Source organism: Acanthopagrus latus, chromosome 10 (genome assembly GCF_904848185.1).
Source record: "Acanthopagrus latus isolate v.2019 chromosome 10, fAcaLat1.1, whole genome shotgun sequence".
Lineage (NCBI taxonomy): Eukaryota > Metazoa > Chordata > Actinopteri > Spariformes > Sparidae > Acanthopagrus > Acanthopagrus latus.
In genome coordinates this window covers 18,631,090-18,900,613 of record NC_051048.1, presented here as the reverse complement: position 1 = coordinate 18,900,613, position 269,524 = coordinate 18,631,090, and the positions used below count along the sequence as shown (strand labels likewise).

Here is a 269,524-nt window from a genome sequence, read left to right as displayed (position 1 = left end):
CGTTAATATGATTGTGGCACTTAAAGGTGTAATGTGTAAGTATTGGATACATCAACACAGTAACCGCTAACTGCGGCTACAGCTGATAGCTCAGTTAACCATGCGGCTAGCTGCTTCTGATAGGACTGGAAGCTCGAAGCACCACGGGGGATGTTGGTGTTGTTTATTATCTGACTATTACCTCTCAAGGTACAAACTGGCGAGGGGCTAGCTGGTTAGCATGCTAACTCAAATAGATATCTCACCAGCACAATGCAAAAGACTTCTTCCATCCACATAACATCAGATCTGTTATTTTTTCCCATTCTATCGCTAATTATACTCTTATTTTAAGATATTGCACCTTTAATTGAGTTGTTTGCGTATGAATTAATTTGACAGAAGAAATGCTAAGAGAATGTAGCATTTTCTGGTAAAAGGGATTGTGTGTTCATGTGTTTGGGACAGAGGCCTGAAGGAATACTTTTATTTTGCTTGTTCTTGTCGGCTTTAGCAATCTCACCAATCCCAGCGTTTGCACTTATCCTGACTTAATGAGGTCTGATAATTAGTTAGATCAGAACATCAAATAAACCAAAAAGGGTGTTCAAACTGCAGAAACGTTGCTAAAAACAGAAAAACGAGCCTTCCTGACTTCTTTATCTTGTCTGTGACTCTTAAACCCCGAGCTCATTTATTCCTGTACTGTACCCAAAACATTAATCTTTAGAAATGGGTCACAAGTGTATAGTTTCATTTTTTTTGAAGAAAGACAAACCAAACAGATTTTTTTGCAAATGTTATTCCAGCAGGAGTAAATAGTGCTTTTGTCGGGGCTGCAGATGAATACAGATTTGTTTGGGAATGGCACCTTGCTAAGTTTTCATACACGAGTTCTGTGATGATGTTTATCAGATCAATTCATGATTTCTTTTGTCTTTTCATGGGATTTGTTGAAGAAAAACACAAAACCTAACAGGAATATAATAGGCGTAATATGTATTGGCATGCAACCTGATATGATTACCTTTGTGGCACAGTAGACGGTTGTTTTTCATTAGCATTGTTGTTATAATTTTAATTTTCTCTCCCCTGACGGTATGTGTACTGGAAATACAAGCACTGTGGGAGAATTACTCGGAGGGTTGCGGAGTAATCTTAAGTCATAAAGAAGAGCTTAAGTTTATGCTTCAAGGAACAAAATCAGTTATGTGTTGCTATTCATCAAAATAAAAAGCGGAGGTAAGGTGGAGCGCTGCTGGGAAAATTGTTGCAATGTTCTCTGCATCAACGGCACACGGTAAGCCTTCTCCTCTCCAGCCAGACTAAAAATAAAGCTGAATTGCAGCCAAGGAAGGTCAGTATGGATTATGGAGCGCTGCGCTCCCCGTGGAAAAGAGTTGTTTGTTGTCCGTCCCAATGTCAGATCGAGAATCAGGAGGGAAAGTGCCTCTCTCAGCAGGTCCAGACTTCCTGTCAATGATAATCCGATGGAATGGCTGATCTGGGCCGGGTGGAGTGCGGCCAGCGTGGAAGAGACAAGCCGGAGAGTCTGGACGAGGCTTGTGTAGTGCTCAGAAACTGTCCGGGCTGATAAAGCAAGTGGAAGAAATCGATTGTCTACACAGATTGTGCGCTGGATGTGGCTGGTTTTTTAAAGTATTTCAAAATAATGCAGTTACGCGACGGAGCATTTCATTAGTTTTAGCCTGTATGTGGGGCTTAAATGAGGCTTTCAATCTTTAAATTAAGTGGTGTAAGGATTCCTTTGTGCTTATAGGAACGAAGTAACTCGTCCTCTTTCAGTCAGTTGGGGTAAGTAACACAGCGCAGGAGCATATCAAAGCTCTGGTGTGAAGCCGGTACCAACACCTCCTGGCCTCTCAACATCACATGGGAAGGGTCAGCCTTAATATTACTTACAGACGTTCCCTCAACTTGATTCTAGGCCAACCACAGTCGTAGTGGAGTTGTATTAATTTGGCTGAATCGAGGAGGAGAGAAAACCATTCACCGGGGGACATAAGAATCACATGAATGGGAGCTTGGCAGAGATGGAGGTCACACCTGCGTCTGCTGACAGGACAGCATGTTCCACGCACAGGGCCGTCGCATCCAGATGGTGAAGCCTCGCAGAGGTATGAGGTGAGGCCCAATTACCGGCGCTGCAGAGCACATCCTCGTCACCCGTACGCTTTTAAACAGAGTCCAAGATCTGCCGCTGTGTTTTGTGGGATGAGCGCAAACAACACCTGGCAGCTCAAAGCTCTTTGCTTTAGCCAGGGAAATAATCTCCATTCTGTCGCCAACTAGCGTCGAATATGCTCGACCAACACAAGTCTGGGCGTGGTCATAACCACACTAAGCCATGCAGCAGTTTAGGACTGCAACTAATATATATATCAATGGATACAGTTGATGACACCATCAGCTTTTGCACTGGTTGCCTGTTAACCTTGTGCACAATTTTCTATTATGGACAAAATTTCTGAATAAACCCAAATTGTTATGTTGTTATTTGTGACTCGAAATTGATCCATTCATATTTGCAATGGCGACGCCGACAGTAGCACCTCTTGGAAACACTTATAATTTACTTGTTTACCTACCAACAAAAGCACCCGGCAGCCCATTTTGATGTTTTGAAGATATTTTGTTGGATCAATGGTATAAAGCAGTACATACAATGGAGATGTTTCCTTTCAGTTGATCTGCTTATGGCCTAGTTGGGTTAAGGCCCATCAAATTCTTGGCTAGTGTCAGGAAACGATCATGTCTTGGCTTAAGATAGCTATTTTGGTCACTGCAAACTGTCCCGAGGTCGACTTAAGAATATCCAGCGGTTTCAAACTTACAAATGTTGAAACGCAGTCTTGAAATGTGGTGGGCGGCTTCTCACCCGAAACTCCGACACCGTACACTCCATCTGGTGACATGAAACACAAGTCATGAAAATGTTAAATGAGTAACATTACAAATTTCCTATTGCTCTCTTGCTATGTGCACATGGTGACATTAACCTTGATATCACATCATACTGTTGATGCAGCAAGTAACAAGAATTTGATCTCATAATCGAAAGCCTTGTGGAAAAGGTTCTTATCCCACAATGAGATCCTCCTTAAAGAAACAGACCGTCACCAAATGAGGCCCTGATTAAATTCCCAGTGTTGATGCTGAGAATGGAGGCTCGTGTAATCGTGCCGAATCTAAGAACAAATGAGTCACTGAATAAATGATGCGCTGAGCAGCCATCGCTCAACCAAATGAACACGCACGTACACTTATTGAACCCACCTCATTCTGAAGATCATCGCTCACCCATTTCTTCATCGCTTACGTTGAACTACTTGACTTCTCAGCATGACAAAGCGTTAATGTCCAGCAGTACAGAAAGTGACGCTAAAGGGGGACTCCGCCCTGTTGTGCTCACCTCTTTGTGATGTGGCCACTTAAGCAGCTGCAGCCTATTTACTTGCAGGGGGAAGGGAGGGGGGGCAAGCGTAATTGATTGACGTGTCAAGTAGAAATCACATGTTCAATAACAGCCTGTTTAAAATGAGATGGAACGTGCCTTTTGTTATGTCCCACTGTGTAATAGTTTGCAGCACATCGACGTCTATTGTTGAGCAGAATTCTACTTTATCATATCAAAGATGAAAGCAGCATGGACGGTTGGTTTCCGAATGTCTGGGGCCAGTTTCCCTCTGTGTGCATGTGCTTCGTCTTCCCTGCGTTGCATAAACAGCATCAGCTGATGTGATTCATGCTACTGTACTTGCGTGCTCCGCCAGATGTCACATGAGACATGAGCTGTGTCCACATTTGTTCATTTTCTCAGTTTCCAGTCCTCTCAGATCCTGTCTGCGCTCCAAAAGCCTGTTATCACAGAATTGTGAATTGACTCACCATTTTGATTTACTGTATCTGCATTCTTACCAGCTCTAAATCACGGGCTCAGATTTTATACCACCGTCGAGTTTTAGGTCTGCTGGAGGTTAATTTAATTTACGAAAATGCTTTATAGAATAATAAATGTAGCTCAGTTGGGCAACAAATGAATTAATCACAATGCTGTGCTTCTAGCCTGAAGTCATAATGGTTATTTCCCATAAAGCAATGGTCAAATTAAAACCATAGTAAGTGTGATTAGATGCCCTGCCTTGCTTAACTCAGTACTAGATGCAGTGTATGTAGAGTACCAATGTTCAGGTCTGGTACAGAAGGATCTTTCATGTAGCGTACCACGATTTTGAATTCAGTCACTGACTTAAACTGTCCATAACTTTAATCCATAAACGTGACAGACTTTAAGTATTTTATTCAAGCCTTACAATACGACTAACATTAACAATAGTTTATTTGGCATAACTACAATCTCTCTGTAGTTTCCTTGCACACCTTTGTAAAGGTTGGAATTACATTTTAAAACTTTTTAGAATCCTATAAGACTGACGTACTCGTCTGGTGAAAAGGTTAAAAACAATTAGTCGACCAATTGATGCATTTTGTAAATAAGAATATTGCTGACTGTTCAGGCAAACAAGCAATGCACAGACTCCATTTTTGTCTAAATAAGGATGTTATCTTATTATAGTTGAAGATGGAGCATTGGAATTGGATTAGAACAAGTGACTAATTGACATTAGGTTTCAGAAGAATAACATTCTGCATTTCTCCATCCTCAGTCATAACCCCTGTTCAGAAAACACAAACAACATTTAACATTTACCACAGTGTTCTGTCGTTTCATCGGTGTTATGACACCTTCTGTTTTGCTGTGTCATCAAACAAAAGCCTCAGAAATTAGCTGGTAACAGAGCTCGGATGGCTTGGGCGTTTCTGTAACATCAGTGTCAAACATGATGGCAGAGAAGTTCAACAGCATGACAGCCAGCCTAACTCCACGGGACAGCCCTTACAATATTACCCATCGCCGGTGATGAGCATTGAAATTACACTGACCCATGATGACCAGTCCTGTACGTCTGTTGTAATTGTGCGTTTGCATTTCCTCAGGTGGCAGCTTTAATTGTAGACCAAGAAAAGTCGACTCATTTCCGGAAAAGCAGGCTATTAATTATGATGTGCTGTAATTGCAGATCTTTGGGGCAGGCCAATTATCAGATTGAAGTGAAAGCTGGCAGCCCCGGTCCCCCTGTGTTTTGGAAATAACTGACACCAGTAACTGCCAGATTGCCCGTCGCTGCGACTCAGTCGGATCAGATCAAATCATATTTACCATAAATAGAGCCGAGGTCACAACGAGGTACGAGGTTGGAAATGAACACATGGCATGTCGGGACATTTCAGGGAATTATGTCACGATCATTTCAAAAGTTTACTTCATGTAGTTCAACTTCATTACATTAATGATAACTGTACAGGGTTGATGATTCATCAATCTTTGCAGAATGTGTGAGAAAAGTTCAGTTAAAAGTAAAAGAAAGTAAAAGAAAGTAAAAGAAAATGGAGAAGAGCACAAGTGCATTATTAGTTATTTGTTGTTCAGAATGGGACCTCAAAAACTGCATATCGCTCAACTGATAGCTGTGTAACATTATATTTAATATATGATTACGATTAGGTAGATGACTATCTGCTATTATAATGAAATGATTCTGCTTAATAGCAAGCCAACGTTACCGTAAGTGGTGCTCTAAGCAGCTTAGCAAGCTGAGAAATTAAGTAGCATAACTAATAGAGACTAAAAGAAACATTTACACATTTTGAAATTTGATAAAAAAACAGGAGTTGTTCAAAATTCAAATGACTAGTCAGAGCATGGAGATGGATTACCTGTTCATTTATTATTGTCAAATGTGTTGATTCTAGTACAGATATATTGCATATTATTGGTGCTGCGCTGTTTCTTCTCGCCCACAATTCCCAATAACAAATCCACGATGTACGTCATCTGCTTTTCTTTAGTTATCCATAAGCCTTTTCATCCCCCCGTGTCACCTGACTCAGGGTCATACTACTAATATAGTGGGGATCACTTCTCTCGAGTCACTTTATTAGTCAACAATTACAACCACCATTTAAAAGTTTTCATGTTTAGAAGCACCGCTGTCTTGGTTGGCTGATTAATCTACCATTTGTCTTGGTTTTCCCATCGAATGCATTAGTTAACACGCACACGGATCCTTCACGGGGGTCGTTGCACAATCAAATGCTGCCACAGGCCCTGCTGTCCTTTACCGTTCCTTGTGGACACACATCACTGACAGGGTGATGAGAGGGAGGCATGACTGCCCTTTCCTCTACATCTTTGTGACCTTTTTAAAATTTGGAAATAGTGCTTTGGGCTTTCAGTTGCCAAAGACGGCCTCTGGTGCTGAGAAATGAGCTGGTCTCAAAGAAAATTATACAGCTCTTAAAAAAGAGACCTTGGCACTGCATTTGGCCAAGGAGAGGATGGGAGTGGTGAAGCCGCTTGGAAAACAAACAGTGAAGAGATAAGAAACATCTTTTAAAGCCATGCAAAGTACAAACTACAATGATGCTGCAGATGTTTATACGTTGTTCAAAAGGGGGATATCATAAAGTTTCCCGCCCTTTTTCAACTAACTCAAATGGCACAGGTTATGTAACGCTCGCTATTTAACATGTCTGTTCGTATCTAACATTACATCCGTATCTAACTTAGAACATGTGAGCTAGGAAGCAAGGTTAACTAGCTTCCACTCAGAGAGAGGGAGCTAGTTTGCTAAGAAATGCAGTGTTTGGCTGCATGAGTCAACCTTGGCATCGACTTACCTTATTATTAACTACGTGTAGTGATAGACAGATCTTCATACATTTAGTCATCAGACATTGTTCTTCTTTTTGGCAATTACATTCTAATATTTGATTTGACCCTGTGTAACCCACCATCACAAGCTAATCTCAATGCTGATGCTCAATTTTAGTGATGGAGACCATGCCTTCCCTGGCGGTGTACTTAAATACACTTGCCCTTTCAGCCCCACTTACCTAATAGCTGTCGGCACATTGATCAACTCCCATGCTGTCTGTCGCCTCCTCTGTGACGACCCTAAGCACTGATGAGCTCGGACAGACAGCGTCTCTCGAGCGGCGTTTCCTTGTAAGCTACCGGCGTCTGTGACCTTTACAAGTTTGGACCACAATTTACCAAAGATTAGCCGAGTCCAACATATAAATTACCCCGAGAAAGGGCAGTAGAATCAATTTCTCCTTAGTTTAGATATTACTGTATCTTCTGGGTGGAGAAGCAGTGGGACAGAACCGAAAACAATTTCTAAGATTTAAAAGCAACACAAGGAGGGAGATGAGCGCGACTGAGTTAGGTTAGACGTGACCTTTTTACTTAGTGTCGGAGTTCTTTTAGAATTGTGCACTCACAAGTGATCATTACGCAGGATTGTTCAGTGACTCAGAGCAGGAAAATCTGCAGACTGATGCCGTGGTTGCTGGGTTGAATATTCAGCTATGAGCACTTAAATGTCCACATACGTTCTGCTCCTCCATCATGTCAGCCTCTTGCCCTCCTCTCACGGGGCCTTGCTCTTTAAATCGTCCGGTTTGGTCTGAATATCAAAGCACTGATACGTTTACCCACTGGCACAATACTTTTTAAACCAATTAGGTGGCCCTGCCTCCCAAGACGTCGCCATTGACAAGTAGCCAATGCAATTTCCATAACAGAGCAATTGGCACCCTCAAGGCCAGTCCCACAGCAATGGGGAAGGCGCTGCCATGCATCTCAGCGTTGTTCCCCATTTACTCCTTTGGAAAGTCACATCATCAACAAGCCAAAGACTAAAATGTCTCAAAAGATTAGAGTCAGCAAAGTTTTGAGCTTTAATTGCCGGTCGGTAATAATGTCGTCAGTATAACTCATGACTGGCTTGATGCTCATTACTCTACCAGCGGTGTTTCTCAAGGACAATTACCAGAATTCCTTCCTCTCCCAGCGTCTGAGAACACTGTGACCCCATATTATGGCAGCACAGTGAATCAGCTTTATTGGATTACCTCCCAACCTTGACCCCGCCTGTCTGAGGAGGAGGACACCATCTCCATGTGGGAACTCATCTCGTACTAAACTGCCTCGACCTGACTTGGTGCTCCAGTAACGTATAAGATCCTGCGGACTCCCTGCGGCTTGTTTATGTTGACCTCTGATCGGGACTTGTTGAGATAATTGATGTGAACAACCTCCAGATGAGAGCACGCGGGAGAATTGTGATACAGCGGACACGTGTTTAATCATTAGAGAGGATTAGCCATTGATGCTAGTCAGTGTTTTCAAGATTTAAAGCATTTCTAATTAGTCTGCACTAACTCTTTGTGTTAAGGTTTGGGATCGACATGGTTAGGTTCAGGGAAACGATCGTGGTTTGGTGCTTTGTGAAGGTTTGGGCGACACTTAGATTTAGGTTATTTCTGAGTGTAGTTGTCATGGTTACACTATAACCATGTGGTTATGGTAAGGGAACGATTGAGCCAGGGTTGCCAGGTCTACCTGTCTTTAAAGCTTTCAGTGTCCTGGGGTAAATCCTGGTTAAGTCTTATCTGTATTTATTGATCTTAAGAACAAATCGCAGAGACCTGCGGATGCCACGCATCACCAACCCAAAGCGTCAGTGTTCGGCGACCTGGGAATGAAACTCAATACTCGACAATCTCTCTCTACAATGGCTTACACTACCTTTTAATACAGTTCAAATAGTGCTCAGAGGGAATTATTTTCACTGGACGTAATGACCAGAGAGAAATACATTTGTCGGACAGAAACAAATGTTAACCGCTGGTCCGAAGTCAGAACCAAACTGCAGTCTCCTGTGTGAAAGAGCGACGCTGCCTGTGGTTTATAAATATGCTTAATTCCTGCATTTGTGTCGAGTAATGAAAAGCTAATGTTAGCTAAACTGTTATTGGTTTAAGCACACCTGAATTCCATGTAGGCTGTGAAACCTAAGAGGGAGTGACCAGGCCAAGAGAGTGTTCAGTGTATTTAATCTCATCTCCATTTGAAATGAAAAGTGTAAAAAAGGCTTTAATGACAGATGTTAGCAAAGACTGTGACCGACAAACATTAATCTTTTCATCCACAGTGAATGTCGATGGACGGAGATCACTAGTGAAACACACTAGTGTTTTTTCAAGGATATGTTTAACTTTAAAAAGGTATGGTAAGTTACAGCACGGTTGAAAATCCAGCACACACATCTCCCGAAGTCGTCCCTTTTGTCGTGAATTGTCATGAAATGCCACGATTGAAACATGCCTGTGTCTCTCCACGGCCACCGCTGCCCTTTTGAAAGCCTGCAACACGTTGCATTCGCAGACTCAGACCGCCACATGAATAGATGTCAAGAGATGTTATCACAAACATTTCAACCTTTTTGAAGCATCAAAAGCCTGCCTAAACATGTCTGAACATGCGGCTGAATTACTTTAGCTTGCCAGGACCTCACTGATGTCCTTGATGGGATGTGATATCCATGTAATCAATCCCGAATGGATGCCTCATGCGCCGAACGCTCCCTGCATTGTAATTTCTATAGATGTATAATCGCGGTGACACAGACAGTGGGACAATAGGGGAGATGAATGTGCAGGGTATGAAATTTTACATGCTTTGTCCCTTTTAAAACATCTGCTTTGTGATAAAAGCCGGTCTTATCAGCCGTGGTTGCTGTGATAACGGGGTGCAGTGTTAAATCAGTCTATGGGTAAAACACTAAAGGGACTTTTAAAGGCAGATTCTCTGTGACTGGTGTGAAAGAAGCTTTATCCAAAAGGGCGAGAAAGAGGCATATTATGTCGACCGAGAGCATCAAAGAGGGCGTGAAAAAGAGCAGAACAACAAGGAATGAAACAGGAGTCTGAAATGTCAAAGTGTCCTTGTTCACATGTTCAGAATATGTTTAAAAATCACAAAGAATGTACTCGATCCAGAGACAAGCACCTGAGAACCTTCAAAACAAACATTTTCTAGTCACATAATCGCTGAAAAAGAGCCTCACTTTAACAGCGGTCAGGGCATGTCGTCTTGCAACTGACACAACACCAAAAAAACCTCGATTGAAAATCATCTCTAAGCAGCGGGAGGCTGGTGTAGCAGACTTCCAAGGCGGCAGCAGCAGCAGTGGCGGCGGCGGTGGCGAGAGCTGCTGCATCCACAGTCTCCGGCTCTTCAATTGAGTCTCTCCAGTCACGTAAGGTGCGTGGGCGAGTGAAGGCTCTGGTTTCTATGTCTTTGCCGGCCTGTCGGTTTCATCAGCGGGTGCACCGCTCTGTTACTCGACATCCTCCTCCAGAGAAGACACCTGCTGTTTTCATCTTGAAATCTCACGTCGGCCTGTGATCAATCACTCCCTGTCAGGAGAAAGCAATATTGATCCATAGCTGTAGTGCTGGGCTGCTCTGAGTGTGTGTCGGTTGCACCGCAGCCTACAGTACTTGAGTTGTTCATGGTTTGCATGTGGCTTTTCCCCTGTATCAATACCAGCAAAAATATCAGAAACCGTCGCGCTTAAGCACCTTTCAGACGGCTGCCGTTAACACCTCAGCGCCGCGGCAGAGTGTTTGATTTCAGGCAGCACGGAGCCTCAGAGATGCCACGAGAAAGAAAAGAAAGTAAGCGCGGACGGCCCCTAAAGTGGGTGACTTTCCTAGCTAATGGTGCTGTCAGTGGCTAATCATGCTGTCAGCTACCATTACTGTTAAGGCGTCCATCTTGTCTCTGTATTCAGCTTCAGCCTGAACTTTAAAGTGCTTCAGTTCTTAGATGGACACAATTACACAAACCTTGGAGCTGCTCTCTTTTTTTTTTTTTTTTAAGTGCCCTTAAAGAAAACTTCACACATTTTGCAGCTTATTTCTTTTCTTGTCTGATATGCAGTTATTTTTCTTATATTTGCATTTGTCTGCGAACCCTCAGTATGTTGGTTAATGCACGTTAAGTTATGGGTATTCAATAAATCACACTGCTGTTAGCCCCTGTGGGTAAATGTGTCCTGTGTGTTTGACCCTTTCTGCCGGAGCAGAGCGCAGCCACAGTGCAGCGCCAGGGGAGCGACTCCAGGTCTGAAGCCAGCGTCTCGGAAGGATGGCGAAAGACATAACACGCATGCATCCTCAGGGCGGACGCGTGGACGACATGATGCGGAGAGGCCGAGATGATCTCGCTCAGGGTTTCTAATCTCAGGGCCGTCTTGCCGCGCTGCCTGTCATATATACACATATTAACGGATAACCGTCTCCCGTGGGCGGACATGGTGTCATCACAGGTGACGATCAGCGTTTCCAGCAGAGATCTGTGATCATGTGTGTGAAAGACGGCGAGAAAATGAAGTGAGAGGGACAACATGCATGTGATCCATTATTTGTTTGGCTCTGGGATGAATGTTCAGAAATGTCAGCTGATTTGTCTGAACAACAGTCAAAAATAGTCAGTCAGTAAGTAAATCCAGAACAATACATCAGCTGTAGATGCATTTAACTGTGTATCTACGGGGGAGGAGCAAGGACACCATTATCTGTATCTGTAATCAGAGTGGGCGGGGCTTGAGCCAGAAGTGGGTGGTGCTTAAAAAGCTTCAGATCAACGAGAACTTGATCAACTTGTGAGAATTGACAGTGGCATTTCAACATTTGAGAGCGCGACACCACCTGCCACCACGCTTACCTGCATCTGTTGCATCGTGGGCAATGTAGGCGCAAGGTTTGGAAAATCCACCCACTAATCTTCTCCACTGCAGCTACAGCTGTTTGATATCGCCTTTTCCACGCATTTTTCTTCCGTTGCCTACATTACCCATGATGCAGCTTAGCCACTTTGTGACATCATCCGGAGGCAGTTTAGAAATTAGATTTAGCTTCCTCTGGAGCCACAAAAGCTTCATGTTCTCCTGTTGGTCCTTCAGTCATATCCTGGCTTCCTTTCCCTACAAACCAACATTTTGCCCTTTGCCTCTAATGTTCTCTAACACTGACTGATGCATTTATTAATTATTCAAATCAGATCAACCAGGCCCTGTTTTTGAGGGACTGTGTCAGATTCCTCGGCCCCTCGCACGCCACATTAAAAAACAGCTTGCAAATACATTCCTCCCCCAAATCCATGCAAATCAAACACGGCGCTTGTTGTTTGTCAGCGGGCCGACGTTTGTGTGCTCTTATTAATCTCTCTAATTTCAGCAGACATAAGTGGGGATGCTATCGTTTTTGTGTCACAGGCTGAGCACTGGAACATCGGCTTATTGGTTATGGTTGAATTATTCATTTGAACCACAGGATTGCTGCTTGGCTACGTGGTCCATGTCAATGACTGTCTGAGGGCTGACGGGGCAGAGTGCTGGGAACGCTGCGATGATGGGAGAGTGAAAATGATCCATGCTCTCTCTGCTAACTCCTCTTCATCAGCAGAAATGCTACACTTGTTCTTTAGCGGTGCGATGGGTCTTGGCACTGATCCAGCATCGCCTCTTTTTTTTTTTTTTTTTTTCCCATCACCAACTATATTACACAATAAAATATCCTCAACATGCTCAGATGTCCGCTGATGAATTGATCTCTGCCGCCGGAGCAACACGGTGGCGTGTCACGATGATGCATGTTTTGGTGGAATTGATCATCTCAAACTGCTAAAGCTCAGGGAATTTATGCCGACTGCCTGACAGTAGCATACATCCAAAGGTCTTCTTTGCACAGGAAAAGTTCCTGACAAGGTGAAACTGTCATTGTCTTTGAGATTAAACTTTGACTGGGCTGGTTTCTATTCATACATTCTCACTCTTGACAGCCGATATGCTAATAGAGCTTCCTGAGATTGAGAGGCAAAATGGTCTCTTTTTTTTTGTCACGGTAACCTTTTATTGTTCTTCATCATAAGATTATTATATTAGAAAACTGCTTGCTAGTTCACCCCCGCCCCCTCTTTAATTATAGTTTTTAATTAGCTATTAATGATTAATAAATCATTTACCAATGCTTTGTAGATCATTGATAAACTATTAATAAGACCAAAAGTTTAGTTTGGTTGTACTATCGCACCTTTAATAATATATATTTCTAGACAGCACAAGGTTCTCTTGAGGAATGAAGCTCGAGCTAAAGCCAGGGGAATTTGCTCGAGAGTAGAAATGACTCGCCAGTTATTTGATTTGTCGGTCCTCAGGAAGTAATGGGCAACTATTTTGATTCAATTTGTCTTGCAAAAAAAAAAAGAAAAAAGCCAAATATCACTAGTTTCATCCTCTAAAATTCATGAATTTTCTGCTTTTCTTCTTCCTTTATGACAGGAAAGTAAAATTATTTAGTTTTTGCACAAAACAAGCTATTTCAGTAGAACGATGATTTCCATTTCTCACTGTTTTCTTGCATTTTATGGCCAGATCAAATTCATTTAGAAAACAATATGCACATGACAATTTACTTTTTAAAAGTTGACTCAGAATCACAACGTAGGCTATTAAACTGAAGTCGTATGAGCTCATACGCCTTAACAACTTAAACTGATTAGTCCACTTTAATTTGTAATTTTGAGGTAACAGATTTTGAAGAGTTATTGATCGTAGAAATAATCCTCCGTTTTCCAAAACCAGTAAAATGTTCTGGCGGCTTTCAAGCGATCAATAAAGCCAGTAAATGAATTACACCGATAAATGAAAACATTACTTACAATTTACGAACCTTTCATAGAGGGTGGCTTCATAAAAAGAGTTGGTGTTGCCTAATATTTCGTGTTCCCTACACTGGTTGTATATTTAGCTGTTCTGTAACGGACGTCCACACTGCTGCCAGATCCGTTTGGCACCATCGTGAGAGTTGACACGAGACTAATTCCACATGTTGACTAAACCCAAAGCGTTGCCGGGGCCCCTTAAGCCCACCAATGATAATGCCAGATAAAATGTAATAGTCGTAGAGCCTATGATTCATGTCTTGATCCCTGCAGCTACATTAAACAAGCATTGATCGTTCCCCAACGCCCACCCCTAATCCTAATGCAAAAAATAAATACCGTGTAAATTCCCCCAGCAGATATTCCGCCGCTTTCTCCGGGGGAACCGCGAGCCGAATGCGCGCAATCAATACGTGCTTTTGGGTGTAAAATAACCTTTTGATGACCAGCGAGGAAATGCAAGCCATTCAGATCGTTTCTCACACACCCTTATTGATTTCCCCATCTGTGATTTTTTTCTTTTTCCCTCTTTCTTTCTCCTCCTCTCTCCAACATGCTGCCGCGGTCTCCTCTTTATTGTGGAGTTCAGTAGAAATCCTCTCTCTTTACAGCACACATGGAGCTGTGGGTTTAATTGCACATGCGGTTGAGAGTGCAGGCGCGGTGGGGGTGGTGGAGGTGGATGGGGGCCCTGCTCCACCCCTTCCCTTTGCCTCGGTTGGTTTGAAAGGTTAGTTTGGCCAGTTCACTTCCCCCTCTGCGGAGAGGGGAAATCTGTCCTGCTGTGTCCACTCAGCTGAGAAACCATCGCTGCACTCATTTCTTTTCCTATTTAACGTTTCTTTTTTTTCTCTCTCTCTTTTTTTTCCCCCCAGAAACGGTGCTTTGTTTTTGTCAGTAGCGGGGGAATATGCAGCTGTAGCTCATCTGTGGAAAATGGTGAGAGCATTATTCAAGACAGGAGGAGGCTGGCGTGGAGAAAATGACTTGATGAATGCAGATAAAGGTGACTGCACATGTGAGGCAATGCTGTCAAACGAGGCTTTTCCTCAAAGAAGAGAGAGATTTCCCCCTCATGAGTTGTAGAACAATTCATAAAGTTTCTTTAAACGATCTTAAAGGTGAAATATGTAAGAATTATTGCGAGCAAATAGACGCAGCATTCTCCCAGAGTAACTGTGTTTTTGTTCATCAATGTGGCTAATGTTAGCTTAGTTAGCCCTGTAGCTAGCCACGGGGAAAAAGAGGTGTTCTGGTTCAGGGCTAGCTGGTTAGCATGCTATTTCAGTTACAGACGTCTTTAAAATGACATCAAAACTGTGACATCTTTACATTCTGTTGATGAAATTGTGATTTTTAAAAACATTTTAAACTTTAATTTGTACGTATTGCCCCTTTAAATTATCTGCATGCTGTTTGCTTTCAGCTAAACATCCGGTTTTGTCCTGTCCCACTTCTCATTCAGTGCGTTTGCTAAGGAATAAAGAGACACTCATCTCTCAGCGATGATGATGATGGTGGTACACATTCTCTCTCTTAAACACTCTCAGCTATTTTGATCATGTTCCTTCTGAAACTCCCTCAAGACGCCTCCTGCATCCAGATATTTGAACCCGTGCTCCCTGCTTGTTCAATATATTTAATGAAATATGTTAATAAATCTCTCCCACCAGAGTAAGCAGACCCGCTGCAGACTCAGCTTTCTTTGTGGACTTTGGCGCCAGCCAAATAAGATTTGTGCCCTACATCGTGGGCATTTACTTTGTCTGGCAGCTTATTACCACACCCGTGTTGCAGCATAATCTACAATGGGATGGAAGGCTAAGACTAATTTGCTAGGTCATTAGGTTAAGGGTAAATTTATCACAGGGGAGCAGAGTCCATCGCAGATAAGCCAGTGAAAAATACAGATGATACAGAGTGAGTGGAACTGAAGTATGAGAAAGGGAAACAGTTTTCAGGCTTTTGACATTTTGTCCCGTTATTAACTGTGTTTTCTTCCAATAAAGCACTGGATCTGATTAAAATGACCACAGAGTCTCTCTATTGCAGGGGATTATAACAGATCTGCATGAAAATGAGCAGCTAATAACGCAGGAACAGGTGAATGATGCTGCAGGTTTACCGATCAATCCTCTCATCCCTCAGATGTGTTGGCCACACGTGCCGGGGCCCGTCGCTCCCGTCCCCGTCGATATCAGCTATTGATCGTACATGTGTGAGTGCATGAACCTTTGTTTGAGATAAGCAATGGAAATCTGAAGTGCTTCATGGTTCAGCATCATAATGTATGCAGCCGTGTGTTTTATCTATTTCTGCTGGTGTATTTGTGACACAGCACTTTACAGCTCACGCACCTGAGAGCCCGGGCCGTGCATGGCTGCGTGTCTGGGATTCTTTTAGCACGTTGGCGGGGGAAGCTTGGCTTCCCATCTCTTGGCGGAGCCATCCCTGCAGCAGCTGCTCCAAGACACCGTCATCACTCTCCCCGTAACGAGCCCAGGGTGAGGTGGGAAGGCTGGGGGAGTGCCGCTCGGTGCTGAGGGAAAAACCCTGCAGTGACACAAGCTGTCTACATGGACACGTGTGAGCACCAGACTCTGAGACTCCTCAGGTGAGCCGGTGAAGTGTCCTCATTAATGGAGTTCCATGAAGTCTTAACTTTTACTCTCTATCTATCTATCTATCTATCTATCTATCTATCTATCTATCTATCTATCTATCTATCTATCTATCTATCTATCTGTGGTAATATACTGCACCGATGATCTCACTGTCAGCAAGAAAATACAAGTGCAATTAACCAACCTTTAACAGTGTTTGACAATTCTGTCACAGCACATCATAATTTCATGCCCTCTCTCCTCGAGTCACTCCGTAGCAGGAGATGACACCCAATCGGCCGCAATTGTTGTTAATCAGCGCAAAGATCCCTGCAATTCCTTAACGACGACTGCCTCTTTTCTTCCCCTCTTTTTTTCCGTTTCTCAGCACCGGTGAACCTGGACAGAGAAAAAGGCAATTAAGCTAATGCAGTATGGGTGTCATAAGGTTGGAGATATTTCAAGAGCAGAGCAATTTACCACTTGGAAAAAAGAGGAGAGGGCTTGCATAAAGCCTTCCACTCGCTCCCAGATTTATTATGCTTTTAGTTGTGTTATATGTGATATAATTAGTGGCCGGTGCCAATAAGGCTCGCGGCTCAAGGACGTGGTCATCGCCTGGCCATCTGTCATTAATTGCATTCTCTTGTTATGCGGCAGGCGGGCGGGCGGGCCGGCGAGCAGGGCAGGCCCGAGGGGAAGAGTTGAGCTGTGTGTCACAAGGCACATCACACCACAGGTGTGGATTCAACATTTATGTCACTGTAGACGTGTGCTTCAGTGGGCTGAAAATAGGACGGTGGGGTTGTCCTAGAAACAGTATGAAGTTGTGAACTGCGGTCCAACTTTATGAGGAATTTATTCATTTTTGGATTTAGGAGGAGAATTGAGAATCTAGGCGTGAAAAGACCGAGCAGAGATGATATCTAATCATTGTGAATGGCTGCTGAATGATGTTTTTAAAGCGGCACGATGTAGTTTTGGAGAACAGAATTAAAGCTCTGAGTTTTTATTTTTACTCTGGATTTTTTTTTTTTTCCATGACTGAAGAACAAGCTGTTCTCAGAGGGAATTAAAGGAGCACTTTGTAGTTTGGGGGAAGACATTTTAATCAGGAGAGGCCTAAACAAGATAAATAAACAAACCAACCACAAAGGACAACACAATTTATACTGTTTTACTTTGTTTATATGTGGCGGACCCTGCCACCTTTCTGGGAAAAGATCATTTCTTTCTGAGTTTGTATTAATACCTCATTAATATAGAAAATATTAAAAATCAGATTTTGAATTTCTCTCAAACTACCCAGTGCTCTTTTAAAGTCCCAGGAACACAGTTTGAAGCTAGGAAGGTGGCAGGGTCCGCCACATATAAACAAAGTAAAACAGCATGAAATTGTGTTTGAGGTCAGTTTGCCATTGAGCTTGTCCAGATGTTGAAATTCCTCCCCGACAGCGTCACCGTGCACCATCTGAAAATAAGAAGAGCCTCATCACGGGACGGTAACAGGCCAATCCAATTTAGTAATACGACTTTGTCACACAGCGGCCAATTAAAGCCTTATCAGCTCATTTGGCTGTGTCATCTTCATTGAGAAGCAAATGGGTGCAGAACTGCAGAGGGCAGCAATGATGTGTACAAGGAAGTCGCCCCCCCCTCGAGTGCTACGCTGTACAAGAGCAGGGAGGGGAGACCTGGAGCAAATGTTCCCATCATGCTCCCACACAGCAGCAGCAGCAGCGTATGACTGATGTCCACAGAGCAGCCGCGCCGGCTCTTAAACTACTCTTTTTAATCAAGAATCTGGGGCTGGCTCGCTTTATGGCTTCCGTTTTATGATCTTTACATTAGCGTGTAGTCTGATCTCTGGGTGCCAACAGGACATCACCACACCCAGAGAATACAAAGCACCTGATCTTATTTTTTCCTGTTTTCTTTTCGTGCCGCCGCAGTAACTGACATGCCTCTTTTTTCGTTTTCCCGGAGAGCGCCGCCGATATTGGTGTTCCTAGTGCTTTTTAACAGCTTGTTCCTGAGCCCCAGTGGCGTGACAGTAACACCCTTTATCAAGAGCTGTTAGGGTGTGGTGTGAAAATTTGAAAAGCAGGTGCGAAAAGCTTCTTATAGGTCAAATAAACCCGGCATTGGGCTGATGTGGTTCGACTCTTCATCTCTAAATTCAAACCGAGTACAGTAAGATCTCACACGGCCAGAAAATGGAACATCTAAACACACTGAAATGTTTGTCTCAAGATAAAGTGCACTAAAAAAAAACACAAGCTAAATTACAAATATCCCTTCTGCAGTTGATCGATACGTCCTGTGGTCTTAGTTGACCCTGGAGACGAGTAGCTGCTAGAGATTGCAGTGCACCGACATCTCGTGTTAGGCTCGCATTAGTCCACACCCTCCAACTGTGTGTCACTGATGTTTGCAAGCTTAATGGGATTTGATCTAAATTTAGAGGGATCATGTCTCGCTTGCATTTAAAATTTGGATGGCAGATACCTGGGCAAATTGCTACTTTGCGTAGCCTCCTGACAATGTGTCATGACAAGGAAGACTCGCTGCTGCCAAGAAGGACACGAGACTCTGGGTCTATTTTTGGGGGGGGGACCGGGGCGTGGAGCGCCCCCTCTCATCAGCCAGCGTGAGTAAAAAGCAAGATGGCACCCCGCGGCGCCGTTGAAGGACAGGTGGGGAGATGAGTTCCTGACACACTTTGGCATGTGTGCGCAGAATCGCCCATCATGTCGGGGCTTGACAGCGTTCATTTTGTCGGCGAGGGTTTGACTTGACAGGTTGGCAGAGATGCAAATGATCATTTCCTGCACCTTTTTTTTTTTTTCTCTCCATGAAAGCCAAAGGTTGGCAGGCACAAGTTGCTTAAGCATTCATGGCTGTAAGACGGGATGCCTGGCCCCGTCTTTGGGGCGGGTTGACGGACATGTGATTGACACATTTTTATGACTGAACTGGCAGAGAACATGCAAACAAATAGACGAGGTCAAAGTCAACATGTTTGAAATCTGGGAAGTCTGACGAAAACGGGCATCCTGCCGCTCGACACCATCACAAACTCTGTCGAGTGGCAACTTCTGAATGCACTCAAACCAGCTGCATGAGAAAGGACGGCGTTTACTCTCAATCTTCTAATTATGGATGAATTCAATAAATGTGCAAATCGGTTAATCTTGAGATTTGTAGATTTTTTTTTTTTTTTTTTTTGGAAGGTTTTGTTTGAGAGGGTGCAGAGGAATAGGCACAGAAATGGCTTGCTGATGGGCCAGGGAGTAGCAGGCTGGGAAACACCATCTGGCCTATTCTGCATATTCCTTCCATTTGAATTGCAGATTGGAGGTAGAAGGAAACATTTTGGAATCCGAGCAGCGGCAGACTTCACAGGGCAGCGACCAAAGCAGGGACAACAAACCACTCGAAGGCGGTCGACGTGGTGAACAGGCGTGACAACAAAGACTAAATTAACAGCGTGTGACTGCTGTTGGTCATTTTCAACTACAAGCATTTACTCGCCGCCTTGATGTTTGAGGGTTAATAACACTGGAGGCTCTAAATCTCTATCTTTTACACGTGGACCCAGAAGGTGATTAGCCTAGCTTCTGATAAAGACTGTAAGCAGAGGGAACTGCTAGCTTGTTCAAAAACACACCCATCAAGCAAGTAAGCACATTTTTAACTCACAACGTCAGAACCATTTTTACATTCTGTTGATAATTTCAGTTCATTTTTAAATGTTAAAATGTTCTCGGACTTCTCCACCACATCTCAAGGTTAGTTGACCCACTTGTATTCATGCCACCTTCTTGAAGAGCTTCAGATCTCATATATCAGACAGATATAAACTATGACTATATTATTGAATTGCTCAGGGCACGAATGCTGCATTTTGTTTGGGGGGTAGCTGCTGTATGAAGGACGGAGCGAACTTAGAAAAGACCGTCTTTCTCTCTGGCAGCTAACCGTTAGCATACTGACGCGCTCACAGTTTATGACTCACACTGGCAACAACTCTGATTGATTGACAGGTGAAATCCGACGGTATGGTGTGTTGCATTGAGTTCGGTCGGACTGAGTGAGGCGGAACATGGTTAATGTCTGAAAAAGTATTGTGCCTGTTCCTTTAATGTGGTGAAAGTCGGGATGATTAAGTCGAGAAGTTTGAAAACTAGTTTGAAACCTGGACACACTGTCAACTAGTGTTAGGCCCAGTGTTTCTGATCTCAGGGTGTTTTGTCTGCAGGATCGCACTTTTGAATGTGCTTATTTAACTCTCAGTGCGAGTGTTGTAGGCTGGACGCAACTTAAGCCCCCTCAAGTTTCGTGCACCTCACTCACTTTGGCTATAAACTTAATTACTCCTGCCGCCTGGTTCCCAGGGATTTTCTGAGCCGTGCGTGGCACCGAACACCCCCGTCATAGACAATTTCAAGGACTTTGTTTTACTTAACACTTTAAAAATGTCGGCCGTGATGTGCAACTGTGGTCAATGTTTATGAACAACCATAAAGGCGAGCTTAGTGTAGCGTCAAAAGCCGAGCTATTATACAATAAAAGTTAACGTCCATGAAGAGAGGGGAAGAGAGGAGAGGACAACGCAGTCATTAAATCGGAAATTACTGCTGTGTCAATCAAATGAAGGCGCTGCATAGTAAGAGCACTGTAGGTTCTCAGTGCGACGCTGTGCTGACAGAACGGAGGAATGGCTGTTTTTTTTTTCTTGTTTTTTGTATGGCGAGAAAAGGGACGACAATAACGGGGCTCAGTATAAAAGACAAACCCAAAGTACATATTGTGATTTCTCAAAAGTAAAACACTTAATAACACCCAGAGGCATCGAAAAACAGATCTGTGAGGTTGGTTTTGAGAGGGAGCCAGAATATATGAAACTCTCAAAACTTGGCCACTGACTCAGAGCAGACATAGGAAAAATCAATAGAAGCAGATGCCCTATTTTCCCTTCGTCTTGAAAACAGACATATATATATAAATATATATATAAAACCACTACCCTCAAAGGTTAATGCCTTTCTCTCTGCCCATGTAGGAGCACTTGAGCCTGGGGATACGAGGTCTGATGGAAATGGGAACTGGGATGGAGTGCACATGGTCAGGAACATCTCTGGCATTTCATCCTCCCGTGGAAGTGATGCAACGGCGCCCTGACATTACTCAGAAGATGAATCAGGTGCAGCAGACGGAGCCTGATGAGAGCCGTGGCGCAGTATTTAGTTGTCGAGGCAAGAAACGTGCCAGAATATCGAGGATATCGAGTGCACTCTTTATTTCATAATCTGCAGGTCCACTGCTAAAATATTAGTCGTCGTAGCTTTGGCGCTAGAAGGGAAAGACTTTGAGACGACGGAGGACAAAATGTAAATCTTTTCTTGCCCTGGACCTGAAAGCTTTGCCATATTTTAAGTTGCATGGTTTGAGAGGTTGAAGTCATGAGAGGTATTATCTAAATGAGGATCATTGGGCCTCAAGTGGGTTATGGCCACTTGGTGTGGGTGGCTTTCAAGAGGCAGCGCTGTGAAAATGCAGTGCAGCTCTGCGCGTCAGGTATCAGCGTTAACTGTTCCTTCGCCGCGGTTCAAGGTCCCAGCCACTGTACGCCTTCGTGTCGACAGTAACTTCATCAAAAGGGCTTTGCATAACATAGTTGTTTGGCGATTACATAAAGCATCGCATCCCACGCTTCCCAATGGCAGCTCCAGACCACCTACTTGTTAACAAACGCTTTGGGGAGCGGATGCTTTTAAAAAGAACAATTATTAGGTGCCTTTCGACGTGCAGTGAACTATAATCCCTGTCTCCCTTTTCCAGGCCATCAGCATGCACCGGTGTGGACTCTGATTCTGTGAACTTTCTGGACAGAAGCAAAGACTCTCTGCAGACAAAGTCAGCGGAGCAGGCTGACCTCAGGAGAGGACACCCAGCGAGCTGCCACGGACAGCAGATTACACTTTATCACATTTAAAGGACTGGGACCTTGAAATAATGCACCTTTAATATAATTACCTGCCAATAGCGCAGGAGGGGAAAACACACACACAGGCACACACACACACCCTTTGAGTGTCACCTCATATCTGGCCTGACCCTCGGTGAGTCACTTAGAATTTCTGCTGGCGTAAAATCTTTTGTGCCGCCAAACTTGATTTTCGCTTGAATCGGGGACCTCAGGTGGAGCGAAGGCCTTTTTAATCCGATACCGAACGGTTTAATTAAGTCTTTTCCTTATCAGTATTTTTTGATAAGGAGTGTAGAATTGGTTCAAAGGGTATATTGATTAAGGTGAGTGCGTAGAGAGGTGATAATGTAGCTTATTTCAATTCTCAGCCCTCTTAAAAGAAAATCGCCGATATCAGGGATTAAAAAATGTGTTTTACCTGCTCAGTTTGGGTGAAACAGTTTTAGGAAAACTTTTATAATAATTTCTAATCAGACGGCGGCTTCGTCCACACAAAAAAGTAATTGATTTCCCCCCACCAACACTCTGACTGACTGGTGCTGAATTGCCATTTGGTTTCGCTTATTAATTCACCCTGACACTGGGTTCCTTTTAGCCACTTCCTTTGGCCGGGGGTTTATTTTGTTGTGTTTTGCCAGACTCAATTAGCAGCTAGTGATACATCCGTCTGCGCTTCCATCATTTTCGGTTATCACAGAGTAGTGTTTCCTAAGAGCAGCAGCTGTGACGCCGTTTTTTCCTACTGCTGTTTTTCATGAAAGTCTCTCGGTAGCTCACTAGCTAGCTGAGCAGAGAGATGATTGCTATCCTATCTACAAATCTCATATTGATTTCCTCGACGCGGGGCGCACAGCTGTCAGCGAGCGCATCCGCAGACCCGCAGCATTTCAGCAGCTAACCAATACAAGATGTGGGCGGAGGGTTACAAAGTCGCCTCGACACACACGGTCTAATCAATATAGTTAAAAAGTGGCACATTTCAGTCTAAAGCTGCAATGTAATGTGTTGACCTCAATGCATAAATTATCTCGGCGGCTTTTATGATGTGAACATATGCTCAGCGTGAGGATTTACAGCAGTGCACTTTCAGATTGAAAGTTTCAAGCCTGTTGCACAGAAGGCGACTTGAACTGGGGGCACTTTGTCCCTGCAGTCACTCTGCTACGAGAGAGAGAAGCCTGGTGATGGCAGGTCAACAAGGGGGATGCATTTTGGCAGCAGCATCTCCATTCAAGTCCCCTGATCATACCCTTTATCACTGATGAGTGTGGTTGTACGGACTCTACATTTCTACAAGCAAAGTGACTGTTGAGATGCTCTTTAAAGTTGAAATACCAAAATGTTGTTATATGAAACTTGCTGGGCTGTTTCAAACATCGTAATCCCAGTTTTCAGATATCAGGTGTAATCCCAGTTCTTACGACGAGCCGTTGCATGTGACAGTGACAGCAGTGCTACAGTCCATCATATCAACTGTGTCACGTTAGGGTTTTTTTTTTTTTTTTCTAATGACAACTGAACTTTTTTCTTATTCTAAAATTAACTAACCGGCTATCCAAAAGGCTCCTGCTTACTAGCCGCAAGATGCTAGCTCTCTCCACCTGATGTTACACCAACAAATGGACAGTTCATTGGTTCAATTGCATCCGCCAATTGCCTTTACACATAGTACTCCTCATTGTCACTGGCAGGGTCTTCCTTTCCTGCAAATTGAAACTGTTCATGCGTGCATTCACAAGACCAATGTGTCGAGGCTCTGGACGAGACTGGAAAAGACAATGCATGCAATTATTCCAGGATACCAAACCAGTCCATACAAGGTGAGTCCTCCGACATTAATGAAGTCCTGTGAAACATTAGCATCCTGCCACCAAGCCTCATGTATAAGCTAGTGCCGTTCTTGTCGGGGTCAGCTGGATGTGTTTGCCCAGCCAGACTGTAACTTGATTGGCTCTCTCGGTAATGATCTGCATTAGCTCCATTATTGGAAGCCATAAAACTCAGCAGAGAATGGACTGAATCTTGTTAATATCAATTTCCTTAATGGTAAGAGCACTGAGGTAGATGTCTAAAGGGAGGTGTAGCGGTGAGCCGGAGAGAGGGGAAGGGGAAAGAGATGTTCTGATGCACTGCAGCAAAGCGAATGCGTATCTAATCTGACACATAGCACTACTGGCTAATGTCTTGGTCGGGCGTAAGTGGATCATTTCTGCCCTTAGAAAATTTTCCTCTGTGCAGTTTTTGAAAGAAGGAGACTGAAAAATCCTTGTGGCTTTTCTCTGAACTGTGCCCCCTCTGCTCTGACTGCTGGTGTAATATTTTCTCCGTCTCCAGCTTTATCGATTTCGGATTACGGTCGCTTTGTGTTTCCCTGTATCCCCGCGCTTTGGTACATTGAGATACCTCACAACGCTGCCTGGTGTAGGTTTCCATCTCATCAAGCTTGGTATGGGTGTGTCTTGGGGGCGGAATTTATAATGCTCTGCTGCTTCGGTTCAAATGTCAAGACAAATTCCTTAACAGTGCAGCGGTGTATAGGAAGTGTGTCTTTACATGAAGCATGTGTCCTGCAGGAGGTGGGAGGGGGCCGCGGGCATCCCTCACATCTGCTTTGTCATGGCTGAAGAGGAAAGCGCGTCGCTGGGGAGGAGCCTGTTGAAGCCGGCAGTTGCACAAACGTCTCCGGTTGCTCTTTCATAATCTGCCTCTGTTGTGCGCCACAAGGTCGAGGTAAACGAATCACTATCTTTTAACTATTTATAGAACCTGCGAAGGTGAAGGTGCAGAATACTCGTCAGCTCGTTCTCCTTGCAAAAGGACTTTGGAGTGAAGCTGCTGTGAATGCCTCATCAAGAGAGTGACTCACCTCATAATGTATGCCTTCATCTGTAAATGCTTGACCAATATATAATTTAGGAAAACGGCACCCGCTCCTTTTAGTATTTGCCAGACTAATCGCATATAGGAGGCGAGATCCGACATGCAAGTCAACAATTACCGAAGGGATGGTGGACATGACAGGGTTTAGTCGTCGGCCGCTGCCGTGTCCCCGCTCGCCACGATTGATGAGTTCATTTATCTCTCCCTGGCCTGTCTTCTGCCTTTTTCGCCCCGCTGTTGCTATGAAAATGAATAGCCCCCCGTAAAATGCAGAAATCATGGCCTGGAGAAGAAAAAAAACCCCTGCCTTTACAATACCACAGAGGCATATTTATTTCATCTTAAAGGGGAGGTTTGAGGTCACCCTCCAGTCCTTCCCCAGTGACATTTTCCGACTTGACATTCTGTGACATTTCCAGTTAAATATTGCTGATATTCCTGCAGAGGAATTAAAAGCATGTCTAAAAGGGACACCAGCATTAAAGCTCCCTCTCTTCCTCTCCATCCTCCTCCCTCTCTCTCTCTCTCTCTCTCCCCGTCTCTCCATCACCAACACTCCTCTTCCCTCCTCTCCGAGCGGCAAACACAGGCTTACATGCACTACCTACTAAGTGCGGTTGACTTGCATCTCCAGGTATTAGAAGAAGTCGTTTTTAATCTTGAGGGATTACCAAAAATTCTATCACCCAGAATATACGGGAGGCAGACACGCCGACTGTGCGAGTGGAGACAGCTTATGGTGCTATTTTTGAGCAGAAATTCAAAGATTAAAATTGCAGTTAGACTGGAGCACACATGCAGGGGAGAACAGAGCGGCCTGAACAGGTGTCCTACGTGGCTGGATGAGAGAATATCCATTTATATGAACCAACTGCCTGTCGCAGCTAGGCCAATACAGGTGAGCTAGCTAGTTTAACCATTTAACATTAGCTTGCTGATATATTGACTGAAGAGAGGATATGCTCGATATACCTAATATGTGATTAATACGCCTTTATAAGCAACATTATGCAGAAATTGGCATTTTTTGCAATTTTGGCGCCCCTCACCCCACTCTAGTATGAGTAGGTAGGCTAATACATTTATAAAGGATATGCAGGTAGGATTAATATATCATTGGCTACCTGGAACTTGTGTTTTTGAAAGTTATGCTAGCTTGTAATGCTCCAGTGGCTTCCTGTTTAAAGTGAGTTGTTTGTGACCGGATGCTGCTTAGTGTTGCCTGATGGGAAATCTACCAAAGGCTTACAATGATTGTATTCAGGGGGAAAATTATGGTATGCTAGTCCTGACCAGATAAACAAACAGGCTAACTGGTGCATTCAAAGGACACATTAGCTGTATGTTGCATAGATATGTAAGCTAGCCAGTTTAACCGCTGAACATAAGCCTGCTGATATATTTAGTTTGAAGAGCAATATGCTCAACCTACTTTGCTAAGTTAGCATTCTAATATTTCCCTCTCACGTCAATGCTGCTGACTAATACACACATAATCCTCCATATAGTATCAATAAGTAGGCTTATAATTACATTTACAAAGGTTGGGCAGATACATTTTTGTGTTCAATTGTGTGTGTGTTCAAAATCCGCGTTGAAGATCAAAGTTCAAATCGTACACAAGATTGACTGTAGTAACTTAAGTCACCGTTTTGAAACTAGTTAGTAGCCTCGAATAACTTGAGAAGGACTTTAGCCCCAAACGTGGGGATGGTTTTACAAAAGGGTGGAGCAGTTCAGCTCACAGCAAACTCACCGGGAGCCTACAGTTACTCAGTCGCTGTAATTAAAAGTGCAGTGCTAATCAATAATGACAATCACCTGCCGACCATACGTCTTTTACTGCATTGCTTCCTCAGGGTTGCGAGATCTAACCTGTCACTCAGTGAGAGTTACACAAGTAGGACCTTCTGCTCTTAGAGGCAACGTTTTGTGCATTCAAGGTCCTTTGAGTGTTTTCTATTGATTCATTAGACCATTAGCAGCGATGCACCAGCGAATCCCTAAAAGCTATTACTGGCATACTATCAACTGTCATTAATTTAGTTTAACAAAGCACCTTTTTAGTGCAGTCATCGTGAATCACATCTTTTCCCACATTAATTTGATGTGAGCAGGAACTCCTGCCCCCATTGTTAGAGAGTGAAGTTCATATGTCATAACACATCAATATATTATGTGTTTAAGCATCTCCCCTCCAGCAAGTCCACACATCCTTTTTTCACTGTGTCCTTCCTAGACTTGCTTTAGATCGGGATTATGAGTGTTTAGACAGATTTTTTAGAAATGCCACACTTTTATTTTCATCCCTGTATTTAAACAAGCTGAATCAAGTCACATTTAGCTTCTAAATCTTTTACTCTAGGGGTCCTTGATGGGGCTCAAGGGGGTCCCCAGCAGGGGGTCTACTCATAACTAAGACTGTTTTCATGAGTTTCAATCACTTATTCATACATAGCAAAATTATTATCAGATGGAGGACTCTGGGACTAAATCTTATCAGGGTACTTTGTGTCTGTGTAGAAGCCCTGGTTGTGAACTAGTTTGATGTGAGGCTGATATAATAAATATAACTATATATATATATATATATATATATATATATATATATATATATATATATATATATATATATATATATATACAGCTTTAAATTCTCCAGCTATGTTCACTAGTTGCCAACTTTGTCTGTGTGCTAGTTGTTAGCTACAGAGGCATTATTGGAGCATTTATGCCATGACAAACAAGGCTGATGAAAGTGGTGAGACTACATTTCATGGCCATAAAAACCAAAAGAATGAGCTGAAAGATGCTAAAAAGTCGGCTGGATGATTCGATGTTGGTTTGTCACCGTGCACGACTCCTTTCACATCACTTGCTTATGTAAAGCTTTGTTATTATAAAAAAAACAAGAGGATCAGAGCGACTTTAAGCTTTAAATGAATGGCTTATGGTTGGATTGTTATGTGAAAGGTTTCACTGACACATGTAGACAGAAGTTGCTTTCTCACAGTTGAGATTTGCTTTTTTGCCCCCTTTTTTTTGTCATCATGCTCTTTTTGTCCTTGGTGGCAGAGCCGGGCTCTGTATCCAGCTCGGACTGATTCATGTGCCTCGTCTCCACTCCCCACACATCATCCACACTCATCACTGAGGATCTCTCTGTAAATAATCCATGATAAATATGGTACTACACCCACCTATAAATCTTTGTCATTATAGGCCTCGGGATTTCATTTTCTTCTTCCATTGCCAACGCGATAATGATCGGCGCTGAGGGTCGCCGAGGGAAAAAAAAAATATATAGATAAACTCTCTGAATTTCAAGGCACTTAAATAGCAGGTTTTGTCTGTGGCTGAGTTTTCACTTTGTGAGCCTGCATAGTCAAGCATTTTAACATTTGGACGGGACCACAGAATCAGATCCACAGCTGGTGATAGTAATTGATTGTAATCAAAATGTAAAGTAAGCCTGAGCCTCTCGCTAATGGATTTAATAGTTTATTTGACTGGAGAGGTGAATCAATCAAAGTATTGACCACAGGATCCTGAAGGATTAAGGATGGGCCAAGGGGTCGCAGGGCAGACCAGTGCGTTCGCTGCGAGGACGCTAGTGCTTGGATAAAGTCCCGGGTTCTAAGCAGTTTAGCATATTGAATGGAAATTAACCTTCCTCTGAGGGAGAGCCCAAGACAAGCAAATCCTCTCTCATTTGTTAATTCATTCATTAGTCCAGGAATGACAAGACTACTAAAGACACCGTGATGCTCAGCTTGCAAAAGTTTGCCAAAGACAAAACATTTCTTTCAGTAACTTGCAAGCAGGTGTTTGTTACATCCAGCAAGTGAGACGCTATTAATATTAGATCAGATTCATTTTATAATGCAAACACAGAAAATTAAAGTGTTTGCAGCCTCACGGTGGCTGAGCGAACTGCCATTAAAAAGGATGTGTGCTCTCTCTCCGTTGCCAGGTTCCACTGTGGATGGTTGCGGATAATGCAGGATCAAGTGTGTGTGATACTGACATTATAAGCATGGTGCTGATGGAGGGTGTCAGCAGTTAGCGGCCCTCAGCGGAGCGCAAACAGTAACTTTTAGTGTGGAGTCAGAAGCAATCAATGGCTCAAGACAGGAAAAAGGGATAAAATATGAATCATGTCTTCAGTTTGCGTCCACGGGTTTAAACACATGTGCTGCTTTTTCTCAGTAAATGTCTCCGTTTGCCGCCGCTGACCTGATCTGCTCACGTGCTGTTGACGCTGGCGCCCGACCACGCAATCAACACAGAGCACTCGCTCCGGCTCGCAGGAATTAGAAGTGAAATTTTTGATTGTGCCATTAAAGAGGGCCCTCATTATGACTTGGCAAGGACAATTTGCATGCTCTATTCCACAGAATCTGAATGAGGCTCCAATCAATTATACTCATTATCCAGGCAACTGATTGGTATGTGGTCAGACGCGCACCCCGCCGAGGTACCGCCTCGGTTACCGGGCAGGTTCATGGCACGCACACACACATAACAGAAGAAGAAGAAGGAAGAGGAGAAACATAACTTCGGCAGCTGGTCTTTCTTTTGTTTTTTCTTTTTTTTTTGCATGTGTGCAAACATGCCCCCCCCGTCAGCACACACACCAGACAAAGAAACAATGCTGGTGTGATGCTCGACAATGTCGCTGTACAGAGTTAATTAGCTGTTTAAAGAATTTTAAGTGGGGTTTCTTTGTTTTGTTGTTTCTCATCCACCAACATGTGCCTGTGTGTGCGAGTGATGATCCACCCGGGGCTCGCGTGCATACTGAAACTAATCCAGATGACTGTGCACCCTGCATTCAAACCTCTGCTCCATATTAGATGTGGAGCTGATATAATAAAGAGGACGGTGGAGAAGTTAGAGTCATTCGAATGTCAATCACAATGTTTTCTGATACTGATGGATGCAGTGTGAGGATACGGACCTGCAAACATCAACATCTGTGTGCTTGAATCTCGAAAACGATCTTAGTTAAAGTGACTTCTTCCTACGTTTGTTTGTTTTCTGACTGTCTGTATTGTGACACCGCCCTTTGACGTGTGTTTGATCATTGCTGTAGTATTTTTTGCTGTTTTAATAGCTTTTGTAATGTATTAATTAGAGCTTAGTTTATTAATGGAATAGTCAAAACAAATTAATTTGCAACGGTTTGGAGAAATCAACTAAAAGTAATTATTCAAGCAGAAAATCCAGTTTATCCGATGTATCTTTTGCTTTGGGTGTCTTTGTTTTTTCCAAACAGAACATTTGAAGATGAAAATTTGGACCAACTGAAAGTGATTAATCAAGGATTGTAATTAGAAAAATCATTGTTAGTTGCAGCCGTAGCGTTGAAATTGTGTTAAAATATGACATTAACAAAGTGAAAGTCGCCTGTATGAGTCTTTAAGTGTCTCACATTAAATGTACTTAGTAGGAGCAGCAGCCTGTCACCAGAGCAACCGCTAACTGCTGCTAACTGTAGCTTCCGTAAGCTAGTTAGCTCACTTCTAGCACAGGTTAGATGGGCTGGGGCTAGCTGGTTAGCATCCTAACTTAATACATAGACATCACCATGTTATAACTGCTGTTTCTTTACATTCTGTTGATCATTTTAGTCACCTGAAATTTCTTTTGTATTGTATTCAGTAGTATTACTGGTTCCACTGGTCACATGTGTACACCAGTGTAGCGTGTGTGCCCTTTATTTCCCTCAGTGGAAATAATAGCTGTGCTGTGCTCATATTTACTCACATTGGTAACATCTAATTGCATGTAAAGTGATATTGAATTATTTGCCGGCCGGGGAGTTTCATGAACTGAGTTTGTACTCTAACGTCCTTCCAACCCGACCCTGATGAAGGTTAAACGCAGTGACAATAATAGCTTGTGGATACAGTCCTTGTCTTCACACTGATATTGTATAAGTCAGTATTATTTTTATCAGTGAGTCTTAGCAGCCATGTACTGTAACTGCTGGCAGATGTTTGAAAGGTTGCTCCCGCCCACACACTGTAGATGCGCTGCAGATGAGAGCAGTTTCACCCACCGCCCAACTTTAAATATCATTAATAACGTGAGCGACCCGTGTTTGTCTGAGTGTTGGTGGCGTCAGAGGAATCCCCCGGCGAGCCTCCCCTAGCAGCCAGGAGAAGTGCTTCGCGAACATGGTGCCCACCGACGCGTTGCCAACTTGAGGAATGCCTTGGCAGATATGAGATAAGGTTTTTTTTCCTTTCGCCTTGTGGTAGCCTAACCAGGCTGCTCTCCTGCCACCGGCTCAGCTAGGCCGCGGGGTAATATTTGCTCTCAAGAGCATCTCCAAGATCACGCTGCTATTGGCAGGTTAAATGACTGGACGACAGCCAGAACTCATGATGGCCTGCCACAAATCAGCTCGCCCCTCTGGCAAATGTGCTTGGTGGAGAGCGGCACAGCCCTGACGGAGGCTGCATTTCAGTGTATCTGGAGAAAAAAAAAGGTGGCCTCGGTAATCAATGCTGGATTAACCTCACTCATCAGAGAGATATTTGCAGCCTCGATTTAGGCAACCGCCGCTCATGTTTTGTGCATTAAACCACAAATACCATGATTGCTTTGCCTGTTCGAGCTCGTCTATAGAGACTTGTTCTCGTTGACAGAGCTATTAGTCTGAGAGATACCACAAAATTCATCATAGTCACCCTGCGGTTGTTTCACAAATTCATCATTTCATTACTTTTCCACAGAGGGTGGCGGCGGCAGCGGCGAGGAGGAGGAGGAGGAGGAGGAGGAGGGCTAAAGTGGTGGAACGGCGCTTGTGATAACATCGAGTTCCCAGAAGAAAACAACACACAGCGGTGTGCTTCGAGGCGGCCGGGGTGTGGCTTTGAAATCAAATCTGCCGTAATTGCCCAAAACAAGGGCAGGAATTAAAATGTAAATTCACGAGTGCTACCTAAAAAGGTTTTCATTATATCTTGATCAGAAAGCCATTTATCTCGAGGCTCTCAATAAGTCTGGCCCCCCTAATCTGTCAGACAGATAATTAATATCTGCTTATTGAGTAAATGAAAGTCATTATCTTGATTTCCTTCAGATAATTTATCTGTCTGTGCTTCACACAGAGGACATTCTGCGGCGCGGGCCACTTTACCTCGGCAGGTATTAATTACAGTCTTAATATGTGTTGTTAGGCTTTTTTTGGGTACAATCAGCTGTGAGGTCAACGTGCCCTCTGTCAATAACAGCAGCACTAAAACAATAACACCACTCAGATCGATGAATATTCAAGAGAACTCCAGACTGTCTGAAGCCATTTCTCCTCCACTTGCAGTCAAAAAAATTTTAAAAATCCCTTTTCTTCCCCAACAATGCCCCCACGTCACAGAAGTATGTAGATCAGAACCCGCGGCACCGTCAGGACCAGAAAACCACGGCAACCAAAATGCATACGTTGATTGGCACATTCACCAGCGACATGTGGCCGGCTAATAAACTGCAGACACAAAGGAGAGGCTGTAATTTGGAGATGTGTTTTTTAATCATTTGATTACTGAATTTTTATTATTTTTTTTCCCCCCACATCTCACATTTACATAATAAATGCAGCCACGGCCGACTGGTATTTTCGGCGCTCTACACTCTAAATGTCACGCGCTGATGTGTGAATGGCCCCTGATTCGAATAGTTTTTTGGACAACTTTAAAGCTGATATTGACAGAAACACTGCATAACAAATTTAATTGGTCACTTCAATGACAGCGGGCTCCGGGGCTGCTGGGAGGACAGGGAGGATCACTCTCACACGAGCTGGACATTTTAAGGGGAACATTTGGGATCTCTGCTTCCTGATTTAGGCTTAAAATGGATGTCTTCTCTCACCAAACACTGCCTAACTCACCATCTCTTCAATAAATAAATCTCCCACACTTGTGCTTTTATTCACCCCCATGCTCTGCTGTGAAGGGCTGATGCCACTAAAAGGAAGGCAGGGGTCATTTTTAAGGGAACATTTTCAAAACAAAACCACTGTCACATTTTCTCTGCCTCCGTATTTAGGCTTAAAATAAATCTATGTTATAACACTCTGTCTCTTTAACACAAATGTATGCTTTTATTTTCCCCCCCTTCTCTACTGGAGGGGACTTGGCACTGCTGCGAAGAACAGCAGCGTCTCTGTGTCCACGTCCTGCTGTGAGCCCTCGGGAGTGAGTGGAGTCGGCGGTGCTTATCACCCAGGTGGACATCCAGCCGGAGAGCCTGCCTTAGCCGGGCCGGGTGCCCCCCCCCCGCTGGCGAGCCTCTGGCCGGGTGCCTCGGCTCGGCTGCTCCTTGTCGTCTGGCTCGGCGGGTGGGCAGCGGATGGTGCTCGCTGACAGGGGTTGTCCCTCTGCCCAGCGGAGGCAGGGGTGGAAATAAAAAAAGCAGTGTGACTTCTCGTCTAATGGGCCGAGGCATTACTGCGAGATCGTGCAACTGATGGTGTTGTTCACACTTGTGTGCAAAGCCAAGCAAACATACAGTTGGTGGCTGGCAGGGTTGTGTGGGTTTCTTCACGCCTCGGGCTTAAATTTAAACCCACTGTACGGTAGTGGCCATTGTAGCCGTCTTGCTTTTATTCTGTATCTGCCCTACATTAATGCTGCACACTGTTCTTTGTCGCACGGGAGCAAATCAGCGCACCGTTAAAAAGTAAGTCTGGAGCTCTCAAATAATTAGGGAGAAGCAATTTGTTCTTTTTAAATCCTCAAAATCAGGAAGCAGAGCAATAACTTTCATTTAAAAATGTTTTGACAGTGGTGACATGTGGATGTTGAAGATCTATTTATCGGCTCAAAGAAGCATGTTTACAAATGATTCATTTATTTTTTCCTTGAAAAAAGTTTGCTTAGTTCTTCCAAAACCACCCGAGTTATTTTTACACTGGCAGTACATATAGAGATTACACAAACTAGCTATAACGTGCTATTAAGTGTTCCCTTGTGGCCATGAGACGATTAGCCTAGCATAGTGTGAAGACTGAAAAAGGGAAAACAGCTAGCCTTGATCTCGAAGTTAATAATAGTCTCAGCAACTTTTAATTTGGTCTAAGAGGAGCGTTAGCAAGCAAGCTGTCCCACCCTGCTTCCATTCATACATTGAGATAAGCTAAGCTAAGCTAACTGTCAGTGTCAGGACTGACAGTGGTATCAATCCTCTCCTTCAGATTACCTGATTAATGTTATTTTGTTTTTTTTTCCCCAAAATGTCAAAGTGTTGCCGAGAAGCTGCACAGAAAATCTGGCAAACGGCTCGCAAAACTCAAGTCCATGTAATATGGATGATAAATCTGCCCAGAGCAAAAAAAAAAAAGAGGCAAAGCTAAACCTGTCCAGCATTTCCTGTCAGCTCACCTCCTCTGCCCTGTCTGCAGGAGTCAGAACCTGAAGGATAACACAGATTCCTAATAATTTTATGTTTTTTTTATGAAGCAGTCACGCTGCGAAACCCGGAGCAAGAGCACGAGGAGAGAGGACGGTTGTGTCTCTCAAAGCAGATGTTTGGCCTGTCTAATGCCGAGGAGCTACGTGATATTTAGGATCTCCTCCGTCCTGTCTGCCAGGCTCCTCGGGGATGAAGGGTGGTGGCGGTGGCGGTGGCGTTGGGGGTTGGTAGCGATGCTGGGCAACACTTGCCAGAGACTGACAGGAAGCTTTATCTCGACATCTCTGTCACTCACCCGCGTTAGACCTTCCCTCTATGTTAGAAGAGCTGTCAAGCCGCAGTTTGCCGCTCAACTCCTCTGCGCTCCGCCGCCACCGCCGCCTCCCCCCAATCTTGTTACGTAACCTGCCACCTCTATCACAAAGACCCATCACAAACCCAAGGCCTAACACACACACACACACACACACACACACACACACGTCCACAGCGCCACGGCTGGAATGAGATCTGACTGTTGTGAACACGCGCAGAAAAGGGCGCTATAGAATATGTGGGTGAATGAGGTCCATGGCGGTGATAATACTGATCATACAGTGCTGGAGTCCAAAGCAATTTCCTCTTCTCTCCCCAGCACCTCCGCCTCTGTATCGGACATAACATCCTGAGACGGCGGAGATTGGTAGCCAGGATGCTGAATTTTTCATGAGGCAGGAAAGGTTAGATAAGATCCTCCCACGTATTGGAGATAGTGCACTTACAGATCTGTCTTTGGGAGCCCAACGGTGAAAAAAAATAAAATTTAAAAGGATTTTTTTTGAATGTGACCCCGTCGCTAAAAGAACACTCAGAGATGAAATGTGTCTGAGCGTGCAGAGTGTCGCAGTCGGGCGCTGAAGTGGCATGAAATGTTTCCAATCTGCCACGGAGGCTCCCGCCGCTCATGACGCGGTGAAATTCAGAAACCAGCCGTTTGAGTGCGTCGTGCCTTAAAGTCCTAAACGCTCACTAATCACCACCTCTCATACCTCACCGTCTTTGTCACACCCACAGACTACGTGAGGCTGTTTGACAATTACAGTGATTGTGTAGCATGAGGGAAATTAAAAGCCACTCAAAGGAGAAGGTAAGTCTGATTGTGGTGATTGTTATTCTAATCTTTTTATTCGTGCCATTAGAATAATCACAAAAGACTCCACGCTGTCAGCTTTTGATAGTTTGTTTTGTTTGAATTCGGTTTAATTTTTGCTTTATGGTGACTTTTCAATATATTTGCTGCATCAGCAGACTGTGTGGGCAGAGGACTGTTAGGCGCAAAGTTTCCTGTTTTTCACGGAGAGATGTCCAACTTTCGAAGCATAAGCATCCCCCGTGGTGATGCTTCTGTTTTACTCAGGATGGTTTCATGGGGGAAGAAGAAGAAGATTACAGGCTGAGGAGCGACCATGAAATGCCGCACTTGGAGGAATCCAACAAAGATACAGGAGTCTGATGGAGGGAAAGGCTCACCGGTAGTGCTGGTAAACACCCCCCTGGGCTCTCTCCAGGCAGAGACATCTACAAATATTTCCATAATCACAGAAAAAAAAAAAAGCAGCCTGTTGACTGCCAGGCCGAGAGCCCAGATGCAGCAGACAACATGTTTGAGCTCTTAGTCGTAAAGGTCAGTGGCTGCTCCTCAAACGTGGATGTTAAAAAAAGCCACGCTGCCATTTCCAGTCGCGTTCTCGACCACAGGCTGCAGGGATGAGCTTCTTTCTTCCCCCCACAGCCGCGACAAGATAGGATCAGAAGGCCAGACGAGCCAGAGCGATGCTTCTCGCTCTCCCGGCAGCGTGTGGATGTGAAGCTGCACCTTCATCTGCCGACGACTTTGTGCATTTTAGTGAATTTGTTTTGGTTCAGATCATTTAGGAGAGAGAAAGATTGTGTGTGTGTGAGTGTGTGTGTGTGTGTGTGGGTGTGTGTGTGTGTGTGTGTGGGGGGGGGGGTGTGTGTGTGTGTGTGTGTGTGTGTGTGTGTGTGTGGGTGTGTGTGTGTGTGGCACAATCATCATGAGCATGAACGCTTCACGTATTTTGTCCTTAAAATAATATTGCGATATCTTGAGACCAAATGAAGATACATAGTACACATCTCAGTATTTTGAAGTCTCCTCAAAAGCACAAAATCAAACATGACAACACTTTTGAAACGCTCATGTGGATGGTGATCGCTTTGTCTCCTATCTCAGTAACCATATAACATCTCTCTCTTCCTTGTTGGAACCCAGCGGATCGCCTGATGGACTCAGCCTCAGCTCCGGCCTCGCTCTCTCTCACCGGAGGCCCTTCAGCTGAGGACATGTTTTGACATGCCGGTCAGCGGCACATAAAGCCCGCGTGACACGAGCAATAATCAAGAAATGGCATTCCATTTGTGTTAAACTCTTTGCTTGTGGAGCTGACCGTTGAGTGACTGTGACTCACCACTTGTTCGGCGGCTTCAGTGACGCGTGCCAACTCCCCCTTTTTTTTTTTTCCTTTTTTTTTTTGCAAATCATGATTAAATTACTTTTATTGGAGTGAGCTTTTCATGTTGCGGGATGGAAATGACCTTTGAGTGCTCATCAGAGTTGAGGAGTTGTCAAAGCATAATGTGGGAGGGTGAGCTGATGGGTATGTCATTTATGGGGACGCCATGAATTTGTTTTTCACATCGGTGCCGACAGACAAGTCTGCGAGTTCTGAACTTTTCTGAAGGCTGTGCTTCATGAGAAATAGTTTTCCCAGCCTGTTGGTAAGCAGGAAAAAACGGTGTATTTTTAATCACTGAACAATCCAAGGTTGCGCTGAAGGAGAGCGTCTTCTCCATGTCAGTTCAGACCACGGAGCTCGTTACCTGAGCAAATTCACCCACATTAGGGAACCCTTTGATAATGGCCGCTGCTGCCAAATCACGAGCTGGTAATTATTCCAGGAGTGCAGGTGTTCACCTCGTCTGACAACCAAGGACGTGTTTAGTATAAGCAGGCAGAGAGAGTCCACCGCGCTCGTCTCATGACCCCTACAAGCGTTCTTTGATAAATATGTATGTGTTAGTAATGTTTTGTGGAGTCGGGCAAGGTTACTGTACAAAGGCGAGCATTTGTAAATCCAGGACGGACACGGGTCAGGTGACCTCTGAGAAGGAAGGTGAGACCACAGCTGAGGCCATTGGCCAGTGAGGCATCGTCAGTGACATATCACAGTTCGCATCACAGGTACGTAGCGGCTGCGTGTGACACTTTAGCAGGTCATGAGACATTTTTTATTAATATGATCTCATGAATCCTCCCGCTGAGGTGCATTCCGCTGACTTGATTAGGTGATACCCCGGATCGGAACTCCCATAATATATTAATTGTTGTGAAACTTTGTGGGTTCTGCCCATAAATCTCCTCTCCTGTCTCTGATTGGATCTCTCCTCTGCTCTTCCATTAACCAAAGAAACACTTTACCAAACTTTCGCCCAGGTGAAATGAAAAACAATGCCGGTGCGAGATCATATCAGCTGCAGCTAACGGACAGCCTTCTGCAGGCGATGTGTCCAAACAAAGCTGCTCGTCTACTGCTGCTGTCTGCAAGTCATCACTATTCATACATGCATCATTAAATCATGTTTGAGATGAAGACACAGCGTCTCTGACCCTCAGGAGTGGACTGAGTGTCTGTTAACCGTTCAGGGTGGAGACGCTTCTGTCAGTGGTGTCATCATGATTGTGACATCACTGGTTTCACATTCCTCGTGACATCGCTGGTTTCCTGTTGTGGGCCGCCTCATCACTGATGACATAATGCTGGTGAGATCACTAGTAAAAATGGCCGTTGACCTCAGCGATGTCGTGTTGCTTGTGACATCACTGCACTGTGAGATGTGTTTGTGTGTGTGCGTGTGTGTTTGTCCTCTTTCCTGTTGTTATCACCTGCACACTGTTTATAAAAAGTACAAATCCCATGAATGATTTAAGCTTCCTACCGGCACTATCAATGCAGGGCCTTCAAACGGTAGCTTGGAGTTTATTATATAACCGTTTGTTTTCTGTTTAAAATGCAGTATGTGATTATTTTCTACATACGGACAGAAGAGTCCTTCTGATCACTTTGTCTATACATGGCCTTCTCAAGTCCCGAGGGGGTAATCACTTCATTTCCCAGTGATGCCTGCTTGGCTAAGCAGTTTTAATACACAAATCAATTTTGCATTACCCCCTTCTGGCTGTGAGTGCTCATAGTGTGAGAGCCATGAAAAATTGATGGGCCTTAGCATGCAGATTGCAACCCCAGTGAATCTTAAATCTGGCCGGGCCTTTTTTTTTTTTTTTTTTTTTTTAACAAGACAATGTCAAAGGGGCGGGAGGAGTGTTTGTTTTGCTTGTAAAACTGTTGTTCTGCTCTCTCAGTCGAGTTGAAAAGAGAGACAGCTGCTCCAGCGGAGAAACAGTGTTAAGAGGCACAGCATGGGAAAGTACGAGGGGAGGAAAAACAGGGAAAGTGGAAAAGTTTTCAGTAACCTGAAATGACACGCACACACACACACACACACACACACACACACTGAGCCAGACAATATAAACAAATCTTCTCGCTGCTCCTCCGCATTAAAATATCCTAAATATGATAACTAAAAGAGCGTTTGTTTTCGCCACAGCAATTATATTGTGTCATTTGGCGAGCCGCTCTGCGTTTGACCAGCAGATGACTCGACTGCTGAAAGAAATTATAGAGCCCATAATTAGCTTTCACTATGAAATGAAGCTATCATGGAAGAGAATGAGGAAATTTCACACTTTTGAAATTAGATTTTGCAAGGTGCTGTGTCCACGTCCTTGAGTACAGGCACATCAAAAGCCCCTCTCATCTGCTCCCGCCGAGTCCTTTCTCTCTGACGAACGCAGACAAAGATCTGCGACGGGCAGCGAAGTGAGCGGCGGAGAGGCGTGCCATATTTGTTAATGAAATGATTTCTGTCAGTCGCACAGTACAGCAGACGACTTCATCTATCCATCGCTGTAAAAATAGCCAGCGTTATAATCATAGCCGTGTTTTTGAAGCGCGGTTTTGAGGTTTTATATGTATGTTTTCACTCTCACATCGACATTAAAATAATTGATGATTGATTATTAAATTATTATTATTATAAGTCAGTTTGCATGTTATGAACACTATTTGTTCATTATTCTGTTTTGTTTTTTATAGTTTTGCGTGCGTAAAGCGGTTCTCACCATAATGCCTTGTTAGTATGTTTGAGGCATGGCATTGCATTTCCTCCCCCATAAAATATTTGCAAAGTACATTTTTTTTAATATTAAACTTTTTTTTATTGTTCATGTTCGTGTTTTGTGAGCCAGGAGTCTTGTTTCCTGCCTCTGCTGGTGCACTGCTCCTCCTCTCTACGTTCCTGATTCTAATTCTCCAGCTTTATCACACAAAAGGCAGCAGAAGGGTATATTGTGTCAGCCCCGTGCTAAAAGCATGTGCATCGCTACAAACACAATGAGCCGCTGATTAAAACATTGCTCAACAGCGCTATTAGTGGTCAAAAATGTCTTTAAAAAATGCATAATTAAGCATAAACAATCAAGAGTAAAAAATATGGTAATCAGTATATTAAAGGTGTTTAGGTTTGAATTAATATCAAGAGTAACTGCTAACTGCTGCTAACTGTAGCATGACTGTGACTGATGCTAGCTTGTTAGCTCAGTTAGCTGTGCAGTGTTGGAGTTGACACTGCTTGTACAGGAGCTTTGCACCTCTGGGCAGGAGGAGGTTTTCAGGCCCTGGGGCTAGCTTGTTAGCATGCCAAGCTCACTACATATCTCCTCTACACGATGCACAGGCGTCATCAAAAGTGACGTTAACATTTCTTCACAATCTGTTGATTGTTTTGGACTAAAATTCTTACATATTGCACCTTTAAGCTCACTTTGATAAGCATTAGTAAATAAGTAATAAGGCCTTATTAGCTGCTTATTAACATTCATAAGGCATATAAGGATTAATAATGGAATCATATTATCAATTATTTATAGACTATAAGACATTCATAAGCACAGAAACCACCACTTTGATTGAATTTTACATACTTACCTATTATGTCAGTGCTGAAAGTCTGATCAGCCTTACTGATATTAATGCATACCTTATTCACAACAGTTTGCAGCTACCGGATTCATTATGCACTACAGAAAATGTACATCATGTCAAAATGTGTGCTTTATCTTTGCCAGAGTACAATATTTCCCTGCCCAAAACTACAATTAAAGGACTATTTGTTTGGAAAAATGAGGGTTCTGTTACATGATTGCCTCCTCACTATGTAAATGTCAGGACGCGTCCATGTGCGGAGGTGACACATGCACAGACAGCGTAGAATATGTGGATAAAACAAACGTGTGAGTGTACTGTAGCAGTGCGATGGAGCTTGTGTGGACGGCGCAGGCAAGTTGCTTTTGTGCCATCCAGTCCTTCTGAGGCGTGAGCTGTTTGGACAGGGCGCGATGAACGGTCTCACATACAAACAGGCTGAGCTACACACTCCACTGTTCATACTGTCGAGGTCTGTTGTCAGTGTGCAGCCCTTTAGCATACTGCAGGAGGTCCTACACGGCAAGAATTCACGATTTGCCGCGCGTGTGAATGTAAAACTGCTATACCTGCCTCCAAAAACAGGATGCCGCATTCTACAGTTCCTCTATGGAGAAGGGGGTTTGTTGCCATGACAATAGTAATGTCACTTCAGTGGCAGAGATGTTAAGATGGCGGGTGTGTTGCATTTCATATGCAGGTGCTATGCACAGAGGAAAAGTGATACAGATAATGGAATCAATTTCCTGTGATTTCTGAAGCAGAGAGCTCGGCGAGAAATAATAAAGGAATTAAATGAGCTGGCGCTAAACATCATCCACCGGTTACCGACGGCTATTTGACTTCAGATTGCTACTTAGCCGGCAGAATTGAAAAAAGCCAGTCTTTGCTTTCCTTCATTATTCGCTGTGATTCCTCATGAGCTCACTTTTTAGAACACAGCGTCTCGTCTCGGCCACATTTGAAGAAGTACAGAGGTTTGTTTGGACGGGCGTGTCTTTGGCTGGCTGGAGGGAGACGGGCTTCTGTCCTCAAGACAACAAACTAAAGCACATTAAAATGCTGCGCAGAAGTAAAGATGTGTAATTGACTCCACCACAGTGATAATGTTTCCCATTTAACGCATGGCCGACTTGCAGGTCTTATTATTGCACGTACAGTAGCAAGTAATCTGATCGTCGGCTGCGGGTCAATAACAAAGATTTTTTTCTTGCCATCTGCCTGCTCAATACTAACACGCTTATCTTGTACTTTTGACCTGCTCGGCCTCGTGAGCAGCGATGTCCCCTGAAAAACAAGCATCTGTGACTAATTCAGTTTTCCATGGAAAGATAAATCCTCCGCAGGCACTTTTTTTATCGAATCAGGTGTCAGGCCCCGAGACGTCGGAGCACAACGTATAGAAACTGACAACTTAATATCATGTGGATCCAAAATCTCTTGGCCGGCATCCGAGACGACAAAATACATGCTTGCTGTGTCAAACTCACGCCACCGTGCAAGACTGGAAACGTCGTCCGGCTCTCCCTTCATGACTCTGCCTTCATACAGTGGTTGTGCTTCGCTGCATATCAGCGTGCTCCTGTGCCGGGATCTGTCTCCACATGTCAGGATGCTCGCTCGTTGCTGCAGGGAGCCGTCCCTATTGGATTGCCAAACTTTGAGCTGAACCAAAGACCGGCTGCTCTGGATGCCATCTACTTTTTTCTCAAAATACAAAACCATTATTGTCCTTACTGCAGTCACTAAGAAGAGATGTAGATGAAGAGATCAGGTCATGTCCAGCACCCAATCACAGACAAAGGCCCAGTCCTAGTACACCATTCAAGTCAAGGGGCCGGGTGTCTCGATTCTTTTCGTGATAAGGGGGCTTGGCCAAACTTGTGGTCCTTTAATTTAAAGCACGCATAAGACAAATGCTAGGGTTACTCATGGTAGCCTGTACAGCTAGCGTTAGCAACAGAGCGGCCAGGTAATGAAGCAGTCGTCTTTTTTATTTGATTACTTGATCGATATTGTGAATTTATGAATGAATTGCAAGTGTCAGTGCAAATAGCAATGAGTTGAAACCAGGATTGCCACACGGCGTATTGGAAATGTCCATAACGCCATTGAGGAGAAATGATGACACAGAAAGGTCGTCCTGTTTCACCGCTACTCCTTCTAAATTAACTTAAAGGACAAGGGTACCTAGAAACTGGAGATTGGATGGAGCGAATGTTAACAACTATCTGGTGATCATAGCGTAGCATTAAACGTCAAAACCTGAAACTTTTTCTCAGGAGTTGGTGGAGACCAAAGCAGAGCTGAAAGGAGACTAAATACTGCCACTGCTGGTTTGTGTCTGGAGTAAACTGACTGTTGTTTGGCGAACACATTCTTTATATCATCAGTATTGGTGATAATGTGTCAATCAATATTGTGACGACAGCTTGCTGTTCTGCCCCCTAGTGGTCAAAAAACATCAACTGACGCTGCTATGAAGAATAATATTTCACCTTTAAGTTAAAATGGATGTAAATGTTATTCCTTTAACATTTTGCACATTTTGTATATGTCGTACATGAAAAGACAACAATAAAAAGAATAGACCTTCCTCCTTGTAAACATAAGCATTCATGCTTATTTATCTGAATTTTAGCTCTCTCCTTGTTTGATACCTTTTTGGTAAATTCATTAACTGTCTTCCAACTTCTTCATCGTGCCAACACACCGAGACGGTAGTCTGCAGTGTTTTCTCATCTCCAACACTTTTCAATTATGTTTTGCGGTCTCTGAAAATAGCAGGGCGAAAAAAACTATCTGCCTCCCTCCTCTTCTCAGACTAAATCCTGCAACGACCATTTCGGGTGCTGCAATAAATTTAGCTCACCATTATGAAACACCGACTCATTTGGCTGCAAGGTGGCTCGGTCTCCCATCGCTGGACAATCCCATTGATTGGACAGTCCTCTGAACATAATTTTAGACGTGTTGAAAGGGACATTAGCTGCCTGTGCAAGCTGTTCCAGGGAATATTGGTCCTCTACATCAAGTCAAAGAGGCTGGGGAGCCAAGAAATTCTCTCTCGGTCTGCTCGGTGACAGTGAGCCGTATTACAGCAACTTAATGTATGATGGTTGTTATGTTTGCTGCGTCCTCATGTACGTCACGTCGAGGCGGCAATTAAGCAGCTGACACTTAATGACACCGTCATGTGTGAAGTGTTGCTGTCGTCAGAGGTTTCACTGCTACATATATGCTCCAGATCTTGATTTTTGATCAGATTTGTTGTTTGCAGCATCAGCGGAAGATCCAATTGAATGTCAAAAAATCCGATCCAGTTGACGTCTACATGCAAGCAGGCCTGCCAGTGGGTGATATTATGGGCTTATAATGCGCCTCTCTGTGTCGCCTGAGTCTGAGCTAAGCCAGGGATCATCATCCACATCTTCATATACAAAAGACTGTACTGTGAGGATTGACATTTGTATTTGTAACAAGCACAGTTAGATATGATTGACATATCACAAAGGTAAACTGCACGTGCTTTAAATAAGCTACGTAGTTAGATGACATTCATCAACAATGAAATGATGTTTTATGTCTAACTGTACAACACCGTACACAAATTCCTCAGTCGGTGCCGAGAGAGGAATGAAAGGTTCACACCAGGAATAAACGGCTCATTAAAAGTATTTATTTCGATTTTTATTTGGCCCACCGTAACAATGCAGCGCTCTCATTTTCCGAGCGGTATTACTGTCGGGGCCGCCGCAAAAACACAACCAAATTGTTTTTCTGTTTCCCTCGGAGTGGCAGCTACCGACCGCGCAGGACAACACACGAGTTTATTCATTCATTTGGCCTGTAATGGAGTTGTGAAAGCAGATTGAAATGGTGCCAGGCTGCCAGCCCGATTTCATCACCCGTCCTGATTAATTGTTTGGTCTAAAAATGTCAGCAAATTGTGAGAAAAGCCCATCACGAGCTCCCGGAGCCCGCCGTGATGTATTCAAATGTCAAATGTCAAAATATATCCGGGCTCCTATCATCAGAAAAACTAACAGATGATCACGTTTTGAAGCTGGTAGTGTGTCCTTGATATTATAACAGATGATCATAGCTACTGGCGTCCAGGGCGGATATATAATTTCACTGTTTGCGGGACAATAAACATGAACTTACTGCTAGTAAGCCAGAGATAAATCATGTTTTCATTTAAGTGTTAACAAAATGCAGTCTGGTTGTTGCAGTTAATGTGTTTTGTAGTTAACTTTCGCAAAGTATCTGCTTTACGAGAGGTCAGCCACCACCACCAACACACTCCACAGAGAGACGGCTCCTCACACAGTCACACACAGCTCAGATATGTGTGGAGGTTGTCAGGCAGTGGACCAAACCACAGAGAGGCAAATGACGGGGGTACGTAATCCTTCAAAACTTAAAAAAATTAACGTGTCTTAGGTTTATTTACTCAGGGAAATCTCTTTGTGACCAAGATCTCTTTTGCAGGAGAGTCATTACAATCTCAAGTATTACAGTGAGTCTCTCAGAGGAGCGAGTGTGTCGACCTACAATTTGTTTGGCGCTTAATTCCAGTAATAAATTGCGTGGTACCTTAAACCGGCCTCCCCTGGTTAGAGTCAGCCCTCGCAGGACGGGTTCACGTTAAATGCTCCCTCCAGTTATTCTTTTCAAAATAAAGGTTCTCTGGTCAAGTTTGCAACAGCAGATGATAGAACACAACCAGTCACACTTTCAAAATCATGCATGCTGACAAAATGGTTCACACAGTCTGACATTTTATGACTTTTGAATTGCAGTTTGGTTAGATTCAGGCACAAAAACATCTTTGTTAAGTTGAGGATGCCTCAGAAACTTATTTTTAGATGATGGTAAGTTAACTAAAGCTGAATTCATTGATTTGTTTTGACCACATGGGGGCAGTGCAACGAGCTGTAAGCACAGCATCAACATATTGTCACCTTGTTGTTACCTTTTGTGAGCATATTAGCAAATGGCTGCCTGTTGAATATGCAGGTTGTGTCGAGGGGTTTTATCCAATAACGGCACGATCAAAACATCACGATTGCGGGGTGACAATTACACTTTGATGAATATGCCTCCTCACTTCTATATTACGTACATTTTGAACTAAATGTGCTCAGAAAACACATTTACTACTATTTCCTGGCTTCACTCATCCGTCAACTAATGATGCCAGTGGAAATCAGCAGTTAGTTCCTCACGTGTAAGTAACAGTGAGGTAATCGTGATGGGAAATATATAGTAAAATCGTGACTCATTGGTGGTTATGGGCTCAGTGTGGTTAGCCTTTTTGTAGGCACTAGTCATTCTCAAGTAATTTCTGTAGTTCTTGTCAATTATTAATTTATTACCCAGTCACCCGACGCCAGATTTTGACGGTGATCTAATTCTAAGGGGTAAGCGGATCGGATGTAAACCATCCTTCCTCCCAGATGATCCCGGGAACATTTGAGAAACATTTACCGTGAAGTCGGTGAGAAGGATAATGTTGCTCTGGTGTGTATGTGTTGTACATGTGCTCAATTTCTATGAGTGTGTGTCCGTCTGTTAGCGGGAGAGAAGGGTGGTGGTGGTGGTGGTGGTGGGGAGGGGGGGTGGATGGTGAAGGAGAATAGGAGAGATGTGAGTGGCCCATCTATGAAAGCACCATTAAATTGTCAGTTATGATGGATGTTCCGCCTTTTCTGCATTAACTGGTACATTAGAAGTCATTAATTCTTCAGGATGTGCACTGGAGATCAGAGCCTCCCAGGGGGTCTCGCTGCCTTGATAAAGCAGGGTGGAGGGGGAGAGGGAGAAAGAGAGGGAGGGATGGATGGATGGAGGGAGAGATAAAGAGGGTGGAGTGCACATAGCTGAAAGACGAGAGTGGGAGAGAGATCCTTGCAGCGTGATGACCGTTTTTTGGTCTTGACGCCTGCTCGCTTTGTTTCAGTGGCCTTGAGCCGCCGAGCCTAATGCGAGAGCGACTCTTCGGCAGCCGGTAATGGACATCAGAGGCTCTCGCTCTGTCAGAAAGTGGCCGAAAACACAATTAGCATTGTTTACAGCGCTTTTCTGCCAGCAACAGATGAGTTACGTTTGGTCTCTAACAGCTCTCGACTGTGCTTTTAAGGTCACATAGCATCCTCGTGCTGCCTCCTCACACCCGTTACGTTAACTGCACCTACGAAAGGTCAAACGAAACCTCAAAGACGTGGCAATTGCCAATATTGTCTCTCGTAGTAATCCTCAATTACACATTTCTGTTATGTTTTTTGCAAAAACAGCAATTAGTTTGCTCTGTTTTTTGGAGGATTGGAGGAGGGTATGGCGGAATTGGCGGAGTCACTTCCCTCCTCGCGTCCTTTGTAAACTGACAAACCAGAAAACAACGTTTCACTGCCAATTAAACAACAATTACTGGACACGGCGCACTTTGATGGGTGACTTGGAATCGCTCACAACGCTGATAATGTGCCTCTCTCCTTCTCCCACACACGGGCCACCTCATTTCCCCTTGAAAGTCGACAAGCGCCGAGCCCGAAGATCACAAAAAAAAAAAAAAAAAAAAGCAATAAGAGGAAGCAAACGAACTGGGATCGAGTGCTTCCCTCGCCCACCTCCAGCAGACTAACCCAAACCTAAATAAAACCCCAAAGATCTGAAAATTCCCTGGGCCCTTGAGATTTTATTTTTCTGACCTGCTCTGTAAAAAGAGCAGCCCTGCCATCTGTCGTGTTTAAATGCAGTAAACATGTTGAATTGGGGGTCAAAAAGGACAAATAGGGGAAGTTAGCGGCTCATGCGATGCTGAAACAAAGCTCCCATCAGTGTCCCACAATCCCCAGTGTTGTTCCAGTTGACCAGAAGCACCTCCAGGTATTTATCATGCTGTGACAGGAGGTCAGAGGCACAGCTATTGTTACTATCCTCTGTATGTACTGTCAAACCTTCTGGGCTCAGGACATGGCTGCTTCTCCACTGTGTTTTTTGATTAATGTTACCCTCTCATGATAAAACAAGAGAGCTGAGAGGAAATTGCTCCGAAGTTTGACAGAACTTATTGACCTCAAGTCGGAATGGAAGTCCAGGACTAGCACACCATCATGCAGTCCACTCACCAAATGCTTTGAGTTCGACCGCCCTTCCTCGTGTTCACCCTCAGTTATTTAGTGCAAAGCATAAATGCATTACTCTAATAGTTTTAGAATCATTTTTACAGCGATAATATTCATGCAAAGTGATGATAAAATACAAAACCTGCAACATTACAGCAGAATACAGAGTTTTATCAATATCACTGCACAAAAAAAAAAAGAAAGAAAGAAAAAAAGAACTGCTGTCCCCGTTTTCAGGAAACTCAGTGGAAGTGTGTAGGACGGGCCAAAAGGGAAGCCGTCACATTTTCTGGAGCTGATCCAAATTATGGGATGGCTACATGGATTTTCACTAATATTGCAAGATAGTATGTCTAGCTAAGAATGTGCAGTTTTGTCAACACAAAGTTGGCTGCTAAACATCCCAACACCTCCCAAAATATGTTGAAATGTTGTCCTGCTCCGTGGTTTCACACTTACAAATGTCGGGACACCGCCTCGGACAGCGGTCTCTGGCTTGACGGCCATCTTGTGCTCACAAACGTTGAATCTGGTCTCTCACCCGGGACCTTCTTGCTGTGAGGGAGCAGCGCTAACACCTGCAGCACCATGCTAATCCATGCATGCTCAAGGATCCAGGGGTCCGACTGTTCTGGTCCCGCCTCCCAAAAATCTGTCAAGTGCAACTTGAAGTGAAATTCAGAAGTGCACTTTTAAAAACATTTATCTGCAGCCTTATTCCTGTTAACAACTACAGCAAAATATGTTGAATTTAAACGTCAGTCCGGAGACCTGATGCTGAGGGCGATAAGGTTTATATGATGTGTATTAAATGCAACGGCAACATTTCATTTGGCGGACTGGGCTGCACACAACTAATCATATTGATATTATTCTAATAGTTTTGAAAGTAGTGGTGAACCCAGGCGAACAGCGGGTGTGCGTGCAGATTTGCATATCATAGAAGAATGTGTTGTTGGCCCTGGCAAACGTCTGCGGCCGCCTCGTTTTATATTCCTCAGCCTCATTTCTCAAAACACATTACAGTCAATCCGCATTCACAGCAATCTGCAGCTGACCTTACACATTTCTGCTTTAACCAAAGTTGTTCCCGGTGATAATTGAGTGGCCTCCACAAAAATGGTTTCAAGTCCACTTGATTCATATCCTTGAAATGTGCTCCAACTGGATGAATCTCTGTGATTACCTCCGGAGTAATTTTCATGTTGGGCTGGATCGTGTTCAGCTTCTCATGTGTTCTTTTGATTTGTTTTGTTTTTTTTTACAGCATGTCCATTTTCCTTTGCTAGAATAAAATGTAGTCATTGTACATTGTACATATATACATATACAACAAAAGTGACTAACTTCAGTGACCATCAGGACATTTTGTCTGATGGGTATTTTTAGCAAGACGTCAGGATATTTTACAGCCACGTCTCGGGCCCACAAAGCCAAATCATGATCCAATCCTCATCCAGACCAAGAAGTTTTTATTTTTAAAGCTGACCGGAGCAGTCGAAACATAGAATCTGGAACCGAATCAGTATTAAACGTTTTATTTGCAAAAATGTACAATGGCAACATTTGCTCCTGATGGTTAAACAAAGCATGTTTCTCGAGCTCTAGTTGTTCACAAAGTTAGAAATCGAAAGCGATCGAGTGACTGATAATGTGAAAATAAATGGTTCAACACAGTTGAAATATGTTTTCATTACATTTTATATTTTATTTCAATTCAAGGTCGGGGGATCTGCCCTGCACTCAACTGAAAACAAAAACTGCTACATGTAATTCCCAGTTTCACTCTCAAGCCCAGTTTGAAAATTAAAATGTAAACTTTTTAAAATTCAATCACATTCAAAGTTAATGGCAGGCTGAGACTCTGAAATGTTCTCTTGCATCCTGTGCACACAAATGGCAAATTCTATTGAATGTTATTAATTTAAGTAATTCTTGGACTTTCACAGTATTTCAAGTGCCAGGACTGCTATAAACGGATGTTGGACCGGGAATGTGATTGATAAATGTGTGTTTAATCAGCAACATGGAGACCCGGGATGCTTCAGTCCAAGTTGGATCTCCGTCAGCTGATCAGATGAAAAGGTTTCTGAGTGATCGCGGTTTAAAACACTGCTGCTTTATTAATCTCCTTTGTCGCGGCGGCGGAAGTGACCATGAAAGTCTCTCCTTCGAAAAAACCGTGTGAGGCTTCAGACAAATATATCCAGTCGCTGTCGCTCATTTTCAACACTGAGTCACACTTCTACTTTTCCTCTCATCAGCACAAAGCCATATGGTCGAGAGCTGAATGTTCCCACCTATTAAAATGTGTCAGAAATATTTCATGTGTATTACGCAAGCAGAGCGAGGAGTTTTCTCCCGAATCTAATTTGACTGTTCCATCACATGTCGATCTCTTCCCCCCTTCCCTCTCTGCCATATTGAATCTGTCAAATGTAGCTGCAGCATGTGGAAGGAGAGGAAATCCCTCCCAGTGTGTGTGTGTGTGTGTGTGTGTGTGTGTGTGTGTGTGTGTGTGTGTGTGTGTGTGTGTGTGTGTTTCCTTTATGGTTCTCGTCTGATGATGATCGTGGCTGACCCTGGGGGCGTTAAGCGTGCCGAACCTTCACTCCATTACTCCACTTCAATGCAGCCCACACATTTGGAGCGTGGAGTTGAATGGAGGGGGCCTCTCTGAGCACTAAACCCTCCACTGAGCTGGCTGACCTGTGGCGGATTCCTCTCATCTCCCAAGACCCTCCTGGAATACACACTGGGCCTGACTAATTACTCTTAAAAACAAGTGGGATGTGGGTGGTTTGTAATTGGCAAGTGTCAGCATCCAGTGAAAGATCACTCGTCTTGAGGGCATGTGTGTCTGAGCCTCCCATTCACGCAGTCTCTCCTCAGCCGGCTGATTTCCATGCCGCTGCGCTCCCCGACTGTTTCCACCGCACGCTGTGTGTTTGTTTTAAAAAGCAGGGTTTTTTTTTAAAACAGTGAAAAAATTAATAGAGATTGTTGTGCGTCTGCAGGAGAAGGCTTGGTCAGTACGTGAGCGAGATGGTGGCGTGATGAACACGTATTCAGAGAGCCAGGGCCGGGTCGCGAATGATCACATGTGATTGGGATTATGTAATCAGATTAGAAAGAAGAGAGTCAGAACGGATTACATTTTATTTTGGTTTTTTTTACATTTTCAGGGATAACTTGATTGCTTTATTACTTTAGCATTTCAAGTATTTCTATTTCACAAGGATGTTTTTCTATATGTAAACTCAACAACTCGATTAAAAGCATGTATTTGGTTTTGAGTAATCTGATTTGTCCAACTCAATTTTTGTGTAACACACATTTTGTTGGCTGGGAACGTTTTTGTAGTTTAAGGTGCAATGTTTAAAAAGTATTCCAAAAGTAATCGGATTATATCATCACAACAGTTTATGGTTGTTAAATAGTCAGTAACAGGCAATGAAATACTTATAAACCATTTATAAGTTCACAAACACCAGCTGCAACTTTTTAATGACCATGCATTTTTTATCAATCTTACTCAATAGGATTATGTCAATTTATTAATGACGTTCACTATAAAATGGTAACGTACACCATTTATACTCTGATGGATTATGTAACTTTTTTACAAGAAATGCCACATCATTTGTGTTTTTAGTAATTTACTGCATTTTAATATCATGATCTGACCCGAGAAGAGAAACAGAATATGGAAAACAAGCTCAACATGGAGCTGCTGTGTGTATCAGGCTTCACAAAATGGCAGGCAGGAACCCAATAGCACGACACAAAGGAAACAGTTCAGTTGCAAAAGAATATGTTTAATTTCAAGCGAGGGTCAAACCAGGTAGTCAGTCAGCGAGGCAAACAAACCCAAAGGGAGCAGGCAAGAGGGAGAGTCCACAGTCCAAAAGGCAAGTTGAATCACAAGCAGGCAGGATCAGATTCAAAAATACAGAACGCTGGAGAGCTAGGTAAACACACTAGACAATCTGGCAAAGAACTGAGGGAACAGGCTCAGTATAAATACTGAGGGGGCTGATTAGCTGATGAGGAGCAGGTGAGTAAGGGGGTGGAGCAGATCAGGTGGATCAAACCAACAGGTAATGCAGAACAGGGGGGAGAGGCAGGGTCTGAAATGACATGAGAGTTAGTGAGGAGAAAACATGAAACAGACAGATGAAAAACTGAAGTCTGGCTGAAGTTGTGACAGTGTGATCCACTGACAGGAGGCTCTCTGGTTCTGTTCAGATCCAGCGTCATCCCTGTTCTATTTACTGTACGGCTTTTTAGTATCTTGTGAATGTGAGATTGATGCTTTTGTTTGAGTGGAAGTTGTTTCACTTGATACAACAGGGACTCGTTTCGATGTTCACTGAGACCTGCTGCCTGACAATGCGGGCCGCCATCCGTAGAAGTTCTACAGAACCGAGCTCTGGTGTTTGAGGCGGCGCTCATTGGCTCATCTCTCTCAATAAAGCCGTGCGTCCGATACCCTTTCCAGGGGGAGGTGTAATTACAGCTCATTCAGGGTGATTATGCAGGGGCACAAGATGGCAGGCAGATAATAAAGGAGACTTCACTTTAGCTGTCACATGTCATCCCGCTGAATGACAAAAGAAAACATAAAAAGGGAGAAGAAGCAGGCCTGAAAAGATGCATATGAGATAAGCCAAGTACATCAAGAGCGACCTTAAACTTTTAAAGGAAAAAGATATTGGAAATGGAATTATGAACTGTCACGGGCGAAAGTAGTAAGTCATTTCCTTTTCCCCCATGGCCATTCATGGCCTTTGCAGTGCCTCTAATATTAGAAAATATTACGGCAAGAATTATTTTCTGACATTCAAATGTTATTGCTTCCACCAGGATGTGCGTGTTTGCTGCTCCCTTGTTCATCTGGATACTCGGCAAGTGTGACGGAGAGAAAGAAAAGAGAGAGACACTGTTGTTGTTTTTAGCCCGTCGCCTCACCCTGTCCTGCTGGCCTAACTCTGTGCAGCTTCTTGGACAGACCATAAATGTATCAATAATTGAGTGTCTCACTAAAAAGGCTCGGGTGTGGGGGCATTAAAATTTTTATGGCTTGTCATTATGGCCTCCCCCCCGCCCCGAACAGCACCACCAGAACTCACCTTCCCCTTTTTTGTCCCCTCAGCGGTGTCTGGCTTCCCTTCTGGCAGGAAGCGCAGTGATACGGAGGCGTCTCTCAGGAGATAAGTATTCCCACCCGGTTTTCACAAAATATCATCTTCTGAGCACCGCTGAAAGGCCACAAGGTTGCAATGTGCATAAGTTGACTTAAACATTCTGATAAGATGTTCAGTTTGATTAGACGGCAATATATAATGAAAATGAGTCAACATTTGACCAGTTGTTAGGCATTTGATGTAGGTGCAAATAGACTGAACTTTCATTTCATATTTCAAACAACACTCTGTTGTGAACTTGGATTGGAGCTTTACAGTAGTTTGAGACTTGAAGGCTGGTTGATATGCAACTTACACAAGTGTTATGTGGAGTGTAACTGAGCAGAAACCAAGTGTAAAGGCTGTCTGCAAGCAGCATGGAAGGACCCATAGTTAAGTTTATTATTTATTGTTGAGTAATCATGAGGGGGGCAAATGAAAAGAATGAGGTGGTGTAGTAGTCTAAACATAACCAAGTAGTTGTTTAACCTAAACCTAGCAAAGTTGTTTTGTACCTAAACCTAACAAGTAGTTTTTTAACCTAAATCTAAACTGCAAGACCATTTCACGCTCACCTCACACCAGCTAGGATCTGGTTTGGTTCACCTGTCACCTGCACTCTCAGTGGTCACATGCCATAGTTTCAGTCTCATTGTGGGAATCGTCATATATTTCTTTTTGGAAGTCACTGACAATCGACCAGTGAGGTCATTTCAAATATGAGGACTCGTAGAATTTATTGCTCAAAGCTGAGCATCTTTATATGTCATGAAACATGTCTGAGGGGAACCTTTAACAACACAGCGGAACCCTGCAGAACCTTTAAAGCGCACCTTTAAATGTTATGACCACATTTATTACAAGGCTTTATGTTATATTGAAATGGGTGATTTTTAAAGGGGCTAAGTTAACATTAGAGATATATTTTACATTGATGTATTTTTTATACGACCAAAGGTTTAAAGGAGTGTTATGGTTTGGCTCTGATTTTAAATTGGTCGAACAATTTAATAACCTTTGGGAAAACTCGATGCCCAAATTCATAACAATCCAAACCAGTTATTTAAATGTTAGGAAGACACCTCGGTAAAAGTTACACAACCTGAGTGAAATGCTCACTACTATCAGTCACTGTCATCAGAAAAACGTGGAAAAAAACAACTGACAAACTTCTTTATATTTCTGTTTCTAAAAGCTCACTTTAACTAAAAGACTTTTTTTTAAAAAAAAAAAAAAAACAAAACGCAAAACTGGCAGCAGCCACTTTATTCCGAGTGTTCATCTAGCAGAACTAATTATGTAAATACTTGAGTGCTGCTGTTGCATCAACAAGTCAAGCGTCAGTAACACAATGTTGTGTCTAGACACGGCATTTAGGCTTTTTTTCCTGTATTATTTTACGGGGGGGGTTTGGTTGGTCAGACGTTCAATAATTTATAGCTGTTTTTTCCATTTTCTCCTTCTTGGATTCAAAGCTGGCAAACACGCAGCGCCACACGTCTGTGTCTGTCTGTGTGTTATCTCCAGGCTTGTATTGTGTGAGGGAACTGTATGAAAACACCTTGCTGTTAAAACCACGCAGTCGCCGCCGTGACTCACTCTCTCGCGTCGTCCATGCTGAAATTAGGTTGCAAATCCATCTCGACTTCCTGTTATTATCACAAAAGTTGCACGTGAACTTGCAATACCAAGTCTGTTCTATTTCCGAGGCCTCCTCCTGCTGACCCGTCTTGACAGGAGGCCATTTTGTTTCTCTCGGTGTGTGTCAACTTCTTCTATTTTTTCGCACTTCACGGCGTCTCTGTGTGTGCGCTGTGACACGGCGGTCGCTGCATGTTCGCCGGAGCGTAAAATTCTGTCGTTACAGACAGCAGGACTCTGGTACAGTACCTGGCGCTTGACAGCCCCTCACACCGTCTCCGCATTTGATGACGGTGCTTTCGTGCCAGCCGCTGGTTTCTGCTATTTCACCACGCATACAGATTGTGACTGTGTTCCTCGCAGCAGAGCTCGCCCCCCCCTTCCCCTCCCCTCCCAGGAAAACTGTCAAATGTGGAGTTTTTGTAAGGTGAGACTTGCAAACTCCCACCACCGTGAGGATTGTGTGTATGTTGGCTCTATACATGTTTGGAGGAGGAGGATTCCTGTGTGTTCGCTCTCTCCTCACCCACAGAGACTTTTGTTGTCTGAATGTGGGGGCGGCGCCTCCCCGAGCTCACACCGCAGTTCCAGTTACCTCCAGAAAGCGGCCCTGCTCGTGAGTCAGTGGGTCGGGGGGGGATTCGCTCAGCAGCCTGTCATGCCACAGCTCCCAATTAGTTGTCTTTCACCCACCCGGCCTTCCTCTCGCGAAGCTTTGTTTTACCAGCGCCATTCCCTGAAACATCTCTCAGCTACACCGAACCTGTCAGCTTTTAGGAGCCCACTTTGCCCTTCCTTGTTTCTGCCTCCTTCCCAGAATCCTCCCCTCTTCCTACACTGCCTGTGTGTCATCCCTCCGTTCTAATGAGAGGCAGGGATCAGCGAGGCAGACCCCTGGAGTTTGACAGAGCTACCTGTTGTGCCTCCACATTTCTTCCTCCCCGGCTCGCTGTTTCTAGCCCTTCCTCTCTCCCTCCCTAAACGCCAGAGCTGTCGACTCCTGGCAGTTTGATTCTAAACTGTTCCCCCGTGTCGGGAGTAGCTGCCATGACAGAGAATAAAACGAGTGAAATGTAGAGTTTGTAGTGAACAATGTGAGGATTGGCTTCCTCTCTGCATGGTGTGAGGAAGGCCGGAATATTCGTTTTTTTGTGTGTGTTCGGTCTAGGAGGGATTCTTTGCCTCTCTGTTGATAGTCCAGCGCTTTGGGGAAATACTCCCGCCGTTCACTTTTCCTTCCAAGAGTGAGCTGACAAGATTTGTTTCAATCTCACGTCTGTACGCTCAAGTGCAGTTGGAGCTGGAGCCCTCAGTCGCCACGATGAGTGTTGGCACTGAACACTTCTGCAGAACTATGGACACAGTAAATCTGTACATTTCAACCAAATTGGCACCAACATTTCTGCGATACATGCATTCACACGTTTACATAGTTTACATAGTACAGTTCTCATGTAAGGACAGAGGAAGTGGAAGTGAATTTCAGTAATTGTTATTGTGTTGTTTGATTTGAAAAGCAATTACTGACATTTCTATTTCTATGTCCCGCCAGAAATCGTGGACCCACTGTAACTCTGGAGATTTGCTCATCCCGAGCGGCACACTCAGAATCAGAAGTTTCAGTTTGATTCCATCTTTCGGTGTCAGTTTGTCAGCTGCAGAATGTTCTCCTTCCCAATCGGATCTTGTGGAGCGTCTGGCTGGGGACGACATGTCTCCAACTTCTCTTGTACTGACCTTTTTTTTATTCTCCCCTTTTCTTCCCTCAGACATTTCTATATCCCGTGTACTTGGGTAAACTGAGAGGTTTGCTGCGACTCGGAGTTGTTGTGTTTGTCATTCGGCGCTGTCATCTTCTTAGCTAGCAAACCCTGAGGCCATTTATCTGGCTATGACACGGGTTGCCAGGAGCAGTATGCAGACACGGGCTCTGGTTCGGGTACATGATGCCACTCAACCTGGCAACCTCACCTTGATGACAAGGCTTTGGTATACGGCACACAAGAAGTTTTGAATTAGTTAAACTGAGAGGACACACTTGTGAACAATGGAGATACTTTTAGGGCTTTACAGCTGGTGATCAGCACCAGGCCGGCTGTTTCTTAATGCTAAGCTCTCATGAACAAGCTCTGACTGCAGCTCTGTATGATGCACAGACATGAGACTGACATCCGCCTCAGTTTTTTTACCGCATGAGAGAAAAACAATGAGGCAAATGAACAGCAGACAAACACTGTTTTTTTGTCATGTAGAATGTATCTGCTGGATCCGGCTCACGTAAATTAAAGCAAGAAGTCCTGAAGTGGCATGAAACGCAAACAAACTATAGCATTCGACTCCCGCCTCCGCCGCCTCGACGCCCGCTCAGCCGCACGTCGCTGGGATCGAGAAAAGCCACTCTGCCAAAACTGTGTCACACGTGTGCCGTTCTGCTTCAGGTGTAGCCGAGAAAAAAAGAGAGACAACCCGAAGTTTGTTCCCTCACCATGTTCAGCTGAAATGCTACTGAGCCTCACCAACGGTTGCCATGGCAGCCAGATAATGAGTGACAGCGAGAGCCGGAGTCTGTGGTGCACTGTTTCTCTGGATATCTCCATTATTAATGTACTTCAAGGTGAAGCCGGATTATGTTTATTATTTGAAGTGTGACTCACTAACTTAACGTAAGAATTTTAAACTAAGATGGCGGAGGTGTACCAGCTGCACAGCCTCGTGTTTCACCGCCGTGCTTTCGGTGGCGCCCTCGGCAACTTCTCCCCTCTCCCCCTCCTCGTCGGTGAGACATCGCCTCAGACGCTCGCCTTCCTCCGACCCTAAACGCTTCTTAATTTGATTCCCAAATGAGCAAAATAAGAGCTGTGATATTTAATTAGACTTGCAAAATTGATTTGTATTCAAAGCAAAAACGCAACTTTGTCCTTTACGGTAATGGATTCACTGCAAAACAGAAAAAAAGGAGAGGGAGGAAGAGGAGACGAGGAGAAGGAAAAAACAGACTCTGACTTCCCGAGCTCTCACTGTTCAGCTCACACAACCGCTGTCAAGTAGGTCAATGCGACAGGCTTGACTGATTTCTCCTCTCTACTCAGTTTTTTTTTTTTTTTTGGTTGTTTTGTTCGGGCTCTCGCTGAGCAGGTGCCACGCTGGATTCACCTGTTTGATAAAGCTTACACAAATGCAGAGTGAACTGCGTGTCTGATCCTGTGCGAGGACGGCCTCCCCGTTTTCTTTTTCTTTTCCTTCTCAGCCGAAGCGTTGGATCGCTCGTTTCCCCGTAAAAACATGGTGGGGGGGAATCAGCAAAACTGGCCGAAACTTTGAACGCCACGATGAAGTTCATTTAAAGTTCAGCAAATGCCATGGGACATATGATGATCTTTAAGCTTGGGTGCTTTTTTTTTTTTTCGGTGGGGACAAAAAAATAAATCTCCATGGGGGCCAGCTGAGCCGCTCTTATTGAAGTTCCCTCACAGTCGAGCATTTTTCAAAACGTGGAGCATAATGACTTGTAGCCTGCACTTCACGGTGCCTCTTCCTGCACACTCGGCTGCTTCAAAAAGCCCACATTTGACTCATAATAGACCTCATTAGACTCGTATTGAATAAGCTCTGAGCTGGTGCAACTCAGCCTCGCTGTTAGCTGCTTTTTCTCGCCTCTGTGTGGATGTTCCATTAGAGAATTAAAGATTAATCGCCAAATTTCTCCAGTTTAGAGCATTGATTAATTACAGGCAGAATCAGTGGTGGATCCAGAAGATTAATGTCGTTAGATTCGCCCCCTTTAGATAGCTATTGATATTGATTTGCTCAAAAATGCCTGTCTTCTCCTCCCAGGAGGGCAGAGGCTGTGTGGAGCGCAAGCAGCGTGCCAGCCGGCCCTAAATTACATTTTGTGAGGCATAGCTCTGAAAAAATGAGCGCTGTGAATTAAAGATTCACTTAATTGGGCAGCAAGTGGTCACACCAAAGAGGTTACCAATGGCAACACGGGATCAAATAGTGTATTACGTAGCAAATCTTTATTCAAATCAGGCGTTAGCAAAGGCACAGAAAGATTAAGGGTGGTTACCTTTTTGATTTCAAGGGACTCCTCCTGGTTTTCAAATCAAGATACCGTCCGCAGCATTTCTATTTCTGTCTCCTTTCCAGCCTCGGTTTATGTTGTCTCCTGCTGCCCACGACCGGCGCTCAGTATACAGTAGCAGAGGCAAAGAAGAAGACAATTGTCTTTTTCTGGTTGTCACATTTTTACTGTTCGATCTCGGTCTCAGCCACAGCAAATCAGAGCGACTGATGCATCTCGACTGTTGGAGACAGAAGGTTTTCTTTTTTTTTGTATTATTTGCGCGCCACTGGGAGGTAGTCTTCCAAACACGGGATTATGCCCATTGTGATCTGCCTAAGCACACCGTATTAGCCATATTCTCCTGAAATCGCATGAAAGCCACTTTGAAACGTCGGATGCGTCTGATATGCCCGCGTCAAGGGAACAGGCGCCATATCTGGGAGCGCGTGATCTCGGATTCAATTACGGTTCCATTTTAAATGAGATAACTTTGCTGTAAAAAAAAAATCCCAGATTGTGGCGCTTTGAAATGGAAAGGGAGTAATTCACGGGACCTATATGTGTGATCTGTAAAAAAGACTTGTATCAAATGGATTTGTGATGCTAGTCTCTGTAGAATATTCATCCCCTTTTTCACAGAGAGCGCAGGTATATTTAACTTTGCATGAGAATGAAGGGAAGATATGCGAGCGCTCATGAGGCCGAGGCGATGGAAAATCCCAAACACACAGCTGCTCAAAGTGTGAAATCAGAGCACAGGCTTGTGTTTGGAGGTCTTGGCACTGGGCTCAACATGACTAAGACTTATTGGGTGGTTAAGACTCTCCGTCATTCTCTCTTTCTTCTTCATCACGGAGCTCGAATAGAAAACCTCAACAACAGCAGCTCCACAAAAACACCCCCCTTTTTCTTCCAAGGCTCTGACTTGACTGTATGTTTCAAGTGGATGTCTGCGAGGCGCACCATTCCAAACCTGTTGAACTCAATCAATGGAGCTAAGATGGACCATTGGCTGCAGGTCACGTAAGCTATGTTGGGGGAATGTTTGTCTCCATGATTGAACTCTCCCCTGGGTCTACGTTAATTGAGCTCCCTGTAATCACACGCAGGCCCCGTATGATCAGCGTCTGTAGGTCTGAGCGAGGTGGTCGAGATTATCCTCTCTCCTGGATGTCTCGTTCTGAGACTGTAATAGATAATAAATGGATTTTTGTCTTTTTCTTTCACATTCTGACGGACTCACCTAGGGCTTAAGTTTTATTAGAAATGCTTGAATGGTGTTTATGAACAGTGGCAGCGTGGCTGTGGGCAGGCCGATGTCAGTCGGTTGCTCTTGAATAAAGTATTTCAACAAATGTTTGGTTGGATTACATTTAATGTCATGGTCCCCAGAGGATTAATCCTAATGATCTTGATGATCACCACTTAATTGTGAAAGTTTCCATACAACAGCTGAAACAGCATCTACTGAATGAATAAAATAAAATAAAACAAAATGAAATAGAATAAAATAATGCATATGAAATTCATTGTGTCCAGAGGATGCACCTTCATAACTTTGGTGATTCCCCAACTTATTTGCGTAGCGCCACAATGAGGTTGACATATTTGTTTTCGGTGGCATATTTCAATGTTATGGGATGGACTGACATTATTTTCTGAACAAGAAGAATTACACTGTTGTTTGGTACTAACTGATTAGCATGCTAAATGCTAAACTAAACCTGTGACAAACCATATTAACCATATTCATCCAATTTACCCTTTACCTCTTTGTGATCAATAACGTTTATATATCTTTTTAAACAATGCCATGTTGTCATTGTCGCTGTGCACGTTAGCTTATCAATGTTAGCATTTAGTTCTAACCACCACTGTGCTTAAAGGTACTATATGTAAGAATGAAGAAATAAAGGTTTTGACATCATGCCTGCACGTCTTTTGTATTGTGTTGCAAAGATATCTATTGAAGCTAGCATGCTAACCAGTTAGCCCCAGCCAGTCAGTACCTCAAGAGGTGACAGTAAACAACACCAACACTGACCGAGTGCATCAGAGCTTCTAGTACAGTCAGACACAGCTAACACAACCGCTAGCTGCACTGTAAATTGAGATTACTAGCTAATGGCAGCCACAGTTAGCAGCAGTTAGCGGTTAATTATCACTAACTGCTGATTTCATTTTCACTCCCTATGGCAAAATTGTGCCCATTGACTTGGACATATAAAGTTTCTGTTCAGTCTCATCGTAAGAGCTACTTTTTGAATATCGGGTGAACAGGAAGATACATCCAAACAGCAAATGTTGACAGTGTTCAGTGTTGGCACAAAATCTTTTAGATTTTCAAAAGTTCTTTTGAGGTGAAGTGAACTTTTTTTGTGTGTTTTATTACAAAATAAATGGAGCTGAACTGACAGAGGAGAAATGATGACAAGAGCTTTTCCTTTTGTCACGCTTTCAGTAGCTTTGAATCCTACATATTGAAATCAGTCTCCCATTACTTATTCCTTACCCACTACTCGTCTACACTAACTAACAGACCGAATGAATAAAGGGAGGAATGTAAACATATACAGGCATTTCTCTTCAAGGCCTTGGTCCAAACTAGTTCCAAACGAGTGAGCGCGTCCTCTTTGTCCTCTGTGAATGCCTTTTCCAATCACATCACACAAATCCCTTTGCAATAATGAATGAGATACATGCTCAATTCATCTGCCCAGTAAAGCCGGGCTGTCTAATTTGTACAAATATTTCTTTGGGTGAAAGCAATTAACTGTAGTGATGCACTAATGTGACACTGCAGAGCTGAATCGTACCTCAGATAGTGAACCAAAATAGGATCCAACGTGTTTCTCTTTAGTTAAATTCATCAGGGCGGAGAAGCCATTATCTCAGCAAACTGCCATGGCTGAATAATTAATCATCCCATCACTTGTTTGTTTGACCCGAATGTATAACATTTATCCCCCCGCTCCTAGCCCTCTAATGAAATCCCTCCTTTAATTTGAGAAAAATGTTGGCTCGACTCCTGATTTGGCTTATGCATGATAAATTGCAGTTACGTGGCACTTTTGAGAAAATACAAGGTCGGGAACATCTTCAGAAGTAACAGAAGCCTCTTGGACTTCAAACGTGGGACCGCATAAATCCTCGAGTTAGCTGGTCTTCATCTGTGTCGCTTGATACCCAGAAATGTAGTCATCTCGATTATCATCTGGCACATTGGAAAAGTAAATATTCAGTATTCATGTTATATGTCCGCCACACTTTCACGACCATCATCTCCTCGTTGCAGAGTGAACAGTGTCATCCAGTTAGAGGTGCAATGTGTAAGAATTGGCACAAGTAGGAGGCGGCATATGACCAGAGTCACTGCTAACTGCTGCTAGTTGTAGCTGCCCTCTTCACCTTTACCTGTAAGTTAGTTACTTCACTTTACAGTATATACTGTATATTGATCTGTCATTTATAGATACAAGTAGTGAAGTAAAAACTACAATAGCTCCCTTCAAGTCTCTACCCAAGTACAATACAGCTATTTGTGGTGTTTATACCAAAAAGACAAAATGCTACTTTATTGTTTGTCTTTCAAAAGCTGACATTTCGAAGCTTTCGCATGGCAACGACCAAAACACCGGCGAACAATGGCAGGCAAAGGTGGAAATAGATTTTGACTGACGATAACCACACCTGATCACGCGTGTGCCGGCACCACAATGGGGGGGTTCTCATGTTTTTTAAAGCCCCAAATGAAATCAAAGCCCAGCACCCTCTGAGACGCAATGTGTGTCACTCATTTTCCTGGATTGATTTTTCACTGTAATTGATTAGCGGGTGAAATGACACGAGGACGGCCTGTGCGGTGTGTGTCAGGTAAACATGAGGCTCGAGAGCGGCAGATTGCAAATGGACCTGTGTTTTCCTGTTTGCCTGGCTGGCAGCTAACAAACAAATAGCCTTTTAAAGGATTGTGCTTAATTGAAAAGGAATCGTTTAAGCAGCTTAAAGCTTAAAGCAATGCACCAACCTGAAATAAATTAGCTCGCGACTTTCTCTCCCTTGGTCACGGTTTGACCCCCCGTGTCTTCATTGTTGAGTGCACTATGATGCTCCTGATGAAGCAACACGAGGCTTTTTCATCAATTAAGGGCGCAATGTGCTAAAGCGTTACAGTTCTAATGGCAGCATAATGAGCACGCACTACTGAAAATGAAATAAATACCGGAGACACGGGGAAGAAAACCGCTGCTAATCAAAGAGCTTATTTTCCAGTCAGTGTATTTCTGGTGTAAAGCCTTGTGCCAGAGGCTGGAGGCAGAGACAATTGGCTTTCAATCAGACAAGAGCTCAGAAACTCCCTCTTCTTCGCAGACGTTTGGATTTAAAAGGGAGCCAAAGATCAAATTGCACTTAAGAGACAAAGTGTGAGCAGTCCAGAGCTGTTGTTAAATGATGCCCTTTATTTGTGTTTCTTTGGGGAACTACACTTTCTAATCTCCCAGACTCTGTGAAGCCTTGCCAGGGAGCGGCGCCACCTAAAACCCCCTTGATTTCTTATTTTATCTGTGGACAACCAAATCGATCGTTGTCTACCTTGCACCTGCTCCCCCCCACCCGCTCCCACCTTTACCCCGCACAGAGATGGGTCCATGCTGTCCATCCTGCTCTCCAATCAGACTATTTAGACCAGGCTATTTCAAGGGGGAGATTGAGACACTGGGTGGTCAAGGGCTCCTCAGTGTCTCAAATTTCCCAGGATCTTGACACGTCTAATTGAGATTTCATGGCCTATTTTCTCAGAGATTTCGAAAAACTTTGCCCCATTCTACCGCGAGCGGAGTTTCCCCGAGGGTCGGGATGAAAGAAAATGTTTTCAGGTTTTATTTGGTTTCTCGTTGCTTTAAGGGCTTTTTTGTTTTTTTTCCATCACGTTCGTGCAGCTTTTCAATAAAAGTGCCTCTTTTTTGTTTTTTTGGTTCGGCAGGCAGAGTAACTGCAGTGGATTTGGTTCGTCTGATAGATGGTGAAGAATCACTATAAACTTTTCTGTTCCTTTCATTAAGGAGGAATTCATTTTGTGTGCGTGCATAGACTTGTCATGATTTCTTGCAGAATAGAAACAAATACACTCCCATTCACAGCCGCTCTCCTCCATGTTCATGTTTTACTCATCCGACCGTCACAGTGTGACTTCGGCTGTTCTTTCTCATCGATCATACTGTCCGAGGTCTTAAAATGTGATAGAGCTTCTTTTGGTCTCGCTGAGGACATGACACCAAAGGATGTCTATTAAAAATCCAGCATTCACCAGACTGGAGGAGATGCTGCCACAGCTTGCTTTAAACTATGAGGCTGGAGGTTCCCCCTCTAGCATCATGTCCGGAGGCGGCCCTCCAGCGTAGAAGTACAGAGCGAGAAAGGTCTGCATCAGGAGGTGGCTGGTCTGCTTCTCTGTCGGTGCTACGTGCTGCTTCTCCATGGAGAAATGACCCCAGTTAACACTTTAAGACCACTGACGGAGGCTGCCATATTTGACGACGTGATGGCTGCTGATGTAAAATGAAGCTGTTGTACTAAAAACGCCTTTCTGTGGGCCTTCCTGGTATCGTATGTCTCCAGAGACGCCCGCTGTGCTCACAGGGCCGTGCAAAAACACTCAAATACACAAAGATAATTCCGTTTCAATAAATTCCCATTTGTGCTATATCAAACGCCCCATATTAATGTGTCTAGCTGTGCCAATATGTCACACAGTCATTTTTTGTCTGGCCCCTGTGCTCTCACAATGACATCACCCAGTCTTCCATTACATGGCCTTAACAGGCACAGTGGGAGCTCCAGCTTCCCAGCAGGACCCATATTGGATGGTCTACAATCAATGACATCATGCACAAGCGTCAACCTCTAATACTCGGGGAAATATACAGAGAGGTAGTGATCTCAGTCAAGCCCCCAAAGGCTTTCTTTCTTTTTTTGTTTCTTCCTTCTGGTTTAAAGCAGGTGACATGACAGCGAGACATTAGCATCACAAGAGCAGAGACATTAAGTGATCGCGTTCTTTGTGGGCTTGAGATCTGATGTTCTTTCCGCCTGTTCTTTAACTTTGAATGAGACATTTTTGTGTATGAGAAGTGCTTACGACTGGAGCAAGGATATATCAGAGGAGAGAGCACATGAAAACACGACCTAGAACTGTTATGTGACATGCATTTCTCAACGCTATTAACAGTTTGTAGAATGGAAGTGCTTGTGCTGTAACACTAAATGCCTCCTTCAAGGTACAGTATGTACTTTGATGGTCCAGGGAAACTTGTTTGAGATAAGATGGAGGTGGATTAATCCCAAGGTCTGTTCCATCTGCCATAACTTTACAGTTCAGCATGTAGCTTAGAGGCCGCAGTGAAGATTTGGGGTGTAAATTCAGCTGTCTGACTTGTGTATGTTTTGTTATTTGTTGAAGAACCCAACTATATTTCCCTTCAAGTGATCAGAGGTCCAGTTTGTAAGATAGTTAGTTCTTCAGTTGCCATCTTGTAATTTGACCAGTTGGTAAGTGAGACCTTGATGTGTTGAAAGGAAATTGTGGTTTATAATAAAACCACTTTTAGTTGTGTTTACTCCCAGAGTTCATCAGAGTTGTGATTTCACTAGAAATGCTGCATCGAAGCTGCTCCTATATCAACACACTGCGTGTTAGAGACGAGCTTAGTCACCACACCAAGATAGAGTTTGTGTTCTAGCGCTGCCAACAGGTTTGTAGCACAATTTGAAGCTATTTTACGCCCCAGCGACCTCGCAAAGTAAGCATTTCTTGGTCCTTATTGTATCAAGTGACATATATTAAAGCCCAGAGTGCAACATGTGAGCTCTTAAAAATGGCTGCGTGGCTCTTTGATTTAAATAGATAGAGCTGTTACCACGAAATGGCTGTTATACTAAGAAATAATTGAGCAAAGTCCCGGAGGAGAACCCCTGTCTCGACACTTCTCTCTGATCATAGCAATCTTTGGGCTGAAAGAGGAAAAGGCACATCCAAAGAGAGATTTTACAGCGGTGCTGCTGCTTATTACCCTCTTTTGCAGCCTTTCGGGAAGCTCATCTCGACATATTTTTGCCCGGTCCCAGCAGGGAGCATTAATAATCACCTCCGTGCAACACTGAGACCATTGTCGCACAAGAGGCTCCAGCACGGGGAACGTTAATGTCTCAAAGGAGCCACTATTGACATCTTAGTCCCTCTGCTAGAATCTATCGGAGAGACAAGAAAGCCCGGCGTCTGACAAAACGCTGGCCTGTCAGCCTCGCCGGTTGCCAGTAAGTGCGCAGGGAGGGTGCGGAGGTCAAGAGCGCTCACCCTTGACATTTAATAGCAGGAGGTGGGACACACTGGCTCAGTCATACAGATTATCAATGAGCAGAGCGGAGATGAGACGATCCAGCTGGAGAGGGGACTGAAATGGGAATGTTCTGTGAGCTGGACCAGGTCGGCGACACAAGCACCTGGGTCCTGTTTTGCTTCGTCAGCAGCATCCATCTTTATTGATAAATTGCTTTTGCCATCTGGGTTAATGACATGCACTTCCCTTAAAAATAACATATTATGATATTTAAATCATATCTATATGCAGATCTTATATTTGCAAATGTTTAATCTCTGAAGTGCTGACTACAGCTGTAAGATCAATGTAACGTCTGTTCTAAAATTAGTTCAGATACAGAGGAGAATATAAGGGAAATGCTCAATTAAAGTAAAAGTACCTCAAATTGTACTTGTACTGCGATTGTTCTGCCAAATTAGCTAAAGAACACAGTAAGTCTGAGTCATTTAGTGATTCACTCATGTAGAAAGGAGCGCCCCCTACTGTGTGGAGTCAACGCCTATTTACTGACCTGGAGCAAGTAAAAAAATAAAAAATAAAAAAAGAGCAGCCAATCCATACTGTCCAAATGAGTCCTTGGCCTCCACATTACAGAGATGGATCAGGTTAATGACCCCAGCAGTGACCTACATTCCCTCTAAGGAGGGGGTGTCCATATTACACGTTCGTTCATATTTGTGGCCCTGAAATATAGATGGATATCTGATCTGCAGCCCGCTTTCTCTCCATTAGAGTTATATTGCTTTTCAGTAAAGGGTCCCCTGATGAACCTGTTTGCCACCTTTTAGCCCTGCGGCCAGTAAGCACCATGCAGCCTGACATAATGGTGACTCTCACATGGATATTAGGTTCCTGTAACCAAAATCCTCTTCGGTTATCGTCTCTGTCTTATTTCTTATCATTCCTGCTTCGAGTATGTTTTCACTTCTTAATTTAACGGCCAGCATGGAAGGTTAGAAAGTTTTTCTTCATGCCCTTTTGATTACATTTTGGAGATCGGGGGCTATTTTGCTTCCTTAACATTTCTGCTATCAGACGAGTGGAAAGAAAACATCCAAAATATACATGTGGGAGTGTGTTCCAGTTGTTTAAAGGTTTTACTCATCACGTTTAAGGCTTCGAATGGTCTCGTGTGTGAAATCCACCTCATTAACATCTTTAAAATCTTGAAACCTTCGTTACAGGAAGGCATTTAGAAACTCTGCATTTTACGATTTCACTCTCACTGCTCTTTGTCTTTATTAGATATATTCTGGAAGTTTGTGCACATGAGCAAACATTTAACGAGATAATGATGAATCTCACAACATTTGTAATCCAGTAATTTACTCTATGTGATCAAATGCCTGAACAGGTGTCATTGTGATATCCTGGGCGGGATCAACCACTAGGGGGCCCAGACAGAGGAGAGACGAATGTCAACTGCTGATATAAAATATAGTTAATACTGTTTAACATACATTTTCAGATAATTTTAGAGTACACAACTGATCCGAAACGTATTTCAGTGTTTATATATTTAACCATTCTTAACACCTTAGCTTTGCTTTTCCTTTAAATTACATGACTAACTTTGCACCTGGACACTGAAATATAAAAATAAACTTGAATATACAGGTAACTAAATTAAAAAGCTCAATAATAATCATGTGGTGTTTAAGTCTTTTGCAAATTAGATATGTTTGCTGCATACAGTTGTTTAACACTTTAGAAAACTTAAAATGCAATGCAAAAAAAAAAAAACAATAGCTGGGGGATTTTCATATTTCATATCTCTAAATTAACATTTGGACAGTCTTCCCTTTTTTTACGATGTGATGAAAGCAACACACGACAGAAGAATGTGTCCGTATTTGGAGGTTTTTATTGCTTTTTTTTTTTTATTTATACCACAAAATTAATTTGAGTAAACATCACCACAATCCACAAACAATCTCTTCTGTATGGCTCTACAGCTCATGGACTGAAGAACAGACCACAGACCCAAAGAAAAATAACATCAACTAAAGGATCCAAAACAAACAAAAGGAAAATGGGACATAGTGTTTTTCTATATCTTAAGACAATCATGTCTTTATGTGCATATATCCAGGACAGCCTCCATCTTCAGCTGTGTCTCTCACTCCTCATCCACCTTCTCTGAGTCAGAGGTGTTCCTTTAAGGCCACGCCCCTTCCACAGCCCATCATGGGTGTGGTCAGGAAACTGTGTGCCACACCAGCAGCTCTTTAGTGTCACACCAGGAAGTGGAGCTGATGTGAGCTGCAAACATTGGTGTTGAACTCCACAAAAACAACGGTCGGTTGCAGCTGCGGCTGCTGAGATGATGTGGAAAAAACAACCTCATACACACACACACACACACACACACACACACACAAAAAAAACTTACAAAATACAACATTGGTGTTGAACTCCACAAAAACAACGGTCGGTTGCAGCTGCGGCTGCTGAGATGATGTGGAAAAAAAAACCTCATACACACACACACACACACACACACACACACACACACACACACAAAAAACTTACAAAATACTAGTGGTGTTTTATCTGAAGCACTCAGAGGGTCAAACATGTCCATTCTCCATTACTGCATTGTGCTTCTTTGTCTCAAGATGGTTGTTTCCCTGCTGCTCCCTGGGTGCGGTGTATCTGGCCGGGAGCTTGCTGTGAGGCCCTGACAGCAGGACGCTGCTGGACCGAGGCTGCAGGAGTCTGGTAAGATTTTCTAATGATTGTTGCCCCGGCTGCCACGCAGGGAAATCTCCAGAGTGGCATAATATGAAAGTGTTGTGAGACTTTCTTTTCTTTCTTTGCTTTATTTTTATTTTTTTTTATTTGTTCATCCCCAAGCCTGTATTATTGACTGCCAGACTGTGATAACATCCCCGCGGATTCAGCTTCATGTAAGTCAGATTTTAAGGAGGAAGCCCAGCAGCACCAAGTGAGAGAGAGAGACGATTTGTCAGTTTGTTCAGCAGGCAAGAGAAATTAGCTTAGCAGCCCTTTTATTAGGTGTTAATTTGCTGCCTCCATATTTTTCCTGTCTAAGTCTATTCCTGGAAACAAGTCGCACAGAATCACTGCTGCCCTTCCACTTTCCTGATTTGTCGTGATGTATTGACCCTTCCTTGTGTCTGATCTTTTAAATATAATCTACCTCGCCAGTAATTCTCCCTGACATTCTTTTGAGACACACTTTCACAAATCACCATTAAAAATAGGGCCAAAAGGTCCATGTTCTCCTTCATTTTAAGAATTCTTATATGCTATCTAAATGCTAATGATCTAATTGATATTTGTGGGCATGAATAACTTCCCCCAAAGCCAGAAAGCGGAGCGGCGAGACTTAAACATGTGCTGTCATCAAGATGTAAAGCCTTGAAATGCCTCGTAGGAGATTGATTTTGCTGATTTTTTTTTTTTTTTTCCGTTAAAATGTTTGAGTTTTGTCATGCAAATTCAAAGTCTTTTGAGACAGAAAATTGGACTACATCAAACCAAGTGAGCTGATTTTCAGTGGAGCAGGAGAGCTGTGCGCTGTGCATTATGATCAGCAGCACATGTCTCCGTGTCCTTATGGTTTGTGTACTCACATCGGCTCTAAGTGCACTTACTTTATATTTTATTCTAACAGGAAGTGATGCACGGCACATATGCCGTCACAACCCTATTTAGATAACGAGCATTCATGAGCACTATTTTAAATTATTGATTTATTTGGCTATTTTTTTCAGTTATTGTCCAGCTTTGAGTTGCATTTAATTGAAGAGCTAAGTCAAAGGTATAGCCTGGTTGCTCTTGACTTTAACTTCTTGATGTTACTTCCTGAAAGCTGCACATCCTCAGCTAAAAGGTTATGCAAGTCCTTATCATTTGTGTCCTAAATGAAAGAAAACACATGTTTTACCAAACAACTCACAAAATTTATCAGTATTGGTTCTAACTACTTCATGAGTGACTTGAACACTGTGTACTGTATAGCTTTTTGAGATATGCTCATTATTATGAGAGGAGTGTCCCCGGTGCCTGCATTGGTATCATTAGCTGATTGTGATGTCATTTCCTGAAGAAGCTCAAAAAGCCTCACATCCCTCAAATCTGCTAAAAGGCTAAAATGATTGACATGGCGCTGATGGTGTCTCTGTCCTTTTTATATACAAGTTTTATTGGGTTGATACTTTGCCTGGAAGTCCTGGGAACATTTATAGCACTTCCATTTTGTGCTTTCTATGACGGTGCCTCAGGATTATAGCGGACACGTTTGCATTTTTAAGTACAGCTAATTTTTTATTTCCTGACACAAAGAATTCTCAGAATCATATGTGTGCTGCTGTATAGTAGCCGAAACAGCACGTATGACAATATGGGAGTCTACAGTGCCTTGAATTCCGTGGTATTTTCTATAATGTTTGACTAATTTTATCTTTATTTCTTATGTAGTGTTGTTTAAAAAGGTGTTTCTACACCATTTTCATTCTCATTCTTCGTGAAAGGATACAAAGGCTTGTAGATGCAGAGATTCGGGGCTTATTGATATGGATATTGATATATAATGTTTTCCAGTGCAGTTACTAATTACCTCCTTAAATACGTAGAATCAGTAATGTAATCCAAGTGTCACAGTATAGAAGTAATGTAACTTGATTGCTTCCCTTTACTTTTGGATTACTTTAATACCAAACATAAAATAAAGGTCATTTTAAAATTGGACTCCAGAAGCCACTTATAGTCGTGACAACACACAACACTGCACAACACCCACATGAACACGTATAGTGCTGCACGCTGTCCTTGAGTAGATCCAGTGCCTGATTGTGAAATGACACAATGACACCAGTGAGAATCTAAAGTCATTTGACTCGGTTGAGACGTATCAAGTGTCAGGTACAGTATCTGCTCAGGGACAATGTCAGGATTATATATGTGTGTGTGTGTGTGTGTGTGTGTGTGTGTGTGTGTGTGTGTGTGCATGTGTGTGTTTGCATTGATGCTCACGTTTTAGTACTTTAAGGCATCAGAGTTGGCATCTGCAAATCGGTGTCTCGTCTAGATTTGGCAGAGTGATCTGTGCACCAGTTTTGATTTACTTTGGGGAATGAATTGGCTGCATGGTGAATGAACATTATGGTTATGGCTTCCAGGCTTCCTATTGCTTCCTGTGTGCTGTGGCTGCTCCAGAGGTTAACGTGGTGCATATTTGTGTTTCCTCTTCTTCCTTTTGTGTGCTCATCTCTCTGATCTGAGACCAGAGTCATTGTCTATAAGGACTGAATGTGTTTCTGTGGATAACTTCTTCACACACTCCTTTAATTAATTAATTGCTGCCCCCCAGTGAATGAGTAAAGTGTGTTTAAGCATGTGTACATGTGGATAATGTATAAGATGCCAGAGCCTGGTGCTGTTGTGTTGAAGCTGTCAGACAGCCTCTTCTCTGCCGCTGAAACAACATCGATCTGTTTTTTGTTTTTTTTTGTTTTTTTTGGTCGGCTCCTAACTGTTGCTCCACCCTAAAGATGTGCGACGGGATAAGCCTGCGACCGCGACCGCTCCTGCTCTGGATGGAGACGGCGTGCGTCGTGAGAGAGACAAAAAGCGCGCAAAAGGGCGTTTTTTTTCTATTGTTTAAACAAAATAACAAAAAAAAAAAAAAAAACACGTGCCGGGGGAGCCCGAACTGACGCCCACGCGTGTGTTCCGAGCCGATAGGTTTGAGTATCGAGGGCTGATCATTGACTGTGTTTGTGTGTGTGTGTGTGTGTGTGTGTGTGTGTGTGTGTGTGTGTGTGTGTGTGTGTGTGTGTGTGTGAGGCAGACGGTGGGAAGAGAAAGCAGCGTGTGGGCTGCTGCTGCTCCACCGCTACATGCTGCTGTAGCTGTTAGGGGAGAGAGAGAGAGAGAGAGAGAGCTGTCCGTGGTGCTGAAGCGACAAAGAGAAAACGGAATCAGATATGTTGTCCCTTCAGATGATGATGATGATGATGATGATGATGATGATGATGAGGGAGGTTTTCGTGTGTGTGCCTGTTTTTATGGGAATAAAGCAGATGAGTGATGCTTAACGTGGTCCAGTACGGTCAGATCTGTTCTGTCCTTTCTCTTGGAGGAGGATGATGATGATGATGATGGTGGTGGTGATGATGGTGACAGTGTGGTGGGCTTTTTTTTTTTTTTTTTTTTAAAAACAAAACAATACAAAACAAAAAAACCCCAACAACAACAACAACACACACTGCTCTGGAGCCGCGGTGTTACTCCCGCCCGCTGCACCGTGCGTGTCTCGGCGAGGCGATGTTTGACTTCAAATGCCATATTTAGGAGAAAAAAATCGCTTGATCGCTTTGAGTGACTGCGTCGGCGACGAATGGCGTCGCGCGATTCGGGAGGGAGGGAGGGCGCACGGGGTTGGGGGTGCGCTCGAGCTTCCCAGACGAGGCAGCGCGCGCGGGGCCAATGGCAGCGCAGAGCTCGTGTGTGCATAAGCGGTGGAGGGGAGCTACTCCGGGTATACTTCCGCGTCCGATGCGTGTTCGTGTGTAGGTTGAATGGATGAAACGGAGGGAGCGGAGAGGTATAGGCATGCTGTGATACGGCCCTATATATTCGCCGGCAGGACTATCTTCCTTTTAAAGACAACCTCCTCCTCGCATTGGTTTCCACTCAGTGATGTCGCGTATTTGTGTGGCGCACCTGTAAAGAGCGAGACAGGCAGAAGCCGGCTTTTTTAATTATTTGATTCCTTTTATTTCTTCTGTTCCGTTTTTTTTTTCCTTTTTCTGTTTCCATGCATTTGCTGAAAGGAACTCATTTCTGTGTTTTGATTTAATAAATATTTCATTTCCTCCATTTTATCTTGTTTGTGTTTGGCTTTTTATGTTTCCAAGTTTGAACTAAAGAGAGCGGAATCCATCATTTGACAAGCTTTATTGGTGTGCCAGGTGTTTTTCATTCAGAGATTGTTTGCCCTAAAGGACGTCCATAACTTTCATTTGTAGAAACGGTAAGCTATTTTTTACACATTTGCTCATTCACCTCAGACATTTTGAACATCGAGATTTTCTAACCTGTGTCCATCCTAAGAGCAGACCATGCATCCACTGTGTAGTCTCAGGCTTATCTTTCTTGCATGTGAACGCGATGGGGAAGTCACCGTGATGCATTCATGTTTCCACTGACGGCTGATCTTCTTCTTCTTCTTTTTTTTTGTGTCTTCCTCCACAACTCTGAATTGCGGTGCCTTGGCAATATTACACGGCAGGATGAGGAAGGCTACATGTGCTCGTTGCAGACGTGGACGGACGCATTTACTGCTCCAGTGTGTAGAAATATAGGCCTTTGGCAGAGTGCTGAAAACGTGGGATCCGCATTGATAGTAGTCGCTTATTTCACCGCATCTGAGGTGAAAACGTTTTCATGTTGGAAATATTAGACCACCAGCACTGGTCTTGTGTGCAGCATTTTAATGGAAATTAATAACAGCTCCAGTGAACAAATGAACCAAATTTGCTTGATATTTCTTTGTAATCTGAGCTGTTTTTTTTAATCAATATGAAAACTTGCATTTTTGTAGGATATAAATTCAAAACCATGGCCACATTTAATGTGACCCAAACCCTTTAATAAGCCGGAAGATTCAGCGTTAACTCTCTAAAAAGCATCACTGCTATATAGGTTAAGTACAGCCTTGTGTGTTGCACTACTTGGAGTTGCTGGATGATATTTTGCAAGTTCTGCTGTCGTGGGCATGCTTGGATGGACGTGCTGAATTTAAATACAGGTGTAGTTTCGTTAAAACCACCCTGGATTTGTATCCTAATCTTTTTTATTATTATTATTATTTATTCTCATTTTATTAGGTTTTGTCCTTTTTTATAGGCTGTTTATAGAAGTGACAGTGGAGTCAGTTGTCCGAAATAGCTATGCTCAGGAATTCTCTTTAAAATCTGCCAAATTCAACTAAAATCTCGATTTTTGCTGGGGTGTCCCTAAACACCCCCAGGACCGTCTTGACACCCTGACTTCGCTTTGGGGTCCACAGCTCCGGCAGCGTCACTGTTGTGTGTTTGTCCTTTTGCATTGACAGTTTTGTAGAGAAGCCACCAGGCTCGGCTGCATGCAGCAGAAACACCTGCAGCAAATCAATCAGATAATAGTGTATTTCCGGGTTATAGACCGGCTCCTCGCTGATTGGCCGAGGCTCTGATTAGTTTACTTGGGGTGGCGTAGTTCCCGCCACCGCCCCCTTTTTCAGCTGCGCATAGACTGCGACCGAAAGTTTGATGTCTGCAGACTTTACATCAATAAAAGCCCGATACGCCGACTCACCACCTCAAGGTAAGACACCACGGAGGAAACACTGTCAACATATTAACTGTCCAAAGCAACCCTGCTGAAAAAAGGGCGTACGAAAAAGCGTTTTTTGGAGGATTTACGGTAGCTAGCAAAGGTCACGCAAACGAGTCAGACGCGTCGCTCGCAGAACTCCATTGGAATTATTTGCGTTTTAACGTGGCGTGACGCTGCACAGTATAATGCAGTGTTTAGCTAGCCAAATTAATAGTTGCTGTAACAGCGAGAACAGGCGCGAAAAAAAACGGCTTTGTCAGCTTTCACGCAAAATGACGCGTTTGTGATTAGAAAGCTAAATTTGAGCCGAAAGGACGCTGTCTATCTTGGTTTTTGGAAGCTATCCAAACCGCGTCAGGCTTGGCCGACTACGCCGCGTGTTAGTGCAGCCTTAACTAAGACTAGCATGAAAGTGCAGTTTTAATAAAAGCACTTTTTTTTTTTTGGTGATTTTTAGCATTTGCTCGGCAGCTTAATTTGGACTTGGAGTGGCAGGTTGGACTTGTTGACTGCAGGAGCTCAGGTGTCTCTGATGAATCAATTAAGCGAGGCTGCTCTGAACGCTCCCCCCTTCATCCACCTAATCAGAAAAAAAGGCCTCATGGCAAGACAGGAAAGCCACTTTCTTGTCACTTTTACCTGTTTTTTCACGGGGTTTAATTAAAACAATAAATACAGGTGTGGCTTTTTGTAGCACAGTCTCACACCATTTGTCTTGTCTCCTAAATATTGCAGAAATCCCAATTCCTTAACGTTAAAGCTACAAAATGTAGTATTTATTTAGAATGTGTATGTATATGCAGTTTGTCATCCATTACAAAGGCAGCACTTTTAATTTCAGTGCCTGATGTCATGATGCTGTTTTGGGTCAAACCACCTCCAGGTAAAGGAGCAGGTGAATTGTAATTTCAGGCTTCAGACAGCTGCTAGGACCATAATCTCAACAGCATACTCCTCTCTAGTTTGCATGTTGTCGTGCTTTTGTGAACGCATTATCTGGCCTTGAATATTAAGCATGAATATGTTGAAGCCACAGGCATCTCGAGTTATAGCTGGCAGTCTGCGGTGAGTAATTTTCAGTCGGTGGGTCATGAAAAAGATTGCATATCGTGGAGCCAGCAGCTAAGAGCCTGACCAGTTAATTTACCAGGAGGCTTGCCAACACGCAGGACATCTGTGGTCCTGTGGGTGCAGGGGGACAGTCCAGCAAAACGACACAGGGTGCTGCTTTTTTTTTTTTTTTTCTTCTAAAGGGTGTGATACACTCTGTATTCATGAGTTTGAAGAGGATTTATAACTAAGACATTCACACCTTTACTGTGTAGAATTGAATGTCGTTTCTTTACATTCATTCATTTATCTCAATATTGATTCGACGCTCTGTGACCAGTAAGAAAGGACTGGTAGGGCAGATAAAGAATTATATCATATTAGAAATGCAGAATTTATTGCCAATAAAGTAGTTGGCTGTGTCTGACCAATTAATTTTAAATATACTACTTTTTAGTCATAAATATGTATTTGTTGATATTGAGCTATCTTGTTATTGGCATAAGATTTTAAGTATCATTACAGAGCTCATGACACGATCAACTTTATTATAGATGGTGGATGCCCACATGTTCCTATTTCTATACGGATGTGTTCTGTTTTCAGGCATTTTTCCCCCTCAGTGTTCGTGCAGCCTGAACAATTTCTTCAGCCTCTGTGCTGCTCCTGAGAGGGACAAGAGATAAGAGCGGTTGTCTTAATGTATTATTGAGCCCCCACGTTTGCCTTTCTAAATAAAGGCTGCTGACAGAGTGACTAAAACGCAGGACAGTGAGTGAACTTCCAAAGGCCACATCACTGCGCTCTGTGCAGCAATGTGTGTTGCTGTCAGAACTGGGTTAGTATACAGTGGGTGGCTTTAGCAAAAGAGCAATTTTTGTCCCCATTGTCCTTCTAAAATGTCCATCCCCATCCCCCTTTCTTCTCTTGCTGCCTCCCCCCTCACTCCCCCCTCTGCAGCTGATCTAGTCTGGGCTCTGTGGATGCTGCACATGACTGTTTTCATTTGGTCCTTATTGTGTTGGCCACAGGGTGGCCCTGCCTCTGCATGTGTGGGTCATTACCGGAGCCAGGCGATGCAGTGTTCTTGACCCTGTCGCTGCATCACAGCAGCTTTCATAGATCGCCCTATATCAGGCTCTGTATAGGTGTTATGTGATGAGTGTTGATTAGTGTAGTTTGGCTGTATGAGTGTGTAGGCATATGGTGGCGAGAAGCAGAGGTAGTGTGAATATACCATGTGGTGCCTAAACAATCCAGACATTTCTTTTTACATGTTAGATCATTGGATTGAAGTTCATAGAAAATGGAAAAACACAGATTTACAGTTTGGCGTTGTGGCTAAATTGACTAAAATCCAAGTAACTACTTTTTGAGGTTAATAGTTTTAGACGTCAAATAGTCACTTGAAACATCAAAACTTCTGTGATGAACCTGGTTCAGTTTCTCCTTAGTTTTAACTTTAAGTTTTAAAAGGTATCAAATGTTGTTTTTTTTTGTTTGTTTGGTTTTTTTTTTCTTTCAAGCTGTTTGGTATTGACTTTTGAATATTAAGTCCAAGTTTTAGCATCACACTCACATCCTTTTATTTTGTTAACATAGACCACACATCTGATTTTTTTTTTTTTTTTTTTTTTTTTAATTTGTTCAGATGAAAGCATGTATTGCAGTATCTGAAAATTGGTGCCAGCTATAGATTCGACTTTCACTCAGATCTTTGGTAATGTTTGTTGTTGTTTTTTTTACTTTTACCCTGACTATATTGTCTGAGTCGATATATTTGACATTAGTAACTCTGTATTAAATCCTTACCATAGGACCTCTGAGTCAACTAGTATCATAATAGTGTTAGAAGCTGTTAATCTGACCATAGGAGACTCACATTTATTTCAAATGACTTTTTATTGAAGTAGAGGAAATATGAAGAGCATTATTTTACATGAGCAATGACAGGTGGATGTTTTTACATTGGTTCTCTAACAGCATCAAGCTAGGAAGAATAAAATAAATGCCTCTGGTCAAAATTCAATACGAAACATGTTTCTGTCTCTTGAGCACTGAAACTACCCAACTGAATTGTATTTCAGGTGGACTCTGTAGTAAATGTTTTTTTTTTTTCCACTTGCATATCAGGATTATTCCTTTCTCCTCTAGTGTTGTTGAGAAATCGTACATTTTTACTTCGGAGGCAGAATGCCAATCATAACTCAGCATTGCATCACTTTTTAGTATTATTCTAACTGGCGCTGGTGAGCGAGAGATGCTGCATAACTAACCCGCTCTCAGCCCCATAGCCACTGTAGACCTGCTCTGCTAGATCTGGACAAACTTTATCCAAGTATTGAGTGTGAGCCTGTGATTTTTAAATGTTAATCTGCAGACAAAGCTGTCTTAAATGCTGAGTGTAGATCTACAGACTTGTGCGTTGCACAGCTTCTAAAATACACAAGTCATCCATCCAGCTTATGATGGAAATGATGTCCGCTTAAATATTAAAATTTAAAAAAAAAATGTTTAAGGTGTGCACGGGTATATTTTAGATACATCAGGGACAAGTACATGGCAATGGGTTAATATGTACATGTTTTGGTGAAGCTTAACACCAGAGCCACCCTCCCCAGCGCTGCCGTCACATTACTCTTTATTTTTCTCATCAAGTATTACAGTATTACTGTATTACAGCATTGGATGTTCTTTCTTCATTTGTCCTTGTACACGTCATTGTGTGGGTAGACTAGTCACATCTGTGTTTTCAGCTGGGATATTTTGAACTGTTACTTGTGGGCTTTTAGTTTTCAAGGACAGTTTTAAGTTCTTTGTCATATGCACAACAACACTGAAGCAGTTGTTGGCAATGAAATTCATCTCTCTGTACTAGTAAATGAGAGATGAAAATCTAAGACCTAAATGGGGCTCTAGGTGATCTAGAGAAATGGAATATATAAAATGAATACACTAGAGGTAAATGGGTGTGTGGTAGTGATGAACAGGAGATGCACATAGAAATGTATCCTGTGATTGATGGGTTGATAGCTTGTAAACTGTGACATGTGCAGGCATATAAGTATACACACATATACATACAAACATAAGGTAAAGTGTACCAGTGCGATGCACATAATGAGCTTGAGAGCTGAAGAGAGACGGGCTGTGCATGTCTTCGTGCTCTCTGGAGTTCTTCACTCTGCAGCTTGTCACGCATACTTGGTCAATTTAATCCTCTGAGGAGCTCGTAGCAGAGATTCGTGCCTCCTCACTTTAAGTGCTCAGTGTCACATCAGAACATGCTGATCTCACTGTTGGCTTCAGGTCCAACTTAAAGAACTTCTGCAGTGACTCAGATCTGTACATGGCCTTTTTGTTTTTATATTTATTTAATTATTTATGTATGGAAAAATTGTAAAAACTTTGGTCTACTTTTCTCCTCAGTGATCTCCCATCATTTTTATTAAATATTTTCTTTTGATCCCATGAAAGGTCTTAATTAAATGTAGTGACATGTTTTATGTAATCTCTAGAGATAGACTTCATGCAAAGATATGTAACAAATCGTTACATATGTTTTGTCACAAGTATTTGATGAATAAATTTTAGGTGTTATTGCGCAAAAAGTGTGCATATGGAATTATTTAGTATCGGCGTCACTAATAATCTGAAGAAAACAGGCCTTTTCCATCAAGTATAAACAAATCAAAATAATAATTTTGTCCAATATAACTGTCAATAACCCTAAAAATTAATATTTGCAAGTATGACTTCTCTTACTTGAAGCTAAAATGGCAGTCTAAGTGTATCAAGTCACAACTTTTTTTTTATTGTAGAGCTAAAGGAGTTTTAGCTTGTTTCTATGGTACATTTGTCAGAAATGTCTAGTCCCAGGAACTTCTGCATCAGGAAAGCTGTGTAACTGAATGAGATTAGTGCTGCAACCAATGACTGTTTTCATATGGATTCATTTGATTATATTTATGATTAATCAATAGTGAACAGTGGAAAAGGCTTTTCTCAACACCTCAGAACACAGGGTTCAAAGTTTTGTTTTTTTTTACTTGCCCCTACACAAATTGTTTTATCGGTGGTAATCAAATAACAAATATTATATACAAAATATGAACTTGTTTTCAGGATGAGCTTCAGCTCATAAAGGTGTTTTTCTGCCACCATTTTCTCGTCAATGCCCTCTCAGTACTGCACATGTGCGACTCTTGATAGGGAAAAGAAGTGAGATGAGTCTCTCGTTAGTTATTACCATCATTTTACTTGTCCCAGGCAGTTTCATTGTTGCACCCTGGTTGAAGATATTCAGTTTCATGATATAAAAGAAAAGTATGAAGTGCACACATTTGAGGACCTGGATCAATTGACTAATTGGTTTAGCTCTGAACAGGATTCAGGTATGAAATGTTATCAGCTTGTGATTGATTCCGTATCAGTTAATTTACAGCTGTACCTCAAGAGAGTCTGATCAGCTGTGAAATCTTGCTTTCAAACACCCACTCGGAGTCATTTTTCCATGTAATTAATTAGCAGAATCAGTGAGCTTCAAAAAGCATAGCCAGCACCAGCAGCTTCAGAGGTTGTAGGATGACATGTGGTTTAGGTACAAACATATAGCGACTGCATGTAAAGTTATTGCTCAGCCATGTCATTAGTTTCTTTTTTTTATATTGTCATTGTGACAGTATGGATAACTTTTTAGCTTGCGTTTAAGGTCAGAAGTGTTCTGTGTTAGCTTTGGAAATCTCTGCGTTCTCTTCATAGTAACACTGCGTGCAGAGGCTTCTCTTCCTCCTGTGAGCAGGCTGTGGGATCTGAGAGTACCAATAACTAAACACGCTGCACTTTAATGAGTCCTAAAAGGCAGCCGCTCAGTCGGGTAAAAGTGTGGAGGTGGATGGGTTTATCTTAGCAATGATGGGGAAACAAAAAAAGAACCACATGGTCTTTATCTGGGACTGGTTTCTGACGAAAACGGTGAGGCAAGGCCTCGAGGGAAACGAGCAGCACCGCACTCAAATGCCTGCACTAAAAGAAGGCTGCTGGCTGGCTGCACGCAGTGAAAGCCTTGACTGAAATTTTTTGGGGAGCGGCGTCTTGCCAAGCCTTCCTCTTCCAAGTGTTTATCTAATGAAATATTTCTGCCTTGTGGCACTATCTCAGGCGGGACAATAGCCAATGTTTGTGCTTTGTACTTAGAATAAAAGGTGAAACATATGAAATGAAGATTGAAGGAAGTCATTTCTCCTCAACAATATGTTCTCTGGTGGCCTGCTTTTCTCTGTTACTCTGCATGTGGGGGAGGCTGCTTGTGGAGCCCATAACTGCTTAGGATTGCATCTTTTTTGGCATGTGAGAAACATTTGGCTGAATATCTCTTAGGTTTTTTGAAATTTCTGTCTTTGTGCCCATTTTGTCGCGTTAACAAAACCACAAGAAGTTAACATGTGAAAGCGCTACTTATATTTTTACAGTCACCCAGTGGTTTTTATACTTTGAGACAAATAGCAGATGGAAAGAGCAGCAGGGGTGTTCAGTTGACCTGTAAAGTTCAAGCCCCCATCTGCGCGCGACTGGGATGCTTGGAGTGTATTTTGGTGTAGATGTTGACTGTACTTGCTGTAATTGGTGTTGCCTTTATCAGCTGAAGTTGGAAACTGATGAGCAATCTTTGAGTTGCTATGATATTGTTTTTTGCTGCACTTGCAGGATATTAATAGGGAGTAACGCCGTGAGGGAAAACCCTTTGGTGCTGTCTGGAGTAGAGCAAGTATGATAGTTCAGAAGTATGCAGTTTATGATGCCACAGACAAGTTTATTGTAGTATATCATCGCCTGCAGCCTTCTAGCCTTCACCTGTAGTGAAAAGAGTACACACACAGAGCTTTGTTTACTACGACACCACTATCAGTATTGTCTATATGGAGCAAGTTTTATTCATCCTTTGTAACTGAGATAAGGATTCCCTCCTCTTCCGGTTTGTGTCGTTGGACCTCGTTTCATTAAATAATATATGTAGTTGTTAGTGGCAAGAGACTTAGATTTTCTTGATCCAGTTTGAATTGTGTCCTGAATTACACACATGATGTTTGTCAGGTTACACTTTGTGTTAAAGACACTGAAGTACCATTAGGATTTGTGTGAACTACGACATCTTGCTACAATATACTTACCCACACCAACATGGCTGCCACCTTGTCACAGAGAGGATTCAAAAAGGGGATAATCACAATTGAAAGTGTGGCTATATTGCCTCGTGCAGCTATGCGAAAAAGTTTGTAAGCTAACTAATGTACTCATTGGCTCTACAAGATTTAATGTTTGTGTATATATCAGCATCTGTAGTCAGCCAAAGAGAGAATAAGATGAGAATATGGATAAAATCCTCTTGTGTGAAGTGATTTTTTTTTTTTTTAATGTTTATATAAAGACATCCCAATGTATACTGTGATATTTGAATGTCTGAAATACACCATGAAACTACAACATTGTCTGGCAGTTTAATTCAGGGAGTCGTATCTCCTGAACATGCGAGAGCAACAGCACGGTAGACGTTGTGTTTATACCTCGATGTGCTGAAGCAGTTGACACCTGTAGTTGATGGCTGTCCATGTTTCTAGTTCACCGCTTCAGCTCCTTTTTACCTTCTCTTTGCATATTGAAAGATTTTCCTGACGCAGGTAACAGAAGCAGAATATACATATTACTTACAAGAGAAACTCAATACTCATGTGCCCTGTGAGACTGAGAACTCACTTTAATAGTCTGAACTGTGTTGCACCTATATAAGCTTCGCAGGAGATTGGGTAACACATGTGGATGGTAAAGCAATGTAAAGACGCAGGTAGATGTAGTCATCTCAGCTTTTTAGTAAGGCTGAGATGTGTAATGGCCTCTAACTCTGGACAGTAGATTTTGTCCAAGGCCAAGACTTTAAATGTTACCATAATATTCTCGTTTGTCTTCCACGTGGCCATCATGCACGCTCACCAGGGGTCATTGTTTCTGCTAGTGAATGAACTGTATTTGTGGTAATGTGTCATACGGGTTGAAGCTGTTTGCTGTACGGCTCTAGTTTCTATTTTTGCATGGGTTATGTAGTCAATGTGTTTTTGACCTTGGTTTAGGGATAGGCCAGTGAATCAAGTGAGTCATGTATTTGCACACTGCAACACTGGCAAAGCAGCCTGTCTACAGTATGTGAAGAAGCCTGAAAACAGTGACGATAAAGATGGATTTATTTCTCAAAACAGAAGTGAAACAAGGAAAAACTCCATGTACATTACACAGAAATGTCTCCCCCACCCTGAAGTAATGTTGCTCTGAATGTTCAACTTTCACAGTATAGATTATTTATTGGACGTTTCAGTCATCTTCACATTTTATTAGTGTAGTAAAACAGCTCCTGTAGAGCGTCATTGTGCCAGTTTTATCATTTTCCATGTGTAATGGCTCCAGAAATCATTTTCTGTTTTAAAATGTCAAAAATAAAGACAAATGAATGACTTAAAATTGCATTTTTGTCAGACCATCAGTTAAAGAGATTAAACAGTATGAATCACAAGAGCAGCAAATTTCATTGTCAAGTGTACTTATATGACTGCCCTAACACAGAACGAGTCAGTCAGTAGGCACAGTTAAGAGATGCTGTTACAGTGCATTTTTATGTGTATTACACCAATTTACACATAGCTTCTGATCTGCCACATCTCAGCCAACACAGAAATAAGCATATTGTCAGCAACTGTTTGATTCAGACAAGGATGCAGTGTTGCGAGAAGGTTTTTGCACAGGCACTTGAATACAACTGAATGGGGATTCGTTCTTGTTACTAGCTTGCTGTGGAGTTTGAGGAGATAAGTGAACATGTCTAACAGAGTAGTCATCCGTCGATCGACTCGTGCGTTTAGATTTGACTGAGGAAAAACAAACCGCTTTAAACACTTTTACAAATTACAACTTGTGTCTGACAAGTTTGCATTTTCCATGACCAAATGTGCAAAGTGGATGCATTGTGTCAGACATCAGTCCATTAAAGAAATGTCTATCTGCCAATACATAATATTTCAGGCATTTTTAGACTCTTGAAGAGAATATAAGATTAAAAACAAGCTATTGGCAACATGTAATGATGATGCATGCAAACCCTTCTGTTCTTTACAGTCCTGATTAGTCTGCGTTGTGCTCGGGCGCAGGCATATTTTCCCCTATTGATGAGCTTTGTTTTATGCACAGAGATGCACACTGATTTTGCTCTTAGCAGTGTTATTTATCTTGATATTTGCATCTTTTTGCTCAAAGTACATTTTTAGTCAAGCTATCACAGTGGACTCGAATCACACACACTCACAGCACACCTCCAGTTTTTCACGCTTGGATAAGCCGAGGTCGTAATTATTTTCGACTTGAATAAGAATCCAGAGCAGATCTACAGCTGTTTGATCCGACTGACACCGAGATGTTTGCTGCAATTTGTCAGTTCACGTGCATTTATGTATATGATGATGCGCGGCACAACCAATGGCTGCATCTGACAGCGACAGCTGAGCTGTGACAGCGTCGCAACACAATTAACAGACTGAGAAATGCAGCAAATGAAGATGCTGCTTGTTAAAAAACTTGATTCTCTTCAATCATGACAGCTGCACTCACTTTATATAGATGAGATTCAAAATACGTCTAGGACTAGAATATTGTAGAAATAAATAAATAAAATGACTGAGGGAGGATGTGTGAAATCTCTAGCACACAATATATGTTTATCGACACCTGCAAATACTTCAGAGAACGTGCACAGAACAGTATATTTTACATAGTAGGCAAAGAACAGTGCGATCAATATGGCATAAAGAACTAAATCTCCTTCTGGCTTACTGAAATAATAAGGAAATGTAAGATTTCATGTTTTTGATTCATACATTATCCATCCCTCTGGCTGAGTATGGCTGTGCACTTTGAATACAGTTTGAGATGTTCCCCACTCAGAAATATTGATCAGGTTTATTGGGTTGTACCTGTCCAATCTGACAGTTGCTGTGCAGTGTGTCATCACTTGAGTAGAGAAAATCCATTTTGCATTTGAGTTGTGGCAAGTTGACATTTTCACTGGATGCAGCCAACAATGTGGAACAAATCATGAATAGGAGACTTAGTGCTCAGTTATCTCTGCTGTATATTTTGGAGGATTTTTGAAAAGCCTGCAGCCTAAAGATCATCTATATTCTGTAGTGAAACTTTAATTCACCAGCACATAATGCATGTGCGTAACAGTAGCATTAACATGTCCATACTGTTATAGTATACTGAAGTGGTTGTTAAGCTACAGAATAAGGAAATGAAAACGTGTTTTTGCACGTGCTGAATTGTCTGTCTGTGCTGCCTTTGCATTTTTTGTTTTCCTGACATGTTTAACATTGCGGTGCTGCTCAAAAAGTTTATTTTTAAATGGAATACATTGAAGAATGTTTAGGCACAAGGTTTCACCCATGGATCTAATAAGGGACAATGTGGACTTCCCAGGGGGTAAAGTTACCTGACTCGTCCACATAGATTCTGTATGCGGCCCATAGAGTATACCTGCTAGAGACTTCCACTGGTCGTGCTCCGAACTTCCAGTTCAGCCATCCATGAACTTAAATGGAAATTAAACTATTCAACGGTGTGGCCCTGTGAGACTGTTCAAATGACAGAATTAATGAAATTCTGATCGTCATTTTGCTGGGGCTATGACGCAAAAAAAAAAAATGTATCCAGCAATTCACAGCCGCTTCTTTTGACAATGTAATCTTATGGGGAAAAGTCTTTTTGTTCCAGTGTGCACCACATGACATCATTATAGTTTACCTGCATGTTTACCTGAGGAAAAACATGCAATAATTAGCTGTGATGCTAGTAGACGTGATTGTCATTTCACGTGAGGTGGGGCACCTCCACTCAGAAACCCTGCGAGGAACATTTTTGTGACATGTACAAGTCAAATCAACACCTGACCCATGTTTTTAATTACACGTGGACAGTAATTAAAAATGTGTCTTTTTAATTGTTAGCTGTGGTCGAATTTGTATTTAACTATCGTGGACAATTCTATTTTTAAGAGTGTAACACAACAAATACCCTTTAATTCCTTGATTAGTAACGCCAACATGATGCACCACTTTTTATTTATTTTTTTGTTAATTTTATCTGTATATTAGTAATTTGATACACCTTGAACTGGTGTAGCTTTTTACCTATTTTGTAAGTTGGATATAATCCTTTAAGTTATTGCCTTATATTTGAGAGTTTTTTATTTTTTTGAGGCTTGTGGGAAACCTGTCGATAATTTCATTGTGGATATTTGTGGTTTTAATGCTTTGAGAGCTGAAGACTAGATAACAAGTGCAGGATGTGTCAGCGTAACTTAAGCATCAGCTCTTTTGCTGGATGAGAGCAATCTGAGTGGACCGATTGATTTGTGCTTTCGCAATTTCAGTGATCATTTTTGTGCAGCTCTCCCATTCATTTAACCAACTGCCATTCCTCATGCTCACTGTCAATGTTGTTGTGGCCAGATTTTTGAACACTCTGCTGTTTGCTCCTTACTGAAGATGTATTGTGACTGAGTGAAACATTGCCTTTTGCTTCTCTTCTGGTTTAAGGCAGACTGCATGGACAGCTGCTTAAAAAAAATAGCCTCCTTCTCTTCCCCCCCAAACAATGACATGTTGATCGCATCTGACTGTTGCTTTGTTCTTGTTGATCTAACATGAAGTACTTTTTGTGTCCACATTTTCAGACGGCAACTCCAAACTAACATGGCAGTCAGACTGTGCGATGTGGCTTCTCTGCTTAGAAGTGGTTCGTGGGCGCCTGAGCCTTGGACTGGGGTCTGTGGCACTTCTTATTTTGAAATCACTTGGGCCAGAAGGCCTGCTTTTTGTCCGTGCTCAGGCCATACCAATGACGTTAGCTCTCAGTCATATTTCGATAATCAAATCAAAATGTTTCATTTGGAATTTGGGCTTTTTTGAGGTTTGGTTTACGGGTTGAGCTCACTAATGTTTGACTGTATTGGTATGGTCTAAACCTGTCAGCCTCTGTCTGACATGTTTTTCTCATAGGAAACTTTTATTAAATTTTAGTTTATTTGGCCTTTTGTGCTCAAATTAGTCAAAATGTGATATGAAGAATATGCACAGTGGTGTGATTTTACTGATCAGCGCACGGTGAATGTGTTAAAGGACTCTTCATACATTAATTTGTTGCTGGTTGTCTTAACTGATACCACATCATTTAAGGCCTGTTGTTCGACGCTAGCATACTGACGGCTGCAGATTTGATGCTGTTACAGGCTTTGCATATCTAGCTTATTTTGCCGAATGAAATGTTTCGCTTTGGTCGCCACATTTAACTTTGAAAGATATGTTTAAACATGCCACTTATCAGCTTTAATACTGCTTTATCAATTGTTGAGCTTCTGACAGATTAATAGACCATCACATTGCTTTCTCAGTAGAAAGTCTCTTCTGTTTGCCCGGAAACAAAAGCAGCAATCATGAATAGAAGAGAGGGAATTCATTGTGTTTTCTCTTTTTTGTTTAAAACAATTTCTAACTATTTACTTTCCCAGTCAGTGGTGGTGATGCAAGATATAACATTTTAGATATCAGTGCTAAAGACACAATTTATATAAAACCAATCCCAACCTCTTCTAGGTAGACAAAGTACTGACATTTTACAGTTTTTGAAGAAGCTAAAAACCTATAAGGTTCTGCTATGCTACCACTACACTGAATAAAATAATACACAGACACAACTGCATGTAGAATCTTTCTGACACAGCGTTGTTACCTGCAAAATACTTTCGATTTAAGTAATCAACAGTTTACTACAAAACAAATTTAAATGTGTGAAGAGTGTCCTTTTTAACTGTCTGCTGCTTTTAGATTCGTTCAGCTCGATCTGCATGTGGTGTTGACTTGATTTCTCTCTGTCTCTTTAGCAGGTAATTGCTGCCATGGAAACACAGCTGTCCAATGGGCCAACTTGCAACAACACAAGCAACGGTCCCTCAACAATCTCAAACAACTGCTCCTCACCTGTAGAGTCAGGGAGCATAGAGGACAGTAAAACTAACTTGATAGTCAACTATCTGCCTCAGAACATGACCCAAGAGGAGCTGAAGAGTTTGTTTGGGAGCATCGGAGAAATTGAATCCTGTAAACTAGTGCGAGACAAAATAACAGGTAATGCAACTGTTTTCATTGTTATGGCTGGTTAATAGCTCAGATCCAACTGGTACTATGCGCTCATTTTGGCATGTAATTGGATTTAAAATTATTATATAAACTAGATTTAATTTAGAAGTTGTGACATTAACGTTCAACCCAAATGATGCATCAGTGGGGCCCTATGAGCAGTATTGTCCATGTCGTAAGCTTGTCTGTTTATGCATGCACAGCATGTGATTTGCTCTTTTGTGTATTTGACATCTAGCATCATAAATTATGGACCGTCTTACCCCCAATAAATGCAGAGGCCTCTGTTTTGAAAGTCAGCCAATCATTTTGCATCTCATTATGGGGAATATCGGGCACTGTCTTTACATAGAAGCCATTATAAAACCCTCCAAGCAGCAGCATAAGGACTGATTTGAATTACTATTAATACTGCTCTAATATGTATGATGATACCAGTGCCACAAGCAAAATGGCATTTCCCCCCCCAAAAAAGTGAGTTTTAGGGAGGGTTTTCTACTCAAAGAGGGTATTTAACTGTTGGAATTTCAGTAGTGTCTTAAATTTAATCTCATTGTAACATTCCTTGTATTTGGGCAGGTATCATTTCAGTTTTTAGTGGGAGGAATGCAGCTTGACGTGGCCTGTGTGACATGAGCTGGTAGATGATGACAGAGGCTGCTGGGTGCTTGGCTCTTGCTGTTTCAGTCAAGGTTACTGAGACCTTCCTCCATCTGCTTCTTTTATAATGCAGCCCGATGGTCGGGGACATGAGCCTCTCAGGCCTTTGTAAGGATGTGTGCAAGCATCTCTTTCTATTTGCATTTGGTTTTCGAGAAATCTGCCACTCGGGTGAATAGATCTTATTGAGAAGCATTGTTGAACAAAGAGGCTAGAGCTTTAATAATTCTAGATTATCTCTATTCTGGGAGTCCAGGATAGTCACCTCCATTAAATTAACATGGAAGCCACATCTGGGCTTAAATTATTAATATTGTTAAATATTTCACAATGCTTATGTATAGCTGACCAGTATTCACAGGTCTGTCCTTGCATGGTTTTAGCCTAAATTCTAAAAATGTTGTGAAGTACTCCGAGTATGTATGACTGTCTTCTGTCATCGGTGCTCCGTAAACAAATCCAGAGCTTTTATATTCCGTCACTGCAAACAAACAGTAGCCGCAGAGGTTTGGTGTATTCTTGGGCTTTTGTGCTGAATTGTGTTACTGAATTTTATACTTTTGTCACGCAGCAATGACGAAACTTGTCGAGTGTGTAGTCTTGCATGGAATGAACTCCCTTGTTTAGCCATGCATACAAGAAATGCATTTGATTGTTTAATGTGTGAAATGGCTTGAGCTGAATTGACAAGTGATCCTTGTTTAAAATCAGTGTCGGACACAGTCTGCTTGGGTGATTGAACATAAACATGCTTGATAGGTTGCATATCTAGAGGAACGAGTGTGAACATAGGGCTCTCACATTAATTTAAGTGCAAGGAACGGAATAAAACGGCTTGTTTGAAATCAGCCTGCCCCTGAGGCGACACCGCACGCCCCCATGAAGTGGGGCAGTAGAAATGTAGATTAAGATTCAGCAAGTAACATCACTGAACCCTTTTTCTTTCTTTCTTTTTTTTTTTCACCAAGAAAACCATTTACTGCAGGCCTTCCACTGACTCATGTAAAGTAACGCTTGAAATAAAGTTTTGATCTTTTAGTAAATCTGTAAACAAATTAGCTTATGAATAAACAGATGTAACCAAAGCGTGGGTTCCTCTATAGTGCTGTGTGTTATTTCATAGACAACATTGATTTAAAAAAAATAGAGAAAAAGAAAATTGATTAAAAACAGGAAAAAAGGTAATAAGTTGATCCAACCATACTGCTTAACCTTGTAGACTGTCTCTCCTTTTTAATGTTGATTTAGATTTTGGCAGCAGCTGGTTGTTTAATGGGCTTTAAAAGACTTGTTTCTTTTACTGGTATGTAAATTTAGATGTTGATTTAGAAGAGTACATTAATCAGCTGCTAATTTTTTTTTCTTTCTTTCCACAATATGGCAAAGACTAATGTCTGGAAATCTAATGCATGTCTATATTTTATCTTGGATACAGGGTGTACCGGTCTAAATGTGTGTTGCTTTTTGCAACTTTCTATAGTCGTCTTCCCCCTTTAAAGAGGGAAAAAAACTTGGACAAATGTAGTTTAATTACCTGCAATTATCGTCCGTTTCTCTAAGGGATGGTCCAGTGCTACCTTAGACAGTGTAGTAACTGTCAGTTGTTTATGCATCTTGTCGTCTGCCTTATGCAGCTTTCCAGACAATCACAGCTGTAGAGCTGAATAAGACTGACGCTCGATCTGTGTTTTCATGTTTGTGTGTCACGTTGCGGTCGTGTTCATTTCTCTGTGTGAGCTTTGGAAAAGACGTACGCGTCTGTGGAAAAAAAGTGCATATGTCATGTTAATTTCTAGTTTACACCTTTTGCAAAATGGAGCAAGTAATGTAGAGTATAGAACTATACAAGTTGGACTTTGTCTTCTGGATGGGAGGTTCTGTTCAACTGGATTAGGGGTGACAGTTGCACCAGCATCTGTAGTGAAGCAGTGCGTGGATGGATGGGGTCTGCTCCAAAGGCTCTTAGCATCAGTGGTGATCTGATTAGGAGTAATTAGCCTTGTAAAAAACAAATTGCCTTTTTATTAAAGAAATACAAATGTGGCCAGCTCTTAGCTCTCCTCCTGGCAGTAGATACTTCTCAAAGAGGACACCTCAGGGAGGAAATTTCTTTTTAGGTAAATGTATAAGCTGATGAAGTCAAACTAAAAAAAAAAAATGAATCCGGTGCCAATGCTAAAGTTTCAGCATGCCCATAATTGCTTTTGTGTTGATGTGTCACAAAATTGTTTTACTTTGTCACATTTTTACATTTGAAGATTTAGATACCTGCTTTTACATCCCAGCACTAAGAATTTTAAAGCAAAAACTGTTGAACAGTAGTTTTTGACAATGCAGGCGTTATTAGGTGTCAGTTTGTTCATACAAGCTGCAGTATGGATTGATGATGCCCATCAGCAGTATCTAAGCAGCAGGCTATTACGAAGAAAGCAGTTAAACTAGTACTTTAAATTATTTTTAGATGATAAAAGCTTGAATTGGGATGTGGAAAAACTGACTTCAAACTCAGCTGGGAAGAAATTAGGCTCTTAATGTTATTCAAAGCCTCCGAGTCATTTCTCAGGAATGATGCTCTGATTTCAATTTCAGCTCTACATAAAACCCTATCCCCTCCAGACTGTGTTGCTTTTGTCTCTCCCTTGGCCCTGTGGCAATGGACTTAAGCCAGCCTACATCTGCGTACTGGTGCTACATCAGATGTTAAGTAATCACCAGAGAGATGCATGCTTCCTCTTTGCTTTAAATGTTCTCGCCTTGGCTGCTGCAGCTTAGTCTTTGTGTCGTTTTCCTCCCACTATGGGCAGCACTAGTCTTGTACTGAAATCTGGGCGCAGCTCTCAGCAGGTTTCCTCGACATTAATGACAACTGAAAGTAAGCAAGTTGTTCATTATAGGAACGTGTTTGCAGCAGATGTAGTGGATACACAGGAAGACATTACTATAAAGGCGTAGTGGGCCCACATACAGTAGAATGAGGCGATGCAGGCAGTTTTCCCTCCAGGCTTAAGTAAAAGTGTCATTTCACCAGCTCATTTCAAAGGCTCGGCATGTGTCTCCTGGCTACAACAGCCCCTGAGACGGAAGGTGAAATGAAGTTTATGAACTTTACTTGATCACAGCAGAACAACCCATGAGAGCAGTGACTCATGGTGGTAAGCAAGTAGATCGTTCAGGTCCTTTTGGTAGATGTTCAGTAAAGCTTATTTAATAGCGACGGTGAAAATGATATTTAACAGCGGGGGTTCTGTTTTGTAATTTCGTTTTTTTAAACTTTGTATATTGGCACGATGTCACATACACAGATGAAATTGTAATTGCAGTTTGAATTTAATTAAAGGAAGAAAAAATGGGGACCTTTATGTGTCAGTCATCTGTCTGGACTGGTCCTGTGGTTAAATTACATTTTGGGGTGTGTATAAAAAATATTACCTGCATCTAATCTCATCTAAGGTTTTCAGTAAAAAAAAAAAAATTCAAGTTGCTTATAGACTGTATTAATATGCTGAAGCTGCTTGAGCTAGTGAACTTGACCGGCAGTGAAATTGCAGAGAGACCCAGCAGTGTGGGTGGAGGAAATTGAATTGCCTCTGTGCACATAAAGAGTGGGTGTCAATCTATTGTACATTTTAGAGATAAACTGCAGAGGGAGGGGGAACACATTGAGCCTCGGCTACTGCACTGTGTCAGAGATGAGTTGGTGTGAAAGCAGAGCCTGTCGTTTTTAATTTGAGATGCACTTGTCAAAGAGTTGGTTTGAGAATTTTATTAAAGGTTGTGAGCCATGTAGATGTTTGTTTGGAACTGGGCTTGTGACCTCCTGTTTCCTTCATGCTCTACCAAACATGAAATAAAGACCAGCTATTCATCTGTGTGTAGTATTACTGACTATTTTGCATTGATGCCATTCACCAATAATTCAGTCTGTGTGTATTTGTGTTGTGACTGCAGGTCAGAGCCTAGGATATGGATTTGTGAATTACGTGGACCCAAAGGACGCAGAAAAAGCCATCAATACCTTAAATGGCTTGAGACTTCAGACCAAAACCATTAAGGTAAGATACAATTTTGATTCTTATCAAAATCCGATTTATGTAAATTATACACAGACATTGACTTGTTTGTTATCTTTTGTGTAAGGAGCCTAATCAGACAGACACGTTCAACTCACTGATATACCAAAAATCTAAAATATGCTGTTCATGTCTAGCTCTCGGTGCTGGAGTCGAAGCCTAACGAGGCTGGAGAAATGTGGGGTGGAAAGGGAGCCTATTGTTAATCTGGGCACATGCGGCTTCGCCTGGGCCTCAAGTAGAGCAGAACTGTTTCTATGGTTGCATGTGCTGTAGCACTGCTGTATGCCTTTACAGAGAGGTGGCTGCCATTAGCATTCATCAGGCAATGTAGCACTCAATGTGCTGGTGGAAAAACTCATTTGCTTCATATAGTGCTGCAGGATTTGTGGATGGTGGAGCCAGATTATTAGATGTGATATTTTACCACAGTGGACTGACAAGGTGCTAGCCAGTTCCCTCCTCACATCGGGCAGAAAGAAACACATTTTGTGGTTGAAAATTCGTTTTTGAATTGCATCAAATTTCAGCTGAACGCTTGATTATTTCTGTATTTAATGTTTGAATATTGACAGCCGTACCTCTTCATTCCCATGAATCAGACAGAACGTATCGTTTCCCTCCACCTCTCCTCCTCAGTTCATACCTTGTGAAAGTAGAACATGGGAGCATTTTTTCTTTTTTTTTATATCACACATTCAGAAGTCTGTAGCTGATCTGTCAGAAGTGCAAATAAACCCCAGTGAGGTGGAGGAATATACTTTGCAAATATTAGCATCAAATGAAGTGTGAAGGTGAGACTGGGACGGAGGCAGGGCTGGGGAGAGGCGAGGGAGTTGCCTGGCTGTGGGCAGGGCGCTTCAGCTTTCACGTTCGCTTTGTCAGCCTTCACTTCAGGGCAGGAACAGGGTGAGTGTTGAGGTGTTGGGGGAGCAACTGGGGTTCTTATCGATCTTTAAGCACAAAAGGAATCCTTTTTGAAGGTTTGATTAATGTGAGTGATCTATTTTTTTTTTCCTGTCATACCATCTGTTGCAGGGAGGGACTTTGGTTTAAGAGCATTTAATGTGTGCGACGTTGTAATTAAATACAGCTGTGGTGCCATTCAGGTAATTGACAGTCGAGTCACAGGAACCTGGAGCCACCAGATGGGAGTAGCATGATACAGCAGGCTCTTGAATCTGCTGCGCTTTTTTTCTTCTCACTCTGTGTGATCCTCCACAAAACCCTCCTCGAGCCATTCTTGCACATCAGCTCCTAAATTTAGGCTCTATGACTTCCTTCTCCATGTTATTGTCTAAACGTCTACATGACTGAAAATGGGATGGTGTCTTGTGAAAGAATGAATTTATGACTACTCATGGGTGTAATAACCTATTGATCCACAGGACCTGGTAGATGACTCTGTTTTCTATTACTCTGCTATGTTTATGGACAGATGTTGATTTATGCTGCATATGTATGTGGCCTCCGGTGCTGTCCTCTTGACCTCCAGATGGGAGCGGACTAGATTGGTTTTAAGAGGCAGACACGCTGCTCTGTTTATAAAAACTTTCAAGAAATGATAAATTTACTTTTAAAATGAGAGCTGTCTAGACAAGCCTGACACTGCATCCATCTCTGTCAGGGTTCCAACAGAGTTGATGGGCAGGAAATGTGTCACAAACTTTTTTCTGGACAGACTGATTTGTCACTGTCCATTTATCCAATGAGAGTTATAATTAAGTATGCACTGTGGGGGGGGATTTGGGTGACAGACTGTGGAGCAGACAAATTACTGCAGTGCATCACGCTGTTGTTGTTGGATCCAAACGATTATAAAAACAATCAAAATTGATAAAACTTGGCCCATGAATGGGATGAGTAGAGGTTTACCGTGCATCACTATTTCTTTATATTTGCCTCATGTTCATGCTCTACAACAACCAAATGAAAGCATCAACAACAAAGATCTGTTTAGTCCATTTTAACGGATTTGTGTGTTCAGACTAGCACATACTCAATTGTATTGCCTCTGATGGCGGACAGTCTGACGAGGCGTCGTTGAAGTGTACCAACAAGTACCTGCTAACATTGCTCTGTCCATCTTTAATCTTATTTTACCTTCATTATTCATACTTAACTGTTTCTCTCCCTTTTTTGTTTTACTTTAAAAAAATCTAAAAATAATATTTAAAAAATAAGGCTTGATTCAGTGGCCTCTCTCCCATTCGTCATGGAGTCTCTGAGCTTTGAAACTTTTGCTCAACTTGAAGCATTTTAAAATCAAGCAGAGAGGTTTAGCCTCAGTTTGCACCAAATGGAGCAAATCTGCTCCATCTGCAAACTTTTGCATTTTACATTTATGTCAATATTTGCTTCATTTAGTCTGAAGAGTTTTCTGAATGATGCAGGTTATTATTTAAGCATATTTTGTAGAAAAGAGAAATTGCAAGTGTTTGTTTTGGAAATTCTACTTATAGCGACTATTTGTCCATTTAAAGTAAACCTAGTCTGGTTAAATATGAGTTAATGATCTAACAGCATTCTCTCTGCTAGAAATGAGTCACAGCTCTTCTTGTGTAAGTTTAAATAATCCTTAAATTACAGGTGTTTGTATAAAGTATTGGAGATTTGTGAATTTATGACTGCATGTGAAATGGCGATGTACTCATGGTCATGTGAACTCTCTGCCTGTAGGTTTCCTATGCGCGTCCAAGCTCCGCCTCCATCAGAGATGCAAATTTGTACGTCAGTGGCTTGCCAAAAACCATGACTCAGAAAGAACTGGAGCAGCTCTTCTCGCAGTATGGACGCATCATTACCTCACGCATCCTGGTGGACCAGGTGACTGGTGAGTAGGACGTGACAGCTGTCCCATGGTTTTGCCCCCCCCCCCCCTTCTTTTTTTTTTTTTATTTCCTTTTGCCTCCTTCCCTCAGTTGATCCCTAACAAAATGACACAACCAGGCATGAGAAATGCATCAGAAGTCCCCCAAAAATGCAATTTTTCACAAGAGGGCTTCATAGAAATGCACAGATGGCTAGAATATAAAATGTAGCAGGACTTAATGCTTCATAATTCTTTTTGCATCCATTCTCCGTTCGTCTTGCACTCACCTTCTCCTACTTTTTCCCCCTTTTCTCATCTTGCACCCAGTGTGTCAATGCGTGTTTCAAGGCAAGATATGAAATGCATGTGGATACAGTTTCCATTTTTCAGCTGTCATGTAGAAGTAGAACCTTTATGAAACACTAATAAACAATCTTCCACCTTCCCAATTACTTTTTCCCTGTGGGCTGCTGAAACTTGGTATATTCGTTCAGGCATGTGTTTTGGGAATAGTTCTTTATTTTTCCAACACAAAGCCAACTTGTTTCAGGAGAATTCATTTGCAATTTCATTTTTAGTCTGTGATCAAACTGTCAGAAAAGGGGGAAACAAAATCCAAAGCAGCACTGCAACCAGCTTTTATAACGGAGCAACATTTAGTACAGATGCCCTTTTTAATACAGCATCTCTCAAGGACAAACACTTACAAGAATGAAAGCAAAAAGATTTAAGGGAATGCACTCCAGCTCATATGTGACATGCAAAACACAAGAGCACAAACTGTAAGAGAAATGCACTTAACAAGAAACAAAGCAAATATCAAAATGACAAAGCAGGGCCGTAAACAACGATGCACCTCTTCTTGATTTGGCAAAGATACTGAAGCTCAAGGCTGATCGGCAAGAAGAAACAAAGAGCCAAAAGACATGCATGGATGTTTCAAGGAGGCAGTGAGAGGTAAATAAGTTGAAGATTACTTGGTTTCTGTTCTCTGCCATCTTGGGACATCTGTGCATGTCACAACCTTTGCCTGGGGCTGGTTTCTCCCTGCTGCCTGCCAGTGTCCAGTAATGAGAGAGCTTCATACTGTCGCTGGTGCTCACTAATAAAACACAGCCCCTTTTTCACCCCCATCATTTCTTTTCTCTTGTGCTTCAGGTTTTTGCAGCTTTGCTTGTATTTTGGAAAGGGCGACTACAGATATTTGTGCTTCTTGCTTTCTTTGTATTTATGTATTTATGTGTGCAAATGTACACAATTCTAATTTCCTTGGTATTCAATGTATTCAAGTTAACTGTGTGCCTTCTGCCATCATTAATTCAGATTTGTAGCTGGTATTCTCACACTTCTAATGACTCAGTTGTGTAGCAGTGCATCAGGGTCTTGGTAAAATAATGTAATCCCATCACTGTTAAGGCAAAATAAATTAAACATGTAATCAGTATATCAACCCCCCAAAACTCAAGTGTTTTGAGCCCTAAATTATTACCAAACGTTTTCATGGCTGTCAGGAGGAACTCTGCGTATCACTGATGTTTAGTTAATGTATTAATGTGCTCTCCTCAGGCGTTTCCAGAGGGGTTGGCTTCATTCGTTTTGATCGGCGAGTTGAGGCCGAGGAGGCCATCAAAGGTCTGAACTGCCAGAAGCCGCCTGGTGCCACCGAGCCCATTACAGTGAAGTTCGCAAACAACCCGAGCCAGAAGACCAGCCAGGCGCTGCTCTCTCAGCTGTATCAGTCGCCCAATCGAAGGTACCCAGGACCCCTCGCACAGCAGGCACAACGCTTCAGGTAAAGGGGCACACCAAAAAAAAAAAAACAGTCATACTGCTAGTGATGTCTGAGTCTTTTTGAAATGATCATTTAAATTGTCTCACAGCAGTATTATGAGAATATTCTGTGTTGGAGCTCATCAATACTCTGGACAGAATAATTCATCCCCATATTCACATCTTGAACTTTGCTGTGTTCCTCCTGTTGCAGATGTTAGGCCCATGATGCAAATCTGTCTGAGATTATTACTATTCTCTGGTGGGAGAATCACTAGATGTTGTTTTTGTCGGCAGTTAGTCTAGTTGGTGGCCATAAATGTTGAAAAGGGTCTATACGTGAATTTGCTTTTCTCCAGTCCACTGATTGACCTCAGGGGTCGACAAGAAAAGATTACAGTTTGTGAAATTAGAATTTTTGCGTCGTGTTCAGTGAGCGCTGCTGTATTTCTGTCCTAACCTGAACCCTCTTTGTGAAGCGAACGTCTCCTGTTGTTTGTGTAGGTTGAGTAATGATAAAAGAGTTTAGTCAACAGGTTGATACAGATCGAATTGTCTGGCGTTTACTTGAATCGGACATCTGACTTCATCAGAAATATTACTCATCTGTCATCCTGTCAGAATGCATCATTCATTTCATTAGTCTTATTCTGAAATTAATGTGTTTTGTGTTGTTGGTGTTTTGGATTTCTCAGGTTGGACAATCTGCTGAACATGGCCTATGGAGTCAAAAGGTAAATTGATTTTCTTGTTTAGATCTCTTAGATTGAGCTGGGGGATGTTTTCCTGCATGAGCTGTTGACAGCTTTGCGTAGGTAGTTAACAGTGCGTATGGTAGCACTGTGCAGTATGAGGTTGTTGATCAAAGACGTGCCTTAGTGCTCCTCTCCACAAGCAACTATATATACTGTAGAAGCTAGTTGTTGTGAGTGAATCAGGCTGTTTGTCTTAACAGCAGGTGATGGAGTAAATATTTATCCTGGGTATGTTGTGCCACACATGCTGCTAAGAAACCCATCACCTCCTCCTCCCTCCTCTGACCTGCAACAATCACTTTCCCTTTATTTGTACCTGAAGATCTTTTGCTTGTGTTCGATTCGTGGAAGCTACTGAGCAAGAAAAACATTGTTTAAGCTTGTTTTGTCTCACCTGTGATCTGTAAATCATCTTAAACTGTCAGCACCTGTCTTGTGATTTTCCATTATGTGTGACGCCGGTTCATTCAGAAAAATAGCCATGGACCAAAAGAGAAAGTCAAATTGGGAAAGGGATTTAAGCCAGACAACACATATCAGCCAGTGGACTAAAGAGTGGACTGACAAACGTTGCTGCACGCTGTTTAAAAAAAAAAAAACTTGCAACAAGCTTCGACGCATACGTGTCCCAAACTGCAATATCCCGACATAACCAGCAGGAGCATTGCTCCAGTCAAGTGTAAACTTTACATAGAAAGATATCTGTCTAAATATAATGACTTAAATATGGTTTTCTACGTCAGGACTTGATATCAAAACTGATCTTGAGGCTGATTTATAAGACCCCAGGACATTCTGAATACTTGGCGGAAGTCACAGACACTGAGCCTCCACGCTTTAAAGATTCATTATGTTCAAATGTATTCAGCTGCAGGGTGTTTTTGAAAGCAGTAGTCTAGACTGAGCTGCTAAACAGAGACTGTGTAGTAGTGGCGATGATGACGACCCATTGTAATTTACCTGGTGTTCCTCACCTGCCGACTTGTACATATGTTGAAACTGTTAATGCGATCAGTGGGGACTATGATGGCCTCCTGTGTTATTGGCTGAAGTCAACAATTTACACTCTAGAAATCCAGTTGCATTAATTAAATATGTGCATGTTGAGTCATTTGTGCTTACGCTTCATTGTGACTGGTAATAATTTAACGTGTCCCTCTCTAGAATGAGGTTAGTGACAGTGATGCAGTGGGGTGCTTTAATCTTGACATAATGTCACAACATGTCTAGATTAAAGCCGAGTCTACGCTGCTTGTCTACATAACAAAGGGCAGACTTTTACAATCTCTTACTTGCTATTGCACAAAATTGCATACTGGTATTTTGAGCTCCATACTCTTACCTTGATCTATTATGGACAGCCCTGTCCTGTTTTAAACTTTGTTGCGTCAGGCGTCTTTCAGGATTCACCAGGATACCAGTTTGTCTAAGTTGAGTTTTATAAGAATGCTTTCCCCTGAGTTATGACTGAAGTCCAATCACCTGAGAGCTCAAAGACCCGTCACCAGCCACAATAGACTTGTGATTTCCCTGCTGCCCTGCTCATTGGCTGACGTCTTCGTTGCCAAATCTCTCTCCGTGTCCTTGATGCTGGGAGCACACCTGTCATGGTGGATGTTCCCTGAGAGACCAACTGGAGCAGCTAATCTTACGTGACACCTGCTGCAATAATTCATAGGCTTTCCATGCACTTTGAATTTTGTTTCTTTAAACTGCAAATCCACATTTACCAAAGACCAGGGCTTTTTCTTGCCTTTTTCATTCCAGTCCTGGCACAACTTCCAACTTTAATTTGACTCCTGTTTAGCATCATAATGTGGCCTCTTTTTGTTCTGGAGAAAATAATTCTCGGCTCCTGTCCCTGTAGAAACATGGTGAGCTCAAGAGGCAGCTACAGTTTGTAAGACGTGTGAAAAGCTCTGATATGAGATCCGTGTATGTGCATACATGTCGGCTGGCTGTGTGCTGCCCGCTCTGCTGCTGAGTCAGCATGACCCAGCTGAGGGAAAATATTTACTTTTATAGAGAATATTTGCGTCATCTAATGAGTTGGTATGTGAAATGAGAGTAGGGTGATGACACTGTGAGCAGTGTTTACATTGCTGCTACAGTCGGAGAGGAGCAGAGCGAGTGCTGATCTCTGTGGAGTCTTGTCAGATTGTGTTAGGTTTGTTGGCACGATCTCTTGTCTTATAAAAAGGCCCATTTTGTCCTCATTTTGGCTCTCGCCTTGAACCATGTTACCTTTTGTCTTTTGCAGCCGGTTCTCCCCGATGGCCATTGACGGGGTGACCAGCTTGGCTGGCATCAACATCCCGGGGCATGCAGGCACTGGCTGGTGTATCTTCGTCTACAACCTGGCTCCAGACGCAGACGAGAGCATCCTCTGGCAGATGTTTGGGCCGTTTGGTGCCGTCACAAACGTCAAGGTTATTCGCGACTTCAACACAAACAAGTGCAAAGGATTTGGTTTTGTCACCATGACTAACTACGACGAGGCAGCCGTGGCCATCGCCAGCTTGAATGGATACCGCCTCGGGGACAGAGTGCTGCAAGTCTCATTCAAAACCAACAAAACACACAAAGCCTAATACCCACTGAGATTGTTTCTAGAAAACTCAGCAGAAAATGGAAACAGAAAATGGAAGCGCATTGACCGTAACTTTCTACATTAGTAAAAAAAAAAAAAAAACAGCTTTGTAAATCAGTGTTACGAAGAAAAAACAATATTTAGCGTCCAACAATGTGATTTTTCTTTCTTTCCATGGCTACGCTTTGAAATCTTCTCAATATACTTTAAAACAAGAAAAAAAAATCCAGCAGGTGTTGAATGCCTGTGATGTTGAATCTCTTGCTGTCTTTACAGATGGACCATCTAAAAACGTTACTATAGGTTTTGTCATTTTGTTGCACATCTGCTTTGAAACAGTAAGTCTTGTAAGGTTATGTGTAGTGATTTTCTTTGTATTTCTCTGTGTCCTGATTTGCCTTTAGGTGCGTTTAATGCCTTCAGTGGTTAGCAAGTACTTATTTTTGAACTATTTGCAGTTCTGTTGATTTTGTAAGTATTCCGTTCATTGTAATATGAGTTGGTTATTGGTTGGCTGCATAATGTTGCTTATTGTAAACTTAAACGGATAAAAGACAAAAAAAAAATTCTTAAAGCAGTACCTTGCCAAAGAGCTAAGAACCTCTTTGATGTGGGTTTAAAAAGCATCTATTTTTATAAAAAGAAAAATTTGGAGAAACTTTTTACTGGACCTGGAACAAAATATTTTGACTTGGATACTTTGAGAAATATCTTCATATGACACCTTGTGAGCTTTTGAACTTTACAGGAAAGTTTGCAGTGGTTGAAATTTCTGGGGAGATTTATGATGTAAAAGATACCTTTTGAGATCTTTGTATTATCTTTAGATTATAGAATCAGTGGCAGTGCTGGTTTCATTTGTAAAATCATCTGTGGGTCCCCCTGTCATCCTAGTTGTTATATGACTAGAAAACTCGCTTTCCGATTTGATTTGGAAAATGGACAAATATACAAAGGTTTATTCGCAAAAAACTGCATGCAAAATTATAACGTGGAGATATCTTAAAAGGTTAAATGGGGATAAAAATCAGTTCTTCCTAAAGGATTCCCTTCAGACGGAGCTCATGGTGTTTTGTGGTGTTACCTACAATATATCATTAGACTGATTTTGTCGTAATATCAACCAATAAGGGTTTTTACATACTTTGTATGAAAGATTAAGGACAAGCCAATGACGGCAGCAGCTTAAGAAAAACTAGTCTGAAGAATAGAACGGATTACTCCTGAGCTTTGAGCTATGTAAATAAGTCCTTTTTTATGTTGAGTATTTGGCAGACTTCTTTTGGTTCTCGTTCGGACTTCATCGGAAAGTGTGATATTAATATATATCGTTTTGTTTTTTCTCTTTTATGGAGTATGTAAGGTATTTTTCATTTTGGATATGAACCTTTTTTAATTTTTCAGTTTGCCTTGAGTTGAAATCCTTGGTTTGTTGTCCCATGGACTAAAGCATTACAGTGCATCTAATTTGTTGGTTGTTTGGTCTGTAGATAGTCTTGCTTCGTAAAAAAAAAAAAAAAAAAGGTATTAAGAAACTATAGACATATGTTTTGTTTTTTATATATAAACATTATAGATATATATTTATGTGGTAAAGAATGGATATAAACCACAGTTTTGAACTATTTGATTAGTTTGGTTTTTTTTCATACTCATATATATACGTAATGCATATAACCTGTCTTTAAAATCGTAAAAAGGTGTATATTGCTTTATTCACTTTGGGGGAAGGTCAGCGAAGCAGTTCCATTAACGATAGCAAAAATCGGTCGCAAGAGTTTCACCGACATCTGACTCATCTCGAACAAACAAACGGAGGCTCGTGGAGCCGTAGATGCACTGAATACTGCACCTGCATCCTGCTTGGTATTTAAACCAATTACTAGTCATGCTTCCCCTTAAATGAGCAGTGTGCTATGCATTATATAATTATCTTCGCAACTGCTTTTTCTCGTTTTATCTATTCCTTCTTTGTGTTACTTGTACAAGTTAAATTTAAGTCTAGATGATTTGTGATACTTGCTGCTGTGGGGTAGAGGCGACATTCTTCACGCCCGACCTGTCATCGTTGAAAAACAGCGTTTTCTTTTTGTAACTTCTTCATGATTATTTGGTCTTGACAAATTTGTGCTGATGGTCCGGCATGAGAGGATGTCGCCTCCCACCCCTCTTATCTTGATTCTTACTATGAGAATGATTATTTATTTCAAGTTGTATAGTCTGACTTGGTTCACAGCATTTTTGGAATAGAATATCTTTTGTTGAGTATTTAAAAGGATGTACATGTTCTTTACTTTGTGTTTGGATACTTTGGATTTTTTCCATGTTCAGTACATCAATAAATAAGTTGAAGGGCAATGCAGCTTCGTGAATGGATCCCATCATTCCTTTGTTCTGTCGTCTAAAAGATGTTCTGCCACTTCAGCTTGTAGAAATGTCACATTCGCTTTTCACTGCTCTGTCTTGTTGCATTTAAATTGTATAACTTTTCTCTAAAGGTCCGTACTGGTAGGATTTAGTGGCATCTAGCATCTTCAGATCGCAACCAACTGAACACCCCTCGTCTCACCCTCCTCTGTGCTAGCTGCAAAGAAATATGTCGTCAGATTTGTCAGTTAAAACATAATTAATATTCTGACCCTCAAATCATGGACTGTTACTTAGACAGAGATTCAAAGGTGTTGGTCTTAAAAACCTTTTAGTTAGCACTGCGCTAGCTCTTTACTTCGCTAGTACTCTTCATGCTAAGCTCAGCTAACTATTCAACTGTTTGAGAGGCGTCAATGTTATATCTCAGCAGTGAAGTGAAGAGGGATATTTAATAAGATGTCAATATTTTTACTGTTCGATACTTTTTAGAACCTGATGAATTATTGATTAATACTTTGTGGTGTGAAGTTGAATCTCAGACTGTAACTTGCACAACAACATTGAGGTTAAAGAAACAAGTTGCACAGTTTCAGTTTAAGAACAGTTTTTTTTATAGTTCAAATGTGTGAACAAATACAATGTGTTCACCCACAGTAGATAATTGGGGCATAGTTCAGGTGCTGGCTTGTCACAAAGATCAGCACAAGGCTTGAAGGAAGAAGCCCGATATAGGGTTATTGATTTTTCTTTTTTCCCCTCTTTCTTTTTTTTATCTCATGCTCCACTTGAGGCCGACAGCCTCACTGAAGATGAAATGGCCTGCTTTGAAGTGCGCTTCCCTACTGCGCAGCCACCTCACACTACCCGACTGTCATTTTAGGGGCACTGCAAGGACGCAGATGGGAGCCGCTGGAGGAACCACACTGGCTTTTTGTAAAGAAAACACAAAGAGTTCCAGCTCCAGCACGTCGCTCAGTTTAATGAAAACAATATTCATGGCTTGCACAGTCATGTAGTCATTTTAGCACTCTGTTTGGCTAGCAGAAGATAAGGAGGCTAATCTGCGTGCTGCTTAAAAAGCTTTCAGAGTCTCTCTGATATTTGCTGTTCCATTAGCCTGCATGTTAGGCCAGAAGTAATCTTCCCTGACAGCAGTTTTTATTGTGAAAGGAGTCATTTGTGCAGTTTAAAAGCATCCCGCATGTCGACGTTGAGGTTGCGTGGCACATCTCGGGTTTGTTGTGCTTTACTGGAAACGGATATTGATGCGAGGAGCTTTGGCTGAGTGACAGCGTGTTTGTCTCTTATCTGGCATGTCTGAGATGCTGAAACTGGTCTTATCATGGCAGACGAGTGCTGTGATTGGGCAAATCTCCCGCTACATGTTGTGATTACATGCTGCGGGTAAAAAAAAAATAGGATTAGGCCTCGGCAGTTAATGGCCGTCACAGATGAGTTGGTGTAAGTTGATGTCACATGTCCTTCTTAGTTACTTGACACGAAGGAACGAGGTTTGAAGTCAGTGAGGGGGTTTTGACTGCTACTTGAAAATCACTCTGACTCCTTCATGAATGCTTTGGACAAGCACTCATTCAGATTGCAAAACGAAGTACGAGGGACAAAAATGAGCTTTTAACTTGGGAGCGGACACCATTTCATCCTGGCTGACGTCTCTGTGCCTCCTTATGCAAAAGGCCAAAAAATATTAAAATTGTGTTTTGATGGAAGCTGCCATATCCAACAGACCCAGAACATAAAGGGAGAAGAAGACTCATTACCTCGCTGTGGTACCATCTGGTTCTGTGTAATGCAGCCGCTTCCAGATGGGTTCTGTCAGCTGTCGCCTGAGCCTGCGGTCCATGTCTGGTTCTGGTTGTGTTCATTTGTATTTTATCTGAAGTGGATGTATCATGACTTTTTGCATATTGTTTCAACTCTTTAAATATAGTTTTCAAGCTAACAATTCCAACTACTCACTACTTTATTTCAATCATCCATCAGTTGCTTATTTTTTCCTATTTCTTTACTACTTATGTAATTTCAGCTGTTCATCCATTAGTCTAGCCAACTTTTAATGTCTTCCATCACCTAGCTGCCTGACTGTTTGGACCTTTTACTGCTTCAACTAAAGCTGATGTCCTTTTTTAAATAGTGACACATGCTGTGGCGTTCAGAACCACGTCTGTCACGGCTGTCTGTGCTGTTTTTGTACAGCCTTTGTGGGCCTTTTGCATAATGGTATCGTTTTCTAGGGTATAAAAAAAGAAAAAAGCCCTCCATCCTGTTTGTCCTTGACATACAGTCGCTGTAACGTGAAGCGGCTTCGACCTGCAGTCCCCACATGGCCAGCGGTGTGTCCTTTATACATTATCCAGCCTACATCTCCTTCTGCGTTAATGAAGAGGAGGGTCACGCAGATGGTCCCTCCATTACCTCCCCACCCATTCTCTGCTCTCACCCTCTTAACTGTCCCCCTGCTCTTGTAAAAACCTGACGCACTGTAGCGCTGTTTGCAGCCTAATGGGACAGGAGATAAATAAAATGTGCTTGTACATTTTGTCCGGAGCTGCTGATGTCAGCAGGCTCACATAAACATACTTGCATAGGGTCTTTGCTGCTGATGTGATTTATGGCCCACCAGGTTTTCTATTACACTCATTTATAATTTGCAGCTTCCCTCCTGTTCAGGCTCCAGCAGCAGTAGAGCCCAGACACAAAGGGCGGTGTTCATCTCGTGGTTTTCTCCCTTTTTTGTGTAGGTTGAGAGCTTGTGTTTGTGCACAGATAGATGGGATAATAGAAGTCTGTTAATGGCGGGATGTTTCCACTTTGCCACTGTGAAACTGGAACGCAAAGGAAATCTAGACGTACCTGAAGGCCACGACAAGTAACAAACCTATTGTTGTCTTAAAATGTAGAGTATATGACAAACGGGACGGCCTCAGAGGGAAGAGGAAGTCTCGCAGTCCTGCAAAACATTTTCTGAAGCTTCATGGCAAAACAGCGCTGCAGCGTTCTGCTAAACAACTGAGGAAGACACAAGGAAACGCTTTTAGCGTAGCAGCTATGGGGAAGTTCTCAGCTGAAAAATGGGGGTAAATGACCTCTTTTCAAATTAGTGTAGGATCTTAGAGCCTCTGAAGATGAGCTGTGTGTTTAAGTCCCTGTCTATGTCAGTGTTGAGCAGCAGATACTGACTGACTTATCATTTTTGGGTGAACTGTTCCTTTAGAGTGGGGAAGATTTGAATGCTGCGTGATTCATCATCACACGTCAGACATTTTCAGCAAAGAGTTCTGATTTCGAACACTTACTCCCTCTAATAGTTCTCACTAACAGTTTTTACCTGGATGTTTGTTTGCGTGCTCCTTGACATTAACGTCAGACCTCACTGCTCGTGATGCTCAAACACATTTATGTCATTCACGTGGCCCTCCTCTGGTTTCGACAGTGAAGTTGATCACCGGGTTATTTGTCCTCTGTCGAACATTGTCTTTCACCCAGCGATGAAATGCTCTCGAGCGTTTTAAATGAAAAGGCCTTCAGGCTGATTGGGGTGGAGTGGATGAATAATGGCCCTTTATGTGACTTAGATATGGTCCCTTTAATGGCCTGGTGTCACGGATTATTCACAGGTAAATCCACAAGTACCTTCTCTTTGTGCGAGGTTCTGCCATTAAGCGCGGCCTGAAATGTTCTTTTTTAACGAGCAGTGGCGAAGGGTTAGACACGTCGCCACTGTCTATTTAAGAGGATAAGTGGTGATCGGTGGTTTTGATTGTGCATAAATTCAAATGAGTCAATTGCAAAGTTGAAATCAGTGAAATGGAGTTAAAGTAGGATTTTTGTGTCCAACTTGAAATGAAGTAAATGCCTAAGTTCAAAGGTACGAAGGCCTTTTTGTTGTGCGCCACATGCAGGAGTTTCCCTCCATCGCCTGCTGCCGCCGACAGGACTGCCGTGTGGCTCCCACAGCGAAATATACAATGTTGAATGCGTCTCCTTTTGCATCATTTTTCCATTTTTCAGACATCAAAGACATTCAGATCAGTATAGGACCTTGTTCTGCTGTCTTCCTATTTCTCGCGGTCCACGGTCAAGCATGTTCCGTGATTGGATTTAAGTTCTTACATCACAAACGGTTGCGGCTTGGCTTCCTCCTGCCCCGTCAGCTCGGCGCTGACTCCCATCAACATGGCATCATCTATCTTCTCTAACGACTCTGAGCAGGGCTCCATGTTTATTCTCCCTATGAGGCCTTGGCACCTCCGTTCCATAATGAGGCAGTGAAGAAAAGGGGTGCAGATTAGAATAACAGCCTTAACTAATCCATAACAGGCCGATGAGGCGCCACGTTTGGGGGAACCGTGTCATTTCTCATTTTGCAGTGCCATGGCAAAATCTCTCCTCTCTCTCAACCCCCCACGCAAAACAAGCCCCGAGAATAGCGGCTGTGGCAAGCCGCCGGCACAAGGATGGCAATCAACACAACGTAGCTTCTTCCCCTGTCTCTCTCTCTCTCTGCTCGCTCTCCTCTCTTTCCCAGCTCTCACCAATAGTCTGAGCAGAACAGAGAGGAAATCCATGCCTCTGACGATGGACTTTGGAAATCAAAGATGAGTTCTGGCCCAGAGGAAACTAGTGTGAGGACTCCAACCTCCGGTCTCAGGGACGCAGAGCGCTCTGCTCTGCCAGTGATTGGTATCGATAAGTCTCGACTTCAGTGAGGCTTTTTTTCTCGAAGCATCCTCCCAGACAATAGCTTTGGAATATGGACTTATTTCTTCAGGCTGAAAGTGTTCGCTAGGGGCCCCTGCTGGTCAGAGGAATTCACAGCAGCAGCAATCAAGAAAGATGAAAACATGTTATGTGCAAGCACATTCAAACTGAGCTCTGATGAAGCATTATGTTTCACTGAGTCGATCCCCAAAAGAAATCTTTGTGGTGAATGTAGAAACACCCCTTGTGACTTGTGGCAGAACTATGGAAGAGGATGAGGGCCACTTTCAAAAAAACATTACTGATTCAGAACTCAAAAAAAAGGTCAGAACTCGAAATGTTCTTCACCGTGGCACTAATCCTCCACACGGAGCTGTAAGTGCTTGTTGCCCCCAAAAAACAAGATCAGACGGAGCATTATATGCAATATTTTCCAGTATTAATAATTCCAATTGAAACATAATTTACATTCGGAAAGATTCGCTGAGCAGAGAGCGCCCTCTTTTACAGAGCGTGGCCGATTTGCAAGTCAAAAACGAGACATGCATAACATTTTTTTAAAAAAAAGCCAGACAGCGACGATGGAATCTGGAGCGAAGAGTGACGCCTGTCCACAGATGAAATCAATTCAGCCTTATTACCTCCGAACGACTGATTCAAGACACATTTCACAAAGAAATCCAAGCCTGAAAATTTAGATCACTCATAAAAAAAAAGCTTTTTTCAATACCACTAAAAGCAAGATACAAGTCGTTCATCACCTTGGGAGTCGGAATATTTGCTGATGACACTGATTATGAACCCCACTGCGTCACATTCTCATTCATGTACGGTGAAAAGAGAAGAGGATCCAGCACAGATCCTTGAGGAACTCCTTTTGAGCTGAGACACAATGGATGAGCCTTTCAACACATTGTGTCAGAGAAGGTTTGAATCCAGCGAGGCCGAGTGAATGGACGGATTCAAGGCTCCAACCACGAAGTCATTAAGTTAATTATATAAACGCTCAGGATTACAAGTCTTAAACTCACATGCCAAAACAATTGCATTTTGTTAAATCACAGTTGCCGCCTCTGTGATTTTCTCCCTTTCACATTGCCGTGGATGAGACCTGTCAGTGTGCTGCACTCTGGTAAAATCCTAGAAATGGTCTCAGGTAGGTGGAATCACACTGGATTCAACACGAGTGTCAGGATCTCTCATCGCAGCAGCACAGCCTGACGAGCTGCTGCAGTTCTGGCCATTTTCTACCACTCGCACAGCAACTGCAGCTCGATGATGTGAATGAGAATGGTGGGCGATGCGGAGCACCGTCTGTAGCATGTCAGGTGTACCACTGTCATTTTATGTCCTCGGCCGTGTTTAATGCTTTTTTTTTTTTTTTTCAGCATAAATGGTGAAACAACTTCCCCATAAAGCAAACAGAATATAACCGCGTGCGGCTAATGACCTTCCATTTCTGTTGCTCGTTCTGTGCAGGAGGCAAAGAGGCTTTTTGGACACTTGACAGATTGCAACCCCCCACCAAGCACCTTGATATATGCATGAGGCCTCGTTGAAAGCTCAGCACGAAGGGTGTCTGTTTGTCCTACAAGTCGGTTCCTGCTTGTTGCACATCTGGATGCATTTTGCATGTTTCTGATGTGTCCATACATTAACGCGATGCAAGCGAGGCGGAGGCTGAAGTAGCTGCCGGCCGCCTCGCCGGCCTCCGTTCTCCTGTAATAAGGCCTGATTTAAGGTTGACCAGAGCGCATCAGGAAATGGCGCCTCGTCCCTCATTTCCTCTGCAGTCGGTGGAGATGAGATCTCTTCACAATATTTACCCGGGGAATAATGATGTTTGATTTGACTCTCTTCTGGGTGTGTCTCTGCGAGGGCTATTTTCATCCTCTGCTGCCACTGAGAGAGAAAACAGACAGAAGCTATGACCACAGGAGAGAGCGAGCCTCAGATCATTGTTTATGGATGATGCTAGGTTGGTGTATTTCTGTGCTCGGCCTTCAGAATGAAAGGGGCCCCTGCGTTGCGCTGTTGGTAGCGTGACTCACTACCGGTTTCTTAGCTTATTGCATTCCTCTCAGATGCTCCTGAGCCAACTCGGGCTGGAGAGGCTGCATTCCCTCGACATGGGAAGAAAAAGGTTTTCTAATAACGCAGTAAGCATGAACACAGTGATGTAAAACACCCTCCAGCTCTCCTGTTGTACATGAGCAAGACTCCCTGACTGAAAGAAGTCGCTCTGCATCTCTGAGAAGTCGTTTTGTGTCTCTTTTATAATGATTCTCTTTTAAGTCTTAAAGTTTTGCCAAACGTTTTTTCATCCCTGTGTGTTCTTTTTACACTTTTTTGTAGTGATTGTCCGTCTCTTTGCAGGTTCTTTGCTTCTCTTTGTAGTGTGTCAGGTGCGTCTGTGGAGTCCATTTCTTGTTCTTTGTGGTCATTTAACACCTCTTTGTTGTCATCGTAGTCGATGTGAGGTCGTTCTGTGCCTCATGGCGGCCATGTTTATGTCTCTTTGTAGTAATTTTGTGGCTTCTTTGTAGTCATTTTCCACTTTGTGTGTCTCTTTGTACTCTTGTCTTGTGTCTCTTTCTGTGTATTTGTAGTCATCTTGCATCTCTTTGTGTCTGCAGTTAATTTGTTTTTCCTTGTCGTACTTTTGCCTCCCCCTTTGTGTCTTTGTAGTCATTTTACACTATGTGTTGTTGTTGGATTCACTGATACCAATGGATTATCATGGTTATTCTGAATTAGATCTAAATGTTTTTGGGTTTTTTTTTTTGACAAATCAATCTGAGTGTATTGGCGCTGACAAAGTGCTCTGCCAAGGTTTTTTGTTTTCATCAAACCATCACTGCTGATCAGGAGGTGAAATGTGGCTTATAAGGGAGAAAACAAACTAAAAGAAAAAGGGAATACTTAATACTTAGCTTCTCTAACAAACTCTTTATTAAAATGTCCATTCTGATTGGATTTAATTATGCTTAGCTGCTATTCAAAGCAAAAGTAGGGCTTGGAAGTCCTCTGGGATTGTGGGTTGTATTTATCCACCTTTAGTTTCCTCGGCAGCTCAGCTTGAACAGCTACAGAAAGGAGCGGTGGTGTTTACCTCATTACAGCCTGCCCTCTCTCTGAGGAGCACAGTCATTTGCATGGCTGCTTGTCAAACCACGTTAATATTGACAAAGATTTGCACCCATTTTAATCACGCCACGTAAAAAGGTATACAAAGTTGTTTATGACTGCTCCACCGCTGAGCAATAGGCACATTCTGTGCCGCGGCGCACATTAAAAAAGATTGCACTTTGTTCCGAGCCGCAATTGCAAATCACAGACGTCAAAGAGGTGGAGGAAAAATAGATGACTGCGATGGCAGTTTGAGTCTAACGAAAATGCATTTACATATTAAACCACACAGCAGCGTGCGGAGCGAGGCTCTGTTTGAATTGCACGCTCCAGCCTGCCTCGCCTCAGTGTGAGGAGTAGCAGGGGCCTCGCCGCTGTGACTGCAGTACCGTAAATTTGAAGTTGTTTACGGATGCTGCCATCTTGGTGCGCTCCGGGAGGGAAACTTGGAGCGGGGCCATTTACCGGCAGCTTGATGAGAGTGCAGTGAGGCGAGTTAATTAATACAACATCCCTGGGCCCACAGGCTAGGCTGCAAAGCTAACCCAGGAGGGAGGAAGAGATGGAGAGAGGAGGACAGAAGAAAGGGCGAACCATGCGTGGGAATTGTAGATATGCACGGAGAGGATAGAATGGTGTGGAGTGAGGCTACAGTACCTGCTAGGACTGAGAGATGTGAGGCTGCAAAACGCAAGGACATCACACAGAATTGACTGAATTAGCCATCTCCATCGATTATTAATGCCACGATCTGTCAAGATGTCACCATGTTGAATAAAGTGTCATTGAATCCTTGAAAATTCTTGCTTTGAATTGAGACATAGTTAGAATTTCCATCTTGTGTGACCTAGTAAAGAACCAGCACAACATTTTTACATATCTGAATACAGATTTATGAATGAAACATAACTTGGGACCGTCCACTGACACAGATGTGTGAAGGTGAGATCTGTTGCTGTCCTTATTTGGGGAAGGAAGAGGTTGAGTGTGCAGCAGCTGACGCCACATGACGACATTATTTAGGTGTGATACTGCTGAACAAAAGGGTGATTTGTCGGCACCAGAGTCTTTTGTTGTCAGGATGCTTTGTTGGTTGTCTTCCACTTACGACACCAGAATAAAACGAGCTGTTGTCACGCCCCGGAGACGAGAGAGGATACAGTATGGAGGCGATTTACAGGGGCTATGACTCAGTGGACAGAAGTGGCGTTCAGCAGAAAAAGAGGAGCCAGAAAAAGATCCTCACATCTCTCTCAGTAATCAGGGATTTATTACAACGGAACCGATTTTGATTTTTGATTTTCATACTTTTTTTTTTGGAGAGCTTGTGAAACGTAGCACTTGCTGCTGCCATGAAGCTCCAACTGAATCTATGGGGGCTGTTGGACTATCGCCTCTGGTGTGGGGTTAGGGCGTGTTTGACATCATGTTACTGCAGTTGTTTCTTTGCATTCCAGTGATAATGTTGGTTAATGACCAAATCTGCAATTTGCTCCAATAAGTGTGTGATTTGATGGGATGGATTGTGTGTTCCGGTGCTGTCAGCTGAGACTCACCTCACTGTGGTCTTCACAGGTCAGTATAGGAGGAGATGTCATACAGCACAGTGAAGTGAATTCAGGATTCTTTTGCCAGAACCACAAGCCTCAGGTTTTTGGATATTGACATTCTTGCCCTATTAAAAATGCATCTCGTACAACGCCACTCGCTGTTTCCGACTGGAGTAACTGGATGCCACAGCTGAATTTGCAGTGAGAGCGAGACTGACAGCAGACGTGCGCTCCAGCGAGAGAGGACTTTTAAAAAAGACTAAAGAGTATCCAGGTCCAACCCACTCCAACAAACGCTTGAAACAAATGGATCAATTGGCCTCCACGACCTCTTAAACAAAGCGGAAAAGAGCAACTTTGGTCTCGCTTCCCGTGCAACCGATTTTTTTTTTTTTTTTGGCAAACTGTGAGTTCTCAGCCACAGTTCCCCTTAACTTCGCCTCAGTGAGAAAACTCTTGTCTGTTGAGCTCCATCAAACAAGAGAAGAATTTGCCTGGAGATAGAGGAGTCCGTGGGGAGGTCCCCGCCTCCCCCGCTCTCTCTCTCTCTCTCTCTTTCCTTCTCTATCCATTTATTTAAGCTGGCAAAAAAGAAAAAACAACTTTGGGACCAGGGTTGTCAAACAACACTTTATTTCCCCATTTCAAGGTGTGTGTGTTCAGTCGGAAAAAAGCAAATCTGCACACTCAGCTTTCCAAAAGTGTGCTTTATTTGTAGTATATAACAATGTATGGAATGAATACATGTGGTAAAGAATAGCCAGTGCTCTCCTGTGCTTAACAATGATATATATATATTTTTTTTAAATAATAAGCACCCTCATTCATTGACTACGTTTATCACGTTTGCGAATCAGCCAAATGACGGTGAAAATACTGTAAATAGCACGCCTGCCAGTAGACACAAAAGGAGATAGGGGCTATAAATACCCTGAATAAATCCTCCTAATCAGGAAGCGGGAGAAGCCCGAGTTGTGTTGATATGGAGGGACCGGTGGCTGAATACCATTTTAAATGCTTTCACCAGCTTTTTTTTTCTTCCTCCTTTTCGGTTAATGTTTAGAATTTGCTGGATAATTACCATATTAAAATGCATGTAGGAGTCGGTGCGGTTGTGGTGGGGAAAGATAAGGCTGCGAGAGTAGGGAGGGAAGAAGAAGAAGAAGGAAAAAAAAAAGTCCACCGGAGGCCTATCAGTCAGTTCTGAATTGCTTTATAATTACTGAGATGCACAGACGTAATTTCCTTCTAAAAATAATGCAAAGTTTAATTTCCCTCCACTCCCTTAAAGCTGTTGCGAGTCTCCCCCACTTTTCCGTCTCCCGAATGCATCGACTTAACCTCTTCCTGTATCCGTCAGTGTGGTGCCGTGTTAAGCACAGCGTAGCCTAGTTTCTGCACAGCGTGAACGTTGCTCCCTCCCTGTTTTGGGATTGGAGAAGAATCCAAATTCTGACACATTGGGGTTGTATTCATGAATATGACATACCGCCGAGCCAAAGTTCTTTAAACTCGTTGCAGTTTTATTTGCATAGATCTCTCATAAGTTTTAATCTTTTGTGCACGGCGACACCAAATTCAATTATTTATTCTGTGCACAGACGAGGTTTCCCCGTTCTGAACAGCTGGATGTGTCGGTAACGCTCGGCCTTAATTAGACTGAACCTGGAGACGTCTGACAGCCGAGCAGGCTTCATGATGGAGGTTCAGTTCTTCAAGTTGAGGCGATTTAAAAAAAAAAAAAAACAACCTTTTTTAGGCCAGGAGATGGCTGCTTGTTATTTTATTTTATTTTATTTTTTTTGAAGGAGTTCAACTTAGGGAAGGTCTGCCCTATTTATAGAGATCGCTACTATCAAGTGGAACAGAGCTCATAAAATCTCACACTGAGCTCACACTGAGCTCACACATTACAGGTGGTGATAGTAACCGTTTTTTTCTTTAAAGGTGCAGTTTGTGAAAATAAATTTGAATCGGAAGCGAAAGATCGTTGTCGACTAATGTGTATGACTGAATAAACAAACGGACCTTAGAGGACGACACAGTTTTACACTGTTTGTTTACGTGTGGCGGACCCTGCCTTTCCTAGTGTCAAACAGTGTGGTGGGACCTTATTTTCCTCTGAGAACAGCTTGTTATCTGCTACTCTGAACTATTCTGCAGCATAAAAAAACAGAATCCCCTGATAAAACAACTGAGTTTCTTTCTTTCAATATTGTACATTTTAAAGGGGCACTCCACCAGTTTTACACTTGATGGATGCTTTACTCAAATATAGAAAACAGTTCAAATTGAATAGAAATGGGTTTGGGGCTTAGTGGTTATAAATAGATATCACAAAGGCTGAGGTACAAACTGGGGTTGTGGACCAGGCAGGGAGAGTGTAATGAAAGATGCTATGAAATATGGGAAATGTAGGATGGATATCTTAACGACTGTTGGATGGATGGAAGCTAATGTTAGCATTAAAGTCAAAGTATCGCTGTGCCTTTGTACAGCTTTGCAGATCTGCTGGTACGTCTGTGGACTTCCTCTTGTTAATCGTTTGTATGTGGAGGTGTCATGTAGCTCCTGGTGGATTTAACGGGTTTATGCTGTTGACCGAAAAATCCAAATTGCAAATGGAGGATAAGCTGAAATGACCCAGAGACTGTTGGTTCAGACAACCAGCTGCTGGAGGCGCTGATAACTTGCATTATATGCCAAGATCTGTGAATTGCAGTTGTTCTATAGGAAGACTGTGAGCTCACAAAAATGGTGGCCTAGGAAAGGAAAGGACAGATAAGGAAAGGTTGTGTGTGTGTGTGTGTGTGTGTGTGTGTGTGTGTGTGTGTGTGTGTGTGAGACGACTGGCAGGTTCTCCTGTGATGAAATATTGATGGCGCTGACTTTGATTCTGCAATAGGTACTTTTGATCCAGATCTGTCGTGGCAGAAGAGACGCCCTCCCCCCCCGATTCTTCCTCAGGTGTATCGCTGGTCTTTTCGCTTTCGAAAAATGCCATCCACCCTCCACCAGCTTTGATCAAATGTGTAGACTTTGAAGAAGAACTTATAGAGATCAATGATGTGTGTATACGGGCAGGCGGATACTGAAGGTCTATAACTCAATATGTTGCAGCGGACGCTGGATGAGTGCCAGCGACGGGCTCTGCAGTTAGTCAGCTGTTGACTTTTATTTACCACGACCGCTGCTGCCGCTGCTGTACAGTAATTGATGACTGAATCAAACACAGAGCAGAGAAGCAACCGCTGACTTCTTTGCTTTTTCAGCTGAGCAGCGATCCCGTCTCTCTTCCCTCTCAGCACTCATCTGAAATTTAAATCCAATACTTCCAAAAGAGGGGAGAAAAAAAAACAAGACAAAAAAAACAAGCTTTATTGTCTAAAGAGGCAGTTTTCATTCACAAAAAAAACCTCCATAAATCCTGAGGCTACACTGTCAGTGTGCTCACATCTCTTGTTCAGATTTGTAGATCACCCCGACGCGTCTCTACGCGCTCTTCCGCCTCTTTTATTCTCTTAAAAGAGTCAAGTGCTCTCTTCTTTTGTGTGCCTGCGCTCCAGTGTGTGTGTGGAGTGGAGAGTATGATGTGCCCGGTGCAGCGCTGCGTCCCTGGGTAATGGAGCAGGGAGCCATCTGTCTGTCTGGCCGGCCATCCGTCCGCATCCTCCAATCCTATCAGTGTGTCTCACCTGCTAATGAAAAGCTAGCAGGTACTCCTGCTGCAGCCCTTAAAATGGATGACTTCCCTGCACAGCGGAGGCTGCCGCGCACACTTGGCTCGACCATCACTCTCCTTCTTTGTCTCTTTTCCTTCCTCGGCCTCTCTGCCACATGCGAACAGTCACCTCTCACCATTATTTGTGATGTTTCGGGGCCATTAGATGCAGGCAAATATTAGCTGCTGTTGAAGCTCGCCATGTTCTGATCCGGCCTGTTTCCCTCCTTCCCTAAATGAAATTCTGGTATTTGTTTTGAAAGCTAAATTGGCTCCTCATTGTTTACTCTGTTCCTTAGAAGAATGCAGTACTTACTTTTTTTTTCCACCTCCCTGGAAACCTGCATTATGCAACACAAAAATAATGGCCCGGCCTGGCTCGGCCAGACTATACGTTTGAAATGCAAAGCGCTTCGTTAATAATTGCCATAATTGTATAAGTATGTGGAAAGTGCTACACAAAATGCAGCAATGACTATTATCAGGTTGATAACCAATAATTACTTACAAACTCTGTGCTCATTAAGCAGCTCCTGTGGAGAAACCCAGCTCAATATAGCCTTCCAGAATCCCCTCCCCTCGCCCACCGGGATCCTGCTGCTCTCTGTCTCCCTCTCGTTATATCCCGCTTTCTCCCTCCTCTTCCTTCTGCTCTTTATTCCATCTGTGATCCACGTTGTTCTGTTTCAATCACTTTCTATCTTCTCGCTGTCCCCCCCCCCCCTTTTTTTTTCCCGTTTCTCCTCCCTCCGCGACATTTCCCTGCTAAATCCCCGACATCCTGTTTATTTATGTGCGTGGCGCGCTGCTCGCCACCTCCCCTCCTCTCACTGGTCTTTCTCTCCCTGAAAGATTAACCATCCCCTCTGCATCTCCCCTCATCTATCATCCTAATGGGGGCTACGAGAGGGGGAGAAAAAAAAACAACAATTTGCAGAGGGAGACGCAGCCACAGAAGGGCAGGGAAAGTGTTTGGATTGGAACTTGTTGATCAAGTTCAAGGCTGCCGATGGGTTTATTTACACGGCGCTGGTGGAACATGACATGCACATATATCCAACCAGCAAAAAAAAAAAACCCCTTAATGCCTTTTCTGCACAGGCCTCATTCTCATATGATTGGGTCCAAACAGAGCTGTGGTGCTGTAAACAGTCCAACACATGCTGCTTTGTTTAATCACTTATTCACTTTTTGCCACCAGGAACATTTTTAGACTTGCCCTCATCGCGGCGGTGCCCGCAGCAGCAGAGGTGACAGCTTTCAGTTGTGTTCAGATGTTAAAATGTTGAAAACTGACATCTACCAAGGTAAAAAAAAAAAAAAAAGACATCATAGCATGAAAACAGTGTTTCCTTTGCATTCTGTTGATCATTTTAGTGGGGGGCTAGCGCAGGTTTAAAAACCAGATCCCACCCCCCAAAGTAAATGCTAATACTGCTAGCTCGTTTGGATTTTACCGTTAGCAACCACGTCAGAAGCTCTTCAACACTGATGCCTCTGTCGTATCCCTGCTGATTGGACTATTTATTTGATTTTTGACGCAATGCACCTTTACTTTGGCTCCAAAGGGGCCAGATCATCAGTGTCTGCTCTCATGATTTGGCCTCTTCAGTATTAAAGTGTTGACTCGGCCGGAGACGTCTCCTCCGTTACAGTGATTCCAATCGATGTGAAATTTAAACATTGCCATTCATCCCCCGGCTGTTAGAGAGGAGGTCCTGCTCCTCCTCTCTACCAGCCTCCTCTACTGTAAGTATAATAATAAGTGGGAGAAGCCAACTGCGGGTAACCACATGCTATCACAGCTCGGCCTTCCAGCCTCCAACCGCGACATGCTTACACTCATCCACTCCACAGGGGAAGTGTTGAGCCTCGCTCGCCGACGTGAGAGCACAAACACAGAAACATTTACCCTCCACTGCTGCTTCTTCCCTCCCCCTTCCTCTCCCCTCCCTCCCTCCCTCTCCCAGTTTCACATCTCCTTCTCTGCTCCTCCCATCGCTGTTTTCCACTCAGTCAGTTTGTCTCTCTCCTCCTCTCAAAGCGCCGTTTTCCCTCCAGCTTCGTCCTGCTCGCTGTCATTTTTGCTGCTGTTTTATTTGTCTGTCTTGTGTAGCTTCTCTCCCTCCTCCCCTCCTCCTCGCAGTCCTCCTGTCAATATTAGTCTTTGTTCATCTGTATCTCTAATTCTCTCACTCCTCTTCAGTCCTATACTGTGTCGGCGCGCTGCCTCGCTGAGTGCTGCGGTGTGTGATGCTGAAGCTGGTGATACTCTGCAGTTAGATGGTGTTTGAGTTTTGATTTCATACCTCAGACTCTTATTAGACTTTGTTTTGTTGTTGTTGCTTTTTCTTTTTATGAAACACTGCGCAGTAGAATAAAAGCGATTGCCGTAAGCTTATCAGAAAAACCTTAATTAGGACACAATGGAGCGACTTTAAAGCCAGACTCGGTAACATGTGAGAGGAGGACTAAAAGTTTTTTGCCTCTTACAAATAAAAAGTATAATAAAAACACACTTTTTTTTTCAATGACTCCTCTGCTTGAGTCAGTCGGTTTTAGCATGAACTTTAAAGGTCGAGTTTTAAAGTCTTTTTTAGCTCATTGCGTTGGTTTAATGGTTGGTTCAGTCTCGCAGCTCTCATCTGTATCTTTTGGACTTTTTACATGCTCAGCCCTCCCAACGGCGGGCAGGAACCGTTAGCCGTTGTGGGTTAGCATTTAGCAGCTAAAGAGACAGATGTTTCACCCTGGAGTTGATGGAGACCATAAAAGAGATGACAGGAGAGTCAATACTGGACTTAAATTCATCAGTTGGCAAGAAAAATGACCAAAATAACCACAACTTCTAACTGCAGCTGTGGTTTGTTAGTGAGCTCAGTTAGCAGTGCAGCTAGCAGCCCTATTAGCTGACTTGTTTTTTCACATCTTTTCTTGCAGGCTGCAGGTAATAAGTGACTTTTTAAAAAATTAAATCTAATGGATTAGATGATTTTCTTTGCAGGTGTTAATGTTATTTTGAAGCTACGTTGAACTATTTGGCTGAACGAGACAAATACATCTGATTGACAAGAGCTGCTGCAGCAAACAGCGCCGATCGTCAATCTCAATCAAGTGCTCACCGCCGACCCGAGTTTTTCACCTCCTCCTGGGAAAAACATCCTCCCGTAGACTTAAATATTAGCTGCAAAACATGATGAAAGTAAATAATGCTAATCGACACATGAGTCACTTGAAACCTTGAGACAGCTTCAGAAATAGAAATGTGTTACTGTACCGCATCAGTGAGTGTAGGCCTGGAACTGTATATGTCTGTTTATATATGTACTCACAACACAAACGCCTCTAAATGGTGTTGTTTGCAAAGAATATGTAGGCTAGAAGGCTGACTGTGAGGCGTCGGTATCGTGACTGAATAGGCTGGAGTAAGTGTGGACGCGAGGGAGATGGATGTGACTGTCGCACGCCGACTCAACGCAAGCGCCCTTATTCTTCTTCTCCCTCTCAACCCTGAGGGTAGAACTGGCCTCTCTTCAAAGGAGGAAGCTTAAAAACAATCTCCAAAAGAGTGAGAGCAGTGCTGGGCTGTGGTGGGCGTCAGTCAACCAGTCAGTCAGTCACTAGTCAGTCAGTCAGGCGAAGGCCTCGCCGTCTCCCACTCCAGAGAACAGGTACCCTGAACTAGTTTCTACAAAGCTGAGTCGGAGATTTAATGCAATATAAAGCCTCTGGGCCCTTTTAGCAATTTGGAGTCAACACACAAATACGCCCACGCTCAACTGGAAAGACTTTCCATCCCTGCCCCTTCATGTGCAAATGTGAATGGAGGTGTGTAAGTATGCGCTTGGTGTGTGCGTGTCTGTGTGCGCTCAGCGTGTGCTCGGTTTCCCGGCTGAATCCTTCCCACATCTCCCTCCTTCCCTTTTTCTGATCTGCAGCAGCACATCAATGGCCAGTCAGTTCAAAAAAAAAAAAAAACCCAGCACAGAAACTCACAGCGCTGCCTCTTTTTTTTTCCTCTCTCTCTCTCTCTCTCTCTCTATTCCCAAACAACTGTCCATTTAAACCGCAATCTTCCGACGCCGGCTCCCACCCACGCTGTGTGGGGTGAAGCACGCAAGTAATTTAACACATGATGATCATTCAGTATCGTGAGGAGCTGTTGATACCCTGCAGATTGTGGAATCTGTTCCTTTGCGAGAGGAAGGAAAAGTTCTGCCCGAGACGCCGTCGCGCGGTCACCATATGGCAGCGAAGCAACGTAAAGTTTCCTTCCAGATGTCAGCAACGCAGTATTAGACAGAGGGCCGCTCTTGACACTCGGTGATTGGCAGCATTTCCAGCTGCTGGAGGAGCTTGTGAATGCTTCCTGTTTTTATGCTGACATCAGCTTTGGCATCTGTTGCATTTTTGGAGATTAAGATATACAGCCGCGTTGTGTTTCTCGTCTCGTTGAGATGGCGAGGAATCAAAATGGATTATATCCTTTGAGCTCGCATTCCTTCCAGTGTTTGCCTTCACAGACGAGAGATAAAAATGACGCTGCGAGTTGTCAGATTTTGCTTTTTTTTTTTTTACACATTTTCGTTCCACTCTGACTTAAAGTTGAATTCACTTCAAACTGAGCAGTTTGTGTCATTGTGTGTTCGAGGCATCATTTCGGTCGACGCCTCAATCACGCTCGACCATTCTACCAAAAAACTGAAGGTGAACGCAAACGGTCAGAGACTCCATCAAAAAGAGAACTTGGATGGGAGCTGAAGCCAGATAAATAAAAACACAGCCGTCCCTGGGCAACACGGCCTCAGGCTATTGCACTGCTAGCAGGCAAACAGCCACCCAGCTGCCCCAGCAGGGTAGGAATATATCTGGCAGCCTATTGGATACCTGACAGCTGATTTAGCTCCCCCTTAATGAGCAGAGGGCTCTGCTGCAGAAACCCCACAATCTGTTACATAACAACATCATAAATAGCATGCACAGTAAGCAGCATACTGCTAACGCGGGCAGAATCCTGTGAAATCATGATATGTTATATTCAATACACAATGTATCAGTAATAAGTTGAAAGTGTGCAAATATTAGTGGAAGTGTGAACAGACTACAGATGAATGTGGCCTCAGAAATACATCCACCGATGGTTTAGTTTCTAAAGACTGAGACCGTTTAGTAAATACTATGTAAAAGCAGAGTTAACAGAAGAATTAAGCAAGGCGTTTAGTAAAATAAGACAATCATTTTATTTGTGCTTAAGCAGTTATTCATTACAGCAGTTACATTACTGGCAATGTCACTAGATTTATTCAGATATCTACATGATGCTGACGCTCAGAGGGCAACTCCACCAACATCACACGTTAAAGTGTGTTTACAGATCCAGAGGAAGCTGCAGGGAATCCGATGACTGTCTCCAGTGATGTCAGTCACTGGCTAAGTTGCATTGTGGGTAATGTAGGTAATGCACCAGGTTTTTTTTAAAAAAAAAGCAGTCCAATGGTTTAACATTGCACTCCTCTTAATTGATAGCAGAACAGGGGGTATCACCCTATTTTTAATTCCACACATTCTTCTTCCTTTACAAAACCTGGTGCCTACATTACCCACAATGCAACAGCGTCACTGGAGGTAATTCACCAGATCACACGCAGCTTCTTCTGGAGCTACAAAGGGCTTAATACTACTTTTGTGTTGGAGTAAATGTGAGTGTAACTGAAGTCTCACTGAAGTTACACAGAGCAGGAACAAGTGATGAACTCACCATATTACTAGACACTGAACCATCAACATGATTCTGATGCTGTTATTTTAAGGTCAAAAAGTTACATAACGTTGCTTTAATGTGTGAATTTAATGGAGTTACCCTTTAATTGGACTACTATGTGACTTCACTACCCTGTTGGTGACACCAAGGCCCTGGCCTTTTATTGTCTGGCAGTATAATGATAAACAATAACTATATAGTTAACTCTAACTTTTTTCTTTTTAAAAAAGGCTGAATAATTTCCTAAAACAGACGAGTAAACAGTGCATTTCTCTGGGGACTACTTCACTTTCAGCGGTGGATTTATACACACTTTGCGCTGTGTTGAGTCTTCGCAGCTCAGGGTTGGACTCATCATGATCAAATGGAGCTCTATGCTAAGCTAGTAAGCAAGTAAGACTTGTAAGGAGAATCAAATCATTTTTGGTCTTTTCATGGTGAAAAATGTATACTATCATTCGACATGTCCTTTAGTAAGTGAATAACTGAGGCTCTACAGTTTAGTGCAGCAGAAGGACACGTTCCTTTTATTCATGCTCATGAATGAGCCGTCATCTCGAACAGCAGTTACATCAGTGACGATGTCGCTACACTCTGCAGCTGATCTAGTTTCACTCTGTTGGATTCTTTACACTGTAATTCAGTCGGTCCTTCAGTGTGAACACGTGTCAGGTATATACTGTGATGTTGGAATACTGAATCATTCGATGTATTAAAGAAATAACGTGGAACATTTTAAAGCAGCACTGTAACAATCAATGAGAGCTAAAGTCGTCTAGCAGCAGTGTAACTGAAAATCTGATTCTGACCTTAGCAAGACTTATTTGGAAGTATATATGTTCTGACAACACAGATGTCAGAGGGGACCCTCAGGACCCCGGCCTGTCACCGCAGGCTAGCCAAGGGGGTAGGGGAGGGCCAGATGAATCTAGGCTAGGCCAGGAAGGGAAGGGAAGGGTCACAGTTCACTGTGTATGCCCCGCTGCTTTAGCACCGGCTGACAGGCCACAGGAGTCTGAAAGTCCATGATGTACTGGCATTTGCTGGGCTCCTTCACCGATCGCAAGGCTGTCTCCGTTCCGCATGTCAGCGTGACCTAGAAAAGCACAAAGAAAAGAAAGTTGAGGTGGTGCGGGGAGACGAGCCGTAGTTAGCCTCAGTCAAGAGCCATGCCAGTTCTATCTCCCGGAGGGGGCTGATTGAAGACACTGTCCTACCTCGTGTTTTAAGGGTTTTCAAACTCCTGCGAAGAAACGGGATTCACTACAAATGATAGAATTATGCCAAACCTGCAGCGCTAGTGGTGAATCAAACAGTATCAGGTCTCTCTCGTCAAATGAAATGATCGCACTCCACATGAAGAGTTTCATCACCGCCGAGTCAAAGTGACGCCGTGACTGTGTGTGTGTGTGTGTGTGTGTGTGTGTGTGTGTGTGTGTGTGTGTGTGAACAGGACAGCCGACGATGTGATTACCAATGTCATGACTTTAATAGCCGACTTTGACACCCTCTGCCAGGGAGTGGAAAAGGGAGGAAAAAAAAAAAAGAAGAAGAAGTATTTTACTTCTAGGGTGGTTTCCATAGCAACCCCTCACATCATACTGCGCCCTGAACAGACGATCCCTCCGGCGAACAAAAGCACCTGAAGAGGGAGAGAGACGGGGACTTGACAGGTATTATTGTGCTGAAGTTTCAGGCTGGTACAAGTGGTGATTTGGTTTTCGTCAGTCACTTGGATTAAAAATAGAGTCTTTTGTTATGTCACTTGGTATCTTGTTGCACAGAGACATTAAGTGGGTGTGTGCTGCTCGGTGAGACAAAGTGCTTCCTGATGTGTGTGTGTGCATGATTATCGGTGATTCAATTTTAACTTGCAGGTGCGACAGCCGCAGGTCAGTTCTGACGGGCAGTACCTCAGAATTAAAGGCCCATTTCTTGTGCGGCTACAAGAGTGTAACTTTTCCCCGCGCATGTGCCAATGCTTCCACTGATACAAACGCACATGAAGATCAGATTATTGATCACAGATTGCACCTTTATAACCTGTATAACCCCTGTGATGTCATCAGGGTTGTCTCGTCTTGGCTTTTGAGACTCCAAATAGGAAGTGCGGAGTCGATGAACAGGTGGGTGTTCACGAGGCATGGACACTGTGAGGAAAAATGCTAATGAATTGCATTATGGGAAATGTAGTATCTAGGTTTTTAGCACCGCAGAACAAAAAAACAGTATTATCTTTGCTTCCGTTTCATCCCTTCTGTTCGATCCCTTTTTAACGTGTCTCTCGCAAGTGTAGATATATAATCAGAGCAGTCTGGAAAGGTGGTGCAGGAAAACTGTTTTTGGGCAGCTGTAGTTGCTGAAGCTGCTCTGTTCACTCTGCTAGATGTTTATAACAGACACTTACTGGTGATACTGACAATTTTAGCTTTGTTTTCCTCTTCTAAAAAAAACCAGTATGATGGTCTGATTGCACGTGTTTCTCATCACACCCGAAACAATCGCGTGGGGGTCGACAGTTCATTACGACTCATATAGATTTTTCGTGTTGTTCTTGTCAATGTTTCGCAACTCTCATTTGTTGTTGAGTAAAATATTATGACCAATAGAAGTAATGGCCAAATCAACAAGAGCTGGACTGGTTCTAACAAGCCTTTAAACAACAGTGGAAGCCGCTTCGGATCCGGCGCTACAGTTGTGAGTTGTAGCTGAACTCGCTGCTCACATGTAGCAGTCACAGTCCAGCACTTTGAATTTAATTAATAACTGAAGCAGTTGAGTTCACCCTCCCCTACAGACTCTTAAGAAACACTGCACGCCGCTTGAATTTGGATTACCTCAATATCCACCGCTGAAACAATACATCACTGGTCCCACTACTCAAGTATAAAGTGTCTCACTGCTGAAAGAGAGAGCGAAGACGAGGTTCAGCATTTCAAATATAATGAGCGCCGACTTCTGACGAGACTTCATTTATGCCGACTGCACACGGTTAGGGGGTTGTATCAAAGGAATTCAATTTAGTCTTTTCAAAGGGGGCCCCCGGATGGCACGAGTACATACATTTGCAAACGGCATTTATTGGACTCTTGATTTGAAGAAGGGGGCCAGGCATAGAAAATAAGATGATTAAAAGTGCTGCATTTTTAATTGAGCAAATTCTCGCACAGAGATGTAAATGGGGCTCATAAAAGTGGCTGAAAGAGGAGGGAATGCTGGGAAAATGAAGAGAGGAGTCGACGAAGAGGAAGCGGCGGGAGAATGCAACCGGAGAGACATTAACCGTAAAACCAATGAAGACTGACAGAGGGGGGAGAGCGAGTCAGCTTCCATCACTTGGCTTCGAACAAAACATCTTTTTGCCAGGCTGCTGAGTGGGCCATGAGGACTGAGCGTCTTCTCCTGATTGACTGACTAACTCCCCATTGTTGAAACACACATGCGCAGAGTGAGGCATGTGGAGAGCAGACCGGGCTTCAGACTGTCCCTGATGGATGTGCTGAGAGGAGCTTCATTTGGCTTTTACTTCTGGAAATAAGCAGCGCGTGGCCTCTCTGCACAGCTGACTTCAGCCGTATTTATTTCTAAGGTGGAATTTTTTGATCTGTGATCTATGACTCAAGTCAAAAGTAGCTTAAAACCTCAATGAGCCATCTTCAGAGTCGTCTCTTGAACGGCTGCCTGGGCGTTCTGTCCCGCCAGCCGAGGACACTGTTTCTGCAGAGACACTTTAGTGTGAGTGTTGGCTCGGCTACAGAACGCTCAGACGACAAGACCCCAGACACAGCTAACTTTAACCAAAGGCATTTTATCTAAGTCGCGCCTATTTCCCCAAACAATCTGTCAGGAATGAAACTTAAAACTCCTCACATAAAAAACAAAAAAGTCTTAAGCTTTGTAGCTTAATATGGATCAGACCCCCGGATGGTGAGAATGTACATAAGTTATGAGCTCGCCTCCTGTCATGGTGAGGAAAACGCTACGGCAAGTTTTTGTGCCGCGCCAATCTCCAATTTGTCGTCTTTTTAAAATATTATTTGATATAATTTAATACAAGGGTTTTAAATAATGGCCAACGTTTTACAATTTTACAGTATTTTGTGTGGTGACCGGCATTTTAAGTCTCGTTTTCTCAGAGAAAAAGGGCTTTATGGTGCAGATGTTTACTGTAACGTATCTGAAGCCCAAAAAATAGGCAGCATAATTGGTATATTATCTTAATTTAACGTTTTACAGTCTAAAATGGCCGCATCTGTCACAATGAATTAAAATGCGGAGCGGGGTCTCTATCACATCTTTAATTTAGGGTGCGACTCTAATGAGCTGTGCAAACGACTTCTTTTTGTTCCCTCATCTTTTACTGTATCATCTCCCCATCTGTGGAGCCGACAGTCTGTCAGCGTGTACGTACCATTTGTTCAACTGTCTGTCTATTAGTTTATTCATGCCTGCGTCTTTGTGCTCTCATATGCTCCCACTACTACGTGTGTGTGTGTGTGTGTGTGTGTGTGTTCTGTATGTAGTTCTGTGGGGAACACTTACTGTGGTGCTGCGTGAGCCTCCTTGCCAGCAGGGTTCTCCGTTCTCATACACCATCTGACTGTACTGGTTCTTTGGTGTCCCTGCCCACATCCCCCACTTCCTGTGATAAATAAAGAGAAAAATAAAAGAAACGCTGAAGTGCCCGTGGAAATAAAGTTTCTGTCCAAATAAAAATCAGTCGTTTTTATAATCTTTCATAAACAGTTGGGACAAGCTGAGCACAGAAACATGCATTTTTTTCCTAAACACCACTAGGTTGGCTGATTGAAAAACACACTTTCTCCCAGTAAAAAAAAAAAATAAAAAATAAAAAATAAAAAAGCTGGCAAGATGGCCAGTCTGGCAGTGCCCTCCTTTGGATCCTGGCACCGGAGCTCCCGCGTCCTCTCTCCTCTTCAACAATGGAGGGGAAATATTAATTACCATTTTGTCAGAGTTAATTCTGTGTGCAGTAACACACGAGGGACGGGGAAGGAGGAAAAAACACACGACGTTAGCGAAGCCCATCTCAAATGAGGTTGTGCCTGCCCAGTGCTAGCTAATTACATTCTCACCAAACGTTTGGAAAACCAAAGCAAACCGGGGTGCCAGTGGACACCGTCCAACACGGCTCGCAGCACCGACAGATGCCATGTGATTACGCTTTCCGCAGCTAACTTCCTCTGATCTTTTGTTGAACTCGAGCAGCGTCTTTGAGGCGGCGGCGGCTGCGGTCATGCTGCTGCTGGTGAGTATTGATTTTAGTGGAACGCTGTAATCCTGTCGGGGAGGAGAATCTTTTCTACATTTGGTGCACAGTCGATTGAAGACCTGTACTGAAAAACGTGTGTTTCTTTGAGGCTAACGACCCTTTTTTTTTTTTTCTGAGTGCGACGCCAAATAGAAATAATCAAATTAATCTTGTTTTTCGATCTTGGGGAAACACACAACAGTAAAAAAGTAACCTGATGGTCTTTTTTTTGTAAGCTGTTAATTTATTCTGGATAAAAAGGTCCAAAAGCTATAAATTCTGCGACTGTTCGTTTTTTTAATCTGCCTAAATGCTTTTCTCAGCAGAGCCAACCCCAACACAAATGTGCAACACTTGATTCAGCTGCATTGACCTTTAAAGAAGAGATTAAAGTGGCGTGATCGGCTCCGTTCTTTGAACACTGCTTTTAGTGTTATTGAAGCTAATCTCCTGTGTTTCATGACCTGTTACTGTATTTTCATTGGCTCTGCAATTGATCCCGATTGCAGATAATACCTTTTGTGTCTGCAGATTCTTCTAAAGCTCAGCGACAAACACAAATGCATAGGTTAATCCTACTTGATTAATATTTTCCTCCCCCAAACAACAAACAGAAGTAATTACAAATCTGAGATGAAAGACGAGATGCAGAATATAAGAGTCAGGAGGAGAAAAGTCCAACATGCAGAGTTTCCTTCCACATTTCTTTAAATTTCGGTTTGATCCTCGTCTGACCTTGATGAGGGCAAACATGGGAGTCCTCCTTCGATTTCAAAAAGCACTCTTCAGCTTTCACAGATACATGCTTGTCTCCAGGTCCCCGAGTGTGGCTTTTCCGCCGTCCATGATGTGCATGGCTTATTTAAGATGCCTGAACGGGTCAGTCAGAGGTGAATTGCTCACACAAGTGGAAGCCGGCTGGGCCCGAGCGTCTCGCCTTTTTCCTTCCAGCCTGTTTGATTGGGTTTTAGCACTCTCTTAGTGCCACAAGGCCCTCAAATGGATTGCTGTCAGGGCCGGCAGACGTGGCAAAGCGGAGAAAGTGACAGTGCCCCGGCTCTCGCTGCTAGTTGACCAGCGATCCCTTGCGTGTCACCTCCGTGCCCTCTCGTCTAGCGTAAACCCAGCGCCACCCCCCCTCCCCCCCCACAACGACGCACGCGAGCACCTCATTCCCTCGCCACACCTTTGTTCACTTCCTTCCTTAATCTCCTATCTCGCTCTGTCAACCGTCACTGTGGCCCAGGAGGCGGCACGGCCTGTCAATTAGGTTTAAGTTATCCCTGAGATGTGCCGAACACACTGCAGTCACTTGGAGTCGCAAGATGGGATGTTATTGACAGATCGCTCCCTGTAATAATACCTACGCGCACTTGTATTGGCAGGCCATTTTCTACAGTCATTCTACAGTTATCACCAGACCAGTGCAGAGCTGGTTGTCAACACCCGTGGAAAAAACATCACATTTGGCCATATTGCTTGATTCAACGCGAGACACTCACTTTCACATGTAGCAGCAGGGCCCGTCTCCTTAAATCATCTGGGCTGCTGTGTCTATGTATCTGCTGCCCACGTGACACGTTATTCAGATCACAGCAGGAACTACGTTTTCTCAGAGGGAACGGGCACATTTCTGTCCAGTGCAACAGCACGAATGAAGATAATTAAAGTATGTAAATAGATTAACGTTGGCAGCGGAGAGTAAATTGCATCGTGGCTTTTGGGGAAAATCCATTTCCGACCGACTGCGGTCGAGGGAGGGGCCGCTAACGCCGGCTTCCTTTTAATGATTAATGACGGGAGCCACTGAACACATGCTCCTCTTAAGGCTTTAAAAAACCTTGAGAATCGTATTTACAGATATCGGCGGCGTGAGTCATTCTTTGTCTGGCCTCCTCTAATGCCATAAAAAGCACCTTCCATCACAGATAAAACCTGTAATAGCAGCATATCTAGGCAGCTAAACCTATTATCCTTACATTTGCTGTGCGTTGGGGGTGAGGCGGCGGCCCCGGAGACCTCCGACGTGCCTCCAGCCGCACACATTAGGGAGTCGATCTCATTTAATTTTTTCTCTGAATCACGAAGGTGTGATTTCTATTGACACACAGAACAGCAAATGGTTGATGTGGTTTAATTAGATCCAGTATCTGCAAAAACAACATTCAAACTGCAGTTTCCTCGATGCCTTCAGAGCCACGTTTACTGTACAACCGATATGCTGCTATCATGTTCGTCCAAACTGCTAATTTAGGAATTTAAGAACACTGGAATACTTTTTTTTTTTTTTTTGACAAAATCTGTCTGAGTATTGTTTTTTTTTTTTTTATAATCTAATCCTCATTAGGAATAATTAGCATTAAAGAAGCTGATTAGCTTCCTTTTCTTCTCCTGATAATGGCCTGAGCTGATATAAGCTCCTCTTATTTCTTTAAAAAAACATAGCGGTCGCCAGCGATTCTGTTTTAAAACTTCATCGCGGCATTAATCCGTACGCCTCGAGTGATAAATCCCGAAGATCCACGGCTAATCTCGCTCAACACTGAGAGGAGAGTTACCCCCTCTGATATAGCCACAAATCAACCTTTCAGAAGCAATTATCATTTAGACAACTCTACTCTGGTGTTTAAACACCCCGCAGATACCGAGAGGGGGGGGGGAATCTGGGCCAGAAGTGTGTTTGTGCGCGCCTTGATGTGTGTCTGTGTGTGTTTGTGTGTGCCTGGAGACCCCGGGCCTCCACTGGAGAGAGAATGGATGAACAAAACCACAGGGAGAAAAGAACACAATGGTGGCCCCGTTTGGTAACGTCTGCGGTTTCCTCAAGAAAACGGAATATAAATTTGCTCATTTGCCTTCAGTGCCTCTCTCTCTGTGTGTTTGTAGACATTAGAAAGCCAAACGCAAGCTCCACTGGAGCGTCACCATCGCTGCTTCTCATGCACGGCAGAGCGAACCACCCGCACATATTTATGTATGAAACGTGTTTGCATACATGTGTGGCGCATGTAAATGAATTACATTTATAATTTTCACATCTCGTGCTCTTACAAACACACCGAGAAACACTTGAACAGGCCGGATGTTCAGCTTCAACACTTCATGAGGCATCGACAGAAACGCGCCTCGCTGACTGCTTGGTTAGGTTGTTTTTGCAAGGCAGATACTGATAATGATTAATCAAGGAGACTAATACGTTTGAATGATGAATGACGATCTTAGCGTAAAAGTTTAGATTAACTAGTCAAGTTGTGTCAAATCCTGGATGTTTCTCTCTCCACATATTTTGATAACTTTAGTAATAAGTCACTTTGTGGATCGATGTCAGTGTTGTGAAGCTGTAGCCCCAATCATAAATGTTGTGTGTGGGGGGACATCGAGTGAACTGCAGCTGTACCAGAGTCATAAAACACACTGTGAAACTAGAATGGCACTCTCTTACCTCCGCCAAGGCCCCACTGCCCCCTTTAATTTAATCAAGCCGAATCCAATATCAGACTCGATGGCCTTGTATCACTATAAATTCTAAACCACCCGAAGCTGCTTCAGCATAATTTAAGCTCTCCAGATGCGTAAAAGCCAAACACCATCGCTCCGTCGCTTTGTATGTGACGATAAACAAATAAACAGATAAACTGATTCTGATCATCGGAAAAATGCTGTGTATCAGAACAGATGATCTGGCCGTTGGATCACTGACTGAATGCCGTTTATCGATATTTCACAGTATTTGCAAATATCTCACTTGTAATCGCTCAGAGATTGCAGCCTCCTAGTGGCTGCAAACACGTTCGGTCAACGTTTGACAGAGTGACCTTTATTCTTTGGGTCGCAGCTAAAAACAAAACCTCTCAATGTGTGATATCACAAAGGTTGCTGGGTATAGGTGCTAAAGCCCAGGTATTGTTCTGGCACCGGCCGTCACTACAAATGCTAACCAGCTGTAGAGGCAGCTCGCATCAGTCTCAACATTAAGCCTCACATTCATTTGCAGCATGTGCCAACTCAGCTTTAGATTACTTGTAAATACCTCCCTAACAACCAGCTCCTCGTCCTGAAGCCTCACCTGTGTTAAGACGGGTGTAAAGTCTGTGCTTATTACTGTCACCTTCCCACTGTAGCATCCACTCATTAGCCGCCACCGCAATGAATTATACCTCACAGCTATGCTTTTCGCCGCTTTAACAAGGGGTCTGGAGCAGCAAGTTAGTCCCCTCACTATGCTGTTAATGCGCTAATCATTTACAGCATGAGACGCCGCGCTGCACTGGCAGGTAGAGAGAGCAATTTGGGAGCCGCCGGCTAATTTGGATTCTGTGAAGCGGCGGCGGCGGCGCTCTCATAGCCGAGCGGTGCCAAGCATCGCTAACCTCTGCCACTCGTGTAAGGTCACCAATCAGAGAGCGCCGTTTTGAGACGAGTCCAGACACTGTCATTACCGTGCCAGTCACCGATGCTCCCTCTCACCCTCCTACCACCCATTGTGCCCAGCGCCTTAATAAATAATTCATTACCACAGGAACATGTGAAGGGCACATGCTCAGTCAGGGCCTTGCTATCACTTCGTTCCCCCTATTTTCTCTCCATTTTATTTCAGAATTATGGGTCACGGGACAGGATTTAAAATACATTATTAAACATAATAGCATATGTGGGGATGCAAATAAATCTTCATCTGGTCTATTGTAATCCCAGACGTCATCCAGAATGTTGTGCTGGGCTCTCCTCGTCTTATGTGTAGCAGGCTGACCGGCACAATTACTCCGAATCAGCGCGTAACGCGCGTGGCACATCTTGTTTTGCACAAAACACGACGCAGAGGCCATTTTGTGTGTGCGGCGTTTAAAACAAACTCAGGGTGCATATTTCATCAACACCTCCTGACAGATACGAATTAGGGCTGATGTCAAACCCAAATCAGTATTCTGTTAACAGCTCACTTGTGCCTCATTAACGACTGGGCTAGATGTTGCCATGGCGACCCAGCAGAAAGGCCATCAGGGGTTCACAGTGTCAGCTCCCCCCGCTCTCCACTCCCTACCACTTTAACCCTCTCCTCAGACACACAAGAGTCATTACCCTTTCGCCTTGATTGCGAGATAAAGTGTGGGCTGCGCGGGGTTCAGGGACCATACAACAAACACATTAGGAAGACAAATATATAGGCGTTCCGTTTCCCGTATAAGTGAGTGCGCTATATAAATGAATTTCTGCTTCCGCCTGGCTGCCGGTGGGCTGCACGAGTACACTGTGCCATGCTCTCCTCTCCAGTGTTGGGCATTAAGCGGCTGCCATGTTCCCAGGTAAAGAGGGCCGCTCTCTTTGCTAATGGCACTCCAGCGAATGACCTTGACAGCTTGAAAATGAGCACATTAAGTAGAACACTTAAATGTATAATTATGCACTTGTTCCAGTGGAACTGTCACTACTCTGTAGGTTAAGTCATTACGGCCTAGATAAGATGAAAAAATTAAATAATCAAATAACCCCCCCCAGCTCGCTCGCTCGCTCGAATGTCGATCAAAACAATTAAGGGACGGCGCCGGCTTTGATATGAACACATGAAAGGGAGCATCACTCCACTCATTAAGTGAGCACATTCAAAAAAAAAAAAAAAAAAGCAAAGCAGTGGAGAGCAGAGCAACAAACACAGCCATTAGTCATTTTTACTAAAAAAGGAATAGACGTTGAAATGTTATGAGCTTGTTTTGTGCCTGACAGACTGATTAAAAAATGGAATCCAGACTGCAAAATAATGTATGTGATGTATTAAGAACAACAGCGCTGTGTTAACCTTTAGCTGACAATGTGAAATATATCAGTAACCTCCTGTCAGCGCTCTTGACCAAGGCACTGGCTGAAAACTGGACTCTGTACCTCCACAACACTGCTGATACTTCAGATGGGCTAAATGCAGTGACTGATTTTCCCTACAAGGATCATTAAAGGCAACATAATAATAACATAACTGAGGCAAAAAGTCGTAAAGATCAACAGGTAGGAATAATTGTGGAGTACACAAATGAAAGTACGGTGTTTTCCTGCCTTCAATACAGATTTGCAAAAGCACGATATTTCCAAACTGATTTTGATCACTAACAGTCCATTTGTTTCAGTATTTGTTATTTAAGGTTAACATTAAAAAACTACAGTCCCATGGTTGGTGGGAGGATGAGACTTTGTTATGTATTTGTTATGCAAGCAAATAAAACTACTACTTCAAAATCACATTTTGTAAAAGTGTAAATTACGGATAATAGAACCTGAGCCAACACAGGGGTGGTACTAAAAGAAAAAGACAGTCGTCACCAGCTTGAGAGAATAACCCCCAGATCACGCCGCCATGTCTGTGCCACGTTCCGTCAGCGGCACATCAATCAGAGCCGACTGATGACCGAGTCGGCGATACGAGGCCTGGCGATCCACAGGTGAGTCGAGGAGCGGCCACGTCTTTCAGTGGGTGAGGTAACAGCTAAAAAGACAAATAAGCGTTGACACCAAGTTGTGATGGCGTAACCGTGCATGCTGTCACACTGGTAAAATAAGAATATGTGTGCTAACAAATGCTAACGCTAATCGTGGTTTTAGGACATGAAGGTTTGAACTTTAATATAAAGCACTAGTGTTGCTAATGTAGCACATATCTAACAGGGACCTCGTGTGATGCAAGGATAGTCCGGTGGTTTCATTTAGTAAATAACGGCCTCTATGATGATTAAGTTTGTAAAACAAAAACACAAAGTCTTCGCTCCTGTAAGCCTCATCATACATCAGCCAGGTCAGCCTGACAACACGACTTTGTACGCAGTTACGTTTCGTCCTGTGTCTCTGCTCTAACAACTCATCCAACATTGTTTGGTGACTCACGCAGAGTTAGTGGAAGCCGAAAAATATTGTCAAATATCAACATTGTCGAAACGCCAGAGAAAACATTCCGATTGTATTTTTAGCCTCTAGCCGCCGTGCGCACGTGAGGGCTGTTTCTCCGGGAGGCGTTGGGAGTGTGTCATCTTCACAGTCAGCTTCAGGTTGACGTCCCCTCTCCTTTTGTGCTCATTTGCAACCTGCTTGTGTTTGAGTAGTTTTACAGCAATAATCTTACAGCTCCCTTGTGATTGCCGTGCAATAAAAATGGCCACCTATTGAGATAATTAGCCACAGTACTTTTCTCCTATTTATACATGCGCAGCCACTGCAGAAAAAAACTGTGAGCGAACAGTAATTAATCTTAAAAGCAGAAGGGACGTGATTTATTTCCTGTCGTTCCTTTTAATACTTAAAAAAAAAAGACATTGGGCATTTCGGCAGCCCTCATGAGGAATTGACTCTTATTGATCAAATGAAACATATTTCCATATTACCATGGTCACAGAGTACAGTCTCCTCTTTCTCGGGCCTCCTCCAATAAATTTGCTCAGCTGGATCATTCAAGCCCCTCAAAGGACTCTGACAGCCTGGAGGCATTCACATCGCTGCACCTCTTTCTCTCTGCACCTGGAGATTTTTATTTTTTTTTCTCTCTCTGTTACATTTTGGACATCTTTTATTTACAAGAACCGCATCGTGGCGAAAACAATCTACGGTCACTAGCGCTGGTTTTTAAAGTGAGCCTGGCAGCAGGTGTGGGGGGAAAACATTGTTAAACTACATCCGTATGTAGCTCAAAAAAAAAAGAAAAGAAAAAAGAGGCAGATCTGTAAACGGCATGCGTATGTCTACAGTGTGCCGCTACAAACAGCCAACCTATTTGTATTTTCCACGGTGGCCAGCGCATCCCACTCTCTCTGGGGTTGCTCCGCGCTGTCATTTCAACTGCCTGGCTCCTTCGCAGTGGGCATACACAGTCACTCACTGTGGTTTTCAATGTTGCTAGGCTACCTCACTTCTCCACTGTTTTCTGTTTGAAAATCTACTGTTCAATAAAGCAGTTCAAGGGAGACCTGTGGGTTTGAATACTGAGCGATATGAACCTGCAGGAGTAACTGACAACACTAATAGCCTTTTTTTTTTTTTTCGTCTCACAATACCGTTTTTTTTCTTGTCTCCCTTGACTCGATTGTGCGCGCCTACCTCTGCAGCCCATACATCTCCCTCAGTCAAAATATTCATATATCAGAACATTTATAACCTTCTCTGGATATATTTTCCTGTTTTTAAAGTGTATCTGAGTCATATCTGAGTGGTGAAACTCTTCCCTTTGTAGTCTTCCACAGTTCTTTTATGGCTCGCGTATTCCTATCCGCCCAGCAGTGTCTAGGAGTTATTATTATTCTTGTTTAGTCTATCCTGTTTCCAGCGTCGGATGTTGGGCGTATTCCAAGCACTGACTGACAAAAACAATGTGTTTCCAAGGTTGAAGGGTGAATAAGCGAGGTGCTCGCCACGGCCCTGCTCAATTTCAGCCCTGCCCTCGTCTCCCTCCCTGCCATCTCCCGACGATGACGAGTGCAAAGCAGTTTGACCCCGGCACAATAGAAGGGCCCGGCTCCTTGAACCTTGCGGGGCGACGCGGGCCGCCCCCCCCGTGATCCTGACTGCACAGCCACCTGATTTCCCTGGAGTCCCAAAACAAAACCTCATTGGATGACCCCTGGACTGATCCCTTCCTCCTCCACAGTTACATTTAAATCATCCCACCCTCCTCCGCCGAGAGGAGAACATGCTTCATCTTAGCATGGAGATGCTATCACTCTCGCAGCGTCGCATTTTTAGATGAGCTCTGTAGATTCACGACTGATCTACATTTTTCTTACATCCTTCATCCTGACTGGCCTTTATGGGAGCACGAATTAAAATAGACAATGACGTTCAAGCTTGTTGTTCTTGCATTTGGAGATATTTACATGTGTTTATCCTGAGCTGACGCTGAGAGGGGCTGCATCAATATTTCAGATGCACTTTCTGCTTCATGCTGAAAGGTTATCTGGCCAGACGCCGTTAAAGGGTTTTTGCTTTCTGTGGCTGTTGCAGGAAACGCCTCGAACACCGAGTTAATTGCTGGACATTGACAATGGACTTCCTGGGGACTTAAATGCATCGCAGTGATAGTGAGCTCTGGAGCTGCATCAGTAAACACAGATAACAGTAGGAGGCTGTTTTGGGAAGAACCTGCTGCTGGTGTCTGGTGTTATCCACTTGATTGCTGGTTGTATCGCCTCAGTATGAACCTGCTTCTTGTTTGTAGTTGACTTCACACTCCGTGCTTCTGCCAATGACAATCTGAAATTACACTTTACTTTGTTTCTGTGCTTTGTCATCATTTTCACAAACCGTGGCATAATGTCACCGCATTTGATTATGTTCAGTGATTTACCATCGCAGTGTTTTCATTTCACTTTAATTTTCCAAAATATGAAAAAGGCCTGTCGCACTTCGCTTCTCTCCGTTCTCTGTGTTTTGCCCCATTTTTTTTTAATGCTGCCGTAGGTCTTCTTCTTTTCAACCTGGACTTTTGACCCATGAGAACTCTCAATTCCCAACACAACCAATCAGCCGTAGAGTGGCGCAGCACGAAGACCCTCGTCACATATTAATAGATTATTCAGGACAGGTTGTGGGCCACGTGATAAACAGCAGTACAAGTCTGAGTTTATTCCCTCTTCAGCTTTGACGTCCGTATCACTCTACCTTCTGTATTCACATAGCAGTGAATGTACCTCCATGTTACCTGCGCCGTTGCACTTAAGTTTGTCCAGAATCTTATTTAGCGATGACTGAAAATCTGCCTCAAGAGTCATAAACTTGAGTAATATTGAGCTATAAACTAATCTGGATTGTATCAGCTATGATAAGTAGAGCCGGACAGATGTGTGGGATGGTCAGTTGTCTATGTGCTGATATAAAAACTCAGAAAAAGATGCTTGGGATAATTTATAATTATTGAATTCCCAGCAAGTTTACTGTTTCAGTGACCTGATGGCATTTTAGACTATAAAGTTTGTAATTAAAATGTTGAATATCCATCTCTGTTGTCACGAGTGTTTGATAACCACACTTCACTGCAACATCTGCCAATATGGTTTTACTTCCTAATATCGATATCAGCCCCCCAAAATCCAGTATCAGTCGGGCTCTAAAAGAGGTTGCTCCCGACCTAAATATAGTGTTGCACATAACTCCTCGTAAAACCACAAATCGTCTCTTTTAGACGTTTCTTTTAAACAAATTCAACAAGCAAGATAAAACATGTTAATCAGTGAGCTCTGGAGGTGCTGGTAGCCGTTTCTTCCTTCCTTAAAATCAAGATGCTAAGCTAGACAAACGACACAGAAGTGGTAGTGATGGTCTTATCTCACTCCATTCTCTTATATCTGCCATGAAGTCTTCGTCAAGGCGACATAATATACATGTGTGAAAGAGGCTAGAAAGTTGCCGTCTGAACTGCTAACGCATTAGTCACAAACTACAATATCGTGTAGGCAAGTGGGAAAAATGTAGAAAATGATCAAATGCCAAACACAACAAAGGAGAGACAGCAGCTCCGAGACCAGCCGCGTCTGAGGACACTTAAAGGAATCTTTGCTCGCCAACACTTTAAAAAAAATAAATAAATAAAAAAATTTAAAAAGACCATCGGGTTGAATCGGAAAGATGAGAGAGACTTGGAAACGAGTCATTATTAGCGCACATGCTTCAGTTGCGACGTCGCGGAGAAACACGTTAACACCACGGAGGCTTGTGGTAAATGACAAAGGTGATGATGTTCTGTTTGTATGTACAGCACGCACAGTGTTTGTGCATGTGTGTGAGTGTTGTTGCTTTCATGTTACGTAAGCTAAAGCTAACAACCAGCGTGTGTCCTGTACGCTGCTGCACATCACTGTTTTACATACGCATGTGTCTGTGTGTCTCTTCAGGTGGACCGTATCACCGCGGCTCATGTTTGCTGTCCTGCCAGTGTTTTCCCACCACGTCTGCCCGGGGTGGAGGGACTGTGTGTGTGTGTGTGTGTGTGTGTGTGTGTGTGTGTTGGGGGGGCTGTGGGTGGAGGGGACATTATGAAGATGGACGACGCTGTCACAGTGGGATGGTGTTTGTCGCAATGCAAGCATTTTCTTCCACTCTATTATCATTATGGTGGCTGATGTTATTGTTACAATAGCCATTTCGGGAAGCGGTTGAGCTGCTGAGACCGAAAGGCAGAAACGGCTAAATGGAGAAACGGAGACATTGGAATTCAGGAGGTGAATATGAGTTGTATAATATCTACATTTACAGATAATTGGGAGCATACAGTATGACTGCTGTGCCTTATGAAATCTTTATGGCCATGTGTGTGTGGCCACAATATAAGAGCAAGCGGCGACAAAAGGAAGTGTTCCCGGCTGATTTATTGTTCCTTAAGAAACATTTGTAAAGTTAATGGTCTAACACCGACTACGCTGCAAAACCAAGCATGAAGGAAGGTTAGGACTCTGGGAACAATTTGAACTTTTATGAGCCCTGACACACTTCGCCAGCCGAGCGCCGGCCACGAGCGGTAATCAAAATTCAGCAGCAACAGCCTCCATTCAACGCCGCGGAAACGCAACATAACTAATCCAAATTAGTCCAAATGGCACGAGCAAGTATTAGCAATGTCGCCGCCGCAGCAGTCACGCTTCCAGCTTCACACTCCCGTCGACGGGCCACACATGTTAATGCCGCCTCTCCTCCTTCCTCTCTCTCTCTCTCTCTCTCACATGGTTGTCCTTTAGGATGCCGAAGCAGGTGTGATAAATGCTGCCGTTTAAATCAAAGCACTCCCCCCTCACCCCCTCTGGGGAGAAGGAGGATGCCTCCATGCAGATTGATATCAGGAGGCCCAGCCACATCCTGCAAGGGCTGACTGATGGTCTGTCTGGATAAAAAATGAACTTTATTCCCAGCGTGTGAGCTATGATTCATGTCTCCCCCCCTTCCTTCCCTCCCCCTCCTCTCCCCAAACCATTCCACATATACCCTCACCACACACTCTAAAAACTGTGTAGTACATCATATAGTGCTGCCTACAACCAACGGGTTTGTGTGTCCACGTCTAGCATCATTTTTACGTGTTGCAGGAACACCCTTCTGGACTTTCGAGGGAGCGTGAAATGGCCATCCATAACATGTTCTCCTGTGTTTGGTAAAAAATCTTCAACATAAATATATTTATATTAGAAATCATCCCCTCGAGTTCCTGCCTGGCAGCGATTTCTTCCGAACAGAGTGACCAACTCTCATGAGCGGAGACGTGATTGACCACTGGTTTCCGTTTGGTCCTTCTGCCCTTCCATACCATCATGAGTGACAGGCAGGCAGAAGCGCCGGGGTCACATGACTCACAGCTAGCATTCTGTTCTTCCTCGTTCCTGCGCTAAAAAACATGGTGAAGCATTTGCACTTTCCGCTCCAAAAGTGAGTGGGTAGTGTGGGAGGTGGCGGTGCAAAACAGAACACAGCCCTGCCTCAGATTCCAATTAATTTGCCATCTGAAACGAAATGTGCAGAAAAGGGATAATTGCTAATGAATTATCTTTAACATCTCACTTCAAAATGCCAAAAGAAGACAAGTGGTGTCTAATGGCATCGCGTCTCAGGATGTTTTGACACTTCCAGTGGTCATTCATGCCTTTATATTGTCTGCTAGCAAAACATGTAGTTAGCTTACGTGCCTGCTTCAACCAAAACAGACCTGCAATCGCCTCCTCCTCCTCCGGGAGGAGCTGCAACGGCTCATAAAAGCTTTTTTTTGGGCAGAGAGGCGTCAATGACGATGGAAAAGCATTTCCATAATTGCACCGTATAAAAACGTCGGATCACTGACGGTTAAGGGCTAATGAGAGTGTGACAGGACAGCAAGACGACATCCAGTAATCATCACCTCAAAACTAAAAGAGCAACATCAGTGTGATATTAATGTTTCTTTTTCTTCTTTTAATGGTTGTTTCAAGAGTTTCAGCGGGCACAAAAACTTAAGGCAGAGAGTTACCATCACACTACAGCCGAGGATTGTGTCGATCCCATAGAGCAATTCCACCTGCAATCCACACCGACAAAGCTGAACATCTAAAAAGGTGCGTTTCCATGGGGACTGAGTGGCATCTTTCATAGCACATAGGCATTTTGATACACACCAATGTCCAGCCGGCGACACAGCCAATCCCGCGGGGACGGTAAAAGGCCAGAGCGTAATCCTTCAGATGAAATTGAAACCCTTAGAGGCCGAGGAAATACAACCCCTGCAGTATATGAAACTCGCCCCCTGTTTGTCATTGATCAAAAGGTATCAAAGCCATAATAGAGATCTGTAAGCGATTGATTAAAGGTCGTATGAAGCCTAGCAGAGATTGAATACAAATTATTCTTAAAAATCGATGGCGCAAATATTGCTCTTAGGGTAACTTGATATGAGCACTATAACAATGATTAAAGAGCTTTCATCGGAGGGCAGCAGTGGGATTTGTTTCATGTCCACTCACGAAATGAGAAATGCTGCCATGCGAATGTATCCAATTGGTGTCACTGAGAAAAAAAATTGAACTTTACTGGCTTCGCTGCTTGATGGAAACACAGAGGACAGCAACATGTATGCTGCAGTCATGCAGCCGGTTCAGAAAGGAAACTCTTTTTTCAGTGAAAGTGTTCTGATGTACAATCTAAATGTCACAGAACACAGTGTTCTCACAATGCTCCAAAGCTCCGACTGGAAATAGTTCCCCTCAAATAGCTCAGTTTAAAATGTCCGTATCTAGTCTTGGTTCTATATTTGGAGCATTTCCACTTCACCTGATGTACCCTGGCAGGTTATTGTTCTGTGCTCTGACCATTGGCACATTAGAGATGATAACTGAGGCACTTACCCTAATGAGACCTCTGTTCCTGCAGTGCTCTTCTGAGTGACTTGATTGAACGGACACAGGGTGTAAGTGTACCTGCGGAGTGGAAAAGAAAACATAATGTTCACATTGAGAAAACTGGCGCACAAGGTTCAATCTCTTGGTGCTTTTACTTTTCCTCACAGCAGTTTTTTCAGCGGCGCCTGGATGAAAGACCAGAGATTCAGTTTATATACATCAGTTTTGGCAAAACGACTGGCTGCATAAAAGCACCAAGAGATTGAACTACAGAAACACCAAAGACATTGTGAAATAATGTAAAAACAGTGTCCAGAGAGTTGATCCTTTCAAGTGTCTTACAATGGTGGACCTTTCTTAAGTGGTCCTTATTAAAAATGTGACATTCTGCAGCTCTTACAGTAAAGCTCAAGTTAAATGAAAGCTCTATGCAGTATTTAGTATTTATATTGCACTCTTTAAGACATTTTTGGCTCACTGTTTTGGCTAAATGCTGGGTGAATATTGGCCTAAAAGAATTTTAAAAAAGAGAAGGGAAAAAAGAAACAACTTGTCAGGCTCTATGAAAAAAAAAAAAAAAAACCAGCAGACCAGTGAGCTAAAGTGAAGACAGTAAAAGTCTGTCTTTTACAAAGCAGAATTATTGAACAGTGAGACTCTATCCAGGCTCGGTGGCCATCTACTGGGACAGAAGATTGACAGCGAGCTAGCCTGCCACCCGCAGCTCCCCACACTGAGGCAAAGAGGAGTTTAAAGGACTTAGCAATTAGCAGAGACCATAACTAACGCTCTTGCTGGCGACAGTGCTGGAGAGCAGAGGCACGATCACTAGCTCCAGTAACAAACTGATCAAAGGCCCTGATGGTGGAACTGACGGGGGGGCAAGGCAGCCGGGCTCTCTTCCTTGACATTTGAACCATTACACCCTCTGTTATAAAAGAGCAGAGTAGGCCCAGTCAGCCGCGATGACAGAGTGGAGAAAAGATAGAGTGAATGAGTGACTGTGGAGGGGAAAAAAAAGAAAAAAAACAGCTGTGGTGTAAGTAGACGTGGGCCAGGACGAGCGGAGGGGGGGATCAAAAGCCGCATTAGAGAAAAGCAAGATGAAAGAAAAGAAAAATGATGAGCATCAGATAAAGAGATGGAGGGAGAGAGGTGGAGGGATTGGCTGCAGACTTCTTTCGCTCATGCGCTTGTTTGCGGGTTGCATTAAATGCTTCTTATCTCTGAGACTTTCATTTAAGCATTTATCCTTTCATGTCGACTGCATGTTTCCAAGGGGATGCCCCCGTTCCCCATCCACAAGATATCAGGGCGAGGAGGAAGATATCAGACGCATCTTATTCGACTGCAGAGGAAGCAGCAGAATGAAAACGTGTCTCACCATGACGAAGCCTCTGTCGACTCCATCACCTTTACAAGATACTGGATGGATATAACAAGGTTCCTACAGCAATGTTTTCTTATTTATCTGTATTCCATTGGTTTATTCTCCTACTATATAATCTTAAACCATCCTAGCGGCCATCCAGACTAAAATATCTCCAGTACATTATATTTTATAACATTGGCTGGGCATTCATGTTCTCCAAAGAGTTATTCCTATGGATATTGATGAATCTGTAGCACTTCCACAAAGTAAAAGCTTTCCTCTGATACCTGAACATTTACCTGATGGTTCAGTATGTGGCGCTAATTTGGTGTATTTTCCTGTAAAATGTGAGGACGGTTAAATCTGATCTGAGTGGAAACTTTTAATCTGCCACTATTTTGTGTCTGCAGAAGCCAGAACAGTGAAAATGGCGATCGGCACACGGAGTTGCGTGTTAGCTACGTCAAAGCCAATTTTATCTCCCATCGGCCATGTTCACCCTACGTTTCCATGAACTTTTGCTGCTGCGATACTCAGGAATACACATGAAGATACGATGATCGGAGCACGGTCAGTTTTGGACACGTCTTAGTAGTCCACAGAGGATCAGGTCTGATCCCCCTGAGCAAAACTGTAAGTGGATTTAAGGAAAATGTCTAAACAATGTCACTGCAACTTAGCTGGGGTGCTAGCATGGCTGCAGACACCTGGTATCACTCATCTCTTCAGGACACGGGAAGACCCAAGATCAGGTGAAAGGTTTCTCCACAGCGGGCCTTATCAAGGACACTAAACACCTTCAGCCTGCTCCAACATTACATTACAAGTTAGCAGGTCACCCACGCCTGATGGTCCAACGGAGACCTCACATAACTGCTGCACAGTAGCTCCAGGCACAAATCGAAACCCATCAGTGCTTTGGTCCCAAATTTGAAGATGTACAACAAATTAACCAATGAGGACCTTTAAAAAGTGCAATCGATGCCAAATACAAAAGCGTCTTGTGAGCCAAAGAGTCTCACACACCAAATAAGTGAACAATAAAAATAAATAAATCAGAAGTCCCTCTGGAGACTGGCTTTATTGTTCCTCATACAAGCCACTAGCTTCATTAAGTTTGTAAAGCAGGTGTTTCAGCAACAACAAACATCCTCGTCTGAGCCCGGAAACAGATGGCAGCTGATAGACAGAGGTACGCCGAGCAGAGGAAGGGGGGAAGGAAAAGGGGTAACGCTGTGAAAAGCAATCAGATGAGTCCCATAAGGGAGTACCCCTGTACGTCTGCACCTCTCTCCCCCCTCTCTGTCACCCTCTCTCTTACCCTCAAGGCAAAGCCATCCATCCCTGCCCACTTCTGCTGACATGCCAGTGCAGCACAAAAAAAAAAAAAAAAAAAAGAAAGGCGAGGCTATTTGTGTGCGGGGGCACTGCAATCTGACCTTGGATGCTCGCCTCCATGTGGCAGCCTGTGAGAAAACAAAAGCCGGCAAGGCAACACAGAAAATGTCGCCCGGGCTGAAAAAAAAAAAGTTATTAGAGATTAGAAATGCCGAGCCCAACATGCGGACGGAGGTGCAGGTTGATTAGCTGTCTGTCTCCGAGACGGACACTTCACATTCTGCCGCCTGCGTTACATAAATGGGACGCAGCAGAAAGGTCAAACAGGCACATTTACACAAACCGTCCCCAGCAAATGAGCACAGTGCAACACGAAGGAGAGGATGTCCGCCGAGATGGACGGGCGGTGACAAAGGCTGACTGACAGCAATGACAGCGATGGAAATAAAAAAGACAAAGACGGAGGGAAAATGGGGAGACGGAAAAAGATTAAAAAATAAATAAAAGTACGCAAAAGAGCGTGGGAGGGAGTGACGCTGATCACATGACTCACGACTGAACAGGCCGCGAATGTGACGGATGATGACGTACAGCGAGGGGGACACAGGGCGGAGGATGCAAGGGATAAGACGGAGAGAGGATAAAAGTCGGTGGGTCACTCGTTTAACCTCTGACGATAATTAGAGGGCTATGATGAGCGGTAGATCAAATATGACAACCCTTCTCCTCCCAGTCAGGCTCGGAACGCCACGCCGAGTCTCTTTCCGTCCCCACGTTCCATCTGTCACCGGCTGACAATGCAGCTCAGTCACTAGCCGTAATAAGTCGGTACCGCTGTGTCAGTCTTCGGCAGGTGTCCTGGGGCCCCGAAGGTGCACAGTTAGAAAATAAATATCTTAGATGCAACCACTTAGCCCCTCAGGCAGCATTTCAAGCTTCACCGGATCGGACTTCAGGCTCAGTTCACTCAGGACTCTGTTGATGTCTGGAGCAAAACTAGTTCCACACTGAATATTTTCCAATTCAAAAGTATATTTTGTACGTTTGTAACAATGGCTAGACTTTTGTTACATATATTATTAAGTTGGAACAATATTCAGACACAGATAGAGCTGTCGTTTCACCCAGAGGGCAATGGTTCATCGCATTTGGACGCGGTAGCTTTAAATTCTTACCACATCAGATAGAAATTCCTTGTTTGTGTACAAATACTTGTCCAGTGAAGCTGAATCTGGCTCTGATACAGCTCTGCAACAGCTCCCATGATCCAAAGCTTCTTCACGTATTAGCTCAGGGCAGATCAACTATCGCCAGAATGTGAAGGGAGAACAGTTCAAGCATCACGACATCTGTGCATTGCATTGAATAGCATGCTAACCAGCTAGCCTTGTCCTGGTTCAAAGCTTCTGTCCTAGTAATGGAGACACCAACGCTTCCCTGGTGCTCCCAGCTGGGTCGCTAACTGCACAGCAAACTGAGCTAAACCAGCTAAATGCAGGTAGAGTTGGCAGCAGCTCAGCGTTATGGTAGGTGTTGTATTCATTGCTTTGATTGAGAGTTGATAAAAATTACATACAGTGCCTTTATGCTAATGAAATGTTTATGTTATAAATGGTATCACACAAACACAAACATCTGTTTTCTAGGCGAGGTCAGCTGAGATTTGTGCACTTTCTTACAGACAGTTTGTTTGGAACTTCTCTGATCGTCTGACTCTTCTCTAGCGATTCGTGCTCATAGATCAATTAATGTGCCGAGTACAGGGTTATTTTTACACATAGCATTTACAGCCCAAACACCAGAAATAGGACCCAAGTTGTTATAGATTATAATTATTCTTTGACAGTCCATTGTTAATTACAGATCTGACACAGACGTCCAACTGGTAGTCACCGGGGCTATAAAGGAGGAAGGAGATTTATTCCACAGTCCACCGAGATCCAGTCAAGAGAGGGAGAAGGAGAGAGGCAGCAATTAAGCTCTTCTCCCACTAGCATGCTATGTGACGGCGTGGGTGGGGTTCAGTGAGGGTGACACTGCAAACTGCAGCAAGTCAACACCAGCTAATTGGTTTACAGGTAACGTTGTGTACACTCGGCTGGTGTGCCATGCAGGTCGAAGGTGACTCAGCGGTGTAACGTGATGTGGTTAATTGTTTAGAAGCAAACTTTAAGAAAAACCAACACTGTTTATCTTGATAGCACAGAGCAGCGTTAGGTCGCACGTCTATAAGTAGAACAGTAACAGTTTTAAGATAGCAGGAGAAGTTAAACTCCACCGAGCTCTATTTATCTGTTCACTCATCTTCATGTTGTTGGTGATATTTCAAGATTTTCTTTCAAATTAAATTCTGAAATTAATAAAAGAGAATAAATCCTAGAGAAGGCAGGCTCTGATGCAGTTGATAAAAAAAAAGGTATTTGTCTAGTTGTTAGAAAGATGAAGCACAACAAAATACACACAATGAGTCACAATCTGAAAATGAGCAAGCGTTTCTGTTCAACTATGAGTAATTAGAGATAACGGTTAATTTCTTTATCACCTTTTTGCATGCAATGTGCAAGGTGTTAATAATTAAAAGCTAATAATGGTCATATTTAGGTAAATAATAGTAAATGCCCTGGTATCAACAAAATGAATCTGCAGCATCTGCCTAATTTGACTGGGAAAAAAAAATAAGTATTAATATAAGGACCAGTTTGGAAGACCATTTTGTCTGACTCTACTTCTTTATTTTCTTGTTACACTGCGTTACTGGCAGTCCAGCTGGCCAGCAGACGGCAGAGCCTGTCACTACTACTGAATGACATCGCTAACTACTGGCTGTTTAAAGTGTTTTGTTGGCTAGAGTTGGATGAATACCAATACTATGACCACTGTAATGTCCATAGCAGCTAGTTAGCTTAGCAAAGAGTGTCTCCCAGTTTCTGGTGTATGTGCTAAGCTAAGCTTATCGGATGCTGGCTGTAGCTGCATAATCAGCGACAGAGAAAAGAAAGCGGTGTCCATCCTTTTTTTTAATCAAACTCTCAGCCTATTTCCCAAAATGCTGAACTACTCCTTTAAGAGGAACTGGCACACATTTATTCAGTGTGAACATTTCGACAGTAACGACGGACTCTCCTGATTATCAAGTTCACTCACTCGATATTGTAAAGGAGCGGCTGTGAAACTCATTTTTTGGAATCTCATTCACGTATCTTAAAACGATAAAAAGATCTTTAAACCGACTCACACATTTTGTTGGGTGGAGACACCTGATAGGTGTTTCTGTTCTGTCCCCCACAACACGAATCGATAGTGAATCGCCTGCCCTCAGTGTAAAGGCCGCAGGGTTTGTCTAGCGCCTGTCTGTCCTTTAATCAGCAGATCCAGCTTTAAGCCCCTGTGTCAACAAGTCTGCACCTTGCTGAGGTGTCTTTGGTGAACTGAACCCTTGTCACAGGTAACAGCTGACAACAACATGGGCTCTATATGTGACTGGGACGCTTCCCAACAGACAGCACACAGCCAATATGGATTATATACCCGTTGCTGAAAAAAAATCTGCATTGCACAATGCGTAGGCCGTCTTTTACTTAAAAAAAATGGGCACCTGGAAAAAGGGGCATTCCCTGGACTAAACTCAGATAAGTGCTGATGAGCTGAGATTCTTAGACTTACAAAAATGCAGAGCTAAGGATGCTCCGACACATTCTGTTGTGCTTGTCCGAGGCGGTTTTCTTTCTGATGCTGCTGCTGTTTCCCAACTTAAATGTTCGCCTGCAAAGATTTTCTTGTTTGTTTTACAGTGACTCAATCAGACATCAGACAATTAGAAGAGCACTTCAGCGTGTGCTTTAAACAAATGTGTTTTTTGTAAGTATAGGTGAATCAGTATCAGTGTTGCCTCCCTTGAAAAGAAGGTTTTTGTTTCGACAGATTAGGAAAAAAAGCAGCGTGCCTCTGCAGAGAAAGTAATATTCAACTGCATAAATGGCTATAAACTTACTGTTTAATGTATTAATAAGCATGACCAACTTTATGTTTCTCCATATATTACAGTCAGGGAACAAAAATGTTTCCATGCAGCTTTTATTATACCGATCACTTTACTGTTTTAACTGCAGGAACTGTAATTGATGATGGGAGCCGGGCCTGTTCTTATATTTAAGGTGCAATTGCCTCGTAGTACAACAGCAGGAGTACATCTGATATAAGAGCAGCGACTGTAGAGCATGAAGGTGGGAGTGAGACACTTTGATTTATGTCTCGGCGCTGAAAAAGTTCTGCGGTGCTTGGATCCCTCTCCTGCAGGAAAAAGCATTAAAAAAAGAGCTTCACTCTCAGCACAGGAGCGGTCAGCTCGTTAGGCCTCGAGTGCAATTACAGAATCAAATCCCGATATTGTATCTAATAAGAAGACTCTTCCATTTCTTCAGAACTCGTGATCATCGTGAGATCAGATCACTGCAATTCCCTTCACTTCATAATCATGTTGAGAGTTCGCTGGCGGCCCGAAGACTCGATGCCAGTTCATACATCTCGAGCCAGTTTGAGAAGAAGATGGACTGAAAGTAGGCCATTTTTCTGTTTACCTTCATTTTCCACATGGCGAGCCACAAATGCTCGTCTGAACAAGACTGCTGCACAGTGTTGTGACGACGAGTCTGATTGAAGTTCATTTCTCCTGACAGCTTATCATATTTTGGCCCTGAAACTCTTTATGCAGACGCACAAGATATATACTTTTCTCATCTTTTATCTTATTACATTGAGTTTCTGTGAAACAACATCAAGAGGGAAGGTGGATGCGCGGCAGAGGCCTCGTTCCAACAGAAAATTACCCAGAAAAAAGAAATAATAATAATGCTGAGCAGAAAAGAGCCTCTCGAAAAAGATGCCTCAATTTATATGCGAAAAACGGGAAACAAAAGAAGCCCAACTTGGAGCCAGTTTAGTTTTTAAAGCCATCACTAAGGGCAATGAGGCAAATAGCCTCTGGCAGATCATTTAAGGCTGCATTCTCCCTGCCATCTCCCAAGATGTTACATTATCACCGCTGCTATTTTCGTCTCCAGACAGGTGAAGGTTGAGGCTCGCGGACGACGTGGTCGGCAGTAAGGGACGGCAGCTGGCCTTTCCGTGCTGAATTACAGAATCACTGCGCTTTAAAAGTACTAAAAGGCTACATGTGTTTGTTGTAAGTATTCTTTACTATTAAAATATGACTGAGGAGTAATTTTAAGGTTTTGAATAACGCAGTGTCTTAATTAATCTTTCATAAAACCGATGTCATGAGCTCGTGAGTAGCAGCTCCACTAATGTAAAGATCGTATTTTCATCAATTTTCCATGTGAGCTACAATAAAGACAATAATGAGCAGGCTTTATTTTGCATGCCTAAAGGTGCCTCTGAGGGATTATCAATAATATATAAGGTATATATCACAGAATGTAAATGATCCTACGTAGGTGTAGAGCAAGTTGGCTCAAAATAATATTTTACACTTTTCCTCCACAAAGGTGTAAAAAAAAGAAAAAAAAGAAAAAAGGCTCATAACACTAAAAACGTGTGAGGAAATCTACTTCAACATGACTTAAAGTGATAATTAGAGTTCCCACATTAAAAGTGAAAAAGAAGAGCGGAGCCAGAAATCAGAGAAACTTAGAGAGTGACTGTGAAACATCTGCTCTGCTCTTTATATGTGCTCCCTACTTGTTTAAGACACGCGCTGAAAGTACAGAGGGCAAATCCAAAGGTGTGGAACAGCAGTGGCTGGAGACTGTCACAAGAACAAAGTAAATAATATTGTATAATAAGCTATAACGACGGGCCCAATCTTACCTATTTGCCGAATCCGATTCTGAAAGCGTTAGAGTACGGGGGTGTCATGGTCTGGTAACAAAGTGAGCAACACGAAGAACATGGTTCCAAGAGGTCAGTGAGTCAGAACTTGACAGGCCCGCATTCATCACCTTTGGGATGAAGTGGAACACTAAGGGAGAGCCAGGCGTTTACTGTGCAGCGTCACTGCCCGACATCGCTAACGCTCTCGGGGGCTCAATGGGAGCAAACGCCTGCAGGCTGCTTCCGTAATCTTGTGGAAACCTTTCCGAGAAGGGCGAAGACTGTCACAGCAGCATACTAATCTCTATTGTTATAGAATTAGATGTTCAAAAACCACGCGGCTGTTATGTCTGGATATCCCCACAGTTTGGGTGAGAGGTATCCATATACGGTCTTTTCCGTAATCAGAAATGTTGCTGTTGTTCTGAGATTTCATTGTGCTCTGTCCCTTGGGTCCACCAAATTATGGCCCCGTACTGAATGACTAAATTAACGACAGAGCGGCAACAACATGAAACCAAACTATACACGGACGTGTGTGTAAGTGGAAAGCAACTCTTGAACTTGGGGAAAAAGCCTTTTGACTAAATATTCATCATTCAAGGTCCCCTTACTGGCTTTTTCCGGGGTCTTCAACCACATATTGCGACGCACCTCCACAGATGGGAGTCAGTTGTCATGGAGATAATTGCTCTGATACACTGTGGTTACATAACAACATTTTCATGACAAGTGAGCAAGTGAAACACCAGTAAACTCCATCCAGCGATGATGGCAGTGTTATGCTGGAAGCTCCAGAACAAGCTGGTACACTGACCCTATATGACGGATGTTTTGTCTAACTACAAGTGGGGATCAGTATCGATCGCAATATAAAATCAGACATCCTAGATCAGAACATCACACATGAATGAATAAACATACTGTCAATGTACAGGTTTGAAAACATCCATGTATTAATTGACTCTTCTGGTCTGAAGATGATGAGATAACAAGGCGACCTCCGTGCTTTTCACAGCCTCATCTCACATTCTGACATTCGACGGAGAGTAATTTCCAAAGGGAACATTAAAATCCAGTTTGAGTTATTTTCTGTCTCTGCATGTTGAGCATTTGAACAACACAACACAAATGTCTCTCTGGAGGTGACAGGGTGTGCCTCCTCTGGGAAGGTGGATGGTAGATCTGGGAAACTCTCAATCACAGGTGTTTTGCTTGTGGTGAATTGACGGGAGCGATCCGTTTCAATCGTGCGCTCCGAAATTCGCACCACACCATCGCCATTTAAAAAATACTCATTAAATGGATGAAACGCACTTCAAGTCCTGGCCCCATTTCCATGTGGACAGTGCTCAGGGTGAGAGGTTAGTGGATCAGAACCACCGCAGCTACGCTAGCGTAGCAACTCCTTGGTAAACATAACTGTCTGAGAGACTCTTCAGTCATACTGTGTCTGTGCTGTATGAAGATATGACGCTGAACAAACCATCGCCCAGGTTCATGTTTTATGTTCAAAATTACGCCATGATATTGTTGAGCTGGTGTGAGCTGCTTAATGTGTATGTGTAGCAAAATAATTAGACTTGGACTGAAGTTTCTTACAGTTGCTAAATTAGATCTTATTAGATTTGATCAGATGGCTGTTGATCTCACCAGGAAGTTCAGGCTGTCACAGCAGGGCCCGCAGATGAGACGCAGCACCAAAAGAAATACAATATAAAGTCTGATTAAACCCAGGGATTGTAGTATGCATACACTGTTGTCTCTCTTTGGGGCTTTTATGGATTTTTACTTCATGCTTAATTCTCTCCTGGGTCTCTCTAGTAAACCTACAGAATCTTTTGTTGACCGTTTCGGCTGTAGGTCGGAACCGAACCAGGCAGCACGATTAGGAACATAAAAATCTGTGCACCAGTTTCCAGCCCTCAGTTACATCTGATTGATGTCAATGCATCTGCCTGTAGTGATGTTACACTGACCTTAACTTACTCTAAATGGAGAGTAAAATAAAGTAGCCACAAGTCTTAAGAATAAGAGAATCATCCACGCTGCTTGACCTCGTACACAAAGCTGAAGGGGGAAGGGTGACGGCTAGGCCGATCCTTCCAAAGCTCCCGCCTGCGAAAATCCTGCAGATTTACATATTTAGATCAGCTTTCATGCAACAATCCCATTATTTTGCCTCAGAGTTATTCAAAAGAGTTAATCAGAATCAGGTAATTGGCAAAGATAGAGCTGAAGTATACATGAAACATGATCTGTTAATACTGAATTAATGCCAACATCGTCCATCTTAAAACAAACATGTAGTGTTTCGTCAGCTGAAGCGGCATCTGCTCTCCAAGTGATCAATATTTTGATACATTTAAGACACGTTAGATCATTTATCAGTGAAGAGAAACCCCTCAGACACACACAAGCAAAAACCCTAAATATAAAAACCTTCAGTCCAATCTGACCCAGGCACACATAACACACACAGGCTCAGTGCTGCTTCGTGTTTTTCTCAGTGCGGAAGAAATTAGTCTTAATTGCAGCTCATGTTTTTGTGGCTAGGTTTGCTGTTTTTGTGTGTTACCTGCCCTCTGACTAAAGTGCAAGCGCCTGTGCAACAGCAAGCGAATCAAAGTTTAACTTGAACTGGTACAGCACTGACAATAATGACAACAATAAGGATGATTAGCTCGGCTCAGAATTATCTCACTCTGAATTGAAAACATGAAGTCCTGGCGCACAGCGACAAGCTGGGAGAAACAAACACTGAGAAAGAATGAGGTCTAGAAACCTGAACTGGACTGTTTCAACACCACCAACCCACAGAAACTCTGCACACTGCCCACTTCTCTGGCCATACAGTTGGCAGCGGAACAAAGACTGATGAGATGTAATGATTTTATGACCCCACCAGACACACATGCGCTCACCGCCAGCCCACAGGTCTGCTGGACCGACAGAAAAACTCATGCTACTTCAGATGGCCGTCCCTGCTGCGGAATGGGCAGGATGTCCACGTGCTGTCAGTTGCTTACAGGAAGCGAACCAGCATCTCGAAAGCCAAAGGCTTTGTCGGATCACAATTGGTTGAGGGAGGCGGTGATTCACCAGGAAGATAAACCGACCGTGCTCTCTAACATGGCGTCTAGGAAAAACTTATTAGGCGGCATACGGTTTTATAAATAAATACCTCACAGCAGAGATGCTGCACCAGTTTAACTAATTAAATTGTTTGGCTGGTGCAGAAATGAAGATGCAGCACACGATTCAGAAGCACACAGAGTGGGAGAACAGTTTAAAATGGTTGCTCTTTCTTCTATATATAAAACAATTATTCATGATTATGTAAAATGTCCTTGAAAAGCCCTTTAAAGAAAGAAAGAAATGTTATTAACGGGTCTTTTCTGCTGCCATTTCAGTTTTGATGATAAAACCTGACTAAAACGAGATATTCAATATTTTTCTTCCAGCCAATAAATCCCCTGAATTTAATCTGTGTAGTCAGAGCCCGATGCAGCGTCTTCTTCTGTGCCAAAGATCTCCATTGTTGTCAGGTTTATTTTCAGCCCTGCTGTTGTAAATGCTTACTGACAAATTGACTATTTACACCAAACAAATCCTGGCTGATTTCTTTTTCTTTTTCTTTTTCAGTGAAAGCATGCAATCATAATATATGTTTTTAAAGGTGGCCTATTGTGCTTTTTTTTGCATCTTTCCTTTCCTTCGGCGTTATATAGGTTCTTGTGCATGGAGAAGATCTTGAATGTTCTTCTCTCCTACAGAAAACGCTGCTCCTTAAACGCCTCGCCAGCAGTACAGCCTGCAATTCCTAAAGCCACACTGTCACCAGGTCACCCATCTGCATAATTTACGGCTGTATTCGAGGTGAAACTGAAGTTCAAAATCCGACAGAGCCGAGTGGAGACATGGTGAGGGGTGCTGGCTCAGGCGTGTGTGAGCTGACCAATGAGAGCAGACCGGGCATTCAAAGAGACTGCTGCACTGGACAGAGCAAAAAAACTGGTGTGTTGTTTGAGCATTAAAGCATATAATACATATTATACATATTATAAACATATTATAGTAGTTGGAAAGTATTATCTTTTACTAATGCTTTGCTTTCCCCTTGACACCACAGAATGCAGGTCTTCCGGCAGGTGGATGCGATCTCCCCCGCCTCCCTCTGGACCAAACATGACCTTTTTTGAAGCTAATTAATTGCATGAGCAGCTCATTAAGAGTAATGCTAAATTTCATGCTTTAATTCAACAACAGTGTCTGTGCCACATCTATCATAATTTGAGAGCTACTGGGTGTGACAAAGTGCTCAGGCTCCGAGGCATGGATCTGCATAAGCAGCAACTGCAGCACAACCACTTATTTCAACATCGTTCCAATTATGGCTAACCGGGCCCTCTGCCGCTCTATCCTGCCAGAAACCCGGGCAAACAAGGTTTTCATTTCAATTGTGCACACGCATGCATTCGTCTGTTGTTAGCCGGTTTGCTTTCTGGTATTACATACATCTATAATAGCACACAGCCTTTCAAAGTTAACTTCCTCTTTTAACTATTTAGTCCCAGAAAGCTGACACAGCAGACGCTCTTAAGAATATAATTAGCAGCAACAAGTTCAGCGAAATGTTGCCATTCCTGACAAGTATTTGCCAGACAGCGAGCGCTGTCTAAATATCCCAATGGTCCTGTCAAACCCTATTTGTATAAGATGGTATTCATGGCACAGCCCTTATGAAATCCACCACATATATATGGCTCTTCATTTCCATGTTAGTCTCACGACAGCGAGCAGACACATCTAGGACTCCACACCACCCGCCTTGCAATGGTTTATATCCAATTTGAAACAGCTCCCTCTAGGCTATCCTGATGGAGTCTCTTTCTTCCCTAGAATAACCCAGTGCACTGCTAAGGCCATGTGATGTTCTACAGACAGTTGGAAGTGTCACTTGTGCTGCGTTATCCTTCTCTCTTCTCTGTCAAAGCTGAACCACAGTGGTGGGCATGACTCACTGAAGTGCTGTACTTTCTAATGACACGAGAGCGGAGGCTGAGTCAATCTGACCTGACAGTCTTGCATAAATCACGGCCCTTCGATTTAAGTTGCTTTGAGGAGTGTCAACAAATCCACGGGAGGAATATTAGACTCTGCTGTAGGTAGGGACTCCGCCTCTGAGAACTCATTATGGGGTGTCTTCCTTCATGCTGTGCCAGGCTGTGTTGACTGAATTGCCAAGCTTATTTCTGATTCACTGGCAGAAGCCTGCGTTTTTTAAAGTCCCCGACTCTTGATAAGGGCCCACCAGCAGCCTAAAGACCATTTCTGGGGAAATACATGGATTTTTAATGGCTGAATCTTTGGGATGTGATGTAATCTTTAAAAAAAAAAAAAAAGAAGGTAACTCTGGGGTGGGATTTTAGGAATTATGCCATTAAATGATAATGCACCAAGAACAAGCTCCCTCTCTAAGCTTTTATTCATGTTGTTTATGGTGTTTAGAGAAACTGATGAGGAGGCAATGTGCTACTACACAGCATCCAGCTATTTTTGCCCTTAATCATTCTCACTTGAAAGTATTCAACAACAAAAGGCTGCTCCCCCCCTCTGAAATCAAAAGCAATTATATATTTGTTCCCTGGACAAACAAGAGAAGGCTTCAAGCCCTGGTTTGCAGAAGTGATTCACACCATCATGAGGCAAGGCAGAAGAAATAACTCGACAAAGAGGTGCAGAGAAAAGGGATCCTCCTTCGCAGAGACAAAAGGAGAAATCTCAGCTGACACCCTCAGATAGAAATGAAACACACTCTGAACGTTAACAAGCTCGGCCTGCAGTATATACACCGTACGTGTAAACGAGACCACATCTCCTGGAGAGCAACCACTTCTATTTCCCTGCTCCATCAGGGCGGTCACTGTCATCAGATGATCCCCAACTGGCAGCAAACCTTTCGCTTACCACGCCCAACACCAGCACGGCTGAAATCCATTCAGCGAATTAAGCTATTACCTTTATTACAGATAGACAGCGCTCCTGCTCAGCAAACTTTTATTGCTCGGGGGAGTTTTTTTTTTTTTCCCAATATTGGCTTTCACTCAAGAAAAGAAAAAAAAGAGGAGGGGAGCAATTTAATCAAACGTGAGGGATCTAAACACCAGAGAGGGCGGATGTTAGAAGAATTCAACCGATGATGAAGAAGCTGGAAAGAGAAGTGTGGGATTCTGTTTCATTAAAGGAGAGAAACTGTAGCTCTGCTTGTTCACTCACTGGAGGGCATGGGTGGAAGTGCTATGGAAAGCCGTTGGTTTATGTGTCTGTCAATGTCATGTCTCTTCAGGATCACGGTTCAAGGCGAACAGCAAGGATAAAGGGGGGCAGGGATGGGAACTGGTACATCGCTGAGAGGGTGCTGGTAGGTCAAAGGACCTTCAGCCGAGTTGACGCTGGTGGATATTGTGCTCTTCAATGAGCTGAAGGAGGAAAAAATAACATGAAGTCTATGATACGAATAGGGCCGGGGACAGAAAGGTAACAGAGTCCAGTGTGGGTGTCTGTGCCCTGACTGAGGACTGAAGGTGTGAGAGATAATGTGACTTGATGCATCTCAAGTCAAATCAAATCAACTTGTCACATATACAATCAAACACAGAACACCATACAGCGGAATTACTGTGCCTGGTCGAACAAATGGATTCAAATATGATATAAAAGAATTTAACAACTAGATGAAAAAAAATATATAGAGAGAGGAAATTATGCTTGTATGAATGGGATTAAGTTTATGTGCAATATTATTCTTTACCCTTCTAATGTCTGAAACAGCTATGTACCACTAAACTAACTAAACAACTAACATTATTCCTATTAGTTGCTACTGCAGTGCCTGTTTAGCTTATCAGCCCCACACAGCAGCCAGCTATTTAAGCTAACGTTAGCTCCATAAGTTTCCACTGTTGTTTTGATGTTAGCAGCTGATTTGCTTCAGAATGAGAGGCTTGACGGCTACATATATGATGTAATGCTAAAACACTGAGGCTTAAGCCAACATTGACATATTTCAAGACAGAAGTTTGATGTATACCTGGTCAGTATATTTAATCTTATCAAGGCAACAAGTTTGTTTGAGGGGATTTAAAACTGGAGTCCTGAATTCCAATCAATAGCAGGACAGAGCTGCTACCATTAGCCTAAACTCTGCTAGCATAAAATGGCTAGTTTCAAAACAGTGGATGTTCTATTGTGACCAGGACAGTAAATATAACCTCTAACCCTATAATGATGTTGGGTAATGGTAATCTGCTTGGCTTCACAAGTAATGTCCAATTACCAAATGTGAGCTAGTTAGGCTGATATGCTAATGTGAATGTGAATTTGCAAAATAAACACACAATATGTTGTTTCCGCACCCATATCCAAATGATGCAAAATAAAAGTAGTTTGATAACACCGGGAAGTAACGTGGAATCATGGGAGTTGTAGTCTGATGTGACTTGGTTTTCCATTTCAAGTATCATTCACGTTCACGTCTACTTCCTTTCTCAGTCTCTGGCATATCATCTGACGTTCCCCTGGAAGTTAGAGTGACAGGCAACTAAAAGAAATGCCCTGTTACCTTTTGAATAGTGTTGGAGCATTTTGTGAAATGTAAGTACGCAGCCAAACAAAATATATAATAAAACTAATTTGCTGGCATTGTTACATACATGTTTAGGTCTTGAATTTACAACAGTGAAGGATGATCAATATGATATGAGTGAGCTCTTCTTGCCTACATCATGACAAACACCCTTGCAATCAATGTGAAATATTATCTAATACTGTCTCCAGTAAAAGACCAAAATAGATATTTCGTCTGGCTCGAGTACAGAAACTGCAACTTCCCTTTTTTTCAGATTTTTGCCTCCTAAATGGCAAACCAAGCAAACAAATCACGCTGGTGTATGAGGGCATGGGAAAACCACTGATTCCAAGGATGTCTGAAAAATGTATTTGCAGTGCAGATCTCAGATAATTTTCTTTCAAAACTGCAACCACCCACAGGCCTGCAAAGCTCCAGCTGGCAAGCAATCCTGAGGAGAACAGATTCTACCCCAGCAGGGGCCATAGGGATGCAGCAGGAGAGAGTAAAAGAAGCTCATTCTGTTGATTAAATTTAGTTGATTTAGCTGCTTGGCTTTCTCCAGGGTGACTTGGAGCTCACAAATTATAAACTTTAAATGGTGGATCTTTACTGAGAGGGTTCACATTTGCTACAGTTAGAATTTGTTTTAGTACAGTCGCTCAGAATAAGATGGATTCCAGCCTCTGGTTAACATATTGATTTTGGAATGGATCTCGGAAACTGTTTACTTTTCAATCCAGTGATTTTCAGGGCTACCTGCAGTGCACAGGTGTCACACAAGTAATTCCTTTCCTTGATTTCCATTATTGATATGAGACCTAAATATTTAAAGCTTTAACAATTCCTGGCAACGGTGTTAAAATGCATCATTCTGTCAGTGTGCGCCGTAGTGAGAAGATTTTATAATGAGGGTATTTGTATGCATTCTGAGGCTAACAGATGTTTGTATGCATGTTCCCGACTACTTTCCATATTGATGCCTGACACAAATAAGCATATAAAACAAACCAAAAAAAAAAGGAATCAATATTCTGTCAGTACTTACTCATATACTTTGAGCTTGTAACACTGGCTGTTCAAAAACAGGAACTCCCAATCTGTTCCATAGTCCAGGGCCAGCTTCTTCTGGAGATCACTGAGGAAACCAAAACAAATATGTCAGACACACTTTAACCTTTGAAATAATACAAGTGCCATAGTTTAAAGCAAATAGTGTTATAAGTTGTAAAGGAAAAGGCTGCAAATTAAGGTTGTGTAATGGCTTTGGAAAAATTCTCAAAGTGTTCCAGTGCTGTAAGCCAATTGTTTTAAGTCCCTGACAAAGTCATTGTTAATAACTTCTGCGTGACTCCTAACTGTGCAGGACAATGCTTAACTTGCAGCTTTAAGTGACTGACTTCTTGGATGGAGTGTTGATGAGGTGGCCCTTTAAAGCCCATCCCCAGTTTCCAATTATCCGAGCTGGCGAGGGCTGCTTTTCTTCACTAATCGCAAATAAGGGAACTGGGCGCTATCTCTAATGGCGCACAGGCCTTATTTCCATATTCATAACCTGGAATTGCTAATGGGGTTAACAAATGTTTAGGGAGGGTGATTGTTTCGCTTGAGGTTGATAAGGTGGGGTTCTGCTGTTGGGGGCGGGGGGGATTCAGGGTCAGAAAAGCAAGGCAGGTTGCATAACTGTGCATGCGTGTGATTCTCTGCAGGGCAAGGGGTCAAAGCATTCACACGGGGAGCCAATTTTGCGGAAATTGCCCTTTACAGCACGTTAAAGGACTGAAAGGTGCAGACTAATGAGGAAGACGCTTTAATTTCAAGGCAGTTCATGGAGACACAAATGCACGAGCACATTGCTTTCTGCAAACCTGATAAAGGACACGGCCTGGAGAGAAGTGGGGGGGGGGGGCTCCAACACACAGAGATGATAGTGAGTAATTTGACCAGGAGCAACTGAGGCAAGGTGGAACATCGAAGAAATAGAGCATCTGAAGTCGTTCCAGCTCCTTTTTTTCCTCCTTTCCCCCCCTCACACAGCCGTTTGTTTAGGGGGGGAGAAATCTTGACCTTTTGGTAACTGCACATCTCTGCGGTTGGCTCTCACACTGTAATGAACAGTTTGGAGGCCTAAGGGCCACAGTAGCTACTTATCAGCCATTGCTGGCTGGCACATGGCTCTGTGAAAAACATCTGAGTGGCACATAACAGGAATTCTCAAGCAAACCCGCTCCAGTATCGTGTGTATGTTCTTCTTCTTCTTCTCAGCCATCATGGTGTGTAATGTTAGCAAGGATTCGAAGAAGAAACCTATTTGTCTGCGGATTCAGTTTTCCGATTTATTTAAAGTCTGACCTGCAAAATTCAATCGTGTGTTCAACTATGAAAGAACTAATTAAAAAAAAAAACATCTTGTAGGCTATTTTCATGGCCTGTCAGTGAAACGTCTCCCTCTTATAAGCATTTACACGGTGTGTTCTGCTATTATTACTAATATTATTGTGAAAGATAAAAACAGAGGGAGTCTGTAACGTGCCGACACGTGGACATATTTTGGGTAAATACATGAAATGTTTAGTTTCTTTCTATCAGTTTGTGCTGGCAGCAGACACTGATTCCGATCTGTAGCCGGTCGATCGGTGAATCTCCACCACACAATCAATGAACCTCCTTAATTTGGAAACACATTTTACGGCATTTTTGAGGCTGACAGATTTTTCTGGCTGGAAATATAAGCACGTAACTAATTTGTTGTGACAGGAGGTCATTTCTGTCCATTAACACGGAATAATTACAGTGTTTTGCAGCGCTAATTTGTGCCATGTCTGTCTTGAAACAATGGCACAAAGAAGTTGGGATAATTCATACCCAGGCAGACACTGTTGGGCACAAAGTAAGTTGGAAAAAGCCTACCCATCAGAGCACAGTAGGCAACCCATAGCGTTTGTTTTTCTTCATTAAAATTAGCCTTAGGTATCACACAGTGCAAATTCATTACTGTGCAGCTTAACTCTTTAGCACAGAAGGATGAAGTCTATTTTAAGGCCTGGTTACATACCATGCCACCCTGCTTAAAGTGCTGTAGCGATGTGAAAAGTGAACACAAAATGTTGAGAATTCAGCCGCAAATCTGTGACAACGGAGGCAAACCTCTGCTTCGATTTCTTTGTTTTTCCCTTACCTTATTTCCATGTTGACTGTCTCATAGGCTTCTTCTACCTTCTTTAGATTGGTAGCCTCCCACTCTGCAGCTAGACAAAACAAAAGGTCAGACAAATTAACAATGCGGAGTTGTTGCATCTCAACAGCTGCGTGTTGCCAAACACCGGGCTCTGAATATAGGCTGTTATATGTAGGACTGAGAGAGGAGCAAGGCTGCGGATAAACAGAAAAGAAATGTTATTTCCAGGTGTGGTAACTGCAGAGAGGCCCGCAGGCTTATCAGTCTCTTTGCACTGACAATTGTATTAACAGGAGAAAAGAAGTCGGAGGGAGTGTGAGAGCAGCAGAGGTGGCCACAGAGCCGGTGTGTTCGTCTCTCTGTGCAGCACTGGCATGTTCTTTGTATGATGTTTGGCCACTTGGGTAGAAAGGAAAAAGGCGTTAACCCAATCTGGATATAAACATATATGCTGTATCAAGTATATAAAAATAATCTCACATGTACAAGGAGACGTCCCAAACTGCTGTAAACTAAATAAGAAGAACCATCGAGCCATACTGAAGTATTGACACGAAGCTTGCAGACAGTTGGGTCAAACCTACACGCGGTGGGCTTCCTCAAAATGATGTTTACATCTGATTTAGTCATCGGTTCATCTGTTATGGCTCACAACACTAAAACAGGATTATGGTTTGGACAAAGGGGCTTAAAAGGCTGAAGAGAGGAACGATGGAAGCAGAGGTGTAGCTTAATTCTCCACCGCTGATGCAGCTGGGGATATTACTGTGGTCACTGTGGTGGACAGGTTCATGAAACTCTTGCCGGGCATGGCTGCAAAGACAAGGGATGTGTCTGCAGGAAGGGCCGCTTGTGTGTGTGTGTGTGTGTGTGTGTGTGTGTGTGTGTGTGTGTGTGCGTGTGTGTGCGTGTGTGTGCGTGTGTGTGTGTGTGTGTGTGTGTGTGTGTGTGTGTGTGTGTGTGTGGGAAGCTGTCACAGCCCTGGCCTGAATACCAATTAGCATGTTCCCTGCACGTGGTCTCAGCTGGTCGCCATGAAGATACCCCCCACTCGATTCCCCTGGCACGCATTTCTTGCCGAATCTAATACAGATGTGGTGTGTCCGAGAGGCACGCTGTGATTTCCCATGCTGTAATGGCTATTTTTATAGCGGCAAGCAGAGGAGATCTGTCCCCAACCCACCCCCGATCCCCTCAAACTCCTCCAGAAAATCAGTCACTCACACAAGAATGTTCTCCAGCCCCCTCTTGCATACTCTCAGATTCCCCTCTCTTGCCCTATTTCTCTCTCTCTCTCTCTCACAGTCACACACACACACACACACCAATCATCAGGCACAGCGATGACAAAAGGAGATGCAGAATCTCAAGTGGGCGACATTTGACCCCTCGCAGCAGCCCAGTCGTGTATGGAGAGTGTGGAGACGGTGAGGAGGGAGGAGGAAGTCTGAGAGAGCAGCCAGGCGTGCAGAAGTACCCAGAGCGGGGAACACAGGGCGAGTGGAGCCTCTGGAGCCGGCTCTGCACCAGTCAGGCCGACATAACCTGAGGCCGATGTACAGTACACCAAAAAGACCTCGTGCTTATGGTCTAATGACTGCTGGGATTAGATTATCTGTCATACGGTCAATGGATGTCGTGGCATCGCAATCACTGCTCGAGCTGCTACATCTCTGGGTAGCGTGCACATTGATCGTAATCAGCATAATGGCTGCCGTTAATAATCAGATCCTGTCAGCCATTTCAAATCTACTTTTTTTTCCTTTTTTTTAACATCCATATGGAAAATGTAGGATGAGTGATTGCATGTAGAAGCTAAACTGACCGGCAAATGACATTTTTCCACCTCAGGAAGTGTACTGTACTTTGCTTTTAGCACTAGATGCTACCAAGAGGTTTTCTAAATCACACAGGCCGCGTACAAAAATAGAAAAAGGAGGAGGTATGCGCTGCATAGTATAAGCCATCTTCTGCTGGAAATCTCCTGTGCATACATACCTTGAGCCAGTCGACCGGAGATGCTCTGTTTACATGCGAACGGATCGATAGGCAAGGCAATTTCTCTGCTGCTCTAAGAAAAGAAGCCTGGGAGTCTGTGCAGTGCGCGCCATGGCGATGCTCAACAAAACAAGGGCAACGCAGCGAGGCTAGCCTCAAACCTCGCACTCACACAAGCAACAGACACCTTCAGCTAGATTACGTCGACCATGAGGCACATGTAGGAGTGGGCTCTGTTTGTCTGTAACAGCCTGCCTCTTTTAAATAAAGACAGCGTGCTTCAACCCTCCACGTTGGTTCCTATTCACGTTCCTTTATTACCTCTGTTACTCCTCTCCATCGCCATCTCCATCCATCACCCCCCATTCTCGTCTTTCCATTTTGACTTCAACATTTTCAGCATGAGCCCCTCGGAGTTTTCCTGTCACCCTCGACTCCCTCGTTCTCAGGCTCCGGTTTCCCACCGTTCCCCTCAGTTTCTCTCCTCGACTGACAAACTTGTTCTGACTGCAGAGTGGGTGCGCGGGGAGAGCGAAAGTATAGGTTGTGGATTCCTGTAATGAAATGTTTACGGCAGGTTGGAACAATGAACCGGAGGCCTTTCAGATGCTGCCAACAGTGCTGCTGGCGGTAGCATTAATAGCCACCTGCGAGTATCAGACGCGACCGCCCAGAGCTGCAAATTACTCCTTCTTTTTTTTTTCCTCAAGAGAAGCCTTGTTATTAAAAATAAATTCATTAAAAGGTAATAAGAGAGGTGTTACAGGATACAGACACTGACGAATGTTTGCATTTTAGAATAAAAATGAGAAACTGAGATACAGGCCTCCTGTTTCCTTACATTTCTCTCTTTATCCGCCCAAATCTCACAAATGATTGTGAAACGGTAGCACAGGCAGCTGGGAGTTGAGGAGAGGGTCAATCTCGCCCCCCGCATAATCGTCGTGTTGGAGTGTCTGATTGTATTAGGGTTGAGTGAATAACAGTAGCTGGCAGAAATAGCATCATGTTTTGAACTATCAGTGCAATTCATAGCCCCGGTGACTGACTCAGTTTGGATTCATTCTCCCACACTCTCCTGCAACTCGCTCTTCTGTCCACAGCGGCTCTGAAGGACGAAGCGCAGCAGCACGACGAGGACGCACAGGAAATTAAGAATGGGTCCATTCACCACACAAACCAGCTTTCATTTCACACAATGCTCACATTCTCAGAACCAACACTGGGAATGTGAGCATCAGTGACCACATTGAATGATTTGATTGTGACGTTTCGACTGTGATGATTTGAAAAAGAACATTTCATAATCTGAGTATACAGTTCAAAGGTCAGATTCAACAGTTTTACAGCTTCCAAAAGTTTTTTTTTTTTTTTTTTACTATTGTAAACTGAAAAAATATGCATCTCAGAACAAAACTATTTGTGTCAGCATCTAATTGAGCAACAAAACTCTAGAGGACCAGAAGGAATGCTGCGCAGAATTTGCTGGTTGCTGTGTATAAACAGAAACACTCAGAGGTGAAAGACGCTTGAATTTCATTTGCAGGTGGTAAAAAAGCGCCTCGGGCTGCTGAAAGAATCACTATTTGACGACCTGGGGATGAAACCCAACAATCAGCTATTGCTGATGCTTAGAAACATCCCGAGCAAAACAAGAAGAGGTTACAGGCAGAAAGCAGCAGACACCAGCACAGAGCTCGAGTGGGTCATAAGTCATCTGGTATGAGTCTATACATGGCTTTTTTTTAGGAAAATCCTGCATAGTAAACCTGAAATGGAGAAGTTTGGTATATTGGTCAATATGCTTATCTGTGTAAGATGAAGCCAGTTAGCTTAGCTTAGCCTAAACACTGCAAACAGCTAGCCTGTCTGACAGCAGCAGATTCACCCACCGTCACCTTCCAAGCTCACTGAATAAAACATTGTATTTCATCTGTACCGAGAGCAAAAAGTACATGCTTTGGTTTTACAGGGTGTCATGTGTTAGACAGTGACGTCCGGGCAAGTCAACAGAGACACTGCTGCTGGACCACGAAAACACACCGCCACCTCCGACTTCCAGTCTCTATGCCAGGCTTACCCAACCAGCTGCCGGCTGCTCCCTCGTATCTGACAGACAGATATGACAGCGATATCAATCTTCTCATTTTACTCACAGCGAGAAAGCAAAGCAGCATATTTCTCAAAATGTCACACCATTCCTTTAAATGATATATTGTCCTGACTTCTGTGTCAGCTGAATGTGGGACGGCTGATGTTTTAAACCCGGTGACTTATCGCGACGCTGAGGTGTTAATATGCGATTACGACAGCGCACTGTTCGCGTACTAGCGGTGAAAGGCATGTAAACGCGGCAGTCAGGCTCAATTGCCCAGTTTATCATCACGATGCGTAATCACTGTTTAACATTCAAACAGAGGAGGGGGGCCCGATGAGCAGAATAAACAGTCTGTGTGGAGCGAGTTTACTCCGCAACAACTGGGTGCTGTTTATGAATATGTATGATGTAACAAACGCCTTGGAGCTGACCTACTTCTGTGTCTCCTCTGCTCATGACTTGGTCCCCTTCCGGGGTAACTCTGTCATCTTGCAACATACTGTAATAGCAGGAAGGATGTACAAATCAACATGTTCCCTTTTGATGGTTTTGTAAGCGGTGATCACCGTCTGCTGAGGGAAAGGGCTCAATAGGTGGTTGTGCGGCTGAGGGAACAATCAGGATCTGGAAATGACAGGTTGTTCATCCGTTGCACAGATACTGATGTTGAGTTGTGACAAGTTGATCGTGTCTGCTGCCTAAATGTAGATGCTGGGATCAAAAACAACATTTGTACGGGTTCTAAGGGAGTCGTGTTAAAGAAATAAATGACTCGTGTTTCCAATGTGTATTCAAGCAGTCGTGCGCCGTGAATACAAGGAGACACAGGAAATGGAGTAAACGCGTGATGGACAAGTAGGAACAGACAAAAGAGAGCTCTCGACATAACTGGGGCTGCACACTGGAGAGTGTTCGTCTACACCATCTCATGAAATATCTTTATCTGGGATCATCTTGGTATGGTGCCAAACGCTGTTAGCTTCAGGAGCTCGGAAAGAAAAAAAATCTATTTCAGACAACATGAGAGACAGAAAGCTGGCAGCCGCTCAAATCAGGCTTCCAACATTTGATAAGCGAAAATGGGCTAATTTGGTGTATCCCTCAAACGGTTGCAATCCAATACATTCCTCCTGTGGCTATCAAAACACACGAACGAGGGCGAGCGAGGGCGAGAGGCAAATCGTTTCAACCTCGCAGTGGCTCAATGCAAGAAGAGGGAGAATGTGCTGGTTGTTCATTCTATAGCGAGGAGAGGCTCGCTGAGCTATTTTCCCACCCTGCCCCTCTCTTGACTTCCCCCCCATTGTTCCTGCTGTCCAACCAGCACTCAAGGTGAGCACAATTATGTCTCAAGGACGCGTCGCCCTCGGCCGGGGTCAGAGGTCTCGCCGAGCACCACGTTAATGGCAAACCCCTCCTGCTTAACATTTCACATCTAATTTGGAAAGTGCTGAACAGAGCCTTTAATTAACATCAGCACCTTGCCAAGGTTTGCAACCTGCGCCAATCCCCGCGCTCTCTCACACACGAGGCTCCGCTGCCTCACATGCCAATTCATTCGTGGAGTGCTGAGCCGTGTTGTCTTGGTCGGTCACCACCCCGATGTGAACCGAGCGACACGTTGAGGCATTTTGTATGTGGGAGACGGACGTGTAGGAGTGCAATTTATGTCGAGGGCTGTCATGCAAACATTTCTATGTGGACAAGATGCTGGTTAAATAAGCTACCAACTCAGAGTCAGCAGGGGGATGTTGATAGAGAGCTATGATAGAATAAAATCCATGTTTAAGAGATAATTGTGATCTGGTGTTATACCATCTTAAGCCTCATAGTTTTTACTCTTCAACTCAACTTGAATCTTTACATGCAGCCTCACTAAATCAGATCAGAGTCCAGACTCTGATATAGTGTATGTAGTAAAGACTCTGAAGGTCTGATAAAAGGTATTATGTGTATTTTCAGAGATACAATCTTTCTAAACGATTATATACATATATATACAGTGTATATACTAAAGAGGAGTAAAGAGGACTGATGAGAGCTTTGTCACATGGTGCACCAGCAACCATCAGAAGCTCAGTTCAGTATCCGATCACACGTGAATTACAGTCACAATCTCACCTTCTCCTTCAGAGTTACGGTGTTCAATAATGGCCAGAAAAGTCATTTTGCAGAACGCTATGATGTCACAGTGAAGCGGCGCTTCGACCTTTTTTGGACATTAAATGTCACAATTTCATTCTGCAAGACATTTGGGTGAATTTTTTGGTTGTGACTAATGTATGAATTTCTGGATTATGGCCCAAAAATGAGTCTTAAGAGGCCCTGGTGACCTTGACCTTTGACTAGCAAATTCTACTTAGCTCATCCTTGTGTTCAAGTGGATGTTGGTGCCAAATTTAAAGACATTTACACAGAGTGTTCCTGAGATATTAAGTTATCGACACTGGCATGACCTCATATATGGACAACCCAGAACATGATTTGTTTGATTCGGAAGACGACATTTATCAGGACGTGTGTGGAAAAACACCCATCAACATCCATTTCTGTCCAACTATGAAGAAAAAGTGCAGAACTCAGGTGCGACATGTGCTCCACCCCTGCTCAGAGCAGACAGGTAGCTGACGGCGACATAATGCGGTCGATGGAAATTGCAGTGGGACGCTCCCCCTACTGCAGCACACAGCGAGTCACCAAAACACACAACGTGGAAAACCCTGCCGCACATCAGGAAAATGCCACGGAGACGGAGCCCATAAGCTAGAGCAATGACAAATCTGCTTCCTGACACACATTTAACTGGCAGGATATGAGCAGGATATAAAAACAAGGTTGTTCCTGAGGATTCGGAAAAATGGATCCAGAGTGGCAGTTAGCGGCTTATAATCTGTGGCAGACATTGGCTCGGCTCGCACTAAGTGGTTACCGGGCAGCTCTGACTGCATCGCGGACCAAACCAGCAGCGTTAGCACTGTGGCGGGCACGTGCTCTGCTCAAAACAGATGAGGTGGCACAAAGGACAGGAGCCGACAAAAGCTAACACAGTCAGCTGTAGCTCAGCGAGGACCAACTGAAATTGGACCAGTGATGATAGCACCATGGACAGCACCAGTTTGCCCGATCTAAGTCAGCACCATGGAGAGCGCTTGCTGAGCCGGCACTAAGGAAAAAAAACAGACCGCACAGAAAAAAGGCTGGGCTAGTAACTCTTGAACCGCAGCATAACACAGCATTATAATGGCAGGGGTGAGATTAAACATAGCTCTGTTTGCTCCACGTCTGACCAGAGGGCCTGGAAGCATGTGCCTGGATCTTAATAGTTGGTTAGTAGAGGTGACACTGGTTGTTTAGCTCAGATTTCAGGGGGAACCTATGAGAACGGAGCAAACAAGAGAACTCTCATGTCCAAGCTGCACAGGAGGCGACTTCTGCACCGCACTCTGAGCCGAGCTGCACCAATGTCTCTGCAAATGGGCGAGGAGGGGGGGCTTTTCAGGACATGTCAGACAAATTAGAGAATTAGCAGGCGAGAGAACGAGGCAAACACAGAGAGAGAGAGAGAGAGAGAGAGAGAGAGAGAGAGAGAGAGAGAGAGAGAGAGAGAGAGAGAGAGAGATGCTGACACACAAACAACAAAGAAGCTACTGTATGAGTGTGACAGAGGTAGCTTGTAGAACAACAGAGAGTAAGAGGGGGAGGGTGATATGGAGGAGGGGGAAGGGAGAGGGTGTGGGTTAGTGTCAGATGTTATTGTTCATCTGAACGTCTGAAGGAGGGGGCGCTGTTGAGCAGCAGTGACCTCAACCAGTTTCAGTGCCCCCCGAACGAGGGGGTTGGTGGAGACAGGCCTGGTGAGCTATTGTCTTCCCACAGGCAACAGCTCTTAGTGAATATGCTATATATGTGTGTGTGTGTGTGTGTGTGTGTGTGTGTGTGGTCCTGACATACATCTCGACAGTGCATCAGTCTAATCGGGGGGAAAGAGGGAGAAGGGAGAACGACAAGTGTGAGTCAAGTCATCACGCTACAGCTGGCGATACACTCCGGGATAGCTCTCACCGGCCCCGGAGCGGAGCTCTTTATAGCAGCAAGGCCCCGATCTGAGACACACTCGCAAACACACACACACACGCAACGCAACGAGAGGATGCACCTGCATGTTTTAACCAACAGACTCAATGCCTTACAGTCGAAGCCGTGCTGGAAAAATATGCTGATCTTATCCCAATATCACGAATCACAATATGATGGTGTGTGTTAACCACACTGTGCCGTCCTAAACCGGCAGAATCATAAAATCACTGTGCTTCTTTTTCCACAATTTTCCCACTGTAGCTCTGCGAGTACTGCCCCCATATTAAACAAGCGCTTTCAACTTAACTATTCTATCTTCATTCCTCAAAGGAGCCTTTTCATTTTTTTTCCCACACTACTTTTCAAGACGGACCCATCTGCCTCATTTACTTTTACAACCATGCCCAATCCCCGCCGGGACGAGCGCGTTACCTCCCTCTCTCCTGGCAGTGTCACAATTATGATCAAAAGCTGCCTGTATGCGCATGCATATGTGTGTCTGCGCGTGTGTCTGGGACAAGTGTGGACAAAACAAATGGTGAAGCCAACACCGAACCCTCTTGTGTCAGTTAATTATTTTCAGCGCTCCAGATGCTGTCGCTGACTGAATACACAGCTTAAGACTTTGCTGAGGGCAATGCTTTGTGACGGCGCGCCGCTCCTTTAAATAATACTAGAACTAAAGGCGAGGGACGAGGCTCTGGCTACCAACACTGATACAGCAGCCGCAGCCTGATGGCAATTATTTAGACGTCCACTTGCTAATTATAATAGAGGATGACAGGTGCCCAAAACAATTTGAGCGCAAACTGCCTGTGAGCTCCTGCGTGTGGTTGTCCCTGCTTATGGTTGGAGATAAAGATAGCCAAGCCAATGTCTCATCAGGCCGGCGTCTCTTCCACGTCTCAGCTGGATTCTTTTTGATGAGCATGTTGTTACTGAGCTGCTGTGTGTTGGTGGTGTCACCAGTTACCTGAAGCTAATTGTAATAGACCTGCGAGCTACGAGGGGGGATGGGAGAGGCGATTAAGGTACCGGCCCAAATTATCTAACAAGGCTTTAATTGCATGGTTTTAACATTTCCGTGGGGGTGAACGAGAAGGTTCTCATCAAGTGCCCAGTTTGATAATAGAGGGCTGCTTTCAAGTTCATCTGCTGACAGGGAAAGCTTCCCCGAACGCCTTGAATCTGAGTGTGTTCGAACAAACAGGACATCACACACCTAGTTTGGAGCCAATCACGGTGCAGAATCGGTTTGGACAAAGTCTGGCAACGGGCACCGTGTGTCACGGAGGACGCGTCATTGTAATGTAGCAGACCATAAAGAGGTTATATAATACTGACTGACTAACTATTATTTAGTTATTTGTTATCTGATGTGTATGAGAAGCCCCTTGAGTCTGTCTCTGCCATCTATGATTAGTTCAGTATGTTTTCCTATGAGACAAATAAAAGAAGAAAAGGCTAAAGTACGTAGCACGAGCAGACATTTTTATCATCTTTCTTTGACAAATAACTGATCAGGAATGCAGATGTTTCCCTGCTCCAACAAACCCTGATTCCAACGACGAGCTCGCCATCACGCTCTGCTGAAGTCTCATAACAACACATTCATTTGAATCAGGGGTGTTGTTGCAGGGAAACTGAGGACCAGGACTGAAGAACACTGTGCATACCAATAAAAAAAATAAAATTACAAAAAAAAAGAAAAAAAGAAAAAAAACGTATCACAGAACAGGTTTAGAACCAAACCACAGGTTTAAAATCAGGATACTTCAGTGATCAATATCAACAAAAAGTTCAAATATACCACCTCCTGATTTTTATGTAAGTCTGAGACTTAAATGCTTTGAACCATTCTGCAGATTTTTCTCCTGCTGCCTCTTTTTCTTCAGGGATAAGTCCTGATGAAAACCCATCCAATCACATGTGCTCTCTACTCATATCCCAAAAGCCGTATTACTGCCACACACACACACACACTCACACACACACACTGCACCGTTTAACATGCATAAAAGACTCACAACCACTAACGCACTCACACAGCTATCCACTCCATGAGTAGCTGGGAGACATTGAGACTTCCCATGGGACCGAGGAGAGCGGGGGGCGGAGCCAGTGGATGGTGGTGGGTATATCCAATCACTGGAATCAAGGCAGTTGACTGGCGAATAATGAATATAAATTGAATGCTCTTCGCTGGCGTGCGCGGCTGCGGTGAGTGGGAGAGCGAGCTGATGCACAGCTGTTGATGTGATGGGGTGATTGTGGGGTGTGTTTATACACACTTAAGATAGGACCACATTACTGTCTGTCTGTCATTTTGTCTGCTTGCCTCCTTTATTGCTTTCGTGTGTGTGTGTGTGTGTGTGTGTGTGTGTGTGTGTGTGTGTGTGTGTGTGTGTGTGTGTGTGTGTGTGTGTGTGCATAAGACTGTGTGTATATGCGTGTGCTTCTCTGTGTCGGTGAATGAGGCCTATTGACATCCTCCACTGTGACCCTCTGACTCCTGACAACTCCAATCAGTAGGATGAGTGGGCGGCGAAGAGGGGGGTGTGTGTGAGTCCACCGCAAACGGTTATGATGAGCGTGTGTGTGTCTATGACAGGACTTATGTGTGTGAGGAAGCGAGACAGCGAGCGAGCTCTGCACGCACAGTGTTGCAATCCACAAACAAAAGTTCACAAGAGGAGAGAAAAGATCTTCATGTTTTGTATTCATGCTGTAACGTAAATGAAGACATGTTGCAGTGACAGGTCTCGTTTTATTAAAAGTATAATGAAATCTCAGTGTTATTAGAAGTATTTATAAAATACAAGACAACGACTGTCTATCTTATAAGAAGAAAAATCAATTAAAACATCTTTCAAGGCCTCCCCCTAAAAGAGGAAGAAAATACGGAGGCTGTATTCTCAGAAAAGATCGCTATTCTGCTCCGAGTATAACATCATACGAGCATGTCACCTCCCATTAAAGCTGGCAATTATCTATTAGCACCATTGCCTGCACTGGGGTTTGTGAGAGTCACATGCCGAACAGTGTGACCTGCCATTTTCTATCAACAAGGTCCAGATTTAGATTCCACATTAGTCCCTACGTGATGCCAGGCGCCGGTGTGAATGAGAGAGAGGAGAACCATTGCACTTTGCTTAACACAAACACAATCCCAGATGGTTTTTCTTCTCCGCTCGAGAGGAGAGCGAACCCGACGCCATTCGCGCACACGTATGTGTGATTTTTAACAAGCACCCCAAAAGGGAGAAGAAGGAAAAAAAAAAGAAAAAGGACTGGAAAACGGTGCATTGTCATCCTCCTGCAGTTGGAGGAGTCAGGCCCATTTGCTGTTATCCTGACTAGGAGATGTGAAAGACATGGCTACACAGAACGGGCAAATAGTTCCTTTCTTTCAACCTGTCTGGAGTAAATCACAGTAGGTGATGGTGTTATTTGATGGTCAGGAATATCAGGCATCACAACCTGAACAGTGTGCAGTGATGCCTGTGCAGCACAGCTTGACCTAAATGCTAACATTGACATGCTAACATGCTATAAGTAACAAAATGCTGATGTTTACCACAATCATCATAGTTCAGGATATTAGCCTGCTAATATTTACTAATGAGCACTGAACACAAAGAACAGCTGAAGAGAATTGAAGAGAATTGGTACTCACAATGGCTTTAGATGAATAGATAAAAGGTGCCATATGTAAGAACTGGTTAGCTGTCAAATTCATAGTTAATACAAACAGGGGGCAGCATATCACCAGAGTAACTGCTTCGTGCTGCTAACCTTAAATGCTGTTAGCTTGGTTAGCAATAGAGCTAGTGGTTCTGACTTGTCGCTTGCACCATTAGCACAGGAGTTTTGGACTGGGACATTAGGTACCTTTGGAATGGGGCTCGGTAGTTAGCATGCTACCCTCTGTACCAATCACAGCAACACAATACACAGACGTCATAATGTCAACAGATATCTCATTGTTTTGAAGGACAATTCTTACATATTGCCCCTTTAAGGGATCTGTTAATGTATTTCAATTAAAACTGGAAGGGATGTGAATGTCTGTGCCAAAACTTATTTTAAAAAAAGATGTCAACCATTAAGGGGCTCTGGAGGAAACTCCATCAGAATAAACTTAATGTTTATTAGCTGTTCAGACATTTTCCTGGATATGTGAATGCTTATCGACGTTTGGTGCTACATGAAAAGTCAGGACATCACCAAAGTTTCCATTCAAAGGCACATGAAACATGGCACACAAAAAAACAAAGTCACAGATGTCAACCTCATGGTGTCAGTGGGCTTCACTTGCTGAGTAAATGTATTAAAGTCCATGAAAGGGTTTCCAGCAAATGATGAATGAAACATTTCAATCTGGACCAAAGTGAATAGTCAACATTGCCATTCCTACAGCGATAGCGTTAGCGTGGCTGAGGCTTTTTTGGCTCCTTTGTTCCAGGATAAAGACCTCTGGCTGACATGGCAATGATACCCTGTGACTACACCTTCATTTGTTCCTGCTGATTTGCATTGAAAGTCTGTATGGTATGCAAATCAGAGCCATGTGCATGCATGAACTCTACTGAATCAAGTAGATGGCTTTGCTCAGTAGGTATTCCCACAAATAGTCATGTTTTCAATTTACACAGTTTAGAGGGGCAATGAAAGACTTCCGGCAGCTTCGTGTTCTCAAATGTCTTTCACAGTGCAAAAAGAATACGAAAACATATTAGCATGCTTGCTGAGCACACAAAAGCCAGGCACCCATACCGAGTGATGATTGAGAGGGCAAAACAAGACTGAATGTGATTTATGCCTAATCTGGGCACTCAGTTTCATAAGGCTGTAACTGCACTTTCATTTCAGAGAGTAGTTTGTTAGCCACAAGGAGCCCTGTAAAAACCTCTGCTCCGTGCCATGATATAGTAGAGCAATGTGGAGTCCCCCGGTCTGCAGGTATGAGGGCGAAATTGAAGTGTGTTCCAATCCAGAGGTCCTTCATGAGAGGTTTAATATATGTTTCAGTTGCATGACATATCAGCCAATGATATGGCTTTTCATTGTTTACAACCAAACATGATTTTCTTCCTGGCAGCAGTCCCAGGGCTTTCAGGCACTCTTTCATAGGTGCATTAAAGGCGTCACATTATAAATTCCCTGGTCTATTATTACCTTTGCTGTAATGACACATCCCACACAGCCAGTGCCAAAGAGCTCCACCTGGGAGTGGGTCCAAAGGCACTAGGTTACACCTTGCTAACTATATTGTAGTGATTGAAATCTGGAAAAACAGAAAACAAGCGTGAGACCTTGTTTTTCCATTTTTGCTCTGCATGCAACGATTCCCTCTTTCTGGCTTCATGCTCTCCATCTTCTGCTCTTTCATGCTCAGGAGTTCAAGGGCCACTTGGGGTTCGTCGATGGCTTTGAGCCCACTACACAAAATGAAGTACAGACTTAAGAATGGGACTTGCAAGTACACAATTATCTTGAAGGACGGCGCTATAACAAAGCAAAAAACATATCCAAAAGATGCATGAGGCGTGCACTTTACCAGGAGAGCTATTCAAACACAATGTTTTACTAATCAAACCGTAGAACATTAGCCTACTTTATAAAGGTTTAATTACCAACACATGGCTTGTAAGACAGCTGATAAATAGCTCACCTGGTAAAAGAACATTCCTCATACGGACAACTGAGGTTGAGGCTAGGGGTTCGAATCAATCAATCCGTGTGTCTGTGTGTGTGTATATTATATATATACACATACATACGCTATAAGTATGTAGTAAATGTATGCACTTGACTTCCAAAGACAGAGTTATTATATGTAATCAAAATGGACCCACTGGTCCTGCATCACCATTCGTAACACTGGCTTACATTATTTGTTATGCCCCTACGTCTGCTGCACCATCTCATGCATTGTCCGCTAATTTCTTATTCATATGTATGTAAGAGCATGTCCTGAAATATAATATCGGTGTGCCCACAGTGCAGGTACAGTAATAAAGTCTCAGCTCTGCACATGGGAGAATATTTAGTCCCTCAACACAGAGTGGTGTGAAAGACAACGGCATAAACAGCGTAGATATGATTGACTTGTCTAATCCAATTACATTAAGAAACCGTTGTTCATTTAAGATGTACATTAAGCTCCAATTTGAAGAATATTTTCTGATTAGCAGGCAGCAACAAACAGACTAATTGTTGTGTCTGGTGATTTGTGCTGCATAACATGATTCAGGCGCTGTCAGTCAAGCTTGACTCCCCGGATGGAGGGACACACCGGTGCTGTCAATCGCCGCAGCCCCGACATGCAGATCGCATGGTCTCCATGTATAGTGTGCATACAGTGTTCATATCAGTGCATTGAGCTTGCTCACATTTGTTTATCCATAGTTGTATTTAAAAGCTCTGACATTTACCAAAATTGATTTCCTTCACAGCCTTGCATTTGTTTGAACATACAACGGCGATGACTCTGTAATCCCATTTTAATTAGAAAGATGTAGCGGGCACGGTAAGCTCATGCGCTCTATTCCCCGCAGCGATGCCACACTGGCGAGGAATCAATCACCAAGGCACCGGTTGCCAGGGCAACGAACAGGGGGCTTCTGCACTACTGTCTAAGTGGTAAATGATTGCCGGTGTAACTCATTGGCGGATGTGAGGAGTTTTGATCTATCTCTCTGTCTCTCTCCCTCTCTCGTCTTTCACCCCCCCCCCCTCTCATTGCATATCCAGAGAGTTAATTAAAAGCAGCCAACATGAAATAAATCTAAATCAGAGTAGAAATGAAACATACAGTACAAATTGAATTCCCCACGTCAAGGGGTTTGAGGTTGGGCGGTTAGGTGTGTGAGGTGGTGGTGGGGGGGTCGGCTAGCAGAGAGGCAATAGTAGTGAAAAATGAATATGCAGCGTGAGAGAGGTGTGAAATGAAGAGAAGCAAACACATGCCGGAAGAGGCTGGTGAATGGAGGAGAGGAGGGAGGGGCGTAACGGGGCAGGTGACTCCGGAGGAAGGCATCAGTTTACACATTTCAGAGTTTAACATGGACCCACAACCCACAAAGTTTGCAGCAAAAATTAGCCAAACTGCAGTAAACCCCGGGTCTTCAACAGAGGGTCCTGAGAGTTACTGCAGGCGGGCCACCAAATTACTGCTTGATAAATATAGGACAGATGAAAAAAAAATCATTAATCAACATTGATGACAGTTACAAATGATGACTCATCATTTGAGCAGGCCAACACATTGGCCACGCTTCTGTATTATCATCACCACCTTGAAGGCTCTTGGTTAACTAAGGGGTCCTACACTGTTGAACTCTGGAGTTAATGGTGTATGTTGTTGAGGAATTTTCCAGTTGAAGATTAAAACACATCTGAGCCGCAAATCAGTATAATACCGAGTCGCCCAGTGCAATATTTGAGGGTGATGGCACAGAGGAAATAAATACGACCGGATCAATTTATCATTTGTTTTTTTTTTTCCGACAATAAGTGAAAAAATATACTGAATATCGTCTGACTTGAACTTCGGTTCACTTCAGTTCTGCTACCAGGCTGTGTGCCGCTCACAGCGAGCAGGATCCTAGTGTTCTTCCAATTTCACTTTTTTTTTCTTTTTTTTGTGGAGATTATTCAAGAGCTGAGCAAAATTGCAAAGTCACTCGTAAAATTGGAATTGGTGTTTTTCACAGAATATCACAAGATTCCATATTCGTGTGGGGGGCTGTGAGCTATTCAGCGGAAAAGAGATAAAGTTCATGCCTCGGCTGCAAAACACGCACAAAAGGTCAGCGCTACGATTCACAAGCAGGAATTTTCCTGAATGAAGTATGGCTTCACCGCCACAAAGAGAGGTGAGACGGGCTAAACAGACAGCCGACTGCACTGAAGCAACAAGCGGCCATTCGGAGTGAGCCCTGAAGGGGTCCTTTATAGCTTCCTATCTGATGGTCCGCACAGAAACCACAAGCCCACTGTGGGGGACTTAATTCTGCCGGGTACTGAAGATATTGTTGTTGCAATACTGGGGGACGAGACTGCTGGGGAAGTTGATACAGTACAACACACTGGCCTGGCACAGGATTTGTTATTTCAACTTTTGTGGAAGCTCACATGCATAACACACACTTTGCATTCCAAGGGAACAAAAGCAAAGACAGCCACTGCTGCACAAACGCTTGTTTATATTCAGTTTCACAATGAGCAGAATTTTTGGGGGGGAAGAAATCTACAACCGAGCGCATCAACAACCTGCCAGCGCACCTCTCCCCAAAATCACTCTCTGTGTCTCTTATACTATACAGACATGTTCCAATGCGACCACTGAAGCATTGTTGGAGGTCTCACACACAGAACAATGTTTAAACATGCCTCTCTGCTGCTAGCTGGTGTCGCCATGGTCTTTTTTTTTTATGACGCCAGATTGTCTTACACCGACGAATACTGGAGCAGTCGCTGCAGAGGAATATTCACTGCTCTCACAATGCACCACGCTTGGGAAATTAGAAACAGGACCAACCCGACTAAACAGCATCATACAAGTTTATTTATTCCCCGTGGAGAGCGGCAGGATGAGCAAACAAAGCATGATTATGAAAAGCTACACACCACCGTGCTGGTGGTGCATCCAAGCCAACCTGAAAACATTCAAAGGTTCTATCAGATATTCTTACATTTTGAGACATTTGTTTGTTTTCTGTCTGTGCATTGTGTATGGAGGGTGTTAGCAACGACTGGAGCCTGGCACCATTAAAAGTGAAAAGGGATCGTCCCTACTGAGATCACATAGAACGTTTAATCCCGGGGCAACAATTTGTGCAGGTTGCAGAATGCGGTCAGTGCACACAGGTTTTGACATAATGGTACCAAACCTGGCAACCTCGCTGTGATTAACTGTTAAGCTTTAGAGGTGTTAGCAGGCTAAGCAAGGGTGAATAAGTCCTGACTCCAGTTTCCACCTTGAGATTGATAAATAAATGTAAAACATTTCCCACAACTATTTTCCCACCAACTTGCAATAACTGTTTGATTTGTTTCCACTTGGAGGCAGCAGAAACAGGTTAACAGAACATCACTGACATATTATCAAATGATATTACAAAATGTAAGCAAACAGTTGCATACTTACATGTCCAGGAGCATCATTTCTTGTTTCTGTCAAACTGATGGATACAATTCCAATATCTATTCTCTTTTAGCTCTATTTTTGGTCTCCATCAACTCCAGAGGGAATTATTTGGCTCTTTAGCTGCTAAATGCCCACTTTTTTTCACCAGCTTATTTATATTGGCTCTGTTATTGGCAAACAATTAATTAGGTATCTGATCTTGAAATCAATTTGAAACAATTAAGACATATTTTCTGTTTGCAAACATTTTATATTTTATCATGTAAAAGCTCAGTGAATTTTTGAACTGGATCACCTAGCTTAGATAGCTGCTATGAGGGGGGAAGTAGATGGAGATTGGAAATAGTCTGTTGTTAAACTCTCAAAAATACAATCCAAGCACTGTTGCTTCCTGAATTCTGTCCTCTGGAAACGGCAGCATTTTGCAGCACTTGAGATATCTTGGGCCAAACTGCAACTCTCCAACAAGCTCTTTGTAAAAAAGAACACACATCATATTGGCCCGAGAATGAAATGCTGTGCACTCCAGCAAACTCAGGTTGTCCATCTGGCAGCAGGCACTGCCTGTCGATCCACTGGGATCATTCCTTCCTACTCTTCTGCCTCCCACCACTGTCTCTCCAATTAAAAGTTACACATCAGCCTCAAGTCTGAGCCAGACTTCCAGATGGTTGGAATGATAGAGCAAGCTTTTCTTCTGTTGCATTGTCAGTGGAGAAATCAGTTACCTGTGTGTCTATTTTTCCAAAAGTGCTGTGCAGTTGGGTGGTTGGCGGATGCTTTGGGAATTGAGCCGAGTTCTTGTGCTTAGTTAAATCCCCAAACTCTGCTCTGTACTTTCAGACACGGCGGTATGAAACTGAGGGAGGAACTGCAGATTTCAAATGTTAATACAGCGCTACATTTTGTTCCTTGTTAGGTGAGATGAGATTGTTCATTTTCTCACTCGTGGAGAGACATTACGGGAGTTTTTCAGTTAAATGCAAGAATACTGACACTCTTGCAAACATCTTTAGGCTTAATCACTTGGTAAGGTTTCAATTATCCACACTAATGAGTTGTGCATTGTAGGAAGAAATAGTGACTTCCTTTCATGATACACTCAGACCTCTATTGAACTCTGTCAAATATAGCTCTGCAATCTCACAAGATATAATAATTTAATTTGCACTCCTACCATGCAGAAAAGTGATGTATGAAATGGCAAAGCAAAGGCATGAGGCGAGCAAAGAAGTGAGCGTTTCATGAAATGTTGGCTTACATATCAAATATTTGCCTGTGATAAGCTGACATGAAAAATGATTTCCAAGACGCTGATGCCTGTGCTTCAAAAACAGACATCCATCCAGCCATCGTTTAATGCAAGTTTATTTTCTACTTAGCTGCGAGGCGCTGACATACATGAAGCCGTCAGTGACCGAGGATCACACGAAAGGCGTGTCAGCCCTTATTTCACCATCACAGCGCCGAGCGTATGTTATCCCACATGCTTAAGTGCAGCTGACAGGTAAATCCCATGGCTGAGCATTTCTGCTGCTCTCATGCTTCCTCATGAAAGTTTTTCTGTGTATGAACGACCATAAAGTCTCTTGAGAACACAAGACTGCAGCTTTTGCATTGTATAGAAACCAATTTAAACAACTGAGAATGGAAATCGGAGCTAACGTAGCTACAGCAGCACAAAGGAGAGTGCTCCGTCTTGGTGTGGTCAGCGTCTCCTCAGTGAATCCACAGCCAAGCCTGTAGCTCCAAGTGTACCCCTGCAATTAACACCAATCCAGTGTGGGAGACAACTTATGTTTTTTATGTATCATTACAAGGCTGGCAACCACCTGTCTCCATGATGTGCTATGCTTGAATTCTTTAATTCTTCAGTGAGCGCGAGTTCCAATAAAATCTGACAGGCACATCTAATGATAAGCAGATCTGCCAATAGCCGAGTTTCTCAAAGCAACATGGGACAGCAGAATTTCAGTTTCTTGAACTGCCTTCCTGTCGGCTGCTGCCAGGATGGATTGTAACAGAACTCGAAAGCCTGGGATAGTCAGGCTGAATATCAGCGTGGTAGAAAATGCATGAAGTACAGACTGCATGGAGACTGAATCAAACTGATCTCACACAACGTGACATGCAATGAACTTGAGAGGTTGTTGCTATTGCTGTTGTCTGTAGGTGCCACAATGCTATCAGCTCTCCAGTCTGCAGAGCTTTTGCTTAGTAGGCTAAACATTTATCATACGGCATGGAGTAATCCACAACAGCCTGGAGGAAATGAGGTCAATCAGTAAGTGAATAATGCCGATCTTTTGACCAATGCTACCATTGGAGAGTCGCAAATCAATACAGACCACCAGACTGGCTTTCACCAGGGTCACCCCTCGATGATCTCTGGCAGGAAATGTGTCTAATGCCGTCTCCTCCGTCAGGCTCATTACTTGCCAAATGTGGGCTGAAGGTGAACTGTGTGGGTGAGCCTCGAGTGTGCGCCCCTAATAAGTGCTAAAGCAGCATGGGGGGCAGTGGGGGAGAACACACGGTGATAATTGAGAGCATCATGGTCAGCTGCAGCATGAATAACCTCTGAGTTAAATATAGCCAGGCACATCCAAGAGTCCAGCATATCAGATAACAGGCCTTCACAATATGCTCTGAGGATGCACCAGGGTTATGTATAAAAGGGGTAATTCCACCGGGGATGTGAAAATGGAAAAATCCTTGGATTAATATTTCACATTTACCGCTTTAGATGTTATTTTCACCAGAAATACTGGCTCATGTTTATGCTTGCAGTCTGCGAGGCTGGCTTACCGACCAGGAAAAGTAAGCAACTGTCCTAGCTCTCAGACCCCCAGGGGCCCCCGGAGCCTCAGGTTTACTCTGTGTCATTTGGCTCGTGGTAATTTGATTCATTGCATTGCATATTTATTTGGGAATATGCGCCGTTAAAGCAAAGTATCAGCTGAAATTCCAACGGCCTTAAGGCAGGTGCTGTATCATTACCTGATCTTGAGAGTTGCTTTTTGTCCACACCTGATTCTGCAGCTACTGCAGTTTTAAGAACTTTAACACCTTAAATGATACGCTGCTTGAAAAGAGTCAACATCCCAGCACACAATTGTCTTTAATTGTAGAGAACAACACATGCAAACCTGGGAAAATGTGTATCACACTAAAAGAGAGTTGGTTAGTTTCTGGGGCTCTAGGCAAAATATAACCAACTTGCATGTGTTTGCTGTATTTGATGGCCGAGCAGGGTGCAATCACAATGTATGCTGGGAAGACCGAGGGAGTCAATTTCGCCCCTGGGCCCACTTTAAGCTCGGTTCGGCCACAGGAATTGTTAGTTACAATTGCAAATGGTGAGGACTGGACCTGCTTCAGTAGCACCGGGAGTCCAAAACAATCACAGCATATCAACTCAAACTGAGAAGAAAATATTAAATGGTCAAATCCTGCACCCACTTATTCTTACCAAGGAGCTGACTTTAAATATTTCAGTGCAGCAATGTGTGTCTGAAATGAGACTGGGCGAAGTTAGGCCTAAAAATATTCAAAAGTGACTCCGACATTGAAACTAAAATCAAGTGAAATAAGCCTTGAAGGAAATGGAATTCAGTTGGTATTTTTTTCTCCCCCTAGCTTGCATGTAAATTTGGCAGATTTAATGGCGCTGAATGTTCTCCTGTGTTCTGTCACGACACAACCTTGTTGTAGAAAACCACTTTGAATCATTTCTTGTGAATTCTTATTTTGCCTGTACAGAACTATGGTTCAAACCAAGAATTGAACTACACAAACCAACTCTTGACCCCCCCATAAAAAGAGGTCTTCAGCAAAACTATGCTCACACCTGGAGTGAAAATTATAATAACATTAGGGATAGCTTCATGGAGGAGATGGCCCTTCTTTTAAAAGGGCTCATGAATAACTATAAAAGACGCTGACGACCAAACAAAAACTGCCCTTCCAAACAGACAGAACACTGAGATAAATACAGTGTTTTAATTAAACTCTGCATTATCATTTACACTCTCTGAGCATGTTTGATAGATACAGCATACAGCTGGTGTGAGAAACATATTTGAGAATACAAATGATGTTAAAATGTCATAAAAACCTTGGACACAAAGGCCCTGAACACATCGCGATTTAATAATACATGTAACAATGAAACAGCCTTATTAATAAGTGACGCTCTTGTTTCCCATCGTCCACTCATGGCACGAGACACGGCAGACTTGACAAGTATTGGATTTCATAATTAAAAAATGAGAGTATGAGTGGTACACTGCATGTAAAAATGGGGGTTTTATCTCTGTTACTGTAAACTGAAAATGTGCCCACAAGAATGAAACAGTAGCTAACCTAGGGGGGATCGACTTAGTAGACAGACATTCACACTACAGCAATATCGCTCGCTAGCTGTCTAACAGTTACTGCACAACATACAACTGCACTGTGCAGCATAAACTGTCAGTACAACACCTACAAATGTAGGTTCCAGTGAGCCAACACAGACGACCCTCCCAAACTTACCAGCTCAAAAATATCAATCTGTATATGCTTACTAGCATTAGGATCAAACACTGAGCTATGGGTAAATCTACATTCCATAACATTTCAATAGCTGGGAGCACAGCTTTGATAAGATTTAAGTATTTGTGTGCATGTAAACTGCTTTTCTTTGTCTGTTGTGTTCGGTGCCTTTCTGCTCTGTGCAGAGCTGACTTGGTGCAAAACAAAGAACTAAGTAGTTTTAATCTGCACTCAGCAGAAAATCACACAGCCAAAACACGGGCTAATCATTGTTATCAAATCATTTCATACTGCAAAATAATAAACAGCTGCTTTCAAATTACACGTATTTGCTGCGCCCGTCTCCTAGAAAAGCACAAAGTCTTTGTTGTGCCAGCGAGCAGGTCAAAGCAAAGTCATTTATCTCTGTTGAGTTGGAAATTAACTTCTGCCTCCGAGCAATTCAACCTAGTAAGAACCCTGCTACGCTGCTGACCTCTCAGGCAACATGTGTGTGGCAAAAATAGCATGGTGGAGGGGCGCACGACTCCGGCAGATGAGCATCCCGTTGTTGATATGACATACATTCCTAGGGAAATAAAAAAAAAAATCAAATCTTGCAGACAGTTAAATTGCAGGACAAAGATGGGAAAGGAGATGAGCGTGACGATATCGAAAACACTGCGAGTGTAGAAAATTTGAGGGTATAAATCAGTAAATGTGATGCTCAGTTTAATAAGTAATCTGCTTACAATTCAAGACAGCTGTTAACATTGCAGCCAGTCTAAAAAGATTCCCTCCACCCATAGAGATTTTCACTTTCAAAAGCAATGAGCAGCAATCAAAGTCTCGCCCCTCTACACAAACACAAACAAATTCAAATGTGGCAGAGTCTGCCAATGTTTTCTACCAAGAATTAAGCTACTGTCATAATACATTAAATACCTACATGTAAAACTGAAGACACTGTGAGGAGTACACCTGTCAAATGTGATGTGAAGACGGAGGCCGGACAGCTACAGCTAATTGCTGTCTTTTACTATCCTTTAGTGCCGGTTCTAATGATTGGAAACCATCTCAGAACAACCCTAGACAGTGTTTCTTCGTAAAAAAAAAAAATAAATTTATTCAAATCAAGCATATAAAATAAAGCACACCAGTGAGCCTTTTAAAAAATGCCTTCACATATCAAAAGAAATCACGCACAGTCCACATCCTCCAAACGACTGATGGTGCAGAAGATAAACAAAGCATTCTGCTCATCAAAGATTAAAGCTGATGGAGAGGCCGGACATACCTGCAGGGCATCTGTGCACTATTTGAATAAAGAACCTCTGAAAGTGTAACAGTTATAATGTCACCAAGATAAAAAAAAAGGAGAGATGCTCTTTAAGATCTACTCAGTGAGGTTTGTCCTGAGAAGTGAGACATGCAGTACGGCGACTTAATATCTTAATATTTCAACCAAAGCATCATATCTGGACAATAATATCATTCCACCAGTATTTACTTTGCCTCAAGCAGTCAAGTTCATGGCCTTAAAACGCCAGAACATCTCACGCTCAGCATCCATAAATCCAAAACCCACACCGAAGACAATCTATATAACAGCTATTATTAATGTCCACCTGGTTCACTTTTTACCGTTTCCATTCTGCTGTTCTCGTTTTTGCTATGACTTCCTGTGCTTGAATGCTACAAGCCAGTTCATGAGCATGACCGCTGCAAATGGCATACAGCTAAAAAAAGAAAAAACAGCAGCAAATTGCCCATTTCAGGCAATTTTACACTGATGTGAACCTGGTCCAAAAGACCCAGACTGATGCTGTATTATACTTTCTATTTATTATCTCTTATCCACAGGCTAGGTCTCAGTGCTCCATGTTACAATGAGAATAAGCGGGGGGGAATCTAAGTTTTAAGAATGTAATTACTGGGTTTTGACTTTAAAGCTATCACCCAGTTGTGGTTGCCTCTTGTCTGCTCATCCGCATGACGACTCGCGAGCCTGAAGAGATCAATTTTCCGAGCTCTGCTCTCTTTTGTGCGGCCTCAGAGATTCTGCTAGAGGGGATAATTGTTGTCTTCCACACACTCGCGCCTGGCTGTCGGGACTCACCTGGAAAAGTACATGCAATACAGTGCGGAGAAATCAATTCTGTACAACAGCGCTAATTGGGCTCGCAGCAGAGAGTCAGGAAATGGCTGCAAACTCACACCCCTTTTCTCCGAGCCAAAGAAAGATGAAGAGCAGAAATTGAATGTGACATGCAAGACTGTGCACCTCAAGAAAAAAGCATGTCTGCAAATAGAATACAGTTGGAATCAGCTGCTCCTCACCTCGACTTCTCATCAAATTCAAGTCTTTCCCTTCAACGCCAGACGGTTTGCACACGGTATATTACATTTATTCACAGTACATGACCGTCTTTGTACATTTTTTAAAGCACACATTCTCTTTTTGCACCAGCACCTCGAATATCAGATCTCCTGTGGCTAGAGAAAATCTTTACTCTTTTTTTACTTTAGGCAAGCAGCATAGCAATACAGTAGCTTATCTACTGGTGCTGAAAGCTGCTTCAAAGATACTGATTCATACATGTTAGTCAAACAATCACTGGATTGCCCCGTAGCCCTTCATAGCACGGCAAACGCTCTTATCAGCTTACAACACCTTGGATTTCTTTGCACACCATCCAGTGATCCGACCGTATGTGAGACAAGTATCCGCAAGTTAATGTAACTCCGGCGTCTCACAAAACAGTGACAAAAAGCGTCTATCCCTTACAAGCAGACAAAGCCGAGCAGGTTCAACAAATGCTTCTCTGCAGCAGGTGTAGATGAGTATTTAACTCAGAACATGATGATGCAAATGAGGCATGACTACAGCAAAGGTAACGTGATAATGAAGTCGTTAAGCAGGCTGTCAAGTCGAAATGGAACACTGACTCACATGGCTGACACGCAGGTAACGACAGAATAAGGCACCAACATGGAGCAACAGAGAGCTCATATTTATACGTAGACCTAAACACATATGTTCTCATTGCGAGACTAAAGCAAAACACTCGCATGTTTTGAGAAAGGTGTCGGTGATATTTACTCGTTGGCTTGACTGTTCGACCCCGAGGATGGAAAACAGACCCCGAGCATTATAGAAACATTAACCTGTAAGTCTTAACATAATTAGTATGCTAATGCTTTTGTCACGGCCTTGTAAATATACCATGCTGTTACTTATCATTATACTTAAATGCCACGGCCGGTGTGAGTGCAATGCCAGACACATGATCTTCTTAAATGATAGGTGATGTAGTCTAATATGGAAAAAGTGTGAATTTGTAGTAGGAACCATTAGTTACACTGATAACTATCATAAATAAAAGGTGAAAACATGAATGATGAAACTGCAGATAACAAACAATAAAATGCTTTATTAACCATTTATTAAGGGGACCTGTTCTGCTTTTGTGAGCTTGTTTTCCTTTCTTTCACTGTTTTATATTTGTCCCTGTGCATGTAAAAGATCTTAAAGTCTAAAAGTTAAAAAGCTCCTCTCTCCCACAGAAAACACCGCTCCTGAAACGCCTCACCAGCAGTCCCGCCTTTAATTCTGTGACGTCACACTGCGTCACAGAGTCACTCATTTGAATAATTTCATGCCTAGTGGCTAGTTTTGCACCAAGGAATTGATTTAGCACAACTGCTTTTGTTGTCGTTAGCAGTGCTGGGTCAGGCATGTGTGGGCTGACCAATGAGAGGTGACTGGGTATCGGGGGGGCTTAAAGAGACAGGAGCAGAGTGTTTCAGACAGAAGGGGGAATACAGAGCTGCAGCACTATACAGTATAAGAAAACTGATGTTTCTGAACAGTGAAGCATATGAACCTAATCTAGAGGTGAAACTCTGATGTTCATAAATATTTACAATTGCACAATAAATGTTTTACAAGTATTTAATTGTTTGATAATTGCAAAATAACTATTAAGTAAAGTTTATTTAGCTTTAATTTGACCACTTATTAATGATGAGTATGAAGTGTCACCAGACTTAATCCCAGCTTTCAGAATTTGACAGTCTTTCATATTCACACCATATCCTTTACATACCGACCACAAGAGTCCTTATGTGTAATCACTATGATGGTGTTAATGAATCCAAGTGCTCCCTACAGTGCTTTGTAAGCATTACTCTATGGCCATACCATAAAGACGTGCACTGCATATAACCCTTCACTCTTTATGTCAACAATCCGGCTTAAGCAGAATAAATTTGAAGCTTTCTGAAGCTGTGAAACAACCGAGAAATTGTCCGACACCCTTCATTTCATGATTCTAAGGAAAAACCACTGGTTTGGTTGCTGGTGGCTGTCTTAGTGCATGCACTGTGTGTTGGCTTCTGTGATTGGGATTGTTTCTCTCCCCCCTCTCTCTCTCACTCTCTTTCAGACTCTGAATCAGCAGGTCCCTTCGGTAAACAAGGCAGAGTGATTGTTGGATTTGCATATTCCTGAATAAATCATATTGCATTTCTGCGATAAGCAGCGCACTACTGTTTGGTAGCTTTTCCTCCTCCTTTTTCTTCCTCCTCTCTTCCCTCTACACCATTCACGCATGCTGCCACGAATTAACCCTGATCATGAGGGACCAAGGCGAGTGAGAAAGTGCTGCTCAAAATTCATGTTTTCGGCGGTAGTGAAAAAAAACCATGCCATTGGCCCCTGGTGGAGCCCAGGCTGCCAACTACGTGGACAGTTAATCAGGCCTGATAATGATGCATGCCCATGTCCGCCACCAAGGACAAGGATGGCAGCCACGCTCAATGGTGGGAGATGGGGGGAGTAGAAAGCCTGGGAGGAGAGGAGGTGGAGATTAAAGCGAGCGAAGCCACAGAGAATTGAGATAGTTGAAGAGATGGAGGTGGAGAGGAGAAATGGGGAGATAAGTAGTGGAAAGGGAGAGGAGAGGAGGTGGAGGAGTAGGAGGAGGAGGAGGAGGACTCCCAAAGATGAGTCTATGAAGGAATGCTAAGGAAGCCGGATCTTCTGGATGAGGTGATCCGACGTGGGTGCAAATTAGTATTTTGTGTGTGTGTGTGTGCGCACAGCCAGGCAGGCATATGGACATGTGTGCATATTCACATCGCTGTGTCTAATGGGGTTGGAGGATGTGGATCTTAATATGAACACATCTACACACTGAAGCCCCCGTTTTAATTACAGCCCTGGCATGCTAAAGAAAAAAAATTCTCCATTAATGCTGCATATAGGCCTCAGCCTTTCCGCCCTCTATCAGTTCAGCTGATGACTGCTTTTTCCCCTCTCCCCCTTATTCCCCTCACTTCCTTAGGAGAATTGGGCTGCTGGTATTTTGGCTGTGAAAAGGAAACCATCGGACGGCAGGGGCATGAATATTCCAAATGACTAATGTTGCACATGCTTATTTTTGACATATCTGGCTTCCGCAGGGAAATAAAACACTTCTAATGCAGGGGGACCATCTGTTATCTGTTGCTGGTGTTTCAGAGCAGGCGGGCTCGGTGTGCACACACTCGCTCATGCACACAAAAACACACACAGGCACGCACGCACACACACACATGCGCGTACGCACACAGACAGGCAGACAGATCGACACATTCTCACGCAGCGGGAGGCGTACATAGACAGCCAGACACATGCGCACACACATGTACTAACAGCTGAATCCATCGGGAGCACGCTCACCAGACAGGCTCTAAACTCCTATACAAATTGAACACCCTCCTTTTTTTTTTTTTTTTTTATTCAGTGTGTTTGTCAAATGTGCTGTAAATCTCGAGCTGTAGGGTGACAGGGAATGCACACACTTTTTATGCTAGCCATAAATACCTGGGCCTGTCTCCTCGCAGCAGCTGGAGCGGGATAATATGCTCGCGGTGTGAAGGGGGAATAAACTAGCTGCCTCACCTTGAAAATAAAAAAATAATAAAAAAAAACAAAACACGAGACACGCAAACAGCCCTCTGCATCTAGCACACATCGACACCGAGTGCAGCACGCTTGGATCTGTTTGGAAGTATGGCCAAAGGAAGAGATGCATGGTAAACAAAGCTCTCTTATGCATGGATAATCTCTTTGTTATTTTCAGACAATAGCCAGGCTTCTAGGTATGCCTCTATTCAAGCAACTGAATATTTCTGGATGGCTATATTTGCCGTAGAGTTCCCTTCCACTCCTCTGCCAGCACATTTCAACACCATAAACTGTGGTTTAAAGAAGAGTCTAGGGGAGATCAAATGTCCCAAAACTGATACACAGCAATAATTAATCAACTGTGGTAATTGTCTGAACCCTCCTATATATATCTAAAGGCTCTGAAGGCTTCTGAAGCACCCTGAAGCTAACCGTTTTTTTAACATCTATTTTACTCTACATGGAACCATAATTTACTAAATCAACATCACGCTGCATTGAAGAAGACTCCAAATTAGCGATTGATACTAAAAACTCATTAGGAAATTGTCGAAGTGAGAAGTAGTGTCATTTTCTCATAAGCTTACATACACTCACACTAAATACTAAATCTCATTTTCATCTTTGAAATATGTTTTAATCACATAAAAAAAAGATATTGTGGATTTGTCTGGTCGACCTACATGATGGAGGAATTCAAAAACCACAGATGAATCAAACCATTTTTTTTGCTCTGGTTAACGACAGATAAATGAGCATGCAAAAGCATTACAATCACTCGCATTTAATAGTTCACGAATCATTCTGACTGACTCAAAACATCTCTGCTCTGTTGTGCGAAGCTCAAACCGCCTGGTCAAACGCCGGTTACTCGTCTCGTTTTGTTGTCTGTTGCTATTCCAAGTTAATGCAACCTTAATTGTTACCCAGCTTGCAAACAAACATCACATTGTTAATTTTGATTGTAATTGTGATAATCACATTGTTCTGCACAGTCAGAATATGCCTCTAGCAGAATGTTTGTGGAATTCTTCCTCCCAAACGTCACCATTATCTTTGAGCGCTTGGCCTTTACGTTCCCTTAGGTGGACTAGGTATTGCCATTCAGGCATTTGTGTTCGATCCTTCGCCTTTATTTGGAAGAAAGCACTGCAAATTCTCTAAACACTCATTCTGGCTGATCAATCGTGGGGAACTTGATTCAATCATATGAAACTAGCATAAGGCTAAAAACAACAACAAACAGACGCACATAAACCTCTAGAGGTCAAAGCCGAAGTAAACTTTGGGCATTAATAAAATTTGTGCTGTAAACAAACTCATGCACGCACTGATGTTTCGCACACACAGGCATGTAACGTAGCTTCATGGGCAAGAACTTTGGGGCAAAGAGAGACGACAGGGAGGAGGTTTAATATCTTACCTCTGTCAACTGCCTTTAAGTGAGGATCTTCACCTGCAGGACTGCCTGGTGCTCCCAGTGTGTCTTTGATCTACAAGCACATAATGGAAGCAGAGAGGGACAGAAAACAAGGTCAAAGATCTATACACTTATAAGACCTTGGGTAGCACCTGCATTAATGCATGAGGCGACAACAAAAGCGTGTGTGTACGTGCGAGTGTGTGTCTGTGTGCGTGAGACGGAGAGAGTGATTTTGAAAGATCATTTCAGCTCAAGTCCATGACTCTAATATGCACCTCCCAGCAGACATGAAGACTGAACAGTGTGCGCTTGATGTTGCAAAAATACAAGGTTCCTTTCTGTGCTCTAGGAGGCTCCCAGGAGTCTTTGAGAGACAGTTTAATGATGAAAGACAACATGCCTGGATGCCAGTGTTCTGTTTTAGGTCACAGGGGAAAAACAGGCAGAGCCAAAACAATTTTAGGTCTTTAATTTTCTTTTTAAGATGCCACATGAATTTAAGAGAGATCCTAGTCATGCTGTGGATGCTAACCTTGTGGAAGGTTTGAGGGAGATAATCACAAGCAGTGGCTGTAAAATATTGATATACTGAATATCAAAATATTGACATTTATCTCTAGCCGGGACCTGAGGATAGAAAGATGTGTGTTATATTCTGCTGTTGATGCTTGTAGGCATTCTCTATTATGACAATAAAGTGGCGAAACATTTTTTTTTTCCAAAGCATCAACTCTTTCCAGAGTGTTCATGACGCTGTGGAGGAATGAACATGACAAGATTCCCACATATGGAGCCGAGGAAATATGGGTCTGAGTCGAAGAGTTGTCGCACGCTGACATTTTTTTTCCCTTTCGCTGGAAACCAGACAGTAAACTCAACTGTGCAAGCGAGAGACGTCGCCAAATGCAATGTGACTCACCACCTCTGAGGAGAACAAAAACCTGCTTAAGATCACTGTGACATCGCAGGCAGTATTTGCGGTACAGAATATTTTGACAGATTGGACTGAATACAAATGTGAAAACTGTCACGCCGGAAAAAAATAAGAAAACACGGCGCTGAGTGACTGCGTTGGAGAGGATCTTTTAAAACAATAATTCACCAATGTTACCGCCATGAAGTTTTGTCAGCTCAGGTAAGAGATCTGGAAGGCAATTTCTATTAATACCAAAACCGGTGCATTGATCGCGGCTCTGCGTTCCTGATAGTTTTTCCCCCCGATAACATCCAGGTTACAGTAATTTAGTCTGTCATTAAAGGATGACAAGAAATGACAAGAACAGCTTTTTCAAAAAACACAAAACATAACAATACTGAGCTAAGTCGAAGCTTTTTCGGCGGCACACTGACATTTAATTGAGTACAGTGTCTCTGCCACATCTAAAACTATCTGTAGCACGACATTTCAGAAATACGCTTATTCAGTTTCCTGCCAAATGTGAGGTGAGAAGATCAACGTCACCTTTCAAGCCAGCAGCCAGTTAGCTTAGCTTAGCATAACGACTGAGGCGGGAACAGCTAGCTGGAATGAGTCTATTTAACTGTGAAATCTCAGCATTTTAAATCCTGGCCTGATCGGACCTTTATACAGAAATACAATATAGAATTAGCAGATAATCCATGTCTTATGGATACAGACGACATGTGTGGGACCTGAAAAGCTGGAGGATGCGTTCATGACTCTAATTCATACAGTCGTTTTTTTAAGTTAGAAATGCTTTTGATCCGCCACAAAAGTTGAAGTATCCTCACGACAACAGTCACCGCTCACCCAGCCACAGTCGCCACAACAAGAGAGGCCTCCTGCGCGTATTGTTGCGCTGTGAGAGGCAGAAATAATGGAAGCGTCACTTCAAGCTCCGTCCTCTCAGTCCTACCTATCGTTTCATGTCCGCATCGTTCTGCAGTTCCTGTTTGTGTCTGCAAACGAGGCACCGGCGGAGGAAAAGCCTTCAAGCGGCCACATGTGCTGCTTTAAGGAATCAGCCCGGCACATGAAAACAGAGGCTAGCTCTTGAAAACTGTCTGCCTTTGAAGGATCTTTATTCTCGGCTCCCCAGCTGCCGGAGATGTGTGTAACAGCTTAGACATACAATGGATGCACCGCGGGTATTTGTCCGCCGAGAGCCGGGCCCACTAAATGAAAAGAGGGGCACACATACCCAGGAAGCGCCTAATTAATTGACAAGCAAGATATTTTTCGAAATGTATAATCATCAAACAGACTTCATTTTGTTCCCCCACCACCACCCTCGCCAACCAATCTTCCCAGGCGACTTACTTAAGAGACTTATCTTATAAATACAGCCCTAATCAAAATAAATGACTAAAAGCTCTAAGGGAGTTGAAGGCTATACACATTTACATCAGAGGAACTGATGCAATTTAAATAGCCGCCTGTGCAGCGACTTAAAGGTTGAAATTGCAGAGAATCCTAAACTTACGTAACACTTTCGGTGGCTTTTTCTGTGTGTTGTTGCTCAGTTTGGCAGACCTACATTCATGACAGCCAAGTAGGAGAAGCACGGCCTCCTTCTATGCGTGTGTTATGTTCAATTCCCTCTGCAGCCTGCTTAGTTGGTGAATGTGTCATATTTTACAGAATATTCTTAATATTTTATGTGTCACATGCTTTTAGCCTGTTTGAATGCACTTAACGCATGCGTCCTCTTCATCTGTGTACATCTGTGTACTCGGCGCGACTCTTTATGCGTCCGCTGCTCCACATTCCTCCAACTCCTGGTCCACGTTTCTTGCACAACGAAGCGGTGACTCATTTTCAAACAGCCAGTAGCTTCGTGAGCTCCGTTATAGTCGGCCGGTGATGCCTAGGTAAGGTGAAACACGGGAGATGGATGGATCGTCCAGTTTCCCTTGAGCCGAAGTTTTAATGGATATGTTGCTGCCACAAAGCCCAGCACAACAGATTGCACTGTGAAGCCACATCTCTCAGTGTCCACCGATTCTCTGTTAACTCAGACAGAAGCCGCTGGAGCAATTTAACACTCAGGCATCAGCTGTACTAGAGTCAAATTTTGGGATTCATGCGGAGACCGCAGTGTTCAAGGCACGACCGGTATCTCTGCAGAGGCGCCGGGTTTAATGGTAAACGCGGCGGCAGCACAATGTTTGCAGAGCTCCCAGAATCTCCTCTGCCTCGTGACACTCTTGCTAATGCAAACTGAACTTGACTGTGACATTTGTGGAAGCCTCTGCAGAGTTTGACTTTTGGACAGGAGTGCAGAAATGGAGGGTCGATACGAACCCAGCGTGGGACCTTTAGCAGAGCTCCCCACTTACTGCACCAAACAAGTTCTTGCACCTCGTCTTCGAAATGGGCTGCTTTTCAGAGCCTTCCGAAGCACTCCACTCTCAGACTGAGTTGTCCGAAATCTCTATGAAACCACAAGATGGGTGTGCTTTAGCTCAACAGGTTTTCAAGCTGCGCTGAGTCAAACCCATTTTAAATGATAAAATAACAGACAAGGTTTTATTGTAAAGATGCGTTTTTTGTGATAGTGCTACGAGTATTTACAGCCGCTCTTCTGACCAGCACACAAAAGGACGTGATTAGTTAATTAGTTATTAGAAGTGGAAACGCAGTTCCCCGCAGCGCTGGGCTGCTGTGCCGAGTCAAATCGAGTGGAGCCAAGCCGGCAGTGCTGGAAAAATACAAGTTATTCTTCAGTGAGTTTCTACAGTTAGTGGTTGAATGATTCCCTTAAATGCATAGACTCTATTTTAGTATGTGTGTGGTCAGTCCTGCATTGCCCGCTAATGCTGTAAAAGTTCTCTCGCGTCCCTTAAAATAGCGTTGCTCACATCATGCCGCATTCAGTGGGTCTTCGCCAAAAGACTTTCTGTGCTAACGACACAACCTTACATCTGCCTCTGCCGCTGATCGATGTCAGATGTTTTCACATTATTCATCTGCGGCCAACAAGCTTCCTGTGGCAGCTGAACGACACGACGAAAGCAGATTTTCTGTTGAGAACATTCTGCACAGAAAAACACACCATGAACACTACATAGAACCATAAATGATCGCTAAAAGCTGCTCTGTTTGGATTGTATGGCCCAGGGACAGACAAGATGATGATTCTAGATCGATCTTCAAGGCGTCCACAATCCATTTTTCATGCAATGGGGCATTTCAAAACTGAGGAAAAAAAGATCAAAATTTAGATCGTAGGTCATAATTACAATTAAATAGATCATGATATGATTCTTGGACCAGATCACCCACCCTTACTATGAGCATAATGCCAATAAAAACAATACAAAGACATGTATTTCAGCATTCAAACAATGCTAAATATAGTTTAGCTAGTTGGACTCAACAACTGATTCATTACATCCCATCCTTCTGATATCCAACAGTTTCTTAACAGTTTAATGAAAAATGCATTCCTTTTTCGCAGCCTGTGTTTTTTTTTTACCCATTCTGTTTAAGTTGGCCATGTTTGAGGATCCAATTCTGGCAGCACTCGAGAGCAGATCAAGGCGGCGTAGACAGTGTGTGGTGGTGTAACCGTGCATATGTGTGCCTGGGAGACGGCGTGTGTGCTCCGCGAGAGGTAAAATAATGACAGGCGAGAACGGATGGCGGGTGACGCCGTGACGAGAGAAAGCGCCTCGCATTCGGGGCCTCAGGCTGGGCAGCTGTGAGAAACTTCTTCTGTCTTATACCCACTTCCTCTGGTCTCCCACCCACCCACCCCCTCTCCTCCCTCCTCCCTCCTCCCTCCCCCCGTGGCACTGTTTAAACAGAGGACAAAGACGCCCCGAGTGGTTTTCCTTTTTCCAATCCCGTACATGGCTGCTGGCACTTTCCTCTTCTGTATCTCCAGCTCACAGCCAGAAGAGTGACGGAGTGAGTCATGGCGGTTCTAACAAGTGAATCCTTTGATTAATTTTAATGGCACTTGCTAACAAAATCTTCCTCCACTAGGAGAAGCTTCTCCCGTCTATTACTGCATGTTATCATATTTTATTTTCCGACACGAGTTGAGATAATGTTTGAGACGGGAAAAAAAAGATTACGGCGGTTACTGCAGTTGCACATTTTGCACCTTTTACCGAATGAGTCATGTCTTCTGCAAGACCGTGTTTGGACTTTAAACAGACTGATACCGTGATGAATACTGCCACTTTTCAAAGTTTGTCTGCATCCGTCTCTGTGTGTGTGTTCATGAGTGTGCAAGCGAGAGAGAGATAAGTATGATGCTGGTTGTCAGAGCAGCACACTTGACTTTGAAAACTACAGTCAGCGGTAAATTCATGAACATATGGTGGATTTATGTGTGGCTGAGTCTGTAGGAAACACACAGGTTTATGAAAATGAGGGACACACACACGCATGCACACACACATAGCATCTTTTATACATCACTGGCACCCTCTGCTGCATCCTGGGACACCGGTTCAGACAAGAGCGAGAGCCAATTAAAGTTCTTTAATCTGGAAAAATGACTGCGTTTCTCTATATGTATGCATGCGCGCTGGATGGTTATCAGCCGAGAGGAAAGCGGCAGCTTGCGTGCCGCCGTCGCGCTTTCAGGTCATGCCAGTTGGCTTCCCCGATGTGCGACTGCGGTGAGATCCAGACAGAGCAGGCAAAAGAAAAAGAGCAGAAGGGGAGAACATGGCAGCCGAGGACTACCACTTCTACATCAAACGAATGTTGTCACAACAGAGCAGCCGAGCCGCCCCTGTTAACTGTGACACCATTCAGCTGCTCGTCACACTGAGCAAAGCAAGGTGGAAACCTACTGTAAGTCATGCAAGCACACTGTTTATTAAATAAGAGAGCGGGAGACAGGGGAGAGAGGGGAGCGAGCAGCGATGCGGCGGCTAAGTGAGCATACTGTAGTGTTGTCAAATCTCCGTAAGTAGCATGGAAAGGCAGCATTTTGTCATCCCTCCATGAAATTGAATGTTGGGGAGGGAAATGAAGTGTGCCTTCCAATAACAGTAAAGGCAATCACTGGAGCTTGCACTCGAGAAATATGATATTGAGAGGCTGGCCCTGGAGTTTGAGCGGCACTGAAAGAAACAACAAAAGTGATTATTTAGTGGTATTATTTTATGGTCGACGCAGCGTTTTTCCTGTAATGTGCAGCTGAGGGAAGGCTGAGGTCAGCTTAAAAAGGTATAATGCAGATGGAGTCATTCTGCATCACGAGAAAGACACTCAAAGATATGAAATAACACTCCCCTTCTGATAATTTAATATTTGACTCACGACTGTCGACATCAAAGTTGGCAAACGGAGCCAAGTTAAGTTTCTGTATGATCTTAAAAGCGTGTAATCGTATCATTAAGTGCGATAAATGTTGCAGTCTGTGCAAAACACAGATTTGTATCCATATGTTGGCATTTTAGCTAACAGTATCAGATGGATCGGCAGAAGTTCTGTAGTCGTACTAAAATTTAAAGAAACAGCTAAATGATCCGCAGCCAGACTCTGGCCTGAAGTCGTCTGTGACAGAAGGAAAACGGGAGGGGAAAAAGGAGTAGGAGTGTCAAGAAGACAGACCAAAAAGAAAGGCTGTCTCCTAGCGGACGCCGGCGTGTGGTCCTGTCAGTCGTCATTGCGTGCCACTCTCGCTGCTCGACACAGTGAAACTGAGGCAATGTACCCCATGAAATATTCACCAAAGTTGTCTTTGCTTAAAAAGGAGAGGGAGAGCAAGGGCTAGCCAAAAAAATGTGCTGCGATAGATAGATGTGGCGAGTCCCCCAGAAGCTCTTGATGTCAGCTTTGCTTGGGCCTCTTTACAAGGGGGGGGGGGGCAACAGGGAGACCTGCAGGGGGTCCATTAAATGTTCACAAAAGCTAACCACTAACAGCGTGCCAGTCTCGAGAGCAACAGCCCCCCAGTCTCCCAAAATACTCTGCTAATTCTGCTGCACTCTCCAAATATCTAAATATATATATTTATTTTACGTGCAAAGACAATTCAATATTTTCATTTACTGATGTTTGAGTAGCATCTTAAAAGCAGTTAGAGCAGCCATTTTGGGTGGATTACAGACCAGTGGGTTCACTGCTTTCAACCAAGATTCACTTTGACATTTAATACTGAACAACAGCGTGTTTGTTGCCATTCCATCCGATGATATCTTTTTTTGCAAACACTAGACTACACCAACTTTCTGCTGGAAGGAACGCGAGAACAATGCAACGAGTGGAAAAATAAGTCAAAAGATGTATGCGGTTTGGTTGGGTTGCACACATCTCCTCCAATCTTATCCACTGTAACAAAGGCCTGCGGTAGTCTGGCAACCGTTTGACGAGGCAAAGCTCAAGTCATGTAAAATTAGAGAAAAGACTGAATAATTAGCTAATTAGGCTGTATGAGAGATGCAGTGATTCATTAACAGTGTTTGCTTTTTAAACAGAACACACTGTCATGGCCACTGCGTTCGTGACGGCCTCTGTTGCCAGGATGAAAAAAAAAGAAAACGCCATTAGTCGCCACGGCTACAATTCAAGGCTTCAACATGTGACAACCAGACCCAGTTCTTTGTATCTGCGCGAGAAGGTCAAGTTTGTCCTCAGTCTTATTGTAACATATTCTATTTTTTTTTTTCCCATCTCCAGGAAATCAAAGAGGGCCTGAGTGATCTGGACGTATGGCTGAGCGGATGTGACAGGGATGCCCGATCAGGCAGTGAAGAGGCTTGGAGTAGCTGGAAACCTCTCGAGAATACAAGTGTCATACTGATGTTTAAGTGCCGTATAGCTGCTTAAACGTCTCTCACAGTAGCAGAAGGGAAGCTTATGATTGTTTGATTATAGGTGGTGGTCGCTCACCAGTACTTCTTACCAGCCAGTTTTGTAGCCATTTTGCGCACAGTGATAAATAAATGAAGTCCATCACACCAGCAGGAAGCGGTGAACATTAAAAATGTATAATATCCCGCAATCCAAGAAAAAGTCCCCTTTTCCCCCACACGGATATGATAAAATGTCAACAGAGGAAAGAAAATATATGAGATAAACACAACCAAAACAGCAGCAGAAGAGTAAAAGCAATGTACGGCATCACATCTTATACTGTACCTATAAGAACTATGAGAGCACTTACCGACAACCTGCTATCATCATCTAGAAACAAAGGAAAGAGCTTCTGAGTGCCACAAATTATCTTATCCACAGGTACAATGAGAGTTTGAGGGATTTCCAAACAAGCCCAGCAGTATTTTCAGCAGCTACTGTCTCTACAGCCTTGTCCATAAATAAATCACATACTAATCGTAGGACTGAAAAAGACTATTGAATATCTTGAGGTTCACAGAAAATTAATATAAATGTACCTCAAGTGGTCATTTTACCCTCAGGAACACTAGCGAGTTTTTTACAGAAGCCAGTTTGAATTTTATTTTTTGCCTTCCAGACCTGAAGACTTAAAGGAGCAATATGTAAGAATGTGTCACCTGTTAAATTCATTCTCCAAATGAGTAGAGGCAGCACATCGGTGGAGTGCAGCTAACTGTATTCTGATAACGTATCAGCAAAGGGCAGCTGTGGCTCAGGGTTAGAGCCAGCATCTCTGGTCTGCAGGTCGAAGTGTCCTTGGGCAAGATACTGAACCCCAAACTGCTCCAGATGTGCTGGTCGGTACCTTGCATGGCAGACACCGCCATCTGTGTATGAATGTATGTATGAATTACTGTAAGTGGCTTTGGACAAAAACATCTCTATGACATGACATCTGCAGGACATCCATGACTGTAGCTATTGCTAGCATGTTAGCTTAGTTAGCCATGCAGCTAGCTGGGGGAGTGTGGCTGTTTACACCACTAGCACAGGAGGACAAAGGTTTCCAGGCCCGGCCTACCCGGTAAGCATGCTAACTTCACCGGATCTCACTACAACAATACGCTAAAGATCATTATTATTATTATTGCATCAGATTTTAGTTAATTTTTTAATGTTTTAACTCAAATTATTTTATATTGCACCGTTAAAATAATATCTTAATGCACAGAGCTGTTTGGTATGTGTTGGTGCATAAGAAAACCGTTCAAGGTGTTTATATTCCACAAAGTGGGATAAAAAGAATCATATATTTATTAAAAAAGTACAGCCTCTGTCAGTATTAAAATGGCACTTTCAACTTGGCAATGATATCAAACGTTGTTTTAAAGGATACTTGACCCTAAATAAAATCTGTCAGGAGAAAAGAAAATGTCCACTTAAGTTATGAGTACGTTTCACTTGTACACTATTCAGTTTCTAGTGGAATGAGTGGTATGAAAAGCAAGGGCAGATTCTTCTAAAGGGGTCTGAAACCTATAAGAGTAATGCTTTTGGGACCCTGGCGTAATATTTTCAAGTCTTCCTTAGTGAGGTGCAACAAGAGGCAGTTTTGGTGATATTTCTAATGTGGGTATTCATGCTGGCGCTGCTACTGTCAACAGTAATAGTGCAAATAAAATAATTCAAGTCCATATGAATTTCAGTGGTGTTTCCATGAAAAGATGGAGGACAGGACCTTGCCTTATAATTCACATTCTATGATGAAGCTACACTAAGAGAAGCCCGGCGCCTGGTGAAATCTAATCTGAACCCCAATGTTTTTTGTCTATGGAAATGACGAGCTTCTTATCGGCAGAGTGGGTTATTTGAGCAGATCCTCGCTGTGGCTTAGCGATGGGACTCAATCACTGCTGCCCAGCGATACAGGCCTCACTTTCGTCCTCTCCCTCTCTCATCTTTTTATCTGGAGGAGCGGAAATGAAAGGATGGTATCTCGCACTCTCCGCGTCCTCAGTTCAGGAGACAGCGAGAGGCGCGGACATTTTCTTTTGGGCCATCGCTGTCAGATGAAAACATGTGGTTTATAAACCTGCGCTCGGAAAGAAATATGTCGGCAGCTTAGGGACTCTAAATTAACACAGACTGAAGAAAGGACGGTATTATGAGGTTGTTTGTGTCGTGGCTGTCAAGATAGGATAGAACCACGAGATGAATCTAATCACACGCTGGTAACTAGAAGAACATCACGGCGTCGAGTCACCAGCGGCTACATTTACAACTCTGGAGTAATCAAGCTTCTGCACATTTCGGTTGAAGCTATACAATTCTTCCTCATTCCGTGCTCATCGTCTATGGTGTCTCTTGTCTCTATATGGTTCCTGCACACAGCACAAGATAACAGTGCTTCATTTTCTTATGTATCCGAGCTTTTGTTGAACAGCTGTTGGAAGGTTCTGGGTACGGATGAAAAGGAAAATGGCACAGAGAAAGAAAGAACTAAAGCTGCTATAGGTAGATAGAGGAAGAGATCAACAATGTATGACTCGTAAGGGCTTCACATAGCAGATAAATAGTCAATTTCAGTAAAATGGCTGCAAAGAGACAAACTTAAGCACTGTGATGAACCATCTCACCACCTGAAATCAGTTGTGTCATTTGAGGGAATGGATGGAGTTTCATGTTAGCAATGATAACTTTGCTGAACTCCAGTTGATGTTGAAGGAAATGTAATTGGTATTGGATGGATATGGTCACAGATTAAAGTGGATCAAGCATTAGACAAAACAATAAGAGACATTTCACTAAGTGCCACAAATATTAACCTCATCATAGAAAATGTCAGGGGAGCACCAAATTAACTGGGATGCATATTCCTCAAACCATGAATATCGATACCATTTTTCATGCCAATCCATCCAGTAGATGTTGAGATATTTCACAGATAAGGGTGCAAACTTTAACCTGCTGGTGGCACTAAACCAAATCACCAAATTACGTAAATTGTATCCTCTGGGTACCATGAATGTGTGCATAAAATGTAATGCTGACTCATCCTGTAGCTGCTGAGATAGTTCATTGAAAAAAGGTGACAACTTGAAAATGTTGGTGGTGCTAGGGATCACAGAGTTATATTTTCTATACAATTTAAGAAAACAGCGACACAAATGTTTACTAGTCATATCTCTTCACATCTGTGGCGAAGAACGTTCCCACATTTACAAAACCCACTGCTGAATATCACAGATCTCAAAAGGAGAGCTCGATGAATTCTTCTGCAAGCAAATCCGGTGAGGAGTGAATGACGAACGTGGTCAAATAGAGAAAAACAAAAGATCGATGGAGCTCACCTTGACACTGTCTCCTTTTGTCAGGATGTCCCAGAGTGTGTGCTGAAACTTGGTGAGATCCATCTGATTGCCTCCTCCCAACAACGCCTGGGGTAAGAATCAAACAGAGTACTTTTTAAATGATGTATGAACAACAAGTTAAACAAGCAGCTTTTAGTCAAATAGCATACAAACATATTCATATTTATATGGCCCCAACATCTTTATAGGCATTCAACACACAACACGTTCTTCTCTTGTAAATTCTTAATGCAACCTAATACACAAGCTGCACCGTGCCAACGTCTCCTCAGAACATGTATATATTCTGACACATATCTTGGGCTGCACACGAGCTGGTAATCTTGCATCTATTGCAGAGTGCCTGCCAGCCCCACAGGTATGGGCTTATAAAAAGTGCATTACATGACTGATAATAAACTGCACCGCATCCATCTCCCATTCAGCTCACCTCCCAATAATCCCCGCTGCCATATCTGCTTATCTATTCAAGTCACTCGCTCATTAAATCAGCTTTTACAGCCAAACGGAAGAAGTTTACTGCTTATAGAAGTCAAATACTATTAATCACGGAGAAGGCTGTAGTTATACAGATAAACTGCATGTTTTAATTCACTGGAGGACAAACACATCATTCCTCCTATCTGAATAAACTCCAGCAGGGGGAAGGAGGAAAAAAAAAAAGGGGAGGGGGAAAACATTGACAAGCGAATTAATCTGCTGTCTTTTGCCTGCTGAAATGGAAGTCAGTGAGGCGGTGCGTACCAGTGGATACCCATCAGTCACAGGACCTTGTGCGAGGCCTGAAAGAGCCGAGTGCTGCGGCACACTGGGAGGTAAAGGATGGGGACGGAGGGGTGGAAGGTGGCGGAGCTTTCAGTGTTTATTCATCTGAAACAGTGTCCCCTGGAAGCCATTTTGGCAGCGATGTATCACAGCAGGCACTGACCTTTAGATACTATGCACAATTAAGCTAAGCTAATAAACATAACTGCGGATCTGGACGTTTGGTCTGGAAGGCAGGTGCTGGGAAAAGTTCTTTTGTGCTTACGTAGGCTTTTCAAAGCCAAACTGAAATGTGTTTGTTTGAAATGCATACAAATGATGCCGTGTGCACCGAGAGGAAATGAGCTGAGAGAGTTTTGTCTGAGGCTGAAGCTCACGATTTGTTCTGCAGTATTCAGTCTTTATCCTTTGTTACCGCTGACACGCTCTTTGTACCTTTGTTTAGGAAGAGGGGAAAATTATGGTTGGTTAGATTGTGTGGAAGAGATTCATCAAAAACTATTTCTTATCATCCGCCAAGGAGGTAATGTTTTGACCCAGGTCCATTTTGGTGGGTGGTTAGTGGGATGGGGGATGAGTCTCGGCCCACAATAGACTTTACTGACCAGAAAAATGAACGCGTGGAATTATTTTTCACAATTGTTAACAGAGAAGAGGCATTTTTACTATCAAGTGGTTGGTATTTAGGAGTCTATGGCCGCATTTGGTCAAACTGTGCCACGTTGATGCACCGTTTCCAGAGTCGGGTCAGAGCATGTCCAACTGCCTCCAAGAGATCTCTTCTAGATCCAGCTCGTCATCCGGTTGCCTTTTTCAATCAATAAGCTGTAGCTGCCAAGCAAAAATTGTAGCAACAGCCTTAAAATCCTTGACGATAAGTCGCTGGCTACCGGTGCAGTAGTAAAGAGGCCGCTGCTTTTCAAACCTCATCTTCTTCAGGCAAGTACATCTTTTCAGGATGAACCTTCACGTATAGCCCTACGGTAACGGAGATGAAAATCCCTGTCGCACCGGGAGGACACACAGAGTCGTCAAGTCAAGCCAAGACAGGACATGTGCATGGAAGAGGGCCACGAGATTAATCGATCATGAAAACACCATCAGTTCCAACCCTGTGCCGTTTGTTGGATTCGTTCAGTTTGGCAGCTGCCGCAGATTCAGACATTAGACTCGTGGCTGCAGCTGTTTCACACCCATCAAAATAACCATCTTCGCTCGCTTGGCCAACACTTTAAAAAACATAAAGATGACTGGGGAGGAAATGTGAACCTTTACTGCTCCCTCGGTGTACAACTGTTAAGACTGTAATAACCTTGTTCATGTTAATATACTGAAATCTGGCCGGCAACAGGGGAACAAGGTGTTGTTCACAGGCCAAAATGCTATAACTATGTCCTCATCCGAAGTGTAAATTAAAGGGATGTTGCACATACACTTGTGGTCAAATAGCGCACTAAGCACAGCACCTAGTCCGTAAACTCCATCTGAACTTCAGTTTCTCACAGATTTGAATTCTCTCATGTGAATATTCACCAACACTTCTGACAAATAAGCACCGCAGTTGATTCAGTCAAACGAACACGAGGACTGATAAAACAGTATGCAAAGATATTGCCTTACAGGGAGAGCGAGGAGAGGAAAGATCAAATAACATTGTTACATACTGCGTTATGTTATTTGATAGATCCAGCTGGTCCCAGAAGCACAGTTCTACAAATACCACTTATATCCACCTGGCAAGAGAATATTGGGTTTCTAGTCGGAGTTATGAAACGCATCACCTTGCAAATATGTGGAAACAGCACAAACGAAAAAGATGAGACATTTATTACCGTGAACCCACACGAGTGAAAATATTACCACTCCCACACAGTATTAAAGCAGATACAGCATGTGTGCATACCGAATGTACACAGAGTCACATATGTAATAAAGCTGCCAGCCACTTGTGTCAGTTTGCCTCATCTAAGCATCTCCGTCACTCAATTCTGGCTTTTATCCTCGGCACATTCGAGCACCCGGCGACAAATACGGCAGCACAGCATGTTGTTCGGATAGAAAAGTACTCGCTAGTGATCCCCTTTCAGGCCCTTTGACAGATGAGGACAGGAACATCGACCAAAATAATAGAAGTCAGGGGCAGATTTCCCAAAGCAGCCAGAACACTGGTCATCTTGGCTGATACCGAATGGTACATACGATCCCCCCGAGTCCAGAGGTCCAATTTGAAGCCCAGATGGTTTTCACTGAAACCTTTCCCTGGTAATTTCAGACAGGGCCATTCTGGAATAAGTGAGCCTCACATCTCAAGTTTAATTTGGTGATCAGAGATTATTCAGGCAAACCTGGAGTGATTGCTTCGCACAGCTCTGTGGAAAATTACAGCGTTCTGCTAACCCCCCGAGTGGAAAACGACATTTCAGGCTATGCAAGAGAACCTCAGACGTGTGAAAGATGGAGTTAAAATGTCTCAAGTTCACAGCAGAAATATTAATCTGTCAATAAAACAAGAAAAAGGACAGTGATACCAGGCTGCTGAGGGGAACGATGGCAGGCTATTTGCTGGCAACTTATTAAAATGTAACTAGTGCACATAAGCTTTTTACAAACTAAATGATGCATGTTTACTGTAATTGTGACTTAAGCATCAATTGATACATCCCTGAAGCTGATAAGCACCGTAATAATCGTGCAATGTACCAGCCTGATTAGGCCACCTGAGGCAAAGTAATTAGGTAAAGCAAAATCAAACTTAATATTCTAAAGCTTAAAACTTCATTTGGATCTGCAGATGCATAATCGTACAGGGGAAATACTGTAGCAGTAGATTCCTGTCATTTATCTGCTTATTCAAACTGCTGCCGGTACAAATGTCAGTGTTACGTACATCGACTGAGGGCACAACACATGTTGGTGTTTTTGGTTCTCAGACTGAACTTTAGTAGTTAAGTACTTTTGAGGGAACAGTCTCGGTTTTATTTTAAGGTACCAGAGGAATGTGGTGCATTGGTTCATGGTCGAGTTGATGTTGAGCAAAATTGCCAAATATTGAGTGGTTTACCTTTTCAAATGTGTGGTTTTCTGTGTTTTAGAACCTTCTAAAGTGAATATATTTATTATCTTTACTGATAGTCAAACTAAAATGAAATGTGAAGACAACAGACCAAACTAAAAGGGCTTCTCCATTTGGCCGCATTTAGTTAAACTGTACCGACTGTAACTTACTCACTGATTTGATTGAAGGGTTAATGATGAACTCAAGGAACTAGCTCATAGGAGCAGGAATGTTGCTTTCACAGCACAACAAATCTACTCGATTCCAGTTTTGTCAGCGAAAACTGACAAAACTGGACACAACAAGGCAATCATTGCATGGGCTGTTTGGACCGGCTCGCCATCGTCGACACGTGTATCTCGACCATCACCTCTCGATCTGAGGCAGGTAATGAACATGTAATGTGAACACAGCGTTGCACGGCAGTTTGTACAAATGTCAATATAGCCTATGACACATAGGTGTGGACATATCTGTGGTTTGCAGAAACGTTACCGTACTGCTCTCATTTTATCCTGGAGACTGAGCTGACAGCTGATAGTAGACTAATAAATCATGAAAGTATTTGTTGTTTGTGGCCCTAACTTCTTCACTGTGCTATAAAAGAAAAGGACTCTTTAAACTACAGATGTGTATGTTCATTACTGACCGCTGTCCCTGTAGCACTCATACTCTCTGTATTAACTTGTGCCACCTGTGCACAGAATCCGGCAGAGCTTGATTTCAACCCTTAATGATGTAAAAAAAATCAGGTGTTGTTGTTGGGTTCTTTGACCATGCTAATGAAAGATCACTCTCTTCTTTAGATAAAAGCACGAAGACAGGCAGATGGATCGATACATAGCATCGCATCGGTCTATATTTTGCTCAGTATCCGGGCCTGGGGAACATTTCATAAAGGCCATAGGGTCGGCTTATCGCGGAGCTAAATGCCAATGTAATTATTAGTGTCTGGAGATAGTGGAAAGGGAAGCACATCCTGCGGCAGTACACCATATTTAATTAATGAATGTCACTCTGTAGAGGGAGTGAGGGGAGTGCGTGAGAAAGGAGGAAGAAGCAGGGTGGCAGGAGTGACAACAATACTGAGCCTGACTTAAGTGCAAAGGCACACAACCACACCCAGAGACACATGCAGAAATGTGACAAACACAAGGGACGTAGATTACAAAAGCATGAGGACACAAGTACAATCAGGTTCTTAGCTTAACCCTCGTTATACAACATGTCACTAAAGAGATTTCACAACTCGGTTCAATCAGCACGAAGGCCATAAATAACAGAAGCATGAGTTCATTCTGAGAAGTATTCCTCCGTATTTTCAGTGTTAACTCTTTTACCAGCTGCTACTGTTAAATGTTTGGTAAAACACACAGACAATGAGCGCTCCGGTGCACAGAGCTGCCACCTGCGAGCGTGGGTGCGTTTTTGACCAGCAACGTGATGATAACCGAGTCACTTCGCAGCGCCGCAGTTTTGTGACAAATCAATGACAGACCCGCTTTTTCAAAAGACGAGTGACTCAGTGAAACTCAGATCATCCTCCAGGCTGTTACACTGAAAAAAAAAACAAAAAAACCCTCCAGCAGATGTTGTTCATCAGCCACGGCAGTTAACACACTGGTTTGTACTTGTGTGCTGCAACTGAAAAGAGACCAGACTGAGTTTGACCTGAGTGGCACACCTGTGACTGATCAACTCAAGTGTTAGATTACTATTTCTAGGAGGAGTTCAGAGGTATTCAGAGTCAGTTTAAGACTGAATATTAAAGATTTGTTTCAGCATTCGATGAGACAGAGATGTTTGATGGCTGATCATTACAACTTTCAAGGGGGGGGAATTTTTCCTTTTTTCGATATTTTGACAAACCCGGCAGCAATTACACCACTGTTTTGTCTGTTGTGTTTTGCTATATTCAAAGCTATTTTTGTCTGTCTACATAAGATTATGCAAAATAATCAATGCTGTTTCTTTAATTTGATGTGTATATGATAAAATTCCTGATCAAAACATGACAGGTCAGAATATGTAATGCTCTACCTCATTAACTTAAGAAAGGTGAAATATGTGAGGATTTTACTTAAAAAAAACTTTTGAAAATTAACTAAATTATCAACTATATATCAATTTCGGCGTCAGTTCATCTGTGTGTTATGTTGAAGAGATATCTTCTGAGGTTAGCATGCTAACCAGCTAGCCCCAGCACCTCCCAGTCCAAAGGCCTGTGCTTGTGGTGTAAGCGCCTACAAACACTTGCAAATGATTCTCTTTTCCCTCGCATTTTACACGGCGTCCCAACTCTTTTTGAATTGAGGTGGTTATTTAGATACAAAGCGTTTACTGGATTGAACATTTAAGTAAAATTACAGTATTTCCCTGATCTTAACCACAAAGATTTGTAGCCTAAACCTCAGCATGTTACTTAACATGCAATCTGTGGTCTTGGGTGTCAAAGTCCTTCCTTTGATAACCCGCCGCCCGTCACAAACACCTGCTATTTACTGTGCTGTCATACTGTAAATGTGTCAAATTGGAAAAAAAAACAATTAGCACTGGGGGGGGGGTCCAATTATGGAATTCTGCTCTTCCCTGAATGTCGCCTTTCATGTGTGATTGACAGCTTCGTTAATTAGCATTAGTCTTCAAAGAATGGCGAAAGAATAGCGACGAGTATATGGTATATTACAAGTGTAGTTTGTCATTTAGGTGGATTTATGCCCATAAAAAAGCAGATAATTGCAAGTGACAACGACTGAAGATATTTGTATTCAAAGCTAGTCTCAGCTAGACATCAGAAACAATTGGGTTTGGACCAAGAACTGATGCAGGGCCGTGTTAATTATCATCACTGCGAGGATTTTCCGTGAATAGAACATCACACAATGAGGGTTTTGTTCACCATTGTAAACCAATCTATATGGTTTGTATACCATATGAACAAAGATAATATACATCCCATGCTCTGCTAATAGCTAACCCTTTCCTGCAACTGGCACTAGCATGGCTGATCTCTAGTTGCAGCCTCACCTTCCTGCTTGTATGTAGCACACAATCAATATGGTGAACCTACAAACCAGACAATGGAATGGGAAGTCTGTTGAGAAACATGCTTTCCTGTGCTAGAGGCCAATGCACATCTACAACAGACTGCCCTGACGAGGATGTAAAATGTGAAATCTGCTTTTTCACCTGGGAAAAATCACAGTTTCACATGTGACTGGCTTTTTTTCCCCCCACATAAATGCTAATTAACACTTAAAAGGGTGCAGGCAGCATGTCCCCAGAGTTACCTACTGCTGCTGACTGTGGCTGCAATTAGCAAGTTAGCTCAGTTAGCCGTGCATCTAGTGGTCCAGACACGGAGCATTTTCTTTCTTTTTTTCTTTTTTTTTATACATTGGGATTTCCAGATGTGGGAAAAATTATGCGAACAAATATTTTCTCATTGCATGTTATCCTCTCCAGTCAGGGGAACAGCACATGGCAGATTCCTGAAACAAATGCAGACACGAGAGAGGAGCACACTCACACCACCGCTGTTCAGTGACGGAGGTCTGAGTCCTGTCTTGCTTTGGTGGAGGTCAAAGGGGTCAGGTGTCCTGTCTATTTGCTTTTCCTGCTGTCAGGGAGTATGCACACAACAGGCAGCTTGTCACACAGGACGCAAGCTTCCACGCTGCCCCCACCACCCCGAACCCCCTGCATCTTTTTCCACTCCTTGCCCCGCTCCAATCACAGCCCCCCTATTGCGGAGTGCTACTTGAGTCATGACTACACCTGGGACCCTCTCGCCTCGGTGCCATTTCTGTCATCGGATCAGCTGCTGACTCCGGCCCTGTATCCCCTGTCTTTTGTTCTCTGCCCACGTATTAACTGTGAACTGCCTGGAGAACAGAAAAGGAATTGAGGCAGCTGTGAAAAAAAAGAAAATAGATCAAGGTCCTGGAAAGCTGAAAAAAAAAAACCAAAAAAAAAACAAAAACAGAAGATGTCTCTAAATGTTTCTTATGCAACAATTTCTATCCCTCTCACACATTTCTTCTGAAGGCGACACTCCTCAGCACACAGAAGTGGGTATTCTTGTTTGGAAACAATAGCAGGCGTGCTTCTGAGGCAACTGTTAAGCTATTGCAAAGCAGATGCTTTTTTCTCTCGCCAATCAATTTAACACCTACACCTCCCCTCTCCTCCTTCATGCTGGCTTTGGCTCATCAGTTTTAAATGGCACAAGGCATTCTTGCATTGTTCTTTTGACTTACTCAGAGGACAAGAAATGTCTCTGCTGAAGTAACAGCCCTATCAAGACTTAATCACCAATAGGTTGGGTCAGCACAGCAGAAAAGAATAAAGCACAGCAAGAGAACATATAACAAAAAAAAAAAACACACTGCTGCAGTATGTGAAGACGCGCCGCTTTCTTGTACTTTTGTAGAGGCAATTATATTTCAGAGTCTGTAAAAACAGGATGAAGATTTGGAAACAATTTTTTTCATTCCCCCTCTGAATCTCGCGCTAGACAGAACTGCACGGGAAAAAGCCATCTGTGTCTGACTCTTATCCCTGGCTTCTCCAGAGCCTGGATGAGCCTGAGCCAGCAAATGTCAGTCGGATAAAGACCAAGCCTGACAGACAGACACAGGAGTTTTGTCATTCCGTGTGTCATCCCTTTGCTAGCAAGCCCAATCTTTGCCGGTCTCAAAAGCCCCGAGATGATGGGGGGAAGGAAACATTCTCGGGGTGAACGTCAGGTTGTGTAACTCCTCCAAGTGCCACAATAGCTGAAACGTTGAGGACGTGCACTTTTCTGGTGCCCCTGCGGCCTTTGAGAGGCTTTCATTATTGTCTTATGTGCTGTGCTGCGGAGTCACCATGGCAACACAAAACACATCAACCGGCTCTCAACAAAGGACACGAGGTTCTTCAACAAGATGTTCTTCCAGGAGCCAGTGGTCTGTCTGGGGTCAGAGGATATAAGATGTGACTTGGTATTTAGAAATAACATACAGAATCCTGCGATTCAGCTGCAGACAGATGCAGCTCAGACTCTGTTAGTGTGATGCTTTATATAAACCTTAAAACAGGAAGGTGATTTTACTGTGGGACTGGTAATAATTCATTGTTATCTTTGACTTTAAATACAATCAGATTATGATTATTGATGATATCATGTTATCGTTTGCAGATCAAGTTTCATGTTTTACCAGTTTTGTTTGCTTCAGAGAGAAACAGTTCATTGCACTGGATATCATTTAGATTTTTTATATGTGATATAAATATAAATCAATATTCAATGTGGCTTTTACTGTCATGATTGTGGCCTGTCTGCATGTCACTCATCACTAGGCTGTGTGTAACAACAGCTAATCCAGGGATCTACTTTCTGTTTTTTTGTGTAGACAAATCCTTTTTCAAGAATAATACATTTACAGAGCTTGTAGAAAGGTTAAAAACAGTATCATTATTGTGAATCAACAATTTCAAAACGTTTGTCAGGTACAAACTGATTGCTTTGTTTATCTCTGTGGACAAAAACTGGCATCGGCACACTTTGTGTAAGAATTCTGATGGTTGGTCCAAGCATCTATTTGCTTAAGTCTGTATCACCAACAGTCAGAATTGTGATCTATAAAAGCTGCTGTAAGTGATATTTCTATATTAAAATAAGCATTAAGTAGTTCTGCTTTTCAACACTAATCACTGTTAGAGAGTGTTCGGTCAGTAACGCATGTCTCTACTCCTGTTCATGCAGTAAAAGAGAAAACTAACTGCAAAATGCACAGAAAGTTAGAAAATCACACTAACAGCCGATGTAAGTGTATTCACATTTGGTATTTCCCATTATATATAGATCCTTTCATAATGGCCCTCACATATGGGGGACTCACAGGGGGACAATGCAGCATGTAATCCAGCATTACAGTTTTGTATTGGAGCCTTATCCACCTTACACCTTACAATTCCCTGTTCACTATTCTACCTTCATATCAGAGCTATTAAGTTGATGCTAATGCACACTCAACATTTTGGCTTTTCACATTAAAAGCATGCAGCTGGCAATAATTGCCGGAAAAAACTTATTCATGTTTTTGTCACCAGTGGAAGAACTGACCCAGACTATTCGTCAAAAACAAAAAGAAAGCAGTTATTCTAAACACAACCTTCATCTTCTCGGTAAGGCAACTAACTCTTTTTACAGGTCGGGAGCTCGACTGACGAGCACTGCTAACTTCATTTTTTGTATTTCTGGATAAACTGCGATTGACGACCCCAAAAGTAACTACAGGTGTCGCCGAATCCTGACTGATACCTTGAGAATTATGACTCTAATATCATGATTCTGATTTGAATTATATCACCCTACCCAGCCATACTTCAAAAAGAAATGAATGTATATAAAATAGCAGATAAGATGTTTCATTTGCATAATTGAGGATTAATCCCTCTAAAATGCTCCCAAAGTGTTAGAGAGGTGCTTAGAGACAGCTCCCCACTGCTACAGCATCCTTCATGTTCTTGCGATACAGTATTAGATCGCTGATCAATGCATTCACCTGGGAGGCACTGGCATAGATTGTCCCAGAGGAAAACCTGTGTCTATTCTCTGTGGACGTCGCTCGTTGCACATCGTGTACCCTGTTCTCGGGAGCTGCAGTTTACACGGGTGCAACATCAATAGTATTTGTCAAGTGGTTAAAGCTGATAAGAATACAAATGATTGCCCTGAGCTTGCTTTAAGGCTGGTTTGTCAGTGCAGCTTGTAAGACAGAATTTCCAGCGACTCAAAGAGGCACACACGCAGCTGCGTGATTCAGCTTCCTTCAGTCTGTCACTGTGGTGCATCTTTCTTTTTTTTTTTAATACAACACACTTTTTTCCCCTTTAATTGGAGGGTACGCTCACAAAAAAACAACCACATTTTGTCAAGAAACAAACTGTGAATAAGACAAAAGTGACTGATAAACAGACGGAGCAGGTAAACAGACAAATAAGACGCCTCTTGATATAAAACACCTCTCTCGAGACTTGTTGGAGCAGCACAAAGCGATGCCCCTTCACTTTGCTCCTTCCCTCCCTTGCCTTTGACCTCCCACTGGTTCCATTACCTGTGCCACCCGCGCAACCTTCGAGTGCATCCAATCACGACAGTTACATAACAAACAACGAGTGCGGAGCAGGTCGGAGGCGCAGAGGAAAAGGGCAGGGCAAGAGACCGAGGAGTGTCAGCTGTGCGGCCTGGAACAAATAATAATAAAAGGAAGAAAAAAAAAGTATTTCGCCCAAATTGTACGTGGTTCCCGCTTTCCTCCGCCTCCCCTCGCTGTCCTCCTATCTCAAAAGAACATGACACATTACAGCATTTTTTTAGCAGGTCAGTTTTCTCTACCTCAGCTCTACAAACCACATATCACTCCACCTCTGGATTCAACCTGTCATTTCGTATTATATAACTTGAAAGCACTCCAGCTGGGGAGCAAAAACATGACGCGTGTGATGGGAGGTGATGAATGGTACTGGGGGGGGGCACAGACAAACCCCCTTTTCCACAGCCCAGCTAGCCTCATATTTACCCATGAGGCTTCTAACACAAGACTATAATCTTGTCGGAGTACAGAAAATGATATGCAAAACCCATATATGGCAGCGAGTATTTACTACCATGACTCCGCTCGCCTGCATGTACCAAAATTCTACCATCGAAATAGCTGAGATCACACGGCGTAAGCTGCGTATGGGTTACCTTAACTGCTGTATAATGCGCAAGCAACCACAGCATGAAATGGTAAGCCTGTGCATACACTGTAAAGTAACATCATGGCCTACATCCATACAGTCGGTGAGGAATCCTAGCAGCTTAGGTCTGCAAATATCACACTTCTGGGTTACTCTCAGTGACGCCAGAGCAAGAATCGTCTCATGAAGTTAAATAAAGATGGAAAGAAAAAAAAAAAAACCACCATCTCTCATCATCCAATCCGGAACTCTCCTTAGAACACACACATTAAATCCTAGAATCACAGCGGGCTTACAAAAAAAAACAACCCTCCCTCACAAATGCATGAAAAAAAAAGGAAGTTCTTGGAGGCAGATGAGAATTGTTTCCTTTCTGAACGGGGAGGCATCGCTCCCTCTCCATCTCCCTCTCCCTCTCTCTTTCACCAGAGGCCCAGCCCATGACAAAACAAAGAGATTAAATGACCTGTGAATGTGACTTTCCATTTTTTCCATTAGCTCGCACTCAACTTAGAGGCCTGCTGCCCCCTTCTGGAGGCCGGCGAGACGTCATCCAGCAACCTGCACTGTAACGCCTGCCTTCCAGTTCATTTGGCTGTGATTTGAATTATAACAGCGGAGTCTTCTGGGTTGATTAACTATGCAAAAATGACAGTCAGTGTTAAATCTGGACTCTTGGTGTGACGGGCAGTTTATGTGCAGCATTGATGGTTAAATGCCATTATACAGTATATTTAAAAATCCTACACACTGATTTAATGTGAAACCCTAAATCTCTTTCTTTGCTGATGCCCTGCAAATGAGGTGAAAGTTAATTAAAAAGAAAAGAATTGCCCTCTTATTATAAAATACAAAAACAGAATGCAGATATGACGGCCCCCCTCTGAAGCGAGATCTCAGTTTTTGGCGAGGGCCAAATGTCAACCAGCCTAAACAGATGGTGTGACGAGCCGGGCCGAGCGGCTGACCTTGATTTGCTATCGGCTTGGGGTGCGAGTGCAATACGAAGCGCCGGGTGTTTGTTGTTTTGTGCATCTGTGAATGTTGTGAACATCAAGAGAGCTCAGCGCTGTTGCCAAGATGGAAAGGTGAAGTCACATTAGACTGGCTCGCTCTGCAGGTGCCTTCAGCCTCCGTGGGACGCTGTCAATCTGTCGCCATGGCACAAACATGTCAGATAATAGTGGAGGGTTTTCAGAGATGTAACTTTAGTATATTTTTTCTTTTTGTCCCCATAATGTGTCTATAATTGTGGGCGATAAAAGGTCCGAAATAATAAAAAGAGAGCCTGAGGCAACATCTTCAAATTACTAGTTTTTTCCAACAGTCCAAATCTAGAAGATATTCAATTTACAATTCAATTAAACAGAGAGGGGCTACAAATGCTCACATTAGGGAGGCCAAGTCCACTGAAAAGGCTTTTCATTTTAAATTAAGGCTGACATCATCATCGGAAATGTAGCAAACCCTTACACTGAACTGACCAATATCTTCAGATTCCATCTGTATTTTCTGACGAGTTAAGCTTTCAGGCAATTTTGTTAAAAGTCTGAAAATCCACGACAGGTGACCAACTGCACTCACTGCTCAAGATCAAGTGATACGGCTGCTGCTTTGTCGACTACTCACCAATACATTTAAACTCTTAAGTCTGACAGAGTAGAATGAAACTACAGCACTATAAATGGAGCATTAGTCTCCTGGTGCTGTGCCATACAGGATTTCCTAAAAGGTAGTTATAGATGCCAAAGTGTTCATTATAATGAGATCTTTAAGGTTCTGTTTTCCCACTTTGTCCACGCACCACTACCTCCACAACTGCCTTGTTACCAACTAATCCCAGCTTCATCGGCTTTACTGTATATAGGAACTACCCCCTAGGGGCATAGCCAATATTATTTAACTGTGAAACCAGCTGGATTTTTTCCATACTCACTAGCACGCCGTTATGGTTACTTCCCAACCGTCCGTGCACCTACAGTAATGTTTTTTATCGAGTGCAATTCCTCTATTTTTTCTTTTATCACCAAAGGTTTGCTTTTTTTTTTTTAATCAGGGGGATTTGTTCGTTTTTCAGATTCAGAGGAAAAAGAAAAACATATTCTATATTCAGTCTTTCTCCGTTTCTGGAAGACTGAGTCAGGGGCTTTGAAGGGAGGCAGCTGGTAGTAGATGGATAAGTGAAATTCACCTCTGCACCAATGCCTATTTCTTGAGAGAAGGCAATTTCCTGCAGCTCTGTTCACCAGCACACAGCTACAGTCCGAGCCTGGTCACACATCAGTGCCCCTGAGAATGTATTGTCCTATGGTTAATGCCAAAAGAGAGAGAGGACAGTCCTCTCTTTGCGAGGTCTGTGCTAAGAGCTGATTTCGTTCGAATCCTTCAGTCGAGTATTGAAAAGATCTCTGTGCCGTGTCGTGATGCTCTCTCAAAAAAGGAGAAAACTCGACACAAATGCAAGCCATTCCTCCTGGATACCTACCATTACCTTCTAAAAAGTGAGTGAACTTGAATCTACATTAACAGTGGTTTGGACAGGAACGGAGTGCTATAACATAATGATAGAATACTGAGGGAGAGAGCCGCGTCAGAATATCCCTTTTCCCTCCCGAGTGGAGTGCCTCCTTTGATCATCAAATTGTTCTCCTGAAAATCCTCTCTGTTCTTGAATTATCTGGGCCGCTGAAGTGGAAACTGAATTTTCTGTGGAGGCCAAAGCTTCTTAAGAGCGAGGAGGAAGAAGGGGGGAAACTAATAAAAAGGTGTGAAAATGATACAAATTGAATAAGCGTGCAAACATATATATGCATGTATATGTGTGTGTGTGACTGAAGAAAAGTAATCAAGGTACTCAGACGGGAAAAAAGCTCCTTTTCTTTTCCTTTCTGTCCAAATGTATACAACGACAACGACATGTATTCATCGGTCTGAATGGATTTATCTTAGGGTACGCACTGGCTGTGCAGCAACACAACTGCAATATGAAATGTAGCAAATGAAAGTAGTTCTACAATAGAAGCGATACAAAAGAATTAATGGATGGTTACGAAGCAAAATCGCTTCTCTCAATCCCTCCCAGCACAGAGAATTAACTCCTCATATGGTGCAACTGTTGCTGCCCTTGGACCTTGATTAAGGTGCTAACACAAGGCCGCTTGTCAGTTCTAATGTAAATTGCCTGTTAAGTACTGTCAATGGCACCCTGTTTAATTTACCCAGCTTGATCACCGTTTGTTGTGGTTGCAGTTAAGTACACATTTTCATAATTCATGCATATTCATGCCGATTCATCCTCCTCAGATGCAGCTGAATTCATTAGGAATGCCTCCCCATTAGCCAGCAGAAACAACAAATGAGCTCTGATTTTTCCCCATCCGAGAGGCTCTCGGATGGGGTTGGTTACAGCTTCGGCTGCTCGCTTAGGTGTTTTCTGATACAAACTAACACCACATCAAGCTGTTTTTCAACAGCTGAACGCAAGATAAACCGCTAACGAAGTGGAGGGCATTTCAGCTCCAACCATAAATAGAGATAACTTAATTTTTGATACATTCCAAAATCTCTGTAAACACATTTTCTGCAATGTGACAAGCTCCTCACGAGGTGAACTTTTACTGCCCTGCAGTCGGGGAACCCAGCAGACATTTCTCGTGCTTGTGTGTATTAATGTGCATACCAAATGCCATTTATAGTAGAAAAAGGGAACAGGGAGAAGGAGAGGAAAAAATTGAGCTCTAGCCATTTTGTTTACAGCCAGAGATTCTGATTATCTGCTGCCTGGTAAGAGGGAGGCTCAACAAGTTTAAAGTGAAACAGACAGCCGCATTCACACACGCCGCGGCTCTAGGGAAAATCACTGTTGGGGAAACTGCGCTCGTCCTGTTCAGCATTCAAATTAATGTGGAAGGGACCCTGTTGTACAAGTGGAGGAAAACAGTGGACCCAGACAGACAGTCAAACCAGGCGAGACACAAAAATCACAGCGCAGGCGAGGTGGATGTAGATATATATCAGCTTGTTGTGGCTAATAATGGGTATTTTAAATTTAACATTAGATGTGGATCTGATATATGGTGGATTTATGGATAATGATGGTGGCTAATGATTTGTGAGCTTGCAATTTTGATTCAATCTCAAATCCCACAGTGCTGTAAAGACCCCGCAGTGCGCCGTATGTGTATCAGTCAAGTGGGAGCTCGCTGTGACGTGGATAGGCGGGAACTCATTGGTCTCAATTTGGCGGTGACTGTGAGGGCAGCTAGCACAATACTGAACCGTATGAATGAAAGACAACTCACCACTGCCTCATCCTCAGACAGAACCCTCTCCTCATCATGGACGAGTGCCACTTTAGCCTGGACTTCATCGACTGTTAAACTGTTGTGTAAAAAAAAAAAAAAAAAAAAAAGTGCAGTGCAAGTTAGTATTTTGGTTACTTTCCTCATGCACTAAAAATTAAAACACATAAAGTGTGTCAGTTTAATCCCATTTGAAATTCCACCCTAAAAACATTTTATACATCAGCTCCAGTCTTGAGATGAGTCGAACGAAGACTCCTGCTCATTTACTCAATTCATCAACTCAAGTGAATCAACAAATTGTGGTTAGTGGTGCATTAGCATTCCTCACAGCTGAACGCACACTGTGGATTGGGCATACATGATGTTTTACAGTATGCTGCACTGGGCAGGTTGAAGCCTTCACCATCGCAATGCTGTTATCATGGATCCATCCTAGATTCTCACAAGACCCACCTGACTCCATGTTTGATTGGTGCGGCTGCGTTCGTTGCGTTCTCTATATTTGACTGTTAACTAGTTACAACATAAGCAGCTCTTGTTACATTATTTTTAGGCAGTTTTTGGCCTCCTTCTGGATTTTCTGCTGCTCCAAAGAGGTTGGTGTGTTTACCAGCAAAACAGCTGAAAAAACCTGAGTGACTTTGAACGTTAACAGTTGAGAATGCAAGGCGGATCAGGGTCTTGTGAGAACTCAGGCGGGGACCATAACAACATATTACAGTACATATTGCAGAGCATTTGGATGTGCAGCAGAATGTTAATTAATTAGATCATGAAATAAATATTGTAATCATCTCATCTTTTGCTTCCACAAAAAATATTATTGGTGCACAAGGTATCAGTGAACCAGTCTGTGCTTTGGTTTTCCTCTGTGATGACAGCAAAAAGTAGCAATAGCTAACTCACTGGATGATCTCCAAACAAACTGGTGTTTGAACTGATAAGCTGAACGTGGTCATTATCGGGCGAGCTCATTCTTTAGGTCAGTTTGGGCTCAGTCAGCATCGCATCGAGTGGCACACAACACAACGACCGGCACACGACACAAAGAGGCGACACACAGCACAATCAAGACAGAAAAAAAATCAGACACACCACCTCTTATCCAAGAACACTTAGATCTTTTCTTCAGCCATTCTTCCCTGCTGATGCCTTTCTTCCACAGGCTCCACCTAAACTAACATTACTGAGCTGAGATAATGACTGCATAGCTAGAATCAATCCCGGGAGTCCATCAAAAGCGGAAGAGCAGGCAAACATACAAAGCGAATGGCTTGTTCCACTACAGAGGATCAATGGTCGGGGTAAGTGCTGGAGAAAAACAATGGCTCTCTCCATTGTGAGGCGGCAGCGAGGCTGCAGCCCTGAAAACACGTGTGAAGACAACTGGCTTTGGCCCCAATCACAGAGGGCATATATTCATACATACAGTTCAGACCACGGCAGCATAAAAGCAGGTGCTTTGTGATGCACACCTACAGCAGGCTGGACTAAAAGAGACAGTAATAAACATTGGGGAACTCGCCGACACACACACACATACACTTATAATCCTGACAGAGAGGAGGGGATAAAAAGCACAACCTGTTCAGGGGCCTCTGGGAGGCTCCATCATGGTTCATTTCCTGAAGCAGTTGGTAGACTCTATTTATAGGCCGGCATACTGGTACCAGTTAATCCTGCACTGGGCTGCCAACTGCCTGCCAGCTGGCACAGTGGGTTGCACTTGTGTGTCGTGGTTCGGGATGCAATAATGGCGAGGAAGTCCAGAAGCTACCTTAATGACCAATGTGTGAGGGGGAGCTTTTTTTCTCCCCACAGTACAAACAGAGAGGAAGAAACTTCCAGACTGAAGCTAGAACTACATGTTCTGTACGACAAAAATGTCCAGACCCGCTTATCCACAAATCACAAGAACAATGACATTCACAGTTGTTAAACCATTAACGACTACATTTAGTATGTTATGGAAAAGTGCCACAGATTTTTGATATCATATATTATCATATATAATTTCTTAGGACTTCTTAGGACATATTATGCAACATATCCTTGTTATATATGTGGCTGAGTTGTGCCCTTTCATTATCTCAAATGTTTCCAACAATGTCCAAACACAAATCCTGATTTTACTTTAAGTAACGGTGCATTTCATGTGGTCGCCTGTCGCTGCAACTTCCATGAAAACATCAGCTCAGATGACACATGAACATTACCTCATGTGAGTCACATCAGACAGATTTTCAAAGACGACAATCACTCCAGTGATCCGACACTACTTCAAGACATCGTCAGGATATGACCGCTGTTTTCTTTGTTTTGAATGAAAGAAGGTATCGGTCATGATTTTCAAATAGTTGTTAAATTAGAAGAAATTAATTCTCTATAGTTTTATCCCTCGTTTTTACTGGCTTCTGGAAACCATGCACCCGGTATCGTGTTATGACAGGACTTGGTAGAATGGCATTATTATTACCAGGCTCTGGTAATACGCGTGTAGCGTGTGAAGGTCCGTGCAGATATATGTTACAGTTCATTTAAGAAAAAACTCCAATAATCGAATTATCGTCTGATAGTTCCTGTGGATTATCGAGTAGCATTTTGGATTGAAACGTCCATCCCTCATTGAGCGAACCTGAGCAGCAGAAGTTATTTGTACAATTTGAATTTGCATGTTAAGAGCAGCTTCTAGTGTATCTTCATACCTCTGACTAATGTGAAAATGTTCAGGGTTTTGTCCTTATCTCAGCTAGTAGGCCTTCTAAAGGAAATTATAAAATTCTCCTTCCGTCATTAATGACTTCATATTTTTACTAAAACACAACTATGCTGATAATCAACAGCATGCTAGCTTCTGACTGATTCTTTATGTGTTTCAGAGTGGATGGAAAACTTCATGAAAAAAAAATCTGCATTTTTTTTTGGTTGTGAAGCAATTATTGGTGGCTAAATGGACGCAAAAATGAGATTAGTTCACAGTATAAATGAGAGAACAATTATCTGTGAATCTGCATTAAAAGATAATTAGCAATTCCAATCGAGTGGATTAAGAACGGGGTAGTGTTTTGCTAAGTGTCATTAGGGACAAAGCCAAGAGCTTTTTTGTACAAGATAAAGAGTCTGCAACACGCATGCTAATCTGCTTGAAAGTCAGCAAATTGCCTGGCAGAGTAGCGAGCATCAGGTATATACCGGTGACTTTGGACTTTGCATTTGTCATTTAACGGTGACTAAATCAAGCTTGACAACTGAGCGTGTGAGCTGCAGAGACTTAAGGAAAAAAAATGGTGATGTAGCACGCATACACAGAGCCTCCGCCCTGCTGCTTTATTCAAATGAGCATCAATACATGTCCTGCCTCGAGATGGCCATCTCACTGGATGCCATTGACTGACAGACTGAAACAATGGCTGTGTCGAAATAAGCCGGCACTTGCAGATATTTCAGCTTAGTAATGTGTTTGTTTAAGCGCAGCAGCCCCGTGGAGAGACACCGCTTGGGATGGAGGGGATAGAGTGGATGGATGGAGGCAGAACTGGGGAGGGAAGGGACTCAAGGGGTGGGGGGAGCAGAAGGGCTGAATAATGGTTCACATCCAGGCGCAGGAATGCATAAGTGGGCACACAGTGCTCCCCGGAAAATCGCTGCACAAGCACTTCCTCCTCGATGCGGCCATATGTTTTATAGCGCTTTCAGTTTACTATGCCCAGCCCCGCTTCCTTTCCGGGAGAATATGCCCAGTTAGCTTAAGCAGTATTGATTTTTTTTTTTCCAGGCGTGGTGTGGGAAGGTGAGGAGAGCGAGGGTGGGGATAACAGCAGAGAAAAAAAGCATGAAGGGGACGGGCTCATTGGATATCGTGCGCTCTGTTTTTTTTTGTTTTTTTTTCTGCAAGCCACCAGCACATTTAAGTATCTTTGCCCGAGAGCAAAATGCATGCCATTCTCTTTAAAGCTGGCAGAGGTTAAACACCGCTCACGACAGCAAGTTAGTCATCTTCGGTGGCCGAGGGGAAAGCTGGGAGATTGGGTTGGTTCCCTTGTTGGGACCTGAAGATTAAACAATGCACATACGGGAATGAATTCGTTTTTTTTTCGAAGTTTGCTGCGGAACAAATAGGTTGCTGGGAGTTTCAGGGAACGAGATGTGTGCACTCAAGTCCGACTGATGAGACTTCACTGCATCAGAAGTTAAGGTGGAACTAATGAGTGTTGTACATATACATATTGATGTGAATTAGCTCCTTATGAAACACCCATTTATCTTACAGCAGGGCCGGTATCAGATAAGACTACATGTGTCATTATTGTAACTCAGTGTTATGGATCTTCTTTTTTTTATCTTTTATGTTGTTTTTGTTTCACTTTGCTGGATTAGCATGATTTCTCTCGAGGACAACACGAATAACAAGAGAGTGAACGTGAGTTCTGGGAATGTGTTGCTCCATCTGACAAGGTAATATTTCACAAAACTCCCCTCACCTCATTGACACACGTTACAGATTTCATTCTCTACATAAAGCTGCCTTTGTCTCCATGTGTTGTGTTGTCTTTTGTGGCATTTTTATGTAATTAGCTGAGTTAGCTACTGAAAGAGCTTCACACCTCAAAGAACTAGCGACAGGCAATATCCATCCTACTTCCTGAGTTAACTTGTATGTTGTAGCGTTCTCTTACAAGAGGTCTTTTTTTTTTGCCTCCTTTATTGTGTTATGAAGCATGTGTGCATGGAAAAGTCCTCATCAAAGAGAGAAAAAACACTGCTCATGCACTGTCTGAAACGCCATGTATACACACACAATATGTACAACATATATCCAGCCAGTCAACAGACACACAATTGCTACTGCTGTAGTTGCATTATTTTAGATCACACTACCTTGCTAGGCACGACCCGCCCTACTCTGCCTCTGATTGGTTGCATCCTGCCTGTTAATTACCATGAATGTGCAACTGCTGCAGCGATGCACAACATGAGAAAAATAATGTCTTTTTTCAAAATGAATGTATGTAGACCTGTTCTACCAGGACCCCCAAATAAAAGTATGAACCTAAAAATTAGCATAATATGACTTCTTTAAAGGGAGTGTTCAAGGACAGTAGATAATTTGGTAGAAAAAGAAAAGGGGAAAATATAAAGCTAGATTTTAAACCATCAACTGCATTCTTTTTTTTCTGCCACACTCCCAAGCTTTCATGCCCACTCTGGTACATTTTTAAAAAGGCACAGCAGGAGGAGAAAAAGCCCAAACTGGGAGCAAATACGCTTTAAGAATTTCTTCAGTATTGGATTTCATAGCAATCTAAATACTGTGACAGAAGCCTTTTCACCCTGGCAAGAGTCAAATCCTGAGGGAAAAACTGATTTCAGTATAAAAATATTAGTGGTGGCCTTCAATATCTAAAAACCTTTGCAGAGAATGTTTTACATGTAATAAGCCAATTTATTTCTATTTTTATTCAGCATTCTAAAACATACACATGGGCTTTGAAGGGGTATCATCGATATCATGGGGCAAGACATGGACAAGAAAACTGGACTGGACTGTCAAGGATGAAATAATCAGCGTGTGGGTTACCTGCCATCTTTATTGCTGTCCAGTAACTTGAAAATGCCGGTTACTGTGCTGTTCTGACGTCTCAGACCTAAAAGGAGAAACCATATCTGGGTTAATGCGAAATTACCTGATGGAAGTAATATTTCTTTTCCGCAAAAGCTATGATGGATTTGCTATTTAACCAACAATCACCGCTCTAAACACTAATCCATCCGGATGCAAACTGAGAGGCAGGGATCGGGAGAAAGGGACGAAGCTGGAGCTGGATTTAAAAACATGGGGGAGCGAGGGGGGGAGTGGAGGAGGAGGCGGTGGGGGGGTGGTGGAGGTTTTTGGGCAATCAGGCAATGAGTCAGTCACGCTGTGCAAGAACATTTGGTTTCCCTGTAGGAAAAGAAAAAAAAAAAAAAAAAAAAGGCATGTCAGAGTCCAGAATGCAATCAGGAGGCTTTGTGCTGTAACGGCTGCTATGACAGTGATTTCCCTCTTCTCCATTCATATTCGCAGGCAGATGAAAAGGAGACGCAAAAACTTCCTCAACCCCCCTATTCCAGCGAGCATGTGACCCCAGCTGATTCATTTCGTGAATTGCATTCATTGGAGTGGGAGGGAGAGGAAGTTCTCTTATGCTCGGCACTAAGCGTCTCCCACATCATCAGCAGAACGGAGAATGTAAAGGGGCAAACTGATTGGCCCCTAAGTCTGGGGAAAAGCACTTTACATAATGCTAATTGCGCATCCGCCGCAATTACCTTCCCGTACTAATTGCAGAAAAGCTAATTGTGAAATTAGCATTTTTTTTTAAACCAAGTGTACAGTAGAGCGCATGTGTTGGGGGTGTGTGTTGTAGGGGTGTACAAGATAAAAAGGTGAAACACTAAATGCAGCCTTGCCAAAATGAACCTCAAATCCATATTTATAAAGCTGCTTTTTGGATTTAAGTTCAAAAAGACTGCACAGCAGAGAAGCCATCCTCCTCACCCCTCTTGTTGCTCCAAGATTTGCTAATATTCTTCCGCAATATACGCAGCATCTGTCACATTAGTGGCCCATTGTTTTGTTTGAGCAGCACTCAATTCCCAACCTAATGCTTGACATTCTCGGCCCATCCTCGCTACCGTCTCGCAAAAAATGAGTGCACAGAGGAGGAAGAGATATGGTCTCGTCCCTCCCTCTGCTGCGGAGACGGAGCTATGAGAAACAACCATAAGGGGGATGGATAGATGGAGAAGGGAGGAGAAGGAAGGCAAGATGGAGTGGGGCGGTGGGGCCATGTGGTAAAAAGGTAAGAGGAAGAGTGGGGGAGAACGTGGAAAAATAAGTGAGGAGAGAGTAGGAGGGCGGAAAAAGGAAAAAAGAGAAAAGGGAGGTTCAAGACGTTGGCTCTTTAGGCCAGTGGCACATATAGGGGGCTGTGTTTACTAATGGACACCATCACTCATCCACCCATGTTGCCCTGGCGATAGCGCAGCACACTCGTAAAATAAAGAGAGGCACAAAGAGAACAGAGAAAATGGAACATATCAGCAGGAGACTGCAGATCTATGCCGAGGCTACAGACCATGTTATCCACACAGTGCCTTCTTTGTTACCGTCAGCTCTGCGCTCTGAGGCTAACAAAAACACACATTTCTTGCTTTTTCTTTTATACGCTATTAAGCAATATTTCCAGGCAGGAAATTACCCCCCCCCGCTTTTTTTCTGGAGTGGAAAAGAAAATGCTTTGAGATGGAAACAGATCAAAAGGCTGCAGGTGTTGCATTGAACTTTTCACAGGAGAGGAGATACTGCAACTATAAAGCTCTGCAAGTAAGTGTTTTAACCTAAAAGGTGCTTCGAATGGTGCAGGGTTTCCGATGCAGCGTCACATTCACAAACTTCGCAGCACAATAAGAACCTTGCAGTGTAAAAGATCAGCGCCTTAGTCATTTAAATGTGTTTGCAAATTCATCAGGGCTGTGAGTCGAGCTCCTCGATGTTCTCACATGCTTATACGCTAAATGATTTAGAAGATCGGGTTGACGTGACAGACAGAATTAGAAAAATAAACTAATAATTATCACAGTGTTTTCACTTTCCACTTGGAGCGTTTTCTGTATGTATAGAGAAGATATCTATGTTAAGGTGCTGACTGCGAACAATAACATCCTCTGTTTGGATTCTGTATAAACCTTGGTGACCTTTGTCTCTACCGCCTTTGTAATATAAGTTTAAAATGCCACAAGAACACTTTTGCAAATAAATAAAAAAGTAAAAGGCAGCTGAATAACTGAGACTGATGGTCTGTCTCAAATGACCAGGCACTGCGAGTTAGTATTCATACTGTACTGAAGGAAATAGACAGCACATTATGATGAATCAAAAATGTGCCTCCCCTTCAGTGTTTCAAAGGAAATATGCATTTTCAGCAGTTGAGGGGTCCCTATATCATTTTTCACCATAGGGAGTGATTGGAATATATCAAAGGAACATGAAATGTTTGGCAGCGGATCTGTTGCATCTTTGGTACCTCGGGGGAACTTTGACAGAAATCCTCAAAGACAATCTGGGAGACAAATATTGCGTCTTCACTGCATGTTCCATGTTTCTTAACATCCTCACTGCCCTGTGCAACACCCCACGTACACAGAGCGACATGCAAATAGAAGAAATCATCAAACGCGAGACATATAGAGCTAATTTGCAGCAACTGGTCATGTGCAGATGTGTGGCGGACTCAAGGAAAAACCTGAATAACTGACACACAATGCATGCAGATGCTTTCTAACAAGACATGTACAGTCACTGTACCACTGACTTCGGATTAAACAATATTCTGTAATTCAGTGCGTGTGACGGTAACTTTAGTTAACTAAACGGCAGCTTTTTTCATCGAGAGATATCAGCGTAAGTCTAACATTTAAGCTGCCGTATCTTTAATGTGACAGAGCAGCAAAGAGGAGCTGAAGTGAAAACAGACAAGGACAGGCAGGTATACTGCAAAAGTATGAGTCACTCATTAAAGTCACTAGCAGACCTGATGGGCTAAAGGAGAATAATCAGGTTCATATTTAATCAACGGCTCTGATTCAAAGGATCGTACAACTGTGAACCTATGACACTAACTATCAGCATGTGATGTGTACCTGATATCTTATGGAAAAGTGCACAGTAGCGCTGGTGTAAATGCCTGCAGAATTCAGTCTACATGCTATCGGACCTGATGCTTTTAATCTGAAGGATGTTTACCCGCACTGCGGAGGGACAGAGCTGTTCAAGCGAGGCTGGAAAACGTGCCACAAAATTCCCCCCAGTTCATAAATACCTGGACAAACAGATGGCGAACGGGTGTGAAATGCTCTCCAGTGCCAGTGTGAACTGCAGCATCTGAAGGCGTCTTATAATAAGGCGAAGGATAAGCACACACACACAACAAGTCCTGGAGCTCCATCTACTCATATTTGCATATTGAGGTCGGATCAGAGTCAAGGGAACGTATCCAGACCACACGTTTCTGTCTGGTTCAAACTTCAAATTTCCATCGTAATGTCTTGTTTTTCTGAAATTGGCCATTCTGTGCCTCCGGGGCCCCTCTGACAATTAGCCAAATGAGTAATAATGTGGTAAAAACAATAATCACCTTACAAACAATAATTATCTCCCTCAGGCAGGTATGGCAGGGGAAGAGCTAAGCGTTTGTTATTGCAACTGTCACACCTTCTTATACTAAATGAATGCTCGTGTGGTTTCCTTATTCATGAATCAAAACGTTCTGGTCAGTCTGACAATACCATCTGGCGACAACAAGGCACTGGTTTTTTTTTTTCCTGCACTACATTGTGGTTTCATGAATTGCTAATTGAAGATCGACTCAAAGGAGGATGGACAACCTGCACAAACACAAAATGACATGACTGACTTACGTGAAAATGATCATTTGCACTCTGCTAAATGTGACCGTGACACTGTCAAATCATTCTTCAGAACTGTTTTCAGATTTCCATACATGACATAGCTGAAACATCTATATAATACAAAATGTGCAGCATGTACAACATTTCAACAATACTTTGGGGATTCTGTGTGACACAATGAACGAAGCTGCCGCTGTCTCGCTACACTTCATTTATGCTACGTGTGTTCAACTGGACTCGTGTACCTTTGAAAAACACGAACAGCACTAACGCGCGTTGAAAGACCGTCCGCTTAAGAAATAGGTCAACTGCTGGATTAACGATGAACTTCAGGAAAGCCCCTCAAACTCTGGCTGAACTCTGTGACAGTGTAGCTTTGCATATTGGGGCGTATCATTAAAGTGAAAAACAGACGTTAGTTTCAGTATGTCTCCATATGAGGGGATCATATCAGATAAACATCACCGGAGAAGAGAGAGACCTCCAGGTGAACCCACAGTTTACTGATGTTGGCATTAAAAGGGATTTTTTTTTTTTGTCAAAAAACAAGCACATGATCAACAAAGCCTTTGTTATTCAGTGAGGATTTAAATGCTAAGCTCGCTAATGAAATGACAGGATGATGAATACCTTTATATATTTAAATGTGACTGCACGTTCCCCAAAGAGTTTATGTGATATTAAATGTTGTTATTTGTTAATTTCAGCCATATTCAAAATGTGATATGGTTGCTGAAGATAAACGGTTTCAGTTGGCTCTTGTGATAATAATAATATTTTTCCCAGGCTAAGTTTCGGTGATATATCGGGAACATACCGCTATTGTGAAGTGAGACTGTATATCGTCTTACATACTGGAGATTCTAAAAGTGTTTTTATCCCTGGTTTTACAGAAAAGAGATGTACTTCTGATACCCGTCTTTCCCTGGTCGCAATATCAACATTCAGGTATTTGGTCAACAATATTGTCTAATTTGCAAAGTGCAATGTTCTCCAGGGAAACCTCGGGTCCTGGCATGTCTGTGGATCCCACTTGACATGCACCACCCATCCAACAACCGCCCGGCAACGGCACTCCCCGATGGCACCGTCCCGATGTCAGACACCGTGAGACACCCTCAGAAGTCTCATGTCTGTGCTGTTCTGGCCCCACATGGGGAACCAGCACAATATTGAGCAAATGGTTTCAATGACGTGGCTGATCGGTGTATATCACATGTCAATCTATCTGAAATAAGTCTTTTTTTAGCACATCCGCTACCCAACACGTCCTGCGATTAATGTTTCATCCTAACGAAAGCATTGCACCATGAGAAACTGCAATTTCCTTGAAGGGTACAAATAATCTGGTCCTTTAAAAACTTCTAAATATCTTTACGCGAAGCCCTGGAGACATGACTGAGCGACAGCAGCCGTAAAGGGAAAGAGTGTTAAGTTCCAGTTTGCAGGCTCAGCTGCTTGTTCTTCTGGCTTCTCGTCCCTTTTTTGGGATGAGCTATTGACAGGTCATGAAGGGGAGGAGAAAAAGCTATTTCCTTGCTGTGATGTTCCTAAATTTAATTGAGATAGCACAATATTTTGTCCTCGTGGGTCCTCTGGAGGTTCAAGGATCTTTTAGGCCAATTGTTTGTGGAGGCAGTCACTCTATCTGTACGTGTCAGGAGACAGGTTTATTCAATACGCCAGTGCATAAAAGGTTAAAAAGAGGTGTAAAGGGAGTTAGCTAAGACAAAGAGTTATAATAACTGTAGCCATTCACTTAATTATATTTTTATAGTTTTCCAATCCAACAGTCTTTCCAGACATTGAAACTACAGTAAAATCACAACTGCCTTAGGTTGGTCTTTTGAAAACTCAGTGCATTAGACAGATCACATTTAAAATTCCACCAAAAATAAAAGATACACATCTGAAATATATATTTTCATGATTACTTCACCTGTGCAATTTCTGCTTTACTCTGTCTGCTTTTCAACCCCAGCAATTAAATCAGAATGAGCATGAAAAATCCCAGATAATAACAGTAAGGCCATTTGGGGAGCCATAAAGTGTTATACTGTTCACAGATTAATGGAGCTTATTTATTAAAATTTCAAGTATTAATCAACATATAAAGTCATGATCTGCGGGCAGGAAATAAAAAAGCATCCCTTCAACTTCAGCAACACACACACTGTCACTAGAGCTGCATAAGAAGTCTGGACGGATAGCCAACATGGACCAGACATGCCAACGCCACCACCGAAATGAAAACTGATGGGTGTTACGCCCTGAAGATGAGCTGTAATGGAAGTAAAGAATGACGGGCGTAAGAACATTGGGGGTGGGGGGGTGTGACATCTAGCAAAAGGTCAGCACACGCAGTGGGATCCATGATGGATGCGTGCTCAGAGGAACCGGCGAAGTCAAATGACCTTTACTGCAATCAAAACTTTCACTTGAGCGCCCGTTTGACAGCAGACGGACAATCATTTACCAGAGTTTCGTGACATCAGAGAGAAACGTCAGAAACACGAATGCTGAGCGATACAAAGTAGACAAATGGCATTTTTCTGAATAAATGTGTTGTTTTGATGTGTTTGTTTGGTATTTTGTCGGTTTAAGCTTATTTCCGTCCAACAGTCTCAATCCCACACCTTCTACCAACACACACATACACACATAATGATTCTAAATCCTCATGGACTTCAGTGCAAAAATGATTGAGCCCATTTTCCAATCCAGCCCCGAAACTTCCTGTACATTCACACGCACGAGTCTGAACGTCAGTTAAATGCCGAGCCAGCTCGTGCTCGGAGCGATAAGGGAATTTTCCTGTGCGTCATGAGCACCTTCTCTCTGAAGGTTTGAGGAACGTAAAAGAGACAGTTGTGGGACTGCAATATGCTGCTGCTCAGCACTCCTCTCCCGGTCCATTTATTTCAGTGGCGCAGGCATCTGTATTTAACCCTTCATGCTGTTCTGACATTTGTCATTCTGACCATCTGGCCTGAGGCTCTAAGGTCAATTTGCTTTTGTTGAATGAAAGGCTGAGCTGAAATAAAACGGACGGTGCCCCGTCGTCGCCGCAACAATGACCCAACTACAAACTCAAGCAATTCTGTGGATCGAATTGCTTTGAATGGACTGAAACCGAATCATGGCGGGTTAAAGGTTTCAAGACACTTACCGCCGTCTCCCCCTTCCAGTGCCTTCAGTGTTTGCTCTTTGCGTCGGTCGGCCTCGTGCTTCCTCCTCCTGTGGTCCTCTAATTTAATCTGCAAGTCCTCAGCCGCCTGCTGAAGCTCTCGGAGTTGAGACTGAAGAGAGACGACGCAGAGATAAACACAACGTCTAAGATCAGCATAACATGGCAGACATTCAAGCTGCGAACTGACTGACAGTACAGTTAGTGAAAGACATGCCTTTGTAGTTTAATGCCAGTGTGCAAGTCAGTGGCACAGTCAAACATCTCTCTCCAACTAATTTGTCATTCCTTTTTGGACCCTATCAAAACAGAAAAAATGTATTTAAATTCTGATTTGGGCCCTTTAAGATGGCACTATAACAAAACTTTAATATTAAAGTTTAAATTACAGATTTAGCATAATGTAGAGCTACTACTATCAGTCCATCACCTTCATCCAGGCTGAAATATCTCACCACTGTTTTAGACTGTGTTGTTGATTTTCCCTTCATCCTTCATGAGGTCAACATTAGCTGCTTCGTGTGTCAACAACTATTTGATAAATTGCAATAGAAACTGGTGCAAACATTCAGGATGAACTGGTTCATCCTTTCAATCTCCATCAAGCACGATCAGGTCCAACTTTTTATTTGTCAAACACTTTGTGACAGAAAAACCTGCAAAACTGGAATGGAAAATGGCATTGTGTGCAATTGGCACCTCCCACAGTTTCTGAGTGTAACACCGCTGTCGTAAATACAAATTCCAGGTATGCAACAATAAGTCCGACGTAATGTGGGCGCTAACTACTAACACTAACTTTGAAAACTTGTATGTCGAAGTAAACATGTATGTAAAGCTGTGATCTGACCCTCTCACTGAAGGTACACGGCGCAGGAACAAGTGACAGAGACACCATTCACCATCAACATGATTCTGAAGCTGTTATGTTGAGGTAAAAACTTACATAATGTTGCTTTAAACACATTCCGTTGAGCATCAGCTGTACTTTGTGTTCAGGGCTAATCAGCTAATGTACCAAAAGTTTACCTGGAAAACATCAGCATGTCAGCATCATCACTGTGAGCACATTTGAATTGCTAATGTTAGCATTTAGCTCAAAGCACAGTGAGCAGTACAACATTAATGAGTGACGTACGGCTTTAAAAGAATTTCAAGACAGTAGCGCCTGCAGATGACGTTAGCAAAAGGATTTACACTCTCTTTCTGTGTGCGTCACTGCACAAACCTCCAGACCAGAACCAGCCCATGTACACACAACAAGTTGTCCTGCAGCAGTCGGGCCTGCACAATAGACTATTTAAATGACTTGCGTCAGGAGGTGTTGCCGTCACACCAAAAATGACAGCTTCTGACAACCGAGCGTAACCTATCATCACTCTCTGTAATGGACCAATTAATATGAAAGAGCAGAAGCCCCTTGTTTGTGTGTGTGTGTGTGTGCGTGAGCGTGTGCATGTGTGTCAATACAGCCCTCCAATCTCTCCTCAGAGACTCTCATAATGCAGTGATGGATTCTGCTGCGTTCGGACAGGGATGACTACCTTTCTAGGCCACGCTTCTTGCTCAGACACCTTCAGTTTGCCGCAGTGATTTATGGGCTCCATTCTGAGAGTACGGGAACATGTTTACTGGTGAATAACACCCATGTAAAAAGGTCCCTCCACACCATTCGTAAAGCACCAGATTTCACATTTCCAAAACTGTTTTTGGACAGAAGATCTGAGCTCTATAAAGAAAGACCTTAAAAATGAGCAATAATACAACTGGGATGAGTGAAAATAATATAGTTTTGGTGGATGAAAGAACTAGGAGTGCTGATTCAGTACACAGTGTTGGAGACTTCTCTCAACTCTTGGAAGGCTGTAGAGAAAAAGCACCGTCGGTTCCTCTGAAATACTGACAAAATGAAGACAAAGCCGTGCTGGAAAGAGAAACAAATATCTTGAAAAAGGATTGAGGGCTAACAAAGTGCTGCACACAGTTCCCTGCTGTTCCCTACTTTAAAATGTGCACTTACAGTCGGCCAATCAACCGAAAGATAATCACAAACCTCCTGAAAGAGGATTTTATTGAATACCAATTTGTATTTAATTAACAGCAGCCGTTCCTATTTCTGCTGGTTCTAGGGCGTGCACTGCTGACACGCCACACTTCATTGTGTAGAGGCTTCTAATTTGATTAAAAAGTTTTCCGGCATCCTTTTCAAAGCATCTTCTTTAACCCCTTGAACAGCGGGAGGAGTTCACTTTTGGGTCATTGTGGAAGGTTTTTCGAAGGCGATGGCCCTGAGGTAACCCTGCCGTATCAACAGAGACACACACCGAGAGGAGGGGGGGGGGAATCACAATGTGTGGCTGGGCCGGGAGGGCTGGGTGACACTTCAACCTCGATCTGCCAATCAGCCGACACAGAAAAGAACACGGAGGGAGGGGGCAAAAAAAAAACAGAGAGAAGAGAACAGAAAAGGAGAGTGCAGGGTACACACTCAACGACCATCAGCTGGCAAAAGAGTGACAAAAAGTGGCCTTCAGTTGAAATCTCTGCCGTCACATAAAAGGTGTCTTTTCAGCTGCGTCTTCCAGCAGAAGCAATAGATATTTTAAACAAGCCTGACATTCTTCAAATGCATTTTTTTCACACAATCGAGGTGCTCAAGTGCTTCGAAATATCTTGAAATAAAGTAATTTCTCTCGACATCGATGCACAGAATATCACAAACAACACAACGATTGCAGGCAGCCCAAGAAAGGGCAGCAACACTTCACAGCTCTTTCAGAAGCCCAGATATATACTTTATATGAAAATGCTCCACTCCTACAGTTTTGTTCTAATTCACCATAAAACAAGCAGTATTGTCTTACGTGCGTGGAGTACATGAGCGACGCTTGACCGTCAAACAGTGGAAACAGGGCAACTTGAATTTCCTAAATGAAGATAATGCATTAAGTAATGAGACCACTGAACCAGTAAATATAACTTACAAACATCTAAAGAGACCCTCAGCTGCCAAATTTAATTTGCACCGAACACCAGGGCTCCGGTTTCTCATTTGGCCTAGTGCTTGTTGAACTAAATGTGCAAATGGAGAGCTGGGGAGAAACTGTGAAGTACTTTCTGCTTATCTTGAAGCTCTGTAACAGGAGCATGTTGATTCAAACTGGCCTCGATGACTCAGGTACTTGCTTGCATACCCAGAAACATTCACTGCTTGCTGCTTTAGAAAGACTACAAATGAGCATGGTTACAGCTGAAATCCTTAAAAGGTGCACTCTGTAGTTTTGAGGGAAGACTTTTTTAAATTAGAGAAGAGAACTGACCTCAAAGGACAGCACAGTTTCACAATGTTTTACTTAGTTTGTATGTGGCGGACCCTGCCACCTTTCTAGCTGCAAACAGTGTTCTGGTATCTTATTTTTTCTGAGAACAGCTTTTTTATTCAGTTATAGAAAAGATAAATATGACTGAATTTGAATTTCTTCCACAGTGCCCCTTTAAAAGATGCACGAACACAAAGATGGATGGGTTAGTAGCTGGAAAGAAGATCTAGAAAAAGATAACGTCTCCCGTTGGCATGGCATAAAAAAGTAACTGCACAGCGGGCTAAGGTTGGTGATGGAAGCGGCACAGCAGACGCCCGCAGCAGCAGATGCCATCAACATGTATGGTCAAAACAATATCACATAGCACAAGCTGCTCATTTAGAGCAGGAATTCTCGGAGCGGTAGCACATAGAAAAGCAAATTAACCTCGACGTCCCTATCAATCAAGTGTGTTAGCTAGCGAGCCAGGTAATAACACGACAGCGACTGAGTGGCAGCACAAGTAGCCGGGGCGAAATGTTAATTAAATCTGTTGAGAAAAACAGAAAAAAAAAAAATATATCCCCACACAGTAGGTAGAGACAGGTTGGCGCATTTGTATAATTCTAGCCACAAAAAAGAAAAACAGACAGAGGAGAGAGAGAAAGAGAGAGAGAAACACATGAAGGAGGATAATTAAACCCAAGATACTGCAATGAACGGCAACCAAGTGCTCCGGAGCTGCTGCAGAATGAATTCACTGAACAAAGCGCAGCCAGAAACACAACATACACGAGTCTCATCCGTTGGTTCAACGTGTCGACTGCAACAGACTCTGACAACAGGCCAGTGTTTCATGCAGCCTACAGAGCCCACTTAGAAGTCATGTTACAGAAAGGACTGGGCAATATATCCATATCACATCGTTATCATGATATGAGACATATATAAACTAATATTTTCATACACTGTGATCTATTTCTAGTTTTAAAGGCTGCGTTACAGTCACAAGACTATTCTACTTGTACTCACGCTCGTCTTTAACCACTGAGTGATTAAATCCACATAACTGATGATTATTCATTTTTAAAAATCTCTGCATGTCTGCCTGTGCTGTATAACTGTTGCATTTAGGTGCACTAGGACATCATTTGGGTGCATTTATTGATACATAATTTCATTTCTTCATGCATTTATAGCTGGTAATAAATCAAGCTGCAAATGCATTGATCTTCATTTAAATCCCAGCACATGCAACAAGACTTTGCAATAACCTGAATTAAACTAATTGATTAGCTACATTTCTGGTGCACTGACTGTGTAAATATCTTATACAAGTGCCTTCCTTCAACAGCTTTGGAATATCAACATCAATATCAAGGTTATTTTTCAAAAGAATAGTGATATTTGATTTTGTCACACAGTTTGAGCATTGCTGAAGTTTTTAAGTAGGTTTATAAATACTTGGATATAAAATGAATTTCACAATATACCCTAGACATATCATCCAGCCCTAGTTTCAGGTATAGAATAATTTATTATAATTTATTATTGAGGATTAATATAACGAGCCAAACAGTCTCAAAGAGGTGAGAACGGTTAAAAGAGGTCAACAGCAGCAACAGCGTCTGTCTCACACGCTCTCAGCAGGGATGTGGTTACATCATTCATGGCAGATCTGGGGTCAGTTTACATCGGCAATGCAATCAGCACACGGTACGATAGATATTTAAGCTTATTCAACTTCGTATCATGGAAAAAATACCTACCTGAAAATTTAGCAGTTTATCTTGTAAAACAATTCAAGTTCTCACTGTTTCTCGTTGAATGTGATGAGATTTAGAAAAAAAACATGAAGAAAACATGTATTTGCACCTTTATTCCAGTTTACAATCATTTACATGATGTGTTAACATTACTAGGTGCACCGTAATTAAATAGTTAGTTTGGACCAGTGCCAAAAGTTAGAAGGAGACCAAACTAATATAATGAAATCAACCTTATATCTTGTTTATTAGGCTCCTATCCCATCTGGGATCACATGGGTTGTCTTGGGTAACACTGTAAAGGTTTTATTTGTTATGTTACCCACTCACATTCGTCACTGTAATATTTATCCAAACATTTGCTTTGTGTAAAGTATTTTTGCTACTTTATAATTAAAACTCTACATTTTGGTCATTCAACAATGTGAGCTCACTCATTATTTCACTAATCTAGGGACTGACATAGAATAAATGGCCTGCCAGAGACGACATATAGAACACTTAATGAACCCAGAGTTTCCTTTGAGCAGTTCAGACTGAACTGGTGATTGAAAGGCAGCGAAAAACAAACACAGCAGAAAGTTACCGGATTTCTCACAGTAGGAACAGGATAAAACTTTCCTTGGAAAACCCTGATGACTACCCTCCGCTCCTGCTCTGTGCCATACAGTTCCTTCAGCAGAATACAGTGTACCTGTTTCTCCCTCCAGAGCAACACACCCTCCTCAATGAGCTGCTGCTTGAGTTGCAAACCCTCGTCCAAGGTCCTCATCTGGCCCTCCACGTACGCTCGCTCTCTCTGTCCCAGATTCCTGGAGGAGGGCGAGACAGAGTAGACACACACACACACACACACACACACACACACACACACACACACACGGTCCTGTCATTACCCAGAAAAAACGCCGGCCACCCCTGCTATGGTCACCGAGATGGTGCAATCCAATTTTTTAAGGGCCGCACAATGCAGCAGGAATCCAAATGGGAAAAATAGAAGAGTAAATAAGACGGGGGCTGATGCTCTGTGGCTGAACTAAATTGTTTTTGAAGCCTGGCAAACACAATATGAGTGCGGACCTTGTGAAAACATAATGAGATATACTCTGCTTGTATGTGGTTTTGGCCCGAGCGGCAGCGAATTAAATAACAGAGGACTGTCAACAAAAGAAGTGGGCTACTGTATTAGAAGTTACATTTACACAGCGGGCTCCATTTCAGCGTCATATTCTGGTCAATCTCTGCAGCGCAGCTCGGAGAAGATGATAAATATGACCCTGCAGGAGCCTTCGTTCTTATAAATATTTTTATCTACAAGCACCGTCTGTGCAGGATGCAATTTTTATTCTGTAGAAACTAAATTATCTGCATCAAAACACACCGCTGGATGGGGTTACTGAGAGAGTACAATTTAAAAGGCACAATGAGGTGGAGAGTCAGATCCGTCTTTAACATGGATGAGCCCTTCAAAACAATACTGGGATGCATATACGTTACAAAAGGAGGTCGTAGCTACATCTACTTTTTAAACCGCAGTGACACCATGCCCCCTGGTGGCACGGTGAATGAGTCACCATCACATGAGAGTCCAGCACACTGATGCTGCGATAAAGAGCTTCATGATAAGAACAAACTGGATCTAACAAGAGCTGCAATTTCATCTAATTACTCAAAATCTACTGTTTGATACAATTCCCAAGTAAAATGGCCCGGTTGGATATTTATCTGTTTTAGCTGTGCGTGGGCCTCTAATGCCATATTTTGAGTCAAAATCTGCATGTGTTATTTTATAAATATTGAATCTCAGTTTCGATTCAACTGACCAGCAAGTGTTCTGGCAGTGAGCGTGGCTGTTGTATTCGTCTGAAGCATCGCAGCAATCTGGCACGGGACACGGGAGAAACCGATCCAATGCACATGCAAGAGAACAGAAGAGCAGTCAACGTTATCAGCAGGGAGAGGTGAGCCATGTGTCTTTCATCCCACGTGAGCTGATCAATACACAATCTGGTCAACAGAAATGAACACACATGGAAGAAAAGAAAAAACATCAGCAAAGATAAATTCTTTCATTTCAGGTACTTCAGAAACACGGTATCACTCACCTTTGTCCCTAAAAAGTATAATCTTTTCATTTACTGATACAAACAGAATATTTTAAAAACAAGAAATGAGCGTAAAGCTGAAACGGATCAATTAATGAACTTGTCAACTTAAAGGAAAATTAATCAGCAACTGTTCTGATGATCAGCTCATCATTTCAGTCATTTTTCCTGGAGAAAAAGGCCACTTAGCTCCTGATGGCTTGCAAGAGCTGCTCGCACCTCTAAAGCTTCATGGATAACATGTAACATGTCTGTTTAATCCGTACAGAAACTGAAGTGTAACCAGCAGTTTCCAGTATTTGTGCAAACTTAAGCTAACAAGCTGCTTGCCGTAGCCTTTTTATCAGACAGATGTTAGAGTGGAAGAAAAAAGATCTTCTCAGAAAGAAAGCTTGTGTATGTAACTGTTGGTTAAAGCCCGAAATGAGAAGATCCTTTAAATTATCACAATTGTAAAAGGTGACAAAATGCTGACACTTATTTATTTTTGCTCAAATTGCTAATGTTGACCACAACTACCCATCAACTGCCATATCTATAAGGCTGACCCCATAAGATCAGTGAAGATCAGATCTTTGTGTCTGATAGCTGTGAGGGCAGCTAGAGATCAACCACTCATTAGATCAGCTGCACTGTGTTTTTAAGTGCTCGGACGTGGCTTTTGCTCACATGTTTCACCCGAGAGAGTCGGCACGTCGTGACACTTATCAGTGATCCAGAGCCCTATCTGTGACTGGTGGAACGAGAGCTTTAGGGACCAGAACAGGAAAGCCAATGAAAATCTCTCCGCAGCCAGTCGAAGGGGGAAAAAGCAACAGCGTGTTAGCTATTAAGTGGCTCCACTCAGGGTAGCGGAGGTGTGAGAAGACAGGGGGGAGTGAGTAAAAGGGGGGAGGAAAGGGAGAGGGACGCTTTGGGAAATATTATACTGCTGCTCCCTCATTCTTCATTCCTTCAGTTTTTGTTGTTTTCATCCGAGATGGTTTGAATGCCGCTGAAAGTGCTGGTGACAGAGAGGAAATGTCGACAACAGAATGTATTGATTTTATCCAAAGTGGAGAGCTACAGGAGGAACAGACGTGGCGAGAGAAAGCTGGGGCTGAAACACTGCGTGATTAGGCATCGAGTGTGGCGGACTTTACAAGAGAAAATCTGCAGAGGCCTTGAGGAAAGGGACAGGGTGTTATTCAAGGAAAACTGCGTGGAGAGCGAGCGCGTCGGCATGTGAGTGTTGGAGAGCCAGGTTTTGTTTGCCGTGTCTGCTTCATCTGTTTGTTTGTGCTACAAAAGGACTGACAGTTTGCACACCAACACGTCCCGTTCTTGACATCATGTAAAATAAGAATTCACGTCCGTGTTTGCAGAACACACAAAAGGCGGAAAAGCAAACAGGACGACTTCCTGCCTGATAAAAAAAAAAAAGATTTTGATTAAACTCCTCGCAAGCACCTACGAAATTAATTAAGTGGCCAGATATTAGAGCGCTGTCGGCATCAAACACTTCCACCAGCTCTTTGGAACAAATAAGGCGGCGTTTCATTTTCTGCAAGAAGCAATCTGTTCATCACCCTCAGCGGTTGCAGCGCTGCCCTCGTTGTCCTTGAAAAACGCTGAAGCAGAAAACATTGTTGATACGTTGCCTCGCTTCAGAAAGATCCTGCTAAGTTTATTAAAGCCACCTCTCAGGAGAGCATCATTTCATCCAATATAATGCGATTTAAAAAAAGAGCCTTACCGCAGATGCCATCATTGACTCGCGAAGACGGGATGTAGTGTGGGCGGAAACCCAGATTGGTGCAGTAGAATCGGCCACGAGGACAGGCGGAGGTGCCTACGTGGGGGCAGGGGCAGAGGTCAGAACAAGCTAAGTTTCAGTAACAAATGAATCCACTCGAAACTGTTCAGAACACATGCACAGGAAGTCACATACACAACGCCCCCTTTCAACCTTTATAACAGGAACGTGGAGTTCTTTTATGTTTTTGTTGTTGATTTATGATTCATTTGTTGGTTGCTTCCAACAAACAGACACTTAAATGAGACTTGTTTAGTGAAGTTGTTACTGGCACTTACAAAACTTGACCTTGACTACAGACTAGGAGCTGATTCTAGCTTTGTTAAGTACACTTTAAAAAGGGCACTGCTTCATCATCTTTGGTTGCCATTCACTGCATTTTTTAAAAAATTTTTACAAGTATTTAATGTGAACATTGCATTTTTTTTTCCCAAGAAGTAATTTTAATCGAAAGAGAAATTTCTTTATCACTTATTTTTTATGACTGAATTAAAAACAAAAAACTGTTTCCAAAAGACAGAAAAATTTCTTCTGTTTCACTTGGTTTATATTTGGCGGACCCTGCCACCTCTCTAGTTTAAACAGTGTTCTGGTGAACTTCCTCTCCTTTAACGATGGCTTATTAAATCAGTCATGAGGAAAAAAATGATACTTCTGAGTTTTTATATTACCTTATTTATGTTTATATCATAATTCTGGGTTTGAATTTATTTTCCAAAACTATATAGTGCAACTTTTATGTACTACAAACTGTATTCATGAGTTTCCTTGGGAGGTCACTGGGTGATACTTTGGTATCTAAAAGTGGCTAAAGTACAGTCATGACTGACACACTGGTGGGACCAGGTTGTGAATACAAGTCCAAAGTCCATCACTGCACCTATAACTCTCATTTTGGACAGTTCAAAAACAAATTAGTGTAACATCTTTTATTCCACAAATCCTTGTTGCTTTAGAAAAGCTGGCATCTACATGACCCACAATGCAATGCAGCCACCGAGTGACATCACTGGGGGCTTTTTTTCACATATGTAGCACTCAGACAGTAAGACAGTCACAGTGGTTGGATTCACCCCAGCTAGTGGTGTCGTGATATCACAGCACTGACAACAGCAGGGATATTTAAAGATGATATACCGATCTATATGCTGGTTGCCACCTGCCATAAACTTCCAACTTCATTAAATGTTATTGTTCTCACATGCACCTGCATTTTAAGTGTGATGTGTTGCTATAAAAGAGACCCACAGCAAAGGTAAAGATGAATTTGACAGAGGCTTAATATTGTTTGTTTTTTTCAGTTTTTTTCCTATAGAATCGAAGTAAAATTGTTATTTTTAGGCCATGATGAACATGAAGTGAAAATGTGATACCGTGACAGCCCTAACCCCAGCTGCAAAAGCAGAATATGCACTTTAGCAAGACGTTGACATCATTTCTATTCCAGTCCAGTCTCTTCTTGATAAAACTGTGAGCGTGCACAAGTGTGCACTGCAGAAAATGGGAGCTGATCCACTACCCTTTCCACTCCTGAAATGATGAATTAATTTAATTGATTAATTTAATTAATCTATCAGCAGACAGAAACTTTTCTTTTCATTTTAAAACAACAGATCCTCAGAGGGTCTGATTCCGCGGGGAAGGACAGGTGGTGCTCAGAAAGAGAACCTTGAATCACTAATCAGTCGAAGATAATTGACGATAATGATGTTGTGTAGTCTCCATATGATTTACAGTATCACCTCATTTCAAAAAATATCCACTACATACATTCATTCATGGCATGAGGGCTGGCAGGCTCAGATAGTCTGAATGGTAAATGATTTGTGTGAGTTTACTTGACGGGTAGTGAAGGCCGTCCTTTAACTCCACACCGGTGGAACCAAAAGATGAGACGTGGGACTGTTAGTGGGCTGAACCACAGAGAACCAGCACAAAAAGCGATCCTGAATGCTTCGTATCATTTCCAGGAGCTCAGCGTGCAGTGATTGTTAACAGTGACTCGCTGTTTGCCAACGTTGGTAAACTCGGCCATGGGTCAAACTCTGTTACCTGGTTCATCGGAGCCGTCTTCACAGTCACAGTAGTCGTCGTTCACCTGCTCAAAGGGGATGACTTTGGACCCATCGATGCACAGGAAGGACTTCCTCTCCCTGTAGAACCGCTTGTCTGTTACAGAACAGAACCATCACACACTGATGCAGGCTGATGACCTTGAACTGCAGCTACAGACTCAACCCAATGTGCAGACTGGGAACAACACTTCCTACGCTGGAATGTTTATTTCACGAAAGACGACGCTTCAGTCTGTTAGGACCACTACAGGAACTATTCAGTAAACTAAATGTGGTAGTGGTGGATTTACTGCTACCACCAGAGCAAACTTTAAACGCTGAGTACAGCTGTTAGAAACTATCTGCGGTGATGTCAGCTCCATACAAACATGCGGCATGTGCTCTGTGTCGCAGCCTGTGAGCTGACAGACCCCGCACCGTTATTTACAAACGTGATGATAGCTGCTTAGCCTTGAGCTAGCTACAAGAGGGAGGGGGGGGAGGACAGTGAACTCACAGGACGAAGATATTCCTCTTATTTTCCGCGAGTCTACGAAGCCACACCAACAGACAGCGGCGAGAATGACGTGGAGACGCATGTCAGAGGGCAGAAATGTAAAACCGTCTCCCCTTCTGCCTCACAGAAACCCGCTCAATCGCGTTTCAAACTCATCATATGCGTTCAACATTTCAAACTGGCCCGTATCCCGACTTCCTGAAACACGCGGTCACGTGACGCCCAGTGGGCTTCTCATTGGTTTGTATCCGAGCGGCATGTGGCGGGTTTAGCCAATCACGAGCGAGGAGGGCTGTCTGGGGCGGAGTCAGGGATGCACTTGCTCACAACCTCATTGCAGAATAAAGACAGCTGGTTTTTGAGCATTTTTACCACAGTTAAGTATATTTTTAATTCATAAGAAACGTGTTTGAGGTTTTCTAGTGTGTGAGAAGTAAATGTGAGGCAACATGTGATGAACGTTATGAACAAATATGCACAACTCACTACTGTAGAGACAGCACAGCATGGTGAGGATATTTTATCAGAGGTATCATTAAAGGAGCACCATGTAGTTTTAGGCGAGATCTCATTGATTCATTGATTTTTTTATGCCTAAACCGACAAACAAAACAAGCTTTTTGTTTTCATGACGGAGTGGACAAACCTGCCATAAAGGACAACACAGTTTCACACTGTTTCACTGGCGGACCCTGCCACCTTTCTGGCTTCAAACAGTGTCCTGGGGACCTTATTTTCCACTGACAACAGCTTCAGTTATGGAAAAATATATATATATTTCTGAGTTTGTATTATTACCTTGTTATTAATGTGCACATTACAATTTCAAAACTACATAGTGCCTCTTTAATGCGAGAAGGGGCAGTAATTACTCTGGCAACCAGACATGTGGCCTATTGGCTCAATACTGAACTCTTCAACCTAGAAACACATTTCCATATGGTAAAATTCCAACCTGTTTTCATTATTTGTAACCTGCATCACCTGATACAGGCCTCTGCTGATGAAAATATGAAGATGGACGATGGGAAATCTGTAAATATCCATCAAATGTTTTAGAAAATGCACACTGTCAGACTACAAGGAGCTAGATAGATAGATAGATAGATAGATAGATAGATAGATAGATAGATAGATAGATAGATAGATCGATAGATCGATAGATCGATAGATAGATAGATAGATAGAATTAAAACATGGACAAGAGCATCTTTTTATGGCTTTATTAATAAAAAACATTCTTTACAACATGTACACTATAAAAAAGGACACTTGGGCTGTTTGAGGCACTTGAAAGGCTTTTTAAGGCAAATCTGGGAGTCACTTTACAATAAGATTAACTAAGGAGTAACATTTTACATCTGCAAATGTGTCACTGGTCATTTGTCGCTGTTGAGTCGTGTGTAAAGACCCGTGCTGCACAGCGACTCCTTGTTCTGAAGGTAAGAGAGGTCTCGGATCATGCCGGGAAAGGAATATGAGTCCAAAGGTGGACGCAGTGGAAACACTGGCATCAGTCCGGATGTCATGTACGGAGACATGAAACCTGCCATCCCGCCGCTCGCGGAGGAATAAGCCAGCCGCAGGGGGCTGACACCGAGGCGAGGGCCGAGCCCGTACACGCTGTCTCCCCCGGCAGCCGTCATGTGGAGCGGGGAGAAGGCTGACTTGTTCCCCAGAGCACCGAGCGCTCCAGGCAGTCCAACAGAAGGCCTGAGCGCGTTTGCGTGACTCGACAGAGCCAAGCTTTCAGAGTCGATCTTGTTCTCTTTGGAGCTCAAAACCAGTTCAATGGATCTGACGATGTCGCCCTTGCACGTTCTCACCATAGACTCCAGGGTGTCCCGTTTCTGGTGGGGGAAGATCTTGGCCATGATGTCGGTGGGGTCCCGGTCCAGGCTCGGGGAGTGCTTGGGTTTCTCCGACTCGCTGCCAGACTCCGGATCCGAGGAGGAAAGCGACCTCTGTGGACTCTCTGTGTGGTGAAACACCGGGGACGGACTTGCGCTGTCCTCAGTGGACGAGGCGGTGTTTGCGTCCTTGTTTGGGGACAGGTCCTTGCTGTCTGTTGGAGAGGGCAGGCGGGCGGTCTGGGGCGCAAAGAGGGGTCGACCCATGAACCCGTTATAAAAGTTGTACTTGCTCAGTTTGTCATCTGAAATGAGGACAAGAAGAAAAACAGGTGGTTAAAAATCATTGGTATCTTTCTGTCAATCAAATGTGCGTAAAAAGGCTCAAAGTGATACTTTGTGGTAACTAAAACCGCTAATTAAACAATTTTTCTTGAATAAAAGCGATTATCAGCAACTTCATTAGACAGGAATGGGCAAAACAATATCAAAACTGTAATTGTTAACTTACCGTTTTTTTGGTTCTCTGCTCCAAAAACATCAAAACTCGGAGGTGTTGGAGCGCTGCTGGTCGCTGCTGGCACCCCGGGGCCCACGGGGGACCCCTGGGGGACCCCGGTTTCCCCACCGGGGTACAAGAGCCGGAGCTCCCGGGCCTCACTCTCCTCCTGAGCCTGCTGCCTCCTCAGCGCCACCTGCGCGGCCATCACCCGCTGCCTCTCCGCGATCAGGGTGCACTTTGCGCACACGCAGTCCCTCCAGCGACAGAAGCGCTTGTGGCCCTTGAGCGCGGACACCACGCCGTGGTTCCTGCATCTGGCGCACTTCGGAGTGCGGGGGTATCCCCTCTCCAGCGCGGGGTTACAAGCCCGGAGGAAGAGAGGCGGAGGGCGCAGGAGGGACGAGGGCACCTGCAAGCCACCGAGCGGGCCGGCGGTGTGCCCGGCCAGGCCGAGCGGTCTGATATTGCTGTCCATGTCCTGAGGGGGGATGCAAAGTCCAGAGCAGTCACTCAAAGGATGTGGTCTTGTGTGGTGAGTGGCGTCTCTCTACTGCCGCTGGCACCCTCAACCCGCGCGCCTTAAGTGTCTCCTCTCCAGGTGGTTTGACATGAAATACAACACCCTGGTCACACCCCTTTCCGCTCCAGCCTCTTAATACCCTATCATGTTTATTTGCATCCTGGGTGAATAGTGGTCTAATCTGATGCAACTGAGCCTAAACGCAGCTGTAGCTGAAGAAAAAGTGAGAAGTTTTGGAAATCACATTCAAAACTGCATTGAGATTTTCGCTGATTTAAGGATTTATTGTGTGCACCACATGTGTAAGGTTGTTGAATTAGGTGTTAGCAAGAAGCTTTTTTTCTTTTTCTTTTTCCAAATCAGCAAGAAGAACATGTTGCCTCAGGTCAGCTGCATTCAATGACCCCCTCTGCTGCCCCCACCGAGCGATGAATATTCACTATGAGGATGATTTAACACAACAATGGCCCTGATAGCCACAAAAGCAACAGGTAATTATCTACCTGGTTATTCTGTTGAACAAATTACCTCGACAAAAGACCCATCTGTCAACAAACACCGAGCAAGACCGGTGGCTAACTAATCACACCTTGTCACATGTTTCAGTCACTCCTCTCCATCCTAACAGGATCCGGTTTCAGGCGACAGATTGCCTTACCGTTATTATTATTACATGCAGAAAACAAGTTGGGCATAATGTGACAAACGCAGTGGCAGTCACCAAGGGAGACACATCACATTGTTCGTCCTGCATTGGCACACTAGCACGCTGTCTGCGTCAGACATTTGCATGCAGTGAAGGTTCTGTCATGTGCAAAGAAAAGAAAAAACGAAAACAAAAATTGGTGACTGAAATGTCAGAAATATCACCCTGACAGCTATTAAACGTCTCCTAATTATCTGTGGGATGCGAGAGTGAGACATCGGTGGCTTCTCTCGGTCTCCCTGCAGTTCTGACTCCGCTAGACTGTCTCTGAATAATGGATGTGGGTTAAAGAGGCAGTGGATGGAAGCACTCAACCCCCTTGTGGTGTTTTACAGAGATAATGAATCCCTGAAAGGCATCTCCGAGGACAGGCTGCAACGACGGAGGCCAGGGAATCTGCTTATGGTGTAATGGATGGTGATATGATGCAGACGTCGCTATTATCAGTCTTTAGTGTCACCGCGTAACACCACATACAGACCTGTAGGTGTGAAAAGAGTCCAAATGCATTCACTCAAGCACAGTGCAACTTGGACGTTACACTCCACTACGTTTATTTGATCATTTTAGTTACTAGGTGCTTTGCAGATTACATGTCGCATCGGAGCCAAAGCAGCACAGTTTAAGATGAATCTATTTGATCGAACACTGTTTCTGAAAATCAGAAAAATGCTGAATATCAGATCTGGTAGCTGGTCAGGTCGACAACGCCGATAACAGCAACGAAAATACTTCATCAAGTATTATTTATCTACTGTAGATGACTTACACCAAAGTCATGTTTTAGAACAATATCTTTGCTTTTGCTCAAGTTTGACTTTTGGGTACTTTTTTTCTCTCTAAGCGTTGGATCTTATCAGCAGCATACATGCCCACCTGTACCGTTGCAATGCATGCAAGGAGCAAACATACATTGTGCGAAAACAAAACAAAAAAAAACCAAAACAAAATCTGTTCGCATGTGTCGTACCAAAAGCATCGCGGTGATGCACTCGCGTACAGAAAGAGAGTTTGGAGAAGCGAGTCTGCTATTTGCAGAAAGATGTTCCACAAGTTATGGGCCTGGATAGATAGGGGTTGGTACAGACTCACTCCAGCTGTGCAGGAGGACACCAAGATAACCTGCAATGCATCCATAAACAAAGAATGCTAAAAGCATAAATAAATGCCGAGGCTGCGCGGACGCACATGCAGCTCTTATCACTCCATCCACTGTGAAGGGGAATTTGAAGTTTGGATCTGTGGCTGGCAAGTTTATCCAGGCACATTAAGCTGCTCTCACCTGGCTTTCTATACATGACCACTTAGGCGGTTTATACGGACCAGTTGGGGCCTTTTCTTCTGGGAACGGTGGCTGGAAGCAGCACGGTTTTGAAAAGCCTGTTTAATTATGTGTGCCACTGCGTACTGAGCTCGCGGAGAGGCTCTTTTCCAGTCTTATTCGTAATCACCCAGAGGAGGAGCATGGCACCAAAATAGCTGTTTTGGAAAATCTTCTATGAATTGGATTATGAATAAAAGCCGTGATGTTATATTTACTCATTTACTGCCTTTTACTGTTTCTATCTCGATCGTAATATTAACTTACAGGCCTGCCTTCAAACCAGATCAGTTTCACCTGGAGATAAGGTCATTTCTCTACAGTTTGTGTCATTCTATGACTTGATCGTAATCTAATTTATACAGAACAGCTAGTATACACTAGTTTTATCTCTGCAACATGGAAGAACTACAAGCCCAGAACCAACGTTTGCACGGATGATGTGTTTTTAGTCAGAATCAGTACAACCTCATGCCCAACACAGAGCGCTGGGATTAGCAGGGGCAAGTGCACTTAGAGTAGATACGGCTAGACAGTGTCTTAATTGTGTTCTTAACAGATCTGCTCATGTCAGATATGGCGTTTAATCACAGCCATGTGCCTCCCAGGACAGGGCTTTATCAGTGCAGCTTCTTATCTGAAGCAAGGTGGCTGCTAATCTACTGCTAAATCTCACAAAACCTGATTATGTCTCCCACTGTCAGAGGGAGGGAGGGAGGGTGAGGAGGAAGAGGAGACTGTCATTAAGTCACAACTCAGGCATCTGGACTTACATCTAATTCTTTCATAGTGTCCTACAGCAAGAGGTCGTGCATTCAGATCACATTTTTAAAGGAGACGTATTATTATATTTGATTCCCCCTCTGTTTCAGCTCCTGTCGGTTTAAGGCCCCCTGGTCTGCTGTCACTGGTCAGTTCAAACACGCCTGAGCCAGCACCGCTAACAGCAGCAGAGCAGCTGTGCTAAATCAGTTCTCACACACAAAACAAGCTAATAGGCATGAAGTAAATAAAGATGCGTTTCATGAGCGGTATTTTCCGTGGGAGAGAGGAGCTTCTCTGACCCTTTTCACTTTCATGATCTTTTACATGCACATGAATCGTTATGAAACAGATGAGACACAACGCCTCTTTCCTCTTGTCGTGAATGAGCATTAAGAACAGAAGGACAGCACTCCCACATATGGAATATCTACAAAACCAAAAAGCATACCAGGTTTCCTTAAAGTAAACAGTCACACTGTTTATCCAATTAGATCTGATTTTGGTTCTGCAGCTGCACGTCTCCGAGTGCAGCGAGGGTCAAAGCGAGATCATGTTATTGTTGCCAACTCTGAATCACAGATGATTCACCTGACACGTCTCCGACATGGAAACATTTCTTGAGTTTCAAGACTGCGCCATTGTTCGGGAAAATCCAGCACTCGAGTTACAACAAATTTCCCTCTCTTTCAGCGTGTGAGGCGTCTTGACCTTTGTGTGTTTACTCTCTCATCCGTCACTTCACACCCTTGTTGTTTAAAGTGCCACACAGTAGCCTCCACTTCACCGCCGACGGGCGGGTGACCACCAGGGATGGTCATCAGGTCGGCCGCTGAGATCAACGGATTCAGACCTTTTTTCTTGCAGTTTTTTTCTTGATGTGAATTCAAATGTCGCCCCGCAGTTTGTGTTAAACCTGTGTGAAGAAAAAAAAACACCACAGAGTAAGTTGATGTGTGTTTAATGTGACGTGCGCGGCCTCAGCGGAGTTCAACAAGCAACTTCGCTTTAAGTCGAGCTTTCAAGGTCGACTCCTCTGTATTTCACTTCATGTGCCGCGGGATGTTGACTGCCGCTGCGCTGTCGGACCTGGCGTCTGTGTTTCCAGCGCCTGGAGCCCAAGTTACGCCTTTGCCAGCAGTCTGCTGAAATATCCTCACACATCTTTCTCTGGAGATCAGATTAGTCGCCTGCTTTCACACTGAAATATGTTTGTTACAAAAGTGACGTTTGACGGTAAAAAAGGCAGCATCAAGTCTTCAGGAAATCACTGAAAACGCCGGAGTCAAACTGATCATCTCCCTCAGGACTGCAGGTGACCTGTCTGGCTAACACGCTCACTTAGCTGCTTACAGATGCTTGCACTTGACATGAGTGTTTTAGTTTGGTACACATATATTATTTTACAAGGTGAATATCATACAAGCAACCCCTTTAACATCTGCACAGACACTTGACCTCTTCTTAATAGAAAATGACTGCACAGCTTTAAAGGTGGAATATGCTGTCCACTATTTGTAATAGTAGCTAATTCTTACATGTTGCACCTTTAACCGACTGCTTTAAATCAGGGCAGTGAGTCATCTCTCACTATGGTTTTGCTAACTTCACATGAAATTATACTATTTTGTCCCAATATTTGTAAATATCGTTAGCTGGAAAGTGAGTTTATGACTTTGTCGCCTACAGTTCTTACAGCAGAGTCATATTGCAACCCATGCAGGTAAGCAGGGGAGCATCCATATAACACCCATACACACACCTGTGCATTTGAATGGATGTGACAATAGATTTTCCTCCTCATGTTCCTTGGATTCTATATTCTGCTATCTTCTGCCATCTTCTCCCACCGTATTCAGCGTTTTACTCCCTCTCTCCTCCTCTCACACCTTTACTGGTGGTCTGAGTCCGGTAGGTATCCATCAGGGCCCCTCACTTAGCCCGGCAATGCCTCAGCGCCAGCGAACAATGGTGGGCCAGAGACAGCCAAGTTTGCTCATGAGCACTGGCTCTGTGTGTGTGTGTGTGTGTGTGTGTGTGTGGGTAGGTGGGTGGGTGGGTTGTGTGTGCACCCATGTGTACCTGTTTTAATCATGCATATTACATCTGCATCAACACGGTGCATCTATAAGGAAATGCAGGTTTGCTTTTACATACTGGCTCATTGTATGTGTGTGTGTGTGTGTGTGTGTGTGTGTGCATTTAAGAACTTTAAGTGCTAATATGAGTGTGTGCACGAGTGTGTGTGTGTGTGTGGGTAAGGAGCATTAGCGCCTTGAAAGGTTCTGGTCAGGTGCCAGTGAATGCAACCTTCACTGTCTAAACAGGCAGAGATTGAACCTTGAGAGTTCCTCGTCCTGCACTCACTCTGGCTACACTCTGTGTTTGTTTCCTGTCAGAGACGCGTCTCTTATTTAACGATACACTTGCAAGGAGAGCGCCGCCGCTCAACAATGCATAACTCAGTGGCAGATGAGCACAACCCTCTGCGAGGGATTAGAAGAATCGAGTTTCTAAGTGTGTTCTTTCTCATTAAAAAATGTGACACTTGACAGACGTTAACAGGGAAATGGATGTGTTAATGACAGACGCAACGTGGGAAAGAAACTCTCTGTTGGTCCTTTGCAAATATGACTATGCACTTCTCACCGAGGCTTGAGTGATTGTGTCAGGGGTGACAAGATAGGTAGGAGATATTTTGACAGTTATGAGCTCCACTCTTTGTTTAACATTCAGATTTTGCACATTTGTACATCTACAGAGCGACTGTATTGATTATTTCAGATTAAACGCAATAGTCGGCCTGTCACTGAGCTAAAATGTCCCAATGAAAGGCAGATTCTCCCTCTCTTCATTCTCATATACAAATAAGCAAACAATCAGACCTCCACGGTGTTGTTTACAGGGTTTCGAGTGAACGGATCTGTCGTCGGCCTCGTGGCAAAGGATTCTGCCTCATTTCTGTTTGCCGAAAAGATTTCCCCCCCAGCTGTGAGGGTCCTCAGATGTCGTTTGGAGGCTGTAACAATCTCCTCAGAGCATTAAATCTGATGTCGGCTGTGTGCTGTAGAAGAGTTATAAAGTAATAGCAGCAAGAAAGAAATGCAACAGTGCTATTGTAGAAGCAAAACAGGTTTATTATCACTTCATAAAAATGCTGGGGAAAGCATGTTAGCAGAGATGTGTGGAAGCCACCGGATGTAAGACCAGTATTCACTGCTGGTAAGCAGAATAGAGACTAGAGCTTCATGTACGTTTCAGTTATTATATATAATATTACCTAAGTGTGTCTACATAATATTAAGTTTTCATATTATATCAAAGATGTCTGGATGTATGGTGTCGCAGATGTCTACTGAAATAAGCGCGCTGATCAGTTAACCAATGCAACATTAGCAAACAGCTGCTTACGTTAGGTATTTTGTGCAAGCTCTTACCGACAGTGCTAATATGTTTTCTGAAAAACTGGTGGTCTGCTGCCCTCAGTGAGCATGAATTCGACATGTGCCAAATTCTTACCCATGGCACCTTTGAGTTGCAGGCTGCAAAACCAAAACAATCAGCCGAAAGAGGCTAAAACGCAGTTTTTCTTGTTTATTCAGTGAGTGCGCCATTTTATGTCTTAAGTAGTGATTTGAGACAAAGTCAAGATGGCAGATTTTAAATATTTTGCAGACATTAAGTATTTATTATCAATCCTTCATCCAGTGCAATATAAAGGTTATGTTCCCCTGATCCCTGTATTAATATTTGAATAAACAAATAACTCATGCAAGTTATTTAATTTATCAACATTGCAGAAAAACTTTTATTTTCAAATGTGACCCTTTAATCTTAGATTCAGACAGAAACTTTACATCTTGAAGATACCAAGTTTCCGTGTGAGGCAGATAAAGAAGTACGTGCTGAATGTGTGTGTTGTTCATTCGGTCAGACGTTTCCCACAGATCTCTGATAGTTAACTGTTTCACTGTTGCCACGTCGAGAACAAAAAGACGCACAAGGAGAGGGGGGAGGTGAAGCGCAAAAGGAGGAGGTGAGCTCGCTATCAGATGAACGCAGGGGACAGGCAGAGACATCAGCGCTGTACATCTCTGCCAGAGTGTTATGGGAAAATATTCTAGGCTTTCAGCTACAGACAATAACAGCAGAGAAATTGTTAAACATTGTCTCTGATAGTGGCATCTGCAAACAGATCAGATACGAGTTGCCACAGAGATTAGAGGAAACATGAAACCATCGGAGGGAGCGGAAGCACTCGTAGGGAGTAAATGTGTGTTACGTGGAGATTTGTTCCAGCGTGTGTGTTTTATTATGAATGTCAAACCCAACAGCATCAGTCTGACATTTTGAGTTGTATTCTCATTCCTCACACCGTGCATGTTTCTAAGACGCAGCAGATCCGGAGTGTCTTTCCATCGTGAAGCACAGATTGAGAAATACTGACGCGGCCTGCCCTGCTGTCTTCGTCCCCAGCATACCTGAGTTCACATGACCTCTGCTCACTTCTCACAGAGGAAGCAGCTGAGGCGTGAAAGGTCTGTTACAGTCGAACAGGAAGATCACAATACTTTCTTTATTTCTGCTGCACGTTATTTATTTATTTTTTTTACCTGTCACGACCGGAGCAGCGTGACCATGCTGGTTCCCAAACCGTGGAAGTGTTACATCACCTCGAAAAAACGTTTTAACTGCTGTCGGATAGTTTGCTTCTTAAATATGAATATGACTATTGAGAAAGCAAAACACATGTCAGTGTCTTTCTTAAGATTAGGTGCATGTGACAGTAATATAGTGGAAGATGAACATCTACACAACTTTCTTTTCATATTTTTACCTAAAGGCTGCAGGGAGGTGTGCTCTACTTCACACTATACATCAGAAATTAGGCAGAAAATAAAGGACAGGCGACATATCCAAAGAGTTATTCTATATATGTTCCCTTCTTTTCAGTCTAGAGTCAAGTTGTCCAAGGAGGGAGGTGGCACCTGTGGGGGGGCTTAGACTCCTGACCTCAGTATTCCAGGACACGGCCCTGCTCGATCAGCTGTTTCACATTTCATCTGGACTTCACATTTCTTGACTGTTGACACGCCAGTAAATCTGACATCTGTGGTACGTAAATCAATTAAAAATCTGCTCGGGATTGAGGACAGAGGACATAAATATGGACCTCCAAAAAGCCTTTGGTACGGTCCGTCATAAAATACAGCTGTTAAAATTAAAATTGACTTCATGTTTTATCAGCACTGCTTAGTTTTTACACTTTGATCTGTGTCTTGTGCGCCTGGTGAGTTGTGCTGGACGTGTCCGATGGACCAATCAGAGCAGCAGAACTTTGAGAAAGGATGTCTGTAGGCCTCAGTAAATAAAAAATGAGAATCAGTTGGTGTTCCACAAAAAAATACCTCCATTAGGTAACAATAAGACATTTCTTCATTGCTTGTAAATAGAGATAACAGGTTTTACGTGACATTTTCAGAGGTGATATATAAACCAATGAGACACATCATGACACTGGGCCATTCATTGGCATTGACCTCAAGAGTCGATTTGATTAGGATTCTCAAAAACCTGTGCAGATTTATTACAACTCGTTTTATTTTATTTCAATTCTTGACTAAGTGACGTCAGTTCATCATAGGAACTTACATTTGTCCAATCGCCAACCAGTCATGAACACTGTTGTTTCCTTGACAATAAAACTGGAAAGTGAAAATTGTGAGTTGAATTCTAAACAGATTTACCTACTTTTAAAAATAACGATCAAGGATTTGTTCCTCCCATCAGACTGCGGTAAAGCCCGCCTCCACTCCCAGTCAAACAGCCACCTATGAGCGTAATTTGCAATTTCACATGTATTCAGACAGTCAGTTATTTGATTTATTCATTAATTGGTCTATTAAAATCTAAAAATTAAAAAAATGTATTTCCATCATTTTTGACTTTACAAAGACAAATCACGGCATTTTTTCCCTCACCAGGTTCACTGCTAGTTTTCCAGATTTTCACTATAATTTATTTATTTATTTATTTATTTATTTATTTATTCATTCATTCATTCATTCATTCATTCATTCATTCATTCATTCATTTATTTATTTATTTTGGCCTTTGGCTTTATTGAGAGGACGGTTGAAGATATGACAGGAAACAGGTTGAGAGAGAGGGGGAGTTACATGCAGCAAAGGGACCCAAGCTGGCAGTCGAACCCCAGGGTTTATTTTTATCTTTTCTTTTTTTTTAAATTGAAGGTGAACGCCATAATCATAATCTGTTTTTTTTTTAAGGCGAATGCCAGTGGGTGAACCGGGGCCTCCCCGGAGAAAACCTGTACAAAAACGATGTCACTCAGAGATCCACCCTCCACAGACGGCTGAGGAGAAAATCACTTGCAGCTTCGAGGCAAACAGCCAAACCTACCACCAGTACACATGCAACACAGCAGCCCCACCAACCCAACTGAACCTCAGCAGCTCGGCGTTCTGCTGCATTGTCATTCAGATGACGATGATGGAGATGATGCATAACTTGCGGTGACCAACAGCATTTCTCCCTCTCCTTTTTCTACCACTTTGGATATTGATTATGACAACAATGACAGTGAGACACATATTCTTGTGGGTGACCCAGCACTCTGGCCCAAGCTGCTTACTGATAGAGAGCACTGCTCAATAGTCAAAATAGGGCCACATCTGTGGACGGCAGTCCAGGTCAAAGATAAAGATTTAACATAAAATGAAAAGGGCCACAGATTCACAAAGGCAAACTATTACACAGTAATGGTTAACAGTCAGTGTAATATGTCACCATAACTAATCTTATTGTTTTGTATGCTGTTCTCACACAAGAGAGACCAGGAGGCTCTGTCCAGCCCCCTGCTGTGACTTGCCTCTTTTCAGTGTTTTAAAAATATGTTCATACACATTCAGTTAAATATTACATTACTGTAAATAATGGTCATTTCTTTGTGTAGTGCATATCATGCATGGCCCTGTATGAAATAATTAGCAGCTGCATGAAAGGAAAATTTTTGCTTTTGGTGAGCTGTAGACATCTTGAAGAAGGTGTATTTGGATTGCTCAAGCAAAGCTTTACCAGCATATAGCTAAATACCAGCAGAAAAATCAGTCTGCAAGGTATAAACTGCAAGGAACGAGACAGTCCTTTAGTTTCAAAACTAAAGTTGAAACAAATTCAAATCTATTTGTGCACATCCATGCCTTAGGACAATATGAGAGTTTGCAATATCCATAGAAAAGGACGTTTAATCCAATATGGATTACACTGGCTGAGTGGGATGGAGGAATGGAAGAATAGTGATTTTTGTTCCTCCCCTGTATGGAGTATCTCATTTTGTGATATAAGGTACATTAGACCGGTAGATGCAGGGGCCCCAAAATGGCTAAGTTCACCACTGGTTAACATGTTTGCATTGTGACTCAGTTGTGACAACTGATTTGAACCAACAACCTCACAGCACAGAGTAACACACCAGGACTGAAATCAGAACCACGCAGAAGCCTCTCGGCGTTCATTTGACATGACTTGGTGATATTCAAGTCAGGTTTGTTTCCTTCAGATTAAGTACAGTTGGCACCAAACCATAGCAACACGCATCTACAAGGACCAACACCTGGTCTTGGTTCAAAGCCAACCAGGGAACCACAGCCAGTCAGGTACAGAGACGCAGGAACAGATAACAATGCACACTGCTAGTCTATTCACAACTATAGACTGCAAAATGCTGGCTGCATGCAGATTTAACCCAGATAAAGGGAAAACACAAAATACGGCGCTGACCACAGGTGTGAACAAAGCGCAGTTTTCAAAAACATTCACAAATGGGGGACTGTGTGGATCTGTGGGGAACTTTTTGAAGCTCCCTTCGCATCTACAGAAAGATAAACGGGCTCTTTTATCAGGTTAGATGTTGTATAATTGTAGAGGGCGGGCTGGTAGATTCTAAGAACTGCAACCTTCAGTTCACAGGCTCTGGTGGGTTTATCTGATCGTGATGTCCTGAATCTCGAGCACAGCTTATCACCGCCATCATTCACATTTTGGTTAAGATCCTCTTCATGAGAGTGTGAGAAAGTCCTCCAGCTTTTATTTGAAGTCATCATTCTGTTTACAGACTTTACAGAGCTCTGATTTAAAAAAGAAAAAAAACTCTTTTGTTGGACATGAAGTCTTTGACATCAGCCCAGGATTCAGTCAAACTCAGGACATCTATCAAAGCTGCAGCATCAGAGCTTTGAAAAAAAAAAAACAGTACTGTGACACGTTGATCACAATCACTGTCGGTATGAGGTTGAGCACCTACCAGGAAGGATTAAACCATGAGGCATTTAACAGTCACCAGTCTTTCCTTTCAAACACATCTCTGCTACGTATCGGGGGCGTTGTGCTCCAACAGCAGAGTGGGTCAAGTGTTTATTTAAGCCAGAACACGATTATCCTTGTTGTCGGCAAAACCAAACACAGTTCAAATGCGGGTTTCTGCAGAACACGGATATGTTACATTCGCACATTTCACATCATCGATCATATCAACATTTGAACAGTACAAACCTTTGTTTGTCTTTGCAGTCGGAAAATGACGTCATGCGGTTTTATTCTGACGGCCGGAGCACAGTAACGTACAAACATGCGTCATCCGCAAAGAGCTGAATTAGTCCGCAGTGTTGTCAATACTCCAGTTTCTGCTCTTGATACGACTAATGTTTTTAATGTAATGTAACACAGAGAACTTCGTAAATGGAGGATTATATTCTGTGTTAAATATAAAACAAAGATTTGCCTCTTGGATATTTTACCAAATGTGTAACATATACCGACCCGTATCCAAAGCAGTTTTAGTCGCCTCAATTTAAATGCACTCTGCATAACAACCACCATTGCAGATGACAATCTGATGTCACTCAGGCAGAAATGTCCACAGACGAGGAAGTTGTTGTCAGTTTGAAGTCACGGAAGAGTGACAGCCGTCCTCAATCGCTCCCCAGAGGTACGGCGACAGCAACCAAATGAAACGAGAAGTTACCTCATGTAAAATTACGGATGTCTCTTGGTTGGAAGATTGTTGAAAACATTTGCAGTCATTTACAACCAGCCACAGGCGGCGCACATAACACCCTGCAGTTCTTACATCCGCCATCCGACCAAATCTCCGTTCATCTCTATTTCAAGAACATAACATTTACAGGAATGTAAAGATTGCCAGTGAGCAAAACAGGATTTGACAAGCTGTGTACAAGTCAACACAAATGTTTAGGAGACGGGGTTGGACACCTGTGACCAGAACATGCCTGTGTCTCGTCCCCAACATGACACAAAAGGGTCGCAGCTCGGTCAGATGTGGTGTTTCAGAGGGCTTCTCATTTTGGGATCAGGGCTTAATGAGAGGACGAGCAAACGACCTGCTGGTGTGAACAAGAGGGACGGCCCCGAGAGACGAGGCGTACGAGGGAAGGACACAAAGGACGGCTTAGAGGACCTCTGATGTCACCATGCACCGGCAGAGTGGCTCATTGAAACTGAAGTGCCTCCGCTGTGTCGCTTTTGTCCGCTTCTCGTCGGGCTCGTCCCTCTCCCAGAATAATGAGCCCTTTGACAAGTGATTAACTTCATAGTGGCTTTTAAAACTATTTTTTTCCACAAGTGTTTGTTTTAATGGCGGGCCTCAGTTCGTCACCTTTTAAGTAGCTTTTTTGTTTCATTGAATGCCCGAAGGCCAGAGTGGATCAACACTGATTTAAAGAAAAGCTGTGAAACATGACGACATGATACTAAATTTCACCCCTTCAGAATAAAATTCAAGGTCCACTCACCATATCTTACAGTGGGTGGAGTTTTTCTCAGATGTGATTTGAAGATCTGCTGATGACAATTCGGAGATATGAAAATCTGGAGTAAACAAGAAGCCAGTAAGTCAAGTTACTCAAGTTTGTGATAACAATATTAAAGGAGCATGATGTAGTTTCAGGAGAAAGTTCAGTAAGTGATTCGTCATGCCTACAAACTGACCTGAAAGGACGACGAAATTTCATGTTTGACTTTGTTTTCTAGCTTCAGTGTTGTGTTCAGCTGAACAGCTCAGTTTATTCACTTATTGGAGTTTGTCTTATTACCTCATTATTATTGTAAATAGTTTAAATTTCCTCTCACTTCTTTAGTACTCCCTTCTTTTTTAATTCCGATATCTAAATATATTGGCCGATATTCTTGCACTGAAACAATAATAAAAAGTTAAAAAATAAATAAATGAAAAAACATACCACACATGTTACGTCAGTACCAATATTTCTTTGAGGCTTCAAATCACCAAACCATCTAATACAACTGGGAAGAATGATTGTAATTAGCCTTTAGCCTGTTAAGCTTATAAGCTAACAGGGAGGGTTTTTATCCTGAAGTTTGGAAAAATGTGTTTCTCTTTCCTTTAAGAGCCGGTTCGGATCCTCTCGGGTCGGCAGGGGGTGCAGTCGTCCCCTGAGGGTCGACCGCCCCCCGGCGGGAGAATTGTTTTTACCCCGGCTGTGATTTGCCTGTGCTGCAACATCTAATTCCACATACGATTTTTGTCAAATCAATGCCTGGACTTTTGTCTTATTAAGGCCAGCCTGGTTTCCTACAGCAAGCAGGGTGCTTCAACCCCCCGATGAGGGAGGCAAGCTGAGGCTGCCCCTCGACACAAAACAGCACACCACTCCACAGCAGCAGGACACTTCCTCGGCCGGCAAAATGAGATGAAAGCTTTAAACCGTGAAAACAGTGGTTGGAAAAGCTTGTGAAGCCCCGCTACCCTGCCAGCACTGAATAAAGATGGGCCGTCCACCCGCAACAAAAGCCGAGCACAACAGGGAGAAACATCAAAGTGTGACGGCGTCAGGGTAGAAACAGCTATTTGTCCCGACGGCTCCCGCTGAGAAAAACGCAGGTGAATTTTCAGGTAATTGCACGGCGCGTTGAAGAGCTACAGTTTGTTTGTGTTTCTTATTTTTCCATACGATACCCCTTCATTAGAGCGGCGAACACACTTTCACCTCTTACAGCGTTTATGCCGCTTTATATCTGTTCAGCAGATGGTGTCAAAACACATGTCGGGGTAAATCTCAAAGTCCTGGTCGATTTGAATTAAATATCGCAAGGATTTCATTTCATTTCGGAATTACTTCATTTGATTCAACTGATTGATGATTTTGACATCTGCAGCGGCGTCTAACAGGGTGCAGGCTCAGATGTGTAATTAACAGAAAGGCGATTCTGACTACAGCAGAGTGTTTTGTTCTCCGTCCTCGGGTGGATTTACCCGTCCATGTAGATTACAATCGCCCTTTGATTCAGGTAACACCACGAGGAACGATCTCTCGATAAGAAGGCGTGAAACTCTTCAAACAGGCACTTTAGAGTGAAGACTTGGAAAAGTTAGTTCAAGGTCAAACAAAAACAATAAATGCGATGTACTTCCTGTGAATTCCACTTTCAGGGCCAATAGTGTGCTTTCAGGACAGCGTCTGAACATTCAAATGACTGGAATAACATTTCACTACAACAAAATGTATTCTAATATACGCACAAACAATTTTTTCATGTGTCGTTTAGACACTCGATAGACACGTAAAATCGTTCAAGGTGCAAAAATGTAGGAATTCTAGTGTGAAAACATTTATAGAATCAACAGAAACTACCAACAGGATGTGACGTTCGACGTTATGTCATCGAAGCCTATGATTAGCATGCAAGCTAGATAGAAATTAGCCCTCAGAAGCTCCTGTGCTAGTGCATGTGAGCATCAACACTGCCCTGGTGCTCCGAACCGCAGAACTGAGTCAGCTAATAGGGCTGCTACTAGCTAGATGCAGCTACTAGCGGTAACTTCATCTACATGCTGCCCCTTATTTGTTTGGTGCATGCATTCGACAGGTGGCCACTTCTTACATAGTGCACCTTTAAAATTAATAAGAGGGGTTTTTCATGAACATAGTTTTATGCTTTAGCAGAAAAAAGGAGCCTGGAAGTTTAAAAATTCTAACATATTATCATGTTTTGGGACTTTTAGGAATCTTGTGAAAGGAAATCTGATATACGCAGAACACTGAAGTGAGGAACTGAGACGCACCACGTTCATGATCTCATTGTGAAACTCTAGAGGTTTAGGATTAATCTGCCTCATGCAATCAGATTTTGCCATGCACAAGAATGTTTATTGAACATGCAGTGAGGTGTAGGACTCAGAATGCAGCACATTCCCCAGTTGAAGCGGTGTAGAGGCCCGTCAATAGAGGCGCTTGATAACCGCAATAAACCGATGCTAATCTCGGTCAAACATCGCTTCACATTTAATCCTGATTAGAGTTTCCTCCTCCAAACTGCAGCCACATATTAAGTATTCTGTTCACTTAAATTTGGTGTAATATTTCTTTAAATATTTGGCTGCAGGCGTCCGTGTCCTCAGTGGCCTCAATCATCCTCGGAATAAATTCTGCTGAACACTGATGAACAGTAATTGCCATCCATCTCAATATGTGCAGTGTCATGACTTGGCTGTGAGTGTACAAAATGCGTTTTCTTTCTTTTTTTTTTTGAGTTTGCAGGCGACACACGCTCAAGAGATTCCAATCTCATGAATAATGCAGAGCCGCGCGAGAGAGTAATGACGGCGGATGAAACTTTGTGCGAGTAATTGTGTAAGTAGACTCATCAGCATTAGGAGTGTGTGTGTGTTTCTGTGTGTGTGTGTGTGTGTGTGTGAGGAGTAAATCTCATCACTTTCCACATCAAGATGCGGCAAAATTATGCCGCTGCACGACAAGAATAGCAACAAGCAAATCACTCGCTACCACTTCTTCCTTTTCCCTTTTTTTTCTTCTTTCTCTGCTCCTACATATCGGAGCAACAATTGACTCATGCCAGTCTGACAGCCATTGTGAGCGGATCTGGAAACGTGAGAAAAGTCGCTCCGCGTTTTCTATCCGTGGGCGAGTTTTAATTCACGTTCTCAGCTCCCAGCATGCCTGTATTCCTTCCACCTGACTGTGCTCTTTGGTCGGCCCTCTGCGCCTAAGTGACCGTATATTATGCTGGCATGGGCATCCATTCAGGGCCTCCATTTTCTAGGTGATTGACTCTGAAAAACTTTTTTCGGCGTAATCCCCGAATGTTTCCCCTGTGTTTAAGGGAGGGTCAACATTGTTTGAGACCCTGGGAGTCCTGCCCGGTTGTGTGTCTGTCATGCTGGGATTAAGAGCGGTGGGTGGAGCTGGATTTTAACAGGTGGAGAGATACCTCAGCAGCGGGACGGACCAGATCCGCAGAGCCGGGCCAGCCTCCTGTCAGTCGTTCAAACCGAGGACGCCCAGCGCCCCCAGAGAATTCACATATTTGCTCAGCTAGACAAATAAAAAATAAATGTGTTTACAGTAACAGAAAAGGAGGAGCAGGAGTCTGGAGCGATGCTTGCAGCTCTGATAGGGCTAACAGTAGCATGCCAACAGTGTCAGTGTTCATATGCTGATGTTAACATATCTCAGCGTCCCCGATGAAAAGTCAGAAGATCGCCAAAGTCATCAGGATTCATCCTCTGGGAACAACGAAACGCCTGCACAAGCATTCATCCCAGAGATATTTCAGTCTGAACCACAGTGTCCGACGAACAGACCAACATCGCATCCACAGAGACGAGGCACAACCCTTCTCTCCGCTGCCTTTACGCATCATAAACCGTGTCTTTAAAATCGGCTCTTGCCAGTCAAAGCGAATCAGACGGCGAGAGGAAATGTTCAGACCATTACTCACCACTGCTTCTGTTCTGTCAACAAGCCGATGGTGACGGATGAATGCTACTCTTTTCCCAACAAAACGGGCCAATTTGTCTCCGTCCATCTTCCATCAGCATCTTGGTTCATCACCGGGATCAGAAACTGGTCCACTTGGCTAGTCGGGCCTGTGTGGCGCGCAATGGAACATTATGTTCATCTTCTTTTTTTATTATTTTTTTGTGGCAGTCAATGCAATAAAAGACAGTCAAGTGGTAGAATGACACTCACAAAGGCGTTATTTGGCGTGGAGCAAGGATAAGGTAAGTTTTTATTATTATTATTATCTGAAACACTCAGAAATAGCACAGAGAGATTGCTGCTGCAGTGAATAAAGAATTTTCAACTCAGCGTCTCTCATCCAGTGTGAGTTCATCTCCTCTACGAGCTCCCTCCCCATCTTCATCTTGGAAGACATGAGCAACGCCATGAGCAACGGCAGCGGTTCCCTTCATGCCTCAGTGCGACTGGCCGCAGATAAGGACCACCACCCACATTAGCACGTAGGTAATTATTTGGATTTCAGCGAGCAGGTGGTGATGGAGGCAGGAGCGCCCGTGATCAGAATCCAGAGTATCTCCAGATAAACATCAGGGGCTCTGAGACACACCGACACCAGCCCTCGCAACGCTCACCGGGAGCCCACATACAGTATCTCTCCCCAGATATGCAGTCATTAAGCACCGCGTGTCGGAAAGAAGGAAAATAAAAGTGGGGAAGGTGTAAATGCTGCTGTACTGTTAAGGCTTGTTGTACTTGTTGTACCAGCATAGGAGTGAAGTGGTTTCTGACAAATGGGACCAACAGCGTCGACGGAAGCAAAGTGCAAGATTTAGACATCCATGATGGAAAATGTTTAATCAGACGTATCTTGAAGTTGAAGAGTGATATTGATGATTTTGTAAATTAACAATACAATTTTTTACCAACTAATTCATCAGAAAAGATAGAAAAGGTGCTATAGGCCTCTCTGTCTAGATTCTAATCAAATCGATGACAAGAATAGCGCATATTTCCCCAAAAAGTCAAACTGCTTTAAGTTGATTTTGTGGTAGAGTTAGCTAAGTTAGCTAAGGGTTCATTCTCTGTCCTATGATCTGGCTACGGGGTGAATGAATGTAATGTAAGTCCACTCCTAAGCTAATACAGATCATATTAGCTCACAGCTTTCAGCTATCAGCTGCAAAATGCTCTACGAAGTGTGATTACTTAGCCTAGATGCTAATTTAGTCTTTCTGCTGTTCGGCACAGTTGTTATGATGGTAGTTTCGTTTAAAAAGAGACTCTTCTGGAATCTTCTGGATTCCACAGAACAGCAGACTTTGCATGTTGCACAAACCTGTAACTTTTTTTAAGCATGCATATTTATTTTTTCATAACTTTACTCATATCTGCAGAAAAATAGAAACTACAGAACCACTCTGATTGTTTTTTTTTCCCCCTGCACGTTAATTAAACTTTAGGACGGTTTGTGTTGCGTCTGGCCTCTCGACGATTTGACAAAAGTGTTGCTGTGACTTGTTGGCAGATGTACTTACGTGACGAATCCATCTCCACCCTAATCATCCCATCTCCTCTCTCCCTCTCTCTCTGGCTGTTGCTGCCTTTGTATGGAGGTTTCAAGTCATCGCAGATAAGGTGCATTTTCACACTGTTAATCAGATTGTCCTGACGATCTGCTCCCCCTGCGACATGCATAGTTTGGCATGGTGTTTTCCGATGAGACATTCGCCTCAGATCTAATCCCACTAAAGCTCTCCACTCCACTGGACTGATGGGAGGTGGTGGGCAGATGTGGATGAGTTACTGTGGAAAGATAATGACTGTATGATGCAATGTCGGAGAGAGGAGCAGGGGTCAGGAGAGCTCGCTGTCGAACTGTCGACTTTATTCCTACAAAGCTGTATCGGAACATTATAACCCTGCAGATGATTTACATTTAAACTTGATTAATCGAGAGAAAGTTTGCTTTTTTTTCCCTCCAGCGCAGCGTGCTTCATATTCATGCATTTAAGTGAAGTTAAGGAATCAGCGCTTTGCTCAAACACCAACACAACCTCAAACCTGACTCGAGACTGAATACGCCGACTGCTAATGACGCCTAAAATGTCAAAAATGAGTGTAAGGGAGAGGACAGACTGCATACCAAACACTCTTTACATCACTGTTTGTGTGGTGTTGTGGGCAACAGAAGTGCTTAAGAGCATGTTTTCATTTCAAACCTCACATACCTCAACTCCTGTCTTTGTCTGAGCCATCCATCCACCCCAGCCCCCTCCGTCTGTGCACCTTCTCGCTCTGACTTCCTCCTTTGCTCCCGTCATAATTACTACAACCACCCGAGGTCGCCACTTTACAATAAATGTACGTATCTGCTTGCACAGACGACGACTAACGCTGTTTTTCCCGGCCGTCACAGACACGACTGGCCTCCGAGGAGCTACATCACACACTGCAAACACAGTAGACCTCTGCTGACACCATAATAGGGCCAGTGGACTATTGACTGAATATTAAGCAAGTTAAGTTTTGAAACAATAATGAGAACAAAATGTAGTACAATACAGGAGAACAGTTTTGTCTTCGTGGCGACAAAAAGGATAGCTTCAATTACCCAGGGACGTATGAGAATGGCTCCGTCAGGGCGCCAGTCCTCCATCTTGCCTGCAGTCATTAATTGGATCTAATCAACACCGCAGGGAAAAGTTACTGTCAAGACTAATTAGCCAAAATGGAGCTTCTGTAATGGGAAACAAATGAACAACAACAGTTAACTGTAGCAGCCTGCGCCATGCTTTATGACTCATTCAGTCTCAGCGGGAAAGATTTTTTGGAGCAGCACCGCTCAGAATTACATTAGCACTTGATTTCTGTTTTGAGGGAATGTTTGAGTATTAGGCACACTAAAAAATGATATTGAATGGGCACGTCTGCAAAGTGTTTTTCAAGGCTTGTCGTAAAACAAATATATATTTATTTGCTGAATTCTCTCTGCCAGGTTGCCCATTGGGAGGCGTCCTCTTCAACCCCAGGCCTCAGAGGTCATGAGAAATGTTGACTTAATCCTTTCGTCATCCTCACACTACTTCTGAGAGTCGGGGCAGGGAGCAGAAAAAGGAACCTTTGTTTCTCCCACAGCGGCGCAAACAAAAGGGGGCTGGGATTGGGAGAAGCGCACACACACACCACCTGCAATTAACAGCTTAGAGTTCGTCCTCTCAGCACAAAAACCCTCAGCGAGCGAGGAGCATGGAGGCAACGTCAAGATTAGGTGGGAAGTACTGCGAGGGCATTAGAAAAACTTGTGAGAATGAAGACATTTGTCACAGAGTATTACTTACAGGATGCTGGAGGACAGTCACCCTATACCGTGGAAGAGTAATTGTGGAGGGTTCGATAACTACCGGCTATTGATGACTATTAAGCACTTTAACGACTTGGGTCGGAGGTTTGCACCGCGGTCACACACATCGCGAACAAGCCTCCGTTTGTCCGCACATATGTTAGATCTGGCAGTTGATACTGCGGACATCTGCCATGGGAGAGAAGGTGTTGAGCTGTCACGAGAAGCACACAAACACCGAAGTCGTTCAGTATACAGTGAAACGTGTGACGCAGAGCTGCGAGCGCAGGCCTCGCGGCGTCATCCAGAAAGTTGTCTCCGCTGGAACATTTCCGTCGTCTGAACTTTACTCAAAATGCCAACTTCATTAAAAGAAAATTGGGTCAAATGCACCGAGTGCAAATTAAAATCAGCAAAGGGAGAGGAGATGATTGTAATTAACATCTCTTCAATCAAGCTGGAGTGTGGGAATTACAGCTCCGTGTTTTACATTTATCGCTCGGCTCCGAGGACTTTCTCAGGTGGCGCGACGTCGCTTCTTCTGTTTTAAAGGGACCAGACGCACACGCGGACCTTCTGGGACGAGCTCAAACTTTTAAATGAGCCTTACAACAATCTCTCTCTTATAATGAAATGCAAACGTACAAAAAAAAAAAAGAAATTACACCTGAACGACATTATGCACGGTGGAGAGGCTGCACGCACCTGTGACACCTGCACACACGACACCTGGAGAGACTTTAAAATGAAGCTAGAGGAGACTGGAACTCTTTCAGACAACTAATCTCTTCCTTTTAACCTTTTTTTTTTTTTTTTTACAGAGAAACTGCTTGTGTTTAATTTAATCATGACTGCGGTTGTTGTTAACAATGTGAGGATGCCAGGATTTGTCAGGCCGATTCGTGTCATCTCTTTGTCTTGTTCCTTTGTTTAGTTTAGCCCTATGTTCCCACATTTCCTCATTTAAGGGCCAGAGTCAGGGTTAGAGTTTGGGCTGGCCTAGCCCTAACCCTTAAATTGAAGGGAAATGTAGGAACACAAGACCTAATTTTGAAAATGTCCTAGAAATGTGGGAGCATAGGGCTGACCCCCCTGCAACGCTCTCAAAAGTAATAAACAGACATTTAAAAGAATGAACGTGTATTAGTTTGCAGTATACACAAATATGAATACAGCATATATGAACAATGTGCTAGTACTTGGTAGAAGATTTGCAATAATTGGTGTATTGTGCAATGTAGGAAGTGTGCTGGATACGCTGCACCAGCAGGACATCTCATAACTTGCTAACAGATTGTTAACCAAGAATAAGTGATTTTTATCTGATTTCAGCTGCAGATTGAGAAGCTTGTAAAAGAGATTTCAGTCTCACTTCCTCAGAACATAAAGGTTATATCAATAAGCAAAGTGACATGGTATGATAACCATCAATTTTCATGCTGCGGTACAGCGCTGCAATCCTCTTATTAATCCACAGACATATTGTACAGATTCACTTCCGAAGCAGTTTTCCTCGCAGGTTTTGGACTGCGGGGATGATTTATAGGCACACTGCTGCCTCCACGCTCAGACCCAGAGATTCTCTCAGCTTCATTACTGGAGATAATTACGAAACTCCACCACTGCATCTTATACGATAAGGTCAGCTGATCTCCAACTGTGAGACATAATAACCACTGGTATTGGGAAATTGGAAATTATATCTAACTCTGGTCCACAATGAGCTTATTGATAATTAGAGGAGACTTCAGGGACATTTCCATTCACATTATTTAGTCACTACTATATTTTTTGGGGGGGTGATCCACTGCCTTCTGCTCGTAGACCGCCATCAGCCCAAAAATGTGAGCAATTATGCATCAGAATCTGACTCATAGTCCTGTAAAATCTGTTTTTATTGTACTATATTTTACAAGCAAAACCCCTGAGAAGAGCATCAGCTGTATCTAGTAAGTGTTGTGGTGTAACGATGTTATTCAATTCTGTGAGTACATGTGCGTAGGTCAGGGTTGTTTCGGGGGTCTGCTCGGGGGGGGTGGCACTGCGTGGCGCCTGGTCCCGGATCATTTATAAACCCACACCCGAGCCATGCTGGTAGCCCCCCGGAGCAGCCCAGCTCCTGTGGTGGGTGGCAGCAGCTGAGGCTGTAGGATGTAGACGAAGCCAGGCGTGTAATCCCTCTCTCAGAGTCGGAACGCACTGCTGAGGCAGGAAAATAAATATGGAGGGGTGAATGAAGGGGAGACGCTATTACCGAGATTGTTTTCATACGATTCCACGATGCTGAGAAGTAGAATTGAGGGAAAGAGCGCCGTCACTTTGCTCTCAAACATTCAAACTATGCCGATTCTTTCAAAAGCCAAAGCTCTCTACCAAATGGTCTCTCACGTATTCCTTCACTTGTCGGCATAAATCACCACATTTACACGCGCAGGACTGTACGCTTCCACTTCATGTGAGGAGGTGAATTAACACTGCTCACATTCTGCCTGTTCGCAAAGTGCTTTAGGTCACTCTTTCCTAATTTGGATCAATTATCCCATTTCCCCCCCTCCTCTCTGAAACAGTGTTTCTCATTCAGCATAATGCAGCAGCCATTTGTCAGCGCCGCGTCGTGCGCTCGCCTCTTCGCCATCCGTGGACGCACACTCCCGTCAGGGTGACTGAATGCTCGCTTTCTCCACTGTCTGAGGCTCATTTGAAATTCAAATATTGCCTCATTGCCGAGCCTCGATAATATTGACTTTCACTAACTCTCCAGAGGCACCAGGGGTATATTCAGAGCAGGATTGTGTTTTGTTTTTGTTTTTTTTCCTACAGTATGTCTCGCAGCATCTGGGGCTTTTCTGGACTGCTTCAGATGCTGAAGGGGGCAGAAAGTTCTGTCTGGCTCACAGGAAGTGGAAATCTTTATGAAAACGCAGCCAAACCTGATAGAAATCTAAGTTGCCGCTCTTTAAATTGGCAGGCTCGTGGCGCTCAATAGTCCAGGGCGGTTTGTGAAACATAAATTTAGTCCCCAACCTCCCCTTTAAAGTGAAGCGTGAACATTAGCATCTCCAGCAGTGTGCCAACAAGGAAGTGAGGCCCACGCTGCAGCTGCGCCTGGTGTCCACTAGATGGAGGACTACATCACTGAGGAGGGCTCCAGTGATCCTCTGGTACATGGATCACCTGCTCTACCACATGAGCGCTCTGTTATTGGTGTTCTTGATTATTTGTCTAATTGTTGTCTATTATGATGTGTTGTTTAAATGTTTGACCGAAGAGATGGAGAGATGTTCTGTGTCACAGACGTCTAAATCATTTCCTCTCTGTGACTGATGGTCCAAAGCCGATAAAGATGTCGAGTTTGCAGCGATGTGAATCCTGAGGTCATGAACTTCTGTGCACCGCTCAGAGTTCACTGACCTCTGATCAGACTGTGATGTCAGTCCAAGTGTGGTCGTACTTATATCGAATCTTCAGATTAACTTTAGATGTTTGTTTTCCAAACTTCATAAGTCATAAATGTTCAATTTTAAAGAGAGACTGATTTTTTTTAAATTTTTTTTTGCAGATCAGCTAATTGACTGATCAATGAACTGACTAACTGGTTCGTTGCTGAAGCAGTATAAATATGTGGAATATCTGTATCAGCAGTAAGTTGTGGAAAGAAACTCATATTTACTCACATCATCTGTTCACGACAGTTTGAACTATTCTTGTACTTAATCGTACTTTGGACTCCTTTACGTACTCCTTCACATTTATCTGATACATTTTGTGACTCCTTAGTTTACAAGTTCAGATTATCAATTAAAATTAGCTCCACCTCTACCAGCTGCAACATCGTATATCAATGATTCAACTCCAGTCATTTTCTGATATTGGTGCTTTTACACTTTTGTACTTTTCACCTTACTGAAATGTTGAATATTTGACTTGTAATGGAGTCTTTCTGTACTCAACCTGTGAACATTACTACAACAGAGTTTACATCGACTGTGTGTGATGCAGCTTCTTGTTCCATCCAATGAAACAGCGCCCTGCTCATCAAGGTGATGAAACATGAGAACCCCCCCAAAAAAACATACAGTCATAATAAGCAGTTAATGCAGCGGGTATACATGAGGTTTGCTTCACCTGATGTAAATGCAGATGTGGTGTTAACATTAATAAGTGTAATTAAGACCTCTGGGACGCAGCAGTATGGAGGGCAGATCAATCGACTAATTATATGTTTGGAAGCAGACTCATTAGTGAGATTATATAGAGTTACATCAGTGTTTGACGTTTGAAGTGTAACATCGGCCCCAGAGACGCACGGAGGGAATCTCCACAGGCTGCCACATCATCATAAACAACGATGGTGGGCGGTCACGCTGTGGTTTCTTCTGTTGATAGAAGCAGGTTTATAAAACCCTAATTACATCTGTCTCAATCCCACGATAGAGCGGGCTATAGCACACATTGTACCAGGTGAGCTCAGCCAAGAGGCAAAGTGCACACTCGCCTTTATCACCAGCCGTAAAAAGGGATTAGAGAATGAAGACACCGCTGTAATCAGATATCAACACACAATGCTATCATTACTTTGTAATGACTATTAAATTGTAAAAACATCCCATCAGTGTTACGTAACTGCAGGTGATCGACGCCTGCAGGAAGACAAAGATGCGTGTTTACAGTGTGAGACTAAGTGTGAGCTCACTGAAGTGGAATCTTCTAAACATATGCAAAAGTATGTGTACTTGTACTCAAGTGGACGCATAACATTAACAGTTAAAGATCCCTTCCACACATTTGTGAAGGCATGACTAAAAATGATCTCAGGTGTGTTTGAAGAAAAGCAAAATTATTACTGTAGAATTCATAAAACAGCACCTGTATACATAAATTATGCAATTTGTTTTCATTATAACATTTGGATACATGAGGTTTTTGTGTTTCTTCACTGTGAAATCCGTTGTCAGGCTTCATGTCACACTCGCGGCTCGATGCGAGCCTGTATGTTAAAGGCTCTTGACTTGACTGAAATTGCCCAACTGAGCACATTTTGTGTTGTCAGTCTACATAACACATGGACAATATGTAAAGTGTTGTCAGTGGCGACATTACAGCTTTCTGTGTAACGTCACCCAGTGTGTGAGCACATGCTCAGACTGGCCACCCTCAACATTCGATCTTATATTCTGGCTGCAGAGGGTGTTAAAGCAACAAATGAGTTGACAGGCACTAACACTAATTCTTCACTCTTTACACGGATGATGCAGGAAGGACTGAAGATTCTCAGTCAACACTGGGGAAAAAAAATCCCCTCTGTCAAGTTTAAAGTCTAGACTTGCAAAAAAGAGATCTCACCTAAAATTCATTCTTCTATTTTACTGAACAGAGAGTTCATTAATGAGATAAACTGAGCCCAGGACTTGGCTTCCCCCCTGTGGATCTATCCTCCAACCATCCTTTATAAACAGCAACATCCATCTTGCCCTGCAGCCTGTGAAGAATATGCACATTGTAGCAGTGGTGAACTCACTATAGCTGCAACATGACTCATGCGATCATTGTATCGTTTACCTGTCTCGCTCCCAATTAGCTCCTCTGCTAATGCTGTTCTATTAAATGGAAGTGGAGTCTTGTGGTGGCTGAGTGTCAACAATGTATTCAGTATTCTCTCAGTGTCCATAATCCAACAGTGGGGCCCAGAGTTCACAGCTCTTCCCCTCAAGAATGCAGCTACAGTGGCCCCGTTGTCCGAGGACACCAGCTGAATGACAACTACTTCGCTACTTTAAAGGACAATACCGCTGTTGTTCTTCTTCTTCAACGAGATGTATCGCATTTTATTACGAGTCCACAGCGCCAGCCAACAACTTGCAAACAGTGCTACTGTTTTTCCATGTGGCATCCATGTGTCCTCCATTCAGTCATTTACGTATCAAATGAAAAGCTACACAGTTGAGCTGAACGTCAAGAAGGAGCCGTCGAGCCCGGAGGAGTTTTGAGTAAAGACTCTCCTTCAGTCTCTCGCCAAGAGTTAGACGAGAGGATTGACACCACACTCTTGTGTCTTTACTGTAAATACATACATGTAAGGCAATAGCCATCAGCCAGTTAGCTTAGCTTAGCATAACATACCTGAGACATGCGGAACAGATAGCTTCATGTTTATTCATCTAAGTGCCACGGACGATATTTAATAGCTTTCATGCTAACAGATACAAAGCCATGACATGTGCAGTCCTTTTCCTCCGATGAAGGCCATGTGGTTTGGTCGAAAGCTCCAGAAAAGCTTTGTCAGGCGACCTTAGGTTGGGA

At 43.2% G+C, this 269,524-nt stretch overlaps 3 protein-coding genes across 11 annotated transcripts; 1 reads left to right on the top strand and 2 right to left on the bottom strand.

Annotated features, from left to right (window-relative positions):
- Positions 1–68,739: 68,739 nt before the first annotated feature.
- On the top strand, positions 68,740–102,691 carry elavl2 (ELAV like neuron-specific RNA binding protein 2). 7 transcript variants are annotated; one of them, XM_037112649.1, is made up of 8 exons: positions 68,740–68,761; positions 86,211–86,301; positions 87,417–87,660; positions 92,281–92,384; positions 95,082–95,235; positions 96,781–97,006; positions 97,680–97,718; positions 100,000–102,691. In XM_037112649.1, the coding sequence occupies exons 2-8, from the start codon at positions 86,230–86,232 to the stop codon at positions 100,328–100,330; spliced, it is 1,170 nt and encodes a 389-aa protein (XP_036968544.1). In that variant the 5' UTR covers positions 68,740–68,761; positions 86,211–86,229; the 3' UTR covers positions 100,331–102,691. The 7 variants fall into 7 exon arrangements, with proteins under 7 accessions (XP_036968544.1, XP_036968546.1, XP_036968543.1 ...); XM_037112651.1 differs by lacking the exon at positions 68,740–68,761 and adding an exon at positions 72,589–73,043 and having other exon boundaries at positions 87,420–87,660; XM_037112648.1 differs by lacking the exon at positions 68,740–68,761 and adding an exon at positions 72,592–73,043.
- An 18,348-nt stretch (positions 102,692–121,039) lies between these two features.
- On the bottom strand, positions 121,040–240,760 carry LOC119027764 (glucosidase 2 subunit beta-like). 3 transcript variants are annotated; one of them, XM_037113199.1, is made up of 15 exons: positions 240,401–240,744; positions 239,882–239,998; positions 237,770–237,865; positions 235,753–235,810; positions 234,624–234,741; positions 228,844–228,973; positions 221,803–221,869; positions 216,222–216,300; positions 200,349–200,435; positions 189,234–189,303; positions 160,016–160,085; positions 157,886–157,975; positions 140,675–140,746; positions 126,122–126,221; positions 121,040–122,675 (listed from the first exon to the last, which is right to left on the bottom strand). In XM_037113199.1, the coding sequence occupies exons 1-15, from the start codon at positions 240,480–240,482 to the stop codon at positions 122,538–122,540; spliced, it is 1,374 nt and encodes a 457-aa protein (XP_036969094.1). In that variant the 5' UTR covers positions 240,483–240,744; the 3' UTR covers positions 121,040–122,537. The 3 variants fall into 3 exon arrangements, with proteins under 3 accessions (XP_036969094.1, XP_036969096.1, XP_036969095.1); XM_037113200.1 differs by lacking the exons at positions 121,040–122,675; positions 126,122–126,221 and adding exons at positions 139,728–139,851; positions 139,949–140,008 and having other exon boundaries at positions 240,401–240,760; XM_037113201.1 differs by lacking the exons at positions 121,040–122,675; positions 126,122–126,221 and adding an exon at positions 132,905–133,323 and having other exon boundaries at positions 240,401–240,752.
- Positions 240,761–241,116: 356 nt separating this feature from the next.
- On the bottom strand, positions 241,117–249,461 carry LOC119026601 (doublesex- and mab-3-related transcription factor A1-like). Its single transcript, XM_037111009.1, has 2 exons — positions 242,762–249,461; positions 241,117–242,555 (listed from the first exon to the last, which is right to left on the bottom strand). The coding sequence occupies exons 1-2, from the start codon at positions 243,225–243,227 to the stop codon at positions 241,780–241,782; spliced, it is 1,242 nt and encodes a 413-aa protein (XP_036966904.1). The 5' UTR covers positions 243,228–249,461; the 3' UTR covers positions 241,117–241,779.
- Between the last annotated feature and the right edge of the window lie 20,063 nt (positions 249,462–269,524).

What these genes read in the sequence shown, in the direction of transcription:
- elavl2 (XM_037112649.1), top strand. Translation starts at nt 86,230, where the DNA reads ATGGCAGTCAGACTGTGCGATGTGGCTTCTCTGCTTAGAAGTGGTTCG. An exon ending in CGCCTGAGCCTTGGACTGGG is followed by an intron (nt 86,302 to 87,416) that starts GTCTGTGGCACT and finishes CTGTCTCTTTAG; the next exon opens with CAGGTAATTGCTGCCATGGA. An exon ending in CCTGGTGGACCAGGTGACTG is followed by an intron (nt 95,236 to 96,780) that starts GTGAGTAGGACG and finishes TGCTCTCCTCAG; the next exon opens with GCGTTTCCAGAGGGGTTGGC.
- LOC119027764 (XM_037113199.1), bottom strand. Translation starts at nt 240,482, where the DNA reads ATGCGTCTCCACGTCATTCTCGCCGCTGTCTGTTGGTGTGGCTTCGTA. An exon ending in AAGAGGAATATCTTCGTCCT is followed by an intron (nt 239,999 to 240,400) that starts GTGAGTTCACTG and finishes GTTCTGTAACAG; the next exon opens with ACAAGCGGTTCTACAGGGAG. An exon ending in AGTCAATGATGGCATCTGCG is followed by an intron (nt 235,811 to 237,769) that starts GTAAGGCTCTTT and finishes GTCCCGTGCCAG; the next exon opens with ATTGCTGCGATGCTTCAGAC.
- LOC119026601 (XM_037111009.1), bottom strand. Translation starts at nt 243,227, where the DNA reads ATGGACAGCAATATCAGACCGCTCGGCCTGGCCGGGCACACCGCCGGC. An exon ending in AGCAGAGAACCAAAAAAACG is followed by an intron (nt 242,556 to 242,761) that starts GTAAGTTAACAA and finishes TCCTCATTTCAG; the next exon opens with ATGACAAACTGAGCAAGTAC.